Genomic DNA, 283,638 nt, shown 5'->3' with positions numbered 1-283,638 from the left:
CCAGGTGCGTTCTAGTCGTGCCTTAGGCACGAAAGCTGACTGGGTGAGTTTGGGCCAATCACCAGGTGACAGGGAGTTCTAGTCCTGCCTTAGGCAAGAAAGCTGACTGGGTGAGTTTGGGCCAATCACCAGGTGACGGGGAGTTCTAGTCCTATCTTAGATGTGAAAGCTGACTGGGTGAGTTTGGGCCAATCACCAGGAGATTGTGAGTTCTAGTCCTGCCTTAGGCATGAAAGCTGACTGGGTGAGCTTGGGCCAATCACCAGGAGACAGTGAGTTCTAGATCTGGGCATGAAAGGTAACTGGGTGAATTTGGGCTAATCACCAGGAGACTATGAGTTCTAGTCCTTCCTTAGCGTGAAAGCTGACTGGGTGAGTTTGGGCCAATCACCGGGACACAGTAAGACAGGACTATAATTCACAGTTTCCTGGTGATTAGCCCAAGGTTACCCAGCTGGGTTTCATTCCTAAGGCGGGACTAGAACTCACCATCTTCTGGTTTCTAAGCCACTACACCAAACTAGCTCTACATGTAATTGCTTCTTACTGAAACGGAGCATGTTTAACTAAAGTGTTCGTTTCACTGCATCTCCAATGACATAAACTCAGTACGATCATTTCTAAGGTATTATTTCTTCTTGAAAAGAATGTCCTGCGTCGAAGCTATTGAAATTGTTGTGTTTTTTTTCTAATTATTTATTCATTAAATAAAATATTGAGGGGAGGGGCGGAAACCAAAAGAAAACCTTTCCTTGAGAGAGTTGTATTCTGATGCTTCACACCAGTGTTTTTCAAACTTGGCAACGTGAAGACTTTTGAGGACTTCAATTCCCAGAATTCCTTAGCCAGCATGGCTGCCAGAGGAATTCTGGGAGTTGAAGTCCACAAGCCTTAAAGTCATGAAGTTTGAAAAACATTGGGTTTACATCAGGGGTGGGTTCTACTTACCTTTACTACCGGTTCGCAACGGGGCCGCACACACTTGCTCACTCGCTCGCACACACACATGCACTTCTACGCATGCACAGAAGCTTCCTGATGACGTTGGAGTCGGTGGGCGGAGCCTCCCGCAGGTTTTATTACCGGTTCTTGCAAACCGGTCCGAACCGTGGGCAACCCATCACTGGTTTACATTGCAAGGCAAACTATGCAAAATCTGGAACGTCCTCCCCATCTTCTCTCCTCTCTCCTCTTTTTTTTTGTGGACAGCCCTCTACATCGTCCGTCGCTTCCGACGAGAAGGTCGATTATGTACAGGTGGACAAAGAGAAGACGCAAGCTTTGCAGAGCACGATGCAGGAGTGGACTGACGTCCGGCAGTCGTCTGAGCCCAGCAAGACGGTGAAGCAGTAGCCCAGCAGAGGCGTGGTGGAGAAACCAGGGAGGCTTCTAGTAATCAAGGAGAGAGCATCCGTTTGTCTCCCTTGCTGTGGACCTTCTCTTGGTCCTCTCTGGAGGCTGTTCCAGATAGGTTCTGCTTTTGAAAACAAGCTTCTTCAGGTGAACATTTGACTGAAAACCTGCATCAACCCTCCCAAAGGCATTTTTCGGTTATGGGTTAGCTGCTGGCTCTATCCGGAGGAATTCGGTGAACGAACACTGGCTTCTCATCCACCTGCCCGTATCCAAACTTTCCTCGATCCACTTTCAACCTGCAGAGCTCTGTTTTCGCATCCAGCACTTACCCTTTGCCGGTTTCCTGCTGTGGGTTGGAACTTTCAGCCTGATTTCGGCCTCCCGGTTCCGCCTTTTGGAGATGTTGGTGATGATGATGATAACAATAATAATAATCGAGCTGCTGAGCTATTAACCAGCCTCAAAGGCTGTGAATCTCACTAAGGATTAACCAATAATAATAATAATAATAATAATAATAATAGCCAGCTACTCACCCTAAGTGGATTTGATCTTCAGCAATCTGTTTACGAGGCTATCTTAGCTGTATCGCTTCACAAAAGGGTGAAGAAATCTCCAAGCGATGCCTTTTTCCCCCCTCCTCTCTGCTCTTTATGTAAATTGCCATCGTGCGAATTCCTTAAAGTACGCAATTGTCCTTCCGAGGACGAGCATGTCGAGAAACGATCGCTGTTCACCGGTATAAATCAGCTTTTCGAAATGCATTACTCTGGAACTGAAAATAATTCCTCCTCCGCCACTCTTCCCCTCAACAAGAAAAAAAACAAAATTCTTCCTAATTCTTTTTAAGAATGGGACCCGCTCTGGATGTTTTTGCAATAGTTTCCCCTTTTGTGGGATATATGATATCGGTGTCCGAGATCTTACAATAGTTGAAGCTGCGTTGGGCAGTATTTGGTACCTAGTCTGTGGTGTGTAGGAGAGCATTTGATGTTGGACCCTTAGAACGATGGTTATAAAAGCCTTGATATTTAAAAATCCATCCATTCTGTGTTTCAAGATGTGTTTGATGCCTGGCTACCTATCTCAAGCACTCCTAATTCGAAGCAAATGTTCATTTTCAAAGTAAGGGGCTCAAGCAATTGGGACACTGGGCAAGAGGTTAGCAAAGCCAGCGTTCGAGACCCGAGAGCGTTCGAGACCCGAGGTTGAGCTCCCATCCTTCGCTCCAGCTCCTGCTGGGAACATGAAAGGAAACCCCCCCCAACTGGGCATCTCCAGGGCAACGGTGATGTCACCGGCTAATTCTTCCAACCCGGAAGCGCCTCGGTTGCTTCTGACACGAATGCCAAAAAAATAATAATAATAATAATTCAAAATGCATCGTTGAATTTGGACTGTCACGGTTTCAAAAGCTGACTGACTCACACAACACATTAACCCAGGGTCAAGTAAAGATGTAGCAGGTGCACTCGTGTATGATGCTAGTACACATTTTGTGTTTGCTTAGATAGGGTTTTCCCGTATGGTTTTAGGACAGAGGTGGGGAATCGTGGCTCCTTCATGGCTTGTGGACTTGGACTCACAGAGGAATTCTGGGAGTCAAAGTCCACAAGTCATGAAAGGGCCACCGTGTTCCCCACCCCTGGTTTAGGATATTGTGAATTTGGGTGTTGGGAGGATAGGATTTCTGGCTCCGTGTGATTTGTGAATTAGACGATGGCTGGGTTCGGCTCGGGTGGGATTCAGCCGGTTCGGCTTTGTTAAACCGGCAGGATCTCACCACTGGTTCGGCTTTCAGAGTACTGTGTGAATGTCTAAGATTTATGTTACTATAAGGCTGAAGCTGAGGGAAAGAGACATAGCCCTGAGCAACAAATTTCTATTTTACTGTTATTCTGCAATACAGATAGTCCTCGACTTATGACCACAGTTGACCCCAACATTTCCACTGCTTGGCAATACAGTTGTTAAATGAGTTTTTGCTCCATTTCATGACCTTACTTCCCACCGTCATTAAGTGAATCACTCCGGTTGTTAAATTAGTAACCTGGTTGTTTAAGTGAATCTGGCTTCCCCCATTGGCTTTGCTCGCCAGCAGGTCGCAAAAGGAGATTGTGTGACCCCCGGGGACACTGCGACCATCATAAATACGAGCCCGTTGCCAAGTATTCCGAATTTTGATCACGTGAGCAGGGAGAAGCTGCAATGGTCGTAAGTGTGGAAAACAGTCATCGGTCCCTATTTTCAGTGCGAAGTTGTAACTTCGAATGGTCACTAAACGAACGGTCGTAACTCGAGGACTGCCTGAATCCTTTGTGGCTGCTTTCTGTTAATTCCTTATCCAAGGAAGTTTCCACAAGTTCATTATTCAATGCCCTAATTTTGCATCTGTCTGTAAGAATCAAATTACTTGATATTTGCTTATTGGTTAGATTAAGATCTGTTTGGGGGAACCGAATATATACTGTTGTCACTTGCGGCTTGTTCAACGACTTTCCTGCATTGGAGATCTGTTGGCCATCTCATTCAGACATGCACTTTAGAGAGAGTTTGTACAAAAAAAAAAAAAAACAACCCAAAATTTTGCTTTGCTTTATCGATATACACAAGGGCAAACCTCAGTTCATAAACCCACTTCCTGTCTTACAGCTTGCATCCGTAAGGATTGATGGTGCAATCCTAAACAACCTATGCAGGTTTAATCCAAGGTGCTTTCCCCCACCACAGAAGTGATCTTAGGCCTTTCCTCTCGAGCGCCTGCCGTTTTTTTCCCCTCCTCTCTCTCTCTCTTTGCAGAGGCCTGAGTTCGAATTTCGCTGGTTTTACCAAGGAAAAACCCTCTGTGCCAGGTTCACACAACCTTTCCTGAGCTAAACTGTGTCTGGCCACTTTCCCGGCTCGAGGCATACTTCGGTGAGCTTTGCGAGTTCCAACCACAAGATTCATTCTCATACCCCACCGTTTGGCTAACCACGGTTTGCTGGCTCATGGAAACCTAGCCTACAGGATACAGTTTGTGTCCTGATTTTGTGACTGTTAAAATAATTCTACCTTGACGAAAATATTTGTCTTAAAGCCGGCGTAGCTCGCTCTGTTAATTCCACGTAAGCCAAGGGGCAGTTTTTCCTCTACGGCATCATATGATTCAGCTTTTTGAAAATGGAAGATTTTTGCAGAGTTAGGACAGAACATCTTGAGTTTTTGCATTTGATTTCCAATTTCAGATAATAAAAATGTGTCTCTTGTCCATAAAGGTTCTTGTAAGTAGGAATAGGGACGATGTCTAGTGGTGGGCTGCTGCTGATTCAGACCGGTTCGGGCAAACCTGTAGTTTCGACCAGGGCTGGCCCCGCCCACCCGCCCTGGCGCTATCACTTCCTATATCCGTGATGACGAACCTATGGCACGCGTGCCACAGGTGGCACGCGGAGCCATATTAGTGGGCACGCCAGCTCAGCTCTGGGGCGCATGCCACGCCGGCCAGCTGATTTTTGGGCCTTCTGGGCCCATCAGAAGTAGGGAAACAGGCTGTTTCCTGCCTCTGGAGGGCCTGGGGGGGTGGGAAAGGCCCGTTTTTCTTTCTTACCTGGCTCCAGATCCTTTCTATGCATCTGGGAAGGGCGAAAACAGCCTTTCCCACTCCCTTGGAGGCCCTACGGAGGCTGAAAGGGCCCATTTCCCGACTCCCGGTGGGACAGGAAGTAACTTTTTTCCTGTCCCCAGCCTCCAGAGATCCTAGAGAGGCTCCTAGAGACTCCTAGAGAGACTCCTAGAGAGGTTCTGGAAGCTGGGGACAGCAAAAAATGTCACTTCCTGTCCCACCGAGAATTGGGAAATGGACCCTTTCAGCCTCCGTAGGGCCTCCAAGGGAATGGGAAAGGCTGTTTTTGCCCTTCCCAGATGCATAGAAAGGATCTGGAACCAGGTAAGAAAGAAAAACGGGCCTACCAGGCCATCATGTGCCAGGAGCAGGGGTGGGTGGGGTTGCATGCACATGCGTGTGGGCACGTGCGTGTGTGACCCTCCCCCGCCCCCCCTCTCCTGGCACGCGATGGCAAAAAGGTTATCCATCGCTGTCCTATATAATCGCTGGTTTTCCGATGCTGCGGATCGCAAATGTGTGTGCGCGCAGGGCAGTGGTGGGTTTCAAAATTTTTTACTACCGGTTCTGTGGGTGTGGCTTGGGCATGGCATGGCTTGGTGGGTGTGGCAGGGGAAGGATGCTGTAAAATCTCCATTCCCACCCCACTCCAGGGGAAGGATACTGCAAAATCCCCCTTTCCTCCCAATGAGCTGGGACCCGGGAGGCAGAGAATAGATGGAGGCGGGGCCAGTCAGAGGTGGTATTTACCGGTTCTCCGAACTACTCAGAATTTCCACTACCGGTTCTCTGAACTATTCAGAATTTCCGCTACCGGTTCTCTGAACTATTCAGAATTTCCGCTACCGGTTCTCTAGAACCGGTCAGAACCTGATGAAATCCACCTCTGGCGCAGGGCCTCCGCACATGCGTAGGGCCTTCCATGCATGCGCAGAGTGTCAAAAACAGGACGTCTAGGTGGCTGGGCGGAGCCTCCCGCCGGCGCCGCAACCTGTTTGCCGGAATCGGATAAAACCGTCTGAATACCATCACTGCTGTGCACACAAGCTCACATTTTCTGTTCCGGGCGAACCGGTTGATACAAGGGCAGCAGCCCACCCCCGGCGATGTCTCTTTTGGGATCCACTCTTTAAATCAGATTTCGAATTTCCCAACCTTGCTGATTCCCAAGTATGCAAAACTTGAAAGCCCAGAATTCCACAGCCAATATAGCCATCAATGAGAATTCTGGGAGTTGAAGTCCGTGTCAGTCCTGGAGGCCATCTTTTTCTTTGGATCTTCAGGGCTGCCAAATTCGGGGGATGTTACTTGGAACCCTGGCAGGCCGTACATCTGGAAGTTGCCAAAGTTATGAAATGCTGCTTTAGACCCTCATTCATTACTGAAATCCATGAGATAAATAGTGAATTGAAGATCAGGGATGTCATTTTAGGCAGAGAGAGGGGAAAACAAATAACCAGAGAATTTTGCAGTATCTAAGAATCCTCTTACAAGTTAGGGGGCTTCAATCTTGGCCACTTTAAGATTTGTGGACTTCAACTCCCAGAATTCCTCAGTCAGCCTTGCAACTTTAAGACTTGTGGACTTCAACTCCCAGAATTCCTCAGCCAGCCATGCAACTTTAAGACTTGTGGACTTCAACTCCCAGAATTCCTCAGCCAGCCTTGGAACTTTAAGACTTGTGGACTTCAACTCCCAGAATTCCTCAGCCAGCCATGCAACTTTAAGACTTGTGGACTTCAACTCCCAGAATTCCTCAGTCAGCCTTGCAACTTTAAGACTTGTGGACTTCAATTCCCAGAATTCCTCAGCCAGCCTTGCAACTTTAAGACTTGTGGACTTCAACTCCCAGAATTCCTCAGCCAGCCATGCTGGTTGGGGAATTCTGGGAGTTGAAGTCCACAAGTCTTAAAAAGTTGAAAGCCCTATACAAGATTACTTACTAAATGTTCAAATTTTCCTCTAAGTTACTCTCACCTTAACCCAGAGATTCTTAAACATTGCGGTGCCATCATCCCAGAAAAATAAACTTAAGTGAAGTTCTCCTATATATATAAAATAAATTATTTGATTGGGGTTAGGGTTGGGCAAGAAATAAATAGATCAATTTTAATCATTAGGTTTTATGACACCAAATAGAACAAGGAGAGGGACTTAAGGGCCAGCTTGACTCCTGACAACCTCATGGACACATTGATTTCCTCGTGGTGCCCCATCCAGGTCTGATTTGACTTAACTTCTGACCCCCACATAAAATCAATACTGCCGTCTCTGAAACGCTGATACAAGGGTACAACTATATAAAATACAGGTAGTCCTTTACTTACCACCACAATTGAGCCCAAAATTTCCATCGCTAAGCAATATAGTAGTTAAATGAGCCACAGTTCTTCTTGCCACAGTTGTTAAGTGAATCATGTTAAGTTCTTAAGTTAGTAATACGGTTGTTAAGCGAATCTGACTGCCCCGATGATTTTGCTTGTCAGAAGGTCGTAAAAAGGGGATCACATGACCCCGGGATACTGAAATCCTCCTAAATACATGCCAGTTGCCCAAGCATCTGAATTCTGATCATGTGACCACGGGGATTCTGCAACGGTCGTTAAGTGTGAAAAATTGTGATAAAGTCGCTTTTTTTTTCCATGGACGTCGTTAACTACTTTTAATTTTATTTTTCCCTCCAGTAATCAAGAACTGGGTCGTAAGTATCTTTGGAAGGGGTCCATCATAATTTCGAATAGCCACAGTGATGACAATTAACCCGTGGAACAGCTTGCCACCAGAAGTTATGGGTGCTCCATCACTGGATGATTTTAAGAAGAGTTTAGACTCTGGACAGTCACTTATCTGAAATGGTATTGGTTCTCCTGCTTGAGGAGAGAGGGTTGGACTAGAAGACCTCCAAGGTCCCTTCCAGCCTATTCTATTCTACTCTACTCTACTCTACTCTACTCTATTCTATTCTATTCTATTCTATTAATTCCACTATCCTATTCTATTCTATTCTATTCTATTCTATTCTATTCTATTCTATTCTATTAATTCCACTATCCTATTCTATTCTGTTCTATTGTATTCTATTCGAGTCGAGTCGAGTCGAGTCGAATCGAGTCGATTCGATTCAATTCATTCCTCTATTCTATTCTATTCTATTCTATTCGATTCGATTCGATTCGATTCATTCCACTATTTATTCTATTCTATTCTGTTCTGTTCTGTTCTGTTCTGTTCTGTTCTGTTCTGTTCCATTCCATTCTTCTGTTCTGTTCTGTTCTATTCTATTCTATTCTATTCTATTCTATTCTATTCTATTCTATTCTATTCTATTCTATTCGATTCGATTTGATTCGATTCGATTCATTCCACTATTTATTCTATTCTATTCTATTCATTCCACTATCTATTCTATTCTATTCTATTCTATTCTATTCTATTCTATTCTATTCTATTCTATTCTATTCTATTCTATTCTATTCTATTCATTCCTCTATTCTATTCTATTCTATTCTATTCTATTCTATTCTATTCATTCCACTATTCTATTCATTCCACTATTTATTCTATTCTATTCTATTCTATTCTATTCTATTCTATTCTATTCTATTCTATTCTATTCTATTCTATTCCAGTCCTCAACTTGCAATAATTCATTTGGTGACCTTTCAAAGTTACGGCGGCACTGATTTACAGCCGTTTTTCATACAATTCCATGATTCATGTCATCAAAATTCGGATGCTTGGCAAGCGTCTCCTATTTACGACGGTGGCAGTGTTTCAGGGTCACGCCATCGCCTTTTGGCGACCTTCTGACAAAGCGAAGTCCTCTTGGGAAGCCAGATTCACTCAACCACCGTGTTTACTCACTTAGCAACCGCGGTGATCCGCTTAAAAACGGTCGCAAGGAAGGTCTAAAATAGGGCAAAAACTCAACTGTTTTTGCTTAGCCGTGGAAATGTTGGGCTCCGTTGTGGACGTAAGTCGAGGACTACCTGCAAAGATCAACAAAATATGTTTCTTTTCTGAAGACAGGGAAAGAATTGTAGCATTGGCCAGATTTGAGAGATTTTTTTTTGACAAGGACAATCATTTTGGTCTTTTTGTCCAAGAAACAGTGATGTTTATTATTTTGCTGTGAATGTCCTAAATTGAACGATTGGCAATAGGGTGGGTGTTTTTTTTTAAATTATTATTTTGCTTTTCCTCTGGGGGTATGGGAAGGGGGGCGATGTTTATTTCTTTACAAAACCCCTCATTTTCAAAATTATATATATATATATATATATATATATATATATATATATATATATATATATATTTGTCTTCTTAAGTTTTTGCGGGTGTGCATATGCAAAAAATTAAAATCTCGGGAGTTTTCCCGCGTCATTGTAAATAAGTTGGTTAAAATATTTAAAATTCTGGTTAAAATCCCAGCTTAAAATCTTCTAAAAATCCTTACAGAGCACTCTGCAGAATTTTAAATATTTTAACCAATTTATTTACAATGACGCGGGAAAACACCCGAGATTTTAATTTTTTGCATATATATATATATATATATATATATATATATATATATATGTATGTATGTATGTATGTATGTATGTACAGTATGTTTTTGTCTTGTGCTCTTCGTGTTTGAGCTGAACGTTCCTTCTTCCTTTTTTTTTAGCCACTGTGGATTCCACATCCTTAAATTATTAATTTATTCCATGCGAGCTGCAGTTGAAAGACGACGACAATTCGTCCTGCAAAACCGAAGTTGCGCTTAACTTAGTTCGTATTTTAAAATTAACCGCTTGCTGTTAAATAAACGTGATACACGGCTAAAAAGAAATACACTACTTTACTCTCTTGTGTGATTAATCGCCACAATTAGGAGCCTAATCGCTCCCAAAATGGGTTAGTTATCATTCTCGATAAGCAATAATTTGGTGAACTTTTCATATTCGCGTGGATATTACGAGCACCAGTGGTGGGTTTCAAATTTTTTTACTACCAGTTCTGTGGGCGTGGCTTGGTGGGCGTGACATGGCCTGGTGGGCGTGGCTTGGTGGGCATGGCAGGGGAAGGATACTGTAAAATCTCCATTCCCTTCCCACTCCAGGGGAAGGTTACTGCAAAATCCCCATTTCCTCCCTTATCAGCTGGGACTTGGGAGGCAGAGAATAGATGGGGGTGGGGCCAGTCAGAATTTTTACTAGCGGTTCTCGGAACTACTCAAAATTTCCGCAACCGGTTCTCAGAACTGGTCAGAACCTGCTGAAACCCACCTCTGACGACCACCCTGTAAGAGCAGATGGTAGAATACCAGGTAGTCCTCGGTTTACGACCACAACGGAGCCCGAAATTTATGTGGCTGAAGTGAGACATTTTGTTAAGCGAGTTTGGCCCCCTTTTTACGACTTTTCTCGCCGCAGCTGTTAAGGGAATCGCTGCAATTAAGTTAGCCACGTGGTTATTAACTGAATCTGGCTTTCCCCGTTGACCTTGCTTGTCGGAATGTCGCAAAAGGAGGATCATGTGACCCCCGGGGCTCCATGATCGTCATAAATGTGAGTCAGTTATCAAGCATCCGAATGTAAATCACATGACCGTGGAGAGGCTGCGCTGGTTGTAAGTGTGAAAAATGATCGTAAGTCCCTTTCTTCACTGTCGTCGCAACTCTGAATGGTTACTAAGTGAACTGTTGTAAGTGGAGGACTATATATTTTCTACTCCGGCTTATATTTGTAGACGAAGGAGGTCAATGGGTTGGTGAAAACTGTCTTTTTTGAGTGCTATCCTGAACTCTTATTCCTAATACTATATACAGGTCATCCTTGACTTACAACCATTCGTTTAGTGACCGTTCGAAGTTACAACGGCACTGAAACAAGGGACTTATGACTGGCTTCTCCATTGACTTTGCTTGTCAGAAGGTCATAAAGAGTGATCACGTGACCCCGGGATATTGCAACCGTCATAAATATGAGTCAGGTGCCGAGCGTCCAAATTTTGATCATGTGACTATGGAGATAGAGTAGAAATAGAATAACAAAGAGTTGGAAGGGACCTTGGAGGTCTTCTAGTCCAACCCCTTGCCTAGGCAGGAAACCCCACACCACATGATGACGCAACGGTCGTAAGTGTGAAAAACAATCAGGAGTCACTTTTTTCAGTGCCCTTGCAACTTTGCAGGGTCACTCAAAGGAGTGTTGTAAATTGAGGATTATCTATATGACATGCAACAGAGGTGTAGCCTCCCACATCTTCTGAAAGCCCAGATATTTTACTCGCATAATAGCAGAATCTTCTTCTTACAAGCTGCGTCTTCTAAAAGTGAACGAACTTCGATCAGACGCCTAAAGAACCGCCAAAGAAATCTTGATGCTTAATAGCAATAGCACTTTAGACTTAGATACCGCTTCACAGTGCTTTCCAGCCCTCTCTTAAGTGGTTTACAGAGTTAGCATTCTGCCCCTAACAATCTGGGTCCTCATTTTACCGACCTCGGAAGGATGGAAGGCTGAGTCAACCTTGAGCCGGTCAGGATCGAACTCCTGGCAGTGGGCAGAGTCAACCTGCAATACTGCATTCTAACCACTATGCCACCAGGAAGGAGAATGAGAAAGGGAATAAGAGAGGAGGGGAGGGAGGGAGGGAGGGAGGGAAGGATAGCAATGGCATATTGCCCCCAACAATCTAGGTCCTTATTTTACTGACCTCGGAAGGATGGAAGGTTGAGTCAACCTTGAGCTAGTCAGGATCGAACTCCTGGCAATGAGCTCAATTATCTTGCAGTACTGCATTCTAACCACTATGCTACCACAGTTCCTTCCTTTTTCTTTTTTTTTCTTTTTTTCTTTTTTTCTTTCTTTCTTTCTTTCTTTCTTTCTTTCTTTCTTTCTAATCTTTCTTTCTTTCTTTTCTTTCTTCCTTCCTTTCTTTTTCCTTCCTTCCTTCCTTCCTTCCTTCCTTCCTTCCTTCCTTCCTTCCTTCCTTCCTTCCTTCCTTCTTAAATAGCAATAACAGACTTAGATACGGCTTCACAATGCTTTTACAGCCCTCTCTAAGCAGTTTAAAGAGTCAGCCTATCGCCCCCAACAATTTGGTCCTCATTTTACCGACCTCGGAAGGACGGAAGGCTGAGTCAACCTTGAACCTGGTGAGATTCGAACTGCCAAATTGCAGTCAGTCAGCAGAAATAGCCTGCAATACTGCACTTTAACCGCTGCGCCACCACAGCAAAATAAACCAAGAGGCACCTGGATTTTTGACCTACCGAGGCATGTACCTTCCATTTTGCAGAAGTTCAATCAATTAGCCAGCCAATAAATCAAGATCTGGATTATTTACAACTTGTTCGTGTATTTATTGGTGTATTTATTCAATGTTGAAATTAAGGTGCAAAAAGTAGAGATTTCTTGGAGCAGAGTTAAGAGGACAAATGATAAGCAAATCCATGGATGGTTTTGAATAAAATGTATATATCAGACTTCTTCTATCTGGATCATTTGACCCCAACTACACGTAGTCCTCAATTTAGGACCACAATTGAGCCCAGAATTTATGTTGTTAAAGGAGAAATTTGTTAAGTGAGTGTTGCCCCATGTTAAGACTTTCCTTGCCACATTTGTTAAGTGAATCACTGCAATTGTTGAGTTAATAACATGGTTGTTAAGCAAATCTGGTTTCCCCACTGACTTTGTTTGTCAGAAGGTCGCAAAAGGGAATCGTGTGACTCCGAGACACTGGAGCTGTCATAAACGTGAAATTTCCAAAATTAATCCAAAATTAATGTAAATCGCGTGACGCTGGGGAGGCTTCAAGGATCGTAAGTGCGAAAACGGTCCTAAGTCACTTTTTCCAGTGCCGTTGTAACTTCAGGCAGTCACAGACCTGTTGTAAGTAGATATACCTGTTATATAATAACATCCAGCCTGTAAAACTGGAGAAAATGACCTCACAACACTTGTTTATTGGACGACAGTAAACTGGGGAAGTTTTGAGTGTTTAAACCTTTTTAAGTACTCAACGTACGACCACAATTGACAACTGTCTCGCTTAGCAACATAAATGTTGGGCTCAATTGCAGTCATAAGTTGAGGACTGCCTGTATATTTCTCTTTGGATGAAGCTGTTAAAAAAGGGACATCACTTCTGCCTCTTGGTAGCAGTGAGTTCTGTGGGAAAGAGGCCTTAATGGTATCCTAAGAGGTGACAAAGGCAGCTTAGATATTTGAGAAAGATTTATCGAATCTAATTTCTTTGATATCCGGTTCAGAAAAGGAAAAGCAGAGACCAATCACTTAAATTAGTTTATCATAGTACGATTAAATATTGCAGTGGCCTAGAGGTGGCGCTCTTGCCTCACCATCAGGAGGCTGTGAGTTCGATCCTAGGTAGAGGCAGATATTTCTCTCTCTCTCTGGGCACAATGAGAATATATATCTGCTGAACAAAACTCCGCATTGGTGACAGGTGACAGGTGACAGGTGACACTCTTCTGGCTCCATTCAGTTGCCCAGACTCTACCACGCAAAGGATCACTGGGTCATTAAATGAAGATGTTAGTACGATTAAATATGGAACTCTGGGGGATCCATAGCTGCCCACCATAATTAAATGAACAAACCTCCAGATCACCTTATCCCAAAGATCCTGCTTGGGAAGGAATTTAAAGATAGCTTGAGAAAAGGATAGGAAAGTTTTTAAGGGCTTGGGAGAAGTGAGCATGTAGTCCAGAGATAGAAGGAAGTGTAAGAATTATTTTACAGTAGTGGCCAAAATTGTGGAAACCTTTTGGGAAAAGTGTATTTTTGAGGTTTGATGTCTAATAGCATCACTTTTTTGGGGGGAGTTTCAAGATAATCCTATTCCACTGCTGGGAATAGCCCAGACCTTAACCCAATGGAAAATCTATGGAGCTGACTAAAGAAACTGGTTAGTCAGAAGCGACCCAGCAATCAAACCCAGTTAATAGAAGCCATCATTCCATCTTGGTTTCGCATTAGAACAGCCGCACAACTAAAAGACTTAGTTCACTCCAAGGGAAGACGTTGTAAGGCCGAAATTCATGCTAAAGGTGACCCAACTAACGCAGTGGTTAGAGTGCAGTACTGCAGCTACTTCAGCTGACTGCTAGTTCAGCAGATCAGCGGATCAAATCTCACCGGCTCAAGGTTGACTCAGCCTTCCATCCTTCCGAGGTGGGTAAAATGAGGACCCAGATTGTTGGGGGGCAATATGCTATTTAGTATACTGTCTTTGGTGTAAGCCGCCCAGAGTCCTCGGAGAGTGGGCGGCATAGAAATATGACTAATAAAATGAATAAATAAATAAACTAAGGATTAACTGACATGGGGATCATTTTTGCATGTCTCGTTTTTTCTAGGATGATCATTTTTGTATGGCTCGTATTTTCTACGTGTTTCCCTTTTCTTCTTTATACTGTCACTGCTATTCTAATAGCAAACCCTTCATCGAAGTCATTGCATGACATTCTTGATTAAAGTATCTTTCCATTGATATATAATTTTGTAGTACTATTCCCAAAAAAAAGCAGCGTTATTAGCTAGTTTTAGAAAATACACTTTTCCCAAAAGGTTTCTACAATTTTGGCCACGACTGTAGATCGTGGGGGGGGGGGACCCTGCCCAAGCAGAAAACCCTTTACCATTTCAGAGAGGTGATTATCCGGTCTTTTGTTAAAAAACTCCAGCGATGAAGCATCCCACAAGGCAAGCATCCCACTGAGTAATTGCTGTCATTGCAAGGAAATTTCTCCTTAATTCTTTTAACAGAGAGCGGAAAAATTCAGAGAGGCTTTGATGGTATCGTTATTATACATATAATTAGAATCTTTGCTAAGCTTTCTTCTTAACCATATCTACCTCACAAATTATTTATTTATTATTAGTTCGATTTATATGCCGCCCTTCTCCGGAGACTCAGGGCGGCTTACAATGCTTTTAAGCAATAGCCTTCATACTTTTGTATATATCTGCTTAGTAGGGCTTTTGGGCCCTCCTAAGCGGTGTTCTGTTTTATACAAAGTCAGCTTATTGCCCCCACAATCCGGGTCCTCATTTTACCTACCTCGGAAGGATGGAAGGCTGAGTCAACCTCGAGCCTGGTGAGATTTGAACTCGCAGTAATTGCAGGCAGCTGGCAGCTAAACACTACTTTAACAGTAGTTTAGTCCACTGCACCACCAGGCTCCTGACATTATTTTCCTTGGAAAAGCAATTAACAGAATAACGGAGTGGGAAGGGACCTCGGAGGTCTTCTAGTCCACCCCCCTCAATGCCGTTCAAACAGGAGACCCTCTGCTGTTTCAGCCTAACGGTTGTCCAATTTTTCTTAAAAAAAAACCTCCAGTGATGGAGCAACCCACAATGTCTGGAGGGAAGCCATCCCACTGAGTAATTGTTATCAGGCCAGTTACCAAAAAAAATAAAATAAAAATAAAAATTCTCTCTCCTTTCTCACAATTTTGCTTTGGGAAGTTAAGACATTTCCTTGCGCTGCGGATTAAAATTTGTATCCAGAGTCATAAGACAAAGAATTTACCAACTAAAAAACAGACCTGAGTATTTTATGGCCCTCAGGCCACATCTGAGGCCCTTTGTCTGTCCCTGTCCGGGCTGTATGGATTGTTTTTATTTTGAAGGCAGCTATTTTTTTTCCCCTCAATTTAACAGAATCTTAACAGAATAAACAGAGTTGGAAGGGACTTTAGAGGACTTCTAGTCCAACCCCTGCTCAAGCAGGAGACCCTATACCAGGGATGGCGAACCTTTTTGCCGTCGCGTGCCAAAAGCGGGGGGAGCGTGGCGAGGGCGCCCATGTGTGTGCCCACACCCATAATTCAATGCGCCCCACCCCTGCGCATGTGCCCCACCTCCACTTTTAGCACATGATGGCACAGTGGGCCCGGTAGGCCCGTTTTTCACCCTCCCCAGGCTCCAGGGGCTTTCTAGGAGCCTGGGGAGGGCAAAAACAGCCTTCCCCATCCCCCCGGAGGCCCTCCGGAGGCCGGAAACAGCCCATTTCCCAACTTCTGGTAGGACCGAAAGACCCAAAAATCAGCTGGCCGGCGCACACATGTGGGCTGGAGCTTAGCTACGGCAACGAAACTGATCCGGTTCCGTGTGCCACCTGTGGCACCCGTGCCATAGGTTCGCCATCACAGCCCTATACCAGTGATGGCGAAACTTTTCGGCACTGAGTGCCCAAACCGGATTGTGCACACATGTGCCAGCTGGCCGGCGCACGCATGCCTGTTTGGGGGGCCATTTTCTGGGCCGCATGCCTGTTTGGGGTCCATTTTCTGGCCGTTTTTGGCCCAAAACTTGCCCTGAAAACGCCCAAAAAATCGCCCTGAAAACGCCCAAAAAACAGGCCATTTTCTGAGCCTGGAAATGGGCCGGAAAAGCCCCCAAAAATGGAAACCAGAAGAGCAGCTGGGGATGGCACGCGTGTACACAGAGAGGGCTCTGCATGGCACCTCTGGCACGCGTGCCACAGGTTCGCCATCACGGCCCTATACCATTTTAGACAAACGATGGTCCAGATTAATTGTTCTCACTAACCATGCTTTTAAAATATTCTGGTTTAGGATGATGTGTGAACCTATAGACAAATATGCAGATAGAACATATCACAGTTTCTCAGCCTATCTTCCCTTTTGCGAAGAATTAGAATTTGTCTGGTTTTTCACTTCGTCCATATGGAATCTAAGTAGGTCTCGTAAAGCACAATTTATGGCTCGTTGCGGTGTTTATCGACTTCAGCAACTTTTAAGATGGGTGGACTTCAAGAGAATAACAGAGTTGGAAGGGACCTTGGAGGTCTTCTAGTCCTACCCCCTGCTGAAGTAGGAGACCGTATGCCATTCCAGACATATGGTTGTCCAGTCAAAACCTCCAGGGATGGAGCAGAACTTCTGAAGGAGCACAACTTCTGGAGGCAAGTTCTTCCACGGATTAATTGTTCTACTTGTCAGGAAATTTCTCCTCAGTTCTAGGTTGCTTCTCTCCTTGATTAGTTCCCATCCATTGCTTCTTGTCCTGCCTTCAGGGGTTTTGGAGAATAGCATTAACGTCCGTACGTCTGTGCGTACATGCCTACACATCTTCAACAGCCCTATGGGTTCAGCCCTCCATGAAGTCCTAGTTTGTCATGTGGCCCCTTGAGAAAATTAATTGCCCAACCCTGCATTAAGGAGGTCACAATAAACATTGGCCCACCCTTCAGTGAGGACACTTCATCAAGATGGCGACTTGGTAGGGCCTCAAAAGTTGAAGCCGTGGCACCTTCTTTCTCCTACTTCCAGGAAGTGCACTTTTATGACAGGTTGAGGTCACCCTGGTCATGGTTGCTCCAGAGAACATCGTTTTCCATAGTTCGGAGGAAGAATAAACTATGATCGTTCTCTCCCTCCAATCCTGGTTAGACTTCCAAGGCCACAAGGTCAAGGTGAAGGAATCCCATATTTGATGGTTGAAGGATTAACCATCTGCTTTGGGCACAAGGGCTAAAAGACCAGTCCATGGAAGGACCCCGATCCACCTCCACCAGGGTCATGGCTGCAACCCCCTGAGGCACCTTCATCATCCTCGTGGTCATCTCTGTCAAGATCTTTCCACCAAACGGAAGATTTCGGCAAAGCCGAAATGTAAACCTTTCTACTTCTGGCTTGCTTTTCTTGTTCCTGTGGATGAAAAAAAAAGAGACACACCCAGACAAAAACTACACACACATACGTATACACATCAACACATCCACACACAAAACCCAGCTCAAGCAAGCACATAAATCTCCAGTTAATGAAATAGGGGGGGGGGGAACCTAACTGGGAAGGAAGCCCCAATGGTGCTTTTTTTCTGGAGGCAACTGGACTTCCTTGTTTTTTCTTTTGAAGATGTTTCGCTTCTCATCCAAGAAGCTTCTTCAACTCTGACAGGATAGTAGGGAATGGATAGCGGGGAATGGAAGCTGAAGAAGCTTCTTGGATGAGAAGCGAAACGTCTTCAAAAGAAAAAAAAACAAGGAAGTCTGATGGACTGTCTGCTAAATAATCGTATTGGTAAAGCGGCCACCACATTTTCCAGACTTACAAAGCGAATATGGCTTAATAAGAAGCTGACGGAACTGTTGTGGCTCCGTTGCCTGAGCCTGGGCTATCGACAAATGCAGACTCTGAGAGTGAGGGGGAGGAGTTGGCAAGGTCTCCCTCTCCAGGACCCTCCTCTCTGGCAATGCCTCCGGAGGACACCGAAAGCCAAACGATAGGCTCAGAGCCAAGCACGTCCCTGCAGCCACAGGTGGACAGCGATGAAGAAGATAAGTGCTGGCTGGACCCTCGACAGAGGCGCAGGGAGAAGCGTGCACAGCAGAAGGGAAGGCGTGCCAGAGATTAGCTGAGTCACTGGACCACACCCCACAGGGTATAAAAGGGGGTGTGGTGGCCGGTTCAGTTTGTGACGAGCAAAAACTGGAAATACTCCATGATCTCTGCGTTACTGGACTTTGCCTGCTTTATCGGACTGCATTTGGATTAATCCTTGTATTGTTGACACTCTGCCTGTTTTATCGGAATGCTGGCAGTCTAATCTTTGTTTTGTGCGAGTAAAGTCTGAATTGGCAGCTAGCCACTTGGTTGCTGCCAGCTTTATCATCAAAGAGTTTTGTCATGTGGCTTATTAACTCCGGGCCGTCTGTGTGGGTGCGTGTGGGGTACGAGGACAGAACAGGAACATACAAAGATCCAGGTCTATAGAGCCTGCGTCCTGAGCACACTCTTGTACTGCAGTGAGTCTTGGACCCTTTATGCACGGCAGGAGAGAAAGTTGGACACCTTTCATATGCGCTGTCTCCAACGTATTCTTGGCATCACCTGGCAGGACACAGTTCCAAATAGCGCAGTCTTGGAATGTGCTGGAATTTCTAGCATGTGTACACTTCTGAAACAGCGACGTCTATGCTGGCTGGGGCATGTCGTGAGAATGGCTGATGGTCGGATTCCGAAAGATCTCCTGTATGGAGAATTAGTGCAGGGAAAGCGCCTTAGAGGGAGACCACAGCTGCGATATAAGGATATCTGCAAGAGGGACCTAAAGGCCCTGGGAATGGACATTAACAACTGGGAAATCTTGGCCTCCGATCGTTCAGCCTGGAGGCTAAAGACACAGCATGGCCTTCTCCAATTCGAAGAGACACTTGTTTGGCAGGCTGAGGCAAAGAGGCAGTCCCAGATCCAGCAAAATCTGGGAGCTGGGCAGGGGACAGAATGTATCTGCCCTCAGTGTGGAAGGGATTGCCACTCTCGAATTGGCCTTTTTAGTCACACCAGATGCTGTTATAGGATCTCTTTCCAGAGCACGATACCACAGTCTCTTGAGACTGAAGGATGCCAATGACATGTATGCTAAAATAAAGCCAGGTCATGGCACACGCTTGAAAGTAAATCAAGAAGCCTGTAATTGTCGGAGTGTGTCTGGCAAGAACAAAGAATGCTTATCTACAGAAAATACGCATGTGTAAATCTTGTAACAATTCTGGGTAGTTAGAAAGCTGATCAAAGTAACAAGAGTTAGACAACTTGCAGGCCTCAGCTAAAAATTAGGAATAGAGATGGCCTGCAGCCAATAAAATGTCTATTAGATAACTCCTGGGGCATTCATTAGCAAAAGACTTAGGAATAGGGACAGCTAGAGACCAATAGAACAATTTGTAGAATTATTACTAAAATGTTTATTAGATGATATTTCTTATTATCTCGCCTTGTCCCGCCTTCTCTTTTAGTGAAAATGTATAAAGCTTTCTTAATCCTTTGTTCTTGGCTCTCTTGGCATTTTGGCCAGGAGCCCTTTTCCTTGGAGTACTCCAATAAAAAGCAATCAGATAACCTGCACCTCATGCCTGGTGTCCATCACTGGCTTTGGCACCAGGCTCAGACCCGAATTGGGGACAACAAATCCACTTGCCTCCTTTGGGACAACCATGACCTGGATGACTGAGAATCTGCATAGTGTCAGACTTCGATGCTATCTCAAAATAAATGAATTTCCAAACTGCCAATCTTTAAGGAAATCTTTTCTTTAATTGAGCACAGCCACCGGATCATGACTCGATGAGGACAAGACTGACCTTTTGCCCCCCAATCCCTCCCCTTGTGATCCCCAAATCTCTGCTTCTCATTGGCTATCTTCCAAGTCATTCTTCAGACTTCTTGTCTCGTCATTTCCCAGGAATGTCTCCCCCCTTCATTTCCACAACAACCCGACTTCAAAGGGATTTAGCAGGCAAAAGTTCAGAGCTTATCTCTCTCTCCCTTCTGCTCTCTATGCCAGCGTCGAAGCGCTGACACATAGACTTTTAGCAATACAATTTGGGATGAAGACTCTTGGAATGGTGAGGGAATAGGAATGGATTTCCAGAGGAAAAAATGGCAGACTATAGGCCATTTTAGTCCTGTAGCACCACTTGGGTGACCCTGAGGACACAGATAAACCTCCAAGTAGCCTCAACGACCTGCTAAAAGGATGCAAATGACCAGCTGTCTGCAAAGAGTATCAATCCTTCCATTCCCCACCATCCAGTCAGAGCTGAAGAAGCTTCTTGGTTGAGAAGCAAAATGTCTTCAAAAGAAAAAACAAGAAAAGTCTAGTTGAAAACTCCAGAAAAAGCACCTTTGGGACAACCATGACCTGGATGATTGGGAATCTTTACAGACTTTTAACTGGGGGGGGACCCCAAAAGAAATGAGTCGATGATGGTGGGAAACCATATTACCTGCAAGAATAAGATGTTATCTTTCGAGATGGCGTCCATCAAGTTTTTATCCGGAGAATGTAAGCTTCCATTTGTCCAGCTGGGTTCTGGACCAGCTCCATTTGTGGCCTGCCTCGCTCTTTGTCTGTAGAACAGAAGGTAAGCCGTGTCCTTCGGCAGGAATGAGGTCACGTTGCTCACAGATTCAAAGGATGAGAAGAAAACCCTGGTGTCGTTAAAGATGTACCACTGGATCTCGACATCCGTAGGCTTCGTTGAAGCCATGTTCCAAGTGTTGTCCTTACAAAGGCTCTCAGTGGCCGGATCCTCACATTCCCTGGCATAGCAGTAGTAATGGCCGCTTTCTGAGGAGACCCCAGAATGGACCACCACGCTACAGAGATCGTACACTACCGAAGAGAAGTCCTTGCAGGACGAAGTCCATCCTGACGTCCTCGCTTGGTCAGAAGAAGACACCAGGACCGGCAGCTTCAGTATCAATGGGACCGAGACGTTGTCAAGGATCTTCTTCCTTCTCATCGTTCCGAGGTCGAAGGAGAACCTCAACAGGGTGAGGATGAGGTAGTGAGGTCCCTCCGTCAGCTCGGTCAACTTCTCAGCATCTTGAAGGGAGGCACAGTTCTCACAGTGGTACCTGTTCTCGGCGGTCAGCATCTCAGGTGATAAGAAATAATTTATCAAATCCGGAACAGATCTGGAGGCCCGACAACCAGAAACTTGCTTGTGTAAAGCCAGGTCAGATTTTTTGACGGGCTTCACTTCAACAACGTCTCGTTCAGATGTCAAGGGGAGAGAGGTCTCTTCAAATTTTGACCCAACGGCTTCCATAGGTGGGCTTTTAGAAGGATTCTCCTCAGGGTCCCTCAAGATCCCTGACCTAGTTGGCAAATCCTTTAGCTTGCTTTGAGTCTGGATCCTTGACCGAGAGATCTTAGGACCTGTTTCTTCTCCAGATCCAATCAATGCACTGCTGATAAATCCAGCCTGGTGGCCATCAGCTGGGGGAAACGCTAAGGAGAGATCAGTGAAGGCTTCTTCTCTGGAGGAGACCTGTAGGCACTTCAGACAACGGATCTTGGTCTTAATTTTGCCCCCAAACATTTCTTCCACTAGGGTTTTGCTGGCGGAGGGATGTCTGTCCACAGGAGACACCAAGGAACATGCCTTGAGCTTCTGACAGATCCTTCTACCTGTTCGCTCTTCCTCATGAAGACTTTGGGAAAAACAAAGAGATACTAAGGCATAGAAATTCTCCTTTTAAAGCCAGAACAAATGTGTTTTTTTTTTTAAAAAAAAAGAACACCATCTTGGACTCAAATGATTGTTCACTGTCTTCTTAAAAAAACCGTCCATTGTGAATCCAGATCTAAATCTCCTCTGAATTTGGAAGCCAGCATTATCAATGAATAAACTGCTGGTTTGAATTATTTATATTTATAACTGCTGGCTTGAATTATTTATGATTGTAATTATTCCCGTAGCCTTTAAATTTATTATAGCTGCCAACTCTCCTGTTTTCTTGACAAAGTAATTTCACCTCAGCCTTGGACAACTTAAACCAAGGGTCTCCAGCCTTGGCAACTTTAAGCCTGGAGGACTTCAACTCCCAGAATTCCCTGGCCAGCTTTGCTTTGCTGGCCGGGGAATTCTGGGAGATGGAGTCCTCCAGGCTTAAAGTTGCCAAGGTTGGAGACCTCTGGCTTAAACCATTGTTTCTCAATGGTGGCCTCTTTAAGATGTGTGGACTTCAACTCCCAGAATTCCCTAGCCAGCATGGCTGGCTGGAGAATTCTGGGACTTGAAGTCCACTCATCTTAAAGTGGTTAAGGCTGAAAAAACGCTGGGTTAAATAATCCAAATCACATTTTCTCAAACCATTTTCAATCTACTTTACCGATCGAGCAGGTATTTCAGATATTCCGAGCAATCTTGCTGGGCTCCTCGGGTGAACCAGGGGGGCCACGAAGCCAAAAAGAAGTTTTCAGGAGAAATCGCAGGCCGCTGACAGAGATATCAGAAAGGGAAGAAAGCAGAGAATTAAAAAAACAAACAAGCATTGAAAGCGTTTTGGTACCTGCAGTTTAGATATCAGGCTGTCCTATTTTACCTGGGCCTTTTTTTCATTAAGGTTACTGGAATTGATTTTTTTTCTTTTTTACCTGCTAAATTTATACATGAGTGTATTTTAATTTTGTACGTAGTGGTTAAGGTGCCATCCTCGAAACAAGGAGGTGGTGAGCTCTAGTCCCACCTTAGGCATGAAGGTGACTTTGGGCTGATCACCAGGAGACTGTGAATTCTAGTGCCACCCTAGCCATGAAAGCTAGCTGGGTGACTTTGGGCTGATCACTAGGAGACTGTGAGTTCTAGTGCCACCTTACCAACGAAACCAGCTGGGTGACTTTGGGCCAATCACCAGGAGACTGTGAGTTCTAGTGCCATCTTAGCCATGAAAGCTAGCTGGATGACTTTGGGCTGATCACTAGGAGACTGTGAGTTCTAGTGCCACCTTACCCATGAAAGCCAGCTGGGTGACTTTGGGCTGATAACTAAGAGACTGTGAGTTGTAGTGCCATCTTAGCCATGAAAGCTAGCTGGGTGACTTTGGGCTGATCACCAGGAGACTGTGAGTTCTAGTGACATCTTAGCCATGGAAGCTATCTGGATGACTTTGAGCTGATCACTAGGAGACTGTGAGTTCTAGTGCCAGCTTACCCATGAAAGCCAGCTGAATGACTTTGGGCTGATAACTAGGAGACTGTGAGTTGTAGTGCCATCTTAGCCATGAAAGCTATCTGGGTGATTTTGGGCCAATCATCAGGAGATGGTGAGTTCTAGTCCCACTTTAGGCATGAAAACCGACTGGGTGATTTTGGGTCAATCACCAGGACACTGTGAGTTCTAGTGCCACCTTACCCATGAAAGCCAGCTGGGTGACTTTGGGCTGATCACCAGGAGACTGTGAATTCTAGTGTCATCTTAGCCATGAAAGCTAGCTGGGTGCCTCTGGGCTGATCACTAGGAGACTGTGAGTTCTAGTGCCACCTTACCAACGAAACCAGCTGGGTGACTTTGGGCCGATCACCAGGAGACTGTGAGTTCTAGTGACATCTTAGCCATGGAAGCTATCTGGATGACTTTGAGCTGATCACTAGGAGACTGTGAGTTCTAGTGCCACCTTACCCATGAAAGCCAGCTGAATGACTTTGGGCTGATAACTAGGAGACTGTGAGTTGTAGTGCCATCTTAGCCATGAAAGCTAGCTGGGTGATTTTGGGCCAATCATCAGGAGATGGTGAGTTCTAGTCCCACTTTAGGCATGAAAACCGACTGGGTGATTTTGGGTCAATCACCAGGACACTATGAGTTCTAGTGCCACCTTACCCATGAAAGCCAGCTGGGTGACTTTGGGCTGATCACCAGGAGACTGTGAATTCTAGTGTCATCTTAGCCATGAAAGCTAGCTGGGTGCCTCTGGGCTGATCACTAGGAGACTGTGAGTTCTAGTGCCACCTTACCAACGAAACCAGCTGGGTGACTTTGGGCCGATCACCAGGAGACTGTGAGTTCTAGTGCCATCTTAGCCATGAAAGCTAGCTGGATGACTTTGGGCTGATCACTAGGAGACTGTGAGTTCTAGTGCCAGCTTACCCATGAAAGCCAGCTGAATGACTTTGGGCTGATAACTAGGAGACTGTGAGTTGTAGTGCCATCTTAGCCATGAAAGCTAGCTGGGTGATTTTGGGCCAATCACCAGGAGATGGTGAGTTCTAGTCCCACTTTAGGCATGAAAACCGACTGGGTGATTTTGGGTCAATCACCAGGACACTGTGAGTTCTAATCCTGCCTCAGGCATGCTGATTGGGGAATTCTGTGATTTGAAGGTTGAGAAGCACATCCCTAATCATTATTCAAATAAACATGGAGCTTAGGGGCCCCAAAAGCAACACCCTACAATTAAGAAAAATGTTCAATTAATTACCTGGCTGTGCTCTAAAAAAGCAAAGAGCCATTGTAATTTTGCCATCAGCGGCTGCGAGTTGTTCTCGGCTAAATTCAACACCGTCCGCCTGAAACTGTAAAAGAAAAGATTTTCCCCTTAAATTTAAAAAGGGAAGCTTGTTACAAAATCCCAGCGTCCGTTAATCCATTTACTTAAGCCCAGATCCCAGGTGAATGGAACCCGTAGGCACATAATCACCCTTCCTTTAAAGTTCGTTCCAAACTATGAAAATATAAATAATAGGTCTGCCGTGGACGGCATTATATGACCCTCTACAATCCTTGAATGGCCTCCAGGTGGCCTTAGCTAAAGTACAAGCTGAATTAAACGGAGGTGGTTTTGTCCCCAAATAATTACATTTAGTTCTTCAACCTTCCGTACAGAAGGTTGTGGCTTTGTTCATTGCAAAATGCCAAGCATAGTTTTGTCCTGGGTTGTTACAAGTACCCTGGTGGCGCAGTGGTTAGAATGCAGTATTGCAGGCTGACTCTGCCCACAGTCAGGAGTTCGATCCTATTGCTATTGCTATTGCTATTGCTATTGTCTGTCTGTCTGTCTGTCTATCTCTCTATCTATCTCTCTATCTATCTATTTATCTATCTATCTATCTATCTATCTATCTATCTATCTATCTATCTCTCATCAACACCCGTGGTGGCGCAGTGGTTAGAATACAGTATTGCAGGTTGACTCTGCCCACACTCAGGAGTTCGATCCTATTGCTATTGCTGTCTGTCTTTCTGTCTGTCTGTCTGTCTGTCTCTATCTCTCTCTCTCTATCTATCTATCTCTATCTATCTCGATCTATCTCTCTCTCTCTCTCTCTATCTATCTATCTATCTATCTATCTAGATCTATCTCGATCTATCTCTATCTCTATCTCTCTATCTATCTCTATCTCTCTATCTCTCTATCTATTTCTCTATCTATCTATCATCAAGAGCCATGGTGGCGCAGTGGTTAGAACACAGTATTGCAGGTTGACTGCCCACAGTCAGGAGTTCAATCCTATTGCTATTGCTGTCTGTCTTTCTCTCAATGTCTGTCTGTCTGTCTGTCTGTCTGTCTGTCTGTCTGTCTGTCTGTCTGTCTATCTATCTATCTATCTATCTATCTTTCTATCTATCTATCATCAAGAGCCGTGGTGGCCCAGTGGTTAGAATACAGTATTGCAGGTTGACTCTGCCCACAGTCAAGAGTTCGATCCTGACCGGCTCAAGCCTTCTGTCCTTCCGAGGTGGGTAAAATGAGGACTCAAGATTGTTGGGGGCAACAGGCTGACTCTGCAAACTGCTTAGAGAGGGCTATAAAGCACTGTGAAGCGGCATATAAGTCTGAGTGCTATTGCTATAAATCAGTTATAAGTTCTTGTCTTCTTGATTTAAAATGATTTAAATACTCCAGCTCAGCAAATAACAAGGTTGGCCTGTTTTGGCTTGAGCTTGGAATCTAGGCAGGTTGAAAGCTGGTTAATATGTGGAAGGAACGCCACCAGGAAATCCCAGACTTTGTAGGCCGGACTGTAAATTTCAAGGAACATCTGGAAAAAGGCAGTTAATAAACTCCTTCCATATCGCTATAAAATCCACTGCCCATTCCTGAATACAACTCAGTTGATCTTTATCAGATGCTGCGCTAAAGGCCCGTCTCCAAATTCAGCAAATTTGCTGGTCCTGCTAGGCTAAAGTGATCGAATAACCAGAACTTGAGATGTGTGGATTAATTCTTACAACTCCGAGGATAAATCCTCAAAAGTGCTATTGTTACGTTTCGTAACGATTGCCATGCCCCCTGTCGGAGTCTGAATCTGTGAGGGAAGATGAGCTGGAACAAGAACTGGCAGAGAATGAGAAGGTGGCTCAGTTGGCCTTGGAGGAAACTGGGGAAGGGCAGAGTCAGTCCAGGCAAGGCTTTTCTGAATTAGTAAGGCCTGCAGACAGGGAGGAGCAGGAGAGACAGAGCTCAGGAGAAGAGCAAGGACCACTCCCTCCTGATCCTAGAACAAGGAGAGAAGAGAGAAGGCGAGAACAACGCAGACTGAGCCAGCTGCAAGGGAGGAGAGTACCCTACCCCCCACTTCACAAGGCACACCTGGGGACTGAGATGTAAGGAGGTGCCGGTGGGAGAGGAATTTGTCGGGAACAAGCGTTGAATCTGCGGGGCCTCCTGTGCACTTGCTGACGCCTGGAGATTGCTGTACTCTGTCTTGTGGGGTTTGCCCGGTTCGTCTGCTTTGCTGAACTTCTTGCTCTGGTTACTGTTTTGCTAACCTGGCTTACTAGACTGCTGACCCTGGTTGCTGTGTGGCTAATTTTGCTTACGGGGCTACTCCCGGGGTGGGCTTCCAAAATTTTAGCAAGGGGTTCTCTGCCCGGTTGCTGGGTGAGCGTGGCCATGGTGGGCGTGGCCTAGTCGGCCTCCTGCACCATGGCGGGGGGGGAATTTTTGCCCTCCCCTGGCTTCAGAGACTTTCCTTGATCCTCCGGGAGGGCGAAAACGGCCTCCCCAGGCTCCAGAGGCCCTCTGGAGCTTGAACATCTGGTAGGCCCATTTTTCGCCCTTCCTGAGCCTCCGCGCGCGCCCTGCACTTACCTGCATCCAAAATGGGCCACGTGGGGACTCCTGGGAGGTGTGGGGCAGGCAGGGCCAGCTAGGAGTGGGATTTGGGGGTTCTCCGAACTGCACAGAATCGTAGCTAGAGGTTCTCCCGAACCCCTGCGAACCCCCAACAGCCCACCCCTGGACTACTCGCAGCCAGAGGCTTCTGAAGGTGCATGCGAGAGCTTTGCTCCAGGACTTGTAGCAAATGTGGGGACGTTTAGGGGCACAGTAGGAGCAATAAAGGGGTGTTAAACCTGTTCTCTGGTTGTGTTGCTTTCGTGCCACACCCCGGGTCATCACAACGATGGACCTGCTCGGATTAGATGCTTCTAACAAGGACACAGGTAGTCCTCCACTTATAACCATTGGTTCAGCAACCGTTGGAAGTTACAACGGCACTGGAAAAAAAGTGAGTTACGGCCATTTTTTTCCATACTTGCGACCGTTGAAGCATCCCCATTGGTCACATGGTCGAAATTCAGAGGCTTGGCCACTGATTTATATCGATGACAGTTGCAATGTCCTGGGGTCATGCGATCACCTTTTTTTTTTTTTAATTTGATTTATATGCCGCCCTTCTCCGGAGACTCAGGGCGGCTTACAATGTGCTCAGCAATAGCCTTCATCCTTTTGTATATTTATACAAAGTCAGTTTATTGCCCCCACAATCTGGGTCCTCAATTTACCTACCTTAGAAAGGATGGAAGGCTGAGTCAACCTTGAGCCTTGGAGAGATTCGAACCAGCAGTAATTGCAGGCAGCTGAATGTTAATAACAGGCTATTAGTCTGCTGCGCCACCAGGCTTTTGATGACCTTTACACGGCAAGTCAATGGGGAAGCGCGATTCACTTAACAACGGTGTCGCTAACGCTTACTGTGGCCAGAAAAGTCGCAAAATGGGGCAAAACTCCATGAACGTCTCGCTTAAGCAATGGAAATTTGGAGCTCCATTGTGGTCGCAAGTCGAGGACTAGCTAACTCCCATTCCCTTGCATATTTAGACCAGGGATTTGCAACCTTAAACACTCAAAGAGCCATTTGGACCCGTTTCCCACAGAAAAGAAAACACCGGGAGCCACAAAAACCCTTCCCGTGCCTGACTATTTCTTGAGCGGCCACAAAACTAGCATATGTAGTTGAATTAAACGTTCTGTTTTCTTCTGAAACTTTTCTTTTCTTGGATTTATCCATGGTTGGCCTACCGGGGGTTGAAAAGCTCAAGAAATCGCGTGCCAGAGGGTGTTGCACATTGGCGATTGTGACGCATATTTTGAGTGACAGGGAGCCGCAGCAGAGGGGTGAAAGAGCCACATGCGGCTCCAGAGCCACAGGTTGCTGACCCCTGGTTTAGACAGAGGGCGAGAGACCGCATGCGTTAAAACCCCTAAATACAAACACAGAGTGAGGGGAGGCAGAAGCGGGAGGGGGGGGCTGCCTACTCTGAGGCCATGAAGAGAGCTTGGAGGATGCTGTTCATGTAGCAGGTGTTCCCCAGGTTAATTAACCCAATCTTCCCGGTTTCCGATTTGGAGGCCAAGCGAGGATAGAGGTTGGCCAACTCGTTTTTCTGGGAGGTCCATGCGTTCTGCCCCAGCAGATGCTTAATGCGATCTTCGTTAGGAATTGGGAGAGCCTTCCAAGAAGAGAAGGGGAGAGAAAGAGAGAGGGAGAGTGGTGGGTGGGTGGGTGGGTGGGGGAGAGAGAGAGGGAGAGGGGGAGTGAGAGGGGGGAGGAGAGAGAGGGAGAAAGAGAGAGGGAGAGTGGTGGGTGGGTGGGAGAGAGAGAGGGAGGGACAGGGAGGGGGAGGAGAGGGGGAAAAGGAAGAGGGGGAAGAGAGAGGGAGAAAAGGAGAGTGGGAGGAGAGAGAGGGAGAGAGAAAGAGGGAGAGTGGGTGGGAGGGAGAGAGCGAGGTCAGTGGGTGGGAGAGAAAGAGAGGGAGGGAGAGGGTGGGGGGAGGAGAGAGAGGGAGAAAGCAGGAGAGTGGTGGGTGGGTGGGAAAGAGAGGGAGAGGGTGGGGGAAGAGAGAGGGGGAAAAGGAGAGAGAGGGAGAGAGAAAGAGGGAGAGTGGGTGGGAGGGAGAGAGTGAGGTCAGCGGGTGGGAGAGAGAGGGAGGGAGGGAGAGGGGGGAGAGAGAGGGAGAAAAGAGAGAGGGAGAGTGGTGGGTGGGTGGGAGAGAGAGGGAGAGAGGGAGATGGAGGGGGGAGGGGGGAGGGGCGGAGGAGAGAGAGGGAGAAAGAGAGAGGGAGAGTGGTGGGTGGGTGAGAGAGAAAGGGAGGGACAGGGAGGGGGAGGAGAGGGGGGAAGGAAGAGGGGGAAAAGAGAGGGGGAAAAGGAGAGAGGGGGAGGAGAGAGACGGAGCGAGAAAGAGGGAGAGTGGTGGGTAGGAGGGAGAGAGCGAGGTCAGTGGGTGGGAGAGAAAAGGAGAGTGTGGGAGGAGAGAGAGGGAGAGAGAAAGAGGGAGAGTGGTGGGTATGTGGGAGAGAGAAAGAGTGGGTAGGAAAGAGAAAGAAAGGGAGAGGGTGGGAGGACAGAGAGTGAGGGAAAGGAAAAGAGGGAGAGGGGATGGGAGAGAGAGGAGGGAAAGAAAGAGGGGGAAAGAGAGAGAGGGAGACAGAGAGAAGGTGGATGGGAGAAAGAGAGGGAGAAAGAAAGAGGGAGAGGATGGGAGGAGAGAAAGAAAGAGAAAGGGACAGAGAGAGAGAGAAGGAGGGAGAGGGGGAAACAGAGAGAGAATTAGCAGAACATTGTTTTTTATGGTCATTTTATCGAACTGATGGGCACGCTGGCATTATGTGGGCAAATGTTGTAAACCTGTGCTGCCCATCAGTTAGCCCTTCGAGGTAGTCCAGACAAAAAGCATAATCATGAATACTAGGGAGTCAGTTTGGCCTAGTGGTGAAGGTACCAGTCTACAAACCAGAAGATGATGAGTTCTAGTCCCACCTTAGGCATGAAAGCCTTCTAAGTGATTTTAGGCCAATCACTTTCCTTCAGCCCAGCCCAACCTCACAGGGTTGTTGTTTTGGAGAAAAGAGGAGGCGGCAGGAGTATCAGGTATGCTCCCCGCCTCGAATTATTTGTAAGAATAATAATGGCAAGGTACAAATAAATAAATACAATTTTAAAATAACCATCCTTACTAAACCTATCCAAGCCCAAGGAAGGTTTGAAGCTAAGGCTCTGATTCTAACCCAGGCCAAAGTTTGCTAAAAAATTTAAGACTTCGTTGCGGACGGAAAAAAACCAGCCTTACTTTTATCGCTTCCACCAGAGGCTCGTAGAGATCTGGAAATCCTGAGAAACAGAAGAGCATGCAATGGATCAGTTCGGCCAGCTGATCCAAACATCGCGATGCCGAATTGGAGTTTTCCTTTTGGAGGGCACCGATCACTCTGGGAATATGTGGCAGAAGCTGTTAGTGGAAATAAAACATTTGAGAGGTGTTGAGGAATGGAATCTGCACCCAAGGAAAAATGTGAGCATGTAGCGAAGTCTGAAAAACAAATACGGTAGTGGCCAAAATTGTGGAAGCCTTTTGGGAAAAGTGTATTTTTGAGGTTTGATGGCTAGTAACACCACTTTTTTTTTTTTGGAGTTTCAAGATAATCCTATTCCACTGTTGGAATGGCCTGGGAATAGCCCAGACCTTAAACCAATGGAAAATCTATGGAGCCGACTAAAGAAACTGGTTAGTCAGAAGCGACCCAGCAATCAAACCCAGTTAATAGATGCCATCATTCCATCTTGGTTTCCCATGAGAACAGCTGCAGAACTCAAAGACTTGGTTCACTCCATGGGAAGACGTTGTAAGGCCGTCATTCGTGCTAAAGGTTACCCAACTAAGTATAAACTAACATGGTGATCATTTTTGTATATCTCGTTTTTCTAATTTTTGCAGATCTCGTTTTTCAACTTGTTTCAACTTTTCTTCTTTATACTGTAACTGCTATTCTAATAGCAAATCCTTCATAAAAGTGAAGGGAAACAATAATAAGGATATAATAAATAATACTAGAATATGATATACTGGTATACTAGATTCTGTAACCATTAGGTTCCTGTAATACAATATATATGTATTTGTATCACATATATTATGCCTTTATATTTGTATCTCCTGTAACAAACATATTCTGTTATTAGGCCTCTGTAATGTATCTGGTATTTGTCAAACGTATGTCCCTGCCATTTGACCTGAACTCATATCAATCTTCTTTCTCTGCTATCTAAAAGCATGGTACGTATCTCAGTTGAAACTACAGCCATCAACAAAGGGATAATTTACACCTCAGCCCTAATTTATGTTTGATCTGGATAAACTCCTGTTTTCCAGAGCCAGGGGGCCAAAGTGGCCAATTGAGTAAACAAAGAAATTCTTAAGATAAAACTAATTGGGAAGTTTCTATTCCCCCTTGCAGGGCAACAAGGAATACACAAACCTAAATTAGGAGGCCAGAATTGGGTACTAAGCTGACGTCTCTGAGAGTATAAAAGGACGCCATGCCTTCCCCAAGGTGTGGCTATCTCCTCGCATGCATTGTAACTGCATGTTCTGGATATAGTCCCACCCAGTATTTTGTTTTTGGCCATAAATAAAATCTGTTTTTTTTTTTTGCAAGCCTCGTCTTGAGTCTCTCTCTTTGGCATTCTGCTGACTCAAGTATATTTTGGGACCTTATAAAAGTCATTGCATGACATTCTTGATTAAATTATCTTTCCATTGATGTATAATTTTAGGGTACTACTCCAAAAAAAAAAAAGCGGTGTTATTAGCTAGTTTTAGAGAATACACTTTTCCACAAAAGGTTTCTACAATTTTGGCCACTACTGTATATCTGAGGCTGTAAATGCAATAAATATCACAGAATCCAGTCTGGGTCAGTCACCAGGATCAGAGATTTTGTCTTCCAAGTTTTTGGACCTGTGCTGGAGTCCATCCTTAGGGAAATTGGACTGACGTTTTAGCTTTGGTCTTTCCTGCCTACTTTGCTTTTCGCCACATTAAGTTTCATGTTTTATTTATTTATTTATTTATTTTATCATATTTGTATACCGCCCTACTCCCGAAGGACTCAGGGCAGTGAACAGCCAAGATAAAATACAAAGACATACAAAAGTTAAAAAACTATTAAAAACAGATTAAATAATTTAGGCTCAAAAAACAAATTTAAGACATCCAATTTATCTAAAAACATTTAAAACCCAATTTAAAAGGGAGAGTTAGGCCAGACCAGCCTGTTGGAATAAAAACGTTTTTAGGGCGCGGCGGAAGATGCGTTAAGTCTTGGATCCTCCGTATCTCCGGGGGGAGCGCGTTCCAGATGGCAGGTGCCCCCACAGAGAAGGCTCTCCCTCTGGGGGCCGCCAGTCGACATTGTTTGGCCGACGGCACCCGGAGGAGCCCCTCTCTATGGGAGCGTACTGGTCGGTGAGAGGCTATTGGTAGCAGAAGGCGGTCCCGCAAATAACCAGGTCCTAAGCCATGGAGCACTCTAAAGGTGGTAACCAAAACCTTGAAGCGCACCCGGAAGACCACTGGGAGCCAGTGCAGCTCGCGCAGGAGGGGGGTCACATGGGAGCGCCACATCGCTCCCGTCACTACCCACGCGGCCGCATTCTGGACCAGTTGGAGCCTCCGGGTGCTCCTCAAGGGGAGCCCCATGTAGAGAGCATTGCAATAGTCCAGGCGTGAGGTGACAAGGGCGTGAGTGATGTTGTTGGATAGGGCCCTATTGTTCAAGTTTGTCAAAGTCTTTTGGAATCCTGAGTTTGTCTTCTGGGGTGTTGGCTATTCCTGCCAGCACCTCAAAAAAACTGGCTCAAAATCAGTAATTATGAGAGGGACCTTGGAGTCCTAGTGGACAATCGCTTAAACATGAGCCAGCCGTGTGCGGCAGCAGCCAAAAAAGCAAATACAATCCTTGTTTGTATAAACAGCGGCATAGAATCAAAATCACCTGAAGGATTAGTACCCCTTTATAAAACCTTAATAAGGCCACACCTGGAATACCGCATTCAGTTTTGGCCACTGCATTACAAAAATCTGGAACGAGCTCCCCCCGGAGATACGGAGGATCCCGGATCTGCACACCTTCCGTCGCGCGCCTAAGACTTTTTTATTTCATCAAGCTGGCCTGGCCTAAATCTTCTCCCCTTTTTAAATGTAAATGTTAATTTGTTTTTAAATGATGGGGTATTTTTAAATTCAGCCAAATTATTTCATTCGTTTTTATTCTATTTTAAATTTTTGTATTTATGTGTTTTATCCTGTGGCTGTTCGCCGCCCTGAGTCCTTCGGGAGTAGGGCGGGATAGAAATTTAAATAAATAAATAAATAAATAAATAAATAAATAAATAAATAAATAAATAAATAAATAAATAAAATGGTATGGAGACTTTGGGAAAAGTGCAAAGAAGAGCAACGGAGATGATCAAAGGCCTGGAGACTAAAATATATGAAGAACGGTTGCAGGATTTGGCTAGTCTAGAGAGAAGAAGGAGTAGGGGGGACACAAGGGCCTTGATAGTACAGTGGTCTAAGCACCCTGTTATTAACACAGCTGCCTGCAATTACTGCTGGTTTGAATCTCGCCAAGGCTCAAGGTTGACTCAGCCTTCCATCCTTTCTAAGGTAGGTGAAATGAGGACCCAGTTTGTGGGGGCAATAAGCTGACTTTGTATAAATATACAAAAGGATGAAGGCTATTGCTTAACGCATTGTAAGCCGCCCTGAGTCTCCGGAGAAGGGCGGCATATAAATCAAATTAAAAAAAAAAAAAATAACAGTATTCCAGTATTTGAGGGGCTGCCACAAAGAAAAGGGGGTCAACTGATTTTCCAAAGCACCTGAGGGCAGGATAAGAAACCATGGATGGAAACTAATCAAGGAGAAAAGCAACGTAGAACTAAGGAGTGATTTCCTAACAGTGAGAACAACTAACCAATGGAATAGTTTGCATTCAGAAGTTGTGGGCGCTCCAATCTTGGAGGTTTTTAAGAAAATATTGGACACTCATGTGTTTGAAATGGTTTAGGGCAGGGGTCAGCAACCTGGGGCTCTGGAGCCACATGTGGCTCTTTCACCCCTCTTCTACGGCTCCCTGTCACTCAAAATATGCGTCACAACCGCCAATGTGCGACACCCACCAGCACGCGATTTATTGAGCTTTTCAACCCCCGGTAGGTCAACCATGGATAAATCCAAGAAAAGAAAAGTTTCAGAAGAAAACAGAACATTTAATTCAACTACATATGCTAGTTTTGGGGCTGCTCAAGAAATAGTCAGGCATGGGAAGGGTTTTGTGGCTCCCGGTGTTTTCTTTTCTGTGGGAAATGGGTCCAAATGGCTCTTTGAGTGTTTAAGGTTGCAGAGCCCTGGTATAGGGTCTCCTGCTTGAGGAGGGGCAGGGGCTGGACTAGAAGACCTCTAAGGTCCCCTCCAGCTCTATTCTGATTGAATTTCTCTCTAGCAGAGTGTAGTGCTTTGAACTATTGAGGTATTTATATTTGAGCTGTGTGGTATTTATAGGTGCCTGGTTGTGTGTGGCTTTTTAGTTGTTGATTGGGGTACTGGTAAAAAGGTAACGGTTCCCCTCGCACATATGTGCTAGTCGTTCCCGACTCTAGGGGGTGTTGCTCATTTCCGTTTCAAAGCCGAAGAGCCAGCGCTGTCCGAAGACGTCTCCGTGGTCATATGGCCGGCATGACTCAATGCCAAAGGCGCACGGAACGCTGTGACCTTCTCACCAAAGGTGGTCCCTATTTTTCTACTTGCATTTTTTACCTGCTTTCGAACCGCTAGGTTGGCAGAAGCTGGGACAAGGAACAGGAGCTCACCCTGTTACATGGCACTAGGGATTCGAACCGCTGAACTGCCGAACTTTCGATCGACAAGCTCAGTGCTGATGGCTGGCTATTAAATTATAGAGGAGGAAGGGGAGGAAGCTAGCTAACCACTAGATTACAAGAACACAAATGAGCAGTCAAACAAGGAGATCTGAACTCATCGGCAGCCTCATATTGCAATGAACAAGGACATACATTCAATTTTGCAGCTACAAAGATTGTTGGATGAGCAGGCCCAAAAACAGCCTGTTGTGGCTCCATTACCTGTGTTTGTCTCATCGGCAGGAGAGGACTCCGGGAGTGAAGGAGAGGAGTTGGCAAGGCCTCCCTCTCCAGGACCCTCCTCTTTGGCAATGCCTTCGGTGTCCGCCAAAGGGCAAGAGATAGGGCCGGGGCCAAGCACGTCCACGCAGCCACAGATGGACAGTGATGAGGGTAATGAGTCTTGGCTGGATCCACGCCAGCGTCGCAGAGATAAGCGCGCGCAACAGAAGAAAAGGCGTGCCTGAGATTAGGCTGAGTCACTGGACCACACCCCACAGGATATAAAAGGGAGCGTGGTGGCCAGTCAAACCTTGTGACGAACAAAGCTGAAAGCTTCCACGCCATTCTGCATTCCCGGGCTTTTTGCTATAGACTTTGCTGGATTATATTTGGATTTAAGTTACTCTGTAATTATTGAACATTTTATTTTGATGTACCAGAAGCGGAGAGAAGTTATCTCTTCGTGAGTAATAAACTCTTGGCAGGCAGCCACTAGGTTGCTGCCAAGTTCCGTTATCAAAAGGAAAAGGATTTTGTCGGCTGGTTTGGTTTTTAACTCTTGGACGTCTGTTGGTGTGTGTGCGTGGGGGACGGGGACAGAACACAGCCAGGGAAGGGATTGATCCCTGAGGATGGGCTCTGGCACGAGTCCGAAAGCTTGGAAGACAAAAACCTCTAGTTCCGGTGACTGACCCAGATTGGATAATGCAACATTACCCTGGGACACGCATATTCGCCTTCATTCGCAATAAACATCCTTATAAATTAGCCAACAGCCAGAGGCTCAAAGCAATACATGATTAATCGGAACAGGGATTTACCAAGTGAAATGCTTCATGAGAGTGCTGGAAACTCAGCAACATGTAACGCAGAATAGAGAGAGTCCCTTCTCTCAGAATAGGGTACAGTAGCTTGGAAAACACCTACAGAAACAACAAAGTAAAGATTGAGGGAGGTAGATTAGCAGAATCAGGATAAGCACAATTCCTACAGCAATTTTTCTCCAGCCCGGTAAGAGATGTTGTGAAAGGCTTGGAGTGGGTGTCTGGAGAATATATATCACCAGGAGATGATGAGTTCTAGTCCTGTCTTAGCCATGAAAGCCAGCTGGGTAATTTTGGGCCAATCACCAGGAGATGGTGAATTCTAGTTCCACCACAGGCAGGAAAACCAACTCGGTGACTTTAGGTCAACCACAAGGAGACTGTGAATTCTAGTTCTACCTTAGGCATGAGAGCTAGCTGGGTGACTTTGGGCCAATCATCAGATGATGGTGAATTCTAGTTCCACCTTAGGCATGAGAGCCAGCTGGGTGACTTTGGGCCAATCACCAGGAGATGGTGAATTCTAGTTCCACCATAGGCAGGAAAACCAACTCGGTGATTTTAGGTCAACCACAAGGAGACTGTGAATTCTAGTTCTACCTTAGGCATGAGAGCTAGCTGGGTGACTTTGGGCCAATCATCAGATGATGGTGGATTCTAGTTCCACCTTAGGCATGAGAGCTAGCTGGGTGACTTTGGGCCAATCATCAGATGATGGTGAATTCTAGTTCCACCTTAGGCATGAGAGCTAGCTGGGTGACTTTGGGCCAATCATCAGGAGATGGTGAATTCTAGTTCCACCATAGGCAGGAAAACCAACTCGGTGACTTTAGGTCAACCACAAGGAGACTGTGAATTCTAGTTCTACCTTAGGCATGAGAGCTAGCTGGGTGACTTTGGGCCAATCATCAGATGATGGTGAATTCTAGTTCCACCATAGGCAGGAAAACCAACTCGGTGACTTTAGGTCAACCACAAGGACACTACGAATTCTAGTTCCACCTTAGGCCTGAGAGCTAGCTGGGTGACTTTGGGCCAATCACCAGGAGATGGTGAGTTCTAGTGCTGCCTTAGCCATGAAAGCCAGCTGGGTGATTTTGGGCCAATCACCAGGAGACGGTGAATTCTAGTTCCACCATAGGCAGGACTAACCAACCCGCTCGATTTTGGACAGCGTGACTTCCATCAAGATGCTGAATTTCTTCACCGCCGCCAGATTCTTCAGCAAGGCTATGATCCATTTGTCTAAGTTCCTGCCCAGGGGCCAGGAGACCCATTCAATCATCCTGCGGCCAGAAAGAAGAAAGATGAAGAGAGAGAGAGAGAGAGGCTGGGATTAGATGGAGTGCAAGACAGCTTCGGAGCCGCAGATTAAAAGAAATGGAGCTGTTTGCAAGATCCTGGAGAATGGTGGGAACTGAGAAGAAATCCTATCTAATGGTTATGTGATTAGGAGGAGGAGTGGGTGGGGGAGGAAGGAAGGAAGAGGAGAAGGAGGAGAAGGAGAAAGAGGAGGAGAAAACCAAGAAGAGGGAGAGGGAGGAGGAGGAAGGGGGGAAGAGGAGGAGGAGAAGGAGAAGGAAAAGGAGGAGGAGGGAAGAGGAGGAAGAGGAAGAGGGAGGAGGAGGAAAGGGGGAAGAGGAGGAGGAGAAGGAGAAGGAAAAGGAGGAAGAGGGAAGAGGAGAAAGAGGAAGAGGGAGGAGGAGGAAGGGAGGAGGAGGAGAAGAAGAAGGAGAAGGAAAAGGAGGAGGAGGGAAGAGGAGAAAGAGGAAGAGGGAGGAGGAGGAGGAGGAAGAGGAGGAGGAGAAGGAGAAGGAAAAGGAGGAGGATGGAAGAGAAGGAAGAGGAAGAGGGAGGAGGAGGAAGGGAGGAGGAGGAGAAGGAGAAGGAAAAGGAAAAGGAGGAGGACGGAAGAGGAAGAAGAGGAAGAGGAAGAGAAGGAAAAGAAGGAGGAGGAGGAGGAAGAGAAGGAGAGGGAGGAGGAAGAAGAAAAGGGGGAGGAGGTAAAAGGATTATTATTATTCTGAATCTGAAAGCTCGGAAGGTTAAACTTCGAGTCCTGGTGAATCACTAGCAATTTTCTATTTTTCGTTACCTTCCAATCGCGGTCATCATCTGGAGGTCAGTGATGCTGTCATCGTTGGTGAGGTTTCTTAGGATGCCGTCCATCAGCTCTAGCGGAACGTATTGGACCACGCTGGCTAAGGCAATAGAAGGATCCTGATCGTCTGCAAAACAAATGAGCAGGGGCAGGCCAACTATTTTAACAACATCTATATAGGCCAGGGGTCTGCAACCTTAAACACTCAAAAGAGCCATTTGGACCCGTTTCCCCACAGAAAAGAAAACACCGGGAGCCACAAAACCCTTCCCGTGCCTGACTAATTCTTGAGCGGCCACAAAACGAGCAAATGTAGTTGAATTAAATGTTCTGTTTTCTTCTGAAACTTTTTTTCTTCTCTTGGATTTATCCATGGTTGGCCTACCGGGGGTTGAAAAGCTCAAGAAATCGCGTGCTGGTGGGTGTTGCACATTGGCAGTTGTGACGCATATTTTGAGTGACAGGGAGCCGCAGCAGAGGGGTTGAAAGAGCCACATGCGGCTCCGGAGCCGCAGGTTGCTGACCCCTGATATAAGCTATATGCAAAAGAGGCCAAAAGAGAACAAAAGGACCCCAGCATTTCTCCACCAGCAATCAGCACCCAGATCAGCGTAGATTAACTCCAAGGTTCACTTCAGACCAACAATAAAGTAAGCAAAATACCCCAATCAAGAAACAGCCAAAGAGCCATCCGTAAACAGCCCAACCAAAGGATCTCTTAAGACTGCTGAAAGGTGGGACATCAGAATATAAATGGACAGCAAATAGCACTCCTTACAAGCACTGATGATGCTACCTAGTTGGGTAATGAAACGTCTGCAAGAAAACAAGGAAGCTCGGAGAGCACCAAGGACCCCACAGTCCTCCTCCTCCTCCTCCTCCTCCTCCTCCTCCCCCTCCTCCTCTCCACAAACCCCACTCCCTTCTAGCACTGATGATGCTACCTAATTGGGTAATGAAACGTCTGCAAGAAAACAAGGAAGCTCAGAGAGCACCAAGGAGTCCACAGTTCTCCTCCTCCTCCTCCTCTCCACAAACCCCACTCCTCCTACCACTGATGATGTTACCTAGTTAGGTAAAGAAACGTCTGCAAGAAAACAAGGAAGCTCAGAGAGCACCAAGGACCTCACAGTTCTCCTCCTCCTCCTCCTCCTCCTCCTCCTCCTCCTCCTCCTCCTCCTCCTCCTCTCCACAAACCCCACTCCCTTCTAGCACTGATGATGCTACCTAATTGGGTAATGGAACGTCTGCAAGAAAACAAGGAAGCTCAGAGAGCACCAAGCACCCCTCAAACCATTTTAAAGTTGAAACGTTCTGAACCGCAAGCATCTAGATCTTGGGGTTTTGCCCACTGATAATCCTTAAGATACAGGCAAGTCAAAAATTATACCTTAAGATGGTTTAAGAGCCTAAGGGACAGGGTGGCTGTACAGGCAGGGAGTTCTCGACTTACGACCATAGTGGAGCTCGCCATTTCGGTCATCAGCTGTTGTGTCATAAAGTCGCCGGATGGTCACAGGTGATTTTATGACCGTTTTGCTCAAGCAGGAGACCCTACACCGTTCCAGATAAACGGCTTTCCAGTCTCTTCTTAAAAACCTCCAGCCGTTGGAGCACCCACAATTTCTGGAGGCAAGCTGTTCCACCGATTTTGGGCTCCATTGCGGTCGTAAATCGAGGACTACCTGAAAAACACTGTCTGAAACCAAGGTCTACACAGCCTTCCATCCTTCCGAGGTGGGTAAAATGAGGACCCAGATTGTTGGGGTCTCTGTAAACTGCTTAGAGAGGGCTGTATAAAGCACTGTGAAGAGGGTTGGGCTCCTGGGGGTTCGGCAGGGTTTGGGCGATCCTCTAGCCAAGGATCACTGGGGTTCGGCGAACCCCCAAATGCCACCCCTGGCTGGCCCCACCCTACTCCTCCCAGGAGTCTCCACGCAGTCCGTTCATCATTCCAGGTAAGTGCAAGGGCCGCACGGAGGGTCTGAGACGGCAAAAAACAGGCCTACTGGAGGTTCCGGAAATTCAGAAACAGGTCTGTTTCCGGCCTCCAGAAGGCCTCCGAAGCCCGGGGGAAGCCGTTTTTGCCCTCCCGGAGGCTCAAAAAAAGCCTCCGGAGCCTGGGGAGGGCGAAAAAGCCCCCCCCTACACAGCGTGGTGCAGGCAGCTGACTAGGCCACACCCACCATGGCCACGCCCACCCAGCAACAGGGCAGTGAACCCGTTGTTAAAAGATCTGAAGCCCACCCCTGACTGCAAAGCGGTATATACGTCTAAGGGCTATTGCTAAGTGCTATAACAAAGTCCCCATCCCTACCGATTGTTGAAATGATGGTGAAGAGTTCCTTCAGCGAGGGAAGGATGGAGGTCATCTGAGTCTTCCAGATTTTCTGCAGCAAAAGGCTGACTTGGATCACCTGGTCCAAGAACTCCATGATGGCGTCTTCCCTTCCCGAGGTGGTATGGAACTGCCCGATGCATCGGACCAGTTGTTGACAGAACAGGATCTGGCGTTTGCCGGTGGGGACACACAGAGGGTACTGGATTAAGAGTTTACTGATCTTCACACATTGCTTCAGGACTGGCCTCTCGCAGATCTTCCGGAGGACTTCAGTCCTCAGCAGGCTGAAGACGTCGTTGGCCGAAGGACCATCCATCACGAAGGGCAACCCGAGGTGTATGTAATCAAACACGTACAAGCTTCTCTTCCCGAGGGGTCCATAGCCTTCCTGGAGAAGACTTAAGAGGAACTGGGCATTGAAGAATTCTTCAAAGGCCTCTTGGTGATAAAGGCCACAGACTTCCAGGATCTCCTTACCAACTGACCTCTTGAATTTGGTATCACCCAAGAGAAAGAGCTTGGTGGAAAGCTCCAGCATGGACCAACACTGTTCGGTGTCCATGGTCCTCTTCAGAGCCTCGATGATACGCCTCACCAGGCCTTGCTTCATGTGATCGGGGTAGGAAGAGGCCAAGATCGCTTCCAGGATTTTATCCATGTTGGCTTCTTGGAAGTCCTCAAAGAAGATCAGACACGTTCAGGCCACTAGCAAACCCTTCCTCCCTGGAATGGAGATGTTGGGTTACATATCATAATTATAATGACTGTAAAAGGTAAAAATCTCTCCAAGGCTCAAGGTTGACTCAGCCTTCCATCCTTTCTAAGGTAGGTGAAATGAGGACCCAGTTTGTGGGGGCAATAAGCTGACTTTGTATAAATATACAAAAGTATGAAGGCTATTGCTTAACGCATTGTAAGCCGCCCTGAGTCTCCGGAGAAGGGCGGCATATAAATCAAATTAAAAAAAAAAAAAAAAAAAGGTTCCCTTACATATGCTTGCTAATCATTTCTGGCTCTAAGGGACGGTGCTCATCTCCGTTTCAAAGCCGAAGAGCCAGCACTGTCCAAAGACGTCTCCGTGGTCATGTGGCCGGCATGACTAAACGCCAAAGGCACACAGAACGCTGTTCCCTTCCCACCAAAGGTGGTCCCTATTTTTCTACTTGCATTTTTTACCTGCTTTCGGACTGCTAGGTTGGCAGAAGCTGGGACAAGGAACGGGAGCTCACTCCGTTACGCGGCACTAGGGATTCGAACCGCTGAACTGCCGACCTTCTGATCGACAAGCTCAGCGTTTTAGCCGCTGAGCCCACCTGTTGGGTTACATATCATAATTATAATGACTGTTAACAGGACATAAATAAGAAACGTGGAGCCCCAAGGATTCCAAATATGCCACTACAAGGACAAAAATTGTCAAATCTGGACGGGGAGGTTTCCTTGCAAGCAAACATTGTGTTGTTCTTATGGTCTAAGAATTTGTATATTCCCATATGTACAACCAGTTAAATATGAGCTAGCCATGTGCTGCAGCTGCCAAAAAAGCCAATGCAATCCTAGGTTGCATTAACAGAGGGATAGAATCAAGATCACGAGAAGCGTTAATGCCACTTTATAAGGCCTTGGTAAAGTCACACTTGGAATAATGCATCCAATTTTGGACGCCATTTTGTAAAAAAGATGTGGAGACTCTAGAAAGAGGGCAGAGAAGAGCAACAAAGAGGATTAGGGGACTGGAGGCGAAAACATACGAAGAACGGTTGCTGGAACTGGGTATGTCTAGTTTAATGACAAGAAGGATCAGGGGAGACATGATAGCAGTCTTCCAATATCTCAGGGGCTGCCCCAAAGAAGAGGGAGTCAAGCTCTTCTCCAAAGCACCAGAAGGCAGGACAAGAAGCAATGGATGGAAGCTAAACAAGGAGAGAAGCAACTTAGAACTACAGAGAAGATTCCTGACAGCGAGAACAATTAACCAATGGAACAGCTTGCCTCCAGAAGTTGTGGATGCTCCAACACTGTGAAAAACGGTCATAAATCACTTTTTTCATCGACGGTCACTAAATGAACTGTTCTAAGTCGAGGACCACCTGTAAGTATTTTTATTTTATTTTTCATTCTTTCTCCATCTTTTAACGTTACCGGCACTTTTATCTTTTCCTCAAAGGATACAATTCTGCTAAATAAGATTTTTTTAAAAAATAAAATAAAATTAATTGAAATAATGTTTTTCTGTTTTTTTTAAAGAGCCTGAGTGGCGTAGGAGGCTAATGCCTCCTACTAAGGCAGCATTTAACATCCAGCTGCCTGCAATTACTGCGAGTTCAAATCTCGCCAAGGCTCAAGGTCGACTCAGCCTTCCATCCTTTCTAAGGTGGGTAAAATGAGGACCCGGTTTGTGGGGGCAATAAGCTGACTTTGTATAAAATATACAAAAGTATGAAGGCTATTGCTTAACGCATTGTAAGCTGCCCTGAGTCTCCGGAGAAGGGCGACATATATAAATAAATAAATAAATAAATAAATAAATAAATAAATAAATAAATAAATCAATCAATCAATCAATCAATCAATCAATCAATCAATCAATCAATCAATAAAACCATCCATGACTCACGTAACAACTGTTCTGCTTAGCAACGGAAGTTCTGGTTCCCAATTGAGGCCATAAGTCAGGGACTTACCTGCAGCTGATTACAATCCAGTCTAAAGCAAAATATTTCCAAATAGCGGAAATACTTTTTTCCTCCCTCTTTTGCTTAGAATGTTCTGTGTTTTCTCTGGCAACGGGAGATATTTTTTTCCTGCGTCTCCTTTCACCTCCTAGAAGGCTTGAGGCCTGGGCCATAAAAAAAAAAAACAGCAACCAGGAAAAATAAAATTCCACTGACCTTGTTATCTTTCGTTCCTGTTCTATCAACTCCCAAAATTGCATCACTGTCTTTTTCCACAGTCCATCGGACATCATAACTCACGAAGAAATTCAAGACCTTGGGAACTTTCTGAGGCTGTTGCAATATCTGAACCAAACTGATTAGTCCTTCACGGAAAAGTCAGTCTGAATAATATTTTAGTTTATGATTCTGGGTTTTCCTAAGCGGGGAAAATCCCCTGCTTGCCCTTAAGACATCCAAATCTGCCTTTTAGTCAATCCTTCCTGGAAGAAAACCAGAATAAAAAAAACAATAAAGTTGGAAGGGACCTTGGAGGTCTTCTAGTCTGACCCCATGCTCAAGGAGGAAACCCTTTACCATTTCAGACAAAGGATTGTCCAATCTCTTCTTAAAAACCTCCAGGGATGGAGCCCCCACAACTTCTAGTGGCAAGTCGTTCCACTGGTCCATTGTTCTCACGGCCAGGAAACTTCTCCTTAGTTCTAAGTTAGTTCCTCTCCTTGATCGGTTTCCGTCCATGACCACAATCGAGCCCAACATTTCTGCCATTAAGTGAGGCATTTGTTCAGTGAGGTCTGTCCCATTTTTACGACTTTTCTCGCCACCGCTGTTAAGTGAATCACTGCCGTTGTTAAGTCAGGAACACGGTTGTTATGTGAACCTGTCTTCCCTGTCTTGATTTTGCTTGTCAGAAGGTTGCAAGATGGGATCGCATGGCACACACACACACACCCAGGACGCTGCGACCGTCAGTTGCCAAGTACATGAATTTTGATCAGGTCACCCTGGGGATGCTGCAACGGACATTAAATCATAAGTCACTTTTTCAATGTCATTGTAACGTTTAACGGTCACTAAATGGAATAGAATAGAATAACAGAGTTGGAAGGGACCTTGGAGGTCTTCTAGTCCAACCCTCTGCTTAGGCAGGAAACCCTACACCACTTCAGACAAATGGTTATCCAACATCTTCTGAAAAACTTCCAGTGTTGGAGCATTCACAACTTCTGGAGGCAAGTTGTTCCACTGATTATAATTCTTCTCCCTGTCAGGAAATTTCTCCTTAATTCTCAGTTGCTTCTCTCCTTGATTTAGTTTCCACCCATTGCTTCTTGTCCTGCCTTCAGGTGCTTTGGAGAATAGCTTGACTCCCTCTTCTTTGTGGCAGCCCCTCAAATATTGGAATACTGTTCTGATATCCCCCCTAGTCCTTCTTTTCTTTTCTTTTCTTTTTTTTTAATTTTTAATTTTTTAAACAAAACATAAAACAAATCCATCATTACAAAATCAAACAGTGTGTCAGTCGGTTACAAATCTTTTGTGCTTCATCTCCATATTCAAAATTTACTAATTATCTAATTTCTCATATTGTCAAACAAATCAACATCCTCATTTATGATTTATTTGACTATGGCTTTGTCGCTTCAAAAAAATTACTTTCAAATATTATATTTATAGCATTCATTTCATATGTCATTTCCATGTTTTATTATCTAGCCATTGATAAAATAAATCCCATATCTTGTAGTACTGTTTATCTTCTTGTTCTCTAATTTCAAATGTCAATTTACTCGTTTCAGCACATTCCGTGATTTTCTTCATAATTTCATCTTGCGTTGCTATTTTCTCATTTTTTTCCAGTTTTTAGCAAACACAATTCTAGCAGCTGTTAAAACATTCATAATCAAATATCTCAATTCTCTACTGTATGTTTCTGGCACAATCCCTAATATAAAAATCTCTGGCTTAAAGTCTATATGTTTTTTTTGTCATTTTTTTCAACCATGTGTGGACTTTAGTCCAGTATCTTTTCGCTTCTACACATGTCCACCACATATAGTAATATGAGCCCGGTATCTGATGACATTTTTTTTAAATTTGATTTATATGCCGTTTGATTTATATGCCGCATTAACAAATGAGTTAAGCAATAGCCTTCATCCTTTTGTATATTTATACAAAGTCAGCTTATTGCCCCCACAAACTGGGTCCTCATTTCACCTACCTTAGAAAGGATGGAAGGCTGAGTCAACCTTGAGCCTTGGAGAGATTCGAACCAGCAGAAATTGCAGGCAGCTGTGTTAATAACAGGGTGCTTAGACCACTGTACTATCAAGGCTCATTTCCAACACTTCTCAGATTTGTTCTTGAACATTCTCGCTATTCTTGTCGGGGGTAGATGCCACTTTCTTTTCATTAAACTAGACATACCCAGTTCCTGCAACCATTCTTCATATGTTTTATCTTCCAGTCCCCTTATCATCTTTGTTGCTCTTCTCTGCACTATTTTCTAGAGTCTCAACATCTTGTTTACATCGTGGCGACCAAAACTGGATGCAGTATTTCAAGTGTGGCCTTACCAAGGCATTATCAAGTGTTAGTAACACTTCACGTGATCTTGATTCTATCCTCCTGTTTATGAACTCCTGTTAAGTCGAGAACTATCTATACCTCAAGAGCTGTCCGATGTTCCTTCTCCTTAATTCAAGCATTCTCAGCTCTTTCTTCATTTTTAGTGTTGGCTCTTCTGCCCTTTTATTATCGAAGGAAGGTTACAGCTTCCATTGGGACCGCAGAGATATTTTTGGAAATAAAAAAGATTATGCTTCAGTCCGGTATAGATTCTGCCTTTATTTTTAGCATGCTTTATTCAATCTCTCAGCCCGTACAAAAAAAAGGCCAAGTTATTCTTTAGGACTTGGGATGCGGTGGCTCAGTGGCTAAGACGCTGACCTTGTCGGTCGAAAGGTCGGCAGTTCAGCGGTTCGAATCCCTAGTGCCACGTAAAGGGGTGAGCTCCCGTTCCTTGTCCCAGCTTCTGCCAACCTAGCAGTTTGAAAGCAGGTAAAAAATGCAAGTAGAAAAATAGGGACCACCTTTGGTGGGAAGGTCACAGCGTTCCGTGCACCTTTGGCGTTGAGTCATGCCGGCCACATGACCACGGAGATTTCTTCGGACTGCGCTGGCTCTTCGGCTTAGAAACAGAGATGAGCACCGCCCCCTAGAGTCGGGAACGACCAGCACGTATGTACGAAGGGAACCTTTACTGTTACCTATTCTTTAGGATTACATGGAAGGATAGGAGATAAAGTCACACAAAATTCTGTTTCCACTTTGCAAAATAAAACGAAGAACTTTGCAATATACGAGTTTCCCATTCATCTGAGTTTGCCATAGCCCATTGGTTCCACCATCTTAATTAATTACAGGTAGTCCTCCACTTACGCCCACAACTGAGCCCAACATTTATGTTGCTCGGTGAGAAAGTTCCGTGACTTTTTTCCCCCATTTTACGACTTGTCTTGCCATAGTTGTTAAATGAATCAGTGCAGTTGTTAAATGAGTATCACGGTTGCTAAGTGAATCTGGCTTCCCCATCGACTTTGCTTGACCACGAATCTGTGGGAGAAATACACTGAGCTTTTCTGCAAGCAAACACTTTATGAAAGCTCTTCCAGTATTAAATAATAAATCAAAGTCTCTGAACCTGCAGAGGTTTTTTTTTCCCCTCCTTTATTTTTAACTGGCTGTTTACCAGAAGGATCTTTAAAGACCGATGTCCTGTTTTATTATACAGGTATGCATCCTAAAAAGCTAATCAGATTATTTGCATCTGTGCTTTTATTGTCACAGGCTGTTTCGTTTAAAAGGAAAGCGCTGTACCTTTTATTTAAAATAAGCTCCAGGACCTGGAGATATTCAAGCATTTGCTGCAATCTCCTTGGGTTTTAAAATGAAGGACTCGTTCTTTTAATTATTAAGAAAGAGGCACAAAAAGTATTCTGCCAATTGTTCGTGAATTTACAATAAATAACCAGCCTAACTTTCAAGTGGGAACTTTGAACCACTTCAAAACTTACTCTGGACCTGCCTGACTGCATGCCACCGCCTTAAAGATGCAAAAAATCACGAGCATTAAATAGGCACCATTAATAGAAATACTGTAGAATTTGGCTAGCTTTATTTTGCTTTGGTCAGAGCTGTTCATGTTCTGGGTCTACTTCCAAAGAAAAAAAGAGAAAAAGAAAGAAAGAAAGAAAGAAAGGAAGGAAGGAAGGAAGGAAGGAAGGAAGGAAGGAAGAAAGAAAGAAAGAAAGAAAGAAAGAAAGAAAGAAAGAGGGAGGGAGGGAGGGAGGGAGGAAGGGGGAGGAGAAGGAAAGAAGGAAGAAGGAAGGAACAGAGGAAGAGTTTATAAATTCATCATTTTCTAATGAGAACTAACTAATTAAATTGGTTAATAACTAAAAATACAGGGAGGGAGGGACGGGGAAAGAGAGAGAGAGAGAAAGAGAAAGAAAGAGAAAGAAAGAAAGAAAGAAAGAAAGAAAGAAAGAAAGAAAGAAAGAAAGAAAGAGGAAGGGAAGGGAGGGAGGGAAGGGAGAGGAGAAAGAGAAGAAGAAAGGAAGGAAGGAAGGAAGGAAGGAAGAAAGGAAGGAAGAGGGAGGAAGAGAAGAGAGAGGGGAAGGGAGGGAGGGAAAAGGGAGGAGAAGGAGAAGAAGAAAGGAAGGAAGGAAGGGGAGGAAGGGAAGAGAGAGGGAGGAAGGGAGGAAAGAAAGAAAGAAAGAGGGAGGGAGGAAGGAAGGGAAGGAGGAGGAGAAGGAGAAGGAGAAGGAGAAGGAAGGTTTATAAATTTATCGTTTTTGAATGAGAACTAACTAATTAAATAGCTAAATGACTAAAAATACAGGGAAGGAGGGAAGGAGGAGGAAAGAGAGAGAGAGAGAGAAAGGAGAAAGGAAGGAAAGAAGGAAGGAAGGAAGGAAAGAAGGAAGGAAGGAAAGAAAGAAAGAGGAAGAAAAAAAAGAAAGAGTTGAGGGTTCTTGGGTTGAGAAAAGAGGATTAAAGGAGAAATATGTCACCATTCTTAAAATACTCAAAAGGATGGTAAATACAATTAAAACCCTCTCCTCTCCTCTCTCCTTCCAGCACGCAGGACCCAGAATAATAAATTCAGATCCAGAAATAAATCCAGGAAGGCAGATTCTCTCTCCGAGTCTCGCTCGGCCCACAGTTCCTAACAAAGCAGCTGGACAATGAGATCTTTATATATATATATATATATATCCCCATTCCAAAACGATTCTCCAGCTTCTATCCAAGGTCAGAGAAACCCCTCCTTTTGGAAAGCTTTCACTGGAATACCTGAAGCAAGCAGGGAATTCTTCTCCGCAGGTAAAAAGCCTCATCTTCCGACTCGGTGATGCTGGGACAGCAGGAGGGGAAATCCTGAATTTTGTAAGGATACGCTGGAAGGACGCATCATGCCAAACCATTTCCCTGCGGCAGCTGCCAAGAAAATACTGCATTTTGCAAAATGCTGCCCTTTGCTTAACTTCTCCCTGCAGCAAAATCGATGTCGAGAATCCCGGAGCAAAAGACCGGAGGATGAAGGAATCTTTTTTTTTTTTCCCAAAAAAATATTTTCTTTTTATTTTCCCGTGAAGCTGGTCAAGGAGTTTCCCAAGCTGAATGGATGGAGCAGAAAGTTAAATTATGATTTTGGTGCTGTTTCACTGACTGAAAAGAAGGATCAACGTTAGGGATTTTTTTGCTCCTTCCCTGTCCCTCAGCCCTGAGCAGAGGTGGGATTCAGCCGGTTCGGACTGGTTCTGGCGAAACGGTAGTGGCAACTTGCGGGTGGGTTAGGCACCCGCCCGGACACAATCCCATCCTATATCACTGTGTTTTTGAAGCCGCATGTATGTACGGAGAGGGCATGCGAGTGAATTGCTGTATTGTTTAACATTGCACGCATGTATGGACGGTGCATGCACGCCAGGGGTGAAGTCTACTTACCTTCCCTACCGGTTCGGAAGTGCACGTGCACGTCACGTGCAATTTTTGACCCTCTGCGCATGCACAGAGGGTAAGAAAACAGATTATTTCCTGGTTAAAACCAGGAAGTAACGACGTCCGGACAGGTGGGTGGAGCCTCGCGCTGCCACCACTACCGGTTCTCCGAACCACTCGCTGCCGCCGCTACCACTTCAGCCGAACCGGTCTGAACCGGTAGCATTTCACCCCTGGCGCATGCTCACATTTCCGGTGCTGGCCGAACCAGTTGCTACCAGTGGTGGGTTGCCCCCGGCTCGTACCGGTTCTATAGAACCGGTAGTAAAACCGGCGGGAGGCTCCGTCCACCGACCCCAACGTCATCAAAATGCATGCGGGCATGTGCGCGGCCCCGTTGCAAACTGGTAGTAAAGGTAAGTAGAACCCACCCTACAGTATGTGAAACCCCCTCTGCCTGTGAGGGTCACACCGAATGGACTCTGTAACACTTGCAATATGGTTTTCCTACCGTAGTATTGTTCCACCGGCTAACCAACATGAGTTTTCTTGTATTTTAAATTTGCTTTGTCGACTGTATTGCTAATACAGGTAGTCCTCGACTTACGACAGTTCGTGAGTGACCATTCGAAGTTACAACAGGGCTGAAAAGACAGGTGGTCCTCGACTTACGGCCACAAGTGAGCCCGAGATTTATGTTGCTAAACGAGACGTCTGCTAAGTGAGTTTTGCCCCATTTTACGACCTTTCCTGCCACGGTTGTTAAGTGAATCACTGCAGGTGTTGAATTCGCAACAGGGTTGTTAAGTGAAACCGGTTTCCCCATTGGCTTTGTTCGATGGTCGCGAAGGGGGATCACGTGAGCTTGGGACACTGCAACGGTCATAAGTATGAAAAATGGCCCTAAGTCACTTTCTTCAGTGGCGTTGTAACTTTGAATGGTCACTAAATGAATGCTTGTAAGTCGAGGATTATCTGTAGTGACTTCTGCCCGTTTTTCACACTTACGACCATTGCAGCGTCCCCGTGACCCCGTGACCACTTACGACCAGTTGCCAAGCATCTGAATTTTTGATCACGTGACCACGATGCTGCAACGGTCATAAGTGTGAAAAATGGCCCTAAGTCACTTTCTTCAGTGGCGTTGTAACTTTGAATGGTCACTAAATGAACGCTTGTAAGTCGAGGACTATCTGTAGTGACTTCTGCCCGTTTTTCACACTTACGACCATTGCAGCGTTCCCGTGACCACGTGGTCAAAATCCAGATGCTTGGCAACTGGCTCATACTTACAACCGTTGCAGTGTCCCAAAGTCGTGTCATCCCCTTTTGCAACCTTTGGAGCAGCAAAATCAGGAAAGTTTGTAAAATGGGGCAAAACTTGTTTAACCAAATGTCTCGCTTAGCAACGTAACTCTCGAGCTCAATTGTGGTCGGAAGGCGAGGACTACCTGTATGGTCACCCTGGCTAGCTAACACGGGTTTTCTTGCAATTTATCTTCTTCTTCTTCTTCTTCTTCTTCTTCTTCTTCTTCTTCTTCTTCTTCTTCTTCTTCTTCTTCTTCTTCTTCTTCTTCTTCTTCTTCTTCTTCTGCTTCTTTTTCTGCTTCTTCTTCTTCTTCTGCTTCTGCTTCTGCTACTGCTTCTTCTTCCTCTGCTTCCTCCTCCTCTTCTTCTTCTTCTTCTTCTTCTTCTTCTTCTTCTGCTTCTGCTTCTGCTTCTGCTTCTGCTTCTGCTTCTTCTGCTTCTTTTTCTGCTTCTGCTTCTGCTTCTTCATCTTCTGCTTCTGCTTCTGCTTCTGCTACTGCTTCTTCTTCTTCTTCCTCTGCTTCCGCTTCTTCTTCTTCTTCTTCTTCTTCTTCTTCTTCTTCTTCTTCTTCTTCTTCTTCTTCTTCTTCTTCTTCTTCTTCTTCTTCTTCTGCTTCTGCTTCTGCTTCTGCTTCTGCTTCTGCTTCTGCTTCTGCTTCTGCTTCTGCTCCTTTTTCTTCCCTATCCGTCATCGGAGTTGGTGATCCTATCAACAGCCGCCCAAAAAAGCGCTGCTGAGTTTTGTCCAAACCAGTCCCTTAGATTTTGAAGCCACAATGTTCTTCTTCTTCTGCCTGGACCTCGTTTGCCTTCCGTCTTTCCCTGGAGAATGAAGTGAAGGATGCTGTATTTTTCCGGGTGTCGCATCACATATCCAAAATATTTTAACTTTTGCTTTTTGATGATTTCCCTTGGCATGACTCACTTTTTCTGAACCAGGTGCCCAAAGCACGCCCGAACCCCCAAAATGCATTGCACGGGCGCACATGCATGCGTCCCCCTCCACATGCCCCACCCCCCATGCATGCACACGTGACCCAGAGGTGGGTTTCAGCCGGTTCTGACCAGTTCTGGAGAACCGGTAGCGGAAATTTTGAGTAGTTCAGAGAACCGGTAGTAAAACCCCTATCTGTTCTCTGCCTCCTAAATCCCAGCTGATTGAGATAAAATGGGGATTTTGCAGTAACCTTCCCCTGGAGTGGGGTGGGAATGGAGATTTTACAGTATCCTTCCCCTTCCACGCCCACCAAGCCAAGCCACGCCCACCAAGCCATGCCACGCCCACCAAGCCACACCCACAGAACCGGTAGTAAACAAATTTGAAACCCACCACTGGCGTGACCCCCGTACACCCCCACGCATGTGCATGCGCCCCCCCTCATGTGCCTTCCCACATGCGTGCATGGGCCCCCCACATGTGCCCCGCGCATGTACGCACGGGCCCTCCCACATGCACCCCACCCCACCCCCTGCTCATGCGTGACAGACCCAAAGGCCGGCGGGAGGCACTGGCACATATGCACCAGAACTCAACTGGGGCGACGGTTTGCGTGCCCATAGAGAGGGTGCCACGTGCCACCTCTGGCACGCTTGCCATAGATTCACCAGCACAGTTCTCATCTCTTCAAGTGGTTTTCTGTCCGAGACCAACTCTCCACTCCGTAGAGCAGGGTAGAAAAGATTGCAACATCTGACAAGTCTGATTTTCAATCTTAGGCTTACGTCGTGACTGCCCAAGATCTTTTTTCAAATATTAAATATTTTCAAGGAGCTTTTTCAAACGCATTGCTAACCATTTGCCCTTAAGCCTTAACCTTCCGACGAAAGCCTCCCTTTTGAGAAACGAGGATTGGGGCAGGAGAGCGTTCGAAACGGGGAAATTTGGTTTGCTCGGAAGATTGAAAAGATCCGCTCGGCGGCCTCCAAAACGAGGTGGAAAAGATTGAGAAGCGGAATCAGATGTAGTACCATAATTCACAGCCTACTCCGGGGGGGGAGGGGGGAAGAACCCAAATCCAGACGGTAAGTCGGTTCAGTGGGCGTCCTCTCGTCTTACAAGGAGGAAAATGACAGCATGACTTAGCAGTTCCCTGCCTAAATCCATCAACAATGGATCGAAAGTCACTCCGGTCAGATCAGAGATGCGAGAAGCAATTTTGTTCAGTGACCAAATGATTTGATGGATGGGGACCACTTTTTACTGTAAATCTGCGTGCTTTAATTCAGTGGCCCCCAATCTTTTGAGGGCTGGTTCCGTGGAGAGAGTTTTTTCCGTGGACCGAAGGTTGGGGCTTCGCTTATTGACGTGGCCTGGTTTCTGGCATGCCACAGCCACGGACCGGAGGTGGGGGATTCCTGCTTTAATAGATAGGGTGCTATTAATCCACCCCAGTCTTGTGGGGTGGGGTACAGGTAGGTCTCGACCTATCTCAGTTCATTTAGTGACCGTTTGAAGTTACCAAGGCACTGAAAAAAAGTGACTTAAGACCGTTTTTCACTCTTACGACCGTCTCTTCATGGTGACGTGATCAAAATTCAGACCCTTGTACAGGTAGTCCTGGATTTGCACCCGTAATCGAGCCCAAAATTTCCATTGCTAAGCGAGACAGTTCAATGAGTTTCGCCGATTTTAAGATGTTTGTTGCCACGGCTGTTAAGCAAATCACTGCGGTTGTTAAATTAGTCCCAGGGTTGTTAAGTGAATCAATGGCTTCCCCATTGATTTTGCATAAGGGGATCGCATGACCCTCGGGATGGTGAAAACGTCGTAAATATGAGTCAGTTGCCAAGCACCTGAATTTTGGATCACATGACCATATTAATGCTGCAACGGTCATAAGTGTGAAAATGCTGATAAGTCACTTTTTTCAGGGCCGTTGTAACTCCAAATGGCTTGTTGTAAGTCGAGCAGTATTTATATGTATTTATGATGGTTACATCGTCCCAGGGTCACGTGATTGGTATTGTTTATAAAAATAATATAACGGCGGGGTATCAATGAATGAATACATGAATGAATGAGTGAGTGAATGAATGAAAACATAAATACATAAATAAATAAATAAATAAATAAATAAATAAATAAATAAATAAATAAATAAATAAATAAATAAATAAAAACTTAACTACCACAATGAGAAACATCAACCTCTTCCTGTAACTCAACTTTTTTGGTGGGTAGGAGGAATAAATATTTCTTTCTGAGTTGGACACATAAGCTACGGTAGATGGGACCCCCGCCCCATCTCATCCAGCAGGGTGTTCTTCCCCACTGACCACGGAAATCCACCCATCTCCCAGGAGATGGCCTTCAGAAGCATCCTAGGATCATTCAGGCTAAGAGCCATGGATCGCCAAAGCATCCATGAATTGATGATCCAACCCTTCTTGGGAAGCCCACCAAACAGATTGCCAGTCCATATCTTGTGGCAGTGAATTCCAAAGTGGAATAAATTACTAACTTATGTATGTATGTAAAGAGAGAGAGAGAGAGAGAGATACAGATCGGTAGGTAGGTAGATAGATAGAGAATAGAGAGAGAGAGAGGATAGATAGATAGATAGATAGATAGATAGATAGATAGATAGATAATAGATAGAAAGAGAGGATAGACAGATGGATGGATGGAGATAGATAAGAGATGAGTGGATAGATGGATATATTTTGTGAAATAGATTAGATAGATAGATAGATAGATAGATAGATAGATAGATAGATAGATAGACAGATAGAGGATAGAGAGAGAGAGGATAGAATAGATAGATAGATAGATAGATAGATAGATAGATAGATAGATAGGAGATGAGTGGATAGATGGATATATTTTGTGAAATAGATTAGATTAGATAGATAGATAGATAGATAGATAGATAGATAGATAGATAGATAGATAGGAGATGAGTGGATAGATGGATATATTTTGTGAAATAGATTAGATTAGATAGATAGATAGATAGATAGATAGATAGATAGATAGACAGATAGAGGATAGAGAGAGAGAGGATAGAATAGATAGATAGATAGATAGATAGATAGATAGATAGATAGATAGGAGATGAGTGGATAGATGGATATATTTTGTGAAATAGATTAGATTAGATTAGATTAGATAGATAGATAGATAGATAGATAGATAGATAGATAGATAGATAGATAGACAGACAAACAGACAGACAGATAGATAATAGAAAGAGAGGATAGATAGATGGATGGATGGAGATAGATAGATAAGAGATGAGTGGATAGATGGATATATTTTGTGAAATAGATTAGATAGATAGATAGATAGATAGATAGATAGACAGACAGAGAATAGAGAGAGAGGATAGATAGATAGATAGATAGATAGATAGATAGATAGATAGATAGACAGACAGATAGAGGATAGAGAGAGAGGATAGAATAGATAGATAGATAGATAGATAGATAGATAGATAGATAGATAGATAGATAGATAGATAGACAGACAGATAGAGGATAGAGAGAGAGGATAGAATAGATAGATAGATAGATAGATAGATAGATAGATAGATAGATAGATAGATAGATAGATAGGAGATGAGTGGATAGATGGATATATTTTGTGAAATAGATTAGATTAGATTAGATAGATAATAGATAGAAAGAGAGGATAGATGGATGGATGGAGATAGATAAGAGATGAGTAGATAGATGGATATATTTTGTGAAATAGATTAGATAGATAGATAGATAGATAGATAGATAGACAGACAGACAGACAGACGGATAGATAGAGAAGAGATAGATAGAGAAGAGAAAGAGAGATACATGTGAGAGATTTTATAGAGAGAGAGAGAGAAGAGAGAGAGAGAGAGAGACTTAACAAACCTGCAACTACTTAACAACCGTGGCAAGAAAGATGGTAAAATGAGGCAAAACTCCCTTAACAAACGCCTCACTCAGCCACACAGACATTTGGGGCTCACAGGACGGTCCTAAATCGAGGACCGCCTCTCCTGCTTCTAAACGGGGAGGCTCCCTCGGAGACCCACCGACAACCCTGATCGCAAACGCTCCGCCGCTTACTCACCCACCCACCCAGCGCCGCCTTCTTCAACCCGGCCAGCCCGCTCTCTTTTACCTGGGCGTTCAGCGCTCCCCCTTCTCCGGCACGGTGGGATCCAGGATCCATCCACCCACTCCGGAGGGACCGGTCGGGGGTCTCCAGCTCAGCACTCCCGGGGCGATCCCTTGGTCCGTCTTAAGGAAGCGGCTTCCTTGCGGGGGTGGAGATCTCGCCCCCCTGCGAGGCCGGCCTTGCTCCTCCTCTCCCTCTCTTTGTTTTTTTTTGCAAAGCCCGGGCGGTGGCAGCGGCGGATCTACCCGGCGCTGGTGCAGTTTGAGAGCGCCAGGAGCTGCGGCAGCCGGCGCCCGACCGCAGGGAGAACCTCCCGCACCTTTGGAAGGAATCCGCTGCTCTCGCGCGCGCTCTCTCTGTGCCCGTCTGCCGGTCGGTCTAAGGATCTGCTTGCGGACCTCTCGTATATATCTGCCTACACAGGACTGGATTCTTTTATTTTTAGCTGGTTGCCTCTGCCCGTCTCTCTCTCTCTCTCTCCTTCCCTCTTTCTTTCTTTCTTTCTTTCTTTCTTTCTCAGGATCTTTAGTGATTTAATTATCGGCTTTATAAAGCCGCCCCCGTCTCACAAAAAGTGACTCTTGAGTGGTGTACATCTGGCCATTGACTACCTTCCCAGCATCTCTCTCTCTCTCTCTCTCTCTCTCTCTCTCTCTCTCTCGTCTAAATCTATTCATTCATCTCTCTTTTCACTCTCTCTCTCTGTCTGTCTATCGCTATCATTACCCCACTCTCCTATTTCTCTCTTGTCTATCTACTCCCATTATCTCTCTCTCTTTATCTACCACTATTATTACTCAGCTCTCTCCTCTCTATTTCTCTTATCTGTCTACACTCCTTATCTATCTATCTATCTATCTATCTATCTATCTGTCTGTCTGTCTGTCTGTCTGTCTGTCTGTCTGTCTGTCTGTCTGTCTGTCTGTCTACCTACCTACCTATTACTATAATTCTTTCCTCTCTCTCTTATCTGTCTACTTTCATTGCCTGTCTAGCTCTAACTATCATTCTATCTGTCTGTCTATCTATCATTCTGTCATTCTATCTATCATTCTATCTCTATCATTCTATATATCATTCTATCTATCTATCTATCTATCTATCTATCATTATATCTATCATTTTATCTGTCTATCATTCTATCTCTATCATTCTATCTCTATCATTCTATATATCATTCTATCTATCTATCTATCTATCTATCTATCTATCTATCTATCATTATATCTATCATTTTATCTGTCTATCTGTCTATCAGTCTTTCTGTCTGCCTGCCTGCCTGCCTGCCTGCCTGCCTATCTATCTATCTATCTATCTATCTATCTATCTATCTATCTATCTATCTATCTATCATTCTATCTCTATCATTCTATCTCTGTCATTCTATATATTATTCTATCATTCTATCCATCTATTTATCTACCTATCATTCTATCTATCATTTTATCTGTCTATCTATCATTCTATCTCTATCATTATATATATCATTCTATCTATTTATCTATCCATCTATCTATCTATCATTTTATCTGTCTATCTATCATTCTGTCTTTCTGTCTGCCTGCCTATCTATCTATCTATCTATCTATCATCTATCTATCTATCTATCTATCTATCTATCTATCTATCTATCTAATTTACGTAGCAGCCCATCTCACAAAAAGTGACTTTATTACCTACCTATCCTCTTTTTTTTCCCCCTTTCTCAAAATCTATCCTTTCACCAATTTACCCATCCATCTCTCTCTCTTTCTCTCTCGTTCTCTCTTTCTCTCCCTCCCCCTCCCTCCCTCCTTCCTTCCCGTATCCCAATTCCAGGCTCGCGTCCCCTTTAAAACACCAGCCAATCGCTCGCTCGCTCTCCCCCACCCCTCCCCAGTCCCCCCTAGATTTGGGCTGGCCGGCGAAGTTGCCGGAGAACTCCATTTCCCAAGAAGCCTTGCGCCGGGCCGGCTCTTCCCTCCTCCTCCTCCTCCTCCCCCCGCCTCTCTCTCTCTCTCCTCCGGCTCTTCTTTCCAAAGCGTTCTTCCCCCCCGCCTTCCCCTTTTTCCCACGGCGGTGGCTTTCCTCCTTGCGCCGGCGTGACGGCGGATGGACAGACGGGGGAGAAGAGGTAGGCGTTGGCCCCGGAGCCGGTGGAGGGGGGAATGAATGGGAGGCTGGCTCAGCACCCGGTGGGCCCTGGCAGGAGGGCTTTTTGGGGTCTCCTCCTCTGCCTTTTTTCCTGGGAGTTTTCCTGCCATCAAAAGTTTGGGGGTGGGGGGTGAGGGGTGGGAATGCAAGGCAGGAATAAAAAAAAAAAAAACACGCAAAGGAGGCAAAGGCTAAACAACAGATGCCATGCTCCAAATCCCTGGGGTAACAGTGCCCATCATCCACTCCCTGTGCCCTGCCCATTGCCCTTAGTAGCAGCGTGCTTTTTTTCCCCCCTCTGGTGGGTAAATAAAGGCAGATTATTTGGAGAAATTAAAAGGAAGAAGTTAAGGAACTTCCCTGCAAGGACCTGCTGTAATTCCTGCCCACTTTCAAGGCATGGATAGATAGAGGGAGGGAGGGAGGGAGGGAGGGATGGGGAGAGAGAGAGAGAGAGAGAGAGAGAGAGAAAGAGAGATAGAGATAGAGATAGAGATAGATAGAGATAGATAGAGATAGAGATAGATAGAGACAGTTAGATAAATAGATAGATATAGAGAAAGAGAGAGAGGGGAGATATATATATATATAGAGAGAAAGAAAGATAGATAGATAGATAGAGACAGTTAGATAGATAGATAAATAGATAGATATAGAGAAAGAGAGAGGAGAGAGAGAGAGAAAGATAGAGATAGATAGATAGAGACAGTTAGATAAATAGATAGATATAGAGAAAGAGAAAGAGAGAGAGATACATATATATATATAAAGAGAGAGAGAGAGACAGATAGATAAATAGATATAGAGAAAGAGAGAGAGAGAAAGATATATATATATATATAAAGAGAGAGAGAGAAAGAGATAGATAGATATAGAGAAAGAGAGAGGGAGAAGGAGAGATAGATAGAGATAGATAGATATAGAGAGAGAGAGTTAGAGAGATAGAGAGATAGAAAGATAGATAGATAGATAGATAGATAGATAGATAGAGATAGGTAGACAGATAGATAGATAGATGATAGACCAGACAGACACACAGACAGACAGAGGTAGTCCTTGACTTACAGCCTTTCGTTTAGTGACCGTTCAAAGTTACCAGGGCACTGAAAAAAGGGACTTGGGACCGTTTTTCACACAACCGTTGTAGCATTCCCCACGGTCACATGATCAAAATTCAGACGCTCGGCAACTGACTCGTATTTATGACGAATGCAGTGTCCCGGGGTCACAGTATCCCCTTTTTGCGACCTTCTGATAAGTCAAGTCAACAGGGAAGCCCAATTCACTTAACCACCATGTGCCTCACTTAATTGCAGTGATTCATTGAACAGCTGTGGCGAGAAATTCACTTACCAAATGTCTCGCTTAGCAACATAAATTCTGGGCTCAATTACTGTCGTAAATCGAGGATCTACCTGTATCTGCTTTGAAAGAAAAGCACAGGCAGTCCTCAACTTACAACTGTTGATTCATCAACTGTTCGAAGTTACACCACCAGCACTGAAAAAAGTGACTTACACTTTTCTCACACTTATGACGGTAGAGCATCCCCCCGTGACCAAAATTAGGGCGCTTGGCAACTTAGATGATGGTTACAGCATTTTGGAGTCACACGATCGCTGTTTGTGACCTTCCTAGCCATCTTCCGACAAGCAAAGTCAGTGGGGGAAGTCATAAGTCGAGGACTATCTATAAAGAGTATGTCAATTATCCTGAAATTAAACTCATCCATCATTATTCAGGGAAGAATTCCATACGCAGAATCATTTTATATATTAAGCTTCTGAGCACAAGTTTTAGGTTGCTTATTGTGTTACTTTTCTACACCAAGGGGACCCCAAAGTCCACGCTAAGAGACCATGTTGTTTCTCTGTGTCATATGATATATGTGTTTGTATGCATGATTTTGTATTTATTTATTTTGTCATGCTTATGTAATCGGAGGTGGGGTCCCTCTGAGAGCTGTATGCAATGAAATTTCACTTTAATATGTGTTGATTAGTGTACATTCAAAGTCACTATGAAGTTATTTTTTCTTTCTTTCTATATCTATCATCTGTCTATCATCTCTATCATCTAGCTATCTAGCTAATCTGTCTGTCTATCATCTATCTATCTATATCTATCTATCTATCATCTGTCTATCATCTCTATCATCTAGCTATCTTAATCTAATCTCCGTCTGTCTGACTGTCTATCATCTATCTATATCTATCTGTCTATCATCTGTCTTCATCTCTATCATCTAGCTATCTTAATCTAAACTGTCTGTCTATCATCTCTATCTATCTATCTATCTATCATCTGTCTATCATCTCTATCATCTAGCTATTTTAATCTAATCTCTGTCTATCATCTCTATCTATCTATCATCTGTCTATCATCTCTATCATCTAGCTATTTTAATCTAATCTCTGTCTATCATCTATCATCTATCTGTATCATCTCTATCATCTAGCTATGATAGATCATCTATCTGTCTATCATCTATCTATATCTATCTATCTATCTATCTATCTATCTATCTATCTATCTATCTATCTATCTATCGCTCCCCCCATTCACTTTAGCTGCACTGTGCAGATAATTCTGTTTCAATTCCTGATCTTTCTTTCTTTTCCTTTATTTTTATGGGCAAATATTTGTCTAAGGCTGAGTTTTCTCAACCCTGGCAATTTTAAGCCGTGTGGAATTCTGGGAGTTGAAGTCCACACAGCTTAAGGTCACTAAGGTTAAGGTGTTGTTTGTTTAACTGGAAAACCCAGATGGGTGGAATTCAACATCCAGAATCCTCTGCAATGCCCAAGGAATTCTGGGAGTCGAAGTTTAAAAGTTTGGGAACAAAGGTTGGAAGGAAACATCATTTACCTTACCTGGCACTCAATAAATATTACACAATTCGCAGTCTTCCAGATAGCACTGGTCATGCCTTAGTTGTAATAATCCTGTTTTTAGACAATACTGGCTGTTTTCTCCCCACTTTCGCAGGTTCTTGGGAATCCAGACGATGGCCCAATTTAACAAGTTGGGGACAAATTTTCTAGAAACTCTGATCCTTTGAAAGAAGACCGTCTGGTAAGACTGGTGGGCCGCTCCATGCCATAAAACCCATGAAGAGCTGAGCAGGTTTATTATGGCGGGACTTAAGAATTTAATTTGAATTTAGTTTAGTCAACCTATTCTCCAAAGCACGTGAAGGAAGGACGAGAAGAAGCAATGAATGGAAATTAATCAAGGAGAGAATCAAGCTAGACCTGAGTAGAAATTAAACAGTGGAACGACTTGCCTCCAGAAGTTGTGAATGCTCCAACACTGGAGGTTTTTAAGAAGGGATTGGACAACCATTGGTCTAAAAATGGTAAAAGGTTTCCTGCCTGAGCAGGGGGTTGGACTAGATGACCTCCAAGTTCCCTTGCAACTCTGTTCTGTTCTGTTCAACTCAGTGGAGAAACCAGATTCATTTAACAAGCATGTTATTAATTAACAGCAGCAGGGATTCACTTAAGAGCTGCGGCAAGAAAAGATGTCCAATGGAGCAAAACTCGCTTAAGAACTGTCTCGCTTAGCGACAGAAATGTTGGCCTCCATCGTGGCCGTAAATCGAGGATCATCTGTATCTGCCGTCTTTAAATTCTGTGATTTTTCTTTTCCCCCAGTTCTTTCTCTTCTATTCTGCTACCACGTCCACTAGCCAAACTTTTTTCTTTTGTTTTTCTTATCAGTCTGAGGTGTTATGTGGCAGGTATGTGTTTAAATTCTTAAGTCCCAAAGTACTTTTGCCTGCTGGAGAATGCCAAATGCATAAGGTTACTTGAAACAAAACTCACTTTTCTTCCTTCATCGTGTGAGCGTGTGAGTGTGCCGAAGTTCGTACTGATTTTTTCAGAGCTTTAAATTATTCAGCCACCCATAGAAAAGGTTAAAGGGTATCAGCCGTTTTGACTGACAGCTGTTTTAAAGTGGCTGGATTTTTCTCATCTTGATAGAAATACTTGTTCTCTTCCCTCTGTGTTCAGTCAAATCGCCTTTTCTGTATTTCAGAATCTGGCTACGGGTAGTGTTCAACTTACAACCGTTCGTTTAGTGACCATTCGAAATTATGTTGCTGGAAAAAAAGCGACTTACGACCATTTTTCACACTTGCGACCATTGTAGCATCCCCAGGGTCGCTCTGTTGTGACCCAGGCCCAAGTAGTTAGTATTAAATACAAACAGATCGAAAACAAGTAGGTATTATCAGACGCAATCAGTTCTAAACAAACAGATTTTATTAGAACAGCTGAGAATTAACTCATTCTCAGCGTAGTCCAAACTAAATTAAAGCAAATTCTTCAAAACACCATTCCTCAGTTTATCGCCGACCTTGGGATAATTAGGCAAGCTGCCAAAGGCTTTTCTTGGCAAAAGTTCAGAAGCAGAAGACGCCGACAAGAAAGGAATACAGTGAAACAAGTAGCAATTCTCTCAATGTTGTTTTCCGGCAAAGAGGCCAAGAGCCGTTGCTGGTCTTTTAAGCCTTATGGGAGGAGCCAATCATCTCTTGGCCTTACTCCTGAGTCGTCCTCTCTGCTTTAGCTGCTCCTGCCTTCTGGCAGCTCTTCTCATACGTTCACTAGGATCAGGCTCCTCCTGTTCCTCTGCCTCTCTACTGTCAGCGTCTGGAGGCTCCGGAGTCCGCGCATCACTCCCCGATGGCCCTGGCCCCATCTCTGCCTCCGACGCAGAGCCCTCGTCCAGGCCTTCCCCAGCCTCCAGGACTGGCCCATGTTCTTCCTCAGCCTCCTCACTGTCCGACTCCACTGCCAGCTCCGCAGGCTGCTGGCGGACCACAATGCACACGATGTATATTCAGATGCTTGACAGCTGACTCAGATTTATGACGGTTGCAGTGTCCATGGGGATGCTGCAGCGGTCGCAAGTGTGAAAAACGGCTGTAAGTCACTTTTTTTTTCAATGACGTAACTTTGAACGGTCACTAAATGAATTGTTGTAAGTCGAGGACCACCTGCAGCCAAGAATAAACGATGTGGTAATTTAGCTGCATTCTGGAGGGTCACATTTCCTATCAGTAGTTTAATCTAAATTTTTTTTCCCTGTTCCCGGAGCCTTTTGTTAACTAAATAACTTCTCTGCAAACAATATTGAATCGATAAGCTTAGCTCAGAGGTGATTCGAGGACACGGCTATTAATAGGCCACTTAATTATATTGCAGGGACTAGAAATACAGTTAATTAAGAAATCCCACATCTGCAGCGTGTAAGATGCAGGCTAGGATTGAAATTCAAATCTTAACTTCTTCTACAAACACAAACGCACAAGCTTTCAGAGGCAATGCGCTAAGAGGGGCAGTGGGCCCCTCTACATTACAGGTAGTCCTCGACTTACGACAGTTCATTTAGTGACAGTTTGATGTTATGAAAGCACCAAAAAAAGTGGATTTACGACCACTTTTCACACTTATGACCGTTGCAGCATTCCCCCCCATGGTCAGGTGATTTACGTTCTTGATGCTTGACAACTGACTCGTATTTATGACGATTGTAGTGTCTCGGGGTCACGCGATTCCCCTTCGGCGACCGTCTAACAAATTTCAATGGGGAACCAGGTTTCACTTAACAACCGTGTGACTAATTTAACAACGGCAGGGGTTAAACTTAACCAACGTGGCAAGAAAAACGCAAGAAAAAGCAACATAAATTTTGAGCCATGGTGGCACAATGGTATATACAGGTCCTATCTCCTCCTCGGGCAGTATACAGAACATCTCTCTTCCTCTAGTTTAATTGCCAGCTGTGTTCGAGAGGCACGCAAACTTATTTTTAGACTCGTTTTTCCTGCATTATTTGTTTTTTTTTTTAAAAAGCAAAGAAGACTTTGGCTTTTAGCTGTTTTTTGAAGCGTCTGATGTTTACGCTGATAAATTTTTAACCCCAGATTAAAGACAGTCAGGGTAGGAAAAAAAAAAACCCTTTTAAAAAAAAAAGTAGGAAGGAAGAAAAGTTATTTAAGGAAGATCACGCTTCAAGAGCAGAGGATGTCAGCCCAGATCCAAAATTCGGGAACAGATCAGGGGTAAAATTCACTTACCTTCCTTACCAGTTCGCAAATGTGCACGCCGGCATGCGCAGAGGCTGCAAATCATCGCAAAAAAGGGACGTCATGACGTCCGCATGGGTGAGGGGGGTTCAGTAGTGGGTTTCACTTACCTTTGCTACCGATTTGGAACTGTGAGCGCACATGTGCGCTTGCTTCGCTCGCGGGCGGCGCTTCTGCGCACGCGGGTGGGCGGAGCCACTGGTGAGGTTTCGCGCAGTCGGCCCTATCGTATCTTGCAATCTGATAGGAACCAGCTGAATTTCACCCCTGGAACAGATGGATGTTCATCTATTTCCATATACCAGTGATGGCTAACCTTTTTGCCGTCGCGTGCCAAAAGTGGGGGGAGTGCGGGGGGGTCGTGCACGCACATGCCCACAACCATAATTTAATGTGCCCCGCGGAAGCCCGTGCGACTCCCTCACAGTCCCCCCACTTTTGGCACCCTGGCATGATGGGCCCGGTAGGCCCGTTTTTTGCCCTCCCCAGGCTCCAGAGGCTTTCTTGGGGGGTGGGACCGGAAGTCGGGAAACGGGCCATTTCCGCCCTCCAGAGGGCCTCCGGGGGGGGTAGCTAGAAGGCCTTTCCTAGAAAGTCTCTGGAATCTGGGGAGAGTGAAAAATGGGCCTTCTCCAAAGAGGCCCTCCGGAGGCCAGAAACAGCCTGTTTCCTGAGACTTCCGGTGGGCCCGGAAGGCCCGAAAATCAGCTGGTCGGCGCACGCATGCGCACTGGAGCTGAGCTAGGGCAATGCTCGCATGCCCACTGATATGGCTCCGCGTGCCATAGGTTCACCATCACAGCCATATACCGTAATATTATTAAGCCACTTTTTTTATTATGAATACAATGACCCCAGTTCAAGGGTACAGAGCAGGATTCCATCGACTGGCAGCCTCTTAAAAGCAGGACGGCAAAAATAGCAGCGGCCAAAATTCAGTTAAAAGCCTCCGTGAAAAGAATATTTTGAACTGCCGCCGGAAACACACGCAGCTTGTCGCCAGCCGTAAGATAACCAGGAGCAATCACACAACTGGGACAGTTGCAGGGGAAAAAAGCTTTCCCCATAAAAAAATTAATGCAAAGGTTGTGTGTTTTGTGACAGGGCATCTCCGGCAGGTTTTAATGATTGGATTAATATATAACTACAGGTAGTCCTTGATTTACGACAATTCACATGGTGGCCATTCAGAGTTGCAATGGCACTGGAAAAAAAAAGTGACTTATGACCGTTTTTCCACACTTACGACCACTGGAGCATCACATGATTTAAATTTCGGATGCTTGACAACCGATTCACATTTATGACGGTTGCCGTGTTCCTGGGGTCATGTGCGACCTTCTGACAAGCAAAGTCAAAGAGGAAAGTAGATTCACTTAACAACCCGTGTTTCTAATGTAAGAACTGCAGTGATTCACTTAATGAATGCAGCCGGAAAGGTCGTAAATTGAGGCAAGACTCACTTCACAAATTTCTCACTTAGCAACATAAATTTTGGGCTCAACTGTGGTCGTAAGTTGAGGATCTACCTGTATAAGAGTCTTGAGTATCAGCACAACTGCGTTGAATTTGCAAAGTGGCAATTCATGGACATATTTAATTACAAGTAGTCGGCGACTTATAATAATTATTGGGAGAAGAATTTCTATTGCTAGGCAAAGTTGTTGCTAAGTGAGTTTGGTCGAGTTTACCACCTTCCTTGCCACAGTTGTTAAGTGAATCGTTGCCGTTGTTAAGTTAGGAACACGGTTGTTAAATGAGTGTGGCTCCCCCCATTGACTTTGCTATGGGGAGCCACCTGGAAGGGTCCCCAGATAGAAATTTTGTGACTCTGGAATGTTGCCAGGCCCCTGAATTTTGAACGTGTCATTGTGGGGCATGTCCAAATTGGGTGTGACTCAATTAACAACCACCTCGCTTAACAACAGAAACTCCGGTCCCAATGTTGTTGTAAGTCAAGGACTACCAGGAATGCATTCAGGGTTTTTCTCTTCCTTTGAAGGAAAGGAAAAGAAAAGTTTAACTTTTTGAAAAGTTAAATTAATATTTGGTCTTTTTCTTTTCTTTTCTTTTCTTTTCTTTTCTTTTTTCTTTCTTTCTCTCTCTCTCTTTCTTCCTTCCTTCCTTCCTTGCCTGCCTTCCCGCCTTCCCTCTCCCTTCCTTCCTTCCTTCCTTCCTTCCTTCCTTCCTTCCTTCCTTCCTTCCTTCCTTCCTTTTTCCTTTTTCTTTTTCTTGCTTGATTGCTTTCCTTCCTTCCCTCCCTCTCTCCTTCTTTCTTTCTTTCCTTCCTTCCTTGCCTCCTTCCCTCTCTCTTCTTTCTTCCTTTCTTTCTTCCTTTCTTCCTTCCTTTTTCCTTTTTCTTCCTTTCTTCCTTTCTTCCTTCCTTTCTTCCTTCCTTTTTCCTTTTTCTTGCTTGCTTGCTTGCTTTCCTTCCTTCCCTCCCTCTCTTCTTCTTTCTTTCCTTCCTTCCTTCTTTCTTTTCTTCTTTCTTTTTCTTTTTCTTGCTTGCCTTCCTTCCTTTTTCTTTTTCTTGCTTGCTTTCCTTTCCTTTCCTTTCCTTTCCTTTCCTTTCCTTTCCTTTCCTTTCCTTTCCTTTCCTTTCCTTTCCTTTCCTTTCCTTTCCTTCCCTTCCCTTCCCTTCCCTTCCCTTCCCTTCTCCCAGATCTGCTGCATTTCCAACCATGTCGGAACCCATAACGCTGAACGTTGGCGGGAAGTTATACACGACCTCCCTCTCCACTTTGACTAGCTTTCCGGACTCCATGCTGGGCGCCATGTTCAGTGGGAAGATGCCCACCAAAAGAGACAGCCAAGGCCACTGCTTCATTGACCGAGACGGCAAAGTTTTCCGCTACATCCTCAACTTCTTGAGAACTTCTCACCTGGACCTTCCCGAGGACTTCCAAGAAATGGGCCTGCTTCGGCGAGAAGCGGATTTTTACCAGGTCCAACCACTCATCGAGGCTCTACTGGAGAAGGAAGTGGAGCTCTCTAAAGCCGAGAAGAACGCGATGCTCAACATCACATTGGATCAGAGGACACAAACGGTTCATTTCACCGTCCGGGAAGCTCCTCAGATCTACAGCTTGTCTTCTTCTAACATGGAAGTGTTCAGCGCCCACATCTTCAGCACTTCCAGCTTGTTCCTCAAACTCCTGGGCTCCAAACTTTACTACTGTTTCAACGGCAACCTGGCCTCCATCACTACTTATTTAGAAGATCCCTACCACGTCACCTTGGATTGGGTGGCTAGCGTGGAAGGTCTACCCGAAGAAGAATACACAAGGCAGAACCTAAAGAGATTGTGGGTCCTTCCCACCAAGAAACAAATTAACAGTTTCCAGGTCTTTGTGGAGGAAGTACTGAAAATCGCCATGAGCGATGGGTTTTGCGTGGACTCCACTCACCCCCACACGACAGATTTCATGAATAATAAGATTATTCGGCTGATTCGCTATAGATAGACCTAGAACCGGTTTTCTATCAACGATGCAACGTTGCGTCGTGTCACAAGCTTACAACCCGGAGCTGATTTCGCAAACCATGGTTCTAATTGGAGGAGGCCTAGCTTCTTTTTTTACTAAAAAGACTAACCCAGATTTACTAAAACTAGAAACAGAAACGTGATGGATTTTTATGTGGGAATTAACGTAGGCGTCTTGCTCCATAAAAATTCGTCATTCACACCTTGAAGAAAAATCATTAGGAAACCCACTGGGAGGTGGTCCTCAATTTATAACCGTTCGTGTATAGGTAGTCCTCGGCTTAACAGCAGTTCATTTAGTGACCGTTTCAAAGATACAGAGTCCTTTTGCGACTTTCTGACAAGCAAAATCAGTGGCGGGAAACCAGATTCGTTGAACCACTGGGTTACTAATTTAAGAACTGCACTTAACCGAAGTGGTGAGAAAAGCCAAAAATTTCTCACTCGGCAACATCAGTTGTGGTCGTAAATTGAGGACCCCCTGTAATTTCAAACGGTCACTAAACAAACGGTTGGAGGTCAAGGAATATCTCTATGATATTTTTTATACTTTATGATGAGCTGTGGTGGCGCAGTGGTTAGAATGCAGTACTGCAGGCTACTTCTGCTGACTGCCGGCTGACTGCAATTTGGCAGTTCGAATCTCACCAAGCTCAAGGTTGACTCGGCCTTCTATCCTTTCCAAGGTGGGTCAAATGAAGACCCAGATTGTTGAGGGCCAAATGCTGACTCTGTAAACCGCTTAGAGAGGGCTATAAAAGCACTGTGAAGCCGTATATAAGTCTAAGTGCTATGGAGAGGGAAGAAGGAAGGAGCCATGGTGGCACAGTGGTTAGAATGCAGTATTGCAGGCTAGCTTACTGCTCACTGCCAACAGTTCGATCCTGACTGGCTCAAGGTTGACTCAGCCTTCCATCCTTCCAAGATCAGTAAAATGAGGATCCAGATTGTTGGGGGCAAGAGGCTGACTCTGTAAACCACTTAGAGAGAGTTATAAAAGCACTGTGAAGCGGTATATAAGTCTAAGTGCTATTGCAAAGGGAGGGAGGGTGGAAGGAAGGAAGGAAGAAAAGGAAGGAAGGAAGCTTGGTGGCACAGTGGATAGAATGCATTATTGTAGGCTGACTCTGCTGACTGCCAACAGTTCGATCCCGACTGGCTTAAAGTTGACTCAGCCTTCCATCCTTCTGAGGTCGGTAAAATGAGGACCCAGATTGTTGGGGGCAAGAGGCTGACTCTGTAAACGGAGGGAGATAGAGATGGTATTCAATTACCTTCCCTACCGGTTCGCAAATATGAGCGCTTCGGTCGTGCATGCGCCTTCCGTGCATATGCTTTACTTGTTCACGCACACGACTTGCACACCTGCGCGCGGCTTCAAAACTCGCCTAAATAGGACGGCATAGCGCCTGGGCAGGTGGGCAGGTCGCTACTACCGGTTCGCTTGAACCGTTCCGAACCGGCTGAATACCCCCTGTGGCGATAAAGCACTGTGAAGCGTTATAGAAGTCTTAAGTGCTATTGCTATTGCTAGTGCTAGTGCTATTGAAGTGAAGGAATCGTGTTACGGCACAATTGTCATTCCACGCTAAGGTTTTTTTTTTTAAATGCTCCAATGATAGGTGGTGCTGGAGACCACTTGAAATACTTCTGATAAGATTGGAACAGCCTGTTTTGAATTCCAAATAGTTTATACCCTTGATTGGCAACGGTCCAAATGTCGCCACTTTTCACATCCGTGAGGAAAAACAGGGATTCAGACACCAAGGAAAGAAGAGGAAATAATTGATGGTATTTCTAATGATAAGTTTTGTCTGAGGCTGGAATGAAACTGTCTGTTGTAAGTTTTATATATATGTTTTATATATATGTTTTCTGAGGTTTTCGCGGATATTTGTATGTAGGTCTTTGGTTCTGATGTTATGGGTCTGATGTCAACCAATCAGAACACAGCCAAGCTCCCACCCAATCAGTTCACACCCCCATTGTAGTTAAAAGGAAGAAACAGCTGCGATCACACATTGCTCCTAGAAGCACGAAGCCGAAAACACCAGCCTGAAGATGACGAATGAGACTTCGTCAAACGTTGCCAAGACACTTCCAATTTTACGTGGGAGAAAACCCGAATAACCAAAGATATATATTTGTTTTCTGAGGTTTTCGCAGGTGTCTGTATGTAAGTCTTTGGTTATTCGAGTTTTCTCATTCGTCTCATTCGTCATCACGAAGCCGAAAACATCAGCCTGAAGGTGACGAATGAGACTTCGTTGAAATGTTGCCAAGACACTTCCAATTTTACGCGTGGCAGCTGGCAGGGTATTTATAACACATCCCAGGGTCATGGGATTCCATTTTGTGACCTGATCAGCAGTCAATGGGGAAGCCAGATTCACTTAACAACCATGCTGCTGACTTAACTGCAGTGATTCGCTTAACAATTGTGGCAAGAAAGACCATAAAATGGGACAAAACTCACTTAACAGCTGTCTCGCTGAGCAAAATTTTGAGCTCCGTTGTGGTTGTAAGTCGAGGACTACCTGTATAGCAATGTTTTTACTCAGAAGAAGTGTAAAATTTACCCAGAGACTTTGAAAAACTTTCATTTCTCTCATGACAACAGCCTTCTTTTAACTTTGTTGCCTCAGTTTCCCCATTGGAAAGGGAGATGGGGACAGCCTTAACTTAAGAGAATGGACTCTTTCAGAGATTAAAAATCTTTTTTTTCCCCCCAATAAAAATGACTTGAACTGAGCAGGGCATGATAACCACTGGGGTTGATCCCTTCTCAATAACAGAATACAGGTAGTTCTCGATTTGTTTCATTTAGTGACCGTCCAAAGTTACAACAGCACTGAAAAAAAATGACTTATGACCGTTTTTCACGCTTACGACCGTTGCCTGATCCCCAGGGTCATGTGATTTACTTTCGGACACTTGACAACTGACTCACATTTATGACGGTTGCAGTGTCCCGGGGTCATGTGATCCCCTTTTGCGACCGTCTGACAAGCAAAGCCAGTGGGGAAGCCAGATTCACTTAACAACCATGTTGCTAACTTAACTGCAGCGATTCACTTAACAACGGTGGCAAGAAAGGTCATAAAATGGGGCAAAACTCCCTTAACACCTGTCTCGCTTAACATCAGAAATTTGGGGCTCAGTTGTGGTCGTAAGTTGAGGACTACCTATATAAATACAGAGCAGCATATTTTTCTATTATCTGCCTGATTTTAGAGACAAATGGCTGCTTATCACCTTCAGGAGGAACTAAGATATAAGGCCAGAGTAAATCGGACTCTCGCCGATCTGTTTGAAGGCCGAAATGTTGGCTTCCTTTGTCCATCAACGCAACCTCTCTTCATACCTCAGCGGGTAGCTTCCCACATGAGCTGCAAAAAAGTTCTTTTTTGCGTTCTTCAGTTTTGGGACCTATAGGCAAAATATCCCCCAAACCGTGAAGATGACGGTGATTTTTATTTAACATGGCTGGCTGGGGGATTCTGGGAGTTGCAGTCCGCACATCTTCAACTTATGCTACCTGCAGAGGTAAGGAGTTCAGAAAGCTAGTTTTTGAAGTTCTACTTAATGAAATGGCTGTTTTCCACTATGGCGACACCACTCTGCTATTGTTCTGACCCAGCTCCCCAAATACGACAAACCCTCTGAAGGGAACTCAAAGATTCCTTTATTAGGAACGCCGGCAGCCCCGGCAAAAAGTTTCTCTCTCGCCGCAGGTTAACAAGTCCGTCCGGCAGGGAGATGAATAGTTGTTTGCCACATCTATTCATCTCTGTTGCCTGCCTTTTATCCCCAGAGCTAAAGTGGGGCTTCACTAGCAGCGGTGACTCTTCCGTCCCAAGGACCAGCCCATAGATTTCCACTGCTCTCCTCTCCTCTGCCTTCTGCGTGTCAGGCACAGGACCCAGCTGTTCCTCCTCTTCCTCATCAGCCACATCCAGACCTGGGGGCTGTTGACTCTCCATCAGAGGGCTGATGGACGGCCTAGGCTCCGCTTTTTGTCTCTCTCTCTGTGACTGCTCCATTCCCTCTTTCCCCTCGGAGCTCTCAGGTTGCCTTGATTCTGGCCCTGACTCCCACACCCCCTCCTCCTCCTCTGATTCGGCTGCTGGAGGGGCCAGCGGCCGACAGGCCATATCTTCCCATCGATCATGCCCGTATTTATTTATGTCTGCCAGTGTATTGAATGAAATACGGCACGACCTATGGCAACAAAACTAAATTATTATTATTTTTTTTAATTTGATTTATATGCCGCCCTTCTCCAGAGACTCAGGGCGGCTTACAATGCGTTAAGCAATTTTCCACCTAAAGCTGCAGTATCTTGTATTTATTCATCCTCGGGGAGGCTGGCCCAGCGACGTTCCTGCATTCGTCTTGTGTTGCGTTTCCCTTGCATGTCACGTCATGTTGAGGCACTTGAAGGAAATGTTGTAATCCAGGCGTAAGAATTCTTATTCTCAATTATTCAACTCCTACTTAGTTGGGAAGAATCCAAACCATGCTTTTATTTTTATTTTTCGGCCTTCAAGTCAGATTTGACCCGTGTGGCGACTACCTCAAAAACAGTGCAGTTTTCTTGGCAAGATTTTTCAAGAAGTGGTTTGTTATTGCTTCCTTCCTGGGGCTGAGAGATAGTGACTGGCCTAAGGTCACCCGGCTGGCTGGGTATCTAAGGCAGAACTAAAACTTGCCATCTCCTGGGAATCGGTTCAAAGTTATCCCACCGGCTTTCGTGCCTAAGGCAGGACTAGAACTCATAATCACCTGTTTATTGGCCCAAAGTTATCTAGCTAGTTTTTGTGCCTAAGGCAGGACTAGAAGTCACAATCACCTGTTGATTGGCCCAAAGTCACCCAGCTGACTTTCAGACCTAAAACAGGACTAGAACTCACCGTCTCCCAGTGATTGGCCCAAAGTCACCCAATCAACTTTCATGTCTAAGACGAGACTAGAACTCACAGTCACCCAGTCAGTTTTCATGCCTAACTAGAACTCGCTGTCTCCCAGTTTCCAGCCTGATGCCTTTATTGCTTCAATAAACAGGTTCGCCCAGAATTATTATTACTCTTGGAAATTTCCTTACGGCTGTAGAATTTCCACATTCAAAGTGGTGATTTTCCAGGACTTAAATATGTTGCAGGTTTTTAACAAGGTAAAGGGTAAAGATACCTTCAGGTTCAGCTTGGCGCCTGGCGAGGACATCTGTGGAGTTTTCCAGGGTTGTGGAAGTGCCTGATTTTCCCAGAAATGTTTTCTTACTTCCAGATTTTACCAATACTGAACTTCCCAGGGTTTAGCTACTAAAAGAGATGAGCTAATTCTTACAGGTAATCCTCGAGTTACGACCACAATTGAGCCCCAAATTTCTGATATTAAGCGAGACATGTTAAGTTAGTTTTGTCCCATTTTACAACCTGTCTATCCACCATTGTTAGGTGAATCACTGCAGTTGTTAAGTTAGCAACATGGTTGTGAAGTGAATTTGGCTTCCCTATTGCCTTTGCTCGTCAGATGGTCACAAAAGAGGATCATGTGACCTGGGACTCTGCAACCGTCATAAATATGAGTCATTTGCCAAGCATCTGAATTTTGATCACGTGCTGCAATGGGCGTAACTGTGAAAAACAAGTCATATATTCCTTTTATCTGTGCCATTGTAGCTTCGGTCATTAAACAAATAGTTGTAAGTCAAGGACTACCTGTATTTCTTTTCAGAGGACACTACACAATTGTTCCTGAACAGTTGTGGTAGACCACAACTCTTGTCTTTCATCCTGTGCCCATACTTGGGAAAACCCAACACGCAAACACCTCAAATAGCTTTAATTTTTCACTGCCCGGCTGGTGGTAGGTTGTCTCTGTAATAGCATTCCAAAATTAAATTTAAAAAATGTGATTAAACTTTGTAAGTGGTTGAAGCTTTCAGCTGACATCGAGTTTTCCCAATCACAAAGTTGAAGTATCAGAAGATTTGGTAATTATACATGATTCTAAGCAGCCTTTGTTCCAAGTCTTTTTATTGCTGGCACCTGTGGAATGCCTGCTAAAATGCTGTAGTTTAGCATCTCATACGAACATGAAATTGTTTAGCATGGTAGATAAGGTTTTTGTTAACTCCAGGGTCCTCCATATCATGACTACTACAATTGTCATTGGTGAAAATGTGACAATCCTAGACAAGGCCAGATCCAACAATGCCAGGGAATTTCTAGAAGCATGGCACTCTGACAAATCAACCATCAACAGACACACAGACATTAACAATATATGTAAAGTATGCAAAAGAGATAATTAACTAGCCAAAAAGGGAATAAAAAGACACAAGCACCTCTCCACCAGCAATTAGGACCCAGATCAGCATAGATCTGTGATGGCGAACCTATGGCACGGGTGCCACAGATGGCACGTGGAGGGCCATCTGTGGCACATGGTGGGCACACGAGCTCAGCTCTGGCACACATGCGTGTGCCAGCCAATTGATTTTTGGGCCTTCTGGGCCCACCAGAAGTCAGGAAACATGCTGTTTCTAGCCTCCAGAGGGCCTCTAGGGGGTGGGGAAGGCCGTGTTTGCCCTCCCCAGGCTCCTAGAAAGGCTCTGGAGCCTGGGGAGAGCGAAAAATGGGCCTACCAGGCCCACGTGCCATTGCATGCCAAAAGCAGGGGGAGCATGGAGGGGAAGCATAGAATTATGGATGTGGGCACATGTGCGTGTGACCCCTCCATGCTCCTCCCGCTTTTGGCACGCGATGGCAAAAAAGGTTAGCCATCACTGGCATAGATTTATTCCAAAATTAACATCAGACCAACAATCAAGTAAACAATACCCCAATCAAGGAACTGGTAAAGAAGTCAACAGCAAACAGCCTAAGCAAAGGATCTCCAAGACCATCAACACTGACAGGACGAACCATTAGTGACTAGAACAGGGGTCAGCAACCTGTGGCTCTGGAGCCGCATGTGGCTCTTTCACCCCTCTGCTGTGGCTCTCTGTCACTCAAAATATGCATCGCAACTGCCAATGAGCGACACTTGCCAGCATGCAATTTATTGAGTTTTTTAACCTCCAGTAAGCCAACCATGGATAAATCCAAGAAAAGAAAAGTTTCAGAAGAAAACAGAACATTTAATGCAACGACAGATGCTAGTTTTGTGGCCGCTTAAGAAATAGTCAGGCACGGGAAGGGTTTTGTGGCTCCCGGTGTTTTCTTTTCTGTGGGAAACGGGTCCAAATGGCTCTTTGAGTGTTTAAGGTTGCAGACCCCTGGACTAGAATATAAATTTAAGAACAAACCACACTCCCTTCTAGCACTGATGATGTTACCTAGTCGGGTAATGAAATGTCTGCAAGAAAACATCAGAGCTCAGAGACCCTTCATAATCCCTACTAGTGCTGATGTTGTTACCTAATCAGGTAACGAAACGTCTGCAAGAAAACAAGCAAGCTCAGAGAGCACCAATTTCAACCCTGAGCTACAAATATTCTCCTTTATTGGTATAATTGTCATAATTCCATATTTATTTTTGTTTATCAAATGTATTTGTCACCCACATTTAGGTGGCTTACAATAAAAACAAGATAAAACATTACAAGTAGTAGTGAGGCCTACACTTGGAATGTTGTATATACTGGTTATCACGATGCCAAAAAGATGCTGAGGCTCTAGAAAGTGTTCAGAGATCAGCACTATAATAATAATTATAGATAATAAAGGCTAAACAGAACAATTAAAACTCGGACCACACGTTTTCTGAATAGTTTTTATCCCAGAGCTATAATTGCACTCAACAATGAACTAAAGGGAGCTGTTGGACAGTATTACTTGGTCTGTTGTGTGGATGTTTGGGTGGTTGAGGGGGGGGGGAAATTGTGGTGGGTGGGAGTGTGTTTGGGGATTGTTATGTTTGTTGGACCTGGTCTTTGGGTGTTAAGTGAATTTCGTTGTATGGGTATACTGTGTATACACATACAATGGCAATAAAGTTATTATTATTATTAAATCGTGTGCACCAGAGGGCAGTACAAAATGGTGGAAGCCTGTTAAAGAGAGATCCAATGTAGTAGTGAGAAATTTCCTGAAAGTGAGGACAATTAACCAGTGGAAATTCTTTAAATTCTTAAAAGGCTTTTAAGAAGCAATGGATGGGAACTAACCAAGGAGAGAAGTAACCTAGAACTTAGGAGAAATTTCCTAACAGTGAGAACCAGTGGAACTCCTTGCCTCTAGAAGTTGTGGGTGCTCCATCACTGGAGGCTTTTAAGAAGAGATTGAACAACCATTTGTCTGGAATGGTACAGGGTCTGCTGCCTGAGCAAGGGGTTAGACTAGAACAGTGATGGCTAACCTTTTTGCCATCGCATATCAAAAGTGGGGGGAGCGCGGGGGGATCACGCACATGCGTGCCTACATCCATAATTCAATGCGCCTCCCCCGTGCATGCCCCCCCTGTGCTCCTCCCGCTTCTGGCATGTGATGGCACGGTGGGCCCAGTAGGCCCGTTTTTCACCCTCCCCAGGCTCCAGAGGCTTTCTTGGAGTCTGGGGAGGGCGAAAATGGCCTTCCCCACCCCCCTAGAGGCTCTCCTGAGGCCAGAAACGGCCCGTTTCCCGACTTCCAGTAGGACCGGAAGGCCTGTTTTTCACCCTCCCCAGGCTCCAGAGGCTTTGTTGGAGTCTGAGGAGGGAAAAAATGGCCTTCCCCATCCCCCCCACTCCCGAGGCCCTTCGGAGGCTGGAAACAGCCTATTTCCTGACTTCCAGTAGGACCGGAAGGGCTGTTTTTCGCCCTCCCCAGGCTCCAGAGCCTTTCTTGGAGTCTGAGGAGGGTAAAAACGGCCTTTCCCAACCCCCCCCCCCCCCGAGGCCCTTCGGAGGCTGGAAACAGCCTATTTCCCGACTTCCAGTAGGACCGGAAGGCCTGTTTTTCGCCCTCCTCAAGCTCCAGAGGCTTTCTAGGAGCCTGGGGAGGGCAAAAAACTGGCCTTCCCCACCCCCCCAGAGACCGTCCGGAAACAGCTTGTTTCCCGACTTTTGGTGGGCCCAGAAGGCCCGAAAATCAGCTGCTGGCACGTGCATGCATGCTGGAGCTGAGGCAGGGCAACGCTTGCGTGCCCACTGATATGGCTCTATGTGCCACCTGTGGCACGTGTGGTTCGCTATCACGGGACTAGAAGACCTCTGAGGTCTCTTCCAGCCCTCTGATTTTATGTTAAAAAAAAAAATCAACACTAAAAATCGATTTAAAAATTGACAAAATTGGAAGGAAAGAAGCAAGATATACATGGGGGAGGGGGGGAGGAAGGTTTTATCTCAGTCCATTAACCATCATCAATCACCTCCAGAATGAGACACACGCATGTTAGAAATAAGTTAATAAAAACGGATGGCTTTTCAAATTCCTGATTTCTGGCTAGCTGGGCACATTTTCAAACCAAACTCTAGATGGCAGCCTGCTACCATTTTTTATTTTTCTAAGCCTTCCTTTAAGGCAGTGTTTCTCAATCTTGGAAGCTTGAAGATGGGTGGACTTCAACTCCCAGAATCCCCCAGCCAGCGCTGCTGGCTGGGGGATTCTGGGAATTGAAGTCCACCCATCTTCAAGCTACCAAGGTTGAGAAACACTGCTTTAAGGACTGATATTTTGCAGGACAGATTTCCACTCAAAATGTTTAAAAAAAAATATAAGAAAGGAGGCAGGCCCGTCAATAACAGATTTATTGCAAATATCAATTTGATAGAGATTCTAGCAACTGATGATCTTTTTCTTTGCCAGTTTTGCTCCCCTGGGCAACTATTAAAGATGTGTGGACTTCAACTCCCAGAATTCCTCAGCCAGCCCTGCTGAGCAATTAATAATAGAATTTATTTTGCATTGAGTGGCGGTTTTTTTGGAGCAGCGATAAAATGCTGTGAACCTCGCGTCTGCAGTTTTATGCACATTTGCAATATTAAGATAATGGAATCCATGTGCCCGTTTATTATTCCTATTAAATATCTCCCCAAGCTGCATGTCTAGAGAACGAACGAGTCACTGCGCAGGCTCAAAAGTTTGACTTTGTCGGCGCTTGCGCAGATGCTCCGACATCAAGCGACGTTTTAAGAGAAAAAAAATAGCCGGAGGCGGCAAACGGTCGGCCGGCGTCTGGCGCATGCGCAGTGGTGCCCCTTCCGTTACCGCCCGTTGGGGGGAAACGCGGGCGGCTGTCATGGCGGCGCGCCGCGGTTGGTGCGGAGGAAAGGGCTCGTTTCTGGCTTTGGCCTCCGGCGTGACGTTTCTGAAACTGCTCCTCATTCCGACATAGTAAGAGATCCGGATTCGTTTGTCTTTGGGGCTGATTAAAAAGGCGCGCGGAGGGAGGGGAGGGAGGTTCAGCCGCCGCCATTGTAGATTCGGCTGTTCCAAGGGAGTTTCCACCGCCCTCCGCTGAAAGTGTCCTTTTTTTTTTCCTGGCTGTTCCCGGGGCTGTGTCCCCTCCCTCCGTGCTCTTCTTTTCTGCGCTTCCAAGCTCCGCTGATCTATAGTGAATACGAGCCACGGTGGCCGGGGATGATGGGGATTGTAGTGTAACACTTAAAGAGGGTATCTGTTGGAAAACATTTTCTCGAGGGTTTCTGCTGGAATGGAAGTAGTCCTCGACTTGCAACCACAATGGAGCCCCAAAATTTTGGTTGCTCCGCTTTACAACATTCCTTGCCACAAGTTGTTAAGTGGATCACTGCGGCTGTTAAATGAGTCACACGGTGGTTAAAATGAATCTGGCTTTTTCCCCCCGTTGACTTTTGCTTGCGAGAAGGTCGCAAAAAAGGGGATCACGTGACACCCCCTCCCAAAGACACTGAGACCGTCGTAAATGTGAGTCACTGGCCAAGCGTCTGAATTTTGATCACGGGGACACTGCAACGGTCGTAAGTATGAAAAACGATCGTAAGTCGCTTTTTTTCAGTGCTTTGAACTTTGAACGGTCACTAAAATGAACTGTTGTAAGTCGAGGACTACCTGCATCAGGGTGGATAAAAATCAATGATTTTTTTTTTAACAATCAAAAAAATCTGATTTTTTAAAATTTAAATCAGATTTTTTGATTTAAATCAGATTTTTTTGATTTTTATTGAATTTATTTTAATAAAAAACTTGGGGTAAAAATCGTAAGATAGTTTTCTATTTAAGATACATAAACAATTTAGTTTATTCAGCATGAAATGGAGCTTAGTTATGTAGCAGGAGGCTGTATATTCTGCAACACTGGGACTATCGGTGTGTCAACAGTGGGTCACAGGAGTAGCAGAGATGACAGTTGCTCTTTAAAAATTATGATTTAAATCAAGTCTTTTTACTAGTGATTTAAATCATGATTTAAAATGAAATCGACTCGATTTAAATCAAATCCACCCTGACCTGCATTAAACTGTTTAGTCCTATTCCCTACAGTTAACCTGGTTAGTGAATGAATTAACCCAAATTTGCACATTGATCCATAGATTTAAAAAGTGGATGATCTACATATATATGGTAGATTATTAGCCATGGTGGCGCAGTGGTTAGAATGTAGTACTGCAGGCTACTTGTGCCGGCTGCCTGCAGTTCAGCAGTTCGATCCTGACCGACTCAAGGTTTATTGATTGATTGATTGATTCGATTTATATGCCGCCCTTCTCCGGAGACTCAGGGCGGCTTACAATGCGTTAAGCAATAGCCTTTATATTTTGTATATACCTGCTTAGTAGGGATTTCGTACCCCCCCCCCCAGCGGTGTTCTTTTTTATACAAAGCTTATTGCCCCCACAATCCGGGTCCTCATTTTACCTACCTCGAAAGGATGGAAGGCTGAGTCAACCTTGAGCCTGGTGAGATTTGAACTTGCAGTAATTGCAGGCAGCTGGTGTTACTTTAACAGCACTTTAGTCTGCTGCGCCACCAAGGCTCAGCCTTCCATCCTTCCAGATGGGTGTGGAACTTTCTTGGAACTGCTGAAAGGATTGTGTTGTGCAGCTGAAGAAACATCCTGCACAGCTACACGACACAATCCTTTCAGCAGTTCCAAGAAGGCTCCACACCCATTTGCACCACTCCGGTGATCCTGAAGACACAGATAAACCTCCAAGTGGCCTTAATGACTCTCTAAAAGGATGCAAATGACCAGCTGTCTGCAAGGAGTATAAACCCTTCCATTCCCCTCCATCCAGTCAGAGCTGAAGAAGCTTCTTGGATGAGAAGCGAAAAGCCTTCAAAAACAACAACAAAAAAAGTCCAGTTGCCTCCAGAAAAAGCATCTTTGGGACAACCATGACCTGAATGACTGAGAATCTCCATAGACCTTTATCTGGATACTAACTGTTAACTCCTTGTAGTCATTCCACAGATTTTGAAGTGCATAGGAACTGGCTTGCCATTACTCACAGCCTACCAGCCTCTCGGTGGTACTACGAGGTGAGTGTCTTATTGTTTCATTGCCTGAAAGGTCTGTCGCAAAAGCGGGTCACACAACTCCCGGGACACTGCAACCGTCATAAATATGAATCAGTTGCCAAGCGTCTGAATTTTGACCATGTGGATGCTGCAGCGGTTGTAAGTGAGAAAAAACGTTCATAAGTCACATTTTTTCAGTGCCGTTGTATCTTCGGACAGTCACTAAACAAACATACAAGTAGTCCTCGACTTCCGACCACAATAGAGCCCAGAATTTCTGTTGCTAAGTGAGACGTTGGTTGAGTTTTGCCCCATTTTACCCCCTTTCTTGCCATTGTCATTAAGTGAATCACTGCAGTTGGTAAATTAATAACCCGGTTGTTAAGTGAATCTGGCTTCCCCACTGACTTTGCTTGTCAGAAGGTCACAAAAAGGGATCCCATGACCTTGGGACCCAGCTCACGGTCATAAGTGTGAACCGGTTGCCAAACATCTGAATTTTGATCCCATGATCATGGGGATGCATCAAAGGTCGTAACAGTGAAAAATTGTCACTTTTTTCACGGCCGTTGTATGTTTATATTGTCACTAAACAAACGGCTGTAAATCGAGGACTACCTGCATTCTCCTCCAAAACGGGGCGTGTTAGGAACTATGCTCATCATCTGGTTTCTGAATCTACCCACAGAGAGATTGTTTAACTGGGAAGTTTGCTTTTAAGATCTGCTTGTTGTTGTGACCGGAAGCTGAACATACCTTTCAAGCAGGCATCTGCAGTCTCTCTCTTGCCTGTCCTGTCAGCCTTCCTAGATTAAAAAATGAAGGTCTCTGTCTGGATTAGTCCAGCAAACTGATCCAGATCGTTCCCCTTTGCACAAACCAGCATAGCAACAACAGACCGGTTTGCAATAATTTGGGTAAGTTCGCTCTCCCCCTTTTAAAACAGATTCCGGGCAAGTCTTCCAATTCCGTGAATCCTGGGGATTTTTTTTTTTTTTAAAGGGAGCTAAATGACTGTCCTTTTAAAAGTTACTTTTGCTTTTTTTCCCCCAAGCCTTTTTTCTTTCCTTTTAAGCCTGTATTAATTTTTTATTATTGTAATCAGTCATTATAATCAATATGATTGAGAGCCATTTTGATCTAGTGGCTAGATCTAGGTTAGAAAATGGGAGTCTGTGAGTTCTAGTCCCAGGCTTAAACATGAAAGTGAGTTGGGTGAATTCTAGTCCGGCTTTAGGCATGAAATCTGGATGAATGACTTTGGGCCTATCACCAGGAGACGGTGAGTTCTAGTCACGCCTTAGGCATGAAAGCTGGATGGATGACTTTGGGCCAATCACCAGGAGACGGTGAGTTCTAGTCACGCCTTAGGCATGAAATCTGGATGAATGACTTTGGGCCAATCACCAGGAGACGGTGAATTCTAGTCCTGCCTTAGGCATGAAAGCTGGATGGATGACTTTGGGTCTATCACCAGGAGACTGTGAGTTCTAGTCCTGCGTTAGGTGTGAAAGCCAGCTGGGTGACTTTGGGCCAGTCATTCTCTTTCAACCTAACCTACCTCACAGGGTGGTGGTTGTAGGGAAAGCAGGAAGGAGGAAGAAGTATTCAGTGTCTTCACTGCCTTGAGATATAAAAGTGGAATACAATTTTTTTTTTTAAATCTAGTTTTTATTGAATTATTATTTTGAAAAATGACGGGGAAACACCAAGTGTTCCCTCGAAAAGAAACGGCTTCAAACATTCAATTTTTTAAAAAAACAACCTTTAGCAGTGAGAATATTTAAGAGCAGAACCGGTTATCACGATTGATGGTAGAATCCCTTTTGTTGGATTTATTCACTTGCACGTTAGATAGCCAGATGCTGAAAATATGTCATTGGGGTTTTGCGCTAAGCTTGGAGGTTAACTTGATGATTTAAATCATCTTTTAACAACCCCGTAATCCCTTGTGGGGTGGAATCTGGGCAATTTAATGGAGCTGAGTATTTACTGGCCAGATGCCCTTCCTGTTGCCAGTGCGGAGTTTTTTTCCCAGCAGATATATTCTCATTGTGCCCAGAGAGAGAGAAATATCTGCCTCTACCTAGGATCAAACTCACAGCCTCCTGATTGTGAGGCGGGAGATCCACCTCTAGGCCACCGCACCAAACTTGATGTCTTAAATGACCCTGCCAAACTCTGAGATTTGATGACCTGAAGAGGATGCTAAAAGTTTGAAATGTACAATCCGCTCATGCGGATTCAAGATTCTTGTTGCTTATTTTGTTGTTGTTTCTTCTTTTCAGGCAACCTCTGAGTGGACCTTGGATTACCCTCCCTTTTTTGCCTGGTTCGAGTGTCTGCTTTCCCAGGCTGCCGTGTACTTTGACAAAGAGATGCTGTCCGTTCAGAATCTCAACTATTCCAGCCAAATGACGGTTCTTTTCCAAAGGCTATCGGTGATCGCTACTGATACGCTCTACATCTATGCTGTGTACCAGTAAGTGGTTGTGTCTTTTTCTCTCTTTAAGAGCCGTTGTGGCGCAGTGGTTAAAATTAATGTTTTTAATAATGATACATTTTAATAAATAATTTTATTTATTAAAATAATTTATTAATAAATTTAATAAATTAATGTTTTTAATGCTTTTAAATGTTTTTATCATGTTTTTAAATAATTTTTCTATGTTCATTGTTCGCATTATTTTTGCTGTAAGCCGCTCAGAGTCCCTTGGGAGTTGGGCGGCATAGAAATGCGATAAATTAAATTAAATTAATGCAGTACTGTATGCTAATTCTGCCGGCTGCTGGCAGTTTGAGTCTCACCATCTCGAGATTGTCTCAGCCTTCCGTCCTCCCAAGGTCGGTAAAATGAGGACCCAGATTGTTGTGGGAAAGAGGCCAACTCTGTAAACTGCTTAGAGAGGGCTGGAAAGCACTGTGAAGCGGTATATAAGTCTTAAGTGCTATTGCTTTTGCCCTTCCTTCCTTCCTTTTCTCCTTCCCCCTCTCCTCTTGCTTTCCTCCTCCTTCCTCTTTTCCTTCCTCCTTTTCCACTTCCACTTCTTTTCCCCCTTCCTCCTCCTCCTCCCCTCCGTTCCTTCCCTTTCCCCTTCTCCTTCCTCTTCCTTCCCCACTTCCTCCTTCTGTTGGTGTGGTGGCACAGTGGTTAGAAAGCAGTACTGGAGGCCAACTATGCCCACTGCTAGCAGTTCGATCCTGACCGGCTCAAGGTTGACTCAGACTTCCGTCCTTCTGAGGTCGGTAAAATGAGGATCCAGGTTGTTGGGAGCAATAGGCTGATATTATAAACCACTTAGAGAGGAAGGAAGGAAGGAGCGAGCCATGGTAGTGCAGTGGTTAGAATGAAATATTGGAAGCTAATTCAGCTCACTGCCAGGAGTTCGATTCTGACCAGCTCAAAGTTGACTCAGCCTTCCGTCCTTCCAAGGTCAGTAAAATGAGGACCCAGATTGTTGGGGGCAATAGGCTAACTCTGTAAACCCCTTATTTAAGTCTTAAGTGCTATTGCTATTTGGTGCGCCTTGGGGCCTGGAGAAAAGGGAAGGAGACCACTGATTTTGATTATCCTGGCCTTTACCTGATATTTCCAAAATACAGATAATCCTCGACTTATGACCACAGTTGAGCCCAGAGTTTCCATTGCTAAGCAAGAGAGTTGTTAAATGAATTTTGGCCCATTTTACCACCTTTCTTGCCACAATTGTTAAGTGAATCACTGCAGTTGTTAAGTTAGTAACACAGTTCAGTGAGTCCGGGCTTCTTCCTTGACCCCGGGACACTGCAAAACCATCATAAATACATGCCATAAGTCACTTTTTCCAGTGCCGTTGTAACTTCAAACAGTCACTAAACGAATTTTGTTGTAAATGAACCTCTTTTTTTTGCCACGGTTGTTAAGTGAATTGCTTGCAGCTGTTAAGTCGGTAAGCCAGTCATTAAGTGCATCTGGCTTCCCTCATTAACTTCGCTCATCAGAAAGTCAGAAAAGGGGATCGTGTGGCCTCCCGGGACCCTGCAACCGTCATAAATATGAGTCAGTTGCCAATTTTGATTATGTGACCCTGGAGATGCTGCAAAAGTCATAAGTGTGAAAAAAAAACTTATAAATCACTTTCTCACTATCATAATTTTGAATGGTCACCCAACAAATGGTTGTAAGTTGAGGACTCTCTGTAATTGGGGAGGTGGAAGGAATGTAGATTTTTTTTTTTTTTTTTTTTGCTTGATAAAACTCTACTTCTCCCGTAAAATGCACCCGTGTGTAAGATTTGTGCCTCTTCTTACAGATGCTGCACTTGTGTAAATGGGAAGCGAGGTGCAAAAGAACTCTTGGAAAGCCCACCGTTCGTTCTTTCGGTCCTTCTCCTGTGGAATTTTGGTCTCTTAATTGTGGATCGTATCCTTCACTCTCAGGTTGTTTTTTTTTCCTGAAGAAAAAGATCCTGATCCATTAACCAAATATGAGTGTAGGGCGAAAAAAAAAAAAACTTCTGTGTGTGTTTAGATATACTGAAATCTATGTTAAGGGTTTGATTTTTAGAGCTAGCCGGAATCGTATTTAAATTAGAAAGGCCTCTTGGCTTGGAGGGATTTTTTTCTAAAGCGGATGGACTTCCTTACATCAATCTCAGATATTCACTTCCAATACAACGGTTTCCTCTTTGGATTGCTGCTGCTTTCCATTGCACGATTATTCCAGGTAGTGTATAGCCCCCACCTTCCCCCCACTGTCTGCCTTTCAGTCTCTCTCTCTCTCTCTCTCTCTCTCTCTCTCTCTCTCTCTCTCTCTCTCTCTCTCTCTCTCTCTCTCTCTCTCTCTCTCCCCCTCCCTCCCTCCCTCCCTATACACATACACACATCTTGACTTAGATCTTCCTCTTCCTATTTTCCCCACAACCATAACCCTGTGAGATGCGTTGGGTTGAGAGAGAGAGGGACTGGCCCAAAGTCACCCAGCTTTTATGCCTAAGGTAGGACTACAATTCACCGTCTCCTGGTGATTGGCCCAAAGTCACCCCGCCGGCTTTCATGCCTAAGGCGGGACTAGAACTCACCGTCTCCTGGTGATTGGCCCAAAGTCACCCCGCCGGCTTTCATGCCTAAGGCGGGACTAGAACTCACCGTCTCCTGGTGATTGGCCCAAAGTCACCCAGCCAGCTTTCATGCCTAAGGTGGCACTAGAACTCACAGTATTTCTACTATAATGAACCAAGGAGGATAATTCTGAATCTTGAAAAGCTGTATTGTTTTGTTAAACTCTACCCAAGGCTCCAAGTTCCTCACCTAACTTTTGGCCAACATTGTTTGATAAAGACAATGGATGTTGGTTTGTTTTAACTCCTCTCTTCCCCATCATCGTTTCCTTCTAGAAAAGATACTTGGAGGGAGCTTTTCTCTTTGCTGTCCTCCTGCATTTCAAGCACATCTACCTCTACATAGCCCCAGCCTATGGCATCTATCTACTCCGATCTTACTGCTTCACCCAAAGTAATCCAGGTATGTTGCTGACAATTTCATACAGGGAGTCCTCGACTTAGTGACCATTTGATGTTACAGCAGCACTGAAAAACGTGATTCGAGATCCCTTTTCACGCTTACGACCGTTCCAGCATCCCCATAGTCGCGTGATTTACATTCAGATGCTTGACAACTGACTCACATTTACGACATTATTAATTTAAGAACTGCAGCGCTTCACTTAGTAACTCTGGCAAGCAAGGCCGTAAAATGGGGCAAGACACTTAACAGCTGTCTTGCTTGGCCACACAAATTTTTGGCTCAGTTGTGGACGTAAGTCGAGGACTACCTGTATTCCAGAATACAAGGTCTGGTTAGAAAGGTGCTCAGGTTTGAAATTTTATCATCTTGATTCTAGCTCTCATTGTGTCTAGATGGATCTCTTCGGTGGCGCAGTTTCAGTTTTTTACGCTTAATCGTGCTTGGATTAATTGTCTGCCTGGTTTCTGCCGTTTCCCTGGGGCCATTTTTGGTTTGGGTAAGGAACCCCTTTTGTTTTTCTGAAAGACATTTTTATGACCCGTCCTCAAGTTACGGCTTCCTCAATTCAGGCAATTCTGAACTTGTCCCCAGAATTGAGGTAGTCCTCAGTGGACCCAAGAATTACAATTGTTAAGGAATTCGCAGAGTAACCTTTGAATAGCAAGGGTGTGTACATGAAAGCGATTGAGAGTAGATACGAATAAACACAGTCAACACACAGATGCACTGAGTTGTGTTTACTTTCAGGGAATAGTAAGGCACAGTCCAATAAACAGTCCAGGTCATACACATATAAAGCAGGAGATAGCAAAACGACAGTCCAGGGATAATCCAATAACAAAGTCTTCTTACCAGTCGTCATAGTCATTCACAATAAACAGTTCTTCCGGATTTGCAAACTAGCATACAGAGATATCCGAGAGCAAGAACAGCAAAGAGAAACAGACCATGTTTCTAGCTCCCTCTTAAGGAGATTGGCTACAGAGCTAACCAATCAGGACACAGTATGATGCAGTCTTAAAGCTATATTGATGGTTTATATATTGCCAGCCCAACAAAGTAGGTAATACTCATTTCCTAACACCGTGGTCACGTGATCAAAATTCAGCCCATTTGGCAACTGGTTCGTGTTTACGATGGACGTCGTGTGCTGAGGTCACATGATCCCCTTTTGCAACCTGGCAATGGGGATACTGCAACAATTATTAAGTGCGAAAAATGGTCATCATTTGCTTTTTTCAATGCCGTTGCAACTTAGAATTGTCACTAAGTGAACTGTGGTAAATTGAGGACTACTTGTAATCCCCTTTGGGCCTCACGCTGGGATCAATGTATTTTTGTCCATGTTGATTGTGTGGTTTTATGTTGGTAATTGTATTTACTGCTTTTGGGGTTTAAACGCTGCCCAGAATCTGTTGGGAGTTGGGCAGATATAGCAAATTTTTGAATAAATAAAAGCGAACTAAAGCTTATGAAACCAACTCAAGCAAAGTAGCAATATTCCCAAGTACAACAGGGTTTAAAATGTTAATAAGTTTGGTTGTTTCTTGGTCTAAATTAGAGTTTTTCAATTTTGGCAACCATGAGAAAGTGGGGCTAACAGCTTGGCTGGTTGGGGGATTCTGGAAATTGAAGTCCGCACCCCTTAAATATGCTATGTTTAAAAAAAAAAAAAACACCGATCTCAATGGAATGAAGAAAATATTAATACGGTTTTTCTCCCATTTAGGGTCAACTTCCTCAAGTCGTCTCTCGCCTCTTCCCTTTCAAACGGGGCCTCTGCCATGCGTACTGGGCCCCAAACGTTTGGGCGGTGTATAACTCCCTTGACAAAATGTTGTCAGTCCTTGGTAGGTATCCTAATCCTTCTGTTTCTCTGTAGTCTGTCCATCCTTCCTTCCATCCAGCCATTTTATTCCACATGGACCACCACCACCTGACTCCAGCCACGCTACCTAGAGAACCGCATCAGCCCGTCCCACTCGTTCAGGCAGGGAGGGCATCCTGCGGGCCCCGTCAAGTCAAAAAAATTCCAACTGAGATCGGGGATTTGGTTTCAGCAAACCCCCCCCACTCCCTACTAGCACTGATGACATTACCTAATTTGGTAATGAAACGTCTGCAAGATAACCACCAAGCTCAGAGAGCACCAAGGACTCCACAGTCGTCCTCCTTTCCCCCTCCCACACACACCTTCATCATCGTCTTTTAAGAACCCCATAATCCTTGGTAGAGCCTTGGTAGTACAGTGGTCTAAAGCACCAGCTGCCTGCAATTACTGCAGGTTCGAACCTCGCCAGGCTCAAAGTTGACTCAGCCTTCCATCCTTTCTAAGGTAGGTAAATTGAGGATCCAGTTGTGGGGCAATAAGCTGACTTTGTATAAATATACAAAAAGGATGACGGCTATTGCTTAGCGCATTGTAAACCGCCCTGAGTCTCCGGAGAAGGGCGGCATATAAATCAAATTTAAAAAAAAAAAAAAATCCCTTGCAACAGGGTAGAGTCTGGGCAACTGAATGGAGCTGAGTGTTTACTGGCCGAATGCCCTTCTTGTCGCCAGTGCGGAGTTTTGTTCAACAAATACATTTTCATTGTGGCCAGAGAGAGAAATATCTGCCTCTACCTAGGATCGAACTCATAGCCTCCTGAGAGCTCCACCTGTAGGCCACCGCACCACACACACACACCTCCTACCACTGAAAATGTTACCTAGTTGAGTAATTAAACGTTTGCAAGAAAATCACCAAGCTCAGAGAGGACCAAAGCCCCCATAAATCTGTTTCAGATCATTTGACTCTTGCGCCTGAGCTCATTAACAAATTTCCTCTTGGCTTTCCAGGATTGAAGTACCAATTGCTTGACCCTGCAAAAATATCTAAGGCAGCCATGACAGGAGGGCTGGTTCAGGAATTTCAACACACCGTCCTTCCTTCTGTGACCCCACTGGCAACCCTATGCTGCACCGCCATCTCCATGCTGGTAAATATAAACCCACCTGCGTATTTTGCTGTATTTTTTACAGCAAAGCTGGTTGAGGAATTCTGGGAGTTGAAGTCCACAAGTCTTTTTTTTTTTTTAATATTGAAAAGTTTTACAGAAAATTTTTTTCCCTCCAATATTCCCCCCAGCCTTTTTCCCTCCCCCCCCACCGCCCCCACACCCCTTCCCCCCATCCCACCCTCCCCCCCAGACTTCCCAGAGCAAAATACAGGGTATTTCAGTTAAGAATCATAAGCTAAATTAACCTATCTATCCTTAAAACTACCAAATCCCCCCCTGAAACCTTAACTCCACTATAGATCACATAATACTTCTAAAATTTAACATTCATTCATAAGCTGTTTGATATTTTCTTGTCTGATACTTATTTTGAATATAATCAATCCATCTTCTCCATTCCGATACGTATCTTTCTTGTGTATAGTCCTTCAAATACGCTGAAATTTTCACCATTTCCGCTAAATTCGCTACTTTCAATATCCATTATTCAATAGTAGGCAAAGCGTCCTTCTTCCAGTATTGCGCTACCAACAGCCTAGCTGCTGATATTAAGTTCAAAATCAATTTAGTCTCTAATGCTGTACAATCCGTAGTTATTCACAATAAAAACAATTGCGGAGTAAATTTCAACCTTTTTTTCAAGATATTCTGCATCACCCACCAAATTTTTATCCAAAATGCTTTTGATTTTCTTACAAGTCCACCATATATGATAATAAGTTGCATCATCACAGTCACATCTCCAACATTTAGCTTGCAAGTTTGGAAAAGTCCACAAGTCTTAAAGTTGCCAAGGTTGGAGACCCCTGATTCTAGGGAACCCTCAGATAAGAGGCGGCATAGCCCTCAGCTGCATAATGGGTAAAGCAATTTTTTCATGGATCTGGGTGGAACGTGCAAGCTAGATCCCTTCCATGCGTGTTAGATCCCTTCCATGAGCGTTTATACTCGCACCGTATTGTTTGTTGTTTGTTGTTTTTTAGATTTCTATACCGCCCTACTCCCGAAGGACTCAGGGCGGTGCACAGCCAAACAATAAAAACACATACAATACAAAATTTAAAAAATAGAATAAAATCAAATTAAATAATGAGAATCTTCATGCCTGGCCGTCTGAGGTGGAACTGAGGCAGTGATGCTACCACTGGGGAGCGGTTGCAAATGCAGGTGGGCGTTTCCCTTGCTTGCTCGCCCACGGCTCACCTCCAGCCCGGTTCCTAACAGATCATGGCCCCGGGGGGGTTGGGGATCCCCAGTCTAAAGCCATCCCAAGCTTGAAGGCACCTTCTCTTGGGCAGGACAGAAAAGGGAGGCCTCCATTGATTTGATGACCCGCTGGATGGTGGGAGACCCACTGAAGCTCTGTTTCTGCCTGTTGTTTCTAGCCTTCTGTTTTCTGTCTTTGGTTTAAACCCCAAGGGCCCAGAGGATTCCTCAGGTGCTTGGTTCTCTGTGCGCTAAGCTCCTTCCTGTTTGGCTGGCACGTCCACGAGAAAGCCATTCTCCTCGCCATTCTTCCTTTGAGGTAAGAGAGCGGTCGTTGCTGACCCAGGAGAAACATTGTGAGCAGGGGAAGGGAGCTATGGAAACCCTACATCCGTGATGGCAAACCTATGGCACGCGTGCCACAAGTGGCACGCAGAGCCATCTCTCAGGGTACATGAACTGTTGCCCATTGCTTTCCCGGGTTCCGGCGTGCTGGCCAGCTGGTTTTCACGCATGTGGAAACACTGGAAACTGAAAGAGCAGCCGCGAGGTGCGCATGTGCGCGCTGGTAAGTTCTTCCTGTTTCTGGCATGCACATGTGCACCGGCCACCTGGTCTTCATGCGCACCAGAAACCGGAGGATCAGGTGGCTGATGCGCATGCCATAAACCGGAAGATCATCTTCCCGGTGTGCGCACACCCTCCTGTTTCGCCAACACTGGCCTACATGTCATAGGAGCAGACTACCTAGGGTACTGGCTCAGTGGTGAAATCCAAATTTTTTTTACTACCAGTTCTGTGGGCGTGGCTTGGTGGGCATGGCAGGGGAAGGTTACTGCAAAATCCCCATTCCCTCCTTACTCCAGGGGAAGGATATTGCAAAATCTCCATTCCCTCTCCACTCTGGGGACAGCCAGAGGTGGTTCTCCGAACTGCTCAAAATTTCTGCTACCGGTTCTCCAGTACCTGCTGGATTTCACCTCTACTCATCTCATCAGCCCATCCCACTCATTCAGGCAGGGAAGGCATCTTGCGGGCCCTGTCAGTCAAAGAATTTCGACTGGCAGAGTCTGGGAAGAGGGCTTTGTCTGCCTCTGCATTGCGCAACATCTGGCCCTCAAAGGTGAGGAAAGTCCCCAATGTATAATTTTATCAGTAATTTAAAATGTTTAATATTTAAATACTCTGGTTTTAATGTTTATTGTTTATATTATACGCCTGCCAGAGCCCCTCTCTGAGGGAGGGAGACAAGCAGTTGAGAAATCTGGCTTGGGAAGGGAGACGAGGGCAGAGGAGGGGGGGAAGGAAGGAAGAAAGGAAGGGAGAGGAAAAAAGGAAAAAGAAGAGAAGGAAAGGGAAGGGAGAGGAAAGAAAAAGGAAGGGAGAGGGGAAGGAAAGAGAGGAAAAGGAAGGAAGGGGGGAGAGAGAAAGGAAGAAAAAGAAAGGGAAGGAAAAGGAAGGAAAAAAAGAAAGAAAGATTTGATTCTAAATATCAACCACAAGCGAATACAGCAGAAACCTGGAGTTGGGAATTCTTTCAGCTTTCCTAAGAATCCAGACCTCCCTGGATTCTTAGGATGTGATCAAAATCTGGATGCTTGGCAACTGATTCATATTTATGACGGTTGCACTATCCTGGGGGGAGGGGGGGTCACATGATCGCCTTTTGCGAACTTCTGAGCAGCAAAGTCAATGGGGAAGCCAGATTAACCTAACAGCCATGCTACTAATTTAACAACCGGAGTGATTCACTTAACAACTGTGTCCAGAAAGTTCATAAAATGGGGGGGGGGAATTCACTTAACAATTGTCTCGCTTAGCAACAACATTTTTGGCTTCAATTGTGGTTATTCGTCGAGGATTTGTAGTATCAGGCAATAAATGTGGCAACTTTGAGAGAGTGCTGAGAAAAGTAGAATCCATTTTTGAAATATTCCTTTTTTTTTTTTTTTTTTTTTTTTATTGTTCCGTTCGCAGCTTGCTGTCTGTGGAGAAGTCAAGAGATGCTGGTATTTACCTAATACTGTCGACTACGGGTCATTTTTCCCTCTTCCCACTGCTGTTTACCACGCCAGGTATATTTCATTTCTTGTGATTTGCCAAAAAAATAATAATAATTTGCTTTTTTTTTTTTATTTTTTTTTTATTTATTTATTTATTTATATGCCGCCCTTCTCCGGAGACTCAGGGCAGCTTACAATGTGTTAAGCAATAGCCTTCATACTTTTGTATATTTATACAAAGTCAGCTTATTGCCCCCACAAACTGGGTCCTCAATTTACCCACCTTAGAAAGGATGGAAGGCTGAGTCGACCTTGAGCCTCCTACGCCACTCAGGCTCCTTAATTCAGGTAGTCCCCAACCTATGATCATCATTGGGGCCGGAATTTCCGTTGTAAGTAGTTGCAGTCGTAAGTCGAATCACCACGTGACTGGACCCAATTTTACGACCATTTTTCAAGCAGTTGTAAGTCAAGTCATCGTGGTTGTTAATCCAATTCGGCTTCCCCAATGGCAGTTTTTGCCAGACACTGGTGAAAAGTCGCAAAATGTAGTCACGAGGCCACAAGATACTGCAACGAGTTATAAATCCGAACCAATTGCAAAGCACTTGAATCACAATCACATTACTGGAGAGGGGTGGCAGTGCACCAGTTGGCAAGAGTCATAAGTTATTTTTTTCTGAGCCTCTTGTAACTTCAGACTGTTAAGGGTATTGGTGTTGTGTTACCAACCAGCAGAGTGTAGAGCACAGAGAAACGTTGCTGAGAGCAATGAATAAGAGATAAGCAAACTGGTTTATCAAAAGCTTACTTTATAGTAGAAAAACAGTCTCATAGTCTTTAAACAAATTCCAAGTCTTTGCCAGTTAAATCAGTCCAGTAGTTACAGATATCTTCTTACCAAACAAACTTTAGTTGGTTAGAATAACAAACTCACTCTGGTTCACAAACCACAATGGTAGCAGATCCATCCAACGATGATAGCATATCATAGCAACTCCTCACACAATGGTAGCATATCATCAAACTGAATACTTTACAGTACCTTACTTAAATACGTTCACAACCTGTGATTATCTAATTACAGCATGACTCAGCATTACAATGAATCAGCACTAGAACTTTAAAGTCATACAATACATATTCATATTAATGTCACAGAATACATATATTCCCTGGACAACTTGTTAGGCTCAAACCATACCCTAACACAGACCATCAATAAAGAGTTATAATTCAAGGACTAGCTATGCTGTTTAGTTTCCCAAGGCAAAATGCCTGGAAGAGGATAGCTGGACTAGGTTTAGTACAGGAACAGTTAATTTATATGTATTGTTGGTTGGTACATCTTTTGCTTTATTTGGTCCAAGTCAGGTGCCCTACATAATATTCCCACCTCTTGTTTCCAACACACACACAACAACAACAACAACAACCTGGTGATGTGGATGGGACTGAGTGAAAGCTGGCCTTTCTGCCAAAGTCAGGCCTAGAACTCAGCATCTCCTAGTTTAACAGAATAACAGTTGGAAGGGACCTTTGGAGGTGTTCTAGCTCAACCCCCTGCTCAAGCAGGAAACCCTATACCATTTCTGACAAATGGTTGTCCAATCTCCTCTTTAAAATCTCCAATGTTGGAGAACTTTCTGGAGGCAAGTCGTTCCACTGATTTAATTGTTCTAACGGTCAGGAAATTTCTCCTTAGTTCTAAGTTGCTTCTCTCCTTTATTAGTTGCTTGTTGTCCTGCCCTCAGGTGTTTTGGAGAAGAGCTTGACTCCCTCTTCTTTGTGGCAGCCCCTGAAATATTGGAAGACTACTATCATGTCTCCCCTAGTCCTCCTTTTCATTAAACCAGACATACCCAGTTCCTGCAATCGTTCTTCGTATGTTTTAGCCTCCAGTCCCCTCATCATCTTTGTTGCTCTTCTCTGCACTCTTTTTAGAGTCTCCACATTTTTTTTTTGAATTGTGGCGACGAAAACTGGATGCAGGATTCCAAGTGTAGTCTTACTAAAGCATTATAAAGTGGTGCAAACACTTAATGTGAGTTTGATTCTATCCCTCTGTCAATGCAACTTAGGCCTGCCTTGGTTTCTAGTCCAGCATCTTACTACAGCACCAGACTGGGTCCAGATTTGCCCTACTGTTAATGGTTTGGTAGTGCTTGGATCAAGTCTGTATTCCCATGTGGGAGAGGATGAGTTACTAGCCTGAAGAAAATCCCCACAGCATTGATTTAAGGACAGCCTCTACCATTTTGTCTAGGCGTCTGCAACCTTAAACACTCAAAAGAGCCATTTGGATCCATTTCCCACAGAAAAGAGAGCAGGTCGCGCAACCGAGTCGGCAGGTCTAGGCCGTACATGCCAATCCATGACCAACCTGTCTTCTTCCAGTGTATGCAGGGCCTAGTTCGGCATGACACAGGATACATAAAACGGGAATACTTTTACCCGGAATATATCTGTCATACTGCTACAAAATCTTTCATTGTTTTGTCTTTCAGAGCTGCCCATTAAAATACTGCTGATGCTCCTCTTTTCAGTGTACAGTTTCTCCTCCCTCAAGGCCCTGTTCAGGTAAGAAGGAAACAATTTTACAAATAAAGAGAAAAAAACTTCCCCCTTGCCGAGCGATTCGGTTTTGCACACTGTCCCATCTTAGGGACGGTTAAGCTACCAATAAAGGAGAATATTTGTAGCTCGTGGTTGAAATGAGAGGTCCTTGGTAATCTCTGGTTGTTTTCTTATAGATGTTCCATCACCCTACTAGGTAACGCCATCAGTGTTAGAAGGGAGTGGGGTTTATGATAAAGAGGAGGAGGAGGACTGTGGGGTCCTTGGTGCTCTCTGAGGTTGCTTGTTTTCTTGCAGACGTTTCATCACCCCACTAGGTAACAACATCAGCGCACTGACGATGTTACCACCAAGTTTGGGCAATGAAACATCTGCAAGGAAGCAACCAACCTTAGAGAGCAGCAATAGGATTTGGCTGAGTCAGATGATTATGTCGATCATGTGAGTCTAGGCAATTTCCTTCCATCTAGATAGATAGATAGGGATAGGGAGAGAGGGAGACAGACAGACAGACAGAAAGACAGACAGCAATAGGATCGAACTTTGACTGGGCAGAGTCAACCTGCACTACTGTATTCTAACCACTGCGCCACCACGGGTGTTGATGATAGGTAGGTAGGTAGGTAGGTAGGTAGGTAGGTAGGTAGGTAGCTAGATAGATAGATAGATAGATAGATAGATAGATAGATAGATAGATAGATAGATAGATATAGATAAGAGAGAGAGAGAGAGATACCATGTTTCCCTGAAAATAAGACCCTGTCTTACAGTTTTTTGTACCCTGAATTAAGCGCTTGGCCTTATTGCCATGAGCTCAAAAGTCCGATTGGGCTTATTAGGGGAATGTCTTATTTTGGGGGAAAACAGGGTAGATAAAACAAAATCTTATTTTAAAAAAAGTCCTTCCCTCTTGTCCTGTTTCCATAGGAACGAGCCTCTGCTTAACTGGCTGGAAGCAGTCTACCTCATTGGGCTGATACCCGTAGAAATCGTCTGTGAAATTGTGTTCCCTTTTACTTCCTGGGCTCAAAAATTGCCTTTCCTGCCTTTGTTGCTCACCTCGGTGTATTGTGCTGCCGGGGTCATTTATGCCTGGCTCAAGCTCTACATTTCGGCCTTCACAGGCCCATCGGAAGGCAAATCAAAGAAAGAACAATGATATATACATCTATCATTGGGTTCCAAGCCGGAGAGGATCGTTCCAAAAAAGTTCACAATCGCAACAGCTGCCAACATGGGATGTCCTGTCCAATTCCAGAAATGGAACTTTCAAACTCGTTCTTTAAAGTCTTGGGGACCTGAAACTAATCGGTTGTTTAAACCAGTGCAACCTGAATGCAATATTGGGTTATTTCCATAATTGCTGTAGCAAGAAAACAAAATCAACGTTTTTTCTTATTATTCTTTTTAATCATTGCAAAGGCCATAGGGATGTGCTGATACAAATACAAAGGGAACGGGAACTATTCTTTCTCCCCAGTTCGATGACGTGGATTGAAGGAGATAATTACTTAAAATTGAAATAGGCACACTCCATCTAACTGATGTGTATTGTAAGGAAAAACATTTGAATTATAAGGAAAGACATTTGCCAATTTAAGAGATGGACTTTGCATTTACCCAAGAAAAGGACACAGGCTGAATTCCCCAACTCTATATTACGGAATCACTGTTCTCTAGAAAAAGTTATTATCATGCAGGGGCACAAAAACGAAAATGTGAATAAAGGATTTGGTTTTGTATCTGTTCCCTTGTCTGTCTGGAATTTATCATTGCAGATATATTACGCAAGCCAATCCGATCAGATTCGCAATCTTGATCCAATTGCCTTTCTCTCTTTCTCTCTCGGGCGTTGCTGCATTCATTCATTTCTCTATTTGCAAATTCCCCTTCTTCCATACAAACCAGTTTGGCAAGCAGCTAAATTTTGATCACGTGACCATAGCAATGCTGCCATGGTCATTAAGTGTGAAAAACGGACATAAATCCCTTTTTTTCCCCCAGTGCCGTTCCAACTTTGAATGGTCGCTAAATGAACTATTGAAAATCGAGGACTATGCATTTGAAAATCTCCACTTTGGCAGAAAGGAACCTCCCAAGGTGGCTCAGAGCCCCGCCTCCCAACCAATCAGAGCCCCGCTTGCCAGCCAATCCGAGCTCCGCGGCCGAGACGGGCCAGCCTCGACGTAGCCCCGCCCCCTGCGCGTGGGAGGGAGGGAGGGAGGGGCGGCGGAACCTTCCTCGGCGGGCGGGGCGGGCGCGGGGAAGGCGTTACGGGCAGGACCGTCCCCCGCTCTGACCCTCCGCCATGCAGGTCCGCTTAGGCATCCCCAAGGAGGCGCGCTCGCTGCTGCCGCCGCCGCCTCTGCTCAACTTCCCGTCGGTCTGGATGGCGGGCGTCTTCTGGCTCAGCGCCTTGCTGGACAACGGCCTCAACCGCAGGCCCGCCCTGCGAGCCGGTCAGTGGCCAGGCCCTCCCGGTGGCCTCCCGTCCTTTCCCCGCCTCTCCCTCTCTCTCTCTCTCTCTCGCCCTTGGACGGGCTGCGAAGGGTCCCCGGGACTGGATCCCCGTCTCGGACTCCGCGCCGCTGAGCCTCACGAGCAGCTCTCCCAACTATAAAGGCAGAAGGGAAGGGCCCCTTGCCCATAATCCACAACCCTCCATGCCCATAATCCACAACCCTCCATGCCCATAATCCACAACCCTCCATGCCCATAATCACAGCCTCCTTCCATGCCCATAATCCACAACCCTCCATGCCCATAATCCACAGCCTCCCCCCCATGGCCATAATCCACAGCCCCCATACCCATAATCCACAGCCCCCCCGTACCCATAATCCACAACCGAGGGGGAGCCAAAAGAAGCCACAGACCGGAGGATCCTGGCCTGACCTCTGGGAGTCGATGCTCCCAAGGGGGCCCTTCCTGGTGGACCCAAATGGAGGGTTTAGTTATTTATTGGGTTGTCCTCTTGGGTCCCTATTTGGGGTCAAGGCAAAATTAATGCCCCCTCATCTCTGCCCCCCATAACAACCCTGCGAGGTGGGTCAGGCTTAGAGAGAGAGGGGTATTGGCCAAGGTCACACCGAATGACCTCTATTAGTCTCTTAGACCAAGACCAATCTATAAATAATAATTTTGATTCAAATGCTAGGAAATCCTAAAAGTCTTGAGCTTCAGACAAATCAGCCACCAACAGACAGGTAGAGAAAAATCACATTTACACACTGTTCAAAAGAGACAATAAAAATACTCAGAAGGAAAAGACTCTCCTGCCACCCGAGGTCAGATAAACGGGGATTAGCATCAGACAAAAAAATCAGGGAGAAAAAAAAATACTGTATGCAATCAAGGAATCACAAAGGAGTAAACTACCCCCACCAAAACTGGCAGAAGGATTTAATTATTTATTGGATTGTTCTCTCACCTCCCTGTGTCAAGGCTCAACTAATGCCCTCCCATTCTTCCCCCCTACAATAACCCTGCGAGGTGGGTCAGACAGAGAGAGGAACTGGCTAAGGTCACACCAAGTAGGGAATCCGTGGAAGTTTGGCCTTCAGACAAATCAGCCATCAATAGACATGTAGAGACAAAAAATATTTACACACCATTCAAAAGAGACAGTAAAAAAAAATAGAAATGAAAAGACCAGGATACATCCTCTCCTGCAGCCCACAGTCAAATAAACGGGGATTATCACCAGATAAAAAAAATCAGGGATAAAAACAAAAAACTATGCAATCAAGGAAACACCAGGGAATAAACTGCACCCCCCTCAACACTTACAGGGCAGGATACTATATGTATAAGGCACCTAACCCCACACTCCCTGGCACTGATAGTAAGATCAATGGGCAATGAATCTCTGCAAGCAAACAGCCAAGCTCCGAGACAATCAAGGAATTCACTGTTGTTCCCTTTTTTAAAATGGTGACTGCTTGTAGGGAATGGCATGGAAACTGAATACCAGGCATGCCCTAGCAGCCTTAATGTGGGAAGATGTGCTTGGGGTGGGCTGGGGTGGGAGGTGATGGTCAACCGGTATCCAGGTTAGTCTGTCAGGACAGAGCTGAGGAAGGGACAGTTCCACTTTGGATTCAGGAGAAGAAGAAGGGAAGGAAGGAGAAAAATGACGGGGGGAATAAAGAAGGCAGATTTAGTAATCTCAATCCGGACCGTGTTCAGCCCGTCTTCTTCACAACTTAGTTTGTAGGCACTATGCTAGTACAACCTCCTGCTTGTACATCCTTTCATGTGCCGCTTGCGGATTTCCACTTGTGCTCTTTTGATCTTTTCCAGGCGTCCATCGTCAAATCCTGATGACCACGCTGGGCTTCTGTTTGGGCTACTACATCAAGAGATACTCCAATTACTACTACGCTGAGCGGGACAGGGAGCTTTTCAGTTACATAAAGAACCATCCTGAGGACTTTGTGGAAAAAGGTACTTTGGCGTGAAACGCTGTCTAGAAGAGCTGCTCAAAGGCTGAAAGGTGGGGCCGCCTCAGGTTAGGGAAAGGAAGGCAGCTGCTTGCTGGGGCAGAGGGTGGGAGCCCAGCTGCTCCTCCTGAGTTCGCCCACAGCATGGATGAGATAAAGGCCCCCAAATTATTACTCGAGAGAGTTGGGACAGAGTCTTCACAAATCCAGACAAATACCCTGGGTGATAGCCAGGTAGTCAGTGTTGGAAAGAGGCTGGAAATTATAGTTCAGCAACAGCTGGATTCCTCTGAGTTGTCAATTATCAGGAATATATAGAGTTGGACAAGTAATTGCATCTCAGATATCAGATTTTATTTTTTTTTTAATTTTTGTATTTATGTATTTTATTGCTTGGCTGTTCACCGCCCTGAGTCCTTCGGGAGTAGGGCGGTATACAAATCAAATAAAACATAAAACATAAAACATAAAATCTGGGAGTTTAGGGAGGAGGTTTACGCTGTTGATCCAGTTTTGACTCTTGGCAACTACGGGGACACATTCATGCATATTCCCTTAGCCACAATTTTGGAAGTGTTTTGCCCTTCTTTCGAGGACAGAGGGAAAGGGACTGGTCCAAAGTCACCCAGTCGGCTTTCATGCCTGAGGCAGGACTAGAACTCGCCATCTCCTGGTTTTGAGTCCCCTGGAAGAACCACTGTGTCAATCTGGCTCTCAGCAGACCGGTCCCTTTAATGGGCATGCTTGTCAATAGCTCTGAAGGAGGCTACAAACCTGTAGGACCAAGGAATCACGCTTTTCCACTATAAGGTAACATTTCACTCAGAGGTGACTTTAAGCCTTCCTAACAGAAACTCTTTGTCTGCTTGTCCCAAAGGTGCTTTTTCAAGAGGCAACTGGACTTTGTGGTTTTTCTTTGAAGACATTTCGCTTCACATCCAAGAGCTGAAGAAGCTTCTTGGATGAGAAGCGAAAAGTTTTCAAAGAAAAACCAGAAAGTCCAGCTGCCTCTTGGAAAAGCGCCTTTGGGACAACCTGGATGACTGAGAATCTCCGTAGACACTCTTTGTCTGCTTGCTTCCTTGCTTGCTTAAATTCTCTTTAAGGAAGCATAAACAAGAGATTTATACTGAAAGGGTAAGGTAGCAATAGCACATAGACTTATATACCATTTCATAGTACTTTTACAGCCCTCTCTAAGCGGTAAATATACCCACAAAGTAAACAGACAGTGCTTTTCCTTGTCCTTGGTTTATGAATAAGCGTCACCAGCAGGATCATTTCCTGTTTTGCTAGAGCCTAGAAAGATGGGAGACATTCTGGAAAAGTTCACTCCAACTCGCTGATGTTCTGACAGCAGATCCTGTGATCTTCAGGGTGTTTCCTCTCCTTCCAATTCCTGCGTGTGGAAGCCCTTGGTGTCCTATCGCCTGTTAATAAACTTGGATTGTATCCTTTCTAATAAAAGCTATATGAAGGTTCAGTCTGCCTTTTTTTTTTTTTTTTTTTACTCATGATGTACGCCTGGAAATGGGGGAGAAAACACCTGGGAGATTTAGTGTAAAACTCAGAAATTTGCCACTGCAGAATGTGTGAATCCATGGTCGTTCTCTCAGCCCCATGTTGCGTTAAATGGCTTCCATCAGTAGTCACTGATCATGAAGAGCCTCTAATGGGGCATGACAGCTATGGCTTGCAGGCCTGGACATTTTCCCTGGACATTTATAAATAGTTTGTGTCATTTAATTGTTTTAGTTTGCTTTAGTAGTGTGTGCCATTCTTCTTTAAGGGTTTTGTTTAAGGGTTTTGTACACTGCCCAATGCCACATAGTTTGAGTTGGATGGCCAAATAAGTGTTCTAAATAAATAAATGAAGAAATAACCATTTTCTGCAATTGCCCGGAAATGCTTCTCTTTTATAAGGCCAACAAGATCTCTCAAACTTTCTGTTTCTCCTGTAATTGCAAAAACCATGTGTGTATTTGTTGGTGCAATGCTTCAAGCCATTCTGTAAAGACTTATTAAGTAGGCATATGCTGCCATCTTACCCTTGCTGTCCTACATGTCCCGCTAAGAAGGGGCAAATCAGGTATATTACGCAACTCAGATCAAATGCAGAGATTGCTCTAGAAGTGGACAAACTTCTTTTGCCCAGGGTCCCGTACTGGATGGTGCCTCCAATTTTGGCACAAGCTCAGCAAATGAAAAAAGGCAGTTGAATGATCCTCTTCCCCTTAGCTAGGCAGCCAGCTGCACCAATGTATTTGTACAGCCTATTTTTAGTAAGTAAATTTTCAATCAGTAGACTAGTGATGATCTCTTCGTCTTCGTCTCCTCCTCCTCCTCCTCTATCTTCTATCTTCTACTATCTATATAAAAAAGGCTGTATGTATGTATGTTCCAGCATAACTCTGGAACGCCTCAAGTAATTTAAACCAAACTTGGTACGCAGATGACTTACACTCTGGAAACAAATACTGGGGGCTAAGAAACCCCTGGGGAGGGTGTCTGTGTGTTCCAGCATCATTTGGGAACAACTCGAGCTATTTCAACCAAACTTGGTACACAGATGACTTATTATCTGGAAATAAATATTGTGGGGGTAAGACACCCCTAGCAACCCTAGGTGTAGGGTGTGTGTGTGTGTGTGTTCCAGCATAACTCTGGAACGCCTCGAGCAATTTCAGGATTGGGATAAAGAAATACCCGGGCAACGCCGGGTTATCAGCTAGTTGATAATAAAATTGAAAAACACCAACATTATGATGGTTTTATTGAGGACTTTTCATCCAAAAGGTTTAACCTCAATAAATTCTAGCTATGTCATGAAGTCACCAATTTGTATTCCTTATATCAGAGGAAGGTATATGAACATAGAATGAATTCATCATATAGTCCTTGGCTTACAACTATTTGTTAAGTGACCATTTGAAGTTATGACAGCACTGAAAAAAGTGAGTTATGACTATTTTTCACCCTTATGACCGGCGCAACATGATCATGTGATCAAAACTTGGGCGCTTGGCAACTGGCTTGCATTGTTCTGACCCAGCCTTAGCCGAAGCAAGAAATGGACTCCTTGTCACAAAAAACTCCCTCTTTATTTACTTCTTGTGAATTAATGGCATTCACCCACCGAAAAATCCAAGCAAAAGTCCTGCAAGGAGTTAAATGCAGCAACACACCTTATCAGTTCCTTGCGATAACCAAAAGGCTGCAAATTAAGTTCTGGCAAGCCGTCTTTGATGCACGAAACACAATGAGGAAAATCTCCAGAAATACAAACTGTTGTCTTCTACGACAACCACACCCCTTTCCTTCTATTTATTCCCCAGCCAGGGAGGGGCCATTCAGCATCCACGTGTGCCTTGCTTCCTGAGTCGACTCCTTGTCCTCCATTGTTCACCTCTCCTAACTACTCTGCACATATGTGCATCTGGAACAGGCCCCAGCTGTTCTTCCTCCTCACTCATAGCAGCCTCCAAAAGCAGATGCCTCTCCGGTGGCTGGGAAATGTCAAACGGCCCTGGCTCTATCTCTGCATCCGATGCAGAGCATCCATCAGAACCTTCCCCAGACTCCAGAACTGGCCCAAATTCCTCTCCAACCTCCTCATCGTCCAAGTCTGCCGCCAGCTCCGCTGGCAGCTGGCGAGCCACAACATGTATTTATGATGGCTGCAATGTCTCAGGATCGTATGATCCTTTTGTGACTTTCTAACAAGCCATTGATGGAAATAAAGCTTAAATTGTATTTGGCATAGCACCATTTGTAGAAATACTAGCTATTTGTGATGTAGAAAACTTAAGAGAAACTTGTTCTGAAAGTAAAAATAGAAACCGCTAACAGTAAATACTAAAAGAAAAGATAATGTCAATCTTCATGTTAGCAAACATACAAATGAAATTGAAGAAAAGCATGGGCAGTATATAGATATTATAATGAAGAATAGAATAGAATAGAATAGAATAGAATAGAATAGAATAGAATAGAATAGAATAGAATAGAATAGAATAGAAGAATAGAATAGAATAGAATAGAATAGAACAGAACAGAACAGAACAGAACAGAACAGAACAGAACAGAACAACAACAGAACAGAACAGAATTGTTTATTGGCCAAGCGTGATTGGACACACAAGGAATTTGTCTTTGGTGCATACGCTCTCAGTGTACATAAAAGAAAAGATACGTTTGCGGGAGGGAATCATTTAAGTCAGGGGTGTCCAACCTTGGCCACTTTAAGCCTGGAGGACTTCAACTCCCAGAATTCCCCAGTCAGAGATGGGAAACTGCAGAGGTTTCCAACCTTGGCCACTTTAAGCCTGGAGGACTTCAACTCCCAGAATTCCCCAGTCAGAGATGGGAAACTGCAGAGGTGTCCAACCTTGGCCACTTTAAGCCTGGAGGACTTCAACTCCCAGCAAAGCTGGCTGAGGAATTCTGGGAGTTGAAGTCCTCCAGGCTTAAAAGTGGCCAAGGTTGGACACTCCCCCACTTGACAAGGATAACAAGCCGATTGGGTGAGTTTAGTCTCGTGACCGGAGCTGGCCTCGGAATCTCCTCCTCCTGCCTCAGCCCTCCGCGGTCCATTGCGCGCGCAGGCGCGCCAGCTGCTTTGCGTTTCCCGCCTTTTCCTTTTGGGACACGCCCTTCTCTCTCATCTCCTTCCCAACTCGCTTCAACTGCCAACTGGAGAGCTGAGGAAGAAGCCGCCGCCATTTTGTCGGCGCGAGCGATTCAAGGGTGCGAACAACAACAAAAAAAAAACCACAGGTAAGATGTGGAAAACAGCGGCGGAGGCCGTTAGAAATTCAGGGGGACCCGCTCGCCCAGACAGACAGACCGACCTGAGGCAACTCTGAAACTTCCGTGATTTACCTCACCGTTAGTAGCCTCGTAGCCGGTAGGGGAGTACGAATTCTCGGTTTCGATTTATAAAAAACTCGATTTTTTAATGGAGGGCCGGATCAGCATTGTGGTTGTCGTTTGTGAGGGGAGGTCGGTTGACACCCCTGGGGCTAGAAACACGAGGACTCCACTCCAGTTCTTTCTGGCCATTGAGTCTTTAATTCGACTTGTAAATTTACCGAGTCCCCCCATTTAATGGAGTATAGGAAGGGGTTTGTTCTTTTCATCCTTGTTTTTTTCCCCCCTTTGGCCCGGAGAAAAGACTGCTTCCCACACCCTGTTTTCCAACCTTGGTGGATTTCCAACTCCCAAGAATTCCTCAAAAAGATTTAGAATCCTTATTTTCATAATGTTCTGGACAAGGTTTTCGATAACCTGAAAGCTGATTTCTTGATAACGGATTTCTTCGTTAGTGGGCCTGTTCTTCCCCATGATGAGATTCCAACCAAATTCTTCATGGGTGAGATTTAAAATCCCCAAAATTTTATACTCACAATTCCCAAGACAAGTCTGGTTAACAAAATCAAAGATTTATTGGAGAGAAACATGAAAATAAAATAAAAATAAAAAGAGGTTGCAAGCGCGGCCTCTTCGACTCTTCCCAAATGGATTGAGATTGTAATAGGAAGTTAGCACCCACCCCTTTCCTAGAAGAATGAAATATTTTGGGAAATATTAAAAAGGCAGAATATTATGTTTCCCTGGATGAGAAATGGAGAAGCATGTTTTAAAGACGAAGCAGCTCCCATCTTCCTGTGTCCCCCCCCCTTTGTCAATGGGCCAGAGGCAGAAACTCAATTCCCCCCCACCCTTTGTCAATGGACCATCATCTGCAACACAATAGGACCCATCTAGCAACAGAAACTCACCACATGGCTCTTGGGAAGATTTCATCAGCCAGCAAGGCCAGCTAAAAACCCCATCCCCTGGGAGTCTGATAACCAATTGGGATATTATCTAATGTTACCTAATTTTAAGTTCTATTTAATTGGGCCAAACTATGTTATAATAATAATTTTAATTAGCAATTTTATGATGTTTGTGTATCTATATTTTTCTTGACTGTACACCGCCTTGAGTCCTACGGGAGAAAGGCGGTATAGAAATTAATTAAATAAATAAATAAATAAATATTGAAAAGCCATATATGGCCATCAATTTCCATACTGCTTTTCGGTTGATTTTGGATCACAGGAAACGGCTGAGGGCCTTGGGGATCCCCCATCTTCAATACGGGTTCTTGTTTGTCTAAAAAGGATTAAAAATGGCCGAGAATGTGGTGGAGTCGGGCTCGCCTTCAGCCAAGAGGCCTAAACTTTCTTCACCGGCACTGTCTGTCTCTGCAAGCGATGGCACAGGTCAGTCTTGGGCATAGATCCCTTCATTTTACCTTATCACAAACAGACTCTCTTTTTTGGGGCAGCCTTTTTTGCTATCTACTTGTTTTTAGCTTATATTTTGCCATATTACTTTGGATGTCTAACTGACATTAAGTTTTATTTCTTTTGAAGAGGCTGTAAATGAGTTGATCCTTACCTCTGAGGGCTTGCAGCACTTGAAATCTTGTAAAAAGTGATCTTCTGTTGCATAGTTATTATCTGTGTATTGATAGTGTCTTTTCTTCAAATCTTAAACTCGTTTAATCTGAAGAGTCCTTATTTTTCATTTTACCAATGTTCTGATGGCTAAGTTTTAATTTCCTTTACTTCCATCAATTATTTAGTACTAATATTGTTTCATAAAGAGGTGATTACAGTTGCTGATAGAATTCTTTTTGATGCTTTTCTTAAGACAGCTTCATTAGATCAATACTGAAAAACAATATAGACTTGGTCATCTGGTTTTGTTCAGAGGCTAAAATGTCTGAATTTCCCCTGAAGTCATGCCTTATTTGTAAAAATGAATATAGTAACACTTGTTCACTTATTTATTTATTGAACAAATCAACTAGATAGAAATACTACAACTCTTGAAATTAGGGATGCATATTACAGTTCATTTGATAACTCTTTTTATAGGTTCTCTTGGAAGTTCAGGCACCTATTGTATTTTTCGGAGTATAAGACGCACCTTCCCCTCCCCCTAAAAGGGGGTGAAAATTTGGGTGTGTCTTATACACTGAATGTAGCCCCGCCCACCCACTGGCCCCCACCCTTTGGCCCCTGCCTCGCAGCAAGAAGAAACAGTCCATTTCAGCTTCAGCACAGCCTAATTAGCACAAGTTGATTGTCCTTTGGATCGGCTTCCTGGGTCTCAGCTGTTTCAGGCTGCACGGATTGCCATTGCCTATCGTTGCAGAGGCCTCTGCTGCTTGCTGAATGGAGATAAATTGCTGGGAGTAGATTTTTTTTCTTGTGCTAATCAAGCTATGCTGAAAACGAAAATGAAAATACAGCAGGCTGTTGGCTGCAACAAGGCAAAATTGCTGGGAGGCAAAGGCAGTCGGGAGCGTCTTATACTCCAAAAAACTCTGTATATTACTCTGAAGCAGTGGTTCTCAACCTTCCTAATGCCGCGACCCTTTAATACAGTTCCTCATGTTGTGGTGACCCCCACCCAGGGGTGGGTTCTAAATTTTTTTACTACTGGTTTTGTGGGTGTGGCTTATTTTGTGGGCGTGGCTTGGAGGTCATGTGACTGGGTGGGCGTGGCTAGCTGGTCATGTGACCGGGTGGCCGTGGCTATGTGTATAGGGACTACTCAGAGGGCTGAAAAAAGTCATTTCTGACAGGTCCTCGCACTTTTGACTGGTCCTCACACTTATGACCATCCTCACATTTATACCCGTGCAGCATTCTTAACAACCATGTCACTCATTTCACAACTGCTTCTTTTCACCATGGTGACAAGATAGGGCAAAAACGTAAAATGTGAGGACAGTCGTAAGTTCGAGGACTGGTCAAAAGTGCGAGGACCAGTCAGAAATAACTTTTTCAGCCCTCTGAGTAGTCCATATGATAAAAGGATGCAGCAATAGAGAGGGATGAAGGAAGGGAAGGGAAATTAGAGTAGGAGTGAGGGTAAGAGAGAAGGAAAAGGAGAAAGGAAGAGGAAGTAGGGAGAAGAAGAGGGAGAGGAAGAGAAAGTAAGAAGGAAAGAAAAGAGAGGTGGTAGGTTTGAGGAGAAAGATTGCTGTACAATAAAAAAGATGAAAGGGAAGAAAGCCAACCCCAAACAAATATAAAGATATTAAGATAAAGAATGAATTGTTAAACTTTAAAGAATAAAAGAGAACAAATATGAATAAATAACAATAATTAGAAACACACATACAAACATACAATGTATTTTCTTTGAACAGAGTATTTGGCCGGTTCATAAATTTAAACAGTGTTTAGTCATTTCAATTAAATTTACAATTTCTATATTTCCTTTTTGCCATATTTATTCCTCATCTATTTTTGTAAAAAACCAATATTACCCTTCATCCTCATCTCTAATCTTAATCAAATTCAATTTTTCCCTTCTATATTATACCCTTTCCCATTGTCATCTATTTTTATATCCATCCTCACATTGGTTAATTATGTAATATTACAGTTGTTTAATATGAATTCAACATTTTAATATAAATCAATTAGTTATATAACTACCTTTTTTGTATATTAATCAATATGAACATGAATATTCCAATTATTTCCATGCAATCCAATTTCTTACAAATCAATTAATTATATTTACCAATAATAATAAACCAAATAATTTCCCCCATATATTCCTCCAAACCACAACTTAACCATTTCTGCTTTCAACACAATATACAATTAATAGTATCTCAATTATTACAATTCCCTAGTTAAATAGAGCTTTTTTTCTTTTGTGTTTTAAAATCTTGAACTCTCCTCTTTTCCCCTAAATTTCCCATTGTTTGCACCTACCTTTTTTGGTGAGGAAAAAGAAAAGAAATTTGCCTGCCTAGTTTTCCAACCTTGCAACAGCAAAGCAGTTTCAGTTTCGTTTTTCAGTATAGGTAGGGGGAAAAAATCTGCACTCTTTGCAAGCAAGCAGCAGAGCCCTGAGCAAAAAAGCTGAGAGCAAATCAGCTGAGGGTCGAGAGCCCATCTAATCAAGGGTTAATTAGCCTATGCTGAAGCTCCGCGGGCCAATAAAATTACAAAAAAACACCGAACTATTTGTTAAATTGCTGGCTCCCCCGCCCCTTGCCCACCACTATTTATTGGCAATAAATAGTGGTGCGGAGGGGCGGGGCAAGCCAGCAATTTAACCAACAGTTCGGCTGCACCACTGGCTATAGAGTGGCTCTTTGAAGCCCCGCAGCAAGAATTTAAACCGTTTTTTTTTCCTCTAGCCAACGGAGGCAGCAATAGATTGGGAGTGGGCAGGGTAAACGAACGGCCGGCGATCCAACAGAGCAGAGAGTGAGGGTGAGTGAAGGCGTGGGGGGGGCGAGAGAGGGCTTTGGCGACCTCTGTGAAATGGCCGTTCGACCCCCAAAGGGTTCGCCACCCCCAGGTTGAGAACCGCTGCTCTAAAGAATAATTTGATTGCAAAAGAAAAATTGTGTTGTTTTCCTGAGTTTAGGATTAGTCTGTGCAATAGTTCTTTTCATTTTATCAGAAGAAATTAACTGGAATCCTTCAACCAAAAATGTAGACATTCTGATTATTAATGGTAGCCAGACTTGTTCATTGAATTTGTTTCGTACTGCATATATAAATACAGGGGGAAATGGCTGATTTGTATTTGATAGGGTGTGGGTGTGTGTGTGTGTGTGTGTGTGTGTGTGTGTGTTTGTGTTTGTCTGAATGCTGGTTGGATACATTAGGTAATTTGGAATGCTGCTTCTGAAGGCTGCACTGACATATCCAAATTTGGGGATGGGTACAGGTGGGCCAAATCAAGGTCCGTCAACACATTCCACTGCAGGAATGATGCCAACAGTAAATAGTCCAGTAAATCAGCCTGGAATGGGAATGAATGCTGGCATGAATCCTGTGTTGTCTGCAGGAAATGGGCAAGGAATGATGCAAGGACAAGTTATGAATGGTTCAATTGGAGCTGGAAGAGGATATTCCAATATGTCATATCCAAACCCAGGAATGGGAAATGCTGATATTCTAATTGCAGAGACATCACAGCAAGGTTCTCCTCAAATGGGAGGGCAGGCGAGCCTGAGAGGTCCACAGCCTGGAGCAATGAACAAGGTATGTCAAAGGTTTTATTTTGAATATTGACAATGAAAAATACAGTTTCAAAGTGCCATCCTTTAGGGATGCTTTTGGGTGTCTTGCCAGATGCTTCCAGCATGTTTGCAGATGAAACATATAATACATATAACACAAACCTATACATAACCTTATCAATGCATATTAAGGATAAATTTTACATGGGTATGAACTGTATAATAACCCTGAAGACTATAGGAGTCTAGGTATAGTACATTATCCAAAACAGTTGCTTGAATTTATAAATATGGAAGGTTTTCCATATGTAGAATGATTGTGCATGAGGTAATAAGTTAATAATTTGTCTAGTTGCAAGTGTTAAAAACTCCAAAGGCTAATAATTATCGTTCTTTAGAGTAGCACTAATAATAGAACATGTGAGAGAAGATTATATTGGCTTTGTGACTTGAATCTTGTGCTTTGGAAAATGTAGATGTAAAATAACATGATGCTACTTTTCAAGACCCAAATTATTGCATTGAATGCAAAACAGGATGGGTAAAAATAGATTTTTTTTAAAAAAATCAGATCTTTAGAAATTTAAATTGGTTTTTTTAAAATTTAAATCAGAATGTTTTTTATTTTTTATTTTTATCAAATTCATTTTAATAAAATGCTTGTTTTCTATCCAGATCAGGCACTTACTTGAGGCCACATAATTGTAATCCAGTCCAAGCTAGTCCTGCAGCACTCTGCCAGCTGAAAACAGGCCGCGCACAGGTTCCTGGGCGGCCCCGTTTTTGGCCTCCACGGCCTCCTGCAGCACTCTCTTGGCCATAGGGGGGCCACCTGTTTTGGACGACAGAGGCACTGCAGGTCGGTCCTTTGATATTTCCAGACCAGCCCTGCGGGCCAGATCTAAGCATCCCGCAGGCCAAATTCAGCCTGCGGGCCTTGAGTTTCACACCCCTGGTCTAAATAGAACAGTTTTACTTAAGGAGATCAACATGGATCAGTGACTATTGATTTCTGAAAATTTGCACGATAAACACGATAAACAGCATTGTAACACTGTTCCTTCAATTCCCTGTTGTTAGATTCTTTTGCCTTTTTAAAATTACCTATTACCAAATTAACGTAGCTGTCTCACATAGCTGTATTGAAATTAGTTATAAGTATATAACATATTTAAATAGGGAGATAATTCCAAGTTCTCATTATTCTGTATATCTGCTATTGACAGCTATTCTAGCAGGTGGAACATAGTATGGGAACAGTGCAGTAAAAAGAATTTGGAATATGAACAATGAGAGCAGAGTAACTCTTGGGTTTTTTTGTGGAATTCAGCTGTTTCTAGATGCATTTTAGCAGAATAGCAAAATACTAATTTAAATTCTTAATATATTTGTTATATTTAAAGTATATTTAAAATGGCACGCGTGCCATAGGTTCACCATCACGGTGCTATGGTATAGCACTTGCAAAGCCTATAGGTGACTTGTGAATCAATAGCTTGATTTCCATTAATTCTTAGATAATACTATTTTAATCCAGATTCTCTCTACCCTGAGATCATTCAGAGTAATCATACTTACAATGTAACTTACTTGCTTGTGCATTTATAAAATTTATTGACTACTGCAATCTGTCACACAAAAAGCAAAGCATCACACAAGTAACCTTGAGAGCTTATTGAAATTAGGTCAGGATGGAGCTGTATAAATTCAGTATTGTCAGTTTAATTCTAGGACAGTATTTTTCAAACTTTGCAATTTTAAGATATGTGGACTTCAACTTTCAAAATTATCCAGCTGCCAGTGGTGAAATCTGAAGCGGTTTGCTACCGGTTTGCTGGCTGTGCATGCACGCCAAGTGTGCGCTGCAGGCGCAGTGTGCACCAAATGTGCGCTGCACGTTTGAAAAGCTCGAACCGGTAGTTTAAAAAAGCTACTATCCGACAATCAGCTGTGCTGTGCGGTTTAGCTTTGCTAGAAAGCAGGATTTCCTGCTTTCTAGCAAAGCTAAACCACGTGACATAGCTGATTCCCCACTTCTCCCTCGCTGTTCTACTTATCTTCCAAGCCTTCTTTTGGCACATGCTTTTTTTTTACTACCGGTTCACCCGAAACGGTAGTTTTTCTCACTATAGATTTGTGCGAACTGGTAGTATTTCACCCCTGCCAGCTACCATGCTAGCTAGGGAATACTGAGCGTTGGAGTCCACACATCTTAAATAGAATTGATGGCCCACCTATAATAATATTGTCAGTCTCAGAAGGTATCTCTACTTCATTTTAATGCCATATTGTTGCTGCTGACGATCATTCTCTGTTTAGGATGATGACTTGGGCATTGCCCGCAATAACACTGAAAACCCTGAGCACAAGATGGAGAAACCGGGCCTCGGTATTGATGATGAGAGCAACAACCAACGGGCAGCTGTCACTCGGAGTCGTGCTGATTCATATCGCCTGTCTCTCCAGCGCTGCATCCAGTCTTTAGTTCATGCCTGCCAGTGCCACAATGTCAACTGTTCATTTCCAAAATGTCAAAAAATGAAGAGAGTTGTCCAGCACACCAAAAGATGCAAAGCCAAAGCCAATGAAGGGTGTCCAGTTTGCAAACAACTCATTGCTCTTTGCTGCTACCATGCTAAGCACTGCCAGGAGATCAAGTGTCCAGTGCCATTTTGCCTAAACATCAAACATAAACTTCGTCAGCGTCAGCGTCGCCTACAACAGGCCCAGATGCTCCTGAGGAAGATGAAAGCATCCGGAGGGTGAAGGCATAGAGGGACAACAGCAAGGGTTGCCTTCAACAGTAGTTTGTTTAAAATAAAATTTAAAAAAACCAGCTGAAATGGGGGACAATGGAATAAAGAAAATATATTTTTTGTTATGGCTGGGACTGTAACCAGTCCTTTTTTGTTTGTTTGTTTGTTTTTGTTTCCTGTTGAGTGGCCACACAAACAAAGGTTGAGAATATATGTGGTATCTTTATTGTCTTACATAGTGACATTATATAGTTCGTTACTTTCAAGTTACAGCGTACTTGGCAGAATATCATTGGCTCACAGAATCTTCCAGGTAACTTAAGTCATAGGTCCGTGATGGTGAACCTATGGCACGCGTGCCACAGGTGGCACGTGGAGTCATATCGGTGGGCATGCAAGTGTTGCCCTAGCTCAGGTCCAGTGCACAAGTGCACCGGCCAGTTGATTTTTGGGCCTTCCGGTCCCACTGGAAGTCGGGAAACGGGCTGTTTCTGGCCTCTGGAAGGCCTCTGGGGGTGGGTGGGAAAGGCAGTTTTTGCCCTCCCCAGGCTCCTAGAAAGCCTCTGGAGTCTGGGGAGGGCGAAAAATGGATCTTCTGGTCCCACCGGAAGTCGGGAAATGGGCTGTTTCTGGTCTCCGGAGGGCCTCCGGTGGGGTGGGGAAGGCCATTTTCGCCCTCCCCAGGCTCCAAGAAAGCCTCTGGAGCCTGGGGAGGGCAAAAAACGGGCCTACTGGACCCACCGTGCCATCTTGTGCCAAAAGCAGGGGGGAGCGTGGGGGGGGTCACATGCCTATGCGTGGGAGGGCACATGCGTTTGAATTATGGAGGTGGGCACGCCTACCCGCGTCCCTCCCACACTTCCCCCACTTTTGGCACATGGCAGCAAAAAGGTTAGCCATCACTGTCATAGGTTAATCATTACTGCTGGCTTAAGCACTTCTAATATTTAGCTATAATTAAAATCTAACACACATCCCACTTCCTCTCCTCCTGTTCCTCTTGTTTACAGAGTTAGAGTCTTTATCTTCTAATGTCATTTCCTGGCGCTTACGTGCAAGGAACCTTCCTTATCTGAGGTTTGCCATCCAAGATAGGAAAATCCCTGCACATACGCAGACTGCAGATTTCCTACAGTTTCCCTTCGCACGTTTTGGGGAAGGTGCTTGGGAGCAGATAGTTGTTTGGCTGCTGACCAAATGACTTCCTTCACTAGCCCCAAACAGGTTTTTTTTAAAAAAAAAAATGAAAATATTGATAGTTATAATTTAGATATATATAAAACAATAATTTTCTTCCTTGGTTGGAAAGATGTCAATTCTTTTAAAAACTGGAAAAAAATATTAAGAAATCCAGTCTCCTTTCCGAAGTCTACTTTTGTCCTCCCAAGAACTTTCTGTACCAGAGTCTGAGCTTACACTTCAAGTGTTAAAATTTGTACGTGTAGAAAAGAAAACTTTTTGCAAATATATGGCAGCTGCTGCCAAATGGATGTAGTGTATATATATATATATATATATTGTGGTTTGTTTTCCTGGAAGGTTTTTTTGTTATTTTTACATCTAACAAAGGAAAAAACTAAAGAGGGTAAGAAACTATTCCAAGGGTAAAATTTTAACCCGAGTGAAAATCCCTGGGGTTTCTTCTTTATGCTTGCTTTCCCTTTCCCTTTTTCTTCTGTTCTATTTTTTGTAAAATTTGAAACTAGAAAGGAAAAAACCCATAAATGTTGTAAATCAGGGTTGTCAAACTGGGTTTCTTCAATTATATAAATAATTATATAAATTAAATAAATAAATAAGGGCCGGTGCAGCATTGTATTTCTTCTCCGTAGGCCGGTAGGGGAGGGAGACGGATGCCTCTTGCAGCACCCTTCTGGCCAAAATGAGGGCGTGGGCTGCACCTTGTTTTTGGCCTTCTGCAGCATTCTGCTGGCCGTTTTTGGCTGGCATGGTGCTGCTGGAGGATGGGGAGGCTCACGTGGCCTGTTTTGGTCGGCAGGGGCACCGCAGGCCAGTCCTTTGACATTTCCAGGCCGGCCCTGCATGCCTTGAGTTTGACACCCCTGCTCTAATCACTGAATAACAGGCCCCATGATGCAGAGGCTTGGGAGGAAATTGTAGAGCAAAGGGGGGCCCTTTTGCTAGCCTGACACCCCAAAAATGGGTCCTGTAATCTTCCCCCTATTTAAGGATCCGCCAGTATCCAGTCTGCAAAGGCACTTCTTCGTCCGCCCGCTGAAAACTATTCCTCAGGTGAATCGCTTCCGAGCCTTTTGAGTCAAAGAATCCGTTTGTAACTTGGCTCAGCCCGGAAATGGTTTGGTTTGGGAGTCCACCTGCGTGAGTGTCTACGAACGATGCTCTGAATTCCGGCAAGGCTTTCCTGCTCTTTGGAAACAAGACCATAATTTAAAAAATCCATCCATTTTGCAGGTTTTAGGATAGTCAAGAAACACCTCAAAGACCAGACTCCCAGCTACAGACCAAGGGTTAGGTTGATTCTTCTCTCAAATGGTGGAGGTCTCCTGGCCTTGCTGCTTGCCAGCTCTACCTTCTCTCTCCTTTTTTAAAATTTTTATTCCCCACCCCGACAAAAAATGCTGCGCCTGGCTAATAAAGTCTCATCGTCTCAGTCTTGAATGCAAGTAGCCCTCGACGTACAGTAGGACCACTATTGAGCCCACCAGTTCTGGCCTCACTTTCGACCCACAACCCTTTACCGCTTAGATGCGGTTATGGGGGTCCAAGGTTAAGGGGGAAGGGAGTTGTGGGACATAAACACTGCCCCTTTTCTACGTGTTCCAGATCTGCCCCCCAGATCTGGAGACAAGGTCAGAATTAGGAAATCGGGATGCTCGAAGCGATGGCATTAGGACTTCTGGCCGTCTTCCACTTTACGGTCAAGGGTGGGACGGTCTTAAAAAAAAAAAGACAGAGATTGGAAGAGATCCAGGATGAAGTGAGATGCTCTATTTTTAGAAACTGGACTGCAAGAGTGGACCTTTGGGCCACAAGATCTTCCCTCTGAGCAGGGCCGGCCTTTGTCTGCAGAGAGAGATCTTCGGCCCTGAGCAGACGGTGCCAGGGGCTTCGTTTGGCTGTAAAATGCTCTTAAAGCACAATACGACCCAGTGCCCCCAAACCAAAGCAAAATGATCTATTTTTTTTTCCCTCCAATCTTCGGGAATTTCAATCTTTGGTTCCAGCCCTGGATCTGCAAAAGGGATGAACTGGTAAAACTGCAACCAGAAGCCAGTCCTCGACGTACGACCACAATGGCGCCCCAAATCTTTGTTGCTATAAGCAAGTTCAGTGAGTTTTGGCGTCTTTTACTCCCTTTCTTCAGTTAACTGAATCATTGGAGTTATTTAAATGAGTAACGCAGTTGTTAAGTGAATCGGGCTTCCCTTTGACTTGGCTGGTCACAGGAGGCGATCCCATGACCCCGGGGCATTGCGACGGTCATAAAACAGGAGTCAGGTTCCCAAGCATCTGAATTTTGATTGTGTGACCACGGCGGATGCTGCAACGGTCGTAACTCTGAAAAGTCACTTTTTTTCCAGGGTTTTGTTGTAACTTTGAACGGTCACTAAACGAACGGTCATAAGTTGAGAACTACCTGTTCTGGCTCTAAGAGCTGAGCTGGAAACTGGGCGTCTATCCACAAAGTCCCCTTTAAGGAATCCAGGCGTTTCCTGGTGGGCTTTGCGCCTGTCCCTCCCACTCAGCCCCAGACCCATGTGTGGGGGGAGGTGGAGAAGGGGTTGGACCCCTTCCTGCTCCAACAAAGAAGGGGTATCAAGGCTCAGAGGGCTGGCACGCCAGGTGACTTCCAGGGATGGCTTCACTGTCCTGATGGAGGTGGCAGCCTAGAGCAGGGGACTCCAACCTTGGCAACTTTAAGCCTGGAGGACTTCAACTCCCAGAATTCCCCAGCCAGCTTTGCTGGCTTTGCTGGCTGGGCTTTGCTGGCTGGGGAATTCTGGGAATTGAAGTCCTCCAGGCTTAAGGTTGGAGTCCCCTGTCCTAGTGAGAACCTCTGGAGTTAAGCCAAATGTTAGAGGGTCTCCCCCAATGTTAGAGGGACTCCCACACCCCCTGCCAAATGTTCCAGAAATTCTTGGGAGCCCCCTTGATCACGTGCACTGCAGGTTTTAAAAAAGGGGAGGGGGCTTTGATGGCACAGTTATGGCTGCCATCTTGACTCTTTTTGCCCTCCCCACCGCGGAAACTTCTGTGCTATGCCAATAGGCTAACTTTCCCCTCACCATTGGCCATCCCTGGCACAACTGGCTGAGAAAATCGGGCAGGTGGCTCGCTGGTAGCCGGTTCTGATCCCCACCGAGTGACCTGTTGGATGGGTGCCTAACCAGAGACCCTGGGGAGGGAGGAGGGGAGAAGAGAACAGAAGAGAATATTCTTTATTGTCACTTTGAATGTACACTAATCGGCATACGTTAAAATGAAATTTCATTGCATACAGCTCTCGGAGGATCACCAATTTACACCGCATACACATGACAAAATAAATAAAAACAGAAATATGCCTACACCCACATATATGACATAGACAAACAACACAGTCTAGTTCGGATGTATACACGTACGTGGCGTGAAAAACGAATCTTGTGAGTTGACCAGATGGAGGGCCTAGGGAACAGAGCCCTGAGTCTCCGGAGAAGGGCGGCATATAAATCAAATTAAAAAAATAAATAAATCTGTTACAGAATCTGGTAGTCCTGCTAGAAATACTTTGAAACCTCCTCCCAGAGGGGAGCAACGGAAAGAGACCATAAAGTGGATGTGTGGGATCTCTAACAAGGCTTTGAGTTTCTAAGCACATAGCGCTTTATAAGCCGCATCCTGAATAATGGGAAGCGAGCTTCCTATAATCATCTCCGCTGTCCTCGCCACTCTCTGTAGGGACTTTCTATCGGAGGGGCTGCCGCCACCAAACCAAACAGGGATGCAGTTTGTTAAAACGCTTTCAATCGTGCCTCTGTAAAAAGTGGCCAGGACAGAAAGAGAAAGATCTGTTCTCTTTACTGGAGATAATATTCGTAGTGGCCTTTGTGGCCATTTGAATGCCCCCCACCCCACCCCCAGATCATCTTCCAGATCTTCAAAGGAGCCTGGGGAACAAACATGACCGTCTATCTCCTCCATCTTTTGAATGGCAGAGATGTGCTTCACCATGGCTGCAGAAGAAGCTGGGAGCCAGCTGGTACGTCTTAAATCTACACCCAGTTGGGATTGTGGCAAGGAACAACAGGTGGTCAAGCCTTCTGGATGATTGGGGCTATTTGTGAGCAAGTTTCAGGGGGAATCGGACCCCACTGGCGTGATGGGGAGGGGGAGGGTTCCATCGAAGGACACGCCCTGCTTCCCAGCAAATCCGATCCCTCCGTCTCACACACACACCTTTTTTCTGTCCCTGGCAAAGTGGTTTTATTTACACATTTCTAACCCTGTCCCTCTAAAATTGGACTTCATTCTGTAATTTGATCCAAGCTGATTCCTGGGTCATTTGGATCCATAACAGCCAACGGAGAGAGGCTGGGCAGCTCAGCTGATGCAGGTGGATCACTTCCAAATTGGGGGGGGGGAGGTAACCAAGCTTTTTCTCCTCGAGAGTTGGAGAATCCATGGAGAACAACAAAAATCTAATTTCCTACATGGAGTAAACTAAAGCCTCCTATTAAAGACGGGAGAAGCTTGGATGAATTCAGAGTCCTCTCTCTCCCTCTCCCTCTCTCCTCCCCCCTCCCTCCTTCCTTTTCTAAGAGTTCAAGGAGGTGTCCATCAAATGATTGCAGCTATTATCTTCTGATTTATTTTTTTAATATTATAATTTTGTTAACCTTGATTTGGCCTGTTCGTTCCTTTCATTAACGCGTATAAAACACAGGCAAATGTCTATATATGTCTATATATCTATGTTATAAACAATCAAGCTCAGAGAGCACCAAGGACCGGATAGGTAGGTAGGTAGAGACAGGCAGGCAGACAGACAGACAGACAGACAGACAGACAGACAAGCTAGACAGAGAAAGATAGATAGGTAGGGAAGTAGGTAAATATAGATAAATACAGGATTAGATAGACGATTGAGATGATGAGAGATTTATATAGATGATAGTTATAAATTGATCAATAGATTGAGATGAGAGGATAGATAGAAGATAGATGTGAGAGATGAGTGAGATGAGATGATAGATAGATAGATAGATAGATAGATAGATAGATAGATAGATAGATAGATAGACAGATAAGGTAGACAGGTAGGTAAGTAGGTAAATATAAATAGGGGGATAGATAGATAGATGTAGAGAGATTGAGAGATTTATAGAAATTATATAAATTGATCGATAGATTGAGATGAGAGGATAAATAGATAGATAGACAGACAGATAAGTTAGACAGGTAAGTAGGTAAATATAGACAAATAGGGGGATAGATAGATGTAGATAGATTGAGAGATTTATAGAGATGATATAAATGGATCGATAGATTGAGATGAGAGGATAGATAGATAGATAGATACACAGATAAGCTAGACAGGTAGGTAAGTTGGTAAATATAGATAAATGGGATAGAGAGATAGAGAGAGAGAGAGAGAGAGAGAGAGAGAGAGAGAGAGAGAGAGAGAGAGAGAGATGTAGATAGATCTATAGAGATGATATAAGAGATGATATAAGTTGATCGATAGATTGAGATGAGAGGATAGATAGATAGATAGATACATAGATAGATAGATAGATAGATAGATAGATAGATAGATAGATAGATAGATGATAGATAGATAGATTGAGAGAAAGATAAACTAGACAGGTAGGTAAATATAGATAAATAGAGGGATAGTTAGCGAGAGATGTAGATAGATTGAGAGATTTATAGAGATGATATAAATTGATTGATAGATTGAGATGAGAGAGAAGATATAAAGAGATAGATAAATAGATACAGAGACTGACAGCATATATAAACTAACACATTGGGGATTTCAATATGAAGTAGTAATTAAGATTAAGATTGAAATCTTAATTATGTAAGAAATTCCTGGCTGTATGTCCCACGTTCTTCTGCCATCCCTGCCTTTCCAATGTGATATTTAACTTCGAATGAAAAAAAAAAATCTAATCATCCCGATGACCAATATCCTGAATTAATATTGGCATATAGACTTTTCATTTTTATTTCTCTTCTTCTTTCCCGCGCTCCAAGGTAACGGGGACAGGAAGAATTGAACGACCCTGTATAAACTGAATCAAAATAGCCTGCGGTATCAAGATGTATCATATCACAATAAAAAGAAATAACAAACAATAAAAAGAAGAAAAAAAGAGAAAAGTTTGTTGGGGTGTAGGGGGGAAGGATGGCAGCCAACCGAGTCAGGGGGAAAAGCAGAGAGGGCAAGAAACATCTTCAAAAATTGAGAAATCCCCAGAGTGCGAAATTTGTCTCCGCAAGTGGGGATGGCTGGCTGCCCTCGGTTTGTTTTGCTCACTCGCTGTGGCCGTGTCCCTTGTGCTAATATTGCACAGCTGTGTGTCTTTGTGCATGAATATTGCACATCTGAACGTTTTGGAAACCCTTATCAAAAGTCACACAAAGTTTCAGGCTGCCCGAAGCCAGAAGGGTTGAACATTCTCTGCTCCTGTAAATCAGGTAGTCCTCCAGTTATGACCACAGCGGAGAGTAGAATTTCTGTTGCTGAGCCCAAGCGGACGTTAAGTGAATCACTCCAATTTGGAGTTGGAGTGTATGTATTTTAACGTTTTAATGTTTTAATGTTTTAATGTCTTCTTTTAACTTTTGTATGGGATATTGTTGCATTGTTTTATGCTCTGTTGTAAGCCGCCCAGAGTCCCTTGGGAGTGGGGCGGCATAGAAATACAACTAACTAACTAACTAACTAACTAACTAACTAACTAACTAACTAAATAAATAAATAAATAAATAAATAAATAAATAAATAAATAAATAAAATAAACAAATAAATAAATAAACAAATAAATAAATAAATAAATTTTACAACGGTTGTTAAGTGAATCATTGCCATTAATTGACACACACACACAGTCGTGAAGCGTATCCAGCTTCTTTCATTGACGTTGAATATTTTGAATATTTTGCCGAGGGGATCGTCCGTTCTTCCAACGGTTTCCTAAAAATCTCTTCGATCTGCCCTTTCGCTTCTCAAACTTACCGGCCAAGTCCAAAGCTATAGGTTGTCTTTGGCTTATTCGTTTAGTGACCGTTCAAAGTTACGACGGCATTGGGAAAAAAAGGGACTTACAACCATTTTTCACACTTAATGACCGTTGCGGCATCCCCATGGTGATGTGATCAAAATTCAGACGCTTAAACAGCAATGAAGATGATTATATTGGGAGCAATAGCTAAAATATTGTTTAAATGCTTATAATAATTGTAATGATTTCTATTTTCAAAATACATTCATCTAAGCCAAGAAAAATAAAAATGAAATGATATTTGGTTAGGATTTAAAGATTTAAGTAACGGGTTTTTGGGATAACGGCATTGTTAAATAGATAGAATTTAGGGAAATAATTGGGTTAAAGATTAAGTTGTGTTATTTGAAAATTAAGATTTGTTAGTAATTGTACCAATTTATGACCGGATCAATGCTTCGTTTTGAAAAGATGTATTTTATGTTTATGTTTAAAAAAAAAAATTATTAAAAATTCAGACGCTTGGCCACTGATTCACATTTATGACGGTTGCACTGTCCTGGATCAGGTTATCCCCCTTTTGTGATCTTCTGACAAGCAGAGTCAATGGGGAAGCCGGATTCACTTAACAACCCTGTTACTAACTTAATACAGGTAGTCCTCAACTTATGACCACAATTGAGCCCAACATTTCTGTTGTTAAGCGAGAAATTTGTTAGGTGAGTTTTTGTCCCATTTTATGACTTTTCTTGCCACGTTTGTTAAATGAATCACTGCAGTTGTTGAATTACCAATAATAACAGGGTCATTAAGTGAAAAGGGATCAATATGAGCCAGTTGCCAAGTGTCTGAATTTTGGTCATGTGACCATGGGGATGCTACAATGGTCGTAAGTGTGAAAAATGGTCATAAGCCACTTTTTTCAGTGCTGCTGCAACTTTGGACAGTCACTAAACGAACTGTCGTAAGTCGAGGACTACCTGTATCTGTACAGATCACACTACTGTACAGGTAGACCTTGACTTACGACTACAATTGAGCCCCAAATTTCTGTTGTTAAGTGAGACATTTGTTAAGGGAGTTTTGCCCCGTTTTATGACTTTTCTTGCCACCGTTGTTAAGTGAATCCGGCTTCCTCATTGGCTTCGCTCGCCGGAAAGTCACAAGAGGGGATCACATGAGCCCAGGAACACAGCAACGGTCATAAACACGAGTCATTTGCCAAGCGTGTCTGAATCTTGATCGCACGATCACGGGGAGGCCGCCAAGGTCGTTAACTGTGAACAACGGTTGTAAGTCACGCTTTTCAGTGCCGCTGCAACTTTGGACGGTCACTAAACGAACTGTTGTAAACCGAGGACTGCCTGCACTAACTTGTGGCTTGTCTCTTGCGGCGTTTGGACAACCCTTCTGCAAACAGCTGGTCCTCAGCCAACAGCAAGATGAACAGCGGTTTCACAAAATGTCATAAATGATGAAATGTTCTTCCTGGCACTTCTGTACAGCTTTGTCTCGCTTATTTGGCAAACCCAAAGCTATTGGGAGATAATGCGTGGCGTGCCAGCCTTGATGTCCCAAGGCAGCTCTCTCGCCCCCTTGTTCCCGCGCCAACTGTCTATAAACTCGACAAGGCCAAGGAATAACACTGTACAAGGAAGAGTTTGGAAATGACCCCCAGACTAAAAATAAAAACCAAGTTCATGATCACAACAAGCCAATCTTCCCCCAAATCTGGACATTTCCTGGACTTTTGAGTGGCCAGTGGTATGAAACCACCCCAATCGTGTTTGGGGTCCTGCCAGGATTTGGGCATTTATAAATGGAGAACACCTTCCTGATCAACAGCTGAAGATCTTCCACTTCCCGATCAACAGCTGAAGTTCTTCCACTTCCCGATCAAGAGCTGAAGTTCTTCCACTTCCCGATCAAGAGCTGAAGATCTTCCACTTCCAGATCAAAAGCTGAAGATCTTCACAGCCCACCCAGCTTGAAGGAGAAGATCTTCACAGTCTACCCAGCTTCTTCTCTTGAAAATCCAGCCATGGAGAATCAGTATGGAGACCGCATTCCTCTCCAGAGATACTTCTCAGCAGTCCGTCACATGGAGCAAACGGTCATGTTTCCCAGCCTTCTCCAGGGGGTCTCCTTGGAAGACCAGGAGGACCCAACCGAAATCAACTCCGAGCAGAAATGTTCCAGGGACAGAGACCTGTACGACGACTTCACGCTTCTAAAATCCATCAAGTCAACGGTTGAGAGCGGTCTACCTCCTCTTCACGACAAGAGTCTGAGCTCCAGCAGGGAAGAAGAAGAAGAAGCTAAGGAGAAGACCGACCTTGAAGGACTCTTTCGGTATCACATTTCCGGCTTATATCATGTCCTCGCCCAAATGACCAGCCGAGCCAACGCTGTGACTTCTAGGTACAATGAAATTCTGGGACAGATCAGTCAGAATGGAATCGCTTTTCGTTGGTAGGAGGGCATGGAAGAAAGGGTGAGTTCTCTTCGTACGTTTAAATATCTACTCCGCATCTTTAGATCTTCTAAAAGTTTCTCCATTGAAACTATGGTGTGCTGAAAACTCTATACTCTGTTAATGTTGTAATTCTTGCTAATAAGATCAAAATGGTTTCCTTCCTTCCTTCTTCTCTCCAACGGTGGTTCATCCATCCATCTATTCACTTTCCATCCTCCCCTTCCTGCCTGCCTCTTTCCTTCCTTCCTTTCCTGCCTGCCTTCCTTCCTTTCCTGCCTCTTTCCTTCCTTCCTTCCTTTCCTGCCTGCCTTCCTTTCTTTCCTGCCTTTCTTTCTTTCCTTCCTTTCTTCCCTGCCTGCTTTTCCTTCCTGCTTGTCTTCCTTCCTTTCCTGCCTCCTTCCTTGCTTCCTTCCCTGCCTGCCTTTCTTTCCTTCCTTTCCTGCCTGCCTTCCTTCCTTTCTTTCCTGCCTTTCCTTCCTTCCTTCCTTTCCTGCCTGCCTTCCTTCCTTCCTTTCCTGCCTTTCCTTCCTTGTTTTTACAAACACATCAATGCGTGAACAATGCGTGTGGCATCTGGGTATCATGCATTCTAATACGAATAAAACTAGTAAAATTAATCATAGTTATTACATTCAATCAACTTATGTAATTTCTAATAATACCTATCTATACTAAGTTGCAGTCTGTCGTTATTCAATTATTCCATATTTTCTCTTGTTATTGCTTTTATTATATAAAAGCGCATACATTAATATTTCCCCTTCTCTTATTTTTATCTCTTATTCTAACTTTTAATCATGTCACCCTTTATTAAGAAATATTTTATTTCTATCCTACCTAACTTCTGGTCACGTCACCTACCTAAAAAAAAGGAAAAGATACAGATACAGACAGAGATAAAGATCCAAGAAAGGAATAAGGGAGGCAAGTCAAAAGAAAAGCATAGCAATTAAAGTATTGAAGCGGGCAAGAGACGATGGATAGATGATTTCTCTTTTGTTGTTCTTCTGATTTGCTTTCCCCCCCCCCTCTTTTTCTCTTCTTTTTCTAAGTAGGTGATTTCTTGTTAACACCTTATTTCCTACCTATTTTTCAGGGCAAGCTTGACTTCAGTGATGGAGGTTATTGTACAGTTCAGAGTCCTGTGCCTGGGAAGACAACCTTGGATGCCGCATCTTTTGACAGTGATTTATCCGGTTGTTGTGGAACTTTATACTTGAATCATTTCAACACTGACGTTTGTGATCGGAAGAATTTTCTGTGCCTGGTTACTGCTAATAATTGTAGGCTTTGTGTATTGTTGCTTTTTCGTATTTTAAATGGTTTGCTGGTTAAACAAATAAAGAGTTGAATTTCCTGGTGTACATGGCTGGGTTTGGTTTTTTTTCTTCATTTAGATTAGAACATAGTCCTTCTAATAGTTTGGGACATTGAGTAGCTCCTGGATCTGAAATTTTTCCTTTGATTATGGAAACAATATGAGTGTCCAGGCCTGTAATCCTTTTTTTTTCTTTTAAATGATCTTTATTAGTTATTTACAAATAAAAAAACATATACTATAATTATCAAATCGATATAAGTTATATATGTATAGACAACACAACACATAAAGACAACTACAAGGAAGGACTAACCGGGAATTGTAGCGATCCTCCAGATATCTATTCATAGTTACATCCCGGTAAATCTTTTTGTCCAGATAACATTGACTGTTTTAAATACCAAACGCTATCTAATTATAAACAAATATATATTTAATACTATATTATTTACTCTCTATTTGTCCTTTTCTTTAGCCATATATACCAGCGTTCCCAGTTACTGTAGTATATGGATTCTTTTTTCTCTCTTAGGATATATGTTAGTTTGTCCAATTCGGCACAATTCAATATCTTATTTATTATAAGTTGATCTGATGGTGTATTTGCATTTTTCCATTGCTGGGCAAGTGCCATCCTTGCTGCTGTTGTAATATGGATGAATAAGTGCCAATCTTGTTTGCCCACATCTTTTAGTTTAATTCCAAGTAAGTAAGAGTCTGGAATTAGAGGGAAGCTTGCACCTGTTATCTCGTTCAACCATTTTTGAATCTTTTCCCAAAACTTCCTAATCTGAGGGCAGGTCCATCACTGGTGAAAAAAAGTACCCCTGGCCGAATTATACCAAGCCTGTAATTCTTTACTTACTATTATTATTATTATTTTTAGTATATACTTTTATACTTTTCCTCCAAGATGGCTTCAGTGATGAATGCCCCTTTGTTATTCTCACCCCCAATGACAGTCCTGTGGGATAGATCAGGTGGAAGGAGAAAGACTGATTGAGTCTCAAATCTCCTATTAAGTTTTTATAATTAAAAGTGGGCAAAATCGAGGCTAATTCAGTCCTTTAACCAGCATACCCCATTGGCTCTCTTAGATTTCCAGAAAAGCCCAGCAGGAAAAGGGCAGTTTTGCTGTGGGGAATACATTTGGGGATTCGGGAATATGTGGGTGCTGTCACTTAATGCCTCCCATAAGGTGATCTCTTCTCAAGAGTAGGAAATGTAATTTTTGACAGACACATTATAGACAGACAGACGTTGTATCTATCTCTCTCCCTCCTTCTTCCTCCCTCCCTCCCTCTCCTAAAAACTGGGAGACTGTGAGTTCTAGTCCCGCATTAGACATAAAGCCAACCTGATGATGTTGGCCAATCACTAGGAAACTGTGAGTTCTAGTCCCGCTTAGCACAAAGCCAACCGGATGACGTTGGGCCAATCACCAGGAGACCGTGAGTTCTAGTCCCGCCTTAGACACAAAGCCAACCGGATGACGTTGGGCCAATCACCAGGAGACCGTGAGTTCTAGTCCCGCATTAGACATAAAGCCAACCTGGTGATGTTGGCCAATCACTAGGAGACCGTGAGTTCTAGTCCCCCTTAGACACAAAGCCAACCGGATGATGTTGGGCCAATCACCAGGAGACCGTGAATTCTAGTCCCGCATTAGACACAAACCCAACCTGATGGATGTTGGGCCAATCACCAGGAGACTGTGAGTTCTAGTCCCGCCTCAGACATAAAGCCAACCTAATGATGTTGGCCAATCACTAGGAGACTGTGAGTTCTAGTCCCGCCTTAGACACAAAGCCAACCTGATGATGTTGGGCCAATCACCAGGAGACCGTGAGTTCTAGTCCCACCTTAGACACAAAGCCAACCGGATGACGTTGGGCCAATCACCAGGAGACCGTGAGTTCTAGTCCCGCCTTAGGCAAGAAAGCCAACTGGATGACTTTGGGCCAGTTCATTTTGGGGACCTTTTAAAGGGGGCCCTTTACCTGGGGGCCACTTATGACCCTGGTTCAAAGTTCCAAGAGTAGCCTCCCCCACCCTCATCACAACATCCTGTTTGTCATCACACAGATTTTGACACCCAGAAGACATCACCTGTATGTGTTCAATCCCAGCTAAGGAATTTCTCATAGGCCTAAAATGATCTTTTTTAGGAAAAAAAACCACGTTCTTTCAGGATCCATACAAGGAAATATATTAAAACATCTAAAAATGGGCGGAGCTTCCTTTGCAGAATTATGGCCATTCTCCTGACCCCAGTGCACACCGCCGTCATACACAGGCGGTCCTCAACATATGACCACAATCGGGACCTGTAATTTCTGTCACTAAGCAAGGCGGGTAGGTGAGACATACCTGATTTTACGAGCTTTTATGCTGTGCCCGTTAATCAAATCACTACAACAGTTAAATGAAATGTGCAGTCATTAAGCAAATCCGACACTCCCCATTGACTTCTCTGCTTGGGAGCAGATGGGGAAGGTAGCAAACGGCGATCACGTGACACCCCCCCCCCTCCTTGGGACCTTGACACCAATGGTGAAATCCAAATTTTTTTACTACCGGTTCTGTGGGCATAGCTTGGTGGGCGTGGTGCGGCTTGGTTGACGTGGCAGGGGAAGGATCCTGCAAAAGAGCCCTGGTGGCGCAGCCGACTAAAGCACTGTTATTAACATCAGCTGCCTGCAATTACTTTAAGTTCAAATCTCACCAGGCTCAAGGTCGACTCAGCCTTCCATCCTTTCTAAGGTAGGTAAAATGAGGACCCAGACTGTGGGGGCAATAAACTGACTTTGTATAAAATATATAAAAGTATGAAGGCTACTGCTTAACTCATTGTAAGCCGCCCTGAGTCTCTGGAGAAGGGTGGCATATAAATCAAACAAAAAAAAAAAATCCCCATTCCCTCTCCACTCCTGGGAGAAGGATATTGCAAAATCTCCATTCCCACCCCACCCTGGGGCCAGCCAGAGGTGGTATTTGCCGGTTCTCCGAACTGCTCAAAATTTCTGCTACCGGTTCGCCAGAACCTGCTGGATTTCACCCCTTCTTGCAATCATCCTAAAGACATGAGGGCCAAATTTTGATCACATGACCTTGGGGTGGGGGAGGCCGAGACGACAGTCGTTAAGTGCAGGGATCGGTCGTAAGTCATTTTTTTCTTTTTTTTTATAAACACTTTATTAAACTTTTATTACATTAAAAACATAAAAACTTCTTTCACTCAACAACAGCTAATGGTGGTGTTTTTCTTGTGACAATAATCCGTGCATTATTTACAAAAATTAAATTGTGCGTATTTACATTCGTATTTTATCTATTACTTGTACTTAATAACTATCTATCTTCAATTCAATCAATCAATCTATCTTCAATCTCCGTTCTATCCAGTTATACCACTGTTCCCACACATTGTAAAATATCGACGTCTCTTTATCTTTTAAACTCAGCGTTAATTTGTCCATTTCTGCGCAATGCATGACCTTTTGTATGAGCAGTTTCTCTGCGGGTGTGCATGGCTGTTTCCAACATTGCGCGTAGGCAATCCTGGCAGCGGTTAACATGTGTAGTACTAGATATTTTGTGCCCTTCAGATATTTTTTGTTTTTGAAGATCATTTTTGTTCTGATGTCGGCGTCACTTTGAACGGTCGCTAAACGAGGGGTTGCAATTCGAGAATTACTTGCATGCTTTGTTCAGTTCACCCGAAAAATGGACAAGTTTATTTTTTTAAACCAGTTCGAAGCAACGAGTTCTACTACTTCCTCTAAAGGGGGGCGGGGAGGCTTAGATTGTGGTGCTTTCACAATGCCGCTCCATCGTTTTCAGCACGTCCCATTTTAACTAGGAATCAGTGTCTCTCAGGTTAGGTTTTGCAGCTCAGTCCAAAAAAGGCACCAATCAGTGTCGCAATGGCCACGCCACTAAAATGTGGCTAGTTCATGGCATGTTTGCCTTCTTGCACCGTTCCAGTCCCTGCCAAACCAAGACAAGCCCATCTGGGCAAGGTTTGAGGGCAGAAATCCAGGGCCTGATTTAGCCGCATGATGAAAATCGGGATGATGCAGCGAAGCTGGAAACGAAGTGAAGTAATGGAATTGCAAAAGAGGATTCAGTCCAGAGTCTAAACCAGCTTTGCAGGACCAAGGGAGGGAGGAACAAATGCACCAAGAGGGGGGAAGAGAGAGAGAGAGAGAGAGAGAAATAGAGAGGGAGGGAGGGAGGAAGAGAGAGGGAAAAAGGGAGGAAGAGAGGAAGAGAGGGAGGGAGGGAGAAAGAGGGAGGGAGAGAGGGAAGGAGAGAGAAAGAGAGGAAGAGAGGGAGAGGGAGGGAGAGAGGGAGAGAAAGGGAGGGAGAAAGGAGAGAGAGGGAGGGAGGGATGGAGAGAGAAAAAGAGGGAGGGAGGGAGGGAGAAAGGGAGGGAGAAAGGGAGGGAGGGAGAGGGAGGGAGGGAATCACTCCAATGATTCGCTTAACAACTGAATGGAGTAAAACAGATCAAAACTCACTTAACTTGCTTAGCAACAGAGATTTTGGGCTCTATTGTGGTCATACGTCGAGGAATAACCCTAACCCCAAACTGGCTTCTGGTGCAAGGGGTTGGATTAGAAGACCTCCAAGCTCCCTTCCAACTCCGTTATTTTATATTCTATATTTTACCAGGTCATCGCTTCTGCAGACCCAGGGCTGCAACCAAACATTGAAATTCCCCAAGACTGGGGGGAAAAAATAGTTAATTGTGGTTTGGACTGGGCACTGGGTCGTATTGTGCTTTAAGGGCATTTTACAGCCAAACGAAGCCCCTGGCACCGTCTGCTCAGGGCCAGAGATCTCTCTCTGCAGACAAAGGCTGGCCCTGCTCAGGGGGAAGATCTTGTGGCCCAAAGGTCCACTCTTGCAGTCCAGTTTCTAAAAATAGAGCATCTCACTCCATCCTGGATCTCTTCCAATCTCTTGTCTTTTTTTTTTAAGACCGTCCCACCCTTGACCGTAAAGTGGAAGACGGCCAGAAGTCCTAATGCCATCGCTTCGAGCATCCCGATTTCCTAATTCTGACCTTGTCTCCAGATCTGGGGGGCAGATCTGGAACACGTAGAAAAGGGGCAGTGTTTATGTCCCACAACTCCCTTCCCCCTTAACCTTGGACCCCCCCATAACCGTATCCAAGCGGTAAAGGGTTGTGGGTCGAAAGTGAGGCCTAGATGCGATGGCTTCACACAAGAGGCCTGTGTGAAAGGAGGCAATGATTTGCCAAAGTTATGTAGGCCTCAGAATGACAGTAGGCCTCAAATGAATTGCTAGTACATATTCAAGTGCTAGCGAAAACTATTTCCTACCCTGTTTCCCCGAAAATAAGACATCCCCTGATAATAAGCCCAATCGGGCTTTTGAGCGCATGCGCTAAATATTTAAATATATTTAAATATTTAAATGCATGCAGAGTCCCCATTTCCTCTGGTTTCCTCCACGCGCCCCAAAATAATAAGACCTCCCCAAAAATAAGGCCAAGCACTTATTTAGGGGTTAAAAAAATTATAAACGAGGGTCTTATTTTCGGGGAAATCTACTGTATCTGTCTGTCTGTCTATTTCTCTCTCTCTCTCTATCTACCCTGTTTCCCCCAAAACAAGACATCCCCTAATAATAAGCCCAATCGGGCTTTTGAGCGCATGGCAGTAAAGCCATGCACTTATTTCAGGGTTCAAAAAACTATAAGACAGGGTCTTATTTTCAGGGAAACATGTGTGTGTGTGTATGTGTCTGTCTGTCTGTCTGTCTGTCTGTCTGTCTGTCTGTCTGTCTATCTATCTATCTATCTATCTATCTATCTATCTATCTATCTATCTCTATCTCTCTTTCTGTCTCTATCTACCCTGTTTCCCCCAAAATAAGACATCCCCTGATAATAAGCCCAATCGGGCTTTTGAGCGCATGGCAGTAAGGCCAACCACTTATTTCAGGGTTCAAAAACCTATAAGACAGGGTCTTATTTTCGGGGAAACACAGGAAGAATAATGCAGTATTTGTAATCAGCAATGCTAAAGCAATGTTATAACATGTAGTTGCCAAGTAAAAAGTTTCAGAGACTATTTTGGACCAGGAACATTAAGAAACGTTGGAAATAAGGAGCCGAAAGTGGCAGATGGAAGGAGATTTCACATGTACACTCAAGTTATGTGCTAATTAAGGAAGTACAGGGAAGTAATTTCAGTAAAATCCCATTTATCAAGGCGCTGTCTGAATAAAGGTATAAAAGAAAGAGCTGGGTCTCAGATCGTGGCCACTGGCTGTAGCTATTCCTTGCTGGACCTAGCTATTGTCTCTGGAACTTCATTGCAATGGGTTATTGATGACCATCTAGGTCAAAATTGAACAGCCCTCTCTCAACAGAGGGGGAGGAATATACGACATCATCTCTCTCCAGTCTACAACACAGTCCTTTCAGCAGTTCCAAGAAGGCTCCACACCCATCTGCACCACTCAGGTGACCCTGAGGGCTCAGACAAACCTCCAAGTGGCCTCAAGGACTCTCTAAAAGGATGCAAATGACCAGCCGTCTGCAAGGAGTATCAATCCTTCCACCCTTCACCATCCAGTCAGAGCTGAAGAAGCTTCTCAGATGAGAAGCGAAACGTCTTCAAAGAAAAACAAAGGAGGTCCAGTTGCCTCTTGGAAAATCACCTTTGGGACAACCATGACTTGGATGACCGAGACTCTCCAGAGACTGCTGGATTTATTTTTTTACTGTCTTCTGCTTCCAAAATCTTGCCAGGATTCAGAGCATCGTTCGTAGACACTCATGCAGGTGGACTCCAAAACTAAACCATTTCCTGGCTGAGCCAAGTTACAAACAGATTCTTTGACTCAGAGGCTCAGAAGCGATTCACCTGAAGAATAGTTTTCAGTGAGCGGACGAAGAAGTGCCTTTGCAGACTGGATACTGGCGGATCCTTAAATAGGGGGAAGATTACAGGACCTGTTTTTGGGGTGTCAGGCTAGCAAAAGGGCACCCCTTTGCTCTACGATTTCCCTCCAATCCTTTGCACCATGGGACCTGTTATTCAGTGATTAGAGGCTCATCATATCAATGACCACTGATGGAAGCAATATGGGGCTGAGAGAACGACCGTGGATCTACACATTCTGCAGTGGCAAATTTTGAGTTTTACACTATATCTCCCAGGCATCTTCTCCCCATTTCCAGGTGTACATCTTTAAGATGCCTTCTACCGCATAGCTCCCAATGACCGGTAAGATCCCACAGTCGGTCTCCTCCGGGTCCCGTCAACTAAACAATGTTGGCTGGCGGAACCACGGGGGAGGGCCTTCTCTGTGGCTGCCCCGGCTCTCTGGAACCAATTACCCCCTGAGGTCTGGACTGCCCCCACCCTACTGGCCTTCCGGAAAGAGGTGAAGACCTGGCTTTTCCGGCAGGCTTGGGGCCATTGATCTCGCTACAGTGATCTTGTGAGACCCGGCCACGAATTGGAGTGTATGGGTTTTAATGTTTTCTTTTTAAACTTTTGTATGGGATATTGTTCACATTGTTTTATTCTTTGTTGTTAGCCGCCCAGAGCCCCTCGGGAGTTGGGCGGCATAAAAATGCGACTAATAAATAAAATAATAATAAATAAATAAATCATGAGCAAAAAAATGTTTGTTGCAGCAATCAAATCCAGAAAGCACACACAGGTAACTGATGCAGCAGAATTCATTAACTTCTCTTTATATACATAACAACACATGACACATATATACAATACCAAGAGTGGTTCTTCCAACGTGGTAGAGAAGAGAGATTGTAACTAAGTACAAACACAGGCAGAGTACAGCAGAGAAGAGTTTCAGTTTCAATTCAGATTAGTTTGGAACTTTTGTACACACTCAAGAGCTGAGCCACACCCAGCCTCCAAACCTGTTTCAGTTTCCAAACAGTCCTCAATGGCTGTCTTAGTTGCTATGCCTATTCACTGGCTGACCTTGTTACCATGTCTTCCCAGTCATGAACTCTCATACACACCGACAAAAAAAAAAAAAAAAGCAGACTGGACCTTCATATAGCTTTTATTAGAAAGGATACAATCCACGGTTATCCACAGGGGATTAGACCCGAGGGCTTCCACACGCAGGAGTAGGAAGGAGAGAAAACACCCTGAAGATCACAGGATCTGCTGTCAGAACGTCAGCGAGTTGGGGTGAACTTTTCCAGAATGTCTCCCATCTTTCTAGGCTCTAGCAAAACAGGAAATGATCCTGCTGGTGAAGCTTATTCATAAATCAAAGACAAGGAAAAGCCCTGTCTGTTTACTTTGTGGGTATATTTACCTTACCCTTTGACTACAAATCTCTTGTTTATGCTTCCTTAAAGAGAATTTAAGCAAGCAAGGAAGCAAGCAGACAAAGAGTGTCTACGGAGATTCTCAGTCATCCAGGTTGTCCCAAAGGTGCTTTTCCAAGAGGCAACTGGACTTTCTGGTTTTTCTTTGAAAACTTTTCGCTTCTCATCCAAGAAGCTTCTTCAGCTCTTGGATGTGAAGCGAAATGTCTTCAAAGAAAAACCAGAAAGTCCAGCTGCCTCTTGAAAAAGCACCTTTGGGACAGGCAGACAGAGAGTTTCTGTTAGGAAGGCTTAAAGTCACCTCTGAGTGAAATGTTACTTTATCCTGGAAAAGCGTGATTCCTTGGTCCTACAGGTTTGTAGCCTCCTTCAGAGCTGTTGACAAGCATGCCCATTAAAGGGACCGGTCTGCTGAGAGCCAGATTGACACAGTGGTTTTTCCAGGAGACTCAAAACCAGGAGATGGCGAGTTCTAATCCTGCCTCAGGCATGAAAGCCAAACTGGGTGACTTTGGACCAGTCCCTTTCTCTCTGTCCTCGAAAGAAGGACAAACACTTCCAAAATTGTGCCTAAGGGAATATGAATGTGTCCCCGTAGCTGCTAAGAGTCAAGACTGGATCAACAGCGTAAACCTCCTCCCTAAATTCCCATATTTTGATATCTGAGATACAATTACTTGTCCAACTCTATATATTCCTGATAATTGACAACTCAGAGGAATCCAGCTGTTGCTGAACTATAATTTCCAGCCTCTTTCCAACACTGACTACCTGGCTATCACCCAGGGTATTTGTCTGGATTTGTGAAGACTCTGTCCCAACTCTCTTGATTAATAATCTGGGGGCCTTGATCTCATCCATGCTGTGGGCGAACTCAGGAGGAGCAGCTGGGCTCCCACCCTCTGCCCCAGCAAGCAGCTGCCTTCCTTTCCCTAACCTGAGGCGGCCCCACCTTTCAGCCTTTGAGCAGCTCTTCTAGACAGCGTTTCACGCCAAAGTACCTTTTTCCACAAAGTCCTCAGGATGGTTCTTTATGTAACTGAAAAGCTCCCTGTCCCGCTCAGCGTAGTAGTAATTGGAGTATCTCTTGATGTAGTAGCCCAAACAGAAGCCCAGCGTGGTCATCAGGATTTGACGATGGACGCCTGGAAAAGATCAAGAGAGCACAAGTGGAAATCGGCAAGCGGCACATCAAAGGGTGTACAAGCAGGAGGTTGTCACTAGCATAGTGCCTACAAAGAAAATTGTGAAGAAGACGGGCTGAACACGGTCCGGATTGAGGTTACTAAATCTGCCTTCTTTATTCCCCCCGTCATTTTTCTCCTTCCTTCCCTTCTTCTTCTCCTGAATCCAAAGTGGAACTGTCCCTTCCTCAGCTCTGTCCTGGCAGACCATCCCTGGATACCGGCTGACCATCACCTCCCACCCCAGCCCACCCCAAGCACATCTTCCCACATTAAGGCTGCTAGGCCATGCCATTCCCTACAAGCATTGACCATTTTAAAAAAGGGAACAAAAGCAAATTCCTTGATTGTCTCGGAGCTTGGCTGTTTGCTTGCAGAGATTCATTGCCCATTGATCGTATTATCAGTGCCAGGGAGTGTGGGGTTAGGTGCCTTATACATATAGTATCCTGTCCTGTAAGTGTTGAGGGGGGTGCAGTTTATTCCTTGGTGTTTCCTTGATTGCATACAGTATTTTGTTTTTATCCCTGGTTTTTTTTGTCTGGTGATAATCCCCATTTATTTGACTGTGGGCTGCAGGAGAGGATAGTGGATGTATCCTGGTCTTTTCATTTCTATTTTTTTTTTACTGTCTCTTTTGAACGGTGTGTAAATATTTTTTGTCTCTACATGTCTATTGATGACTGATTTGTCTGAAGGCCAAACTTCCACGGATTCCCTACTTGGTGTGACCTTAGCCAGTTCCTCTCTCTGTCTGACCCACCTCGCAGGGTTATTGTAGGGGGGAAGAATGGGAGGGCATTAGTTGAGCCTTGACACAGGGAGGTGAGAGAACAATGCAATAAATAATTAAATCCTTCTGCCAGTTTTGGTGGGGGTAGTTTACTCCTTTGTGATTCCTTGATTGCATACAGTATTTTTTTTTCTCCCTGATTTTTTTGTCTGATGCTAATCCCCGTTTATCTGACCTCGGGTGGCAGGAGAGTCTTTTCCTTCTGAGTATTTTTATTGTCTCTTTTGAACAGTGTGTAAATGTGATTTTTCTCTACCTGTCTGTTGGTGGCTGATTTGTCTGAAGCTCAAGACTTTTAGGATTTCCTAGCATTTGAATCAAAATTATTATTTATAGATTGGTCTTGGTCTAAGAGACTAATAGAGGTCATTCGGTGTGACCTTGGCCAATACCCCTCTCTCTCGAAGCCTGACCCACCTCGCAGGGTTGTTATGGGGGGCAGAGATGAGGGGGCATTAATTTTGCCTTGACCCCAAATAGGGACCCAAGAGGACAACCCAATAAATAACTAAACCCTCCATTTGGGTCCACCAGGAAGGGCCCCCTTGGGGAGCATCGACTCCCAGAGGTCAGACCGGGATCCTCCGGTCTGTGGCTTCTTTTGGCTCCCCCTCGGTTGTGGATTATGGGCATGGGGGGCTGTGGATTATGGGCATGGGGGGCCCTGTGGATTATGGGCATGGGGGGTTGTGGATTATGGGCATGGGAGGCTGTAGATTATGGGCATGGGGGGGCTGTGGATTATGGACATGGCGGGGTTGTGGATTATGGGCATGGGGAGCTGTGAATTATGAGTATGGAGTGCCTGAGGATTATGGACATGGGGGGGCTGTGTATTATGGGCATGGGGACATGGAATATGGGCATGGGGGGCTGTGGATTATGGGCATGGGGGCTGTGGATTATGGGCATGGAGGGTTGTGGATTATGGGAATGGGGGCTGTGGATTATGGGCATGGAGGGTTGTGGATTATGGGAATGGGGGAGGCTGTGGATTATGGGCATTGGGGGCTGTGGATTATGGGCATGGGGAGATGCGGAGAGAGAGAGGGAGAGGCGGGGAAAGGACGGGAGGCCACCGGGAGGGCCTGGCCACTGACCGGCTCGCAGGGCGGGCCTGCGGTTGAGGCCGTTGTCCAGCAAGGCGCTGAGCCAGAAGACGCCCGCCATCCAGACCGACGGGAAGTTGAGCAGCGGCGGCGGCGGCAGCAGCGAGCGCGCCTCTTTGGGGATGCCTAAGCGGACCTGCATGGCGGAGGGTCAGAGCGGGGGACGGTCCTGCCCGTAACGCCTTCCCCGCGCCCGCCCCGCCCGCCGAGGAAGGTTCCGCCGCCCCTCCCTCCCTCCCTCCCTCGCGCAGGGGGCGGGGCTACGTCGAGGCTGGCCCGTCTCGGCCGCGGAGCTCGGATTGGCTGGCAAGCGGGGCTCTGATTGGTTGGGAGGCGGGGCTCTGAGCCACCTTGGGAGGTTCCTTTCTGCCAAAGTGGAGATTTTCAAATGCATAGTCCTCGATTTTCAATAGTTCATTTAGCGACCATTCAAAGTTGGAACGGCACTGGGGGAAAAAAAGGGATTTATGGCCACTTTTCACACTTAATGACCATGGCAGCATTGCTATGGTCACGTGATCAAAATGTGGATGCTTGCCAAACTGGTTTGTATGGAAGAAGGGGAATTTGCAAATAGAGAAATGAATGAATGTAGCAACGCCCGAGAGAAAGAAAGAAAGGCAATTGGATCAAGATTGCGAATCTGATCGGAATGGCTTGCATAATTTATCTGCAATGATAAATTCCAGACAGACAAGGGAACAGATACAAAACCAAATCCTTTATTCACATTTTCGTTTTTGTGCCCCTGCATGATAATAACTTTTTCTAGAGAACAGTGATTCCGTAATATAGAGTTGGGGAATTCAGCCTGTGTCCTTTTCTTGGGTAGATGCAAAGTCCATCTCTTAAATTGGCAAATGTCTTTCCTTATAATTCAATGTAATATATATATATATATATATCGAACTGGGGAGAAAGAATTGTTCCCGTTCCCTTTGTATTTGTATCAGCACATCCCTATGGCCTTTTTTTTATTTTTTTTATTTTTATTTTTTTATTTTTTTTAATTTGATTTATATGCCACCCTTCTCCGGAGACTCAGGGTGGCTTACAATGCGCTAAGCAATAGCCTTCATCCTTTTGTATATTTATACAAAGTCATCTTATTGCCCCCATAAATGGGTCCTCAATTTACCTACCTTAGAAAGGATGGAAGGCTGAGTCAACCTTGAGCCTGGTGAAGATTTGAACTTGCAGTAATTGCAAGCAGCAGTTGTTAATAACAGTGCTTTAGTCCACTGTACTACAGGCTCTTACTGTACTACAGTTGTTAAATTTGCAGCGTGATTCTCAAGTGAACCTGGCTTCCTCATTCACTTTACTTGTCAGAAAATCGTTGGGGTGCTGCAACCGTCATAAATACGAATCGGTTGCCAGGCGTCTGAATCATGTGGCACTGGGGATCCTGCAATAGTCGTCAGTATAAAAAAAAAAAACGGTCCCTAACTCCCTTTTTTCAGTGTCGTCGTAACGTTGAACAGTCCCTAAATGAACCATTGGAAATCGAGGACTACCTGTAGTGTTATCACACAGATAAAGGCTCCCCGTCCCCACATCGTTTCCATGGCTCCCATTTTAAACTAGGAATTAAAGTCTCTTGGGTTAGGTTTTGCAGCTCAGTCCATTTCCCAAAAAGGATTAGATTAGATTCACAGAGTCGGGAGGGACCTTGGAGGTCATCCAGCCCAACCCCCCACCCAAGCAGGAGACCCTACACCATTTCTGACAGATGGCAATTCCAGTCTCTTCTTGAAAGTCTCCAGGGATGAAGCTCCCACAACTTCTGAAGGCAACTTCAGAAGGCCGTGACCGGGAGGATTTTTCATCAGATTCGCCTGATCCGCCAGTTGCGTCCCTTTCTAGATCGGGACTCCTTACGCACGGTCATTCATGCCCTCGTCACCTCCCGTCTGGACTATTGTAACGCTCTCTACATGGGGCCCCCCTTGAGGAGCACTCGGAGGCTCCAACTGGCGCAGAGTGCGGCCGCGCGGGTGGTGACGGGAGCGACGTGGCGCTCCCATGTAACACCTCTCCTGCGCGAGCTGCACTGGCTCCTGGTGGTCTTCCGGGTGCGCTTCAAGGTCTTGGTTACCACCTTTAGAGCGCTCCATGGCTTAGGACCTGGTTATTTACGGGACCGCCTGCTACCACCAATAGCCTCCCACCGACCAGTACGCTCCCATAGAGAGGGGCTCCTCCGGGTGCCGTCGGCCAAACAATGTCGACTGGTGGCCCCCAGGGGGAGAGCCTTCTCGGTGGGGGCACCTACGATCTGGAACGAGCTCCCCCCGGAGATACGGAGGATCCCAGATCTGCGTACCTTCCGTCGCGCGCTTAAGACTTTTTTATTTCATCAAGCTGGCCTGGCCTAAAACTTTCCCCTTTTTAAATGGAAATTTTAAATTTGGTTTTAAATTATTGGGGTTTTAAATTTGTTCAGCCAGATTATTTAATTCGTTTTAGTTTATTTTAAATTTTGTATCTGTATGTTTTATTCTATGGCTGTTCACCGCCCTGAGTCCTTCGGGAGTAGGGCGGTATACAAATTCAATAAAATAAATAAATAAATAAACTTCTGTTCCATGGGTTAAATGTTCTCACTGTCAGAAAAGGCACCAACCCGAGTTGCAATGGCCACGCCACTAAAATGTGGTTAGCTCATGGCAAGTTTACCTTCTTGCGCCGTTCCTGTCCCTGCCAAACCACGACAAACCCATCTCGGCAAGGTTTGAGGGCAGAAATCCAGGGCCTGATTTAGCCGCATGACGAAAATCTGGATGATGCAGCAAAGCTGGAATTGAGGTGAAGTAATGGAATTGCAAAAGAGGATTCGGTCCAGAGTCTAAACCAGCTTGGCAGGACCAAGGGAGGGAGGAACAAATGCATCAAGAAGGGGGGAGAAGAGAGAGAGAGAGAGGGAGTCAATGCTTTCCCTCATTTTAATGCTACTGCATCTGGCTGCCGAAATCTCGATCGCCACTAGAGGGCGCCAAGGAGACAGAGGCAATTCTCGCCTGCTCCTGCCCTCTAGAGGACATCAGGAAATTTGCAGTCTTACACTTCGTACCTCCGTATGTAGCTCAAGTAGATAGATAGATAGATAGATAGATAGATAGATAGATAGATAGATAGATGGATGGATGGATGGATGGATGGATGGATGGATGGATGGATGGATAGATAGATAGATAGATAGATAGATAGATAGATAGATAGAGATGGATGGATGGATGGATAGATAGATGGAAGATAGAAATGGATAAATGGATGGATAGATAGAAGAAAGAAAGAAAAAGAAAGAAAGAAAAAGAGGAAAGAAAAAGAAAAAGAGAAAAAAGAAAGAAAGAAAGAAGAAAGAAAGAAAGAAAGAAAGAAAGAAAGAAAGAAAGAAAGAAAGAAAGAAAGAAAAAGAAAGAAAGAAAGAAAGAGAAAGAAAGAAAGAATTCTTTATTGGCCAAGTGTGACTGGACACACAAGGAATTTGTCTTTGGTGCATATGGCCACAGTTGAGAAATTAGACAGTTGTTAAGTGATTTTTACCTCCGTTTACGACCCTTCTTGCCACAGCTCTTAAGTGAATCACTGCAATTGATTTGTTGGTGACTCAGTTGTTAAACGAATCTGGTTTCCCTCTTGACTTTGCTTGTCAGAAGGTCGTCAAGGTTGGGACACACAGCAACGGACATAAGTATGAACCGGTGGCCATGCGTCTGAATTTTGATCCCATGATTATGCCGCAAAAGGTCGTAACAGCGAAAGTTTCGATCACATGACCATTGGGGCTCACACAGTCGTGTGCAAAATGGTTGTCACTTTTTTGACTGCCGTTGTAACTTTGAACAGTCACTCAATGAACTGTTGTAAGTCGAGGACTGCCTGTCACTTAGAACGGTCGCTAAACGGAATGTACGTTGAGGGCTCCCTGGAGCCATTGTCAGATTTGCAGTCCAGATCTGGCCAGCCTATTATTCTTAGCTCCATCACATATTCTTACATCCATGACAGTTGAGGTCCACCTGGACTATGCGTGATTCCTGTGTGTCTTTTTGGAGTCTCCACGTATGTAAGGCACCTGTTGAAGTCCTTTGATGTTTCTCAAGCTTTGGCATAAAATTTTCCATTGGGCATTTTCCAATCAGCCCAGCTGAGCTGTCCAGAATGACTCAGCTGTCATCCATGGCCCCACATGTCCTCTGGGGGTCAAACCTCTGGAAGAAGCCCAATTTGGAAACCTGACAAGGTGTCAATAAACCCAAGTTGCCAATTGCAGAGTAAGGTCCATATGGAGAAAGATCTGATTGGTTGGAAAACGAGGTGTGTCCTTTTGATGGAACCCATCCCGATCACGCCAACGGGGTCTGATTTTCCTCCCCGGCTTTGTTCATAAATGGTCCTCCACCCCCTGTCCATGCCTTGTCCACCCTTCGCTCCTTGCCAGTGTCTCCCAGCTCAGCAAAGACTTCGAGATGCCAGCTGATTTCCAGCTCCCAGAAATTCTCTCTTCGGCAGCCACGGAGAAGTACGTCTCGGCCATCCAGAAGATGGAACAGACGGTGATGTTCCCCAGCCTCCTTCGTGGAGTCTCCTTAGAAGATTTAGAAGATGCCTTCGGGGCCGAGTCGGCCGACAAAGATTTGTTTGAACATTTTATGGTGCTGAAATCCGGCAAGGGGATGTTGGAAGGCGGTGGGCCCTTACCTCCGAGAAAAGAGAAGCCACCTGTGATCCCACAGGTGAAGGAGAACATGGAAAAGGACAGCCTGGAGGACATCTTTTATTACCACTTGTCCAGTCTGTACCGTGTCCTCTATCACTTGACCCAGAGAGCCCAAGCGGTCACCGCCAAATACAACGAAATTATGGAACGGATCAACCACGGCTAAGTTGTGGAGAAAGAAACACACACTATGAAACCATCTGAGGTAAGATTATTTTCCTTTTATGTATCTGGAAGGGTTCCAGGGGTGGGCTTCAAAACTTTTAGCAAGGGGTTCTCTGTCCTGTTGCTGGGTGGACGTGGCCATGGTGGGCCTGGCCTAGTCAGCCTCCTGCACCATGGTGGAGGGGGCGTTTTTGTCCTCCCCAGGCTCCGGAGACTTTCCTTGAGCCTCCTGGAGGGAGAAAACGGCCTCCCCAGGCTCCGGAGGCCCTCTGGAGGCCGGAAACGAACTTCCGGTAGGCCTATTTTTCACCCTCCCCGAGCCTCCATGAGTGCCTTGAACTTATCTGTATCCAAAATGGGCCGCGTGGGGACTCCTGGGAAGGGCAGAGCGGGGTAGGCAGGGCCAGCCAGGAGTGGGATTTGGGGGTTCTCCGAACTGCACAGAATCTTAGCTAGAGGTTCTCCCGAACCCCTGCGAACCCCCAGGAGCCCATCCCTGGTTAGGATTCCGTTCTTGAGACGGGCCTTCAATTTTATTTTTATGATTTCATTTTATTTTTTAGAATTCTCAGCATCGCATCCCTATTATGGACCCAGCAAGTTTTTCACTTCTTCAATCACCCCATCCAGAAAAAAATCAGTTTGATTTGAAGGGTGAGGGGCTTAAAGAATGGAAAATATGAGAGTTTACATTTTCTAAGACTTAAAGCACTTCTTGGTCCCTTAGTACCGGTAGTCCTCGACTTATAACAGTTCATTTAGTGACCAAAGTTACAACGGCACTGAACAAAGTGACTTCTGACCGTTTTTCACACTTACGACCTGTGGTCGTGTGGAATCAAAATTCAAATGTTTAGTAACTGACTTGTATTTATGACGGTCGCAGTGTCCCGGGGGTCATGCGATCCCCTTTTTGCGACCTTCTGACAAGCAAAGTCAATGGGGAAGCCAGATTCACTTAACAACCATGTGACTCACTTAACAATGGCAGTGATTCACTTAACAACTTCAGCAAGAAAGGTCATAAAATGGGACAAGACTCACTTCACAACGTGAAGCCACAGGAATTTTGGGCTCAATTGTGGCCCTAAGTCGAGGACTACCTGTAAATGGAAATAATTTCGAATGGTTAGATCTGTGTAGCCTAGGTAGGAGATCACTTTGATCTCGGTAGGAGCTCTGGGGATCAAGGCGCCCATCGCCATAAGCTAATTCAAAACCATCCCCAGCAATTTAGCAAAATCAATTTCCATACAACTGAACTGAAGTAAACTTAAAATACCCTCTATTTTTCCCTCTCTTAGAGAATTTGCTTACCTCTTATTATTTTGAGATTTTCTCCCCTGGGGACAAACTTCGGCATAATTTTGCCATATTATTTCACTGAAGCTTCTCTCTCTCCCTTTCCTTTCCTTCTCTTCTTTTCCTCCCTTCTTTCCTTCCTTCTTTCCTTCCTCCCTCCTTCCCTCCCACCTCCCTCCTCCCTCCCTCGCATCTCCCTCCTTGCTTCCTCCCATCTCCTTTTCCTTCCTCCCTCCCTCCCTCCCTCCTTCCCACCCATCTCCCTCTCTCCTTCCTTCCTTCCACCCTACTATCCCCTTCCTTTCTTCCATTCTTCCTTCCTCCCTCCCATCTCCCTCCCATCTCCTTCCTTCCTCCCTTCCTTCCTCCCTTCCATCCCCTTCCTTCCTTCCTTCCATTCTTCCTTCCTTCCTCCCTCCTTCCTCCCTCCTTCCCTCCCATCTCCCTCCCATCTCCTTCCTTCCTTCCTTCCATTCTTCCTTCCTCTCTCCCTTCCTCCCTCCTTCCTTCCTTCCTTTCCCTCCCATCTCCTTCCTTCCTTCCTTCCATCCCCTTCCTTCCATTCTTTTTCCTTCCTCCCTCCTTCCTTCCTTCCTCCTTCCCTCCCATCTCCCTCCCATCTCCTTCCTTCCTTCCATTCTTCCTTCCTCCCTCCCTCCCTTCCTCCCTCCTTCCTTCCTTTCCCTCCCATCTCCTTCCTTCCTTCCTTCCATCCCCTTCCTTCCATTCTTTTTCCTTCCTCCCTCCTTCCTTCCTTCCTCCTTCCCTCCCATCTCCCTCCCATCTCCTTCCTTCCTTCCATTCTTCCTCCCTCCCTCCCTCCCTCCCTCCCATCTCCTTCCTTCCTTCCAGCCCCTTCCTTCCTTTCTTCCTTCCTTCCTTCCTCTCTCCCTCCCTTCCTCCTTCCTTCCCTGCTCCTTCCCTCCCATCTCCCTCCCATCCCCTTCCTTCCTTCCATTCTTCCTTCCTTCCTCCCTCCCTCCCTTCCTCCTTCCTTCCTTCCTCCTTCCCTCCCATCTCCCTCCCATCTCCTTCCTTCCTTCCTTCTATTCTTCCTTCCTCCCTCCTTCCTTCCTCCCTCCTTCCCTCCCATCTCCCTCCCTCCCTCCCTCCCTCCTTCCTTCCTTCCTTCCTTCCTGCCTTCCTTCCTTCCTCTCTCCCTCCCTCCCTCCCTTCCTTTCTTCCATTCTTCCTTCCTCTCTCCCTTCCTCTCTCCTTCCTTCCTTCCTTTCCCTCCCATCTCCTTCCTTCCTTCCTTCCATCCCCTTCCTTCCATTCTTCTTTCCTTCCTCCCTCCTTCCTTCCTTCCTCCTTCCCTCCCATCTCCCTCCCATCTCCTTCCTTCCTTCCATTCTTCCTTCCTCCCTCCCTCCCTTCCTCCCTCCTTCCTTCCTTCCTTTCCCTCCCATCTCCTTCCTTCCTTCCATCCCCTTCCTTCCTTTCTTCCTTCCTTCCTCCCTCCCTCCCTTCCTCCTTCCTTCCCTGCTCCTTCCCTCCCATCTCCCTCCCATCCCCTTCCTTCCTTCCATTCTTCCTTCCTTCCTCCCTCCCTCCCTTCCTCCTTCCTTCCTTCCTCCTTCCCTCCCATCTTCCTCCCATCTCCTTCCTTCCTTCCTTCCTTCTATACTTCCTTCCTCCCTCCTTCCTTCCTCCCTCCTTCCCTCCCATCTCCCTCCCATCTCCTTCCTTCCTTCTATTCTTCCTTCCTCCCTCCTTCCCTCCCATCTCCCTCCCTCCCTCCCTCCCTCCTTCCTTCCTTCCTTCCTGCCTTCCTTCCTTCCTCCCTCTCTCCCTCCCTCCCTCCCTTCCTTCCTTCCTTCCTTCCTTCCTTCCTTCCTTCCTTCCTTCCATCCCTCCCTCCTTCCTTCTTTCCTATTTTTCTCTCTCTATTATCATAAAGACCATGTAATCTAACCATGTTGCCCAAACAGAGCTTCCTGCGATGTACGAACCCTGCCACTGTGCAAGAAATCACACCAAAACACGATTAACTGTACCACACTTAAAATGTATCCTCGCAGCAATGATTTAATCCCTAATTATCAGGACCCTCATTTCAAATACATGTAGGGGAAGTCTGGTCAAGAGTGAATATTGTAGGAGGGAAAAAAACTAGCATTGCACCCTGATTTGCTATTTATAAAGAATTTTGGGTACCCCTGAACATTTTCTGCTGCCTGGACTTCATGCTGTCTGAGACAGATCGCTGACAAATATTTTTTCTGATTTATTTCACAGGTTTTCTCCACTATCGTTGCCTGAAAACTACCGATGGACCAAAAACCTTCTCAAAAACTGCTCCAAAGAACATTCTTGGACAGCCATCAACCTGTTGCCATTTCTAGAAAGAGTTTTAAGGTTTTGAATTTGTTCCAAGCGAATGAGAGAATTTTCTCGCCAGCAAACTGTGTCTTGAAATACCAAAAAAACACAATTTTTTTTATTTATGGTTATGCACTTACTTCGAGCGAAAAGAAGATTAAGTTATTATTCATAGATGAAATATTCTGGGTTTGTGTACCTTTTGAATCAGCCCAGATACCGTATCAGGGTGGGGTTGAATTTAGCCACTGTTTGAAAATCATTTTCAGAATGATATTTATGCTACTTTTTTTTTTTGTATGTAACTGAACTGACACACTTATTGTGAATAAAACTACATGGCTAAAATTCATTCCAAATATTGGCTCATTCCCTTTCTTCTTTCCCAGGTTCAGTGTTTGTCCTGCTTGCAAAATTTGCAAAATTAGCTAATATCTACAAGATGTTGTGTTTTTTTTTTTCTTGTAGAGAAAATCCTCTACAACCCCTTTCAAATCGTTCTTGGCTTTCTGATGACTTCCAAATAGACAAATCCCATTTGTTAAAACTTATTGTTATCATTGAACATTACTTCTATTATTATTATAATATAATAATGACATGTTAGCAGTGACCCAATATCTCAGGGGCTGCCACAAAGAAGAAGGAATCAAGCTATTCTCCAAAGCACCTGAGGGCAGGACAAGCAATGGGTGGAAACTCATCAAGGAGAGAAGAAACTTAGAACTAAGGAGGAATTTCCTGACAGTGAGAATAATTAACCAGTGGAACTACTTGCCACCAGAAGTTGTGGGTGCTCCAACACTGGAGGTTTTCAAGAAGAGATTGGACAGCCATTTGTTTGAAGTAGTGAACGGTTTCCTGCCTAAGCAGGGGGTTGGACTAGAAGACCTCCAAGATCCCTTCCAACTCTTGTTATTCTATTCTATTCTATTCTATTCTATTCTATTCTATTCTATTCTATTCTGAATTCTATTTCTGAATTCTATTCTATTCTATTCTATTCTATTCTATTCTATTCTATTCTATTCTGAATTCTATTCTATTCTAATTCTATTCTATTCTATTCTATTCTATTCTATTCTGAATTCTATTTCTGAATTCTATTCTATTCTATTCTATTCTATTCTATTCTATTCTATTCTGAATTCTATTTCTGAATTCTATTCTATTCTAATTCTATTCTATTCTATTCTATTCTATTCTATTCTATTCTGAATTCTATTTCTGAATTCTATTCTATTCTAATTCTATTCTATTCTATTCTATTCTGAATTCTATTTCTGAATTCTATTCTATTCTAATTCTATTCTATTCTGAATTCTATTTCTGAATTCTATTCTATTCTATTCTATTCCATTATTTTCTTCTCCTATTCTATTCTATTCTATTCTATTCTATTCTATTCTAATTCTATTCTATTCTGAATTCTATTTCTGAATTCTATTCTATTCTAATTCTATTCTATTCTGAATTCTATTTCTGAATTCTATTCTATTCTATTCTAATTCTATTCTATTCTGAATTGTATTTCTGAATTCAATTCTATTCTATTCTATTCTATCCTATTCCTAATCTAATCTAATCTGATCTAATCTAGTTCTGAATTCTATTCTATTCTATTCTATTCTATTCTATTCTATTCTATTCTATTCTATTCTATTCTATTCTATTCTATTCCATTATTTTCTTCTCCTATTCTATTCTATTCTATTCTAATTCTATTCTATTCTGAATTCTATTTCTGAATTCTATTCTATTCTAATTCTATTCTATTCTGAATTCTATTTCTGAATTCTATTCTATTCTATTCTAATTCTATTCTATTCTGAATTGTATTCCTGAATTCAATTCTATTCTATTCTATTCTATCCTATTCCTAATCTAATCTAATCTGATCTAATCTAGTTCTGAATTCTATTCTATTCTATTCTATTCTATTCTATTCTATTCTATTCTATTCTATTCTATTCTATTCTATGTTACAAGGGCACTGAAAAAAGTGACTTATGACCTTTTTTCACAATTATAACCATTGTTAACATCTCCACAGTCATGTGATCACAATTCGGACAGGAAACAGGCCAACCAGAAGATATGGGTCTACCTGTGTAATGACAGGTGTATAAGTTGATGTAGCCAGTTGCCAACCATCCTGTTTTCAGATGCCAGGGGGTCAGGTTTCTCCATTACCTGTTCTAACTCCCCAGGTGTCAGCTCTTCAAAGTAGATCAGGTTATCAAAAATACGCCACGGGGATGTCAGAGGTACAGGATGTCCTTGACATACAACAGTTTGCTTAGTGACCATTCAAAGTTATGACGGCACTGGAAAAAAGTGACTTGTGACCATGTTTCACACTTATGACCGTTGCAACATTCCCACGGTCACGTGATCAAAATTCAGATGTTTTGGCCAGTGGTTCATATTTATGACGGTTGCAATGTCCCTGGGTCATGTGATCCCTTTTGCGACCTTCTGGCAGCCAAATTCAATGGGGAAGTCGGATTCACTTAACAACTGTGGCCAAGGAAGGTGGCAAAATCGAGCAAAACTCACCTATCAACCATCTCGCTTAGGAACAGAAATTTTGGGGTCAGTTATGGACGTAAGTCGAGGACTGCCTGTAGTAGTTGTATGCCACCCATCCAGGGGTGAAATCCAGCAGGATCTGACAGGTTCTGGAGAACCGGCAGCGGAAATTTTGAGCAGTTCGGAGAACCGGCAAATACCAACACTGGCTGGCCCCAGAGAGGGGTGGGAATAGAGATTTTGCAATATCCTTCATCTGGAGTGGGAAGGGAATGGGGATTTTGCAGTATCCTTTCCCTGGAGTGGGGTGGGAATGAAGATTTTGCAGTATCCTTCTCCCAGAAGTGGGGAGGGAATGGAGATTTTGCAGTATCCTTCCCCAGGAGTAGAAAGGGAATGGGGATTTTGCAGTATCCTTCTCTTGGAGTGGGGAGGGAATGGAGATTTTGCAGTATCCTTCCCCAGGAGTGGAGAGGGAATGGGGATTTTGCATTATCCTTTTCTTGGAGTGGGGAGGGAATGGAGATTTTGCAGTATCCTTCTCCCAGGAGTGGAGAGGGAATGGGGATTTTGCAGTGTCCTTCCCCTGGAGTGGGGTGGGAATGGAGATTTTGCAGTGTCCATCCCCTGGAGTGGGGAGGGAATGGGGATTTTGCAGTGTCCTTCCCCTGGAGTGGGGAGGGAATGGGGATTTTGCAGTGTCCTTCCCCTGGAATGGGGTGGGAATGGAGATTTTGCAGTGTCCTTCCCCTGGAGTGGGGTGGGAATGGGGATTTTACAGTATCCTTCTCCCAGGAGTGGGGAGGGAATGGGGATTTTGCAGTTTCCTTCCCGTCACGCCCACCAAGCCACGCCCACAGAACCCGGTAGTAAAAAATGTTGAAACCCACCACTAGTTCCATTTACCTTCGCTACCAGTTTTGCGTCCGTGACGGCATCCAGGTAGGTGGGCGGAGCCTCCCACCACCGCCACTACCAGTTTGCCCGAACTGGGGCGAACCAGTAGAAACCCACCACTGATACTGGGACTTATCCCCCCCAAACCTGCCCTAAGAGAATATTCCTCTTTAGCCTCCTCTTTAGACAAATAACAGAATAGCAGATTTGGAAGGGACCTTGGAGGTCTTCTAGTCCAACCCCCTGCTTAGGCAGAAAACCCTACACCACTTCAGACAAGTGGTTATCCAACATCTTCTTAAAAGCTTCCAGTATTGGAGCATTCACAACTTCTGGTGGCAAGTTGTTCCACTGATTATAATTGTTCTCCCTGTCAGGAAATTTCTCCTTAGTTCTAAGTTGCTTTTCTCCTTGATTTAGTTTCCATCCATTGCTTCTTGTCCTGCCCTCGGGTGCTTTGGAGAATAAGTCAATCTTATAAAACTAAGACTTTAGTACAGGTAGTCCTCGCGTTACAACCACAATGGAGCCCCCCCCGTATTTACGTCGCTAAGTGAAACATTTCTTACGCGAGCTTGGCCCCCATTTCACGATTTTTCTTACCACCGTTAAGTGAATCCTTACCTTTGCTAAGTTAGCAACACGGTTGTTAAGCGAATCTGTCTACCCCTCCCCCATTTTCTTTGCTTGTCGGAAGGTCGCAAAAGAAGAACACATAACCCCGGGACACTTCAACCGTCATAAATAGGAACCGGTTTGCCAAGCCTCCGAATTTTGATCACCTGACCATGGGGGAGGCTGCAACGGTTGTGTGGGAAAACGAGTCCTACGTTTTTCCTAAAGTCCTAAGTCCAATTTTTCGTGTAACTTTGAACGGTCGCTAAACGAACTGTTGTAAGTTGAGGAACTGCCTGTACTGAGCTGTTCAAATGCAGGGGATAAGCTTGGGAGTCTTCAGCCAGACCGAGGGCGCTGAAAAATCCAGAATCAGCTGAGAATCGGAAAAGAGCCAAAGGCGATGCCTGTTTGGTGAGAAATAGAACAGAATAACAGAGTTGGAAGGGGCCTTAGAGGTCTTCTAGTCCAACCCCCTGCCCAGGCAGGAAAACCCTACACCACTTCAGACATAAACGGTTATCCGATCTCTTCTTAAAAACTTCCAGTATTGGAGCATTCACAACTTCTGGAGGCAAGAGACGGTTGGCCGAAGGGCACAATAGAGACGAGAAAGAACAGATTAGGCTGATTTGGCTCTTCGTCATCTTTGACGTGTCTGCCCGGAGGCAGGAATTTGGAAAAAAGCTGGCCTGCGATCTCCTCCTACTTCGGAGCGTAGTGCCACCTCTGCAGGTGTCCTAAAAGGCAAAACTTCCGCTTACAGGTGCCTCTGTTATGCTGTTTTCACCTGGAAGGGAGTGTCTGGCGTGCAACGCACATCGGTGTGTTGCAGTGACGAGAACCTGTTTGTGAGTCCGTTCCCAACAATAACCCACCGACTTCTAACTGGTAAAGACCTCTGAGACACCAGTGCTGAAGGAGTCAAAAATGAGTAATTCTCCCGAGCCGAAGATGCTTGGAAAACAAAGCCCGGCTAACTTGCCGACGGTAAGCAAGACAGAAGAAAGCAAAAATGAGGAAGGGAGAACGGGAGTGGGTGGGTTTAATCCCCTCTCTGGCAGTCTTGCCACCCTCAAGGAGCAGCTGGTAAGTAGGCAATATGTTGCTGCGTTTGAGGAGCTGATGCGCTGAGGGAAGAGAGGTGCCAAAGGCATCTCTTTGTGGGTCTTTGTGGAATCTGCCGCTTTGTGTAAGGCTTGGCTTGATGTACGCATTGTGCAGTCAGTGGGCTGAGATCGCACAACGCACTAAGAAAAGGATTTGTCCACCGCAGCGGTTTGAAGATGGGTGGACTTCAACTCCCCAGCCAGCATGTGAAGTGTTAATACCGCTTTATAAGGCCTTGATAATACTTACAATAAGCTGAACGTTGTGTAGAAATGTATAGCATATATGGGGTAGAATAGTTGTATGTTAGGAAGAAATGTATACTTCACAGGGGGTAGAGTAGATGGGTGGTAAAGTATTATGTAATGTGATTTGGATTTAGGTTTCACCCTGGGGAAGTCATGGGGGTAGGGGAGGGTAAGGGAAGGTTAGGGAGGGAAAGGGGGGGGGAAAGGGGGAAAAATCTGTATTTGTAAAACTTTTTCAATAAAAAAAAATACTTAGAATAATAGAGTTGGGAGGGACCTTGGAGGTCTTCTAGTCCAACCCCCTGCTTAGGCAGGAAACCCTACACCGCTTCAGACAAATGGTTATCCAACCTCTTCTTTAAAACATCCAGTATTGGAGCATTTACAACTTCTGGAGGCAAGTTGTTCCACTGATTAATTGTTCTCACTGTCAGGAAATTTATGATAAAAACCATACTTCGAATATTGCATCCAGTTTTGGCCGGATTTTGTAGACATACTTAATTCCAACATTTTTTTTTACAAGTTGAGACTCTGGAAAGAGTGCGGAGAAGAGCAATAAGGGTGATTAGGAGACTGGAGGCTAAAACATATGAAGAACGGTTGCTGGAATTGGGTATGTCTACTCTAGTGAAAAGATGGACCAGGGGTGATATTTCTAATGTTTGAGGGGCAGCCACGGAGAAGAGGGAGTCAAGCTATTCTCCAAAGCACCTGAGGGTAGGAGAAGAAGCAATGGATGGAAATGAATCAAGGAGAGAAGCAATTTAGAATTAAGGAGAAATTTCTTGACAGTGAGAACAATTAATCAGTGGAACAACTTGCCTCCAGAAGTTGTAAATGCTCCAACACTGGAAGTTTTTAAGAAGAGGTTGGATAACCATTTGTCTGAAGTGGTGGAGGGTTTCCTGCCTAAGCAAGGGGTTGGACTAGATGACCTCCAAGGTCCCTTCCAACTCTGTTATTCCATTCCATTCCATTCCATTCCATTCCATTCCATTCCATTCCATTCCATTCCATTCCATTAATCCTATTCTATCCTATCCTATCCTATCCTATCCTATCCTATCCTATCCTATCCCATCCCATCCCATCCCATCCCATCCCATCCCATCCCATCCCATCCCATCCCATTCCATTCCATTCCATTAATTCTATTCTATTCTATTCTATTCTATTCTATTCTATTCTATTCTATTCTATTCTATTCTATTCTATTCTATTCCATTCCATTCCATTCCATTCCATTCCATTCCATTCCATTCCATTAATTCTATTCTATTCTATTCTGTTCTGTTCTGTTCTGTTCTGCTCTGCTCTGCTCTGCTCTGCTCTGCTCTGCTCTGCTCTGCTCTGCTCTGCTCTGCTCTGCTCTACGTAGGGCAGGCCAATCCCACAGGAGGGATAATGTTCCTAGCCCTAGAAGAACCAAGGAGAACCTCTTTAAAACAATGTATTATTGATTAAAATGCTATTTTAACTAGATCTTTGTGGCTGTCCCTGCTCTTTCCCTTCTCAAAACTGAGATGTGGCATATCTTCCCCCTCCCTTTTCTCATCTACAGTGTCAAATCATCGAGTTAAACGTTGGCGGGGACATCTTCACAACCACATTGAGCACTCTGAAGAAGTACCCAGGATCTAAATTGGCTGAGATGTTTGGCCAGGCTAAACCTCGAATAGATTCGGTGGGGCGATTCGTCATAGACCGTCCTGGAACTTATTTTAAATACATCCTGGATTATCTACGTAGTGATCAGGTCCCCTTGCAACACGTCGAGGAGGTTTACAAAGAAGCCACCTACTATGACATCAAGCCTCTGATCAAGCAACTGGAAGAGTCCCCTCAGATCTTTGGTGAGCTGGTGGCCAGGAAGCAGTTCCTTGCTCGGGTGCCCAACTATTCCGAAAACATCGAGCTGATGATCCGAATCGCGCGGGCAGAAGCTGTGGCTTCCCGCCAATCCAGCGTCATGCTCTGCGTGATGAAGACTTTGGAAGATGTGGCGAGGTGCAGCGATGCTCTCAGCAGCTTAGATACCTCCAAGAAATCCGTGGTCCAGTTTGGCCCGTGGAAAGCTGCCCCGAATATTCTGGATCTCCTGGACTGCATCAAGATGGACGTAGAAGCCAAAGGTTACAAGACTTCCTTCCAGAGCTACGTTCCAGAAAAAGGCTTTCGATTCAAAGCCAATGACTTCTTCTACAAGTTTTTGTTCCATTGGTGGTAGCTCAAAACTCATAAACTCGTAAGATCTTGAAGGTCTCTTGGGTAGCTTTCCCAGCACTGGGCTACGTAAGATCACTCCAGATTTCTGCCAGAAGATCACTCCAGATGTCTGCTGAATTTGAGCAGTCTAGAATCTCTAAACTTTGCTCCTTATCTGGAGTTTGAGATCTTTGGAGAACACTTGGATCTTGGTGGGCATTTTCACATAATAGGAAACAGACCAACAGGAAGATGAAGGCTTATTTGTGTAAATCTCTATGGAGATTCTTAGTCATCCAAATCATGGTTGTCTCAAAGGTGGTTTTTCTTTGAAGACGTTTTACTTCTCGTTTTCAACAGAGAGGGGCGCTGGTTTGAAAGAGGCGTCAAAGATGCCGTCTACGTCAAAATTGAACGGCTCTCTCTCAACAGAGAGGGAGGAATATATGACATCATCTATCTCCAGTCTACAACACAGTCCTTTCAGCAGTTCCAAGAAGGCTCTACACCCATTTGCGCCACTCAGGTGACCCTGAGGACACCTGAGAAACCTTCAAGTGGCCTCAACGACTCTCTAAAAGGATGCAAATGACCAGCTGTCTGCAAGGAGTATCAATCCTTCCATTTAACCCAGACAAGACCGAATGGCTGTGGGTATTGCCTCCTAAAGACTATGTCGATTGTCCATCCTTGGTCCTGGGGGGGGGGGGAGAAATTGTCCCCCTCAGAACGGGCTCGCAATCTGGGTGTCCTCCTAGACTCACAGCTAAGATTGGAACAACATCTGACAGTTGTGGCTAGGGGGACCTTTGCACAGGTTCGCCTGGTGCACCAATTGCGACCCTACTTGGATCGGGAGGCTCTCCTCACAGTCACACATGCCCTTGTCACCTCACGGTTGAATTACTGCAACGCGCTCTACATGGGGCTACCCTTGAAAAGTGTTCGGAGACTACAGTTGGTCCAGAATGCAGCCGCGCGAGCTATTGTGGGTGCACCTAGATACACCCACATTATACCAATTCTCCGCGAGCTGCACTGGCTCCCTATCGGTCTCCGGGCGCAATTCAAGGTGTTGGTTATTACCTTGAAAGCCCTACATGGCTCAGGGCCAGGCTATCTTCGAGACCGCCTTCTACCGCATAGCTCCCAGCGACCGGTAAGATCCCACAGAGTTGGTCTCCTCCAGGTCCCGTCAGTTAAACAATGTCGGCTGGCGGGCCCGCGGGGGAGGGCCTTCTCTGTGGCTGCCCCAGTTCTCTGGAACCAATTACCTCCTGAGGTCCGGACCATCCCCACCCTACTGGCCTTCCGAAAGCGGTGAAGACCTGGCTTTTCCGGCAGGCCTGGGGCTGTTGATCTCGCTACGGTGATCTTGCAAGACCTGGCCATGGAATGGAGTGTATGGGTTTTTAATGTTCTTTTAAAAAAGTTTTACGGGATATTGTTCACATTGGTTTTTTTTGCTGTAAGCCGCCCAGAGTCCCTAGGGAGTTGGGCGGCATAGAAATGCGACTAATAAATAAATAAATAAATAAATTTCCCACCATCCAGTCAGAGTTGAAGAAGCTTCTTGGATGAGAAGTGAAACATCTTCAAAGAAAAACCAGAAAGTCCAGTTGCCTCCTGAAAAAGCACCTTTGAGTTTACCTGTGTAATGACAGGTGTATAGGTTGATATATAGCCAGTTGCCAATCATCTTGTTTTCAGATGCCAGGTGGTCAGGTTTCCCCTTTACCTGTTCTAACACCCCAGGTGTCAGCTCTTCAAGATATTCCAGGTTATCAAACAGACGCCACGGGGATGTAAAAGGTACAGGAAGTCCTCGACTTACAACCATTCATTTAGTGACCATTTGAAGTTACAATGGCACTGCTGAAGCAACTGACGACTGATTTTCACTCTTAATATCATTGCAAAAGTCACGCAATCAAAATTCGGAGAAATGTTGGAAGTGTCATCCAACATTTGACCCCAGGATCATATTACCATATGTGGTGGACATGTATAGAAGCAAGGAGATATTGGACTAACATGTGGCTGGAAAAAATGATAAAAAGACACATTGATTTTAAACCAGAGACATTTTTATTAGGGATCATACCAGAGACATTCAATAAAGAATTGCAATATTTAATTGTGAATATTGTAACAGCGGCTAGAATTGTATTTGCTAAAAACTGGAAAGGAGAGAAGATAATTACTGATGAAGAAATTATGAAGAAAATGCTGGGCTGTGCTGAAATGAGTAAGCTGACACTTGAAATAAGGGAACAGGAAGATAAACAATCTTATTTGATATGGGAGTTATTTTATCAATGGATAGACAATAAAACATGGAGATGAAATATGATATATGAAATGAAATTAAGATAAAATGTGTAAACACTTGTTTTCTTTTAGGGGAAAAGAACATTTGTCATATATTGATATTTTGAAGATTTTGGGAGCACAAAATGATTTTAACCGACCGAAACACTGTCTGTAATTGTTTGAAAGGATGATGTTTTTATGTTGTTTTTGTTTAAAATAAAAAAAAATTCTTTAAAAAAAAAAGGTACAGGAAGTCCTTGATTTACAACCATTCATTTAGTGACCATTTGAAGTTACAGCGGCACTGCTAAAGCGACTGACGACCGTTTTTCACTCTTAATATCATTGCAAAAGTCACGCGATCAAAATTCAGACACTTGGCCACTGACTCCTATTTATGACGGTTGCAGTGTCCTGGTGTCATATGATCATCTTCTGACAAGCAACGTCAATGGGGGAAGCCCGATTCACTTAACAACCGTATTACTGACTTAACCACCCCAGTGGTTCACTTTAACAACGGTGGCAAGAAAAATGGGGCAAAGCTCACTTAGCAACGGTCTTGCTTAGCAACAGAAATGTTGGGCTCAATTGTGGTCGGAAGTCGAAGACTACCTGCACAACTCTAGGGTACAGTAGCAGAACCCCGAAAACCTGCATAAATTTCTCTCGATCCGTCTTATAGTAAGCAACGTCTAGATGAGGTTATTTTGAGTTTTTTGTCTCGTGCGTCCTTCAAGATTACGGAATCGTTTTTTTTCCAACTCCCCCCTTAAGTTTGTTTTTATAACTTGTGGAATCAAACTCAGGACCCCAAAACAGATAATTAAGCCTCACTGTAATAATTATTTATTCAGGGAGCACTGAAGGAATTCCCTCCCAAATAACTTACTGGACCAAACACAATAGAGTTATCCACCCATGATGTTGAAAGAGAGTTTATCTTTTAACTGGCTTGTTACAGGGACACTGATCAGGGCTGAGAAACAGTTCACTCATTCAAGATCACCCCTTTGGTTTCCATGTCAAAGGAAGGACTAAGGTTTGATCTAGTGGTTAGGGCACCAGGCTAGAAAGTGGGAGATCGCGAGTTCAAGTCCTGCCTTAGCCATGAATGCCATCTGCATGACTTTGGACCAATCACCAGGAGACGGTTAATTCTAGTCCCGTCTTAGGCATGAAAGCCAGCTAAGTGACTTTGGGCAAATCACCAGGAAACCGTGAGTTCTAGTCCCGCCTTAGGCATGAAAGCCAGCTGGGCAGTGGTAAAATTCAAATTGTTTTGCTACCAGTTTGGTGGGCATGGCTTGGTGAGCGTGGTATGAAGTGGTGGGTTGGTTCTGGAAGGATTGATATTCCTTGCAGACAGCTGGTCATTTATGTAAATATGAATCCTTCCATTTCCCCACCATCCAGTCAGAGCTGAAGAAGCTTCTTGGATGAGAAGTGAAACGTCTTCAAAGAAAAAACAGGAAAGTCCAGTTGCTTCTTGGAAAAAAAAGCAGCTTTGCTTCTTAACACCTTAACCCAGCGTTTCTCAACCTTAGCGACTTGAAGCACATTCAAGAAAACCAAAAGCCAACTCAGTGTAAAAAAAGAAAACAAACCCTGACCTGCCCCCAGTGCAAAACAACAGTGATGCCAGCAAATACAGTACCAGGAAATAAATCGGATGCACATGATTTGTTCAAACAGTCCTAAAGAACAAGGATACAATTGTTGTCACAAGTTAAAATACATACAGACCAAGATAGCAGCATTCTTTTACAGGTAGTCTTCGATTTACAAACATTTGTTTAGTGACCGTTCGAAGTAACAAAGGAACTGAAAAAAAGTGATTTATGATTTTCACAGGTACGACTGTTCCAGCATCCCTGGGGTCATATCATCAAATTTCAGATGCTTGGCAACTGGCATGTTTTTATGGAAATTTTGAGGGTCAGTTATGGTTGTAAGTCGAGAACTACCTATGTAAGCTTGGCAAGTTTAAAAGTATCTGTATTTTGATGCCAGAATTCTGAGAGTTAAAAGTCCACATACCTTAAACTTGCCAAGGAAGAGAAACCCTGAGTTATAGGGTAAATCCACTTCAACTGCACGTCTTTACCAGCTCTCTTTGGAGTGGATTTTTAGCATGGAAGTCAAGCCCATTGATGGATGGATGGATGGATGGATGGATGGATGGATGGATAGATAGATAGATGGAAGATAGAGATGGATGGATGAATGGATGGATAGATAGATAGATAGATAGATAGATAGATAGATGGATGGATGGATGGATGGATGGATGGATGGATGGATGGATGGATGGATGGATAGATAGATGGATGGATGGAAGATAGGGATGGATGGATGGATGGATGGATGGATAGATGGATAGATAGATAGATAGATAGATAGATAGATAGATAGATAGATAGATAGATAGATAGATATGGATGGATGGATGGATGGATGGATGGATAGATAGATGATGGATAGATAGATGGAAGATAGAGATGGATGGATGGATGGATGGATGGATGGATGGATGGATGGATAGATAGATAGGTAGATAGATAGATGGAAGATAGAGATGGATGGATGGATGGATAGATAGATAGATGGAAGATAGAGATGGATGGATGGATGGATAGATAGATAGATAAATAGATAGATGATGGATAGATAGATAGATAGATAGATAGATAGATAGATGATAGATAGACTGATTGATATATGAGAGATAGATGATACATGATTGGTAGATGATAAATGATAAATAGATAGATAAATAGATAATAGAAAGATTGATTGATGATAGAAAGATAGATGGATAAATAGATACATAGATGATAGATAGACTGATTGAGAGATGAGAGATTGGTAGATGATAAATGATAGATAAATAGATAATAGACTGATTGATTGATTGATGATAGAAAGATAAATGGATAGATAAATACATAGATGAGAGATACACTGATTGATAGATGAGAGATGATTGATTGGTAGATGATAAATGATAGATAGATAAATAGATTGATAGATAGATGATAGATACTTGATAGACACAGACTGATCGATCGATCTGCTCCGGCGAAAGACCCCCCCCGCCCTCTCGACAAATCACATCTGCGGTACTTCCATTGACTTCCGCCACTCCGACCCCGCAAATGGAAGCCTCTGAAAGCTGCCCTTGACAACCTGAAGTCACGGCCGCATGAAAGTCGGGAGACGAGGAGCGCCCCGCCTCTTCAGCGACGATGAGAGAGAGAGAGAGCGAGCGAGCGAGCGAGAGAGAGAGGGCGGCTACGGCGGCCGAGGAGGCTCCTAAGGGCCCAGAAGGCGAAGCTCGGCCTGGCTCATGGCGGCTCACCTGAAGAAGCGGGTCTACGAGGAGTTCAGCAAAGTGGTGGTCCAGGTAACCGGCGAGGCTCTCGGGAGGGAGGGAAGGAGGGGCCGGGGACGGAGGGAGTTCACGGAAACAAGGCTGCGGGGCGGGAGAGGGGCCGGGGCGGGGTGGAACGCGATGCCCGCTTGTCTGGCTCTCTTCACACGACACGCGGAACCCGGGTTATCGAAACAGGCGGCGCCTTGCGTGGTTCAGGCACTCCACGTACCAAGGAAACGGGCGGGTTCTCACGTTACGCTTGACCCGGGTTGGTAGGACCGTGTGGACGCGACCTGGGATGCTAGGGAAAAAGGAGACTTTTATATTTCATATAAAATATTTAGCATATTTTTTCTTTTTTTATATTTTCGTATGCTTTTCGTATTTTTCTCTTATATTTAGCATAGGTTTTTTATTTTTATACGTTTTCGTATGCTTTTCGTATTTTTCTCTTATATTTAGCATAGATATTTTATTTTTCTTTTATATATTTTCATATACTTTTCGTATTTTTCTTTTGACCGTAAACCGTAAATAAAAAATAAAAAGATATATAGAAGTCCATTATAAACAAAACAAAAATTCGACCATAAATAAAAAATAAAAAGATATATAGAAGTCCATTATAAACAAAATGAAAATTTGACGGTAAACCGTAAATAAAAAATAAAAACATACATAGAAATCCATTATAAACAAAACAAAAATTTGACCATAAATAAAAAATAAAAAGATATATAGATTATAAACAAAAGAAAAATTAGACTGTAAATCGTAAATAAAAAATAAAAAGATATATAGGTCCATTATAAACAAAACAAAAATTTGACCGTAAACCGTAAATAAAAAATAAAAAGGTATATAGAAGTCCATTATAAACAAAATGAAAATTTAACCGTAAACAAAAAATAAAAAATAAAAAGATATATAGATAATAAACAAAAGAAAAATTAGACTCTAAACCGTAAATAAAAAAATAAAAAGATATATAGAAGCCCATGATAAAGAAACAAAAAATTTGATCGTAATGTAAACTCTGCGTTAATGTTTCAGCAACAACAGCATGAAGAAGTTTCGGCTAAAAAACTCCGGCTAACCAAACCCAGCAAATCTGCCGCCCTTCACGTAGATCTTTGCAAGGCCACTTCGCCGGCCGATGCGTTGCAATACCTGCTTCAGTTTGCCAGGAAACCCGTGGAGGCTGAAAGTGTGGAAGGCGTTGTGCGAATCTTGCTGGAACATTATTACAAGGTAGGTCAATACTCTGGGGGACCGAAACTATGTTTGAGATTTATAGGTCTTGATTTACGACCACAATGGGAACTGAATGGATGACAGATTCTACCTGCCCCACCTGTTGTGGCCGGTTGGCTGCCAGCGGAGCTAGCAGCAGAGTCAGACAAGGAGGGGTGGGGAAGGGGAGGGGGAGCTTGGGTAGTCTTTGGAAGGCTTTGATGAGGAAGCAGGATCAAAGACAGAGGCAGAGCCGGTGTTGTGGTCCGCCAGCAGCCTGCGGATCTGGCAGCGGAGTCGGACAGCGAGGAGGCTGGGGAGGAACATGGGCCAGTCCTGGAGTCTGGGGAAGGTCCGGATGATGGCTCTGCGTCCGAGGCAGAGATGGGGCCAGGGCCATCTGGGAGTGATGTGCGGACACCGGAGCCTCCAGAGGCTGACAGCAGAGAGGCAGAGGAGCAGGAGGAGCCTGTTCCTAGTGCATGTATGAGAAGAGCTGCCAGAAGGCAAGAGCAGCTAAAGCAAAAAGGACGACTCAGGAGTAAGGCCAAGAGATGATTGGCCCCTCCCAAAAGGCTTAAAAGACCAGCAACGGCTCTTGGCCTCTTTGTCGGAAAACAACTTTGATAGGTTTGTTTCTTGTCTTGCTGCATTTATTTTGTGTCGGCGTCTCCTGCTTCTGAACTTTTGCCAAGAGAAGCCTTTGGCAGGTTGCCGAAGTAGACCAAGGTTGGTGATAAAGGCTGAAGGATTGTGCTATGAAGAATTTGTTTTGAATTAGTTTGGACTATGCTGAGAATGAGTTAATTCTCAGCTGTTCTAATAAAACCTGTTTGTTTAGAACTGATTGCGTCTGATAATACCTACTTGGGCCTGGGTCACAACAGCCGGGGCCTTCCGTCCTCCTTGTTAAGGATATTGTTGTTGTGTTACCAACCAGCAGAGTGTAGAACACAGAGAAACGTTGCTGAGAGCAATGAATAAGAGATACTTGCAAACTGGTTTATCAAAAGTTTACTTTATAGTGAAAAAACAATCTCATAGTCTTTTAAACAATCCAAGTCTTTGCCAGTTAAATCAGTCCAGTGATACAAAAATCTTCTTACCATACAAACAGTAGTTGGTTAGAATAACAAGTTCACTCTGGTACACAAACCACGATGGTAGCAGATCCATCAACGATGATAGCATAATGATAGCAACTCCTCACACAATGGTAGCATATCATGCACGCTGGTAGCATATCATCAACTGACTACATTACAGTCCCCTTCTTAAATACGTTTACAACTAGTGATTAATTAGATTACAGCATGACTCAGCAGTACAATGATACTGCGGTAAAACTTAAAAGTCATATAATACATATTTATGTTAAAGCCGCAGAACACATATATTGCCTGGACAACCTGTTAGGCTCACACCATATCCTAACATTCCTCCAGGTGGCCTGAGCTGAGTGAGGAAGAGGAGCAGATGGGGCCTGATCCGCTTATGCATACAGCGGAGAGGAGAACAAAGGAAATCAATAAGCCAGCTCTCAGGGAAAAGAAGTTGTAGACGCTAGCCAGCCCGTCCCTGGCTGAGAAATAAATACTAGGGGTCTGCGAGTGGCCGGTTGTCGCATATAACCGTTCATTTTCCAGTGTACATCAATCAAGTCGGACTCCTTTGCCAGAACTTGGTTTGTTGGGACTAATTGCTCTGTATTTGAGGTGCCAACTGAGTCTCCCTACTGGGAAACAACAGGGAGTGAATTTGCCTCAGCCGGTGTGAACGTGGGACGGTTTCTGCTTGGTTTAATCATTGAAAGGACTTCTTATCTTGGGTTCTCATGTCAACAGAGACTGTTCGTGCCCTGTTTCAGAAGGGGAAAAGACGTTCATTTGTGACTAATTATTTTTGGGGGTTGTTAATCCAATGTGACGGGACTGTTCCTGCCCTGTTTGAAACAAGGGGGTTCGTTTTACTTGTGAGTAAGCGGTTTCTGATGGCTTGCGAAGGCTGGGTCAGAACACTTCCCTTGCTCTCTGCTCTCCTGTTATGGGCTGTACGCAGCCTGTGCAGTTAGTAGCTGATTCTGACAGCGAGGAGGCTGGTGTGGTGCTGCGCTAGCAGCCTGTGCAGCTGGCACTCGAGTCGGACAGTGAGGAGGCTGGAGAAGATGTGGTGCCAGAGGCGGAGATTCAGCCAGGGCCTTCAGAACCTCCAGAAGCTTCCATGGGTGAAGAGGAAGAAGAGGAGGAGCCTCTTCTCGATGCACGGGTGCGCAGAGCTTCAAAAGGCAGGAGTGGCTCCTCAGGAGGAGTAAGAGAGTAAGGCTTGGGGCTAATTGGCCACTCCCTTAGCCTATTTAAGGAGGAATGCCGACTGAAGCAATTTGCAGGGAACAACTTCGTTCACTCTCCTTCGTGCTTTGATCTTAGTTCTCTGCAAATTGCTTCTGGGCTTTCTGCCAACCATAGTAAGATTAAGATTATTTATTCTTTGGATTCTTGCAGGCTGTTAAGAAAGTTAATTAACAACCTTTGTTTGAAAAAAAAAACTGATTTAATTTAGTAAACTAAGGTTTGTACAGACTTTGTGTGTGCTGCGTTCTTTGGGGTCCGTAACTGCGGCAGAACATCTCCATCCATCCATCCTTTTGCTTACTATATTGATGTACAGGTAGTCCTCGGCCTATGACCACAATGGAGCCCAAAACGTCCGTTGCTAAGCGAGATGAGTTGTTAAGTGACTTTTGGCCCCGTTTTACAACCTTTCTTGCATAGTTGTTAAGTGACTCACTGTAGTTATTAAGTTAGTCACACGGTTGTTAAGTGAATCTGGCTTCCCGCCATTGAATTTCGCTTGTCGGACGGTCACAAAAGGGGATCACATGACCCCGGGGGACACTGCAAATGGGGTACATACTGGCCAATTGCCAAGCGTCTGAATTTTGATGTGGCCATGGGGGTGCTGCAGCGGTCGTAAGTGTGAGAAATGGTCATAACTCACTTTTTTCAGTGCCGTTGTAACATCGGACAGTCATTAACCCAATTGTAAGTCGAGGAATATCTGTATTATTCTCATGGTGATCCTTTGTCGTTGTTTATTTCATCTTCCTATTAATCTTATTTCTGTTTACACGCCTTTCATTGTCTTCCTTTTTATTATCGGAACCAGCCTAGAGTAAGCCCATAGCACGATCGGTGGCAAATAAATTTAACAAATAAAATCATTAATTGGAAAATTTGTCATTAAGCAACGAGAGCGACCAGTGAGGCATCATGGGACCGTCCCCAATTTTATGACCTTTTTTTGGCACAGTCATTCAGTGAGTTACCTGGCCATTGCTAAGCGAACCATGCAGCTCTCTGTTGACTTTGCTTGTAGGAAACCGTCTGGGACGGTTGCAGACAAGATATTTTGACATCCTTCTCTTATCCACAGGAAACGGATCCCTCTGTGAGATTGAAAATTGCTTCCTTGCTGGGCCTGTTGTCAAAAACTCCTGGCTTTTCTCCTGACTGTATTCTGGATGATGTCATTAACACTCTCCAAACTGAAAGTAAGTCCTCCTCCCAGCTAAGGAACGTACAGAATTGTGGAGTTCTCGCCTCACAATCAGGAGGCTGTGAGTTTGATCCTAGGTGGAGGCTGGTATTTCTCTCTCTGGGCACGATGAGAATATATCTGCTGAACAAAACTCCCTATTGGCAACAGGAAGGGCATCCGGCCAGTAAAACACTTAGCTCCATTCAGTTGCCCCGACTCCACCTTGCAAGGGATTACGGGGTTGTTAAACGACAAACAACATTTGAAGCATGGGTGACATTCCTGTTGGTTGGTGTTACATTCTCCTAAGCCAGACGTGTCAAACGTGTGGCCCATGTGCCAGATTTGGCCCGTGATAGGCCCTGGAATTGGCCCGTGTGGCCATCCCGGAGACAGCAAGGGACCAGCCCCTGCCGTCCCGGGCCCAGCCACGCCCACCCACTCAGCCACGCCCTCCAGGCCACGCTCGCCCGAGGCCCCAAAGGCAAACAAGATCCTGATACACCCTGTGACGGGATCAAGCACCCCTGTCCTAAGCCATACATGTAATCCTCAATTTATGACCACAGTTGAATCGTGCAGCCGTTAAGCAAATTTGGCTTCCCCCATTGACTTTGCTTGTTGGAAGCTGGCTGGGAAGGTTAGAGATTGTGATTGTCTGATCCCAGGTCAGCTGTTGTGGCCTGTTGGCCACCACTCCCTCTAGCAGCCTGAGAGCTCCGAGGGGGAATGGTGCTGGCACAGGGGTGGGTTCTAAATTTTTTTACTCCCGGTTCTGTGGGTGTGGCTTATTTTGTGGGCGTGGCTTGATGGTCATGTGACAATTATTTAGGATTTAGCAGAGATACTGGTCTACCAGGTTTTTAACTGTTTGCAGAGCTGTACCAGTCTACCCATTTATTTTTGCAGGCACTGATCTCATTTATTTTTGCAGGCACTGATCTACTCATGTATTTTTGCAGGCACTGATCTACTCATGTATTTTTGCAGGCATGATCTACTCATGTATTTTTGCAGGCACTGATCTACTCATGTATTTTTGCAGGCACTGATCTACTCATGTATTTTTCAGGCACTGATCTACTCATGTATTTTTCAGGCACTGATTTACTCATGTATTTTTGCAGGCACTGGTCTACCCATTTATTTTTGCAGGCACTGGTCTACTCATTTGTTTTCTTTTAACACTGATCAGCTGTAGGACGGCCCTTTGAAGCCCCGCGGCAAGAGTTTAAACAGTTTTTTCCCCTCTAGCCATCAGCTGGGACTCAGGAGGCAGCAATAGATTGGGGGTAGGGCCAAATAAAAGGTAAGAATAATGCGGGGGTGGGGTGGGGTGGCAGAACTCATTCGGTGACATCATATCGTCACTGCTACCGGCTCGGGAGAACCGGGCCAAACCAGGAGGAACCCACCACTGAGCTGGCAGAGAGAGAGAGAGAGACAGAAGCGGAGCCTGGGCCGTCCATCAGCCCTCAGATGGAGAGTCAACAGCCCCCAGGTCTGGAGGTGGCTGATGAGGAAGAGGAGGAACAGCTGGGTCCAGTGCCTGATGCGAAGATGCACAGAAGGCAGAGGAGAGGAGAGCAGTGGAAATCTATGGGCTGATCCTTGGGAAGGAAGAGCCACCGCTGCTAGCAAAGCCCCACCCTAACTCTGGGGCTAAAAGGCAGGGGGCGGAGATGAATAGATGTGGCAGACAACTATTCATCTCCCAGCCTGACACACTTAGCCTGCGGTGAGAGAGAAACTTTTTTGCTGGGGCTGTTGATGCTCCTAATCAAGGAATCGTTGCTTCAACTCTAGAGGGTTTGTCATGTTTGGGTCAGAACATCAGCACAAGTGTCATAAATACATGCCAGAAGTGCCTGGATTTTGACCCATGGTGTTGACCGTGGGGATGTTAATGGCTGGTAAATGTCAAAAGTGACTTTTCGGAAGTCACTTTTTTTTCGGTACCATTGTAAGTTCAAACAGACTCTTGGTGCAAGCATGGTGCTTTGCTTGCAGACATTTAATTACCCAGCCTGGAGAATAATAGCGCATTAACTACAGTAGTGGCCAAAATTGTGGAAACCTTTTGGGAAAAGTGTATTTTCTAAAACTAGCTAATAACACCGCTTTTTTGCGGAGAGTGGTACCATAAAAATGCATATCAATGGAAAGATAATTTAATCAAGAATGTCATGCAATAACTTTTATGAAGGATTTGCTATTAGAAATAGCAGTTACTGTATAAAGAGGAAAAGTGAAACACGTAGAAAAAACGAGATTTACAAAAATCACCATAGAAAAAACGAGATATACAAAAAGGATCACCATGTCAGTTAATACTTAGCTGGGTAACCTTTAGCATGAATTCCGGCCTTACAGTGTCTTCCCATGGAGTGAACCAAGTCTTTTAGTTCTGCAGCTGTTATAATAATGTGAAACCAAGATGGAATGATGGCTTCTATTAACTGGGTTTTATTGCTGGGTCACTTCTGACTAACCAGTTTCTTTAGTCGGCTCCATAGATTTTCCGTTGGGTGAAGGTCTGGGCTATTCCCAGGCCATCCCAGCAGTGGAATAGGATTATCTTGAAACTTCCCCCCAAAAGTGGTGTTATTAGCCATCAAACCTCAAAAGTACAATTTTCCCACAAGGTTTCCACAATTTTGGCCACCACTGTAGGTAACATCAGTGCTAAGTTGGCGTGGAGTTTGCTCCCATTTTATATAGGAGCTTGCCCTTTTTCTACAACATGGTTGTTGCATTGCGAATAGAAGTGAATTTTGGTTTGTTTTCCAGAATCCCACCAAGTTCTGGCTCAGCTTTTGGATACCTTGCTGGTGATTGGGAAGAAGCTTCAAGAGAACCCTTCAGTGCGGGGACATCTTGTAGACGTCGCTTGCAAGGTAATTAAAAACGGTCAGCCAGTGAACAAACTCGGGTTCTTTAAGTTATTTAATTGCATAGATCAGGAATATTCAACATTGGCAATTTTATAAGACCTGTGGACCTCAACTCCCAGAATTCCTTAGCTGATGATGCTGGCTGGGGAATTCTGGGAGTTGAAGTCCACAAGGCTTATAGTTGCCAAGGTTGGACAGCCCTACACTGATACAGATCAGTGTCTTTTCACATTTCTTCCCGACACCATGGAAAATTCAAAGATAATAGCAATAGCAATAGCTTTACAGCCCTCTCTAAATGGTTTACAGAGTCAGCATATTCCCTCCAACAATCCGGGACCTCATTTTACCCACCTTGGAAGGATGGAAGGCTGAGTCAACCTTGAGCTGTTCAGGATTGAACTGGTGGCTGTCGGCAGAGTTAGCTTGCAATACTGCATTCTAACCACTGCGCCACCACGGCTCTTGACTAGATAGATAGTTAGACAGACAGACAGACATAGCACTTAGACTTATATACCGCTTCACAGTGCTTTTACAGCCCTCTCTAAGCAGTTTACAGAGTCAGCATATTGCCCCCAACAATCTGGGTCCTCATTTTACCAACCTCAGAAGGATGGAAAGCTGAGTCAACCTTGAGCCTGGTGAGATTCGAACTGCCAAACTGCAGGCAGCCGGCAGGCAGCAGAAGTAGCCTGCAGTATTGCACTGTTGTGGCCCGCCAGCAGAGCTGGCAGCAGATTCGGACAGTGAGAGCATTGGGGAGGAACCTGGGCCAGTCCTGGAGTCTGGGGAAAGCTCGAACGAGGGCTCTGTGTCGGTGGCTGAGACGGACCCAAGGCCATCTGGTAGTTCTTTGCTACCTCTGGAGTCTCCGGAGTCTGACATCAGCGAGGCAGAAGAACAGTGTGAGCCTGTTTCCAGTGTGTGCATGCACAGAGCTGCCAGGAGACAGGAACAATTAAAGAAACAGGGTCGACTTGGGAGTAAGGCTTGGAGTTGATTGGCCCCTCCCATAAGGCATAAAAGAGAAGGAAGCGGGACGTGAGCTTTTGCAGGAAGCAATTAGTACATCTGGCCGATTCAAGATGTGAAAATTCTGTTTGTGACTCTGTGCCAAGTTTGGCCTTGCCCTGTGTCCGGAAATTAGCTCTTTGGCAGCGTTCCACGGGAGATAGGTGGGCGTTGATAACCTTCCTCTGAAAGACTGTTTATCCGCAGCATCTGACGGATTCCTCGCACGGTGTAAGGAACAAATGCCTGCTCCTGATTGGCTGCCTGGGGACAGTGGAGAAAGGTGGCAGCTCGAAGGAAGTGGAACGCCAGTCTCCCAAAGACGTGCAGAAGATCATCGGGGATCACTTCAGCGACCAGGATCCACGAGTGAGGACTGCAGCTATCAAAGCTATGGTAGGTCTCCATGAGAAGAGTGAATGAGGATTCAGAATTAATGGTGTGGAAATACAGCCAAAATCCTGTCACGTTTTCATGTTATTTTGCAAAAGCCTAAATTCTTTGAATTGCTATAATAACAATCTGGTGTATTTTTTTTTTCTCCTATAGTTGCAGCTCCACGAAAGGGGATTAAAGTTGCAGCAAGCCATTTATAACCAGGTAATGATGATGTCCTATATCAGTTTAGCAAAGGGTTCTAATATTTGATGAATGCAAGAGAAATATTGAGGGAATCTGCTTTGATTAGGTTTTAGTCTAGTGCTTAAGGCACCACATTAGAAAGCAGGAGACGGTGAGTTCTAGTCCCACCTTAGGCACGAAAGTCAGCTGGGTAACTTTGGGCCAATCACCAGGAGACTGAGTTCTAGTCCCACTTTAGCTATGAAAGCCAACTGGGTGACTTTGGGCCAGTCACCAGGAGACTGTGAGTTCTAGTCCCACCTTAGGCACGAAAGTCAGCTGGGTGACTTTATGCCAATCACCAGGAGACTGTGAGTTCTAGTCCTGCCTTAGGCACGAAAGTCAGCTGGGTGACTTTGGGCCAATCACCAGGAGACTGTGAGTTCTAGTCCCACTTTAGGCATGAAAGTCAGCTGGATGACTTTGGGCCAATCACCAGGAGACTGTGAGTTCTAGTCCCACCTTAGCCATGAACACCAGTTGGGGGACTTCAGACCAGTTCCTCTCTCAGTTCAATCCACCTAACAAGAGTTATTGTTGTTGGGAAAATTCAAGGAGGAAGGAATGTTTCCCGCCTTGAGTTATTTATAAAAAGAATAAAGGAAGGATACAAATCAAGTAAATAAAAGAAGAATGCTCAAAAGTTGCAGCTTTTGGACAGATATGCTGCTGCTGAGGAGTAGAGGTTTAAGTAACATAGCAATAGCCCTTAGACTTATATACCGCTTCATAGTGCTTTTACAGCCTTCTCTAAGCGGTTTACGGTGTCAGCATATTGCCCCCAACAATCTGGGTCCTCGTTTTACCCACCTCAGAAGGACGGAAGGCTGAGTTTTTTAAATAGCAATTTTCTTGGGTGGGATGTATTTCATTGTGGAAAACACTCTAAAATTAATATCTAATATAAGATGGAGTTGTAAGTCGAGGACAACTTGTAACACGGTTGTTAAGTGAATCCCTCAAAACCATGTTGTTCCGCCAGGCTGGGCTATCAATATAAAGATTTTAATTGGTTTTAAATGGGATTTTAAATTTGGGGTTTTATAAATTGGGCCTATTTAATGATTTTAATTATTTTTAAATTCGTCAGTTTTTGTGTTTTAATTAGGCTGTACACCGCCCTGAGTCCTTCGGGAGAAGGGCTGTATAGAAATAAAATTAATAAATAAATAATAAAATAATGAATAAATAACAAAAATCTGGTTTCCCCATTGACCTTGCTCGTCAGAAGGTCGCACAAGGCGATCACATGACCCCTGGACACTGCCACCATCATAAATATGAGTTGAGTGTCAATCCCGCGAGCGTGGGGGAATGCTGCAACGGTCGTAAGTGTGAAAAACGGCCCTAAGTCACTATTTTCAGCAATGTCGTAACTTCGAACGGTCCCCAAACAAACTGTTGTAAGTCGAGGACTACCTGTAAATGGTGAAATTGTTGGCCAGTAATAATCTCCTGGGAATCTTCCGTTGCAGGCTTGCAAACTCTTAATGGATGATTACGAACAGGTCCGGAGCGTCGCGGTGCAACTCACTTGGGTTCTTAGTCAGCTTTACACAGAAAGGTACGTACGAACCGGCTGAATACCACCTCCGATCGATTCCCAAAGCAGTTTCTCCATAAATTGGGAAACAATAAAATCGAAGACCAGCAGATCAAAATTCTAACAGCGTAAGAGCCATTCTCTAAAAATCACCAGAGGACAAGTCAAGAAGTAACGGGTGGAAGATCATTGAAGAGAGATCCGATCTAGAACTACACTAGTGGCCAAAATTGTGGAAACCTTTTGGGAAAAGTGTATTTTCTAAAACTAGCTAATAACACCGCTTATTTTTTGGAGTCGTACCATAAAATGATATATCAATGGAAAGATAATTTAATCAAGAATGTCATGCAATAACTTTCGTGAAGGATTTGCTGTTAGAATAGCAGTTACAGTATAAAGAAGAAAAGGGAAACACCTAGAAAAAAACAAGATATACAAAAATTATCACCATGTCAGTTAATACTTAGTTGGGTAACCTTTAGCATGAATGACGGCCTTACAACGTCTTCCCATGGAGTGAACCAAGTCTTTTAGTTCTGCAGCTGTTCTAATGTGAAACCAAGATTGAATGATGGCTTCTATTAACTGGGTTTTATTGCTGGGTTGCTTCCGACTAACAAGTTTCTTTAGTCAGCTCCATAGATTTTTTTTTTTTAAATGAAATTACATGAGGATATTAATTTTCTGCCGGAAATCTATCTCCTGGGAGTGCTAAAACGAACATTTGGTAAGGACAAGAAATATTTGATTATTCATATTGTCACAGCTGCTAGACTCTCCTATGCTAGATATTGGAAAGAGAAAAGAGGACCAACTGAGGAACAGATAGTCAATAAGATACTTGACTGCGCAGACATGTGCAGATTAACGTATGTATTAAATGGAAAGGAGGATTCAGAATTTTACACGATCTGGGATTTGTGGTATAGGTGGTTGGAAATTAAGTGCAAAAGTTAATACTCATGAGGAACAATGCACAACTATTAGTTAATCCTATATATTATTATATCTTAATTAAACAGTAATTAATTTCATATATAAGAATTTCTGTATAAACTGTATAATTAATTAGACAATTGATTAGACACCGCACTTGTAAATATACAATATGACTACACGTTGCCGAACCGTATAGTTTGAATTGTAATATATTGTTAATTCAGCTCCATAGATTTTTCAATTGGGTGAAGGTCTGGGCTATTCCCAGGCCATTCCAGCAGTGGAATAGGATTATTATTTTTTTTAATTTGATTTATATGCCGCCCTTCTCCGGAGACTCAGGGCGGCTTACAGTGCGTTAAGCAATAGCCTTCATACTTTTGTATATTTATACAAAGTCAGCTTATTGCCCCCACAAACTGGGTCCTCATTTAACCTAACTTTAGAAAGGATGGAAGGTTGAGTCAACCTTGAGCCTTGGAGAGATTCGAACCAGCAGTAAATTGCAGGCAGCTGTGTTAATAACAGGGTGCTTTAAACCACTGTAGTACCAAGGCTCTCTTGAAACTCCCCCCAAAAAAAAAAAAAGTGGTGGTGTTAGCCATCAAACCGCAAAAATACACTTTTCCCACAAGGTTTCCACAATTTTGGCCACTACTGTAAGGCGGCTTCGAAGGAAGGAGTACCTGTAAGCAGGAGTCAGAGAAGCCTTGATGGGAGGGGAATTCTGGGACTTGAAGTCCAGACACCTTGAAAGTGCTTTTTTTAAAGAGGCAACTGGACTTTCTGTTTTTTCTTTGAAGGCGTTTCGCTTCTCATCCGAGAAGCTTCTTCAGCTCTGACTGGATGGTGGGAAATGGAAGGATTGATCCTCCTTGCACACAGCTGGTCGTTTGCATCCTTTTAGAGAGTTGTTGAGGCCACTTTGCTCACTTTGCAACATAAAGTTTGGGCTCCATTGGGGTCATACGTTGAGGACTACCTGTACAGGTAACTCCTGGACCTGCGGCCACAATTGAGCCCAGAATTGCTGCTGCTAAACGAGACATCTGCTAAGCGAGCGGAACACTGCAGTTGATAAAGCTAGTCACCCAGTTGTTAAGTGAATCCGGCTTCCTCATGGACTTTGCTTGTCAGAAGGTCGCAAAAAGGGATCGCATGACCCCAGGGACACAGCAATGGTCATAAATATGAACCAGTTGCCAAACATCTGAATTTGGATCACATGACCATGGGGATGCTGCAAGGGTCATGTGTGAAAAACAGTCACACACTTATGAAAAAGTCATAAGTCACTTTTCAGGGCTGTTGTAACTTTGAACGGTTACTAAACAAATTATATGTTCAGGACTATCGGTAATATTTCTCTCTTTCTCTCCCTCCCTTTCTCCCTCCCTCTCTCTCTCTTTCTCTCCCTCCCACCCTCCCTCTCTCTCTCTCTTCCTCCCTCTTCCTTCCTCCCTTCCCCTCCCTCCCTTTCTCTCCCTCCCTCTGTCTCTCCCTCCCTCCCTCTCTCTCCATCTCTTTCACCCTCCCTCCCTCCCTCTTTCTTTCTCTCCCTCCCTCCCTCTCTCCCTCCCTCCCTCCCCCTCTCTCTCCCTCCCTCTCTCTCCCTCCCACCCTCCCTCTCTCTCTCCCTCCCTCTCTCTCCCTCCCACCCTCCCTCTCTCTCTCCCTCCCTCTTCCTCCCTCCCTTCCCCTCCCTCCCTTTCCCTCCCTGTCTCTCCCTCCCTCCCTCTCTCTCCCTCTCTTTCACCCTCCCTCCCTCTCTCTCTCTTTCTCTCCCTCCCCCTCTCTCTCCCCCCTCCCTCCCTCTCTCTCTCCCTCCCTCTCTCTCCCTGCCACCCTCCCTCTCTCTCTCTCCCTCTTCCTTCCTCCCTTCCCCTCCCTCCCTTTCTCTCCCTCCCTCCCTCTCTCTCCCTCTCTCCCTCCCTCCCACTCTCTCTCTCTTTCCCTCTCTCCCTCTTTCTCCCTCCCTCCCTCTCTCTCTCCCTCCCTCTCTCTTTCTTTCTCTGCCCCTCTCTCTCCCTCCCTCCCTCTCTCTCTCCCTCTGTCCCTCCCTCCCTCTCTCTTTCTTTCTCTCCCTCCCCCTCTCTCTCCCTCCCTCCCTCTCTCTCTTTCCCTCTCTCCCTCTCTTTCTCCCTCCCTCCCTCCCTCTCTCCCTCCCTACCCCTCTCTCTCTCTCTCTTTCTCTCTCTAGCATTGTCCCCATCCCATCTTCCAACGAAGAAATCCGGCTGGTGGACGATGCTTTCGGGAAGATCTGTCACATGGTCAGCGACGGCTCCTGGGTTGTGAGAGTCCAGGCTGCTAAGCTATTGGTAAGAAGGATTTCTCTTCCTCCTTTCTCCGTTGCCATGGTAATCATCCCTGGTCTGCCAGCTGGTCCATGAAATCCAAGATGCTTAATTGTTGTTCTCTCCCTTTATGGTCGATCTGCCTTTGTGCTGAGCTTCCGAAAGCCTCACCCTGAAGCTCAAAGGGGTGGAGGGAAGCCAGGGAGGAAGTGAAAAAAATAAGTCCCATCGTTGAGTCTCTTTCATTTATATGGGAGGAAAACGGGTGTTTGGCATACAGCAACATCCTGATTTGATCATAATAACAGAACAGAATAACAGAGTTGGAAGGGACCTTGGAGGTCTTCTAGTCCAACCCCCTACTCAGGCAGGAAACCCTACACCACATCAGACAAATGGTTATCCAATCTCTTCTTAAAAACTTCCAGTGTTGGAGCATTCACAACTTCTGGAGGCAAGTTGTTCCACTGGTTAATTGTTCTAATTGTCAGAAAATTTCTCCTTAGTTCTAATTTGCTTCTCTCCTTGATTAGTTTCCACACGTTGCTTCTCGTCCTGCCCTCGGGGGCTTTGGAGAATAGCTTGACTCCCTCTTCTTTGGGGCAGCCCCTGAGATATTGGAAGGCTGCTATCATGTCTCCCTTAGTCCTTCTTTTCATTAAACTAGACATACCCAGTTCCTGCAACCGTTCTTCGTATCTTTTAGCCTCCAGTCCAGTGGTGAAATTTAACATTTATTACTACCGGTTCTGTGGGTGTGGTTTGGTGGTGGTGGGGTAATGTGACTGGGTGGGCATGGCCAACTTTTTGTTTTTTAACTTTTAAAAGCATTTTTTCTACAACCTTTTCTAAGAGCCTTGGTGGTGCAGCAGACTAAAGCACTGTTAAGTAACACCAGCTGCCTGCAATTACTGCAAGTTCAAATCTCACCAGGCTCACGGTTGACTCAGCCTTCCATCCTTCCGAGGTAGGTGAAATGAGGACCCGGATTGTGGGGGCAATAAGCTGACTTTGTATAAAAAAAGAACACCGCTTAGCCACCCCCCCCCCCCAACAGAAAGCCCTGCTAAGCAGGTATATACAAAAGTATGAAGGCTATTGCTTAACGCGTTGTAAGCCGCCCTGAGTCTCCGGAGAAGGGCGGCATATAAATCGAACCAATAAATAAATAAATAAACCTCTTCGGGCAAAGAGGTTGTAGAAAAAATGCTTTTAAAAGGCTCTGACGATCCCAGCTGAGCTGTGCGATCATCAGAGGCTTTAAAAACAAAAACAAAAAAAAAACCTGAAGAGGTTGTAGAAAAAACGCTTTTAAAAGTAAAAAAAAAAAAGCCTCTGATGATCTTGCGGCTCAGCTGGGCATGGGGGGCGCAGGGATTTTTGCTACCGGTTCTCCGAACTACTCGCCACCATCACTACTGGATCTGGTGATCTGGTCTGAACCGGGAGCATTTCACCCCTGCTTCAGTCCCCTTATCACCTTGGTGGCTCTTCTCTGCTTTTGGAATCTTTTTGACCACTTTTTGAATATCTGAAATAAAAGAGAGGATTATCAGAGAGTTCTCTGAACGTGGCAATTTTAAGACTTAACGTAAAACCTCATAGAATAGAACTTCGTCTCCCAGAATTCTCCAGGAATTCCCCCAGAGATTCTGGGAGTTGGAGTCCATAAATCTGAAAGTTGCCAAATCTGGAGACGTCTGTTTTAAAGCACAGATTTCTTATGATTTTCACCTCATTCTGTTCAAAATGACTTGACGAACTCTACCCACGTATCAGACCGGGACTTAAATAATTGTTTTAGCTTTGATTGGGCTTGGGATTAAAATGTCATTCTGATAAATGGTTTTCCCCACCTGTTTTCCAGGGGTCTATGCAGCAAGTTAGTTCTCATTTTTTAGAACAGACCTTGGACAAGAAGCTGATGTCAGATTTGAGGGTACAGTATTCTCTTTTGTTTTGTGCTGGGAGTTTGTATCTGTATATCCAAACCCTGGGAGGCTGGAGGTTGCACGATTGATTCTTTTGAATGCTTTCTGGTTTTAGTTTTATTACCGTACTCTACCCCTACTCAACCTCTCCTGTACTCTTCCCCCTGCTCTCAATCTACTCTACTCTACTCTACTCTACTCTACTCTACTCTACTCTATCCCTGCTCTATTGTACTATACTTTGCTCTACTCTGCTTCCCCCTGCTCTACCTCTACTCTACTCTATTCTACTCTACCCCTACTCTACTCTACCCTCCCCCTGCTCTCACTCTACTCTACACTACACTCTACTCTACTCTCCTCCTGCTCTCACTCTTCTCTACTCTATCCCTGCTCTATTGTACTCTACTTTGCTCTGCTCTGCTTCCCCCTGCTCTACCTCTACTCTACTCTATTCTACTCTACCCCTACTCTACTCTACTCTCCTCCTGCTCTCACTCTTCTCTACTCTATCCCTGCTCTATTGTACTCTACTTTGCTCTGCTCTGCTTCCCCTTGCTCTACCTCAACTCTACTCTACCCCTGCTCTCACTCTACTCTACACTACATTCTACTCTACTCTCCCCCTGCTATCTCTCTTCTCTACTCTACTCTACACTCTACTCTACTGTACTCTACTCTACTCTACTCTACTCTACTCTACTCTACTCTATTCCTGCTCTATCCCTACTCTATTGTATTCTACTTTGCTCTGCTCTGCTTATCCCTCCTCTACCTCTACACTATTCTACTGTACCTCTCCTCTCCTCTCCTCTCCTCTCCTCTCCTCTCCTCTCCTCTCCTCTCCTCTCCTCTCCTCTCCTCTCTCCCTGCTCTCCCCCTGCTCTCACTCTCCACTCCACTCCACTCCACCCTACCCTACCCCTGCTCTACTGGCCTGGCTGTGGTGGCCCTGAGGGAAGCTGTTGCAAGGTTCCTCGGGCAGCTCCAGCACCCTCCTGCCTCGCCTCGTTGCTGTGGCACCACAAGCAACGAGATAGGCAGCCAGCTGCGCAGGCTCTTAAGTGGGCTTATTTTGCGGAGTAGGGCTTATATTAGGCATACCTGTAAAAAAAAACATGCTAGGGCTTATTTTCAGGATAGGTCTTATATTCCGGGAAATGGTATTAAAAATGCCTGACTTCCCTTGACTATTTGGTCTCTACAGCGCAAACGCACCGCCCACGAACGGGCTAAAGAGCTGTACAGTTCCGGGGAGTTCTCTAGTGGCAGGAAATGGGGGGACGACGCCCCGAAAGAAGAAATAGACACGGGAGCCGTGAACCTCATTGAATCGGGAGCCTGTGGAGCTTTTGTCCACGGCCTGGAAGACGAGATGTACGGTGAGTGGGGGAGCCCCTTGGATCTTTTTCGGGGAGCGGTCCTCACCTCCCAGGAACGGTTGCTTCGGTTCTCTGCCTCTTCATTCGATTTTTAAGCCGTATTTCAGCGCGCTGGTGCATTATTCAAAAACCCAAACAGCCCCCTGCGTAACCAAGTCCAAAATTGCAGAAAGGCTGGCCATTTAATACCGGTAGTCCTCGCCTTACGACCACAATTAAGCCTCAACTTCCGGTTGCTAAGTACGACCGTTGTAAAGTGACTTTTACCCCATTTTACGACCTTTCTGCTAACAGTTGTTAAGGGAATCACCACAGTTGTTAAGTTAGTCACCCGGTTGTTAAGCGAATCTGGATTCCCCACTGACTACATGCTGATTGGACCATGTGACTGGAAGTGACAAATGTTTTACTTTATTTATTTTTAACGTTTTTTTATTTTTTAGATAAACAAACATTTAATTCATCAGTTTTCTCTTCCCTGTGACATCTCGGTGTTATCTTCCAAAGTTCTTTCTTTTTCTGTATAGTTGTCATTACTTCTATCTTGATCCTTATCCAGTCCACTATATCAGTTCATCACTAACATAATATTCAACTCATCACATATTTTTACATACTTATATAATTAATCATTTATATCTCTTCTCCAGCCAATAATAAAAATCATTCCATATTTCAAAATATTCTCAGTCTTCTTTATCTTTAATCATCAGAGTTAATCTTTTCATTTCTGCACAAGCTAAGATTTTTTTATTACTACTTCTTCCAAAGGTATTTTCTCCACTTTCCAATTTTGTGCATAGACAATCCTTGCAGCTGTTATTACATGTATTAGCAAATGTTTTACTTTTAGTTGAGCGTAAAACTGGCCGGGAAGTTAGAGCCGGTTTTCCACCAACTTGTGCCAATTTGATAAAATGTTGAGGACACAGTAGCTCAGTGGCTAAGACGGTGAGCTTGTCGATCGAAAGGTCAGCAGTTCAGCGGTTCAAATCCCTAGTGCCGCGTAAGGGGGTGAGCTCCCGTTGCTTGTTCCAGCTTCTGCCAACCTAGCAGTTAGAAAGCAGGTAAAAAATGCAAGTAGAAAAATAGGGACCACCTTTGGTGGGAAGGGAACAGCATTCCGTGCGCCTTTGGCGTTGAGTCATGCAGGCCACATGACCACGGAGATGTCTTCGGACATCGCTGGCTCTTCGGCTTTGAAACGGAGATGAGCAACGCCCCCTAGAGTCAGGAACAACTAGCACATATGTGTGAGGGGAACTTTACCTTTACCTTCAATAAAATGTCCTTTGAGGAATATGCCTGCCTCGGGATTCTCATTGTTGGGGATGTATTGCTTGGAACCTTGACGACTATCTCAATTCTCCCCTCACTATCCCTCAGCTCCAGTGTGGCAACACTGAAGTTCCCAAGATGGCTTCGGCCATGTTAGCTTCAGGGTTGACAGGTCATAGTTGTGAAAAATGGTCACAAGTCCAGGGATGGGATTCAGCCGGTTCGGACCGGTTTGGGTGAATCGGATGCTAATTTTACATCTGGTTCGCTGGTAGTTGCAAGGACTAGCTGGCCCTGCTCACCCCGTCCCTCCCCTCCCAGGAGTCTCCAAGTGGCCCGTTTTGGATGCCAGGTAAGTGCAGGGCCCACATGGAGGCTCTGGGAGGGCGAAAAACGGGTCTCCCGGAAGTTCCGGAAGTCTGGAAATGGGCTTGTTTCCGGCCTCCAGAGGGCCTCTGAAGTCTTAGAACGGAATCCTAACCAGAGGTGGGCTGCTGGGGGTTCGCAGGGGTTCGGGAGAACCTCTAGCTAAGATTCTGTGCAGTTCAGAGAACCCCCAAATCCCACTCCTGGCTGGCCCTGCCCATCCCACCCCTCCCAGGAGTACCCACGCGGCCCATTTTGGATGCAGGTAAGTGCAGGGCACGCATGGAGGCTCGGGGACGGCAAAAAACAGGCCTACCAGAAGTTCGTTTCTGGCCTCCAGAGGGCCTCTGGAGTCCAGGGAGGCCGTTTTTGCCCTCCTGGAGGCTCGAGAAAAGCCTCCGGAGCCTGGGGAGGGCAAAAATGTCCCTTCCCCTGCTGTGGTGCAGGAGGCCGAGTAGGCCACGCCCACCATGGCCACCCCCACCCAGCAACCAGGCAGAGAACCACTTGCTAAAATTTTGGAATCCCACCCCTGCCAAAGTCCCTTCCCCCCCCCCAATGGCGTCGTAACTTTGAGTGGTCCTGAAATAAATGGTTGTTTTAAGCTGCCAATTTTGAGACGGGGAGAAGTCGTTTCAGAAAACGTAGCTTGCTTTTCCAAATCCAAGACGCCAAGAAATTTGAAAAGACAAGAGCAGGGCAGCTCAGCTTACGGTCTCTCAGAAGAGAGGATTCTGGCGTTTCCTTTTTTTTTTTCTTCCCATCTCTCACACAGCCTGGATCTGTTTTTCAGAGGTCCGGATTGCGGCCGTGGAAGCCCTCTGCATGCTGGCCCAGTCTTCGCCCTCTTTTGCCGAGAAGTGCCTCGATTTCCTGGTCGACATGTTTAACGACGAGATCGAGGAAGTGAGGCTGCGGTCGATCCACACCATGAGGAAGATTTCCAACAACATCGCTCTGCGGGAGGATCAGCTGGACACGGTGCTGGGCGTCTTGGAGGCAAGGGTCTCCCCCTCCGCTTTCCCCCCCTTCCATCCTTCTTCCATTTGTTCTGCCTTTGATTTCACCAGGGACATGGCTTTGATAATGAATGGATACATGTCCTCATTTTCATTTGGTTGGGTCCCCGTGAACCAGCATCAAATGCAGAGTCAACTTCTGCATCCTCCCCAGACCTCCCCCTGCCCCTGCCCTCTCCTCTCTTTCCCCTTCCTCCCCTCCCCTCCCTTCCTCTCCCCTCCGCAGCTCTCCCCCTGCCCTCTCCTCTCTTCCCTTTTCCCTCCCTCCCTCCCCTCTCCTCCTACCTTCCCCTCCCTCCCTTCCCTTCCCTCTCTTCTCTTTCTCCTCCCTCCCCTCCTCCTTCCCCTCCCTCTCTTCCCCTCCCCTCCACCCCAGCCCTCCCACTTCTCCTGCTTTTTTTTTTTTTTTTTAATTTGATTTATATGCCGCCCTTCTCCGGAGACTCAGGGCGGCTTACAATGTGCTCAGCAATAGCCTTCATCCTTTTGTATATTTATACAAAGTCAGCTTATTGCCCCCACAAACTGGGTCCTCATTTCACCTACCTTAGAAAGGATGGAAGGCTGAGTCAACCTTGAGCCTTGGCGAGATTCGAACCCTGCAGTAATTGCAGGCAGCTGGTCTTAATAACCAGCTTAATAACAGGGTGCCTTAAACCCCTGTACTACCAAGGCTCTTTCTCCTCCTCTCTTCTCTTTTCCCTCCCTTCTTCCCCTCCTTCTCTCCTCTCCCTTCCCCTTCCTCTCTTTCCCTCTCCCCTCTCCTCCCCAGCCTTCCTCTCCCTCTGTCCTCTCCTCCACTCTTCTCTTTCCCTTCCCTTCCTCCCCTCTCCTCCTCTCCCTTCCCCACCCTCTCTTTCCCTCTCCCCTTGTTCTGCTCCAGCTCTGGATTCCCAAGGATTGTGACCCACACCAACGGTCCTTATCAAAGTTATAACGTACCAAGAATAAACAAAGTCCGGCAAAGGTTGGCATCCAGCCCAGAAAACAAGATACGATAAGACACTCACTCTCCAAAATGCTCTGTAATAATTACACGTTGTTTCCAGCAAGAAATTACTAACTGCGTGCGACTTAAATAGGCTAAGGGAGTGGCCAAATATCCTCAAGCCTTACTCTTGAGGAGACCTCCTCCTCCTGAGTAGCCACTCCTGCCTTTTGGCAGCCCTGCGTGCTCGAGCATTGAGGAGAGGCTCCTCCACTTCGCTCTCTCCACTTGAAGGAGCCTCTGGAGGTTCTGAAGGCCCTGGCTGAGTCTCTTCCTCTGGCACCACATCTTCTTCAGCCTCCTCGCTGTCCGATGTGAGCGCCGGCTGCTACACCAGTAGCCAGTGCAGCTCATGCAGGAGAGGTGTTGCCCGGGAGTAGCGGGAAGCTCCCGTAACAACCTGCGCAGCCGCATTCTGGACTAGCTGTAGCCTCCAGGTGGACCCCTAGGGCAGTCCCATGTAGAGGGCATTGCAGTAGTCCAATTGAGAGACAATGAGAGCTTGAGTGACTGTGCGCAGGGCGTCTCTGTTTAGGAAAAGCTGCAACTGGCGCACTAGGTGGACCTGTGCAAAAGCCCCCCTTGTCACAGCCGTCAGATGATCCGCCAAAGATAGCCACGAATCAAGGAGGATGCCAAGATTGCGGGCCCTTTCAGAGGGAGTCAACAACTCCCCTCCCGTCCTAAGTGATGGGGTAACTAGATCAGAGGACGCCGGGATCCACAGCCACTCAGTCTTGGAGGGGTTGAGTCGGAGCCTGTTTCTCCCCATCCAGACCCACAAATACGTATTTACTACCCAAATACGGTAGTAAATACATCCATCTGGCTGATGATCTTAACAGGGGCTTATTTTGGGGGTAGGGCTTATATTACAAGCATCCTGAAAAATCATGCTAGGCCTTATTTTCCAGTTGGGTCTTATTTTCAGGGAAACGGGGGTATGATTTTTGCAGTCCAAGGCCTTCACATCCGCTCTACTATGTGCTAGTCTGCGGCCTATTTCGTGACCGCTCCTTCCTTTAATGTGGATGCTTGATTATAAAACGCTTTGCCATCCCAGTCTTTCCGTCTGTTGCTCTAGGACTCCTCCCGAGATATCAGGGAAGCCCTCCACGAGCTGCTGTGCTGCACCAACGTCTCGACCAAGGAAGGCATCCATCTTGCCTTGGCGGAGCTGCTGAAAAACCTCGCCAAGTACCCGACGGACAGGGACTCTATCTGGAAGTAAGTCTTTTCTTTGTCGCCCAAAAAATTAAGAATACAGGGAGCCCTTGACTTACAACTGCAAGGGAGACCAACGTTTCCCCTTGGGAAGCGGGACAGTTGTTAAACGTGAGTTTTGCCCCCTTGGTGAGCTTCCTTTCCAGAGCTGTGTGGGAATCACTGCAGCTTCATTCAGGCATTAAGCGAGTCCGGCCTTCGCGTTGACTTTGCTTGCCAGACGTCTCCTGGGAAGGTCGCCAAAACTGGTGAAATTAAAAAATGTCCCTGCCGGTTCTGGGGGCGTGGCTTGGTGGGCGTGGCTTGGTGGTGTGGGGTCATGTGAACTGGGTGGGCGTGGCCAACCTTTTTTTTTACTTTTTTTTAAAAAAAATAATATTTATTAAATTTCCAAATTAAAATACACAGTACAAAAAAGAAACATAATACACAAAAAAGCAAGAAAAACACACACACACACAAACACACACAAACAAAAAATATAAACAACCAAAAACAAACTTATCAAAATTTCAATACTCATAACAACTTTTCTGCACCGGTATCTCTAGCCTATTTAACCTCTTTACACAAATCCTACTTCTAAATATCTCTTATCTTAAACTTACATCTTTATTTAAATTATCTTGATTCCTGTTTACAATTTGATCTCATAACAAAAACATCCCTTAAATTTTATGTTTACTCTCCAGCCAGGAATACAGTGGTGAAATGGAAAATTCGTTACTACTGGTTCTGTGGGCGTGACTTGGTAGGGGGAGGGGATAATGTGACTAGGTGGGCGTGGCCAACTTTTTTTTTACTTTTTTTTAAAAAAAAAATAATATTTATTAAATTTCCAAAGATTAAAATACACAGTACAAAAAGAAACATAATGAAAAAGCAAGAAAAACACACACACACACACACACAAAAGCAAAAAATATAAACAACCAAAAACAATATCAAATATCTAAATAAAATATCAAATAAATTATATATATATATATATATATATAATATAATACAAACTATTCTAAATATTTATTTATTTATTTATATAATATAAATAAAATATCAAAATTTCAATACTAATAACTTTTCTGCATCGGTATCTCTAGCCTATTTAACCTCTTTACACAAATTCTACTTCTAAATATCTCTATCTTAAACTTACATCTTTATCTAAATTATCTTGAGTTCTATTTACTTTTTTAAAGCATTTCTTTTACTACCGGTTCAGGCGAATAGGTAGTAAAAAAAATGCTTTAAAAAAGTAAAAAAAAAAAAAAAAAGGTTCCGATGATCGGGCGGCACAGCTGATTGTTGGAACCTTTTTTTTAACTTTTTTAAAGCATTTATTTTACTACCTATTCAGTCAAACCAGTAGAATTTTTTACTACAGGTTGGGGTGAACTGGCCCGAACTGGTAATATTTCACCCCTGTGTCCCATGTGACCTGGGACAGTGCAACCTTTCTGTTGTGAAGCGAAACATTTCTTGAGTGAGTTTTGCCCCATTTTACAACCTTTCCTTGCCACAGTTATTAAGTGAATCACTGCTGTTGATAAGTTAGTAACCTGGTGGTTAAACGGATGTGGCTTCCCCGCTTGACTCCGCTCGTCAGAAGGTCGCAAAAGGGGATCCCTGAGACCGTCATAAAATATGAGTCACTTGCCAAGCGTCCAGATTTTGATCATGTGACTGTGGGGGATGCTGCAACGGCCGCAAGTGTGAAAAACTGGTCATAAGTCACTTCCTTCAATGACGTAATTTTGAACGATCACTAAAGGAGCGGTTGTAAGTTAGGGCTACCTGTGTTCTAATTGTTCATAAATAATTATTGTAGCCTTTAACAATAAATAAATAAATAACGTTTGCCATTTGGTTACATTAAAAGGTGATCCCTCTCTGTTTTTCAGGTGCTTAAAGTTTCTGGGAGGCAGGCACCCCACTCTGGTGCTCCCACTCGTCCCTGAATTGTTGGGGACCCACCCTTTCTTCGACACCCCAGAACCAGACATGGATGATCCGGCTTGTATCCTTTCCTCCCCACATACCAGTGGTGGGTTCCTCCCGGTTTGGTCAGGTTCGGGCGAGCCGGTAGCGGTGACGATATGATGTCACCGAACCGGTTCTCCCCCCCCGCTCTCCCACCCCCCACCCCTTCACGTTATTCTTACCTTTTATTTGGCCCCACCCCCAATCTATTGCTGCCTCCTGAGTCCCAGCTGAAGACTAGAGGGAAAAAAACTGTTTAAACTCTTGCCGGGGGGCTTCCAAGGGCCGCCCTACAGCTGATCAGTGTTAAAAGCAAACAAATGAGTCGGGTCGTAAGTGCGAGGACCTTCCAGAAATGACTCTGACCAGCTAGCCACGCCCACCTAGTCACATGACCTTCAAGCCACACCCACAAAATAAGCCACGCCCACAGAACCGGTAGTAAAAAAAATTAGAACCCACCCCTGACACATACCTGTTCGGGGGGGTTAATGCTCCAAAGCAGGGTTGGTGGGCAACTGTGGCCCTTTTACAACCTGTGGACTTCAACTCCCAGAATTCCCGAGACAGCCAAGCTGTCTCGGGAATTCTGGGAGTTGAAGTCCACAGGTTGTAGAAGGGCCACAGTTGCCCACCACCCCTGCTCCAAAGGAATTCAGATTTAGTGCACAAAACCGCTTGTGGGCTTGCAAGCCGCCAGTAGGTGGGGCAGAAAGTTTGAGTTGCAATGCGCATGCAAGCCGCCTTTTCCGCCAGTTGTGGTTTCCTGGGGTATCGTGAAAAGAGAAGCCATCAGTAAAATTGCAGCTGTATTCTAGCATCCATTTGGTTGACGAATGGGGATTTGCTTGCTCCTTTAAGCCTGAAAGCCAGCTAGAGGACTTTGGGCCAATTACCAGGAGACTGTGAATTCTAGTTCTGCCTTAGCCATTAAAGCTGGCTGGGGGACTTTGGGCCAATCGCCAACAGAAAGTAAGTTCTAGTTCCAGTGATCTCTAGGTGGGATTCACATAATTTACCTACCGGTTTGCCTGGCACAAAAAATATGAGCTCGCGACTTCGGCGCACGTGCCTGGGGTCAAAAACGTGTCTAAATAGAACAGCATAGAGACGGGGCAGTTTAGCAGGTCCATCCGCGATTTCTGCTACCGGTTCGTAGCAGAAGGGGAGAAGCGAGGAGAGGAGACGAAAGGAAGACGAAGTAGGAGAGGAAGGAGAAGGAGAAATGAAAAGGAAGGGGAGAGGGGAGGGGAGGGGAGGGGGAAGGGGAAAGGGAAAGGAAAAAAGGAAGAAATAGGAAGAGCACTTACTGTAGGCTTATATCCGTGATGGCGAACCTATGGCACACGTGCCACAGGTGACACGCTGAGCCATATCGGTGGGCACGTGAGCGTTGCCCTAGCTCTGCTATGGCGAGCCAGCCAGCTGATTTTCAGGCCTTCTGGGCCCACCGGAAGTCGGGAAACAGGCCGTTTCCTGCCTCCAGAGGGCCTCCGGCGGTTGGTGGGGAAGGCAGTTTTCGCCCTCCCCAGGCTCCAAGAAAGCCTCTGGAGCCTGGGAAAGGCAAAAAATGGGTCTACGGGCCCACCGGTGCCATCGCGTGCCAAAAGCAGGGGGAGTGCAGGGGGGTCGCATGTGCATGCACGGGGGAACGGCGCATTTAATTATGGGTGTGGGCACACACACGTGACCCCCACACACACACTCCCCCCCTTTTGGCACGCGACGGCAAAAAGGTTAGCCATCACTGGCTTATATACTACTTCCACAGTGCTTTTACAGCCCTCTCTAAGCAGTTTACAGAGTCAGCCTCTTGCCCCCAACAATCTGGGTTCTCATTTTACCCACCTCGGAAGGACAGAAGGCTGAGTCAACCTTGAGCCGGTCAGGATCGAACGCCTGGCTGTGGGCAGAGTCAGCCTTCCATCCTGCATTCTAATCACCCTGCCACCAGGGCTCGCCTATTATAGTTCTGATTTTGTGTTACCCTAAACTCGCCATGATAGAGGAGGGGCTCAGTGGCTCAGTGCCTAAGACACTGAGCTTGTCGATCGAAAGATTGGCAGTTCAGGGGTTCGAATCTCTAGGGCCGCAGAACAGGGTGAGCTCCCATGACTTGTCCCAGCTTCTGCCAACCTAGCAGTTTGAAAGCAGGTAAAAAATGCAAGTAGAAAAATAGGGACCCCCTTTGGTGGGAAGGGAACAGCGTTCCGTGTGCCTTTGGCGTTGAGTCATGCTGGCCCCATGACCACGGAGACGTCTTCAGACAGCGCTGGCTCTTCGGCTTTGAAACGGAGATGAGCATAGCCCTCTAGAGTCAGGAACGACTAGCACATATATTTTTTTCATTTTTTCAATTTTCATTTTCTTTGATTTATATACCGCCCTACTCCCGAAGGACTCAGGGCGGTGAACAGGCACAAGATAAAACACATAGAATACAAAAATTGAAGAGCAGAAGTAAAATCGGATTAAATCAATTTAGCCCAAGACAAATTTAAAACCCCAGGTTAAGAACGAATTAAAATTTACATTAAAATTTACATTAAAAAGAGAATGGGAGAGGTTAGGCCAGACCAGCCTGGTGAAATAAAAAGGTCTTGAGAGCGCGGCGGAAGGTGCATATGTGCAAGGAGAACCTTTACCTTTACCTAAACTCACCAGCTTTGTTCCTCCAGTTGCCAAACCATATTCCCCCCCACACCCCCTTTGCCACTAAAAGACTTGTTTTAACTGCTTTACAATCAAGGATCTGAAGTCTTTTCCCTCCCTTAACCTGCGGCCCAGATATCGCGGTCTTGGTTCTTATTTTCAACGCTGCCAAATCCTGCCCAACGATGCCGGCGCTCTTCTCGGACCACACCTTCCGGCACTACGCCTACCTTCGGGATAGTCTCTGGCACCTTGTGCCGCCTTTGAGGGTAAGTCATTGGGATGAATGAGGGTAAGTCATTGGGCATCCATGACAAGTGTTTTTACAAGTGTACAAAGTTTACAAATACAAATTTGCAAAAGTACAAATACAAGTTTTATAAGTCCTCGACTTCTCATGTGGTGGGTTTCTAACCGGTGACGACGGGAGGCTCCACCCACCCGCCCGGACATTATCATGGACGCTATGCGCAGAAGCGCCATGCGTGAGCGAAGCGAGTTCTGAACCGGTGACGAAGGTTAAGTGGAATCCTCTACTGCTTCTCATGTGACATTTTGAACATGTTAGCTTTCTGTTTCTGGAAGGTCCTAGAAGCCACACATGTGGTGGGCTGGGCGGGGGTGGGGGGTGTCACCCACGGCCTCCGGGTTGCCCATGAGAGGCAGATCCTATTAGGACAGTCCTTAGCACAAACATGGCAATTTTAAGATGCCTTAGATGAGAAGCCAGCTCTTCTAAAGGGAAATAACGCATTGCAGGGCACATGTGTTGGAAACTGCATGACTGACTGAACCTTTCCCTTCCCCTTCCCTTCCCTTCCCTCTCTCTTCCTTCCCCCTCTCTTCATTCCCTCTCTCTTCCTTCCCTTCCCTTCCCTCTCTTCCTTCCCTCTCTCTTCCTTCCCTTCCCTTCCCTCTCTTCCTTCCCTCTCTGTTCCTTCCCTCTCTTCCTTCCCTTCCCTTCCCTCTCTTCCTTCCCTCTCTCTTCATTTCATTTCCTTCCCACTCTCTTCATTTCCTTCCCTCCCCTCCCCTCTCTCTTCCTTCCCACTCTCTTCCTTCCCTTCCCTCTCTCTTCCTTCCCTCTCTCTTCATTTCCTTCCCTTCCTGCTCTCTTCCTTCCCACTCTCTTCATTCCCTCTCTCTTCCTTCCCTCTCTCTTCCTTCCCTTCCCTCTCTCTTCATTCCCTCTCTCTTCATTCCCTCTCTCTTCCTTCCCTTCCCCCTCTTCCTTCCCTCTCTCTTCATTCCCTTCCTACTCTCTTCTTTCCCTCTCTCTTCATTTCCTTTTGTTCTCTCCCGTCTCTCTTCCTTCCCTCTCTCTTCATTTCATTTCCTTCCCACTCTCTTCATTTCCTTCCCTCCCCTCCCTTCCCTTCCCCCTCTCTTCCTTCCCTCTCTCCATTCCCTTCCCTCCCCTCTCTCTTCCTTCCCACTCTCTTCCTTCCCTTCCTGTCCCTCTCTCTTCCTTCCCACTCTCTTCATTCCCTTCCCTTCCTTTCCCTCTGCCTTGCCTTGCCTTGCCTCGCCTCTCTTCCCTTCCCCTCTTTCCCTCTTCTCTTTTATGTCTTATTTCTGTTTTGCTTTTTATATAGCTGCCTGGGAAAAAGATAGCCTCTTCTTCCGGCCCTGCCAGCCTCACCCTTCAAGAAGATCCTTCTCAGGAATTTCTACAGCAGAGCCTCGAAAGAGTTTTCAGTCTTCAGCATCTGGATCCCCAGGGCACTCAGGAGCTGCTGGAATTCACCATTCGGTACTGGCTTTGGGAAACGAGAGAGGGGCGGGCTGGACATATTCACCCAATTGGGTGAATTCATCCACCGAATTCTCCGCATAGTTTTCTGTTTCTTAGTCCCCAAACCCTTAAACGGGCTGCCTGTATTCAGCAGTGTAGGGTTGGTGTCCAAAGTAGCTGCACAAATCCATCTTCCATCTCTAGTTTATCCTTGGGAACTCAGCTGAGCCTGTCTTTGAGAACTTGAACAAGCCAAAATCCTGATTGTCTCTTGCTAACAAAGCAGAATTTCCTCCACTTTTTTCTGTGCCCGTGGAGGCATGGTGGCTCAGTGACTTAAAAGATACCGGAGGTCTGTGCTCCGGCAGTTCAAGTCCTACCACTGCATAAAGGCGTGAGCTCCCGTCCCTTGCTCCAGCTCCTGCCCACCTAGCTGTCCGAAAGCATGCAAACGCGAGTAGATTAATAGGTACCACTTCGGTGGGAAGGTAACAAGGCACTGTGTTTCGCTGCATGCTCTGTGCAGCGATGTAATGTCACGCTGGCCACATGTCTGTGGAAATGTCTTCACCTTCAGTGGCCTAGAAACAGAGATGAGCACTTCTCCCCCCCCAAAGTTGGCTATGAATAGTAAAGGGGGCTCGATGCGGTTAAAGACACTGAGCTTGTCAGCTGGAAAGTTGACAGGCCAGGTTCGAGACCCGCTCGCTATGGGACAGGGTGAGCTCCCGTTCCTTGCTCCAGCTCCTGCCTACCTAGCCATTTGCAAGCACGCAAATGCGAGTAGATGAATAGGTATCACTTCGGTATGAAGATAACAGTGTTCCGTGCGCCTTTGACAGTGCTGGGCACAGAAATTGTCTTCGGACAACGCTGGCTCCCTCGGCTAAGAAACGGAGGTGAGCATTGCCTCCTAGAGTCAGTCACGACTGGACGGGGGGGAAAAAACACTAATGCTAATTTGCATCCCATGAAAAGGTATTTAAGGCCAGTGCTCTCACAGACGAACCCAATTCAGAGCGCACTGACGATGTCTCCTCGAATGGTGACGAAACGTTTGCCAAGCAAATTGCCAAGCTCGGAACTCAAACGAACAGCCCAACTACCAACCCAAGCTACTAATATTCAAAATATATTCCAAACCTTTACCTTTAGCATGGCAAACCTGCAGGGACTCCTTTATATGTTTGCTTTCTTTGGCCCAGGGACCTCCAGAGGTTTGGAGAATTGCAGTCCGACTTAGCTGGCATGGCTGACTTCTCTGCTGCTTACCTACGCTGCCAGCTCCTTCTCATTAAGGTATGCGTTTACAACTGCTGTGTGTTTCCTTACTCTTGGTTGTTGTGGCCCGTCAGCGCAGTTAGTAGCTGATTCCAACAGCGAGGAGGCTGGTGTGGTGCTGCGCCAGCAGCCTGTGCAGCTGGCGCTTGAGTCGGACAGTGAGGAGGCTGGAGAAGATGTGGTGCCAGAGGCGGGGATTCAGCCAAGGCCTTCAGAACTTCCAGAAGCTCCTTTAAGTGAAGAGGACGAAGAGGAGGAGCCTCTTCTCAATGCACGGGCGCGCAGAGCTGCCAAAAGGCAGGAGTGGCTCCTTAGGAGGAGGTCTCCTCGAGAATAAGGCTTGGGGCTAATTCGCCACTCCCCTAGCTTATTTAAGGAAGGACGACGACTGATGCAATTTGCAGGAAACAACTTCGTTCATATTCTTTCGCGTCTTGATTCCAGAAATGTTTGATTCGGCTCTTGTTTCTCTTTTGTCAGTTTTCCTGCAAATTGCTTCTGGGCATTCTGCCAACCACAGTAAGATTACTATTATCTGAAATACTGTGCCTCAGAATTGAGTTATTATTCTTTGGATTCTTGTCGGCTGTTAATGAAGTTAAATTAACAGCCCTTGTTCAGAAAAGACTGATTTAAACTGCACTTGTGTTTGAACAACTACTAAGAAAGCTCATTAGTAGTCCTTAATTAGTAAACTTAAGGTTTGTACGGACTTTGTGTGTGCTGCGTTCTTTGGGGTTCGTAGCTGGGGCAAAACATTGGTAGAAGCCAGGGGTGGGCAACTGTGGCCCTTTTACAATCTGTGGACTTCAAGTCCACAGGTTGTAAAAGGGCCACAGTTGCCCACCCCTGGTATAAGCTAGGAAATTACATGGAACCAGCTATTCCCTTTCAGTCCATCTACAGAGATTCTCCATCATCCAGGTTTATGGTTGTCTCGAAGATGCTTTTTTTTTTTTTCAAGAGGCAACTGGACTTTCTGGTTTTTCTTTGACAACGTTTTGCTTCTCATCCAAGAAGCTTCTTCAGCTCTGACTAAATGGTGAAAGATGGAAGGATTTATAGTCCTCACAGACAGCTGGTCATTTACCTTCTTTTAGAGAGTCATTGAGGCCACTTGGAGGTTTATCTGTCCTCAGGGTCACCTGAGTGGTGCAAATGGGGGTGGAACCTCCTTGGAACTACTCAAAAGGATCATGTTGTAGACTAGAGAGAGATGATGTCGTATTTATTTTATTTATTTATTTTTTAAATTTTTATACCGCCCCCTCTCCCGAAGGACTCGGGGCGGTGAACAGCCAAAATTAAAAAACATACAATATAAACATTAAAATACTATAAAAACAAAATTAAATTTATATTGGCTACCCCCAATTTAAAACCCCTTACCCATAAAATTCAGCAATTAAAAGATTTTTAACCCAGACCGGCTTGCTGAAATAAAAAAGTCTTCAGGGCCTTACGGAAGGAAGGTCCGGAGGTCCGGGATCAGTCGTATCCTTGGGGGTAGCTCGTTCCAGAGGGCGGGTGCCCCCACAGAGAAGGCTCTCCCCCTGGGGGCCGCCAGCCGACATTGCCTGACCGACGGCACCCTGAGGAGGCCCTCTCTGTGGGAGCGTATTGGCTGGTGGGAGGTTATCGGTGGCAGACGGTGGTCTCGTAAATAACTGGGCCCTAAGCCTTGGAGCGCTTTGAAGATGAGAACCAAAACCTTGAAGCGCACCCGGAAGACCACTGGAAGCCAATGCAGCTTGCGCAGGAGAGGTGTCACGTGGGAGCGCCATGTCGCCCCAATAACCACCCGCGCGGCTGCATTCTGTACCAGTTGGAGCCTCCGAGTGCTCCTCAAGGGGAGCCCCATGTAGAGAGCGTTGCAGTAGTCCAGGCGGGAAGTGATGAGGGCATGAGTGACCATGCATAAGGAGTCCCGATCCAGAAAGGGGTGCAACTGGCGTATCAGGTGAACCTGATAGAAAGCCCCCCTGGCCACGGCCGTCATATGTTCTTCTAAAGACAGCCGTGCATCCAGAAGGACACCCAAGTTACGCGCCCTCTCCGTTTGGGCCAATGTCTCGCCCCCAACCGCCCTCCGTTGAGAGAGGGCGGTTCAATTTTGACCTAGATGACCTCTTTGACCCCTCTTTCAAACCAGCAGTCTCCTCTGTCCAAAATGTGGACTTTGCTGTCTTCAAAAGAGTGGCCTTTGTCTTTTAAATGAAGATACGGACTGCTGAATTTTATCCGGATAGGTTTGTTCTCCAGTGTTCTCCTATGAGGCCTTCAAGTGGCCTCAACGACTTTCAGAGGGAGTACTAACAACCAGATGACCTCAAGGAGCATCAATCCTTCCATTCCCCACCATCCAGTCAGAGCTGAAGAAGCTTCTTGGATGAGAAGCAAAACGTCTTCAAAGAAAAAGTTCAGCTGCCTCTTAATAAAGCATCTGTCAGGGTTCCAAGTAATAGATCCATAGCAAGCAAAACTCCGAGGCAGGTAGATTCCTCAAAGAACAGCTTTATTAGACATACCATATTGGCACATACCTGGTGAAAACCGACTCTGAAGTCTCCCGCGCTTTTTTGACCTAATTATAATAATAATAATAATAATAATTTTATTTCTATACCGCCCTTCTCCCGAAGGACTCAGGGCGGTGTACAGCCTATTTAAAAACACAGAAACAAAACAACAATTAAAATTTAAAATCATTAAATAATTAGGCTCCAATTAAAATCCCAGAAATTTAAAATACCCCAATTTAAAACGTTATGTTCATAGCCCGGCCTGGCGGAACAACAGGGTCTTCAGTGCGCAGCGAAACACCCGGAGGTCGGAGATCTTACGTATTTCCGGGGGCAGTTCATTCCACAGGGCTGGGGCTCCCACAGAGAAGGCCCTCCCCCTGGGTGTCGCCAGCCGACATAACTTGGCCGATGGCACCCTGAGGAGACCCTCTCTGTGGGAGCGGACTGGTCAGTGGGAGGCTATTGGTGGCAGAAGTTGGTCTCGAAGGTACCCAGGTCCAATTAAAAGTTTTTCTAGAATGTCCTTGGTTCCCAAGAGAAAATATTTTGTTTTGGCTACAGAGTCCCTCCTATCTCAAATCCCATTTCCCTATTCCTCAGCTCCAGTGTGGCAACACTGAAGCGGTAAAAAATGGCTTCGGTCAGGTCAGTTTCAGGGTTGACAGCATCTTTTTTTTTTTTTTTTTTTAATTTGATTTATATGCCGCCCTTCTCCGGAGACTCAGGGCGGCTTACAATGCGTTAAGCAATAGCCTTCATAATTTTGTATATTTTATACAAAGTCAGCTTATTGCCCCCACAATCTGGGTCCTCATTTTATCTACCTTAGAAAGGATGGAAGGCTGAGTCAACCTTGAGCCTGGTGAGATTCGAACTTACAGTAATTGCAGACAGCTGGTGTTAATCACAATGCTATCAGTCTGCTGAGCCACCAGGCCCGTTTGGGTCTTTGGGACACCCATGGTCTGGATGACCGAGAATCTCTAGAACCAACCCTCCGACGTGCAGTCCAAGGTCCCCTCGGCCTCACCTGTGAGATCCGGAGTTTTCCATCGCACAGGTTGTTGCAGGCGACAACGTTCCCCACGTGAGATCTGTTGGGGAAAAAACACTCTTGGTCTCATTTTTATTTTCAGGCTCTGCAGGAAAAACTCTGGAACGTCGCAGCTCCCCTTTACGTGAAACAGAACGCTCTGGCCTTAGCTGCAGCTCGGCAGGTATGCTGGGAAGGTGGGGTGAGGTGGGTTATTTATTTATTTCGTGTCCAGATCAAACCTTTCAACTGTCACTGCGTTTTTGTATTTACCAGATGAGCTATTATTTTTGGACTTTCAGACTTACCGTAGCTTGCCAAGTTTCTTATCAGTAAGCTAACTGCGCATGTCTACATTCCTTCACTGTCTTCTAAAAACTTTTTTTTGTTCTCCTGCCAAGAGAGGTCCGGCAGGAACGTTGCCAAGATGTAACTAATTAGACTAGTGAGATGTTTTATTTTCTTTATAACAAATAAATGAGTTTTTCTTAGAAAATATATCTTTGGGTTTATTTTTTTGCAAAAGTATGCACAAGGAAAATGCCACGATTCACCTCTAACTCAGGCAATTACCCCAGGAAGGTAACGGGGCTGATTGCCACCTTTTTGGTTAAATCGTAAGTCAGAAACAAACAAACAGTGGTGCAGTGTCCTATCAGGAGGCTGTGAGTTCGATCCTAGGTGGAGGCAGATATTTCTCTCTCTGGGCACAGTGAGAATATATCTGCTGAACAAAACTCTGCACTGGCGACAGGGAAGGGCATCCAGCCAGTAAACACTCTGCTCGTTCCATTCAGTTGCCCAGACTTCACCCCGCAAGGGATTATGGGGTCGTGAAAAGAAGATGTTAGCCAGAAACAAATCACTTTTGGGCACTCTACTGGTAGTAATAGGCAGACCAACAAACGGGCCGGACTTTGCGTCTCTCCACATTCGCACAGGATGTTGTTATCTTGTGGAGTGGGGGACGGAACCTCTGGGTGGGAACGGAGAACTGTTTGGGCTGGGTATTGTTGGCTCAGGGGTGGTAGGAAAACCAAGAAGTGTTGTGGTCCGCCAGCAGCCTGCGGAGCTGCCAGTGGAGTCGGACAGTGAGGAGGCTGGGGAGGAACATAGGCCAGTCCTGGAGTCTGGGGAAGGCTCGGACGAGGGCTCTGAGTCAGAGGCAGAGATGGGGCCAGGGCCATCTGGGAGTTATGCACGGACTCCAGAGCCTCCAGAGTCAGACATCAGAGAGGAAGAGGAACAGGAGCAGCCTGTTCCTAGTGCGCACATGCGCAGAGCTACCAGAAGGCAAGAACAGTTAAAACAAAAGGGACGACTCGGGAGTAAGGCCTGGAAATGATTGGCCCCTCCCATAAGGCTTAAAAGAGGAGCAAAGGCACGTGGGCCCTTTGCAGGAAAGCAATGTTGCTAAATCTGTTCCCAGTCGGCATCTCTGTTTGATTCTGGACTCTGTGGGGCTTTGCCAAGTAGGTCTTTGGCAGAGTTCAAGGGAGATAAAGGTGGGTGATTATCCCCGAAGGACATTTTTGCAACTAATGGGGACTCAGCTGCGAACGAACGTAATTCACAGCTGTTGCAATAAAAGAGGTTTTTGGGACTATTTGTATGTTTTAATGGCTCAGGAAGCCTAGGTCACAACAAGAACAAAAGAGAATATTTGTAGCTCCAGATTGGAGTGTGGAGTCTGTAGTTAAGCATGACGGTTGTTCAGTGAGTCCCGACCGATTTTACCATCTCTTTTGCCATGGTTCTTAAGGGAATCCCTGCCATTGTGAAGGGAATCGCACGATCATTAAGTGAATCTGGCTCCCCCCCTCCCCCATTAACTTTGCTTATTAGAGGCTGGCTGGGAAGGGGACAGATTGTGATCACGTGACTCCGGGATGCTGCAACTCTGCCGGTTGCCAAGCAGCCAAATTGATCAGATGACTGTGGGGATGCTGTGATGGTTATAAATGGGAGCACTTGTCATCAGTTACTTTTTCAGTGTTGTCTATTACATCCATCCATCCATCTATCACCTCTCTCTATCATCTATCATTCGTCATCTATATCTCTATCTGTCTGTCTGTCTAGGAGGTATCTTATCTATCTATCTATCTATCTTTTATCTATCATATCTATCATATATCTATCTTTTATATATCATCTCTCTCATCTATCATTCATCATCTATATCTCTACATCTATCTATCTATCTATCTGTCTGTCTAGATATCTTATCTATCTATCTTTTATCTATCATATCATATCTATCATTTATATATCTTATCTTTTATATATAATCTCTCTCATCTATCATTCATCATCTACAGTATATCTCTACATCTATCTGTCTGTCTGTCTAGGTATCTTATCTATAACTATCTTTTATCTATCATATCTATCATTTATATATCTTTTATATACAGTATCATCTCTCATCTATCATTCATCATCTATATCTCTACATCTATCTATCTATCTATATCTATCTATCTATCTATCTATCTATCTATCTATCTGTCTGTCTGTCTGTCTAGGTATCTTATCTATCTATCTTTTATCTATCATATCTGTCATTTATATATCTTTTATATATCATCTCTCATCTATCATTCATCATCTATATCTCTACATCTATCTATCTATCTATCTATCTATCTATCTATCTATCTATCTATCTATCTAGAATAGAATAGAATAGAATAGAATAGAATAGAATAGAATAGAATAGAATAGAATTCTTTATTGGCCAAGTGTGATTGGACACACAAGGAATTTGTCTTTGGTGCATAGGCTCTCAGTGTACATAAAAGAAAAGATACATTTGTCAAGAATCATAAGGTACAACACTTAATGATGGTCATAGGGAAACAGTCAATATAAATCGTAAGGATACCAGCAACAAGGTTACAGTCATATAGTCATAAGTGGAAGGAGATGGGTGATAGGAACGATGAGAAGATTAATAGTAGTGCAGACTTAGTGAATAGCTTGACAGTGTTGAGGGAATTATTTGTTTAGCAGAGTGATGGCGTTCGGGGAAAAAACTGTCCTTGTGTCCAGTTGTTCTGGGGTGCAGTGCTCTATAGTGTCGTTTTGAGGGTAGGAGTTGAAACAGTTTATGTCCAGGATGCGAGGGTTCTGTAAATATTTTCCCAGCCCTCTTTTTGACTCGTGCAGCATACAGGTCCACAATGGAAGGCAGTTTGGTAGTAATTGTTTTTTCTGCAGTTCTAATTATCTATCTATCTATCTATCTATCTATCTATCTATCTATCTATCTATCTAAAAAATTAAAATCTCGGGTGTTTTCCCGCGTCATTGTAAATAAGTTGGTTAAAATATTTAAAATCCTCGTTAAAATCCCAGCTTAAAATCTTCTAAAAATCCTTACAGAGCACTCTGCAAGGTCCTTTAAAACCTCAGCTAAAATCCTACCAGTGACTTTAAAAGTTTTTCTTAAAGCAACGTTTTAAGAATGTTTTTCTTAAAGCAACGATATCTATCTATCTATCTATCTATCTATCTATCTATCTATCTATCTATCTATCTATCTTTTATCTATTGTATCATATCTATCTATTTTTATATATCATATCTATCTATCTATCTATCTCTATCTACATCTATTTGTCTGTCTGTCTGTCTGTCCGTCCATCCATCCATCCATCAGTCTGTCTGTCTATCTATCTACTCTATCTAATTTCTACACCACCCATCTATTGCAAGTGACTTTGGGTGGTTTACAACAGATGTTAAGAAGAGGTTCTTGATGATTGCTTCGATTGTGTTGTATTGTGCGGTTGCTTCAGCCATTGTGGGTTTGAACTAGCCAACACACCATTTTCCAGGTGAAGCCATCTTTCGGTAGTCCCCACCCCCCCAAGAATTTAAAAAAGAGTCCCTTCTCGTCTAGATTATGGAAGAAACATACAAGATGGAGTTCATGTACAGCAACGTGGAGCATCGGCAAGTGGTCATCATCCACCATATGAGGCTGCAGGCCAAGGCCCTGCAGTTGATTGTAACCGTCCGGACAACGAGAGGGTAAGGAGGTTTTCTGGGACTTTTGGGGATGCCAGATCACTGGAGACAGAAATTAGCGGAAAGTGGATTGAGTTACTGACTATAGTTGGCTCATAAAGCTTTGCAAAGCTTTGGATCGATTGATGGCTCCATGGCTTAGGACCTGGTTATCTATGGGACCGCCTGCTACCACCAATAGCCTCCCACCGGCCAGTACGCTCCCATAGAGAGGGGCTCCTCCGGGTGCCGTCGGCCAAACAGTGTCGACTGGTGGCCCCTAGGGGGAGAGCCTTCTCTGTGGGGGCACCTACGATCTGGAACGAGCTCCCCCCGGAGATACGGAGGATTCCGGATCTGCGCACCTTCCACCGCGCTCTCAAGACCTTTTTATTTCATCAAGCTGGCCTGGCCTAAATCTTCTCCCCTTTTTAAATGTAAATTTTAATTTGTTTTTAAATTATGGGGTATTTTAAATTTGTTCAGCCAAATTATTTAATTCGTTTTTATTTATTTTATTTATTTTAAATTTTTGTATTTATGTGTTTTATCTCATAGCTGTTCACAGCCCTGAGTCCTTCGGGAGAAGGGCGGTATAGAAATTTAATAAAATAAATAAAAAATAAATAAAATTATGTGCTGTTGGGTTGGTGTTGACTCTTCCAAAGCACCTGAAGGCAGGACAAGAACCAATAAAGTATAGGGTAGGGTAGGGTAGGGTAGGGTAGGGTAGAGTAGAATAGAATAGAATAGAATAGAATAGAATAGAATAGAATAGAATAGAATAGAATAGAATAGAATAGAATAGAATAGAATAGAATAAAATAGGATGTGATGTGATGTGATGTGATGGGATAGAATTTAGGAATAGAATAGAATTCAGGATTAGAATAGAATAGAACAGAACAGATTAAGGAATAGGAATAGAACAGAATTTAGGAGAAATTTCCTAAATGATGAGAACAATTAATCAGTGGAACGACTTGCCTCCAGAAAAGTCTCCAACATCGGAGATTTTTAAGAGGAGATTGGGCAGCCATTTGTCTGAAATAGTATAGGGTTTCCTGCCTGAGCAGGGGGTTGGACTAGAAGACCTCCAAGATCCCTTCCAACTCCATTATTCTGTTATTCTTAGTGACCAGATACATACATAAATAAATAGGGAAATTTTACAGATAATCCTTGACTAACGATGACAAAAGAAACTGGAATTTCCATCGCAAAGTGATGCGATTGTAAAGTGCAACCGCTTTGCTTAATGACGGCAATTCCGGCTGTCCCATTTGCCATCGTTAACGGAATCCCACAGTCATTAGGTGAGGCATCTTCCTGCCGGCTTCCCACAACCAAAGTTAGTGGGGAAGCTGGCAGGAATTCTCAAGTCCCAGAATAGCAGTTAGGTAAGTGGTTGTTGCCAGATGGGGGAGGGAGGGAGGAGTGGGTATACAAGGATGCAAGTGAAGGTTGGGAATGGTGCATTGCGAATCATTTGGGATGTGTGTGAGAGACACCCCACGGGTTGGAGAGGACATGGGGCAGGATGCAAGAGATGCTGTGTGGTTAGGTGTTGCGCATGGGGTGCCTGTTGGGGAGGGTGCCTGGCATGTGTGGGAAGTGGTACCCAGGATGGGAAGAGTCTGCAGAGTTGTGCAAATGAGGACAAAGAGACGGGGGAATAATGCACATGTGGTGGAAACGTACTACAATTATCTGCAAGGTTTCCTGCCGGCTTTCCCATTGACTTTCTGGAGAAACTGGTAGACAACATTACAAATAGCGATCATGTGATCAGAGAGTGCTCGGCACCTCATTATAAATGCAAACTGATTGCCAAACGCCCAGATCACAATCATATGACCATAAGATGCTGAGGTAGCCGTAACTCTGAAATACCGGTTATAATCAGCATTTGTTCAGCACCATTGTAACTTTGAATGGTCGTCGAACGAACGGTCGTAATTGTCACGTGCCAGGGAAATCGGGAGGCCCAGGCAGTTCAAATAAAGGTTTATTGTAAGCTTAAACACTCTGCAAGAATCTGAACTACTAACAGTTAAAGCAATTTGGCAGTAAATAAGGAAGTCACAAGTAGGCTGGACTTGGATCGCTCGTGGGTGCGAAGGGACTTGTGACGTGTGACGCGTTTGACTCCTCCCTCAGCCTGATCATTACTTACAGTAATGATGTGGATGGCACTTGTCCAAAGCAAATTCACACAACCCCCACCCCAATTTCAAATTTGATGTAGGTTCCAAAGTGGTTTACCAAAGGCCTTGCGTTGAATTGATGGATAAATACGAATTGGAATGGAAATTTGTTTTGCATCGCTTCTTGCATTCCCACGCCAGCTTTTCTGTAGAATAATCGTGTCTGATTTCTTGGTCTGGAAGTGACTTGCAACCGGCCAAAATCAAGATGGACTTTGTATCTTTGTCACAGGGTGGAACCGCTCGGGATATGCGAGAAATTTTTGCAGGAAGTGGACTCTTTTCAAAGGTATGTACTGGTTAGATATTCCTCAGGTGCAAACAGGTACACGCCCCTTCGTCTCAATTTTCCTTTTTTGCATCCACAAGCTATCAGGGTTGACACAAATATTTGTTACACAAATATACATAGACATAACCCTACTCTCAGAAAGGTAATAATTAGTTATTAGTTTTAGTTATCAATAGTTTGATCGTAGTCTCATTTTTCTTCTCATGTTCCTTTTAGTCATACATGTATTCTTTCATTCTTTCATTTTTATTATTTTCATTTTTTTTATTTTTAGCAGAATCGCTTTCTATTCTTGACTTTATAATTCCAGTTTGTTTTAATAAAAAAAAAATAGCTGTTGTTAATACACATTTTTTTATGCCTCTGTGTTGTCATGCCTCGATTTCTCTGTTCTCTCATCCTTTCACAGGTGCTTTATTTCTGAGCTGCCTCAAATGCAGGGCAGCTTTGTGGATAAGCTTCTTGACCTGATGCCCAGGTTGGTCACCTCCAAGCCTTCAGAGGTAGTGAAGATCCTCCGGGTGACCTTGAGACAGAGTAATTTCCTTCGCCTTCCATTGCCAGAGAAGGTGAGATTTCATTCATTCACTCATTCACTCACTCATTCATTCATTCATTCATTCACTCACTCATTCATTCACAAATTCACTCATTCATAAATTCATAAATACATTTTCATTCATAAATAAATATATTCATAAATAAATATATTCATTCATTCATTCATAAATTCATTCATAAATTCATAAATACATTCATAAATAAATATATTCATTCATTCATAAATTCATTCATTCATTCATTCGTAAATTCATTCATTCATAAATTGACTCATTCATTTGTAAATTCATTCATTCATAAATACATTCATTCATTCATTCATAAATATATTCATTCATTCATTCATTCATTCTTCATTCAATTCCTACAGCTGCCCATCTCAGTAAATGACTCTGGGTGGCTTTCAATTCAGAACATATACTACAATTAATTTTTTTAAAAGACATTTTAAAACAATTAAAAAAATTAGAAAGCATTAACAGCACAGAGTTGCTCTATGCTCTGGCTTGGTGTCAGCTTTTGATTCTGTCCCGCCATTGTGTTCTTTTTACCACTAACCCTTCCCAACATAATCGCTTTCTCCAGGGAATTGCCCCGCATGACATGGCCAAAATAAAGGAGACCTGTTAACAATATAGACAGGAAACAGGGCCCTTAATCAGCGGTGGGTTTCACATACCATGTTTTCCCGAAAATAAGACCCTGTCTTATAGTTTTTTGAACCCTGAAATAAGCGCTTGGCCTTATTGCCATGCGCTCAAAAGCCCGATTGGGCTTATTATCAGGTGGTATCTTATTTTGGGGAAAACAGGGTTGATAGATAGGAAGGAAGGATATGTAAAATATATAGATATAGATAGAATATAGATAGATAGGATATAGATAGACAGAAAGGATATAGATATAGTTAGGATATATAGATAGATGGAATGTGGATGGATGGATGGATGGATGGATGGATGGATGGATGGATGGATGGATAGAGAGGATATAGATAGGATATAGATAGATGGGATTTAGACAGACAGATAAATAAATGGGAGGGAGATAAATGGGCAATAGATAGTCTGTCTGACATGATATAGAAAGAATGCAGCTAGATAGATAGATAAATAGAGATAGAGAGATATATATAGAGAGATAGAGATAGAAGTTGGGAAATGGGCTGTTTCCGGTTTCCGGAGGGCCTCTGAAGGGGTGGGGAAGGCTGTTTTTGCCCTCCCCAGGCTCCTAGAAAGCCCCTGGAGCCTGGGGAGGGTGAAAAATGGGCCTACCGGGCCCACTGTGCCATCATGTGCTAAAAGGGGGGGGGCACATGCATAGGGGTGGGGTGCATTGAATTATGGGTGTGGGCACACACACATGGGCAACCTTGCCGCGCTCCCCCCGCTTTTGGCACGCGACGGCAAAAAGGTTAGCTGTCACTGCTGTAGAAGGTCAGGGATTGGAAAAGGGAAGGTTTGCTTCATCTCAAGATGTCACTGTGTTAAGTGTTTGCCAGCTGAGCTTCCATCCTAAGACTTACGGTAGCCTGGCCAGAGAACTTATCTGTAGCAACTGAGATAAGACTGTCTTGTGAGGCATTGGACTACTGCGCATGTCTACATTCTTTTCTAACTTCCTGATTTATATTTCCTTTGTCCGTCTGTGTGATAAGATTGCCGGTAAAATGTAGTTAGCTAGTTTTTTTACTTTTATAATAAAATGTTTCTTAGAATACATTCGGGTTTTCTTTCTTTGAAAGTATACAGCATGGAAAACAAGATCCATTCGCCTCTAATTAATTACAGTTTCGCCAGGGGGGGGGGAACGAGGCTGATTCACGCTTCGACACAAAAAAACGTAGGTTGATGTTGCCCCATTTCTTGCCCCCAGGTCCACCGAGCAACTGCCACCATTATTGAACCCACGGGAGAGTCCGACAATCCCCTGCGCTTCACGTCAGGGTTAGTTGTCGCTCTGGATGTGGACGCCACTCTGGAACACGTGCAAGATCCACAAAGCACAGTGAAAGTTCAGGTAATGGGAATGGAGCCACGAAGTTGACCGTGCTGGGCAGGGGTGGGTTCCTCTTATCTTTACTACCGGTTTGTAGCGGGAACGCGCGCATGCGCAGAAGCTTCTGCGCATGCGCAGATCACTCATGATGACATCACGGTGGGTGGGCGGAGCCTCCCGCCAGTTTTACTACCGGTTCTATAGAATGGGACCGAACCAGGAGCAACCCACCAATGGTCCTGGATTAGAACAAGGTTAATTTGGATGGATGGATGGGGAGGAAGGGAAGGATGATGAGAAGAGAGGGAGGGAGGAAAAAGGAAAGAAAACAGGAAGGAAGGAAAACGAAGGAAAGAAGGAAGGAGGGATAGTGAAAGGGGAGACAGAGGGATAGAAGGAAGAAAAGACGGGAAGGAAAATCAGAAGGGGAGAGGGAGAGATAGTGAAAGGGAGACAGGGATGGAAGGAAGGAAAGAAGACAGGAAGGAAAATGGGAACGATGTAGGGAGGGAAGGAAGGATAGTAGAAGGGAGAGGAAAGGATGGATGAAAGGAAGGAAAGAAAACGGGAATATTTGAAGGGAAGGAAGAAAGGATGAGAGGGGAGGGAGGAAGAAGGAAGGAAAAGAAGGAAGGATAGTGAAAGGAGAGACAGAGGGATGGAAGGATGGATGAAAGGAAGGAAAATGGGAATATTAGAGTGAAGGGAAGGAAGGAAGGATGATGAGAGGGGAGGGAGGAAGAAGGAAGAAAAAGAAGGAAGGATAGTGAAAGGGGAGACAGAGGGATAGAAGGAAGAAAAGACGGGAAGGAAAATCAGAAGGGGAGAGGAAGAGGTAGTGAAAGGGAGACCAGAGGGATGGAAGGAAGGAAGGATGATGAGAAGGGAGGGGGGAAGGAAAAAGGAAAGAAAACAGAAAGGAAGGAAAGAGTGCTTTGGACTAGTCCAGTGATGGCGAACCTGAATGCCAAAAGGGAGCACTTTGCATGCGTGCTCATCAGGGCCACGACCTGAGCTGCCCGGGGGGCATCTTGCACAACGGATAAGGTACTTCCGGTTTCCGGCACGCACATGTGCGCCAGCCAGCAAGTCTTCTGGTTACTCTCGCTCACGCGCATGTGCCAATCAGCTGGCTGATTGGCCAGCTCACGCTGGAAAATGGAAGACCACCTCCTCCAGTTTCCGGCACTGCTGCACTCTCAAAGGCCAACTGATTGTCGCATGTTCATGCGCGCCAGAAAACCGGAAGAGGAATGGGGTGACGCCGTGCGTGCCAGGCGACACAGGTTCGCCATCACGGGACTATTCCATGCATAGTATTTATGTGGTGTCTGGTTATGTGTGGCTTTTTAGTTGTTTTAATTGGGGTGTTGATGGCCGGCTATTCAGTCATTGGCTGTTGTTTCTTTGTGCTCCTAAGTCTTTGGCTCCTGAGTATCTAATAAGCCGGTAGTAAATCAGCACAACAACTGACAAGGGACCCATTTCCCAGGCTTCAATCATTTTTTTTTTTTTTTTTAAATTTGATTTATATGCTGCCCTTCTCTGGAGACTCAGGGCGGCTTACAATGCGTTAAGCAATAGCCTTCATCCTTTTGTATATTTATACAAAGTCAGCTTATTGCCCCCACAAACTGGGTCCTCATTTCACCTACCTTAGAAAGGATGGAAGGCTGAGTCAACCTTGAGCCTTGGCGAGATTCGAACCTGCAGTAATTGCAGGCAGCTGTGTTAATAACAGGGTGCTTTAGACCACTGTACAGAACAGCCATTTCCCTGGCTGTTTTTGTCCCTGCTCGGCCAACAATCTTAGTAGCTGTGAAATTGAATGTATTGCTTCACTGATGATTCGAGGGTTGAGGATGGAGAAGAGACAATCACTTCAAGTCTCTCTTTTTCCTTCTAGATTATGTATCCTGATGGCCAGTCCCAGGTGATCCACCCGAAACCGGCAGATTTTAGAAACCCTGGTCCAGGAAGGCACCGATTAATTACTCAGGTTTATCTCTCCCATACTGCCTGGACAGGTAGGGCAGACTGGGCTTTAGAGCTTCTTTTGATCTACTGGGAAAAATATATGTAATGTAGATTTCATCTGGGTACATTTCTCATACATAAAACAATTCAAAAGAATTGTTTATGTATGTACCCGGTAGTCCTCAGCTTACGACCACAATTGAGCCAGAAAATGTATGTTGTTAAGGGAGAAATTTGCTAAGGGAGTTTTGCCCCATTTTACAAGCTTTCTTGACACGGTTGTTAAATGAATCACCGGAGTTGTTAATAACACGGTTGTTAAGTGAATCTGGCTTTCCCTCGTAGACCAAGGGTCTATAACCTTAAACACTCAAAGAGCCATTTGAACTCATTTCCCACAGAAAAGAAAACACCGGGAGCCACAAAACCCTTCCTGTGCCTGACTATTTCCTGAGCGGCCACAAAACTAGCATCTGTAGTTGAATTAAATGTTCTGTTTTCTTCTGAAACTTTTCTTTTCTTGGATTTATCCACATTTGGCCTACCGGGTGGTTAAAAAGCTCAATAAATCACGTTCCAATGGGTGTCACACATTGGCGGTTATGACATATATTTTGAGTGACGGAGCCGCAGCAGAGGGATGAAAGAGCCACATGCGGCTCCAGAGCCGCAGGTTGCTGTCCCCTGCCGTAGACTTTGCTGGCCAGAAGGTCGCAAAAAGTGATCACGTGACCCTGGGACACTGCAACTGTTTTAAGTACATGCCAGTTGCCAAGCCTCTGAATTTTGATCACCTGACCACGGGGATGCCGCAACGTGTGAAAAAAAGATCTTGTAACTTTTTTCAGTGTCGTCGTAACTTCGAACGGTCACTAAACGAACGGTTGTAAGTGGAGGACTTACCTGTATGTTAGTTGCTTTTTTTGAAAACCTGGTAGATTTGAAATTTCCTTCCCTCTCTTTTCCCTTCTTTTCTTCCTTTGCTCCAGAACCTTGTCAAATCGAACTCCGTCTTCTACTGGCCTACAGTTCGGACAGAACCAAAGCCTCCGTAGGCCTCTCGCGGTCCGCCTGGGGAGACGGCACGGATCTCCTGCCCCCATCCGAGGGCAGCATCGAAGGGACTCTCCTGTTCGGCAAACCGGTCAAAGTTTATATTATGCCCAAGCCTGCCAGACGGTGAAAGCTGTCGTTGCAAAATCGTTTTCCTTTTTTTTTTTTTTTTTTTGGGAGGGGAAGAGATTTCAGAAGCTGGTAGGACTTCCGTAAAGACCATCGAAGTGGACGAGGCAGACGGGACAAGTTAAAACTCGGCTCTCTTCTCTGCTTGCGGAACTGCTGGAAAGGGAAGCGGTCAAAGAAGTTGCTACTCGGACTTCGCTATGGTCGTTTACTCCGTCGCTCGGCAGCCTCCTTAAATGCAAAATGGTTTTGGTCCAGCTTGCCCAGCCAAGAGTTCTGCAGTCCAAAACATCTGGAGGGGGAGAGGGTGTCTGGTTGGGAAAATCTGGATCTCGGTCCCTCTCCTTTGGCCTTTCTTTAAACTTACGACCTACTCAGAAAGTAAGTCCTAGCTTGATTTTTGTGCCCAATATAAGCCCTACCCCCAAAATAAACCCTAATTAAGACCCCGCCCACTCCAGGGTGCACAGGTAAAAATTAAGCTAGGGTGGGGAATGGGGTCTGCGTGGAGCTGCCCTGCTATAATTACCTTGGGACACTTGCAGCCAGTCTTTGCACACCTCGGCCCATTTTTTTCTGCAGCCGGCAAGGCTTTTCCGAAGGTTTCTGTAGCCGATAACAAGAGCTTCGGATCGATCCGGAGCTCTGTTATCGGCTGCAGAGGCCTTCGGGAAAGAAGAGTTCCGATAGCGAAAAAGAGGCTGGGGGTGACACACACAAATGAGGTGAGTGAGTGGACGACACCTCCCGCCCCGAAAATAAGACCTGGTGCCATTTTTGGTGGTTAAAAAAAAATGAGACAGGGTCTTATTTTCGGGGGAAACACGGTAGGATGGTGGACAGTGTTTCTTTTAGCAACTTTTTTTTACACGGTGGTGAAATGAGGGACAAAACCATCAAAATTTCTCATCTCAATCTTTTAAGAAGTTGGTGGACTTGATGCGAAGATCCCAGTTGACATGTTGAGATACAGAAAAACCGTTCTGGCATCTGGACTGGTCTCCGAATGTACCATTTTATCTCGGGTTATGTGGGGCCAGTGGAATAAATGGGAAGAGACGTTGTGTGCGATTCTCTTTTTGAGACGGAAACTTCTCCCGGGCAAAGATGCTTTCAGGTGATCTTGTGGTTTCGTTTTCACACAACTTGGGAACCCATCATTTAATATTTTTTGACATTTATTAAAATAGCACTGTGCCCTCCTCCCTAGTGATGTTACTGTATGCTGTAAGTAGTATTTCTTGAGTGAACTCTGGAGTTTTGGTTAATTTGGATGGATGGATGGATGGGGAGGAAGGGAAGGAAGAAACGGAGGAAGGATGATGGGAAGGGAGGAAAAAGGAAAGAAAATAGGAAGGAAAACGAAGGAAAGGAGGAGGATAGTGAAAGGAGACGCAGGGATAGAAGGAAGAAAAGACGGGAAGGAAAATCAGAAGGGTGGAGGGAGAGAAGGAAGGAAGGATAGTGAAAGGGAGATAGAGGGATCGAAGGAAGGAAAGAAGACAGGAAGGAAGGAAGGAAGGATAGTGGAAGGGAGAGGAAGAAATGGATGAAAGGAAGGAAAACGAATATTAGAGTGAAAGGAAGGAAGGAAGGATGAGAAGAGTGGGAAGGAAGGAAAACGAAAGGAAGGAACACGAAGGAAAGAAGGATAGTGAAAGGGGAGACGGAGGGATAGAAGGTAGAAAAGAGGGGAAGTAAAATTGGGAGGGAGGGAGAGAAGGAAGGAGGGAGGGAGGATAGTGAAAGGGAGATGGGGTGGAAGGAAGGAAGGAAAGTGGGAAGGATGTAGGGAGGGAAGGAAGAGGTTAGTGAAAGACGGAGGGATGGAAGGAAAGAAGACAGGAAGGAAAATGAGAACGATGTAGGGAGGGAAGGAAAGATGGATGGAAGGAAGAGGAAAGGATGGATGGAAGGAAGGAAGGAAAACAGGAATATTAGTGAAGGGAAGGAAGGAAGGATGATGACAAGGGAGGGAGGGAGGAAAGAGGAAGGATACTGAAAGGAGATGGAGGGGTAGAAGGAAGAAAAGACGGGAAGGAAAATTGGAAGGATGGAGAGAGAGAAGGAAGGGAGGAGGATAGTGAAAGGGAGACGGAGGAATGGAAGGAAGGAAAGAAGATTAAGGAAAATGGGAAGGAGGGAGGGAAGAAAGGATAGTGAAAGGGATGGATGAAAGGAACGTTCTGAGCGACCGACATCCCCTAGACCGCTTGTAAAAATCTTGTGCATGGGAATCACATAACGTAACATCTGTTTCTCTTGTTCCCCCTGAAAGCCGAACCGAAGGCGTCTCATAAATTTGATTTTGATTCTTTTATTTCACTCCCTGGGAATGATTAAGTCGGAGGGGTCCAGTTACCCAGGAAATTACTTGGAACAATTGTGCCACTGTTTCCCCCACCCCACCCCGTTTCCCCTGGCTGAAGATACCTCAATATTTCTACCTCTCTAGTATCTTACTTTTTCCCTCTGTTCCAGACTCTCTTTCTCTCTCTTTCCCTTTCCGTCTATCTCTCCCTTTCTGTCTCTTTCTCTCCCTTTCTCTCACTCCCTCTCTCCCTTTCTCTCACTCCCTCTCTCCCTTTTTCTTTCCCTCTCTCCCTTTGTCTTTCTTTTTCTCTTTCTCTCCCTTTTCTTTCTCCCTCCCTTTCTCTCCCTCTTTCTCCGTCTTTTTCTCTCTCCCTCTCTCCCTTCCTTTCTCCCTCTCTCCCTTTCTGTCTCCCTTTCTCTTTCTCTCCCTTTCTCTCTCCCTCTTTCTGTCTTTCCTCTCTCCCTTTCTCCCTTTCTCTCCCTTTTCTCTTTCCTTCTCCCTGTTTCCCTTTCTCCCTCTTTCTCCCTCCCTCTTTCTCTCTCCCTTTCTTTCTCTCCCTTTTCTCACTCCCTTTCTTTCTCCCTCTCTTTTTCTTTTTCTCTCTCACTCTCTCCCTTTCTCTCCCTCTCCCTTTTTCCCTCTCTCTCTCCCTTTCTCTCTCTCCTCTCTCTCTCTCTCTCCCACTCTGGACACAGCCCAATTTGTCCATGTCCTCCTTAAAATGCAGTGGCCAGAATTGGGTGGAATGCTTCAGATGTCTGGTCTGCTCAATGCACAACGTAGGTAGTCCTTGACTTACAACAGTTCATTTAGTGACCGAAGTTACGGCACTGAAAAAAGTAATGACCGTTTTTCACACTTATGACCGTTGCAGCATCCCCATGGTCGCGTGATGTTACATTCGGACACTTGACAACTGACTCGTGACGGGTTGCAGTGTCACCGGGGTCATGTGATCCCTCTTTGGCGACCTTCGGATGAAGCAAAGTCAATTCGGGGAAGCCGAGTTCACTTAACCGTGTTAACTAACTTCACAATTGCAGCAATTCACTTAACAACCGTGGCAAGGGAGGTCGTAAAAATGGGGCAAAGCTCACGGAGCAAACGTTTCACTTAGCAACAGAAATGTCGGACCTCAACTGCGGCTGTAAGTCAAGGACTCCCTGTACTTTTCAGATTGTCAGTATTTTTGTTAATGTACAGTAGTGGCCAAAATCGTGGAAACCTTTTGGGAAAAGTATATTTTCTAAAACCAGCTAATAACACCACCTTTTTTGGCGAGTAGTACCGTAAAATTATATATCAATGGAAAGATAATTTAATCAAGAATGTAATGCAATAGGGGATGCGGTGGCTCAGTGGCTAAGATGCTGAGCTTGTCGATTGAAAGGTCAGCAGTCCAGCGGTTCGAATCCCTAGGGCTGCATAACAGGGTGAGCTCCCGTGACTTGTCCCAGCTTCTGCCAACCTAGCAGTTCGAAAGCACATTAAAAAATGCAAGTAGAAAAATAGGAACCACCTTTGGTGGGACGGTAACAGAATTCCGTGCGCCTTCGGCATTTAGTCATGCCGGCCACATGACCACGGAGACATCTTCGGACGGTGCTAGCTCTTTGGCTTTGAAACGGAGATGAGCACCGCCCCCTAGAGTCGGGAACGACTAGCACATATGTGCAAGGGGAACCTTTACCTTTACCTTAATGCAATCACTTTTATGAAGGATTTGCTACTACAATAGTAGTTACAATATAAAGAAGAAAAGTGAAACAGAAAAAAACGAAATATACAAAAATGATCACCATATCAGTTGGGTAATCTTTAGCATGAATGACGGCCTTACAACGTCTTCCTATGGAGGGAACCAAGTCTTTTAGTTCTGCAGCTGTTATAATAATGTGAAACCAAGATGTAATGATGGCTTCTGTTAACTGGGTTTTAGTGCTGGGTCGCTTCTGACCTACAAGTTTTTTTAGTCGGCTCCATAGATTTTTCAATTGGGTTAAGATCTGGTCTATTCCCAGGCCATTCCAGCAGTGGAATATCATTATCTTGAAACTCCCCCCCCAAAAAAGTGGTGTTATTAGCCATCAAACCTCAAAAATACACTTTTCCCAAAAAGGTTTCCACAATTTTGGCTACTACTGTAGCTTTACAATAATGTAGAATAATGAGCTCGTCTGGCTGTGTTTTCCCCCTCCATAATATGGCTACCTGGCAAAAGCTGACCCCCCCCCTTTTTAAAAAAAATTTGATTTATATGCCGCCCTTCTCCGGAGACTCAGGGCGGCTTACAATGCATTAAGCAATAGCCTTCATACTTTTGTATATTTATACAAAGTCAGCTTATTGCCCCAACAATCTGGGTCCTCAATTTACCTACCTTAGAAAGGATGGAAGGCTGAGTCAACCTTGAGCCTGGTGAGATTCGAACTTACAGTAATTGCAGGCAGCTGGTGTTAATCACAGTGCTATCAGTCTGCTGAGCCACCCGCCACCCTGTTCTTTCCTTTTACACACCTGAACAACGAGCTGATAAAAATTGGAGAGGGGGGGCCGCGGGGCTTTTATTTTTTGCAAATTGTTTTATTCTTGGGTGGAAAGTTGACACAGCAGTGGGGGAGAAAATCTTGCTTTGAATTTTCCCCGAAGGAACCAGGTGGAAGACCGAGAGAGAGGGGTCCGTCCTCAGACCTTTTTAGCAGGTAGAATGGAAGACTCCGCCCACTCGGACTCCCTGGGAAGCCAAGGTGTTATATTCCTTTACGGCCATCTCCGTCTGCAAGACCATCACGTCGATCCCGTGCTTCTTCAGGTACTCCACTGTGGCTGGCGGTACCTTGGGAGGGGAAAACCCAAAAAACAAACAAACAAACAAAAAACAAACAAAAAAAAAACAAACTGATAAAATCTACCGGCAGTAAAAAGCTATATATTTCTGACGATCAGTATAAAGCTGCATTTCCGACGATCGGCTCTGCTGATCCTGCTTTCTAGCAAAATCTAAATCGCGCAGCACAGCTGTTCCCTCCCCTTCGCTGTTCTATTTATTTATTTATTATTTATTTATTTATTGAATTTCTATACCGCCTTTCTCATGAAGGACTCAGGGCGGTGAACAGATTAAGATTTCATATACATATAATATATTATTATTATTATTATTATTATTATTATTATTATTATTATTATTATTATTATTATATGTATTTATATGCCGCCATTCTCCCAAAAGACTCAGGGCGGCGAACACAAGTTAAGAAACAAGTACAATAAAATCATAATTTAATCCAAATAATTAATTAGTAGTAAATAATAAAGCCCGGAATCAGTCTCAGCCTATTTGTTTGAAAAGCCAAGTCTTCAAGTCCCGACGAAAGGAGCGGAGATCAGGAGCCGTCCGGAGCTCAGTAGGCAATTCATTCCAGAGGGTGGGAGCACCCACAGAGAACGCCCTACCCCTGGGCACAGCAAGGTGACATTGGCTCGCCGTCGGAACCCTGAGGAGAGCGGCTTATATATATTATAAACAGTAAATAATAAATTGAGTCAACTTGGTGTATCTGCTAAGACCTTGGCATAGAATTGAGATGTTTATGCTAGCCCTGCTTGTTGAAACAGAAAAGTCTTCAGGGCACGTCGGAAAGTGCAAAGATCGGGGATTATTCGTATTCCGGGGGGTATTTTGTTCCAAAGAGCCGGTGCCCCCACAGAGAAGGCTCTCTCCCTTGGAACTACTAGACGACATTGATTTAATGATGGGACTATGAGTAGGCCTACTCTGTGAGAGCGTATGGGTTGGTGGGAGGTTATCCGTTGCAGCAGGTGGTCTCGTAAGTACTCGGGTCCTAAGCCATGGAGCACTTTAAAGGTAAGAACCAACACCTTGAAGCGCACTCGGAAGGCCACCGGAAGCCAGTGCAGCTCGCGTAGAAGAGGTGTTACATGTGAGCGCCATGTTGCTCCCATAATTACTCGCGCGGCCGCATTCTGGACCAGTTGGAGCTTCCGGGTGCACTTCAAGGGGAGCCCCATGTAGAGAGCATTGCAGTAGTCAAGTCGGGAAATGACTACTTGCCTTCAAACGGCTCCTTTTTCCGTGCAAAGCGCACGTTTGGTACGCCCAGGCGTGCAGCAAAGCGGTAGCGACCCGTGGAGGATTTCACCACTGATTAACCCACTTTTTTTTTTTTTTTTTAACATCTGCAGGCAGGCAGTCCTCGGTTTACGACCGCAGTCGAGCCCGGAATTTCTGTTTGCTAAGCGCAAAACCTTTTGTCAAGTGAATTTTGCCCCCACATTACGATTTTTCTTTGCCGTAAGCACAGAGTGAATGACTTGAGGGTTGGGTAAGTCAGTGTCGGGGGTCGGGAATGGAATCGGGCTTCCTCCTTGACTTTGCTTGTTGGAAGGTCGCAAAAAGGGGATTGTGTGACAAATTGTTGTAAGTCAAGGACTGCCTGTAGTTCAAACGGACCCTCTTTCCATTCCTTTCCTTTTCCTTCTTTCCTTTTCCTTTCCTACTTTCCTTTTTCTTCTTTTCCTTTCCCTTTTTCCTTGTCTTTTCCTTTTCTTTTCCTTCTTTCCTTTTCCTTTCCTTCTTTCCTTTTTCTTTTCTTTTCCTTTCCCTTTTTCCTTGTCTTTTCCTTTCCTTTTCCTTCTTTCCTTTTTCTTTTCCTTTCCTTTCCTTTTCCTTCTTTCCTTTTTCTTTCCTTTTCCTTTCCTTTCCTTTTACTTCTTCTTTTCTTTTCCTTTCCTTTTACTTCTTTCCTTTTATTTCTTTTTTTCTTTTTCTTTCCTTTTACTTCTTTCCTTTTTCTTTTTCTTTCCTTTCCTTTTTCCTTGTCTTTTCCTTTCCTTTTCCTTCTTTCCTTTTCCTTTCCTTTCCTTTTACTTCTTTCCTTTTCCTTTCTTTTCTTTCCTCCTTTCCTCTCCTCCCCTCTCCTCAAGAAAAGCAAGAAAGATCATAAAATGGGGCAAAACTCACTTAACAAATGTCTCACTTAGCAACATAAATTCTGGGCTCAATCGTGGTCATTAAATTGAGGACTACCTGTATAGAAACCCAGCCTTATGAGGAAAAATTAAAAGTTGCTGGGCACATTTGTCTCGCAAAAGAGAAGACTAGGAGACAGGATAAGATAATCCTTGATTTACAACCATTCATTTTGTGACCTAAGTTACAACGGCACTGGAAAAAGTGACTTACGACCGTTTTTCACACTTACGACCATCGCAGCATCCCACAGGGTCACCTGATCGAGATTCGGATGCTTGGCAACTGACTCATATTTAATGACGGTGGCAATGGATCATGTGATCCCCTTTTTGTGACCTTCCGATAAACCAAGTCAAGCGGGAAGCTGGATTCATTTAACATCCGTCTGACTGGCTTAACAACGGAAGTGATTCGCTGAACGATGGAGGGAAGAACGTTGTAAAACAGGGCTAAACCCCCTTAGCAACTCTCTTCCCTACCAACAGAAATGTTAGGGCCAATTGTGGTCGTAAAGTGAAGACTATCTTTAGTGTTTTACAAACCAGGCATCTTTTAAAGAATAGAATAGAATTCTTTTATTGGCCAAGTGTGATTGGACACACAGGGAATTGGTCTTTGGTGCATACGCTCTCAGTGTACATAAAGAAAAAATGAAATATATTCATCAAGACTAAAAACATACAACACTTAATGATAGTCATAGGATACTAAATAAGCAATCAAATCATACTAGAAAACTAAATAAAACAATATACCATATTTTTCAGACTATAAGACACACCTAAATTTAGAACAGGAAACCAACAAAAAAGTTTTTGGCCTCCCTTTTTTTGAGCATTTTTTCAGCCCGTTTTTGGGGGGGTGTTTCAGCCCGTTTTCGAGGCTTTTTTCAGCCCGTTTTTATTGAGAAGAATAATAGTAATACAGTCTTAGTGAATAGTTTGACAGTGTTGAGGGAATTATTTGTTTAGCAGAGTGATGACGTTGGGGGAAAACCTGTCCTTGTGTCTAGTTGTTCTGGTGTGCAGTGCTCTATAGCGTCGTTTTGAGGGTAGGAGTTGAAACAGATTATATGTCCAGGATGCGAGGGGTCTGTAAATATTTTCCCAGCCCTCTTTTTGACTCGTGCAGTATGCAGGTCCTCCATGGAAGGCAGGTTGGTAGCCATGGTTTTTTCTGCAGTTCTAATTATCCTCCGAAGTCTGTGTCTGTCTTGTTGGGTTGCAGAGCCAAACCAGACAGTTATAGAGGTGAAGACGACAAAGATACGTGAACTCCAATTGCCAGAATTCCCCAGTCCACTGACACGATGCTTTGATCAGGGGTGGTACTCACTTACTTTCCCTACTGGTTCACAAATGTGAGCGCGCCAGTCCACGCATGCGCCCGTCCTTCTGTACATGCGCTTTGCTGGCGCACGCACCTTCCGCACACGCACCAAGTCTCAAAAACGTGCCTAAATAGGATGGCATAGAGCCGGGGCGGGTGGGCGGGTCCACTTGAGATTTCCACTACCGGTTCGGGCAAACCTGTCCGAACCGGCTGAATACCACTCTGGCTTTGATACGTAAAGATTGTTCTCACCTGGCATGAAACCAGAGTCTGGCTCTTCTCTAAGGGCTCAGGAAACTTACCTGCAATGCTTCGCTCATGCCACGACCGATCACTAGTGTCTTGACACCCTTTTCCAGAACTTCTTTGACGTCGGCAGGCTGAACTCCAGGGACGTGCTGGGTTGAGGAAAAGTAAAGTTAGTGGTAGATGCTTTGGGCATGGCCCAAAATTAAGATGCATTTCACTAGAATCAGGAGAAGCCTGGTTGAGAATTGGCACCTTTCAAGATCCGGCCTTAAATTGCACGGTTCCTTCTGTGGTAGATGCTGCCATGCTGATTTTCTTTCCTTTCCTCTCCCCCTCCTCCTCTCCTTTCGCTCCTTTCGCTCCTTTCCCCCTTTCCTTTTCGCTTTCCCTTCCTTTAAATTCAATTTGTTCTCCTGTTATCTCCTGCAGCCAGCTCCTTATCTGTTCCCAATATTTTTTTTTGCTTTAGGGCATTGCCACCACATATGATAAAATGTTCCATCTTTGCACTTAACACTTCCAGCACTCCGGTTTCATATTTGCATACATTTTAGCCAATCTCGCCAGTGTTAAATGCCACCTGTAAAACATTTTGTACTGATTTGCTTTGTATGCAGTTGACAATTTATAATTTTTGGTCCATAATTTCCCCCCCTCCTCTAATTTTATATTATGGCCTATATTTCCCTTTCCTCTCTCCCTTCCCTTTCCTTTTTCCCTTCCTTTCCCCTCTTTCCTTTTCCCTTCCTTCTTTCCTTTCCTTTCCCTTCCCTTCCCTCTCTCCCTTCCTTTCCCATCCTCCTTTCCTTTCCCTCCCATTCCTTTCTTTCCCTTTCCCTTCCTCCCCTCCCCTCCCCTCATTTCCTTTCCTTCCCTTTCCCCTTTCTCCTTTCCTCTCTCTTTCCTTTCCTTTCCTTCCCTTTCTCCTTTTTTTTGTTTGTTCCTTCCTTCCTTCTTGTAGCAGGCTGGGACAACTTGCCTCGGCCAAGTCACCATAGTCAATTCACCACGGGGCAACTCTCTGCGGGACAATTTAACAATTCAATTTAAATATTTTAAAATAATTTTGAAAACGTTTTTATTTTTGTCATTCACATTTCATTCCGTCCCTCCTTTCGCATCCTTCCTTTAATGATTCTGTTCCACCATTTCTTTGGTATTAGTGTAACTCTTGCCCCATGGCGAGTTGTCTCTTAATGAGTTGGCTGTGGCGAGTTGTCGTAGATCCTTCTGGTGGCGTAGTGCAGTATTGCAGGCTAACTCTGCTCACTACCAGCAGTTCGATCCTGACCGGTTCAAGGTTGACTCAGCCTTCCATCCTTCCGTAGTCGGTGAAATGAGAACTCAGATGGTTGTGGGCAAGAGGCTGATATTGTAAACCACTGAGGAAGGGAGGGAGGGAGGGAGGGAGGGAGGGAGGAAGGAGCCGTGGTCACACAATGGTTAAGAGTGCAGTATCGCAGGCTAATTTTGCCCACTGCCAGCAGTTCGATCCTGACCGGCTCAAGGTTGACTCAGCCTTCCATTCTTCCGAAGTCGGTAAAATGTTTGGGGCAATAGGCTGACAGTGTAAACCATGGAGGGAGGGAGGAAGAAAGGAGCTATGGTAGCGCAGTGGTTAGAGTGCAGTACTGCAGGCTAATTCTGCCCACAGCCAGGAGTTCAATCCTGACTGGCTCAAGGTTGACTCAGTCTTCCATCCTTCCGAAGTCGGTAAAATGAGGACTCAGATGGTTGGGGACAATAGGCTGACATTGTAAACCACAGAGGAAAGAAAGAAGGAAGGAAGGAAGGAAGGAAGGAAGGAGGTGTGGTGGCGCAGTGGTTAAAGTGCAGTACTGCAGGCGAATTCTGCCCACAGCCAGGAGTTCAATCCTGACCGCCTTCAGCTTTCCATCCTTCTGAGGTTGGTAAAATGAAGACCCAGATTGTTGGGGACACGGACACACACACACAGCAGGCAATGTTTTCTATTTAACCCCTTCCCCAACCCTTTTGTAGAATCTGGTCGAATTAACCTCTTCTGGTAAATCACAGCTTGTTGAGGCAGATGTGACTTTTTTTAGCCTCTGTTTGTTTGTTTCCCTTCTGCCTTCCCATTGCAATTTGGATGTAAATTTGCATATCAAAGTTCGCCAGGCTTCCTGCTCTGCACCCAGCATGCAGCTGCTCCCAGTAGGCCAGGGATGTATGTCTTGTGTTTGTGTCTATTTTTAACAAGCTGCTATTATTATTATTATTATTATTATTATTATTATTATTATTATTATTATTATTAATAATTAATTTTATCAACGTTTGAAATCACCCATCTCCCTCACAGAGGGACTCTGGGAAATGTGCAAGTAAAATAACATAAAAATGACATTTTTAATTTTTTTTTTTTTAAAAAAAATGGAATTTACAAAGGCGAGGATTTACCAGTAATTCCTCATTTCTCCGAAAATAAGATCCTGTCTTATAATTTTTTGAACCCCGAAATAAGCGCTTGGCCTTATTTTCGGGGAGGTCTTATTATTCTGGGGCGCGTGGAGCAAACGTGCATTTTTAAATCAAGGAAAGACACGGCATAGGGGTGTTACTCAGCAGAAAACATTCCAGTTCTATTTTGGTCTTGATTTGGGGGTGTTTCCCCACCGCAACAGCTGTCTGCTGCCAGGGCAATCCTGCCAGATACATTTCCCCCCACCTCTGGAGCAGGCCTGAACCTTCCTTAACTCCCACACCCCCCCGAAAAAAATGGCCTTGTTTTGTTTTTTTAAACGTGAAGGTTGTCGTTTTGTTCCCCCTATTCCTAGCATACAGCGTGCTTTTTCCGAAAAACGATGGGAAAGAAGAAAAGCTGCTTTAAAAGCCGCCCTAAGTCTTCGGAGAAAGGCGGCATATGATCTGTCCCCGTCCACACACACACACACACACAAACACAGCCAGCCGAGGGTTAAGAAAGTACTTGGCACGCACACAGGTCGTTATCTCAAACTTGGCAGCAATATAATCACCGTCTGCCACAGATAACATAAAATTACTGCAACAGATAACATAAAATTACATACGCATTGCAAATAGTCCAGCAAAACAATATCCCTTTCGGCAGCTTCAGACGTTGTTCAAGTGACTAGCCAAAGTTCGTTTTTGTTCGTCACGGAGTTTTACCAGCCACCACCCTCTCTTATATAGTCTCTGGGGTGTGGTCCAGTGACTCAGTTCTAATCCCTAGCACGCCTCCTTAACTGCTGCAACCGTTTATCACGCCTTCGTTGGCGTGCGTCCAGGAATGACGGCTCTCCTTCGCTCTCATCCGAGACACCTGGCTCCTGGCTAATCTCCTCTCCCTCGGCCGGCTCCTGAGACAGTGCCAGAGGGGAGGGGCCTGGAGAGGGAGGCCTGGCTGACTCCTCTTCCTCATGTTCGGAGCTTTCTTCCTCCGATGAGATAGGCTCAGAGGGCGGGGCCACAACAGCATATAAATTGAACTAATAAATAATAAATAAAGGTCCTCGGCTTACAGCCATTCGTTTAGCGACTGTGCAAAGTCGTGACGGCACTGAAAAAAGTGACTTACGACCGTTTTTCACACAACGGTTGTGTCAACCCTGAAGCTGACCTGACCGAGGCCATTTTGAGGCTTCAGTGTTGCCACACTGGAGCTGAGGGATAGGAAGGGGGGGGGGGGAAATAGAGATAGCTGGGGTTTTGCAGTCGAAACAAAATACTTTCTCCTAGGAACCAAGGTCATTCCCACAGGTGGTCAGACAGAGGAGGAGCGAAGTTACCAGGCAACCGGACGAGACCTTGATTGGATCATGTGACTGACTGACTGGGAAAAGGGAGGACCTTTTACGTTGTAACTATGAACGGTCACTAAATGAATGTGTCAGGGTTCCAAGTAATACATCCATAATAAATAGGTAGGTTCCTCAAAGAATTGGTTTATTGGACATATCATATTGGCACATGCTGGTAAAAACCGAGTCTGAATATTCCCGCGGTTTTCACCTAATTAAAAGTAAAAAGGTTCTCCCTTTTTCCAGTCAGTCAGTCACATGGTCCAATCAAAGTCCCACCTGGTTGCCTGGTAACTTCGCTCCTCTTCTAACTGACCACCTGTGGGAATGTCCTTGGTTCCCAGGACGGTCCAACGGTCACTATATGAACTGTTGTAAATCGAGGACTATCTGTATACATGGCGATCTATAATACAGTTTAAGTTGTCCCTGTTGAGGCCCAGTGTTGTGACTCCGACCCCCGAGCCCGTTTTATCGGAGGGAGAAGGCTCCGAAAGTGAAGGAGAGGAGTTGGCTAGGCCTCCCTCTCCAGGACCCTCCTCTCTGGCAATGCCTCAGGTGTCTCCCGTAGGAGAAGAGATTGGCCAGGAACCAGGTATCTCCTCGCAGTCGGACAGTGACGGAGATAAGTCTTGTCTGGATCCACGCCAGCGTCGGAGAGACAAGCACATGCAGCAGAAAAGGAGGCGTGCCAGAGATTAAGGTGAGTCACTGGACCACACCCCACAGGGGATAAAAGGGGGTGTGGTGGCCATTCAGGCTCTGTGACGGACAAAACTAAACAACTAGCGAGTCGCATTGTATCTCTGAAACTACGTTATCTGCCTGCCTTGGATTTAATACGGACTGGACTTGACAATTCTGTGGTTTTGTGTATTTGTTTTGGTTTATCTGACGGAGGAGGAACACCTCCCTCTGTGAGTAAAGTTCTTGGCAAGCAGCTACTGGGTTGCTGCCAATCCTGTTATCGAAGGAATTTATTGTCTGCGAGTTTTATTTAACTCCTGGCTGACTGTTTGTGTGCGTGTGTGAGACGGGGACAGAGCACCCAGTTTTCCAGCCTGCTTAACAGCAGGAGACATTCAGGATCTGAGGCGAAGAGGAAATATTCCTAATTCTTTTGGCTGGATAAGCTGGGATTCTCCCTGGGGCATAAAAATGCCTGATGCCATAGAAGTCGCCGAAGGAATTTCCCCAAGGTGGGCCAAGATACTTACTTCCGTGCCCGTTTCTCTCCAGTCCCATGTTCGGCTGCCACCAGGCCATACTTTACAGTCTTTATAGGTTGTGGGGCAGCCTCTCACCGTCATCCGTCCCCATGACAGGGAGGCAATTTCGGGGGAAGACATAGCCGTGCGACTGTCTGAAAGGGGAGAACGAGAGGCAAAAGGATAACAGAACAGAAAAGGCGAATAATAGAGTTGGAAGGGACCTTGGAGGTTATCTAATCCAACCCCCCACCCAAGCAGGAGACCCTACACCATTTCTGACAAATAACAGTCCAGTCTCTTCTTGAAAGCTTCCAGGGATGAAGCTCCCACAACTTCCGAAGGCAACTTCTGTTCCATGGGTTGATTGTTCTCACTGTCAGAAAATTCCTCCTCATTTCCAGGTTGAATCTCTCCTTGTTCAATTTCCATCCATTATTCCTTGTCTGGACTTCAGGTGCCTTGGAGAATAGCTTGACCCCCTTCCTCCTCTCTGTGGCAGCCCCTCAAATATTGGAAGATGCTCTCCTGTCTCCCCTGGTCCTTCTCTTCACTAGACTAGCCAGGCCCAGTTCCTGCAACCGTTCATCGTATGTTTTAGCCTCCAGTCTCCCTAATCATCTTGGTTGCTCTTCTCTGCACTTTTTCTAGAGTCTCAACGTCTTTTTTATAGTGTGGTGACCAAAACTGGATGCAGTACTCTAGGTGTGGTCTTACTTCTCTCCTTGATTAGTTTCCATCCTTCATTAGTTTCCATTCTTGTCTTACCTTCAGGTGCTTTGGAGAATAGGTTGACCCAGTGGTTGGTTGCTCCCGGTTCGGCCCGGTTCGGCCGAGCCGGTAGTGGTGACGATGTGACGTCACCGAATCGGTTCTTTGTGACTTGGAGCTCGGCCCTCCCGCCTGCCCCTGCTTTATTCCTATCTTTATTTTTTGTTTTTTAGACCAGCTGATATGCACGGCAGAGTGAATTGCCACACCTCAGCTGGCCAGAAACCTAACACGCTTGTGCGCGGCGATCATGCGCAAAGCGTGTGCGTGAAGTGAACTGGTAGTAACTCCGGTTGGAACCCACTACTGGGTTGACCCCCGTTCTTCTCTTCTCTGTGGCACCCCTTAAATATTGGAAGGCTGCTATCATGTCGCCCCTAGTCTTTCTTTTCATTAAACTAGACAATTCCTGCAACCGTTCATCATATGTTTTATCCTCCAGTCCTCTATTCATCCTAGTTGCTCTTCTCTGCACTTTTTCTAGAGTCTCAACGTCTTTTTTATAGTGTGGTGACCAAAACTGGATGCAGGATTCCAAGTATGGTCTTGCCAAGGCTTTAAAAATTGGTATTAACACATCACGTGTGTTTATGCAGCCTAGAATTGTGTTGGCTTTTTTGGCAGCTGCTGCACACTGCTGGCTCATATTTAAGTGATTGTCCACTAGGACTCCAAGTTTTATTTTTTTTAATGATATCGGGGCCAAATTATTTAATATGTTTTTTTAAATTGCGTTTAATTTTATATATGTGTTTGTTTTTATTTCTTGGCTGTGCACCGCCCTGAGTCCTTCGGGAGAAGGGCGGTATAAAAATTAGATTAAAATAAAAATTAAAAAAATTAAATAAAATCCGTCTCTCAGTTAGTACTACTGAGCGAGGCACCACCTATAGAGGGTGAGATATTTTTAATTCCTGCTACAGACCAGGGTGGATAAAAATCAATGATTTTTTTAAAAAAATCAAAAAAAAAATCAGATTTTTTTGATTTAAATCGGATTTTTTTGATTTAAATCAGATTTTTTTTTATTTTTATTGAATTTATTTTAATAAAAAACTTTTGGGGTAAAGATCTATCGTAAGATAGTTTTCTATTTAAGATACATAAATGGAGCTTAGTTATGTAGCATGAGGCTGTATATTCTGCAACACTGGGACTATCGGTGAGTCAACAGTGGGTCAAAGGAGTAGCAGAGATGACAGTTGCTCTTTAAAAATTAGGATTTAAATCAAGTTGATTTAAATCAAGCCTTTTTACTAGTGATTTAAATCATGATTTAAATCGACTCGATTTAAATCAAATCCACCCTGCTACAGACTGAACTATTCTTCCTTAAATTACAGAGCAGGGCAGATAGAAAATGGTGGTACTGCTGGATTTTAAAATGGCTGAGAGTCAGTTAACTTATTAAGTTTTCTTCTGCTGTCACTGAAGCTTAGAAATAAATTTTATATTTTTTATTTCGCTGTCGTCTTTTGACATCTAATATTTTCCTATTACCTTATTTTACAATCTTGCTATTTTACTGTTATTTTATTTATTTGTCCAATTTCTACACTGGCCATTTCATCTGAGTGATTTCTGGTGGTTTGTACAGGTAGTCCTCAAGTTACAACGGACCTGAAAAAGGGGAATTAGGACCGTTTTTCTTTCCTATTTATGACCGTTGCACCATCTCCGTGGTCATGTGATCCAAATTCAGGCATTTGGCAACAGACTCATACTTATGACGGTTGCAGTGACCCGGGGGGGGTCAAGTGATCCCGTTTTGCGACCTTCTGACAAGCAAAGTCAACGGGGAAGCCAGATTCGCTTATCCACATTAAGAACTGCAGTGATTCACTTAACTGTGGCGAGAAAGGTCGTGAAACGGGACAAAATTCGCTTAACAACTGTCTCGCTTAACAACGGAAAGTTCAAACTGTTTTGGTCGTAAGTCGAGAACTACCTGTACCTGAATTGCAGCTGACAAATTCCCTTTTTGCCCCCACTCAGGGAGGCCCTTGCCTTCCCTGGGCTTCCAAACTGCCGTTCCCATCATCCCCAATGCTGAGGATGGGGAGCGATGGGGGTTGTAGTCCCCGCAGGCCCCGCTCACCTGTCCAGATCACGCATCTGTCGCTCCCCCCTACGTCTGGCAGGATACGCCCCCTCACACCCCTCATTGGCCGAAGGCGACGTTACAAACACGGGCCGCGCCCACTAACAAACCTTTCCACAACATCGGGGCCCCGCCCCTCTTTTTTTTTGGTGGGCGGAGTCTCGACGTCCTCTCCTCCCTCGTCCCTTTCTATTATGATTGCGCCCCTTTTCTCCGTCGCCGCCGGCGAGATTGGCTCGGGCGGCGTTCTCTCCCCGCCCCTTTCCAACTCCTCCCACCTCCCCACAACGCCAGGTTCGTTTTGGTTCCTGTGTCAATCAGTCAAATCATAAACCAACGAGTAAGAGAAAGAGAGAGAGATGGGGTTTTAAAACTATCCGGGCCGCTCTTTCTCAACGTTGCCTCTTTCTCTTCCTTCGTCGCCTCGTCTCCTCTCGCGGGGCCTGACGGGAGAATGGCGCCGGGCTCTCGCTTCCCCGCCACAGCGCCCCCTGCTTTCCTCCTTCGCCCGCCCCTCCTCTCCTCCTCCACCACCACCTCCTCCATCCATCCATCCTCTCAGGTTCCAAGATGGCGGCTGCGACGGCGGCGGCGGCGGCTCCCCCTTCCCCGCCTTGCCCCGCCGCCCCGCCGCCGGAGGGTTTTTCCCGCCCGGGCTCTTGGCCTAACTTCGCCGTCGTCTGCTCCTTCTTGGAGAGGTACGGCGCTCTCCTCGACCTGCCCGAGCTGCCCTTCCCGGAGCTGGAGCGCGTTTTGCAACCGCCGCAGGAGCCCGGCGACCAGGGTAAGCCCAACCCGGGGGCGAAATTTACCTCAGCTTCGGCCTTTTAACGGGCTCCTCGGAGCAACGACAGCGAGGCCTTCTTTGGCCTCAACATCCCCGCCGCGGGCCCCGCTTTCCCTTTCCTCCGCCGCCGTGGCCCGGCCGGGCCTGCCTCCCTCAGCGCCGGGGAGACCCTCATTCTCTCGGCCTCGGAGGGTCGTCGTCGGTCCCTTTTGTCCCCTCCTTCAGGGGGAAGGAAGGATTCGCCTCGCGGTCTTCCACGGCCCCGCGTGTATATATATATATATATGCCTTCACACGAGACACGCCGACCCGGGTCGGCGGCCCCTGAGGGACTCCCGGGCTCTGAGGGGAGGCCGGTTTGAGGAGCCAAAAGGGTTGGTTTTTTTTTTCTTCTCCCCCTTCAGCTAAATGGGGATGGATTTAGGGAGGGAGAAGGGGATGATGGGCATGCAGTGGAACATGGGTTACAAGGTTCCTCTTTCCTCTAAGCAAGCAAAGTTTGGTCCTTGGTTTGGAGAATCTGATCCGATCTGAATCTCTCTACTATTATTATTATACTTTTATTCCTTAAACGTGAAACTCAAGTCATCTGGACATTCAAAAATGCATCGCAAATACCATGGACTGGTGCTAATGGTTGATACGGGTTGCTGCCAGCGTCCTAGGTATCAACCAAGTATCTTCTTAGGATAATAATAATAATAATAATAATAATAATAATAATAATAATAATAATAATAATAGGTAGTAGTAGTAGTATTTGATCTTCCTTGTACTCTGGCATCTCTCTGCTGTATTACTATTATTTATTATCATTATTATTATTGGATCTTCCTGGTACTTTGGCATCTCTCTGCTGTATTACTATTATTTATTATTATACTTTTATTCGTTAAACGTGAAACTCAGGTCAACTGGACATTCAAAAATGCATCGCAAATACCATGGACTGGTGCTAATGGTTGATACCAGTTGCTGCCAGCGTCCTAGGTATCAACCAAGTATCTTCTTAAGATACTACTTAGTAGTAGTAGTAGTATTATTAGTATTATTTGATCTTCCTGGTACTCTGGCATCTCTCTGCTGTGTTACTATTATTTATTATTATTATACTTTTATTCGTTAAACATGAAACCCAAGTCAACTGAACATTCAAAAATGCATCACAAATCCCATTGACTGATGCTGATGGTTGATACGGGTTGCTGCCAGCGTCCTAGGTATCAACCAAGTATCTTCTTAAGATACTACTTAGTAGTAGTATTAGTATTATTAGTATTATTTGATCTTCCTGGTACTCTGGCATCTCTCTGCTGTGTTACTATTATTTATTATTATTATACTTTTATTCGTTAAACATGAAACCCAAGTCAACTGGACATTCAAAAATGCATCACAAACACCATGGACTGGTGCTAATGGTTGATACGGGTTGCTGCCAACGCCCTAGATATCCACCAAGTATCTTCTTAAGATACTTATTAATAGTAGTATTAGTATTATTAGTATTTGATTTTCCTGGTACTCTGGCATCTCTCTGCTGTATTACTATTATTTATTATCATTATTATATGATCTTCCTGGTACTCTGGTATCTCTCTGCTGTGTTACTATTATTTATTATTATTATACTTTTATTCATTAAACATGAAACCCAAGTCAACTGAACATTTAAAAATGCATCACAAATACCATGGACTGGTGCTAATGGTTGATACGGGTTGCTGCCAGCGTCCTAGGTATCCACCAAGTATCTAAGCCACTGGCAGCAACTTGTATCAACCATTGCCACTAGTCCGTGGTGTTTATGATATATTTTTAAATGTCCAGTTGACTGAGTTTCATGTTGAATGAATAAAAGAATAATAAACTTGGTTGGTATCTTAGTCGATATTGACCAAGACTACTACTACTACTACTAACAGATTAACAGAGTTGGAAGGGACCTTATAGATCATCTAGTCCAACCCCCTGCTCAAGCAGGAGACCCTATACTACTACTACTGTTATTATTATTATTATCATCATCATCATCATCTTCTTCTTCTTCTCTTCCTGGTACTCTGGCATCCCTCTGCTTTATTATTATTATCTCTTTTATTCATTAAATATGAAACTCAGTCAACTGGACATTTAAAAATGTGTCACAAATACAATTGATGGGTGCTAATGGCTGATACAGGTTGCTGCCAGCGTCCTAGGTATCAACCAAGTATCTTCTTAAAATATACAATGTTCTGAGTAGCGCAGTATTTTTGCAGTTCTGCTGGTGTTATTGCAGGAAGCTGCAATTTCTTGATGTGTTTTGTAAAATTCTTGGACATATTGCAACCTGGCCATCGAAACTACACGATTATGGATGAAACATGTAACAGTGATACCCATTGTCATTGGGGCACTTGGTATTATTATTATTATTAATAATAATAATTTTATCATCATTATATTACACTTCATCCTGCCTTTTATAGATCGTCATCATTATAATATTACATTTCATCCTGCCTTCTATAGATATAAATGTATGTATATGTTTATGTGTTTGTACACATGTCTATGCACATGTATATATATATGCATGCATGTATGTATATATGTGTGTGTGTGTATTTATGTATGTATGTGCAGGTAGTCTTCAACTTATGACCACTTATGAGCCCAGAATTCCTGTGGCGAAGGTAGACATTTGTTAAGTGAACTTTGCCCAATTTTTACGATGTTTCTCGCCACAGTTGTTAAGAGAATTGTTGCGATTGTTAAGTTAGTAACGTTAGATGAATCTGGCTTCCCCCATTGATTTTGCTTGTCAGAAGGTTGCAGAAGGGGAATCACATGACCCCGGGGCACTGCGACCGTCATAAATATGAGTTGGTTGCCAAACACCTGAATTTTGATCATGTGACCACGGGGATGCTGCCATGGTCGTAAGTGTGAAAAATGGTCATAAGTCACTTTTTCCAGTGCCGTTGTAACTTAGAACGGTCACTAAATGAGCTGTTGTAAATTGCGGACTACCTGTATGTATTATGTGGGTGGGTGGATGGATGGATGGATGAAGAAGGGCTGGTCTAAAGTCACCCAGCCAGCTTTCATGGCTAAAGGAGACCTAAAACTCTCAGTCTCCTGGTTTCTAGGCCAGGATTTCAACCTTGGTTGAGGAAAGATTGGGACTCTTTTATCTTTTGATAAATAAATGTCTAAAGGACGATTAGTCTCAATATCCTGGCCATTCTTCCTTTTGTTCTGTTCTCCCTGAGTTCCGTTTGTAGGAATTGTTCCCTCTGCAGCATCTGGAATATTTGCAAGGTACTGTTTGAGAAATCAAGTGGGTGCACACAAGGGGTTAATAGATGCTCCTGTGGTTCATGTGTGACATTCGTAAAAAGCAGGCGGAGGTTGGACTCCATGATTGTGCCTGCCATCTTGACTTTTTTGACAGCATCCCATAGACATCCCCGATCTGCAGCTCTCTCATCTCCCAACCCTTCCTTAAGTGGCTTTTATCCCATGGACCAATTTCTGACAACTTTCAGAAATTGTGGGTGACCCATCACTGGAGGCTTTTAAGAAGAGATTGGACAGCCATTTGTCTGAAATGGTATAGGTTCCCCTGCTCGAGCTGGGGGTTGGACTAGAAGACCTCCAAGGTCCCTTCCAACTCTGTTACTCTATGTTGTTATTCTGTGTTTAATGTTTCTCAACCTCAGTTACTTTTAAGAAGCATGGACTTCAACTCCCAGAATCACTGACCTATGCTCTCTAGACTTGGCTACTTCCTTTCTTCTCCCGTTCTCTCTGTTGGCTGTTGAGTGTCGTCGTTTTTTCCCCCCTTTCCCCAGTGGGCATCTTCTCCTTGTGTATGGTTTTTTTTTTTTTGTGCTTCTCAGAAGAAAAGAGCCGTCTTGAATTTCAGTTGTTCCTAGTCTGATTCCAATTTTGGAGTACTTTCATCTCTGTTTGTCCTGTTCTAGCAAATCTGTAGGTAGATGTAGGGTTTTTTTCATGCTTCATGAGCTTTTCTGTTCACTGCATTCCTCTGCCAAGGATTTGTTTAAAAAAAAAAAAGGATGGGGACTAAAGAGTTTTTGGTGAAATTGTTGATTGATTGATTGATTGATTGATTGATTGATTGATTGATTGATATATTAAATTTATATGCTGCCCATCTCACTACCAGCCAACTCTGGGAGGTTTCCATATTGTTTTTTGAAGTTGCTTGAAACTTGACATGGTGTAGCACAGACCTGGGAATTTTATGTGCCCCCCCCCCTGCTACATCCTTGTGACTGAATCAAATGTAAATAAGGGTACTCCATGCACACAATACAACTGCAGGTGACTGCCTACACACCTTCCCAAGCCTATTGGTTTGGCTCTCCACAATAGTCTTAGTTTCTCCCCTTGGGAAAATTAATTGCCCACCCTTGGTCTGGCAGCATTCACGGCTCCGCTTTTTTGGCAGGGCACCAACAATTGCGCAGTAGTTCAGTAGTGTGTTATGGTCAAATCTGACACAATGGTGAAGGTGTTGGATCTGCCTGGGAGAGATCAAGTTTCTTCTCCATTTTCTCCCATTGAAGCTTTTTGGGTGACGGGACCAGGTATTTTTTTTTCCTGAACCCAGACTGTTATTGAGAGAAATGGGAGGCTGGAGCATTGTGTATAGTGTGCCTTGAACTACGGAGCAAGAGGTTGGATAAAAATCCAGCAAGTAAACAAACAAACAAAGATCACAAAGGCATTTCACTTGTTCTTAACCAAGAGACCATATCTTGGGAGACAGATGGGTTATAAATTAATCCTTCTGGTTAATGTACATAGATTGAGGGAAATTGGTAAATTTGAAAGACAGCAAAAGTTGATGGAGATTTTTGTAAAAGAGAAAGAGTACACAATAATCCACTCACTGCCTTAAACTTCTCTTTAGTTCACAGGCTGTATGTGTATGTATGTATGTAATGCATGTATGCATTTATTTATTTATTTGTTTGTTTAATATGTCATCCATCTCTCAATAAGGTGACTTTTTTACCCTTTAAGTGCATGAATATTTGTGGTTGAACAGTTATTCATTCATTCATTCATTCATTTTATATGTCATCCATCACTTGATAAGGTGACTTTTTTTAACCTTTAAGTTTATGAATGTTTATGGTTGAAAAGTTTATCTATCTGTCTGTCTGTCTGTCTGTCTGTCTGTCTGTCTATCTATCTATCTATCTATCTATCTATCTATCTATCTATCTATCTATCTTATATGTCACCCATCACTCAATAGGGCAACTTTTTTACTTTCCTTTAAGTGCATGAATATTTGTGGTCGGCTTTCTCTTAACTGCTTATTTCCTAAATCTGTCCGAATGATTCATTGTGAGGTTGTTCAAAGCGCTGTGGATAGGCAGGAGAAAAATATCTGTTGTTTTCTGCACTTGTCGAAGATTCGTTTCTGTTCCTGCCTATGTTTCCTGCCGTCCTGCAGCCATAGCCGCATGCATGGCAGGTTAACCATCCAGGCCTCTCCATAAACTTCCCTTTCTTGTAGAATATCAGTTCAGATATACAGAACACTCAAAAGATGCCAATGAAACTGCTGTTCTTAAAGTAGTATCTGTTAAGGATGGCGGTTGTGGGTTTTTGCTAAGAGGAAAAAAAAAAGGTTTGTTTTATTTTAAAATCAGTCTGGAAGAATGGCAAAACTAAATCTTGGAGTAACTTGGAGAACATCTCAAGGAGTTTCCCATCTCTGGTCTTCCATCTTCCATCGGTAACTCATCAAAACGGTTTCCTCCCCTTCCCAAATCCTAGGCTCAAAACAGCAAGGGGCGTTTTTTGTGTGCTGTGCTTTTAAAATATTGAAAATTCACAGCCCCCAGTTTCTTTGTTGCTTTTCTCCTTTTCAAATGGGCCATCAAAACTATTATTCAACTCTTAAATGTATCTTTTAATTGCTTGGCTATGGAGCCTGGCACCTGACAGTAATTTCCAATAAAATTCTAAATACCTTCTCATTGCTTCTATATTCTTTGTTACAGTCTTAACATTCTTTGCAAAAGGGGAAGACAAATTTAGATTGTTTAAATATAATTAGATATGCTTTTGATACATACTTGTTAAGTCTCAGAATACAAAACAGTCCTTAAGGATTATATCTACGATTTGTATCCCATGCACTCCTGAAATTGACATGTTTTTGGGCGGTGCCATTTTTCATTTACTATGATAATTATGGTTTGTTTGTTTTCTACTTTTTTTGACTGCTGGTCTATACATCTTGATGCATATACAGGTAGTCCTTGACTTACGACCACAATTGAGCCCAAAAGTTCTGTTGTTAAGTGAGACATTTGTTAAGCTAGTTTTGCTCCATTTGACGACTTCCTTTGCCAAAGTTGTTAAGTGAATCACTGCAGTTGTTAAGATAGTATCACGGTTGTTAAGCGAATCTGCCTTCCCCACTGATTTCGCTTATCAGAAGGTCGCAAAAGGGGATCATGTGACCCCAGGTATATATCACGCTACAGTAGTCATAAATATGAGTCAGGTGCCAAACATTTGAATTTGGATCACATGACCGTGGGAATACCGTAACAGTTGTAAGTGTGAAAAACCGTCATAAGTCACATTTTTCAATGCCGTTGTAACTTTGAATGGTCACTAAACAAGCTGTTGTAAGTCGAGGACTAACCGTAGTGCTTCTCTTAAGACTGAAATTGAGCCCAGAATTACGATCGTAAGTTGTGGCGGTTATTAAGCAAGTCACCGCCTGACTGTGCCTGATTTTTGACCGTTTTTTGCAGGAGTTTTTAAGCAAATACCACAGTCAATAAGCAAACCTGATTTCCCAAACGGACCTTTTCTTTTTTGCTGAAAACTAGAAATAAACCCAGGAGACTGACATAATGACGCAAAAAATGTGCAGTCACATGATCCACAGCCATAAATGTGAGCTGGTTGCCAAGCCCCTAAAAATGCCACCGTGTAACTGTAGGGATGCTGCAGCTGTCGTAAAATTGAGATTGGATTGTAATATACAGGTGTTCTTCGACTTATGACCACAATTGAGCCCAACATGTCCGTCGCTAAGCAAGGCAGTTGATAAGTGAATTTTGCCTCATTTTACAGCCTTTTTTTGCGATGGTGGTTTAAGCAACTCACTGTAGCGGCTAAGTGAATTGTATGGTCATTAAGTAAATTTGGCTTCCCTCTCCCTTCCCCCCCCTTGACTTTAGCTTGTCGGTAGCTGGCTGGGAAGGCGAAAAATGGTGATCATGTGATCCCGGGAAACTGCAGCCATCATAAATATGAATCTGGGCACTGCAACCATGCATTTGAATTTTGATCACCTGACCATTGTCTTTTTTTTGGGGGGGGGTTGTTTAATGATCCCATAATCCCTTGCGGGGTGGAGTCTGGGCAACTGAATGGAGCTGAGTGTTTCCTGGCCAGATGCCCTTCCTGTCGCCAGTGCGGAGTTATATTCAGCAGATATATTCTCATTGTGCCCAGAGAGAGAGAGAAATATCTGCCTCTACCTAGGATCAAACTCACAGCCTCCTGATGGTGAGGCGAGAGCTCCACCTCTAGGCCACTGCCCCACTCCACCTGACCATCGTCATAAATGCGAAAAACAGTCCTAAGTCACTTTTTTTGTAACTTCAGGCGGTCACTAAACAAAGTGTTGTAAGCTTGGGGGCTGACTGTATAAAACAGGAGAAAAAGGGCAATCCAGCGATCTCATAAACATCAACTCAGGGCAAAGAGATTTGGCCTTCAATTTAAAGGAGGCTGGGGAAAATCTCTGGCAGTTCCCAAGCTTCTGTATTTTTTTTTCCCCCCAGACTTGCTTTGAAGAAACCAAATCTGTCTGGCTTTGCTGTCTCTTGACCAGCTGGGTGGTGCTTGGCATAAAATGATTTCCAGAGTGCTTTGTTCCCTAAACCAGCCATTTTCCAAGTTTTTCAGGCTGTGAAACCTGTTTAGTTTTTGATTTGGTTTTGTTTTTTTTAAGTTCCCCCCCCCCAACTCCTGATCCAGACTCAAAGCTCCGGTTGCAGAAAATTGGCTGCATTCAATTGTTTTTTTTTTTTCTTTTTTCTTTTAGTATCTGTCAGAATTCCATCTTAAATTTTTGCAGGAACCCTGTGAAACGCAGGTTGAAAATCCCAGGTTAAAAATTACAGGTAGTCCTTGATTTCTGACCATTATTTTAGCGACCGTACAAAGTTGCTTCAACTGACAACCCCGGTTCGGGGCCTGATCCGGGAGCGATGGCGACAGGTGGTTCAGAGAACCGGTAGAAAAATCCCTGCCCACCTCCCCCATGCCCAGCTGAGCCACGCGATCATCAGAGGCTTTTTTTTTTTTTTTTTACTTTTAAAGCATTTTTTCTACAACCTCTTTGGCCGAAGAAGTGGTAGAAAAAATGCTTTTTAAAGTTAAAAAAAAAAAAGTTGGCCACGCCCACCCAGTCACATTACCCCCCCCCCACCAAGCCACGCCCACAGAATTGGTAGTAACAAATTTTACATTTCACTACTGCTTACAACCATTTGTTAAGTGACAGTTCGAAATTACAACGGCACTGAAAAAAGCGAGTTATGTCCATTTTTCACACTTATGACCATTGCGGCATCCCCGTGGTCACATGATCAAAATTCAGATGCTTGGCACCTGCCTCATATTTATGACGGTTGCAGTGTCCCCCGGGTCACGTGATCCAATTTTGCAACCTTTAACAAGCAAAGTCAGCAGGGAAGCTGGATTCACTTAACAGCCGTATTACTAAATTAACAACGGCAGTGATTCACTTAACAACTGTGGCAAGTAAGGTCGTAAAATGGGGCAAAACTCACTGAACAACTGTCTCGTTTATTAATGGAAATTTTGGGCGCAGTTATGGTCGTAAGTCCAGGACTCCCTGTTGAGATCAAGTAGAAGGCTGAAGCAAAGCTAAACAAAGGCCGGGATGGGTGATGGATCTAGTGGCTCTAGATGCTGGGTGTTGCCTAAATTTTTCATTCTAATGAGTACAGATAGTCCTCAACTAACAACAGTTCATTTAGTGACCGTTCCAAGTTACAACGGCACTGAAAAACCATTTTTCACAGTTACACACCTTGATTGTGGGTTGATCACGTGATCAAAATTCAGCTGCTTGGCAACTGATTCATACTTACGACCATTGCTGTGTCTTAAAAGTCATGTGATTACCTTTCCCCGACCTTTTGACAAGCAAATTCAACAGGGAAGCCAGGTTGACTTTTAACAACCAAGTGACTCACTTAACAACCGCAGTGATTCCCTTAACAACTGTGGCAAGAAAGGTCGTAAAATGGGGCAAAGCTCACTTAACAAACGTCTCTGTTAACAACAGAAATTTTGGGCTCGATTGCGCTCGTAAGACAAGGACTACCTGTAGTAGTGATATTTTTTTGGTATTATGGTCTTTATGGCTGGATGGAAATTTGGCGGGTGGCAGTCCCTGCCCATCACAGCCCCTCAGACTTGAGAAAGTTTAGAGATGGGATTTTTCTTGTTCTAAAAATCCTGGAAAATATTTTCCATGAGAAATAATTACGCCAACATCATCCATCAAGCTTCAGGGTGGAGTTGGTGTTGAACTCAAGCACATTTGATTAGCAAGCCATACGATAACACTCTATACCCGTGTTGGCAAACCTATGACACACGTGCCAGAGGTGGCACACAGAGTCCGCTCTGTGGACATGCCTGCCATCGCCAGATTTTTAGTTTCATTGCACTGGCCAGCTGGTCTTTGCAGATGCTGAAGTGCCGGAAAATGGCCTGAAAATTACTTCATTCTCAGCTTAGTCCAAATTAATTCCAAAACAAATTCTTCATAAACAGTCCTTCGGCCTTATCACCAACCTTTGTCGTCTTTGGCACCCTGCCAAAGGCTTTTCTTGGCAAAACCCCCACAAAGTTCAGAAGCAAGAGACTCCACAAGAAACAAATGTATAAGCTTTCAAAATGCCCAATTTTTTGAAGCAAAGGATTTGTGTTAAATTCAGAATTTTATTACAAAATGATAATTAGTTTTGGATAGTAAAAAGGGCTGCTTTTTTAAAAAAAAAGTTAGAGGTATTATAATGGATAATTGAAAATCTGAAAGATATCCTCCTGTAGATTTTGAAATTTATATTTGGTAAATAAGTGTTTTAATGGTATTAAGAGATTTTTAGAATGTTTAACATAAGATGATATTATTTTAAAAGATATATGATATAAAATGTGTAAGATTTCAAGATGCCCAATTTTTCTGAAGGAAAGAGGATTAATGTCAAATTCAGAATTTCATTAGGGAGTAATGTTCAAAAAGAATGATGTTCGAGGGTATGAAAATGGAATTTATTCATGATCTTTGCTGTTTCTAACACTGCTAAAGTATTGTATTATACATCAAGAAAAAGTTTTTTTATAATTAGGAAGAATGAACTTAACTTAATTGGTTGTGAGAATTTATAAAAGGGAGGTTGATGAATTGGAGCAAGGGGAGTTAAAGATCGTGTGGGAGTTTTGAACTTTATAATTAGTTTATTTTAGCATATGTTTGTTAGATGCTATACCCTGTTTTTGCTCTGGGAAGTCGGGGGGTGGGGAGGGTGGGATAAGGGTGGGGGTGGAAAAAAAGTGGTGAATAGAGAAATGTTTTAATAGAAGAAAGTATCTACGATTAGAATACAGGAGTTGCTCAGATAGGAGAATATTTCACAGCAAAGAAGTTAGAAAGGAGAGAGGAGGAGAGGGAGGGAGAGGAATGGAAGAAAGGAGAGGAGGAAGGGAAGGGGATAGGAGTAGGAGTGAAGGTGAGAAGGGGGAAAAGAAGAGAGAAGTGGGGGAAAGGAAAAGGAAGTAGGATGAGGTAGGAGAGGAGGTAGGAGAAAGTAGGAGAGAAGAGGAGGGAGGGAAGGGAAAGAAAGGAGGAGAAGAAGAAGGTTTGTTGTGGAATGAGGGAAGAAAGAGAAGAAGAGCAACCCCGAATGTAATTAAAATGTTTTATTGTAATGCTTTCTTTAGGGGAAACATGTATATGTAGGATTTATTATGTATAAGAAAATGTATATTTTCCATTATGCGGGGAGGGGGAAAGGGTTGGGGGGAGAAAATTGTATTTCTTATAAAACTTTTCAATAAAAAAAAAAGAAACAAATGTATAAGATCCCAAGAGCCTTTGCTGCTCTTTTAAGCCTTATGGGAGGGGCCAATCATCTCCTGGCCTTACTCCGGAGTCGTCCTTTTTGCTTTAGCTGCTCTTGCCTTCTGGCAGCTCTGCGCATGCGCGTACTAGGAACAGGCTCCTCCTGTTCCTCTGCCTCTCTGCTATCCGCCTCTGGAGGCTCCGGAGTGCGTGCATCACTCCCAGATGCCCTGGCCCCATCTCTGCCTCCGACGCAGAGCCCTCGTCCGAGTCTTCCTCAGACTCCAGGACTGGCCCATTGTCCTCTCCAGCCTCCTCACTGTCTGACTCCGCTGCTAGCTCCGCAGGCTGCTGGCGGACCACAGCAATGCATGCGCCGGCCAGCTGGTGTTCAGGTTTCCGGTGCTCCGGCGCGCACATATACACGCACGTTCCAGTTTGGGCACAGAGTGCCGAAAAGGTTCGCCATCACTGCTCTATACATTTAAATTAGGTTGGTATTAAATATTCCTGCCCACATTTAAGAAGGGCTGTTGAATTTGTTTGGAATATTCCTAGAGGACTTTACAAATACAGGTAGCGCTTGTCTTAAAACAGTTCGTTTAGTGACCGTTTGAAGTTACGACGGCACTGGAAAAAGTGACGTATGACCATTTTTCACATTTGCGACCGTTGCAGTATCTCCATGGTCATGTGATCAAAATTCAGATGCCTGGCAACTGGCTCGTATTTATGACGGTCACAGTGTCGCGGGATCACGTGATCCCCTTTTACGACCTTCTAACAAGCAAAGTCGACGGGGAAGCCAAATTCACTTAACGACCCGTGTGACTTACTTAACAACTACAGAGATTCACTTAAGAATGGTGGCAAGAAAGGTCGTAAAATGAAACAAAATGCACTTAACAGCAGTCTTGTTTAGGAATGGAAACGTTGGGCTCACTTGTGGTCATACATCGAGGACTATCTGGCACCTTTAACCATTTGGAAACGTCTAAAGGAAGTAATTTCCCTCAAAGGCAGAAGAATTTCATAATGTTTATGAATTTCATCATAAAAAGGGGCAAAAAACTCACTTAAGAACTGCGTTGCTTAGCAGCAGAAATTTGGGGCTCAATTATGGTCATAAACCGAGGATTGCTTGGAAATTTGGGGAAATGTGCAGGTTTCAAGGGGGTCATATTGTCCTTGACTAAATAATCCTCAGAAATAATTAATGGTGCCCTTTGAAAGGAACTCTAGAAAAACTGAAGCCAGTTGGATGTTTTCTAATTATTTCTTTTAATGATCAGCTTCTTAAAAATGTTGGATTACTGCTTTTAACGGTTCAGCTGAAGCAGCCAGCAGCCACCCAGTATTTTTCATGGATACTGTCAGCCGTGCTTTTTTACTCTTAAATCAGAATTTAAAACATCTGAGCTACAATTATTCCTTCCAGAGAAGCTTAGAGAGGAGGGAAAAAAATGGTCTCCTCTCAAGAGTTATATATCTTGTAAAAGCGCCATACGGTAAATTAGCTTGAGGATGTGGCCTGGGCGGCAAATTAAAACATATATTTTAAAACGGATGATTTTCAATTAAAAGATCGGTTTAAAAGACTAATGTTTTAAAGAGTAATGTGCCTAATACTGTCATTTTGCTTAGCGCATTGTAAGCCGCCCTGAGTCTCCGGGCGGCATATAAATCTAAATTAAAAAAAATTTTTTTTTGTTTGTTCGGAAAGGTTTGCCTTTGAACTGATTATTATATTCTAAAGGTTGAAACTCTAATGCAGATTGTGCTGAAACAGTTCTCGGATGCGGATAATCCAGAGGTGTCAAAATCAATTTCATTGATTGGACGCATCAGGGCTGTGGTTCACCTTTGGGGGGGCCCGGGGGGGGGCATGGCTGACTGGGTGGGTATGGCAGCTGCGTGGGCGTGGCCAGCTTGACACCACTCCCTAAACTGCTGGCATGTTTCCTCTTTGCATTGGGTAGACCGGACCGCAGTGACGCGGGGCAGCCCCTTACATTTTCCAGGACAGCCTGGCGGGTCAGATCTGACCACATTGCAGGCTGGATCCGGCCCCTGGGCCCCTGGTATAATCCATTCTCCCTCTTCTCAAAACACTAAGCCTGTTGTGAGCTTTGACTTATTTGCTAGGCTGCTTCTCTCCAATGTAGCCACTCCAATTTCGTTGAGGGTTACTACCTTATCTCCATCAGCTTGGCAGTGGTGTTTGGGAGGTGTAGTTAAGAGATGCGGGTCAAACTATTTGCCCCTTTTTTTTCCTTCCTTTTGACGGCCTCCTTTTAACTTTCACAGAGCTCAGATCTAGCAAAAAACAAAAACAAAACGAAAACAACCAAATAAAAGGAACTAGTACAGAATTCAGACAGCTTTGGCAGGCAATTCTTGGAGACTGCGTCTCTTTCTTTCTTCTCCTCGGTTCTACTTTTTTTTAAATTTGATTTATATGCCGCCCTTCTCCGGAGACTCAGGGCGGCTTACAATGCGTTAAGCAATAGCCTTCATTCTTTTGTATATTTTATACAAAGTCAGTTTATTGCCCCCACAATCTGGGTCCTCATTTCACCTACCTAAGAAAGGATGGAAGGCTGAGTCAACCTTGAGCCTTGGTGAGATTCGAACCTGCAGTAATTGCAGGCAGCTGTGTTAATAACAGGGTGCACTAAACCACTGTACTATCAAGGCTCTTTCTTTTTAAATTCCAGCTCATGCAGAACAAGGATTGCTTTTATTTACATCCTCGGCTTAACATCCATTCGTTTAGTGACCATTTGAAGTTTCAACGGCACTGGAAAAAGTGACCTATGACGGTTTTTCACGCTTGCGACCATTGCATCACCCCCATGGTCACATGATCAAAATTTGACTGCTTGGCAACTGACTCATATTTATGACGGTTGCCGTGTCCTGGGGGTCACGTGATCCCCTTTTGCGGCCTTCGGACAAGCAAAGTCAATGGGGGGAGCCATCAGAAGACACCAGGCGTCATAAATATGAGTCAGTTGCCAAGCATCTGAATTTTGAGCACCTGACCATGGAGATGCCGTAACGGTCATTAAGTGTGACAAACAGTCACAGGTAACTTTTTTCAGTGTCAAGTCGTAACAATCAGTAAACGAACTGTTGTAAATCAATCAAGGACTACCTCTATAAACCTGACAGCAAAGCCCACTCTCTCTTAGCCCTGATGATGTAACCTATTTTGAGTAATGAACCGTCTGCAAGAACACAACCAAGCTCAGAAATCTATCATTGCCTTTGCAACCTGAGGGGTGTGTGTCTGTGAGAGAGAGAGAGGGGTGGGGGAAAGAGACTGACTTCTTTTCCACCCGTTATGCAGCTGCAGGGTATGGCCCCTCTTATCTGACCACTCCCCAGGCAGTATCTCTACTCTCCCCTCCCTCCCCCAGTTCCAAGGTCATTCACATATACCACTACAACACCCCAACCAGACCGTGATCGAAGACCTTCAACCTCAAACACAACTTACACAGGATGTAAAAAAGATGAGTTCAGAGAAGATGATTAGGGGACTGGAAGCTAAAACCTACGAAGAACAGTTGCTGGCACTGAGTATCATTTAGTTTAATAAAAAGAAGGACTAGGGGTGGCATGATAGCAGTGTTACAATATTTGAGGGGCTGCCACAAAGAAGAGGGGGCCAATCTATTCTCCAAAGCACTTGAGGGCAGGACAAGAAGCAACGGATGGAAACTAATCAAGGAGAGAAGCAACTTAGAACTAAGGAGAAATTTCCTGACGGTGAGAACAATTAGTCAGTGGAACTCCTTGCCTCCAGAAACTGAATGCTCCAACACTGGAAGTTTTTAAGAAGATGTTGGACAACCATTTGTCAGAAATGTTATAGGCCAGGGTTTCCTGCCTGAGCTGGTTGGACAAGAAGACTTCCAAGTTCTCTTCCAACTCTTTTATTCTATTCTAAGGTCCAAACACCCAAAGGAATTCAGACTGGTTTGGGTTAAGCCAAAAGCCCATTTCCCCCCCACCCATTTTCTCCCTCCTAGGCTGAGGCTGGGTCTGTCTCTCTTTTTGGAGTGGTAGCTAATAAACCATTATTAAAACCATTTGCGAATGCTGTGGAAATTCTCTCATTGCTCATTTTGCAGCCTGTTAACTGGATTTTTGATATCTCTCTGCGGCTCCTAAGTGGTTTTCTGACTGGCGTGTTATTTATTTTAAGTTCAAAGTTACTCTAGTGCTTTCTGTTTGGAACTGTATTTGTGCTGCAGCCTGAATAAGTAACAAACACGAAAGCTGCTTTTCAAAGAAAACCAGATTTTTCAAGTTCTTGGTATGGGAGTAAAGATTCTTTCGGTGTCATCCTAAAACTTTTTGCTCCTTAATTCAGAATCCAACATATACTGTACAAGTCAGGTTTCAAGTCCTGCTTTGAATTGATGGCTTCTTTCATTTTCTCTTTGTGATATGCTCCCCACCCATCCCTGGATGCCACTATAATTTTTTAAAAATCACATTAATTTCACAGAATCTAATTTTTAAATACAGTTAGTTCTCGACGTATGACCATAATTGAGCTCAAAGTTTCTGTGTCTCAGAAGCGGGACGTTTGTTAAATGAGTTTTGCCCCATTTTACAACCTTTCTAGCCACAGTTGTCAAGTTAATCACTTTGGTCGTTAAGTTGGTCACGTGGTAGGGAAGTGAATCTGGCTTCCCCATGGACTTCGCTTGTCGGAAGTTGTCAAAAGGGGATCACGTGACCCCAGGACACCACGACCGTCATAAATATCAGTCAGTTGCCAAATGTCTGGATTTTGATCGTGTGGCCATGGGGATGCTGCAACAGTTGTAAGTGTGAAAACTGTTCATATGTCACTTTTTTTTAGTGCCATTGAAGCTTCCAACGGTCAGTAAAGGAATTGTTGTAAGTCAAGGACTACCTGTATGGAAATTCATTGAGTAGAGCTTCCATTAGTTTCCCCCTCTTCAGAGAAACATTTAATGTTTTCCTGTATTGGGGTGATTTCTTATTTATTGAGGAAGGAAAGGAGCAGAATGGTAAAGCATAAGATCGGAAGGGACCTTCACACCACCCGTTGCAGCATCTGGCAACTGACTCATACTTACGACGGCTGAAGCAGAGGTGGGTTTCAGCAGGTTCTGACCAGTTCTGGAGAACCGGTAGCGGAAATTTTGAGTAGTTCGGAGAACCGGTAGTAAAAATTCTGACTGGCCCCACCCCCATCTATTCTCTGCCTCCCGAGTCCCAGCTGATCGGGAGGAAATGGGGATTTTGCAGTAACCTTCCCTTGGAGTGGGGTGGAAATGGAACATTGGATTACCTGAATCTCCTGGGACCATTTGATCCCCGACCTTCTGACAAGCAAAATCAACGGGAAAGCCGGATTCATTTAACAACCATTCATCTAACTTAACAACTGCAGTGATTCACTTAACAGTAACGGCACAGAAGGTTGTAAAATGGGGCAAAACTCACTTAACAACTATCTTGCTTAGCGACTGAAATTTTGGGATCAGTTACGGTCGTACGTCGAGGACTACCTGTACTCCAATGCAGAAGGCCATATAGAAACCTCTTAACTCCTTGCAGTCATCTATTTTCACAACCTGATTGCAAATAGGGTACCCTGGACTTTTGTGCTGAATTACTTGCCAGCCCTTAGGAGAAAACGTAGTCCTCAACTTACAACAGCTCATTTAGTGACCGTTCAAAGTCGCAACAGCAGTGGAAAAAGTGACTTAGGACCATTTTTCGCACTTACAACCAATGCAGCATCCCCACAGTCATGAGTTAAAAATTCAGATGCTTGGCAGCTGACTCATATTTATGACCGTCACAGCGTCCTGGGACCATGTGATCCCCTTTTACGACAAAGCCAATAGCGAAGCCAGATTCACTTAACAACCGGGTGACTAACTTAACAACAGCAGTGTTTCGCTTAACAACGGTGGCAAGAAAGGTCGTACAACGGGGCAAAACTCACTTAACAAACTTTAACATTCCTAGTTGATTTAGAGTTGCCCGTAGGCATTGCCACGTACCGTGTTTCCCCGAAAATAAGACCCAAGCGGAAAACGAGCCCTAACATGATTTTTTTCAGGATGCTTGTAAAATAAGCCCTACCCTCAAAAATAAGACCCAGTTAAGACACGGTGGCTCAGTGGCTAAGACACTGAGCTTGTCGATCGAAAGGTCGGAGTTCAGCGGTTCGAATCCCTAGTGCTGCGTAACGGGGTGAGCTCCCGTTACTTGTCCCAGCTTCTGCCAACCCAGTTCAAAAGCAGGTGAAAAATGCAAGTAGGAAAATAGGGACCACCTTTGGTGGGAAGGGAACAGCGTTCCGTGCGCCTTTGGCATTTAGTCATGCCGGCCACATGACCACGGAGACGTCTTCAGATAACGCTGGCTCTTCGGCTTTGAAACGGAGATGAGCACTGCCCCCTAGAGTCGGGAACGACTAGCACATATGTGCGTGGGGAACCTTTACCTTTAAGATCGTCAGACAGATGCATTTCATTACCGTATTTTCCCGAAAATAAGACCTAATCGGAAAATAAGACCTAATGTGTCTTTTGGAGCAAAAATTAATATAAGACCTGGTCTTATTTTGGGGAAAACACGGTTCCTACGCTGTGAAGGGTTGCAGATGGCTGCAGACCAGGCCTGAAATGCTCCCAGTTCGGACCGGATCACCCGATCCGGTAGCGATGGAGGCAGGTGGTTCGGAGAACCGGTAGCAAAAATCCCCCCCATGCCTAGCCGAGTCGTGCAATCATCAGAGGCTTTTTTTTTAATTTTTAAAAGCATTTTTTCTACAACCCCCTCGGCCGAAGAGGTTGTAGGAAAAAATGCTTTTAAAAGCCTCTGACAATCCCAGCTGAGTTGCCTAATCGGCAGAGCCTTTTAAAAGCATTTTTATACAACCTCATTGGCCGAAGAGGTTGTAGAAAAAAATGGTTTTAAAAGTAAAAATAAAAAATAAAAAAAAGTTGGCCACGACCATCCAGTCACATTATACCCCCCCCCCACCAAGCCATGCCCACAGAATCTGTAGTAACAAACCTTACATTTCACCACTGCTGCAGACTGACGTGCACACCTCCCAAATCCCAACTTCGCGTTGTATGGAGATGCGTGTGTTGCACGCTGATTGGTCGATCCGACTTCCACTTGGGAGGTGGGCAACAGGCAAGGCACATTGCTGCTTGAATCTCAAGCAGCACAATGGAGCAGATAAATGCAATTTCTATGTACCCATCTCCGAACCACAGAGGCATACATTCCTGACATGCAGTGGCAGAGAAGTTTAATCCAGGCTTCTGAGGGCCCTCCCAGCAAGCCACGATTTCCCTGGCATGATAAAAACATATTGCGATGCCCTGATGCCGGCTCCATCCCTTATGTATTTGTGCGCACTGTTCTAACACAGCTGCACAATCGGTGGAGTTTGTGTCATTTGCTGCCCTCTCTTCTCTGTAGATACTCATGGCCCATTAGCTGAATTAGTGTTGTAGAAGTGTGTGGGGACAATTAACCATAGTAATGAGAAGAGACATCAAATGCCACAAAGAAATCTCAGTGCATTTTTGTCACAAGTCATCTGTAAGACGCACAAGTGTTTATATTTCATATTGCCATAGTGATTTTTTTTACCAGTTAAAAGGAATTAACAAGGATCTCAGGCTTGTTTTTTTCCTGGGGGAAGGTAATGAAATGCCTCTTAATTATGTTACAAACCCACATAAAGTCTTTTTTGCTATATTGTTACTAATGGATACTATGGCTGAATATCCATAGTATATTGGGGGGTGAGTGTATGTATACACATACACACACTATATATACACACACAAACACATATAAATGTGTGTGTATGAATGTATGTGTATGTATGTGTATATACCGTGTTTCCCAAAAAATAAGACCCTGTCTTACATTTTTTTTAAACCTGAAATAAGCGCTTGGCCTTATTGCCATGCGCTCAAAAGCCCGATTGGGCTTATTATCAGGGGGTGTCTTATTTTGGGGGAAACAGGATATATACACACACATACACACACACACACATACATATATCTATATCATATATATCTATATCAATGTGTGGCGTATACAACAATAGCAATAGCACTCAGACTTATATACAGATAGATACAACAATTCACTTAGTCACTGTTCAAAATTAGAACAGCACTGAAAATAGTCAATCATGACGATTTTTCATACTTATGACCGTTTCAGCATCCCCCCGGTCACGTGATTGACATTCGGATGCTTGACAGCTGACACACAATATATGACTCTTGCTGTGAGTCTCTTTTACAACCTTCTGACAAGCAAAGCCAATGGGGAAACTAGGTTCACTCAACAGCTGCGTTACTAATTTAAGAACTGCAGTGACTCCCTTAACAAACATGGCGACAAAAGTTGTAAAACGGGGGTAAAACTCCCCTTAAAGAACGACACTGCGACCATCACAAACACATACCTGTTGCCAAGCCTCTAAATTTTGATCACATGACCATGGGGATTGCTGCCACAGCCATAAGTGCGGGAGATGGTTGCAAGTCATTTTTTTTCCAGTGCCATTGTAACTTCGAACGGTCACTAAACGAACTGTTGTAAATCAAGGACTGCCTGTCAATTTATGCTGCTCTAGGAGCTTTAGAAGAGAACTTTAGAATAACTTCGTCACTTTGAATGTACACTAAATTTCATTGCATGCAGCAGCTCTCAAAGGGTCACCACCTCCAACATACCCTACATAAACACGACATAAATAAATACAAAATTATGTACACGTCACATATATTACAGGACACAGGGAAACAACCAAGCAGACCAGCAAAAAGATGGTTCTTAAAATTGGCTAAGCCAATGTTTGAGTGTCAAGAGTGGATGGAAAACCCAGGATTTAGGGGTCCCCGTGTCCAAACTAGGTGCATGCACGATAGCTGTCCTGCTCCAGTACTTCTATTTCTTTTTATTAAAAAGTTTTGTAGAAAATATAAACATTTTCACCCCTCCACCCTTCCCCCTCAACCCCTCCCTCCCCTTTCCCACCCCTCCTTCCCCCCCACCCCCCTCCCTAGACTTCCCAGAACAAGCAGAGGGTATAGCGTTCACAAATCAAAAGCTAAAATATGCTAACAAATTATTACATTTCATATTCTCCCTAGATCCTTAACTCCTTATACTTCAAAAAACAAACATAAACTACTTAAAATTACTTCAGTCATATGCTATATGAATCTTCTTATTCGGATTTTGCCTAACTTTGCCTAACTAATTTTTTTTTTTTTTTTAATTTGATTTATATGCCGCCCTTCTCCGGAAACTCAGGGCGGCTTACAATGCGTTAAGCAATAGCCTTCATACTTTTGTATATTTTATACAAAGTCAGCTTATTGCCCCCACAAACTGGGTCCTCAATTTACCTACCTTAGAAAGGATGGAAGGCTGAGTCAACCTGGAGCCTGGCGAGATTCGAACTAGCAATAATTGCAGGCAGCTGGATGATAATAACAGCTATTAGTCCGCTGCGCCACCAGGCTCTTTTGCATTAAGTGGTGAATTAATCTTTTAATAAAAGCTGTAAACCTTGGTTTGGTCGATAAACCTTGTTTATTCTTTGGATAAACAAGGTTAACATGGTAGCACTAGAACAGGGGTCTCCAAACTTGGCAACTTTAAGACTTGCGGACTTCAACTCCCAGAATTCCTCAGCCAGCAAAGCTTTGCTGGCTGAGGAATTCTGGGAGTTGAAGTCCGCAAGTCTTAAAGTTGCCAAGTTTGGAGACCCCTGTGCTAGACGTTCTTGGTTGTGGCCCAGGTGGTCAAGGCAAGGCAGGCCTTTAGAGTAGGGGTCCCCAACCCCCGGTCCATAGACTGGCATGTGGCCACGGCATGCCCGAAACCGGGCCCCGCAAACAAACGAAGCCTCATCTGTAGGATGCAGATAGCACACAAAACCCCCCACTCTTCCCGATCTGCGGAAAAACTTCTCCACAAAACGGGTCCCTGGTGCCCCAAAGATTGGGTGCCCCCGTTTTAGAGAGTCCTTTATTGTCTTCTAGAAGGGTTCAACAAACTCTGGCCCCTCTGACGACCACTAAGGCTCCACCCCACGCTACCCTGAAAGCAGAGCCCCCCTCCCCCTCTCCCCCCAACAACAGCCCCTATATTACCAGGAAAGTCCACAAGGCATAAGACAAATGGTAGTCCTCAGGCCAGCGACCAGGTCCAACGCAGGTCTGAAGGTAAAGCAAAACAAAGGGCAAAAGCAGTCCACCAGGTTAGGCCCAAGGCCAAGGGTTAAAAAAGCCGAGACGGGGTACAAGGCAAAGGCAGGGCTAGGATAAGACAAATGGCAGTCCTTGAAGCAAGGCCAAAAGGCACGAGTCAAAAAAAAAAAGGCATAAATTAAAAAAAAAAAACAAGGCAGTGGTATATAAGCCAAAACAATTGTTCCTGGCATAGAGTATTACTCCTTACGGCTACTCCTTCAGTTGCTCCATCCCAGGTGTTCCTTGTGAGGAAGGGTGGGGTGGCCTCCTCCCGTGTAGCCTTGCAGCCCTTCTCTGGGCCTGCCTCTGCTCGAGGCAGCTGTTCCCCATCAGAGGAGATCGGCTGCCTATCAGCACCACGGCCTGTCAGCAGCCGAACCTCCCTCGGGGTCTGTGAAGGCAGGCAGCTATCCGTCCGGTCAACCACTTCTCCCAATGCCTAAAGGGGCCAGCATCGTCCTCAGTCCTGGCCTCTCCAAATATGCCAAGGAAGACATGCCATCCCTGTCAGATGGTCCCAGTTCCTCCTCCTCCGAACGGGCTCCGATGGGGCCATGACATTCTTTGTATAATTCTTCATTTCACAACCTTAAGGACTTGTTTGCCCCCTTTTTTAAAAAATAAAAAAACACCTTCATTATTCATGTATAATTAACATAGTTTTGAAAGAATCTTTTCTGTGTAAGCAGCGCAAAGATAAACTTCCTTTCATATCAGTAGGCGCATTCCTTAGTTTTTCTGCTCATGGAATTCATCCTAATGATCAAACATTCCTACGGTGGTGTAGATCAGTGTTTCCCAAACTTGGGAACTTCAAGATGTATGGACTTCAACTCCCAAAATCCCACAGCCAGCCATGCTGGATGGGGAATTCTGGGAGTTGAAGTCCACACTTCTTAAAGTTCCCAAGTTTGGGAAACACTGGTGTAGATGCATAGGAATTCTTCTGCCCTACAAAAAAGTTTATAACTGGCTTCTTGCTTTGAGGTGCATATATTGCACACACCACGTGTACTTTTTTCAGCAAGTCTTCGGGTTGAATAGGGGGCAACGTATTTAAAAATGGGACGTGGGCGTGCAGGAAGTCCTCCCTGTTTGTGAAATATTTTGGGAAAAAAGAACACATTCATCCGATGTCTTGGTGTTTGCCGGCAACTTTTACAGCCAGTTAATTGAACGCCATTCTTTCTTCTGTGAATGGAAATACAAATAGACTGTTACCTTTCACAACTGAAGCTAATTTTACACACGAGTATGCAAAGGGCTAGTGAATTCATCAGCCCCAATCTGCTAAATGTGAATTGCATGAAATTATTTTTGGCGGGGGAAGTGTGGCAGCGGCAATGATAGATAGATAGATAGATAGATAGATAGATGGATGGATGGATGGATGGATGGATGGATGGATGGATGAGGTAGATGAGGTAGGTAGGTAGGTAGATAGATGATAGATAGATAGATAGATAGATAGATAGATAGATAGATAGATAGATAGGGTAGGTAGGTAGGTAGGTAGGTAGGTAGGTAGATGATAGATGATAGATAGATAGATAGATAGATAGATAGATAGATAGATAGATAGATAGATGAGGTAGGTAGGTAGATAGATGATAGATGATAGATAGATAGATAGATAGATAGATAGATAGATAGATAGATGAGGTAGGTAGGTAGATAGATGATAGATAGATGATAGATAGATAGATAGATAGATAGATAGATAGATAGATAGATAGATAGATGATAGATAGATCGATAGATGGATGAGGTAGGTAGGTAGGTAGGTAGATAAGATAGGTAGGTAGGTAGGTAGGTAGGTAGATGATAGATAGATAGATAGATAGATAGATAGATAGATAGATAGATAGATAGATGATAGATAGATCGATAGATGGATGAGGTAGGTAGGTAGGTAGGTAGGTAGGTAGGTAGGTAGGTAGGTAGGTAGATAGATAGATAGATAGATAGATAGATAGATAGATAGATAGATAGATGGATGAGGTAGGTAGGTAGGTAGGTAGGTAGATAAGATAGGTAGGTAGGTAGGTAGGTAGATAGATAGATAGATAGGTAGGTAGGTAGGTAGGTAGGTAGATAGATAGATAGATAGATAGATAGATAGATAGATAGATAGATAGATAGATGATAGATGAGATAGGTAGGTAGTTAGGTAGGTAGATAGATAGGTAGAAAGAAAGAAAGAAAAAGAAAGAAAGAAAGAAAGAAAAAAAGACCATGTTAGAACTAACAAGACACCAAAATGTAGAGTTGATAAGTGTTTGTGTAACAGTAATGACCAACCAGAGATTATTACAAATTAGTTTAATTTACTTTATTGTCCTTTCACCTCGTACAATGAAATTAAATGCCATCTTTTAAATGCCATTAAGTGCCATCCCACTTTATAAGGCCGTGATGGCAAACCTGTGGCCCGCGAGCCGTCGCCCCAGTCCACTGCACATGCCAGCTGATCTTTGGTTCTCTGCCACGTATGCACAGGGGGCGGAAGTGGGGTGCATGCAGGGGGGCAGGGCGCATGTGGGGAGGGGTCACACACGCATTGCATTTTGGGGGGTTTGGGCCCCCACTTTGGGCATTCGGTCCGGAAAAGGTTAGCCATCATTGTTCTAAGGCGTTGCACAAATGATGAGAAATTATTTTTATTTATTCAGCTATTTTGAGAATTTTTCTTGCTCTGTATTTCTGGGACCGATTTTTTTCTGGAGGGTAGTTGCGTTCCTTTATGAAGTTGTGTTGTGTCCCTTATAAAAGGACCCGAGTAACAATTGCACACTTGTGACAGAAAACTAGCAGTAGTAACTGAACGGTTGCCATTCTTCGCAGCTCTTATCTAGCGCCCCAAAGTATTAGGAGCACCCTTAGATTTTGGATGATTATCTAGTTTTCAGAGCAACGGTGAGGTGGGGGGGGAAGCATTTTTGAATCAGTTCGGAATTCAATTTCACCTGTTAAGCTTGAGCCACTGAAAAAAATAAACAGCAAAAAAAAATAATGGCTGAAAATTTCTCCTCTCTGCCCACTCACCCAGTGTTATTGCTGTGTCTTCAGCATTCGGAAGCCTTCGGGCTGTTCTCCATTTTCCACAATTTGCTGGAGAACTACGGCAGGAGGTAGTCATTGTTGCCAGGGCCTTGTTTTGTGCTGTTCCCACCGGTCTTTGATCAAGCTCCATGAAACAGGAGATGCAAGAAAGAAAGAAAGAAAAAAAGAATAGCTTTTTGTAGCTGCTGCTCATCCAGAAAGCGGTTTCTTGCAGTGAGTTTAAATACCAGAAGGTGTTCGCCGTGTCGTTTAGCTCATTGACTTTTCAGCCTGGGTTTCCCTGTGAAAAGGGGATAGGGGAGACGTCAGACATTTTAGAAAAGGGTTCTGTCCCTCTGGAAAGGAAGCATTACAGGGCCAAGCAGTCAAGTTGAAAGGCATTTCTTTGTTCGTATCGGTGAACAATTTTATTTTTGATTTCTTTTTTTCCCCAAGGTTCTATTTCAAACGGGGGCATTTGCCACAGGCAGTTGGAAAACAGTGATTTGCCAAATTGACAATATCACATACAGGATGGATGGATGGATGGATGGATGGCCATCCATTAAAGGCCATCAAGTTATTTTTTGAGTCCTATCAAACACAAGAATAGATTTTCTCCATGATGATCTCTCCCCAACACTAACATATTTTGTGTGTGGGTGGGAGGGAGGGGAAGAAGGGAAGGAAGGAAGGAAGGAAAGAAGGGTGAGGGAGGGAGAGAAAAGGAAGGAAGGATTTTTCAGCATCATCTTGAGAATACAGGTAGTCCTTGACTTATGACCATAATGCAGCCTTCCCATAAGGTCGCAAAAGGGGATCTCATGACCACTTAAGCGACTGGTCACAAGTCCAGGATTTTCGGTAAACAAAAAAAACAGCTTGTGGTCCTCAACTTACAACCATTCATTTAGTGACCATTCAAAGTTAAAATGGCACTGAAAAAAGGGACTTATGGCCATTTTTCACACTTACAACCTTTGCAGCATCCCCACGATCATGTGATCAAAATTCAGACACTTGGCAGCTGACTCATATTTATGACGGTTGCTGTGTCCTGGAGTTATGTGATCCCCTTTTGCGACCTTCTGACGAGCCAAGTCAATGGGGAAGCCAAATTTGCTTAACATCCGTGTTACTAACTTATCAACTGCAGTGATTCACTTAACAGCTGTGGCAAGAAAGATCGCAAAATGGGGCAAAAGTCATTTTAACCAGTGTCTCACTTAACAGAAATTTCCGGCTCAGTTGTGGTCATAAGTCGAGGACTAAGTGTATTTTTATACTCCTGGCTGCTAAATCAATAATTGCTCAAAAGTGGACATTCTTAATATATTTTATCATTGAACAATTGGTGTGATTCCATGTGGATTATTATCTAGAAAGATTATCCAAGCCATGCTATTAATAGTAACAATTCTTAATAAATCTGGTTTTATATGTGGAAATTGGTTGAATGTAGCGATATTCTTGGAGGTTATATGCTTGCCTCAAAAGAATTTTAAAAGTAGAAAATGTAACAGAAATAACATTTATGTTCAAGAGCAAAGCAGAAAACCATCTTACATTTGATTTACACTTCTGTTTACTATTTAGTTTCATTTCTTTGTTTCATTTCTTTAAACAAACAAACAAACTGACTTTTCCTCTTTTTTCTTTTCTTAGTTCCAAGAGAATTGGTCGAACTTCATCTGAAACTGATGAGGAAGATTGGGAAATCTGTCACCGCAGACCGATGGGAAAAATACTTGATCAGGGTATATCGATTTTATATTCCTTTGAAAACATAATACTGGATGATGAGAGCTTCGCAGTGTTTAATAATACCCCGCCTAAAGTCAAAAACGTCTGTGTGGATTTTGGAGTTGATTTGTGATCTGAACTGAGCACCTGTAACACAGGTAAAGGTAAAAGTTCCCCTGTCCAACTTTAGGGGGCGGTACTGATCTCCGTTTCTTAGCCAAGGGAGCCAGCATTGTCCGAAGACATTCCATGTATCATGTAGCCAGCATGTCTATACACTGAGGTGCACTGAATGCTGTTTCCTTCCTATTTATCTATAGAAGAGCAACAAAGATTAATAGGGGATTGGAGGCTAAAACATATAAAGAACGGTTGCAGGAACTGGGTATGTCCAGTTTAATGAAAAGAAGGACTAGGGGAGACATGATAGCAGTCTTCCAATATTTGAGGGGCTGCCCCAAAGAAGAGGGAGTCAAGCTATTCTCCAAAGCACCTGAGGGCAGGACAAGAAGCCATGGATGGAAACTAATCAAGGAGAGAAGCAATCTGGAACTAAGGAGAAATTTCCTGGCAGTGAGAACAATTATAATCAGTGGAACAACTTGCCACTAGAAGTTGTAAATGTTCCAACACTGGAAATTCTTAAGAAGATGTTGGATAACCATTTGTCTGAAGTGGTGTAGGGTTTCCTGCCTGGGCAGGGGGTTGGACTAGAAGACCTCCAAGGTCCCTTCCAACTCTGTTATTCTACATCTATACCTATTTATCTACTCACATTTTCATTTTTTTGAACTGCTAGATGGGCAGGACCTGGGGCATGTCATGGAAGCTCACCCCATCGCTCAGATCTCGAACCTAGGCTGTCAGCTTTCCGACTGACAAGCTCAGCGTCTTTAACCACTGAGCCATCGTGCCCCACATGCCTGTAAAATATATAGGTAGTCCTCTACCTAGACATTTGTTAAGTGAGTTTTGCCCTGTTTTACGATCTTTGTTGCTGTAACTGTTAAGTGAATTAAGTCGATAAGTTAGTAACCCGGTTGTTAAGTGAATCTGGCTCCTCCCCCCCCATTGATTTTGCTTTTTAGAAGGTCACCAAAGGGGATTTCCATGACTGTGGGCCACAGCAACGGTCATAAGTATGAGCCAGTTGCCAGGCGTCTGAATTTTGGTCGCAGGATCATGGGGATGTTACAAAGGTCGTAAGTGAAATACGGTTGTAAGTCATTTTTTTCAGTGCTGTTGTAACTTCGAATGGTCACTAAACGAATTGTTGTAAGTTCAAGGGACTGCCTGTATGTCTCTGAGTTGATTGCCGTTGCCCTTTGTGGTTTAAAATACCTGGTTCTGTGCTTTACCCCAGATAGATGACAGCACCTACCGTGTTTCTCCAAAAAGACGACCCACTTTGAAAAGAAGCCCTATCACGTTTTTGAGCGCATGCGATCAAATTAAGCCCCACCCACAAAATTAGCTCTAATTAAGACCCCGCCCACCCTGGGGTGCAGTGGGTGGGGCAAGACACACAGCAGTGGTAAAATCCCATTTTTTTTTTACTACTGGTTCTGTGGGCGTGGCTTGGTGGGCATGGTTTGGTTGGTGGGCGTAGCAAGGGAAGGATACTGCAAAATCCCCATTCCCTCCCCACTCTGGGGCCAGCCAGAGGTGGCATTTGCTGGTCTCCGAACTACTCAAAATTTCTGCTCCGGAACCTGTCAGAACCTGCTGGATTTCACCCCTGGCACACAGGTAAAAATTCAGCTAGGGTAGGGATGGAGGGGTGGAACTGCCCTACTTACCAGGCCTCGCACACCCCAACACCTGTCTCTTCTTCTTCTGTGGCTGCTTGCCACCACTCGTACACATCACCCCTGCCTCTGTTTCTCCTTTAGATGCCTGCCGGAAGGCATTTGCAGCCGATAACAGAACTCTGGATCGATCTGGAGCTCTATTATCGGCTGCAGAGGGCTTTCCGGAAGACATCTGGAGGCGAAATGGAGGCCAGGGCGATGCGTGCAAGTGGCGGCAAGCGGCCCAGAAGAAGTGGGCCAGCAACGGGCTCCTGCTGGGTGGGGCCGTTGGTGCCACTGCCGCGAGGTGAGTCAATAATTAGATCCGTCCAAAAAGAAGGCCTAGACGTTTTTCCGGGGGGTCAAAAGAAAATAAGACCCGGCTTTCTTTTTGGAGAAACACGGTAACATGTCTCATCTGATAAAAACAGTTTTGAACTGGCTCAGTAATTGCATAGGAACCACCAGGAAATGTCAGGCCTGTAGACTGGGAAGTCAAAAGTCATCCTAGAAAAAGGAAGTTTGCAAAACATTTCTCTGTTTCTTCCAGGAAAGATATATGGACCTAGCAATTATATGCATGAGATCACCAGGAGTTGAGCTCAACTCCGAAGAGACTTGGATTCTGTACAGTAGGGGAAAAAAATTGCAAAAGTGGGGAACCAATTTCCTACCAAAAAAATGGTTCCCCACTTTTTTGAGATAGCAAAGATTGGAGCATAAACCATTTCGCCCAGTTAAATATCACGTCAGTGAGAATTTTAGTAGCGCATAGATTATTATAAGTTGTTGTGAGTCACTGGAGATTATATAGCACACGGGTGTCAAACTCAATTTCAGTGAGGGCCACATATGAACTGTGGTTTGTTTATTTATTTATTTATTTTATTGAATTTCTATACCGCCCTACTCCCGAAGGACTCAGGGCGGTGAACAGCCATAAAATAAAACACATACATATACAAAATTTAAAATCGAATAAAATGAATTAAATAAATTTGGCTGAATTAATACCCATAATTTAAAATCCCCATATTTTAAAATACATTAAAATTTAAAATTTGCACTTAAAAGGGAGAAGATTTAGGCGAGGCCAGCTTGATGAAATAACAGAGTCTTCAGCTCGCGGCGGAAGGTGCGCAGATCCGGAATCCTCCGTATCTCTGGGGGAGCTCGTTCCAGATCGTTGACCTCAGGAGGGCTGGGGGCGTGGCCAACTGGGTGGGTGTGGCCAACTGGGTGGGCATGGCCAGCTTGACGCCACTCCCCAAACTGCTGGCATGTTTCCTCTTCATATTGGGTAGACCGGGCTGAAGCAACGTGAGCCGTCCCCTTGCATTTTCCAGGACAGTCCTGTAGGCCAGATCCGACCGGATCACGGAGCCGGATCCAGCCCGCTGGCCTTGTGTTTGACACCCTTGCTACAGCAGCCTTAAAATTTGATCAATAAGTAAACTAGGAGTATGCCAGCAACTCATCTCTCCTTTACCTCCAGTCTTGATTCCTACTTTCTTTCTAGAGACACCAGAAAATGCAATTGGATCTGACAGGAATGTATCGTGCGTGTGCTGGCGGTGGCGGGAAGATTCCCCAGTATTTAATTTCAAAAGTTTGCCTTGTAGATGTGTCAAGACTTCAACAGCACCTGGGCGTGGGAGATGGAGAAGAAAGGATACCTTGAAATGAGCACCGAATGCAAATTGGGAATTTTGAAGGTATTGCTCTTCTCCTCTGGAGCGCTGATTGTTTCCTACTCGGTTTCCAACCTATGACAAACATAGACGCAAAAACCTGGAAAAAAAGATGCAGCTACTTTAAAGAGGCCCTGCGCTCCTACCCATTCTAAAGGGGTCTATGACAATTCACCACGGCTAACTCTCTGCAGGACAACTGACCACAACTAACTTACTGCCGGAGAACTCGCTGCAGGACTAGAGTTACTCTAATATCAAAGAAATAATGAAATAGAATCATTAAATCATTAAAGGATGGAAAAGGAGAGAGGCAGAATGAAATGTGAATGGCAAACACTAAAATATTTTTTTTTGTCTATTTTAAATAATTACCGTATTTTTCGGAGTATAAGACGCACCTTTTTCCCCCCAAAAAGAGGACGAAAATCTGGGTGCATTTTATACTCCGAATGTAGCCCCGCCCAGCTTCTCAAACGGAGGTTTCAGAGTCTGAAAAAAGCATCACAAACGAAGCTTCAGAAAAGAAGCCCCCAAACAGAGCGTCAGATGCTTTTTTTCTGAAGCTCTTTTTCGGAGGCTTTCAGAGGCAGGAAAAAAAAGCAGGGCCCAGGGCTCACAACCAAGGAACCTGTTGCTAAAATTCACCTCTGGGAACAGCTGATTGGGGGTATTCCGGGAGGCCGATCCACCTGCCAATCAGCTTTTCTCTTATTTTCCTCCCCAAAAACTAAGGTGGTCTTATACTCCGGTGCGTCTTATACTCCAAAAAGTACAGTAAATAGAACTGTTAAGTTGTCCTGCAACTAGTTGTTCCACTGTAAGTTGGCCGTGGCGAGTTGGCTGTGGCAAGTTGTCCCATTCCGTTCTAAAACATGTCTTCTGAATTTTGAAAATGTGCACCGCTCTATGGAACATGGACAAATGGATAACCATCTGTCTGAAATGGTATAGGGCCATGATGGTGAACCTACGGCCCAAAGCGGCATGCGAAGCCATGTTGCTCGGCCTGTGAGGCCTTGCCTATTTGTCTTTCGGGTTTCTGGTGATTAGCTGTCCTTCGTGCGTGCAGCAGTGCCGAAAACTGGTGTGCGCTGGCCAGCTGATTGTCAGGTGCGCATGCATGCCAGAACCTGGAAAATTGGCTTTTCCGGAGCACGGTCTCTTCACACGTGTGGCAGTGCCGAAAACCAGCCTGCCCACGCGTGCCGGCCTGATCATTGGGTGCCACGTGCACGCTAGAACCCAGAAGTTCAGCTTTTCTGGAGTGTGGCCCCAGCGAGCATGCACATGTGTGACGTTTCCGTGCAACCTTTTCAACACTCGGGGTAATGTTGTAGAACACACTTTGGATGTTCCCAAAAATATTTTAAAGAGCTGCTTCTCCCTTTTTTCCCTTCCTGTCTCTCCCGAAGTACCTTTGCGAATGCCAGTTTGATGACAATCTAAAGTTTAAGAATATCATCAACGAGGAAGATGCCGACGGCATGCGTCTGCAGCCCCTCGGCCGAGACAAAGATGGTTTGACCTACTGGTACCAGCTGGACCAAGAGCATAATGTCAGAATGTACGTAGAAGAACAGGACGATCAAGACGGGACTTCGTGGAAGTGCATCGTCAGGTAAATGTTAATTTCCAGCTGCTTGGTTGACCTGGTGCCCCTCAAGCTTGTTGTCCCAAAGGTGCTTCATTTTTTCAAAAGACAACCGGACTTCGTTTTTCCTTGAAGATGTTTCGCTTCTCATCCAAGAAGCTTCTTCAGATCTGATTGGATGGTGGAGGATGGAAGGATTTATATTCCTTGCAGTTATTGGTCGTCAGCAAGGAAACTTGGTCGTTTATTCAAGGAAAAATCAAAAGTCCAGTTGCCTTTTGAAAAAGCATCTTAGGGACAACCATGGCCTGGATGATTGAAAATCTCCCCAGATACCACTCAAGTTGCTGACTGTGGAAGGCTGGGAGTTAAATCTAGTGTATTTGGAGGGCAACAGATTGAGGAAGGGACGCGGTGGCTCAGTGGCTAAGACACAGCTTGTCTATCAAAAGGTCGGCAGTTCAGCGGTTCAAATCTCTAGCGCCGCGTAATGGGGTGAGCTCCCGTTATTTGTCCCAGCTTCTGCCAACCTAGCAGTTCAAAAGCACATAAAAAATGCAAGTAGAAAAATAGGGACCACCTTTGGTGAGAAGGTCACAGCGTTCCATGCGCCTTTGGCGTTGAGTCATGCCGGCCACATGACCACGGAGACGTCTTTGAACAGCGTTGGCTCTTCGGCTTTGAAACGGAGATGAGCACCGCCCCCTACATTCGGGAATGACTAGCACATATATGTGAGGGGAACCTTTATCTTTAGGTTGAGGAAGAATGGATTGTTTTTATTTTTTTTAAATAGACTACCAGCAAGCCAGGCCATACTAGGATAATTTTTCCAAAGAGCTATGATTTCCCAAACTCTGGCTGCAGCATGGTTAGAAATTCTTAACAACTGCCTCCTGTTTAGGTCTGCAACATGATATGGAAAAAAATAAAGAATTTAACCCTTACTAAGGGTTAAAAATATATCCAGGGATACAGGCTTTTCCCGTCAGCTGGAGGGTGAATTCTGATTCTTGGTCTGATTAAATGTTTGAGGTTCAAAATATTGGATCCTCCTAAGCATGCAAATAGATCTGAGAAATCGATCTGTTTCTACTTGGAAACCACTTCTGGACTTTATGCTTGAGGTGGAAAAAAAATGGAACTTTGGTTTCGGGTTTTACTGATTAGATAGATTTGTTGTTATAGAAATGGCTAGTTTATGCTATTATGTAAAAGTAAAAAAGGTTTGATGTTACTGTATTATTCTGCTTCCCCAAAGGGAATCAGAAGTCAACACTTTTTTTCTTTTTCCCCTTCTTTTCTACATTTCTCCCTTCCCCTTTGCCTCCCCTATTTTTCCTACTATTTGCTTTTGTATTTTTGTATTTTATATCGTAAACTCATAAAAACCGAAAAGTTAATTTTTGTTTTTAAAAAAGCAAAAAGATCTGAAAAAAAGATTGATGCAACCCTTAATAATGGTTCCAGATCAGGGTTTCTAAACCTCAGCAACTTTTAACACATGTGGTCTCCAGATCCCAGAATTCCCCAGTCAGCTGAGGTGGAGAAGTTGCTCCAGGTGGGAAACACAAATCTAGATTTAAAAAAAAAACAGATAGTCCGTTGTGTTTCTCAGGCCGGATATTTTCTCTTCCTCTTCCTTTGCTTGCAAAGGCTGGCAAGGAACTGCCAGGCAGACAGATTTGGGCAGGGGTGAGTGGCACGTTACATAAGGCTGCTATTTTTTCTGAGGTTTGGTGCACGCCTTTATTTTTAATCCAGAAGCCGAAATGAGCTGGCTGAAACTCTTGAGCTCCTGAAAGCACAAATTGATCCTGCACTGTTGAAAAACCAGGATAACTCTTTGCAAGAGACTCCTAGCACTGAAGATGAAGAGGCCAAAAAGAGGGAAGGCACGGCAATGCAAGGTTTGAGTATTGTTTTTATCTTGCCCCCGTGGGCAGTCTGTGTTACCATTTACTCCTCTGGAGAATTGGCACTCGAGCCACCACTGTGGGTAGTGAAATCTCATAATAAGCGTCCTTCAAATGGGCCTATTGTTGATTCTTCTTAACTTCTTAAGTTTCAAAAGCTTGGCTAACTTGACTTTTAATTGTTGCAGTACCAAAGTATTTGGAAGTTGAATTCGGCTCACAGAAACGTAACTCTGCCTTTTCTTCTGATGTGAACAAACATCAGTTACTGCACTTGTGTATCAGTGGTGGGTTTCTACCGGTTCACCCCGGTTTGGGAGAACTGGTAGCAGCGGCGGCGGGAGGCTCTGCCCCTCCCGGACGTCATCACAGGCGCTCTGCACATGTGCAGAAAGTTCTGCGAATGCGCAGAAGCGCCACTAGCAAAGCGCACATGCGCACGCTCCCAGTTACAAACCGGTAGTGAAGGTAAGTGAAAACCACTACTGCTGTGTATGGTTTGCCAATTGCACAGTGGCAGATAGGACAGGGCTCCAGAGGGTTAACGTCATTGCCCAGAAGATCACTGGGTGCCCTCTCCCCTCCTTGGAAGAGCTCTATAGCTCCTGCTGCTTTAAGAAAGTTCAAAACATTCTTAAAGATCCATCTCATCCTGGGCACCCTTTTTTTTTTTTTTTTTGAACTATTACCATCTGGCAGACGGTACAGGACAGTAAATACAAGGAAAGATAGGCTGAAAAACAGCTTCTATCCCAGAGCAGTAACTATATTGAATTCTACTGTATAGTGCAATATTAATGCAGTATCGGGTTTTCAGTCCAATTGTATAGAGTGTGAAGGATGTGTGTTTTTGTTTTATTTTTATAGTTTTCTTATGTATGATGTACACAGAAGATGGCATTTAATTTCATTGTACAAGGTGCAATGACAATAAACTAAACTAAACTAAACTAAACTAAACTAAACTAAACTAAACTAAACTAAACTAAACTAAACTAAACTAAACTAAACTAAACTAAACTAAACTAAACTAAACTAAACTTCTCCCAAGAGGCATACAATTCTGAAGGGTCTTGTGTGTAAAAGTGCAAAACTTACTCAAAGCCTAGTTTCAGAGACAGATGCAGGATAAGGCCCTCTGGGTCACGTTGTTGGCATACCCATGTTTGTTTAGCCGTGTCAGAAGCATCACAATTAAAATAAGGCATAGATTTTTATCTAAAATCTAAAATACAAGATTAAAATATCTACAAGTGAAACAGATCTTGCCCAGAAACTAGCAACATGAATTGTGTTCGGTCACACTGCCGGGAGGTCCTCAAGTGTGCACTGATCAGGACACAAAACGGCAGGTATACCTATGTGGTGTTGTTCTCTGCATGTCACCACAATTGCAAAGGACAGAAGCCACCGGATAGCCCCATTTGTTCAGAGTATGCCCATGAAGGTTCAGCAAGCCGCCCACCCCTTCCGATAGACATACACAAAAATTCCAGGGCTAATCTTTCTACTTCTGTTCTCTAGACGGGTGGGTTTCACTTACCTTTACCACCAATTCGCCACACACATGCTCGCTTTGCACGCACGCTGTCCACACATACACCTGGCCTTCCGTGCATGTTCCTTGCTCGATCATGTGCCTTCCATGCGTGCGCCTGGCCTTGAAAACGTGCCTAAATAGCATGACTTGGAGCTGGGGCTGGTGGGCAGGCCCACCCGTGATCGTTGCTACTGGTTCGCCCAAACTAGTGCGAACCGGCTGAATACCACCTCTGTCTCTAGAGCAGGGGTCAGCAACCTACGGCTCCGGAGCCACATGTGGCTCTTTGGGCCCTCTGCTGTGGCTCCGTATAAAGTGATCCCAACACTGGCTGGCCCTCCCTCTCCCCTCCCCTCCCAGTCACTCCTCACCTGGCCTGAGAAGGTAAGGGCAATGGCGGGGGATGGAGAAGCGGCCAGGGCAGAGACAGAGAGATACAGAGACAGGGGGAGAGAGAGAGACATAGAGAGATACAGAGAGAGAGGGAGGGAGGGGAGAGAGAGAAATGTCAAAAGGATTTTGTGGTTCCCGGTGTTTTTTAACAACTGGTTCTCTGCCCTAATGACCAGCTGGGTAGGCGTGGCTAGGGGGTGTCATGTGACCGGTGGAAGTGAGTGACATCGAGTTGGCCACGCCCACCCAGGTTTTGTGGCTCCCAGTGGTTTCTTTTCTGTGGGAAACGGATCCAAATGGCTCTTTGAGAATTTAAGGTTTCAGACCCCTGCTCTAGGGCAATGTTTTTCAACCGTGCCAACTTTACAATGTGTGGAGTTGAACTCCCAGAATTTTCCCTTCTTGTAGAACCTAAGAATGGAGTGTGGAGCTTGGAGAAGGAGGAGGAGGAGGAGGAGGGATCAACGAACACATGTGTAGAAGAAAAATCTTAGCATACCAAAATATTGTTCCTAGGATTCTCATAGGGGGAAGCTATGACATTTACGTTGATATGATTTGCCATTCTGCTATTCTGAGTAAAAGATGATTATTGAAACGTATTTTAATCATCATCTTGTTGTCGTTTGAATTCACTTCCCAAAAGGAACTTTGAAAAATATGGGGGGCACAAATGTAGCATCTATCTGCAACTCTTTAAAGCAGCTGTGTCTTTTTCTTGAATTACATGATATATGGGGACACAGATGTACCACTATCTGCACCTCTTTAAAGCAGGTGTGTCTTTTCCCGGGAATATATCATATGAGGGCACAGATGTAGCACCTATTTGCAACTCTTTAAAGCAGCTGTGTCTTTTCCTTGAATTATATGATATATCGGGACACAGATGTAGCACCTATATGCTGCTCTTTAAAACATCTGCATTTTTTCCCTGGGTTATATATGGGGGCACAGATGTAGCACCTATTTGGAACGTCTTAAAGCAGCTGCATCTTTTTCCCAAATCATACCATATAGCTGCAGGGGGCAGCCTCACCTGCCTGGGAAAAGTAAAAACTTTAACGAGATGCAGATGGATGCCGTGGCTGCAGTCCTGTACACATTCTAAGTATCGTTTCTGAATATTGTCCAAATCAACTGCACCACCCTAGTAGCATGCATGTCTGTGATCTGAGCTGGGTATAATCAATGCTGATCCTTGTTCTAAATTTATTTTGTCTCTCTCTTTTTTTTTTATTGTAAGCAGAAGGCGAATTGAAGGTAAAGGAAGAAAAAAAGGAGCCAGCAGAGGGACTGCCACAGCCCTGCGAAAAACTTCCACCTCCTGCCATTCCGGCAGAGGAAAAGAAGATCAAAGTAGAGAAAGTGGAAGAGAGAGACATCATCAAGCTCCCCGTTATCGTAAAACTTGAAAAGCCTCCGGAGAACCACGGGGAAGTGCAAACTACCAAAGACGAAAACGACTCTTTCAAAGAAAACGTGAAGCCAGCTAAAGCGGAAGCGAAGGAAAAGAAGCCGGAGCAGAAAGACTCCAGAGAGGTGAACAGCAATGCGGAGAGAACGGTCCTCGAACCCGAGAGGATCGAGTTCTGCGTCAGCGTCAAAACCCCCCAAGATGTGGTGGAGAGAACAGCAGAAGAGAACGAGAAACTTAAGAACGACCAGCAGGCCAAGATCCCCCTGAAAAAACGAGAGATCAAGCTGACTGATGATTTCGACAGCCCCTTGAAAGCGCCCTTGCGGAAATGTATCACACCAACCAAAGACGTTTCGAAAGAGGAAGGGGGCAAACCCGAGGAGGAGACCTTTAAGAGGGTCCCCACCATCACCGACGGGAAGTTCCTAGTCAACGGGGAAATGGGTTGTGAGAAACTGGTGCCGAATAACCGATTGGATCGTTCACCTTGCCCGAAGGAAGAGGCCGCCGTTCTGCCGAAGGAGAAAAATGGGCTCGTAGAGGAACGGGTCCAAGAGGGTATCAGCACCATCGTAAGGACCAGCGATGTCGAGAGATGCATTTTGCATCCTGCGAAGGAAACCGTGGGAGTGATTGTGCCTTTAAGGGAGGAGACCAGCCCCAAAGGGAGCGAAAAACAGCCGGACGCGAAGAAGTCGGACGGGGTAGCCGAGACCATTTCCAAGGCGGGCGATCCTCCCAAAAAGCTTGAAGACTCTCTTAGAATAAAGGACAGCGTGATACTTTCCAAAGACAGCTTGGAAAAACCCACCAAGGTACCTTCCCCTAAAGAGTCGGTTCTGGTTTCCAGTGCTGACGATTTGAAAAAAAAAGGTCCTTCAGACGAGAAAACAGCCTCGGCCGGTCCTGATGCAACTCCATCTTCTGTTTCAGTCCTTTCGTTTAAGAAATCCGCGATGGACAAAGAAGACTCCGATTCCCAAACCGCTTTCCCTGATCAAAGGCAAGCATGCAAGGAGAAGGAGGCGGAAACGCCCAAGGACTCCGAATCTCAAGAAGGAGAGCTGCCGACCACAGATACCCTCCCAAGCTCCGTCAAGGAACCTCCTCCCGAGACGAAGAAAGAATCTGTAAAAACCAAGTGTAAATACAAGCTGATTTCCGAAGAAGAAAGTTCTCTCACCGAGAACAGGGAATTAACCTCTGAGAGGCAGAAAGATGGGATTAAGCTAACGATCCGAATCTCCAGCCGGAAAAAAACCGACTCGCTCCCGGCCAAGTCTTTGAACGCAGCCACCGGGAAGGAAGAGGAGGAGGTGGTCAGCGTCGGTCGCATTTTAAGACGGTCCCCCCGGATATCTAAACCGACCCCCAAGGTCGTAGAGACCCGAGATCAGAAATCCGAGAAGAAACGAAGCGAGGAAGAGGACGAAAAAATGGCTTCCGTGCAAAAGCAGGAGAAGAAAGAAGACTCGAAAAAGCAAGAGAAGGAGACGAACTCTAAAACCCACAAGGTGAAATTTCAGAAGGGATCACCACCGTTTTGGGGATGGCGGTTAAAAACCTGGAGATGAAAGCAAGCCCTCATTCTAAGCTATGCATATTAGGGTAATTGTTTTAAATAGGTTTTCTCTGTTAGCAATACAGGTAGTCCTCGACTTGCAACATTTTATTTAGTGACCTTTCAAAGCATGGTGAAATCGAGGGTTTTTTTTTTGTTTTTTTTTTTTAAACTACCAGTTCTGTGGGCATGGTGTGGCTTGGTGGGCATGGCAGAGGAAGGATACTGCAAAATCCCCATTCCCTCCCCACCCCTGAGGGAAGGATATTAGAAAATCTCCATTCCCACCCCACTCTGGGGCCAGCCAGAGGTGATACTGTATTTTTCGGTTTTTCGAACTACTCAAAATTTCGCTACCGATTCTCCGAACTGCTCAAAATTTCCACTACTGCTTCTCCAGAACCTGTCAGAACCTGCTGGATTTCACCCCTGATTCAAAGTTACAACGGCACTGAAAAAAGTCACATATGGACCATTTTTCACATTTACAACTATTGCAGCATTCCCATGATTGTGTGATCAAAATTCAGTCGCCTGGCAACCGGTTCGTATTTATGACCGTTGCTGTATCACAAGGTCACATGATCCCCTTTTTTGCGTCCTTCTGACAAGCAAAGTCAACGTGGAAGCCAGCTTCACTTAACAACCAGGTGACTAATTTTTATCAGCTGCAACGATTCACTTAACAACTGAGGCAAGAAAGGTGGTAAAAATGGGACAAAACTCGTTTAACAAATGCTTCAGTTAACAGCGGACATTTAGGGCTGAATTGGGATTGTAAGTCAAGCACTACCTGTGCTTTTAGAGAGTGAATCAATTAGTTATGATGGAGTGGACTGGCTCCTCAAAGGTGTAATTGCAATTATCTGTGTTTTTGATCAGGGAGGGAGCATGTGGTACAAAATGCATCTTTGAGACAGGGATTTCCACCAGTTCTTAAAAAGACACTGGTGCACCCCCTTCCAGTGGTGGGATTCAAATAATTTAACAACCGGTTCTCTGCCCTAATGACCGGCTGGGTAGACGGATGGCCATGTGACTGGGTGGGTGTGGCCAACTCGGTGTCACTCATGTTGAGGGGCACCTCGCCCGGCCTCTCCCTCACCCCTTCCCTCCCCCAGACACTCTTTGCCAGCACCGTTCGGGCTATTCCTCCTTGGCCGGTGGCCGGAAGGCCAGGCACTCCACTCTTCCCTGAGCAGGCGGGTGGATGGGGAAGGGCCAGCTGGTGGAGGAGCGATGCAGGGGGCACAGCCACGGCAGGCGAGGCTCCTCTTCCCCACGCCCTTATCCATTTCCTCCCCCCCCCGCCCCGACAGTTGAACAAACCTAGGCAAAAAGAGGAGTGGCTGGGAGGAGAGAGGCGAGGTGGGGGGCAGCCAATGGTGGGATCAGCCGGTTCGCCAAACTGCAGAAAAAGTTAGCTATCGGTACGTGTGAACCAGTGCGAACCGGCTGAAGCCCACCACTGCCCCCATCTCAGGAGGGGGCATCCATGGAGCCAGCCGAAACTGGGCAGTTTTAATTCCAGACTCCAACCCACCATTTCTTGGAAATGTTCTTGAGAAGGTGTGTGGCTTCCAGCTTTAAAGGGCCCTATGTTCTGTCCCCGTCTCACACACGCACACAAACAGACAGCCGGGGGTTAAATTAACTGGCAGACAACCAATTCTTCCGATAAGATGCTTGGCAGCAACCCAGTAGCTGCTTGCCAAGAACTTTACTCATAAACAAAATACACACAGTCAAGAATTGTCCAGTTCGTAAAATAAATCCAAGGCCGATAATGTTGTTTCCAAAGATGCAATGTGACTCGATAGTAGTTAGTTTTGTCCGTCACAGAGTCTGAATGGCCACCTCACCCCCTTTTATACCCTGTGGGGTGTGGTCCAGTGACTCAGCCTAATCTCTGGCACGCCTTTTCTTCTGTTGCACGCGCTTATCTCTGCGACGCTGCCGAGGATCCAGCCAAGACTCATTACCCTCATCACTGTCCACCTGTGGCTGCGTGGACGTGCTTGGCCCCGGCCCTATCTCTTGCCCTTTGGCGGACACCGAAGGCATTGCCAGAGAAGAGGGTCCTGGAGAGGGAGGCCTTGCCAACTCCTCTCCTTCACTCTCGGAGTCCTCTCCTGCCGATGACACAGGCTCAGGTAACGGAGCCACAACACCCTGGAGGAAATATATTATCAGGATGATTTCCAGTTGAGACTTAGACCTAGGTACAGTACTGAAAACGATTACATTTGGTGATTATCTGTGATGAGGTAGTTTGTCCATCTGGACTCTCCGACCTCTTGGCAATTTTTAATACGTGTAGTCCTTGACTTAAACCATCACAATTTTAGCCCCAAATTTTCTGTTCCTGAGACCATTGTTAAGTGAGTTTTGCCGCATTTTATGACCTTTCTGGCCATGGTGGTTAAGTGAATCACTGCCGTCGTTAAGTTAGCAACCCAGTGGTGAAGTGAATCTGGCTTCCCCATGGACTTCGCTTGTCAGAAAGTTGCAAAAGAGGATCACGTGACCTTCCGGGACACTGCAACCGTCATAACTACGAGTCAGTTTCCAAGCTTCTGAATTTTGATCGTGTGTCCATGGGGGACGCCGCATCGGTCATGTGAAAAACGATCAAAAGTCATTTTTTTGATGCTGTCGTGACTTTGAACAGTCACTAAACAGATTGTTGTAAGTCGAGGACTAGCTGTACTGAAAACGGACATGCTTGATGATGATGACCTGCGGTGAGCTTGGGATGGGGTGGTTCACCCATCTGGCTTCTCCTTGCTCTTTTGGCAGCTTTCAATATTATCGTCATGATGCAAGGAGTTTGCTTTAGTCTGGCCAGATTCTGTCTGTAGGCGAGGAACAATGAAGGAAACCGCATAGAAGTTACTCTTGTGTATCTGTCTTGGTTTTTTGAGCCTGACAGTGAGTAATTTACAATGGAAGCAGAAGCTTTCCCTCGCCCTTTTACAGTTCTGCGAGTATGTGCAGAACTGCCATTTGGTAACAAAAAAAAAGGAAACACTACTTAATGATTAAGTTAATGAAAACCAGTTTGTTCTAGCAGTTAAGGCACCAGGAGACGGTGAGTTCTAGTTTTGCCTTAGCCACTAAAGCCAGCTGGGGAACATATCATCAGGTGATGATGAGTTCTAGTCTTGCTTTAGGCATGAAAGCTGACTGGAGGACTTTGGGCCAATCACCAGGTGACAGTGAGTTCTAGTCCCACTTTAGGCATGAATGCTGACCGGGGGACTTTGATCCAATCACCAGGAGACAGTGAGTTCTAGTCCCGACTGACAGCAAACTGGGTGACTCTCAGCCAATCACCAGCAGGCTGTGAGTTCTAGTCCCGCCTTAGGCATAAAAGCTGTCTGCGTCACCTTGGGCCAGTCACTAACTCTTAGTGCAACTTACCTCGCAGGGTTGTTGTTATCAGGAAAATAGGAGGCAGAAGGACTCTTCGATATAGTCACCACCTTGAGTTATTGATAAAAAATAATAAAGGAGGGATATAGAATATATGGGACGCGGTGGCTCAATGGCTAAGACACTGAGCTTGTCGATCAAAAGGTCGGCAGTTCAGCGGTTCGAATCCCTAGTGCCACGTAACGGGGTGAGCTCCCGTTACTTGTCCCAGCTTCTGCCAACCTAGCAGTTCGAAAGCAGGTAAAAAATGCAAGTAGAAAAATAGGGACCACCTTTGGCGGGAAGGGAACAGTATTCCGTGCGCCTTTGGCGTTGAGTCATGCCGGCCACGTGACCACGGAGACATCTTCAGACAGCGCTGGCTCTTCGGCTTCGAAACAGAGATGAGCAACGCCCCCTAGAGTCAGGAACGACTAGCACACATGTGCGAGGGGAACCTTTACCTTTTATAGAATATATAACTGAATACATCCAACAACAATCAGGTAGCTTCACGTAGCACTAGGAGATAGAGCGGTTTTCTTGTCTGTGTGGTCGCACAGCCTATGGAGCTGTCGTCGTGGTTTTACTTAGCACAGTGATGCATGGTGCATGCTGGGTTTTTTGCTTTTCCTTAGAGATGTTAGAGCGTGCTTATGACCCCCTGAGATTTTTAGACAGCTGCAAAGGAGAGGTATGTGCTCCATGACCGGGAAAACATCTGGAACCGTTGCCGCGGCCGCCATTTATGGACATACAGATGTCTTAAGAGCTGAGAAGTTTTTCTTAATTGCTGAATCCCCAGGTTTCCCGGCGAAATAAAGTTCGATGGGCTGGCACCCGAACGCGTGGCCGATGGAGGTACTCGAGCAACGACGACAGCGAAGGTTCTGAGCGCCAAGGTGACTCTGAGGAAGAGGAGGAGGAAGAAGAGGAGGAGGAAGAGGAGGAAGAACCAGCTCCTGCGGACGATGACGAACCATGCAAGAAGTGTGGCCTTCCTAATCACCCAGAGCTGGTAGGTTTTTTGATCAAAGTTAGAAAATGAGATTCACAAAAGGCCTCCAGAGAAATAATGTTTGTGCTGTATTATTGCTGGTCAGCCATGCTGGAGCGTCCAATCTTTCAAGACTTGTGGACTTCAACTCCCAGAATTCCCCAGCCAGCATCGGAATTAGTTTGAACATGCTGGATGGAGAAGAATCTTCTGTCACTTGTGGAAAGGGGTCATGAGAGAAATCAGCAAGCCAGGCTGGCTTAACATATTTTTTAACATATTTTTCTAATTTTTTAATTGGTTTGTTATCTTAAATTGGGGCCAAATTAATATATATCCTTTTAATTGCTTTTTAATGTTCGTATTGTATGTTTTTATCTGGCTGTACACTGTCCTGAATCCCTCGGGAGAAGGTGCAGTATATAAATTTGAAATAAAATAAAATAAAATAAAAATAAAATAAAATCAACCAATCAATTCCAGAGTGGCCCATACTGCCTAGATTAGGGGTGTCAAACTGCATTTCTTCAAGGGCCGGATCAGCATTGTAGTTCTCCGTGGGCTGGCCGGGAAGCAGGGGAGGGAGAGATGGGAGGGATGCCTCCTACAGCACCCTGCCGGCCAAAACACGGTGCAGGGGGGGGCCACATGAGGATCCCCACACCCTGTTTTCAGCCTGGATGGCTCCTGCAGCACCCTGCTGGCCAAACCGGGGCATGGGGGGGCGCACGAGGACCCCCCCATGCCCCGTTTTCAGCCTGGACAGCTCCTGCAGCACCCTGCCGGCCAAAATGGGGTGCAGGGGGAGTGCAAGAACCCCCCCCCCATGCCCTGTTTTTGGCCTTGATGGCTCCTCCAGCACCCTGCCAGCCAAAACGGGGCATGGGGGGACGCATGAGGACCCCCCGCCCATGCCCCGTTTTCAGCCTGGACGTCATCCTGCAGCACCTTGCTAGCCAAAATGGGGCATGGGAGGGCGCCCCCCCCCCTTTTGGCTGCCAGAGGCATCGCAGGCTGGTCCTTTGCTATTTCCAGGCCGACCCCGTGGGCCAGATTTAAGCACCCTGCAGGTCGGATGACACCCCTGGCCTAGATGAACAAAAAGTAGAATTAAACTGTATTTCTCTTTAAGAATCCAAAATGTATCAAATTTCCCATTTGAGCCTACAATGGCTCCTTTACCAAACAAGATCATTTATTGTCTGTTTCAGATCTTCCATAGGCAACAGGGAATCAACTGAGAATTGTCAAGACAGGCAGTCCTTGACTTACGACCACAACTGAGCCCAACATTTCTGTCGTTAAGTGAGACTTTTCTTAAGTGAGTTTTGCCCCATTTTACGACCATTCTTGTTGTTTCCGTTGTCAAGTGAATCACTGCAGTAGATAAGTTAGTAACCTGGTTATTAAGTGAATCTGGCTTCCCCATTGATTTTGCATGCCAGAAGGTCACAAAACGGGATCACAGGATCTTGGGACGCCGCAATGGTCATAAATATGAACCAAGCGTCTGAATTTTGATCACATGATCATGGGGATGCTGGAAAGGTCGTAACTGTGAAAAATGGCCATAAGTCACTTTTTTCCAGTGTCGTCGTAACTTTGAACAGGTCGCTAAATGAACTGTTGTACACATGGCTTAATTCATTTATTTTCAGATCCCGTAGTAGTGAATTATTCAGGCCCATAGTTGCCTCTGATCAAGTTTAGGCGATGCTTAAGAGAGCTGAATTTTGTCTGTATCTATACAGGTAGTCCTCGACTTACAACAGTTCATTTAGTGACCGTTTAGAGTTACAACGGCACTGAAAAAAGTGATTTATGACTGTTTTTCACAGTTACAACCTTTGTAGCATCCCCACGATCAGGTGATCAAAATTCAGCCGCTTGGCAACTGATTCATATTTATGACGGTTGCAGTGTCCTGAGTGTCACATGATCCCCTTTTGCGACCTGCTGAACAAGCAAAGCCAATGGGAAAGCCTGATTCACTTAACAACCGTGTGACTCACTTCACAACTGCAGTGATCCCCTTAACAACGTTGGCAAGAAAGGTCGTAAAATGGGGCAAAACAAATGGTGGGATTCAGCCAGTTCGCACCACTTTGGGAGAACAGGTTGTTAACTTTCTGGGCAGTTTGGCAAACTGGTTGTTGGAAGAAATCATTAGGGCAGAGAACTGGTTGTTAAATTACTTGAATCCCACCACTGGGCAAAACTCCCTTAACAAATGTCTCACTTAACAACATTGTGGTCGTAAGTCAAAGACTTACCTTTATTTATTTATTTGTTTATTTATTTATTTATTTATTTATTTATTTATTTATTTATTTATTTAAAATTTATATACCGCCCTTCTCCCTGAGGACTCAGGGCGGTGTACAGCCAGAATTAAAAAACATAAAATACAAATATTAAAAAACAATTAAAATATATATAAATTTGGCCCAAAATTAAAAATACAAACCAATTTAAAACATTTAAAATTTCTTCTTAAGCCAACCCGGCTTGCTGGAAAAGATGGGTTTTAAGGGCATGGCGGAAGGCACTGAGGTCTTGGATTCTCCTTATCTCTGGGGGCAGCTGATTCCAGAGGGTAGGTGCCCCCACAGAGAAGGCTCTCCCCCTGGGGGTCACCAGCCTACATTGATTGGCTGATGGCACCCTGAGGAGGCCCTCTCTGTGGGAGCGCACGGGTCGATGGGAGGTCATCGGTAGCAGCAGGCGGTCTCGGAGATAGCTAGGCCCGATGCCATGGAGCGCTTTAAAGGTGATAACCAACACCTTGAAGCGCACCTGGAAGACCACTGGGAGCCAGTGCAGCTCGCGCAGGAGCGGTGTTACATGGGAGCGCCATGCTGCTCCCGTCACTACCCGCGCTGCTGCATTCTGGACCAGTTGGAGCCTCCGGGTGCTCTTCAAGGGGAGCCCCATGTAGAGAGGGTTGCAGTAGTCAAGGCGACTACTACTTATTGACACTCTGGCTTTTGTGAGCCGAAATGACGTCAGGGTTGATCACGGGATCTGCTTTTGAAACCCAAGGGAAGAAGCGTTTGTGGATTTGTGAAAAAGAAAGGAAAATCCGTGCGGCGACCCAGAGTCAGGCTAATCATAGTTTGGTTTTTTCCACAGATCCTTCTGTGCGATTCCTGTGACAGCGGCTACCACACGGCGTGTCTCCGGCCTCCGCTGATGATCATTCCAGATGGCGAATGGTTCTGCCCGCCTTGTCAACACGTGAGTTTCCGTTTCGATTCCTTTTCCTTCGTCTTTTAGAAGCGATGGGATGGTTCTGTTCTGTCCCCGTCCCCACACACACACACAAACAGCCAGCCGGGGGTTAAAGAAGTACTCGGCACACAAAAGGTTCGTTATCAGGAACTTGGCAGCAATACGATAACCGTCTGCCAAGTGCTTTACTACAAGAAGAGGGAGTGCTCCTCCACCAGATAACACCAACGAATACACACGGTTTTCAAAACAGTCCAGCTCAAACATGAAACCTTCAGCAGATCAGGCGTTATACAAAGTGACTAGCCAGAAGTTAGCTTTGTCCGTCACAGAGTCTAAATGGCCACCACACTCTCTTATATAGCCTGTGGGGTGTGGTCCAGTGACTCAGCTTAATCCCTGGCACGCCTCCTCATCTGCTGCAAACGTTTATCTCGCCTTCGTTGGCGTGGATCCAGGAACGACTTATCCCCCTCATCACTGTCATCGGAGACACCTGGCTCCTGGTCAATCTCTTCTCCCTCAGCAGACACCTGAGGCATTGCCAGAGAGGAGGGGCCTGGAGAGGGAGGCCTGGCCGGCTCCTCTCCTTCATGTTCGGAGCCTTCTTCCTCCTTTAAGATGGGCTCGGGGGTCGGAGCCACAACAGGTTCGTCCATCCGGGCTCACTTCGAACTCTTGGCAATTTTTAATTGATTGAGCAATCAACCCATGGAACAGAAGTTGCCTTCGGTAGTTGTAGGAGCTTCATCCCTGGAGGCTTTCAAGAAAAGACTGGACTGCCATCTGTCAGAAATGGTGTAGGGTCTCCTGCTTCGGTGTGGGGCTGGACAGGGGTGGGTTCTACTTACCTTTACTACTGGTTCGCATCGTACCCGTATTATTCTAATGCAGTAGCGTTGTTTTGCTTTAATCCCACAGAAATTGCTTTGCGAGAAGTTAGAAGAACAGCTGCAGGACCTGGATGTGGTCTTGAAAAAGAAAGAGCGTGCAGAACGAAGGTACCATAATATTAATTGTATCATCTTTTAATGACTCAATAATCCCTTGCAGGGTGGAGTTTGGGCAACCGAATGGAGCTGAGGTTTACTGGCCAGATGTTGCCAATGCACAGTTTTTTTTTCAGCAGATATATTCTCAGTGTGCCCAGAGAGAGAAATATCTGCCTTTACTTTACTTTACTTTTATTAGACTTTTTTTTTTTTTTAATTTGATTTATATGCCGCCCTTCTCCGGAGACTCAGGGCGGCTTACAATGCGTTAAGCAATAGCCTTCATCCTTTTGTATATTTATACAAAGTCAGCTTATTGCCCCCACAAACTGGGTCCTCATTTCACCTACCTTAGAAAGGATGGAAGGCTGAGTCAACCTTGAGCCTGGAGAGATTTGAACTAGCAGTAATTGCAGGCAGCTGAATGATAATAACAGGCTATTAGTCTGCTGCGCCATCAGGCTCACCAGACTTCTATACCGGCCTTCTCCCGAAGGACTCAGGGCGGTGTACAGCCATATTAAAACACATAAAATTTACAAAATTTAAAAACCATTAAAATCAAATATACAAAAATTTGGCCCACAAAATAAAAACTAACATACACCGATTAAAATTCATATTCATGTTAGGCCAGCCCGGCTTGTTGAAACAAGAGGGCCTTCAGGGCGCGGCGAAAATTGCGCAGGTCGGGGATCATACGCACATCTAGGGGCAGCTCATTCCAGAGGGCCGGTGCCCCCACAGAGAAGGCTCTCCACCTGGGTGTCGCCAGTCGACGTTGTTTGGCCAACGGCACCCTGAGGAGCCCTTCTCTGTGGGAGCATATTGGCCGGTGGGAGGCTGTCGATGGCAGGAGGCGGTCTCGTATATACCCCGGTCCTAAGCCATGGAGCGCTTTAAAGGTGGTAACCAACACCTTGAATCGCACCCGGAAGACCACTGGGAGCCAGTGCAGCTCGCGCAGGAGAGGTGTCACGTGGGTGCGACGAGTCGCCCCCATAATCACCCGTGCGGTCGCATTCTGGACCAGTTGGAGCCTCCGAGTGCTCTTCAAGGGGAGCCCCATGTAGAGAGCATTGCAGTAGTCCAAACGGGCATGAGTGACCGTGCGCAGGTCATCCCTCTACCTAAGATCGAACTCACAGCCTCTCCTGATTGTCGTAATGTTCATTGTAGGACTAGTAGAATCAGTATAAAAAGATTGATTATACCCCAAAAAAAGGCATGTATGTGCTAGAGAGGTACAAAATTTGTCGGTTCAAACACTGGACAGTTTGAAGAAACTCAAAATTTTGTTACTGCTCCAAAGAAGTGTAGAATATTGGCTTTTCCGTTAGACCATGCTAAATCTCTCCTGGACCATAACAGCATTTTTGGTATGGTTTTTTTTTTTCTCTCTCTCTCTCCAAGGAAGGAACGTCTTGTCTATGTGGGCATTAGCATCGAGAACATCATTCCTCCGCGGGTAAGCGAAACAGATCTCCTGATTTCTTTTTGAGTTAACGACCTATGCCGCTGAAAAGCATAAAAAATTCTAGCCTGGGAAAAAGCAGAATTCGCACTGTCAGCATTAGTTGTAGGTAGTTGCTTCCTTGGGGTTTTTTTTCCCCCCTTCTAAAATATTTAGTTTGTGCTATTTGGATTGGGGGGGGGAAGCACGATGACTCAGCGGTTAAAAGCCAGTGTGTTTGTCAGCTAGAAAGCTGACAGTCAAGGTTCGAGTCCTGAGCGCTGCACGACAGGGTGAGCACCCATTCCTTGCTCCAGCTCCTGCCCACCTAGCAGTTTGAAAGCATGCAAATGCGAGTACGTCAATAGGTACCACTTCGGTGGGAAGGTCACAGCGTTCCCTGCACCTTTGGCGTATTAGCCATGCTGGCCCACATGGAAATAGTCTTTGGACAACGCTGGCTCCCTTGGCCCAGAAACAGAGATTAGATTAACAGAGTTGGAAGGGACCTTGTAGGTCGTCTAGTCCAACCCCCTGCCCAAACAGGAGAACCTACCCCATTTCTGACAAATGACATGCCCTTAGAGCAGTGATGGCGAACCTTTTAGGCACCGAGTGCCAGGGGTGAAATCCAGCAGATTCTGACAGGTTCTGGAGAACCGGTAGCGGAAATTTTGAGCAGTTCGGAGAACCAGCAGATACCATCTCTGGCTGGCCCCAGAGTGGGGTGGGAGTGGAGATTTTGCAGTATCTTTCCCGTGCCATGCCCACCAAGCTATGCCACGCCCACCAAGCCACGCCCACAGAACCGGTAGTAAAAAAAAAATTTGGATTTCACCACTGCCGAGTGCCCAAACTGCGTGCATGGGCATGTGCCCAAACTGAAAGGCATGCGTGCGCGCCCAAACACGTGCACGCGTGGACAGGCACATGCGTGGACATGCGCAGCAGAGACCCGAAGTCCAGCTGGCCAGCAGGAGGCGAGGTATCCCAACACCGGCAGCGCGGCGAGAGGTAAGATCTTTTTCTTTCACGAGCTTCTGTTTCGTCATTTATAGGGAAACAGAACCTCATGAAAGAAACACCACGGAGATCTGACCTGGGGCAACGGTATGCATGCAGCAAATGCGTGCCACTTCTGGTTCGCCATCCTGGTTTTAGGGGCTCTTCACAGAGTAGATCAGGAGATCTCCTGGGCACCAAGCCTAGTTTCCCGATCACTCAGGATGAAGAGTAGTTGGGTTTTGTGTGGTTCTCCTCTCGGCTTGTAGTGATGTTTGCCTTTGTAGATTTGAGGGAAGGCCTCATAACAGAACTTCCACCTTGGCATCTTATCGTTGGGCAAATCTGGTTTTTTTTTTTTTAATTGAAAAAGTTTTACAAATACATTTTCTCCCCAATTACCCCCCCTAACCCTCCCTAATCCCCCCTAACCCTCCCATCCCCCCAGGACTTCCACAAAATATAATCCACATCAAAATCACATTTTATAAAACTTGAACCCCTCCACCCCCTGTATATTTTCCACATCACAAAATTCTATTATTATTCTATCCCTATATATAACTTCCAATTAAAAGCTATCTGATATTTCCAAGTTTGATATTTATTCTGCACATAGTCTATCCACTTTTTCCACTCCCAAACATAAGACTCTTGAGTTCGGTCTTTTAAATATGCTGAAATCTTCGCCATCTCTGCAAAACTGGCCATCTTGGGCAAATCTGTTAATTGCACGTTTTGAGAGCATGGCTTCATTTGGCACTAGGGAAACTATAGTCCTCCACTTACAACCATTTGTTTAAGTGACCGAAGTTATAACGACAGTGAAAAAAAACGGCCTTATGACTGTTTTTTTTTCATACCAATGACCCTTTGCAGCATCTCCATGGTCAAATTTACACGCTGGGCAACCAACATATATTAATGATGTTCGCAGTGTCCCGGGGTCATGTGATTCCCCTTTTGCGACCTTCTGAATAGCAAAGTCAGCAGGGAAGCCAGATTCACTTAATAACCGTGTTACTAACTCTAAGAACTGCAGTGAGGCACTTAAGAAATGTGGCAAGAATAGAATAGAATAACGGAGTTGGAAGGGACCTTGGAGGTCTTCTAGTCCAACCCCCTGCTCAGGCAGGAAACCCTACACCACTTCAGACAAATGGTTATCCAATATCATCTTAAAAACGTCCAGAGTTGGAGTATTCGCAACTTCTAGTGGCAAGGAGTTCCACTGGTTAATTGTTCTAACTGTCAGGAAATTTCTCCTTAGTTCTAGGTTGCTTCTCTCCTTGATTAGTTTCCACCCATTGCTTCTTGTCCTGCCCTCAAGTGCTTTGGAGAATAGCTTAAAGAAAAGTTGTAAAATGGGGCACAACTCCTTTATCTGTCTCGCTTAGCCATAGCTGTGGTTGTAAGTCAAGGACTCGCCTGGTATTTCCATTAACACAAGGCAGGATTGAGGCTGAGCATAGATGGCTGAAGAGTAGAAGGACGTTGTTACATTGGCTGCAACGGGTGTGGTGTATCTGAAGGGCGTTTTGTCTTTTTTAAAACAGGAGCCTGAAATTCCAGAGCCTGTCGACGAAAAGAAGAAAGAGTCCAAAAAATCAAAGGCAAAGCTGCTGGAAAGGCGGTCGACCAGGCAGCGGAAGTGTATCAGCTACAGGTAAATTACTAATAAAAGAATATTTGTAGCTCAGTGGAGTCTTTGGTGCTCTCTGAGCTTGGTTGTTTTCTTGCAGACATTTCATGACCCAACTAGCTAACATCATCAGTGCTAGAAGAGAGTGGGGTTTCCGGGGAGAAGGAAGAGGAGGACTGTGGAGCAATGGAGGAAAAGTGTTTTCGACTCAACCTTCCTCACCTCCAAAACGTTGGGTGGTTGGAAAGGTCTCCCCTCTTCCTTCCCCTCTCGTATTTTGCTTTGACTTTGAAAAGAAGTTTATTTACCTATTAAATTCAGTATGCTTGATTGCTTATCCCTTGAAGAGTGGCTGAGGCACAGGTAATGTTACATTGAGGTATAATATCATTTCAGCGGCATTACAGGTGAAATACGCGCTTAGCATTAGGATAACTTCAATTGGCAAAGCTTTTAGAGAGCTGATTGGTACAGTGGTGAAGATGCTGGCCTAGAAACCAGGAGATCTGAGTTCTAGTCCTCCCTTAGGCACGAAAGCCTACTGGGTGGTTTTGGGTCAGTTGCATATTCTCTCTCTCCCTCTCTCTCTCTCTCTCTCTCTTTCCATCTCTTTCTTTCTCTTTCTCGTATCTCTGTCTGTCTCTCTCTCTCTCTTTCCGTCTCTCTCTGTTTCTCTTTGTTTCTCCATCTCTGTCTCTGTCTCTCTCTTTGCTTCTCTTTCTTTCTCTTTCTCGTCTCTCTCTCTCTCTCTCTCTCTCTTTCCGTCTCTCTCTGTCTCTCTTTGTTTCTCCATCTCTGTCTCTCTCTCTCTTTGCTTCTCTTTCTTTCTCTTTCTTGTGTCTGTCTGTCTGTCTGTCTCTCTTTCCGTCTCTCTCTGTCTCTCTTTGTTTCTCCATCTCTGTCTCTCTCTCTTTGCTTCTCTTTCTTTCTCTTTCTCATATCTCTGTCTGTCTCTCTCTCTTTCCATCTCTCTGTCTCTCTTTATTTCTCCATCTCTGTCTCTCTCTCTTTGCTTCTTTTCTTTCTCTTTCTCGCGTCTCTGTCTGTCTGTCTCTCTCTCTCTCTCTTTCCGTCTCTGTTTCTCTTTGTTTCTGTCTCTCTCTCTCTCTTTGCTTCTCTTTCTTTCTCTTTCTTGTGTCTGTCTGTCTGTCTCTCTCTCTCTTTCCGTCTCTCTCTGTCTCTCTTTGTTTCTCTATCTCTGTCTCTCTGTCTTTGCTTCTCTTTCTTTCTCTTTCTCATGTCTCTGTCTGTCTCTCTCTTTTCCTGTCTCTTTCCCTCTCTCTCTCTCTCCCCCTCTCCCTCTCTCCTCAACCCACCTCACAAAGTTATTTTGAGGGGAAAACATGACAGGTGTGTTATGCACATCACCTTGAATTGCCCAAAATAAAGATGGAATACAAATCAAATAAGTAAATATGAGTGATATCCTGTTTTCACAAAGAAGGTCCTGTGAGATTGCTAAACCAAGTTGCTATGGGTTGACACATAGTCGTCATAGCATCATCATCCTGAATTCTTGTTTCTGCAGGTTTGATGAGTTTGATGAGGCCATTGACGAAGCCATAGAAGACGACATCAAGGAAGCCGATGGAGGAGGTAAGCTTTGGGGGGAGCTATGGTGGCACAGTGGTTAGAATGAGTATTGCAGGCTAACTCTGCTCACTGCCAGCAGTTCGATCCTGATCTTCAAGGTTTCCTTCCATCCTTCCGATGTGAGTAAATGAGGACCCAGATTGTTGGGGCAATATACTGACTTTGTAAACTGCTTAGAGAGGGGCTGTAAAAGCACTGTGAAGCGGTATATGTCTAAGTGTTATTGGGAGGGAAAGAAGGAAAGGGAGGGAGGAAGGAAGGAAGGGAAGGAAGGAAGGAAGGAACCATGGGGGCGCAGCAGTTATAATGCAGTATTGCAAGCTAACTCTGCCCACTGCCAGCTGTTCGATCCTGACTGGCTCAGGGTTGACTCAGCCTTCCGTCCTTCCGAGGTGGGTAAAATGGGGACCCGGATTGTTGGGCAAGAGGCTGACTCTGTAAACCGCTTAGAGAGGGCTGTAAAAGCACTGTGAAGCAGTATATAAGTCTAAGCGTTATTGCTATCCAGAGGAATATTTGGGTGAGTGGAGCAGTGAATGGTTATTCCGAATTTTGGCACGGCAGATGCCAGATTTCGTTTGAGGGATTTAGATACTGAGCTGTTTCACTCCGGGACGGGAGAACTGCATATTTGCTAAATGCAATAACAGTGGAATTTGGCTTTTATCCTCTTCGTCAAATATAAATTAGGGATTTTCTTGGCCCTGCTATTTTTGCTAGTGGCTAAAATCCTAGGTACAGGCAGTCCTCGACTTACAACCATTCGTTTAGTGACCATTCGAAGTTACAAAGGCACTGGAAAAAGTGACTTATCATTTTTCACCCTTACGATGGTTGCAGCCTTCTGGAGTCATGTGATCACATTTTGCGACCTTCTGGCCCGCAAAGTCAATGGTGTTTACAACTGCAGTGATTCCCTTAACGACTTGTGGCCAGAAAGGACATAGAATGGGGCAAATCTCCCTTAACCCGCCGTCTTGCTTAGCGATGGATATTTGGGCTCGGTCGCGATTGTAAGTTGAGGATTTCCTGTACATGGGAATTAACTCAAACGTGCAACAAGGCGCTTACTTCTCACCCCATTTTGAGGGGAGTGAGGACCATTGGAAAGCCAGGCGTGGCCCTTGATCCAAAAATCTTGCATCCCATTGTTGTGTGGAAGGGAGATTATGGACGCAGGGGAAGAGAAGCGGAGGGTGTAAGAAGGCCTACAGCGGTTCATTGTCTCCGTCCTCTTGACCCGCCCCCCCCTCCCAAACGTAGGTGTCGGAAGAGGGAAGGACATGTCTAACATCACAGGCCATCGAGGCAAGGATATCTCCACCATCCTGGAGGAAGAAAGGAAGGAGAGCAAACGGCCCCCCAGAGCCGCTGCCCTCCGACGCAAGAAACGGCGGCGGCTGAACGACCTGGATAGTGACAGCAACCTGGATGAAGAAGAGAGTGAGGATGAATTCAGAATCAGTGAAGGGTGAGGCATCTTATACTCTCTTATATTTCCTTCCTCCCTCCCTCCCTGTTCCTTCCTTCCTTCCTTCCTTCCTTCCTTCCTTCCTTCCTTCCTTCCTTCCTTTCTTTCTTTCTTTTCTTTCTTTTTGCTTTCTTTCTTTCCATCCTTCCTTCCTTTCTTTCTTTTCTTTCTTCCTTCTTTTCTTTCTTTACTTTTTTCTTCCTTCCTTCCTTCCACCCTCCCTTTCTTTTCTTTCTCTCTCTCTCTCCCTCCCTTTTTCTTTACTTTCTATTCTTTCTTCCTTCCTTCCCTCCCACACTCCGTTCTTTCTTTCTTTCTTTCTTTCTTTCTTTCTTTCTTTCTTTCTTTCTTTCCTTTCTCTCTCTTCCTCCCTTTTTCTTTCCTTTCAATTCTTCCTTCCATCCTTCCCTCCCTCCCCCTTCTTTCCTTCCTTCCTTCCTTCCTTCCTTCCTTCCTTCCTTCCTTCCTTCCTTTTTCTTTCTTTCTGTCTCTCTCTCTCCCTCCCTCTTTCTTTCTCTCTCTCTCTCGCTCTCTTTCTTTCTTTCCTTCCCAAGCATCTGAATGTAAATCGCTTGGCCGTGGGGATGCTGCAATGGTCGTAAGTGTGAAAAATGGTCATAAATCCCTTTTTTCAGTGCCATTGTAACTCTGAACAGTCATTAAACGAACTGTTGTTAGTCAAGGACTACCTGCACTTCCTTGTCAGGCACTTTTAGAAGCTACAGGTAGTTTTTTCTTTTTTTTTCTTTAATAGGTTCCAAGTTCCTTGGGAAAGCCGTGTTATTATTTGAAACCGTTAATTCAGTGAGTGAATCGTTGCCCTCAGAGGAGGAAACCCCCAAAGACTCGGGCTTTTTCCCACTCAAAATCCAACTCCTTCACCACCGAAGTTTATTTCTCAGTCGAAATTCCTTCATTTTAAATACCCTCCCCCGTTGATCTCTTCTCCCCTCAGATCTCAGGATGAGTTTGTGATATCGGATGAAAACCTAGACGAAAGTGAAGAGGACCAGCCATCAAACGACGACAGCGACGTGGGCTTCTCTAAGCGTAGGCCGAGACGGCACCACCCCCGGCCAATGAGGCAAAGCAGACGCCTCCAGAGGAAAACGATCAAGAAAAGGTACTCGGAAGACGATGAAGACGAAGACTCCGAGGATAACTTAAGTGGCGACTCTGGTAAGTCTTGACGGCGGTCCAAATATCGAGTGGTTCTGACCAATATCTGTTTTCCCAGAGGATCAACCATCTTTGGGAGATCCTTGAGATAAGATTAGGATTATTTTGGTTTTCTGTACAGCATGGGTGTCCAACCTTAGAGCGGTGTGGTGGCCTAGAGGTGGAGCTCTCGTCTCACAGTCGAGAGGCTGTGAGTTCGATCCTAGGTAGAGGCAGATATTTCTCTCTCTGGGCACAATGTGACTATATATGCTGAACAAAACTCTGCATTGGTGACAAGAAGGGCATCCGGCCATTAAAACACTCAGCTTCCTTCAGTTGCCCAGACTCCACCCCGCAAGGGATTATGGGATCATTAAAAGAAAGAATATGATGGGTGTCCAACCTTGGCAGCTTGAAGACCTGTGGAGTCCCAACTCCCAGAATTCTCCAGCCAACCCTGTTCAATCTGTGCGTTTTCGGACAGGAAAAACAAAAATTGAGCTGCTCTGAAACATTTTGCATAGATGCACGTATCTATGTGTTCCACATAATATGCTCTGACCTGGAAATGGGCTGAAATATTTGGAATGGTCCTGTTTTGGGGTCAGGCTATTTAGTATACAGCCTATCTTCCTCCTCCCATTTTCCCACAACAATCCTGTGAGGTGGGTTGGGCTGAGAGAGAGAGTAACTGGCCCAAAGTCATCCAGCTGGCTTTCATGCCTAAGGCGGGACTAGAACTCACAGTCTCCTGGTGATTGGCCCAGAGTCACCCAGCTGGCTTTCGTACCTAAGGTGGGATTAGAACTCACCATCTCCCAGTTTCAAGCCTGGTGCCTTCACTACTAGACCAAACTGGCTCTCTTTAACCAAGTTTTCCCTCAGATTGGTTGAAATGGCTGGGATTAAAATCTGTTGTGGCTCCGTCCTCCGAGCCTATCTTATCGGAGGAAGAAGGCTCTGAACATGAAGGAGAGGAGACGGCCAGGCCTCCCTCTCCAGGACCCTCCTCTCTGGCAATGCCTCAGGTGTCTCCTGAAGAAGAAGAGATTGGCCAGGAGCCAGGTATCTCCTTGCAGTCGGACAGTGACGGAGATAAGTCTTGGCTGGATCCACGCCAGCGTCGGAGAGACAAGCGTGAGCAGCAGAAAAGGAGGCGTGCCAGAGATTAAGCTGAGTCACTGGACCACACCCCACAGGCTATAAAAGGGAGTGTGGTGGCCATTCGGACTCTGTGACGGACAAAGCTAATCTCTGGCGAGGCACTTGCACCTTCGGACAAAACACCTATTTGCCGTGGATTTAATTACAAACTGGACTATTCAAACTGTGTGTATTTTTGTCTGTGTTATCGGAGTAAAAGCTCTTGGCAGGCAGCCACGGAGTTGCTGCCAAGTTCCTTATCACTGACATTGTGTGTTTGACGAGTTTATTTAACCCTCGGCTGGCTGGTTGGGTGTGTGCGTGATACGGGGACAGAACAAAATCATATCTGGATAGTTACGGGTATTCAAGTTTACTAGATCGGTGCTTCACAACCATGACGGTAAGATGTGTGGACTTCAATTCCCAGAATTCTCAGCAGTAGACTTGTTGACAAGGGAATGGTGGGAAATGGGGATAACATACATTTATTTGGGTTAGAAAATGTTACGGTGGATCGGTGCTTCTCAGCCGTGACAGCGGTTAGATGTGTGGGACTTCAATTCCCAGAATTCTCAGCAATAGTCTTGCTGGCAGAATTCTGGGAGTTGAAGTCCACACCTCTCAACATGGCTAAGATTGGCAAACGCTGCCCTCGATCAACTGACCTAGACATTTTCCTTTCCTTTCTTATCTCCTGGCTTGCTGCCTCCGCGCAGAAACCGATGCGTCTTCCGAATACAGCGATGAGGATTATTTGGAAACGAGACGAAGGCGAAGTCGGCGGAATCAGAAGCGACAAGTCAACTACAAGGAAGATTCGGAAAGCGAAGGGTCTCAGAAAAGCTTCCGATACGGGAAAGAGATGAGGAGAATACATAAGCGCAGGCTTTCCAGTTCCGACAGCGAAGGTAGGACACGCATTTATTTCATTCCTATTCTCCGTCCACATTTAAATCCCATTGCAATCATGGAGGACTCTCTCCGCACAACGGAACACAGGTTGGGGGGAATGGGGGGGAGTCCAGATAACCACAAAGCAGCCTTGCTAAGCTATTTATTAAGGCAGGGGTCTCCAATCTTGGCAACTTTAAGACTTGTGGACTTCAACTCCCAGAGTTCCTCAGGCAGCTTTGCTGGCTGAGGAACTCTGGGAGTTGAAGTCCACAAGGTAGCTTTGCTGGCTGAGGAACTCTGGGAGTTGAAGTCCGCAAGGTAGCTTTGCTGGCTGAGGAACTCTGGGAGTTGAAGTCCACAAGGTAGCTTTGCTGGCTGAGGAACTCTGGGAGTTGAAGTCCGCAAGGTAGCTTTGCTGGCTGAAGAACTCTGGGAGTTGAAGTCCACAAGGTAGCTTTGCTGGCTGAGGAACTCTGGGAGTTGAAGTCCACAAGGTAGCTTTGCTGGCTGAGGAACTCTGGGAGTTGAAGTCCGCAAGGTAGCTTTGCTGGCTGAGGAACTCTGGGAGTTGAAGTCCGCAAGGTAGCTTTGCTGGCTGAAGAACTCTGGGAGTTGAAGTCCACAAGGTAGCTTTGCTGGCTGAGGAACTCTGGGAGTTGAAGTCCGCAAGGTAGCTTTGCTGGCTGAGGAACTCTGGGAGTTGAAGTCCACAAGGTAGCTTTGCTGGCTGAGGAACTCTGGGAGTTGAAGTCCACAAGGTAGCTTTGCTGGCTGAGGAACTCTGGGAGTTGAAGTCCACAAGTCTTAAAGTTGCCAAGATTGGAGACCCCTGTACTAAGGTAACTAATTCCATTTTTAGTGTGAAATTTGTATTTATTTATGACGTTCGATACTCCCACCTTTTTCTTCAGAAGTTCAAAGTTATTCATTCCTTTTCTTGTTTTATCATCATAACTCTGCACGGGTCGTTTAGATTGAGAAATAGCTCAAGGTCACTCAGACAATTTCATACAACGCAGGTAGTTTCTCGATTTACGTCCATTCGTTTAGTGGCTGTTTGAACACAGCAACAGCATGAAAAAAAAGTGACTTGCGGCCATTGCAGCATGGTCACATGATCGAGAGTGACCATTCAAAGTTACAAAGGCACTGAAAAAAATGACTTATAACCTTTTTTTCACACTTACGACCGTTGCGGCATTCCCCACGGTCACGCGATTTACATTCGGATGCTTAGCATCCGGCTCATATTTATGACGGTCGCAGTGTCTGGGGCAATCCTCTTTTGCGACCTTCTGACAAACAAGCAACTTAATGGGGAAGTCATTCACTTAACAACCGTGATATTGCAGTGCTTCGCTTAACGGCTGTGGCCAGAAAGCTTATAAAATGGGAGCAAACTTACTTAAACAAACCACAGTGGCGCAGTGCAGTACTGCAAGCTACTTCTGCTGACTGCCGGCTGCCTGCAATTTGGCAGTTCGGATCTCACCAGGCTCAAGGTTGACTCAGCCTTCCATCCATCCAAGGTCGTTAAAATGACCCAGATTGTTGGGGGCAATAGGCTAACTCTGTAAACAGCTTAGAGAGGGCTATAAAGCACTGTGAAGTGATATATAAGTTTAACGGCTATTGCTAAGCGCTATTAACAACTGTCTTGCTTGTCATAAGTCAAGGACTACCTGTAATTCCCCCCCCCTCCCCATGAAACCTTCCAGATTTCGCTCTTAAATCTGATCCTTCTTGCAGACAGCTACTTGGATAAACATTCTGAGGACGACCAACCGGCCAGATTGTCGAAACGGTCGGCCCGGAAACGGAGCCACACCACCGACGAGTACTCAGAAGGCGAGGACGACCCCGAGGAGGAAGGCCGGCCCGTTCGCAAGCGCGTGAACCGCATCGAGACAGACGAGGAAGACAACGGCCCCGACGCCGGCAAGCCGTCGCCGCCCGCCGAGAAACCCTTGGCCTCTCCCACCCCGCAAGACCCCGTCAAGAAACCCAGCTACCGGATAGAAAGCGACGAGGAAGATGACTTTGACAATGTGAGTAAGGTGGAAAGCCCGTTGGACTACAGCCTGGTGGATTTGCCTTCCACCAACGGACAGAGCCCCGGGAAGGCCATCGAGAACTTGATCGGTAAGCCCACCGAGAAAGCCCCCTCGACCAAGGACAGCACAGCCAACGCCACTTTGGCACCCAACGGGACGGGGGGCGGCCTGGAGGCCGGCGGACCAGAGGAAGACGAGGACGAACTCTTGCGAGTAACTGACCTTGTGGATTACGTCTGTAACAGCGAACAGTTATAAGAAACTCCCGTTTTTTGTGCTAATTTATTCCATGGTAGCTCATACCAGCGGGCCAGTTATTAAAAAAAAAAATGTGTTTTATTTTTCCTAGGAAACTCCACTACAGTATCACTTTTTAAGCAGTCGAAATTTCACCAGCCCTGCAATTTTGGGGTACCACTTTTTTTTGTTTTGTTTTGTTTTGTTTTTAGGATCCTCTCCCCTGCCTCCTCTCCTCCCCCAATCCGAGCGACCAGATTTCCTTCGCTTTTTTTTTTTCTACAACTATTTTTCTTTTGACCCATCGCTTTCCCTCGCCTCTTCCTCCTCCTCCTCCTCGTCCAGTTCCATAATCCCGACAAAAAAACAAAAAAAAAAAACCAATCGTCCAGATGCAGAGCTTGTAGTAAAAAAAAAAAAGGAGAGAATTGTATATTTTTGACTCTATATTTCCTGAGGGGGCGCACAAAGTTGTTAGGGGAAATGTTATGGTTGTACGTAACAGAAGCATTCCAATTTGGCCAGGGCCCAAAAATCTTAAAAACTTTGGAAGGGGAGGGATGGGTGGGTAGAAGGGGCGGGGGAGGAAAGGAGTGGGGCGCAAGGACAGAAGCACTTGTGCTCCGACTTTTTTTCATAGGAGATATATATTCTATTTAAATGTTCACAACTTAGACGACAATTTAACATGCCATTTTAAGGGGAAACGAAGAAACCAATTATCTTTAACTGTTGCATTTTTGTGAACTTGTAGGCTAACTTAACCTTAGTTGATTTTAGTAAATTGCCTTCCTGGAAAAAAAAAAAAAGAAAGAAATGAAAAGAAAAGAAAGAAAAAAAAAGAAAGAAAGAAAAGCAACTGTTGACAAGATGCGGAATATTATTTAGCAGAGTGGACAGATTTGGAGGAAATTTCACGGGAAAAAAAAAAACCGAACAACTGAGACGTTTTTCTTGGCATCGTCTTTTAATTCATGGTCTCCCTTTTCTCCCCCCTTCCCCAATAAACATATTTTAAAAGTGTTTCATACAGTAAAACCGTGTAAACTCTCATGAGCTTTCCGGAGTTTGAAACGGCACTATTGGGAAGTGCACAAGGTTGCTTCTTACGGATTTACTCCTCGGCTGCTCTCTTGCGTACAATAAACTAACTCCTGGGAGAGATTTCGTAGCCCAGACTTTGCGACTTGTTTTCAGCCGTGGCGAAAGAAAGGAGACACGGCTGCTTTCAAAACCCTCGCGGCGTTCTCGATTATCTGCTTCAAATTGAAGTGCGGAAATAGAGCAGGATTTAACGGTTTTTGCTTTTCCCTGGGAGATTTTTCTGTTTAGGAAGCGTGTGTTTGCGTGCTTGAGTGCGTGTTGTAGTTTTACTTCTCTCTAGATCAGTGATGGCGAGCCTTTTCGGCACCGAGTGGCCAAACCGAAACACGCGTGGATGTGTGTGCATGTGCGCACGCCGGAGCGCTGGAAATCCGAAGACCAGCTCGCCAGCGCACGCATGCCATGTTTTTTGACCATTTTTTTTTTGCCGGTTTTTGGGCTGTTTTCAGGCCCAAAAACAGCCTGAAAACGGTCTGAAAAACAGCCCTGAAAATGGCCCAAAAAACGGCCTGTTTTTTCACTGTGTTTCTGGCCATTTTCCAGTGCTCCAGTGTGCGTGAAGACCAGCTGGCACTCTGGAAACCAGAAGAGCCTTGGTAGTACAGTGGTCTAAAGCACCCTGTTATTAACACAGCTGCCTGCAATTACTGCAGGTTCGAATCTCTCCAAGGCTCAAGGTTGACTCAGCCTTCCATCCTTTCTAAGGAAGGTTAAATGAGGACCCAGTTTGTGGGGGCAATAAGCTGACTTTGTATAAATATATAAAAGTATGAAGGCTATTGCTTAACGCATTGTAAGCTGCCCTGACTCTCCGGAGAAGGGCGGCATATAAATCAATTTAAAAAAAAAAAAAAAAAAGCAGCTGGCGATGGCATGCGTGCCCACAGAGAGGACTCTGTGTGCCACCTCTAGCACGTGTGCCATGGGTTCGCCATCACGGCTGTAGATAATCTATCAGATTTTAACCGCCGTTGGCGTCTTAGCGTTTTTTAAAAATATGCATTTCATAGGTCTCGCTTACCAACTGGGTTTTAAAATTAAAAGACTTTTCTGGAAGGTAGTGTTATAGGTCTTCAGGTATACCAGCGTTGGGATACGATGGCCAACACAAGAGTGTTAAGTATGGAGATCAATCAGAATAGAACTGGGAGGGACCTTGGAGGTCTTCTAGTCCAGTCCTTTGCTCAAGCAGGAGACCCCTGTACCATTCCAGACAAATGATTGTCCAGTCTCTTCTTAAAAACCTCCAATGATGGAGCACCCACAACTTCTGGAGGCAAGTAGTTCCACTGGTTAATTGTTCTAACTGTCAGGAAATTTCTCCTTAGTTCTAAGTTGCTTCTGTCCTTGATTAGTTTCCACCCATTGCTTCTTGTCCTACCCTTGCAGTCCCTTTTCCTTCCTTCCTTCCTTCCTTCCTCCCTCCCTCCCTCCCTCCCTCCTTCCTTCCTTAGAATACAATAGAATAGCAGAGGGACCTTGGAGGTCTTCTAGTCCAACCCCCTGCTCAGGCAGGAAGCCCTACATCAGTTCAGACAAATGGGTGTCCATCCATTGCTTCTTGTCCTGCCTTCAGGTGTTTTGGAAAATAGGTTGACCAGAACATCTATGGAGCTTCTCCATCATCGAGCTCATGGTTGTCCCAAAAGTGCTTTTCTTTTTTTTCAAGAGGCAACTGGGCTTTCTGGTTTTTCTTTGAAGACGTTTCGCTTCTCCTCCAAGAAGCTTCTTCAGCTCTGTATGAGAAGCGAAACGTCTTCGAAGAAAAAAAACAAAAACAGAAAATCCAGTTGCTTCTTAAAAAAAAAAAAAACACCTTCGGGACAAGTTGACCAGAAGCGTTTTGTCTGCCAATTAATAAGACATTCAAACAACTGCAGTCTTGTCTCCCACTTCCCTAGAGGTACTGTTGTGTTTCCTTTTTTTGTTTTGAGTGCACCGTGGGCTGCTCGGGGAAAAAAAAACCCACTCAATGAAATGTGGATATTCAGGTAGTCCATCTCCCTTTCTTCTCCCTTTCTCAGTGCTAACTTAAGGATTTTATGTGGATTGCTACTTTCCTTCCTTTTTTGCATTGAGAAGTGAAAAGTTTCCCTCCCTGTTGTGTTAACACCAAGTTGCATTTTAGAGATGTTAACCTGTTGCTAACTTGATTTTTATTGCTTTTAAACCCAGCACCTGATCTCAGGAAATAACCTCGTCAAAAACATCCGGTATCCCCTAACCTTCCCGATTTTGAAACTTTGGCTCTCTCTCTCCTCTTTTCCTTTTCTCTTTTTCCAACTTCTCACATAATATTCCACCAAAGTTAATTTCTGCCTTCCTCTTTTAAAACTCTGAAGCAGGAGGTCTGCAAACTTGGCAGCTTTTAAGACTTGTGGACTTCAACTCCCAGAATTCTCCAGCCAGCATAGCATCCACAAGTCTTAAAGCTGCCAAGTTTGAAGACCTCTGCTCTAAAGTTCTCCTTTTTTAAAAAAAGAAGAAGAAGAAGAAAATGGCTTTCCTGAATAGTATTTCTGTAGTCAACGAAGCAAAACGACTCATGCTGTGCGATGTAATTTTCTTTGAACTGCGTCTGTTCTTACGGCATCCTCAGAAATGAGTAATTCGTTCTTTCAAATATTAATGTTTTCCTTTCGTGTGGGTAATGCTCTTGAAGGAAGGATATATATATATGCAAAAAATTAAAATCTCGGGTGTTTTCCCGCATCATTATAAATAAATTGGTTAAAATATTTAAAATCCTGGTTAAAACCCCAGCTTAAAATCTTCTAAGATTCCTTACAGAGCACTCTGCAAGGTCCTTTAAAACCTCAGCTAAATATTTTAACCAACTTATTTATAATGATGCGGGAAAACACCCGAGATTTTAATTTTTTGCATATGCACACCCGTGAAAACTTAAGAAGACATATATATATATGTCTATATATATATATGTTTATATATATATATATATATAAAATCTTTTTTTTTTCTTCTTTTTTTACTAATATACCTGGAACTCGTATTTTTAGAATAGTTTGTATGTATATATATATACATACAAGCGATTTATATATATATATATATATATATAAAAAGAAGCAGACATTGCGAACTCCGGAATTTCA

The 283,638-nt window shown here is 44.8% G+C and overlaps 13 protein-coding genes, 1 long non-coding RNA gene and 1 other non-coding gene across 23 annotated transcripts in view; 12 read left to right on the top strand and 3 right to left on the bottom strand.

Annotated features, from left to right (window-relative positions):
• Positions 1–2,398, top strand: part of GAB2 (GRB2 associated binding protein 2) — a 158,225-nt gene extending 155,827 nt beyond the window's left edge. For both annotated transcript variants that reach the window (XM_087895765.1, XM_060684776.2), the window contains exon 10: positions 1,210–2,398. In XM_087895765.1, coding sequence (XP_087751891.1) covers positions 1,210–1,353 — 144 coding nt within the window. In that variant the 3' untranslated portion in view covers positions 1,354–2,398. The remainder of the gene's footprint in view (positions 1–1,209) is intronic.
• Positions 2,399–2,958: 560 nt separating this feature from the next.
• LOC148113279 (uncharacterized) lies at positions 2,959–9,798 on the top strand. The gene is made up of 2 exons (XR_015734604.1): positions 2,959–4,272; positions 9,630–9,798. It is a non-coding gene; the product is annotated as an uncharacterized LOC148113279 (long non-coding RNA).
• Positions 9,799–16,704: 6,906 nt separating this feature from the next.
• On the bottom strand, positions 16,705–55,949 carry USP35 (ubiquitin specific peptidase 35). The gene is made up of 11 exons (XM_034408273.3): positions 55,811–55,949; positions 40,694–41,440; positions 38,371–38,503; positions 37,432–37,561; positions 36,273–36,374; positions 30,596–30,754; positions 28,782–28,975; positions 24,720–24,813; positions 22,632–22,738; positions 20,738–21,950; positions 16,705–17,654 (listed from the first exon to the last, which is right to left on the bottom strand). Exons 2-11 carry the CDS (start codon positions 41,373–41,375, stop codon positions 17,478–17,480), a joined length of 2,991 nt encoding a protein of 996 aa, XP_034264164.3. The 5' UTR covers positions 41,376–41,440; positions 55,811–55,949; the 3' UTR covers positions 16,705–17,477.
• Positions 55,950–57,731: 1,782 nt separating this feature from the next.
• On the top strand, positions 57,732–67,659 carry KCTD21 (potassium channel tetramerization domain containing 21). The gene is made up of 3 exons (XM_034408271.3): positions 57,732–57,920; positions 60,929–61,015; positions 66,700–67,659. Exon 3 carries the CDS (start codon positions 66,719–66,721, stop codon positions 67,499–67,501), a length of 783 nt encoding a protein of 260 aa, XP_034264162.1. The 5' UTR covers positions 57,732–57,920; positions 60,929–61,015; positions 66,700–66,718; the 3' UTR covers positions 67,502–67,659.
• Positions 67,660–77,615: 9,956 nt separating this feature from the next.
• Positions 77,616–95,986, top strand: ALG8 (ALG8 alpha-1,3-glucosyltransferase). Of its 2 annotated transcripts, XM_034408268.3 has the most exons (13): positions 77,616–77,840; positions 79,889–79,967; positions 82,235–82,428; positions 84,239–84,348; positions 84,584–84,651; positions 85,322–85,448; positions 85,844–85,947; positions 87,181–87,301; positions 88,293–88,432; positions 89,839–89,978; positions 91,637–91,734; positions 94,170–94,242; positions 95,167–95,986. In XM_034408268.3, exons 1-13 carry the CDS (start codon positions 77,689–77,691, stop codon positions 95,396–95,398), a joined length of 1,638 nt encoding a protein of 545 aa, XP_034264159.2. In that variant the 5' UTR covers positions 77,616–77,688; the 3' UTR covers positions 95,399–95,986. The 2 variants fall into 2 exon arrangements, with proteins under 2 accessions (XP_034264159.2, XP_060540762.2); XM_060684779.2 differs by lacking the exons at positions 77,616–77,840; positions 79,889–79,967 and adding an exon at positions 80,686–80,863.
• On the top strand, positions 80,685–80,825 carry LOC117660225 (small Cajal body-specific RNA 3). The gene has a single exon (XR_004589589.2).
• Positions 95,987–96,406: 420 nt separating the features above from the next.
• On the top strand, positions 96,407–100,164 carry LOC117660221 (NADH dehydrogenase [ubiquinone] 1 subunit C2). The gene is made up of 3 exons (XM_034408282.3): positions 96,407–96,698; positions 98,542–98,685; positions 99,978–100,164. The coding sequence occupies exons 1-3, from the start codon at positions 96,548–96,550 to the stop codon at positions 100,025–100,027; spliced, it is 345 nt and encodes a 114-aa protein (XP_034264173.1). The 5' UTR covers positions 96,407–96,547; the 3' UTR covers positions 100,028–100,164.
• Positions 100,165–103,212: 3,048 nt separating this feature from the next.
• On the top strand, positions 103,213–111,617 carry LOC117660220 (histone acetyltransferase p300-like). Of its 6 annotated transcripts, none has more exons than XM_087895760.1 (4): positions 103,213–103,457; positions 104,787–104,950; positions 108,561–108,757; positions 111,055–111,617. In XM_087895760.1, exons 2-4 carry the CDS (start codon positions 104,857–104,859, stop codon positions 111,499–111,501), a joined length of 738 nt encoding a protein of 245 aa, XP_087751886.1. In that variant the 5' UTR covers positions 103,213–103,457; positions 104,787–104,856; the 3' UTR covers positions 111,502–111,617. The 6 variants fall into 6 exon arrangements, with proteins under 6 accessions (XP_087751886.1, XP_087751890.1, XP_087751888.1 ...); XM_087895764.1 differs by having other exon boundaries at positions 103,214–103,457; positions 104,849–104,950; positions 108,681–108,757; XM_087895762.1 differs by having other exon boundaries at positions 103,219–103,457; positions 108,681–108,757.
• An 8,314-nt stretch (positions 111,618–119,931) lies between these two features.
• THRSP (thyroid hormone responsive) lies at positions 119,932–123,524 on the top strand. The gene is made up of 2 exons (XM_034408287.3): positions 119,932–122,180; positions 123,259–123,524. Exon 1 carries the CDS (start codon positions 121,728–121,730, stop codon positions 122,160–122,162), a length of 435 nt encoding a protein of 144 aa, XP_034264178.1. The 5' UTR covers positions 119,932–121,727; the 3' UTR covers positions 122,163–122,180; positions 123,259–123,524.
• Positions 123,525–131,544: 8,020 nt separating this feature from the next.
• On the bottom strand, positions 131,545–135,165 carry LOC117660214 (NADH dehydrogenase [ubiquinone] 1 subunit C2-like). Its single transcript, XM_034408276.3, has 3 exons — positions 134,914–135,165; positions 132,838–132,981; positions 131,545–131,730 (listed from the first exon to the last, which is right to left on the bottom strand). Exons 1-3 carry the CDS (start codon positions 135,062–135,064, stop codon positions 131,681–131,683), a joined length of 345 nt encoding a protein of 114 aa, XP_034264167.1. The 5' UTR covers positions 135,065–135,165; the 3' UTR covers positions 131,545–131,680.
• A 4,165-nt stretch (positions 135,166–139,330) lies between these two features.
• LOC117660217 (mid1-interacting protein 1-B-like) lies at positions 139,331–143,786 on the top strand. The gene is made up of 2 exons (XM_087871530.1): positions 139,331–139,850; positions 143,351–143,786. The coding sequence occupies exon 1, from the start codon at positions 139,395–139,397 to the stop codon at positions 139,809–139,811; it is 417 nt and encodes a 138-aa protein (XP_087727656.1). The 5' UTR covers positions 139,331–139,394; the 3' UTR covers positions 139,812–139,850; positions 143,351–143,786.
• Positions 143,787–148,246: 4,460 nt separating this feature from the next.
• On the top strand, positions 148,247–152,214 carry KCTD14 (potassium channel tetramerization domain containing 14). The gene is made up of 2 exons (XM_034408270.3): positions 148,247–148,468; positions 150,401–152,214. The coding sequence occupies exons 1-2, from the start codon at positions 148,409–148,411 to the stop codon at positions 151,064–151,066; spliced, it is 726 nt and encodes a 241-aa protein (XP_034264161.3). The 5' UTR covers positions 148,247–148,408; the 3' UTR covers positions 151,067–152,214.
• A 4,276-nt stretch (positions 152,215–156,490) lies between these two features.
• Positions 156,491–203,641, top strand: INTS4 (integrator complex subunit 4). Its single transcript, XM_060684773.2, has 23 exons — positions 156,491–156,763; positions 157,787–157,984; positions 161,399–161,516; positions 164,294–164,400; positions 165,619–165,807; positions 165,961–166,011; positions 167,508–167,596; positions 170,718–170,838; positions 172,682–172,753; positions 173,953–174,127; positions 176,565–176,770; positions 178,863–179,005; positions 180,904–181,019; positions 183,770–183,903; positions 185,230–185,387; positions 186,575–186,668; positions 190,312–190,392; positions 194,116–194,246; positions 196,662–196,718; positions 197,131–197,290; positions 199,158–199,301; positions 201,187–201,307; positions 202,247–203,641. Exons 1-23 carry the CDS (start codon positions 156,707–156,709, stop codon positions 202,438–202,440), a joined length of 2,916 nt encoding a protein of 971 aa, XP_060540756.2. The 5' UTR covers positions 156,491–156,706; the 3' UTR covers positions 202,441–203,641.
• A 3,674-nt stretch (positions 203,642–207,315) lies between these two features.
• Positions 207,316–220,326, bottom strand: AAMDC (adipogenesis associated Mth938 domain containing). Of its 2 annotated transcripts, none has more exons than XM_087895759.1 (4): positions 220,008–220,326; positions 216,333–216,478; positions 211,384–211,479; positions 207,316–207,589 (listed from the first exon to the last, which is right to left on the bottom strand). In XM_087895759.1, the coding sequence occupies exons 2-4, from the start codon at positions 216,462–216,464 to the stop codon at positions 207,449–207,451; spliced, it is 369 nt and encodes a 122-aa protein (XP_087751885.1). In that variant the 5' UTR covers positions 216,465–216,478; positions 220,008–220,326; the 3' UTR covers positions 207,316–207,448. The 2 variants fall into 2 exon arrangements, with proteins under 2 accessions (XP_087751885.1, XP_060540758.2); XM_060684775.2 differs by lacking the exon at positions 220,008–220,326 and adding an exon at positions 219,193–219,433.
• On the top strand, positions 219,335–280,456 carry RSF1 (remodeling and spacing factor 1). The gene is made up of 16 exons (XM_034408280.3): positions 219,335–219,979; positions 246,149–246,240; positions 249,639–249,731; positions 251,123–251,328; positions 253,066–253,211; positions 256,400–258,084; positions 262,351–262,563; positions 265,675–265,779; positions 266,695–266,774; positions 268,179–268,233; positions 270,777–270,886; positions 272,391–272,458; positions 273,719–273,926; positions 274,882–275,105; positions 276,950–277,141; positions 278,877–280,456. Exons 1-16 carry the CDS (start codon positions 219,766–219,768, stop codon positions 279,437–279,439), a joined length of 4,254 nt encoding a protein of 1,417 aa, XP_034264171.3. The 5' UTR covers positions 219,335–219,765; the 3' UTR covers positions 279,440–280,456.
• The last annotated feature ends 3,182 nt before the right edge of the window (positions 280,457–283,638 follow it).

This window comes from Pantherophis guttatus, chromosome 5, assembly GCF_059756535.1.
Source record: "Pantherophis guttatus breed Tessera chromosome 5, ASM5975653v1, whole genome shotgun sequence".
Classification (NCBI taxonomy): Eukaryota; Metazoa; Chordata; class Lepidosauria; order Squamata; family Colubridae; genus Pantherophis; species Pantherophis guttatus.
This window is presented reverse-complemented; position numbering and strand designations above follow the sequence as displayed.

Coding starts and splice junctions, on each gene's coding strand:
- USP35 (XM_034408273.3), bottom strand. CDS start 41,375: ATGGATAAAATCCTGGAAGCGATCTTGGCCTCTTCCTACCCCGATCAC. Junction 37,562..38,370: donor ATGATGACCGCGATTGGAAG/GTAACGAAAAAT, acceptor TTCTGGCCGCAG/GATGATTGAATGGGTCTCCT. Junction 17,655..20,737: donor ATAACATCTTATTCTTGCAG/GTAATATGGTTT, acceptor TTTCATCCACAG/GAACAAGAAAAGCAAGCCAG.
- KCTD21 (XM_034408271.3), top strand. CDS start 66,719: ATGTCGGAACCCATAACGCTGAACGTTGGCGGGAAGTTATACACGACC.
- ALG8 (XM_034408268.3), top strand. CDS start 77,689: ATGCGCAGTGGTGCCCCTTCCGTTACCGCCCGTTGGGGGGAAACGCGG. Junction 79,968..82,234: donor CCTCTCGGTGGTACTACGAG/GTGAGTGTCTTA, acceptor TCTTCTTTTCAG/GCAACCTCTGAGTGGACCTT. Junction 89,979..91,636: donor CTCGCCATTCTTCCTTTGAG/GTAAGAGAGCGG, acceptor TTCCGTTCGCAG/CTTGCTGTCTGTGGAGAAGT.
- LOC117660221 (XM_034408282.3), top strand. CDS start 96,548: ATGCAGGTCCGCTTAGGCATCCCCAAGGAGGCGCGCTCGCTGCTGCCG. Junction 96,699..98,541: donor CAGGCCCGCCCTGCGAGCCG/GTCAGTGGCCAG, acceptor GATCTTTTCCAG/GCGTCCATCGTCAAATCCTG. Junction 98,686..99,977: donor TGAGGACTTTGTGGAAAAAG/GTACTTTGGCGT, acceptor CTGTTTTGCTAG/AGCCTAGAAAGATGGGAGAC.
- LOC117660220 (XM_087895760.1), top strand. CDS start 104,857: ATGGCCGAGAATGTGGTGGAGTCGGGCTCGCCTTCAGCCAAGAGGCCT. Junction 104,951..108,560: donor CTCTGCAAGCGATGGCACAG/GTCAGTCTTGGG, acceptor TGTTGTCTGCAG/GAAATGGGCAAGGAATGATG. Junction 108,758..111,054: donor AGCCTGGAGCAATGAACAAG/GTATGTCAAAGG, acceptor TTCTCTGTTTAG/GATGATGACTTGGGCATTGC.
- THRSP (XM_034408287.3), top strand. CDS start 121,728: ATGGAGAATCAGTATGGAGACCGCATTCCTCTCCAGAGATACTTCTCA.
- LOC117660214 (XM_034408276.3), bottom strand. CDS start 135,064: ATGCAGGTCCGCTTAGGCATCCCCAAAGAGGCGCGCTCGCTGCTGCCG. Junction 132,982..134,913: donor CAGGCCCGCCCTGCGAGCCG/GTCAGTGGCCAG, acceptor GATCTTTTCCAG/GCGTCCATCGTCAAATCCTG. Junction 131,731..132,837: donor TGAGGACTTTGTGGAAAAAG/GTACTTTGGCGT, acceptor CTGTTTTGCTAG/AGCCTAGAAAGATGGGAGAC.
- LOC117660217 (XM_087871530.1), top strand. CDS start 139,395: ATGCCAGCTGATTTCCAGCTCCCAGAAATTCTCTCTTCGGCAGCCACG.
- KCTD14 (XM_034408270.3), top strand. CDS start 148,409: ATGAGTAATTCTCCCGAGCCGAAGATGCTTGGAAAACAAAGCCCGGCT. Junction 148,469..150,400: donor GCCCGGCTAACTTGCCGACG/GTAAGCAAGACA, acceptor TCTCATCTACAG/TGTCAAATCATCGAGTTAAA.
- INTS4 (XM_060684773.2), top strand. CDS start 156,707: ATGGCGGCTCACCTGAAGAAGCGGGTCTACGAGGAGTTCAGCAAAGTG. Junction 156,764..157,786: donor TCAGCAAAGTGGTGGTCCAG/GTAACCGGCGAG, acceptor TTAATGTTTCAG/CAACAACAGCATGAAGAAGT. Junction 161,517..164,293: donor TAACACTCTCCAAACTGAAA/GTAAGTCCTCCT, acceptor TTTGTTTTCCAG/AATCCCACCAAGTTCTGGCT.
- AAMDC (XM_060684775.2), bottom strand. CDS start 219,259: ATGAGGGGTGTGAGGGGGCGTATCCTGCCAGACGTAGGGGGGAGCGAC. Junction 216,479..219,192: donor CAGATGCGTGATCTGGACAG/GTGAGCGGGGCC, acceptor CTCCCCTTTCAG/ACAGTCGCACGGCTATGTCT. Junction 211,480..216,332: donor GGAGAGAAACGGGCACGGAA/GTAAGTATCTTG, acceptor TCCTCAACCCAG/CACGTCCCTGGAGTTCAGCC.
- RSF1 (XM_034408280.3), top strand. CDS start 219,766: ATGGCGGCTGCGACGGCGGCGGCGGCGGCTCCCCCTTCCCCGCCTTGC. Junction 249,732..251,122: donor GCAAATTGGGAATTTTGAAG/GTATTGCTCTTC, acceptor TCTCTCCCGAAG/TACCTTTGCGAATGCCAGTT. Junction 277,142..278,876: donor TTCCAGTTCCGACAGCGAAG/GTAGGACACGCA, acceptor TCCTTCTTGCAG/ACAGCTACTTGGATAAACAT.